This window comes from Aedes albopictus, chromosome 3 (assembly GCF_035046485.1).
Source record: "Aedes albopictus strain Foshan chromosome 3, AalbF5, whole genome shotgun sequence".
NCBI classification, from domain to species: Eukaryota; Metazoa; Arthropoda; class Insecta; order Diptera; family Culicidae; genus Aedes; species Aedes albopictus.
In genome coordinates, this window is record NC_085138.1 from 421,344,045 (window position 1) to 421,632,402 (window position 288,358).

Sequence of the window (288,358 nt, forward strand, 5' to 3'; positions counted from 1 at the left end):
TTTCGTCAGTTGCTCTTCCCCCCGAGAGCAGCTGGCACCTGACCCTCTTCGGAGCATACAGCTCTAACGGACCCGGAATTTGGATATCGGCGAACGCAACTCATAATGGACCCCCATTTGGACTGGAAAAGGAACAGCAGCCGCACATCAGCATCATCGTGCTCATCATTCTACCATAGACAGGGTAGAAGAGTGAAAGAAGCACAAAGGCTACCAGTTCAACAAGTAGAATACATTTAGGCGCTGTACAAAGTGGAAGTGCAGCGTCCAATTGGAATCGCTCACGTAGTACCCTAGTGGACAATAGAGCTGTAAATTAGGTTAAGTGATGAGAATAAAAAAAAATGTAACATCACGGCAATTTACGACACAGCGCGTTGTGTTGAGCGCCGGGTGCTCAATAACTTCGACTGGAGTGCCGTCGGATAGTTGGGTCATCTTCAACAACGTATCGAAATGACGAATATTCCTCACCTTAAGCGCGTAGCTGCTTCTGTTTGACTCGGGGTAGGCACCTTCGATTTTGGCGCCAAGGAATGCTTGAATCGATTTGCGTATCATGAATGGCGCTGTGTGTTACTTTCCTAAAAAATACTATTCACAAACCGTAGACCTGCTACAGTAACCCCTGTGATAGCACAAACGGATGATAACACACACTAAAAGGTACTATGGGGACGATAGACGGTTAAAATTTATCGCACGACAATAAAAACACGTACAATCGCTGCAAGTGTTCAACACACTCGTTGTATTCGCGGCATTTCTGCAACACCTGCCGGATGGCGAACATTTGGTCCGTTGTAGCGCGTTCACCCATAAATCCAGCCTGATATTGCCCCACGAACTCTCTTGCAATCAGTGATAGTCGGCGGCATAAAATTTGAGAGAGTATCTTGTAGGCAGCGCTCAGTAGTGTGATCGCGCGGTAGTTCTCGCAATCCAACTTGTCGCCCTTTTTGTAGATGAGACATACGATACCTTCCATCCATTCCTCCGGAGGTCAGGGGCCGGAAGTCTTTCGTCCTGTGCACATACTCCAAGATCTGTTACCACGCCACCTTCGGTACTTGCAACGTCGCCATTGAGGTGCTCATCGTAATGCTTCCGCCACCTCTCGACCATCTCACGCTCGCTCGTGAGAATATTCCCGTGGTTATCTCGGCACATGTCGGCTTGTGGCACAAAGCCTCTGCGCGAGCGGTTCAGCTTCTCGTAGAACTTTCGTGTGTCCTTAGCGCGGTACAGCTCTTCCATCGCTTCGCGATCTCGTTCTTCCTGCTGGCGCTTCTTCATCCGGAAGCCTGAGTTCTGCCTGTTCCGCGCCTGTTTGTAACGTGCCTCCTTCGCTCTCGTACGATGTTGCAGCATTCTCGCCCATGCTGCATTCTTCTCGTTTTTCAACTGTTCACATTCGCCGTCGTACCAGTCGTTTCTGTGATTCGGAGTCGCGAAACCTAGTGCTGTAGCCGAGGTACTACCTATGGCGGATCGGATGTCCCTCCAGCCATCTTCAAGTGTAGCTGCGCCAAGCTGCTCTTCCGTTGGTAGGGCCACTGCTAACTGCTGCGCGTAGTCTCGAGCCACTTCTGCGTTACGAAGTTGCTCGATGTTGAGCCGCGGGGTTCGACTTCGACGCGTGGTGATAACTGTCGAAAGTTTTGAGCGCATGCATACAGCGACTAAGTAGTGATCCGAATCTATATTCGCACTGCGGTATGTGCGGACGTTGGTTATATCCGAGAAGAATTTACCGTCGATTAGAACGTGGTCGATTTGGTTTTCTGTTTGGTGGTCGGGTGATCTCCAGGTGGCTTTGTGGATATCTTTGCGGGGGAAGAAGGTGCTTCGGACTACCATACCACGGGAGGCTGCAAAGTTTACGCATCGCTGGCCGTTATCATTCGATACGGAGTGCAGGCTGTTTAGCCCGATTACCGGTCTGTACACTTCCTCCCTTCCTACCTGCGCGTTCATGTCGCCGACAACGATTTTCACGTCACGCGGCGAGCAACCATCGTATGTTTGCTCTAACTGCGCGTAGAACGCTTCTTTCTCGTCATCGGGTCTCCCTTCGTGTGGGCAGTGGACGTTGATGATGCTGTAGTTGAAGAAACGGCCCTTAACTCTCAACATGCACATCCTTGCGTTGATCGGCTGCCACCAGATCACACGTTGTCGCATCTTGCCCAACACTATAAATCCTGTTCCCAGTTCATTGGTGGTGCCACAGCTTTGGTAGAAGGTAGCCGCTAGATGCCCGCTTTTCCACACTTTCTGTCCAGTCCAACAAAGTTCCTGCAACGCCACGATGTCGAAGTTGCGGGGATGTAGTTCGTCGTAGATTATCCTGTCACATCCTGCGAAACCTAGTGACTTGCAATTCCATGTTCCAAGTTTCCAATCGTAGTCCTTATTTCGTCGCGTGGGTCTTTGCCGATTGTATCGAGTCGTATTTTCTCCTATGTTATTCGCAATGGGGATTTTTACGGGTGGCTTATTGGGCCTACGCCAACACTCCTGTCTCGCCGGAGGGCCATCGTGCCAGTTCTGTTTAACGTCCCAACCAACACTGGGACGACCACGCTGATGGGGCTACCACCTTGGATCTAGCTGGGCGTGGTGCAGCGTTTCTTACTCAGCCGCTGGATGCCAGAACAGACGCTGTTTGAGCCGCACCTCCTTGGTGAACAGACACTCGGATCGTACCTCCTCAATCTAGCTGAAATCAGAAGGACAACAGTGCCCAGGCTGCACTACCAGCTAAGCACACAAACTCTTAGCTGGCGGTCTTTGTCATCACTTGACCCGTGGAAGCATGAGGGAGGAACTTGTGAGGACCAGAGCTATATTGGACGCTCTCCTTATCGACTCACCGTATTGCAGCCCACTTCCATCTGGCATTGCCAGATCGCTGGCGCCGAAGCGACGCCGTACATCAGTCAATTTGGACGATACAGGTCACAGTGAGTACTCAGAGTGAGTATCTCTCTATCCTCCGGGGCGACTTCTAGTTGCAAATAGGCCTGAACGAGGTCGATTTGGAGAACTTCTTCCCTCCAGCCAACGACTCGAAAAGTTCATCAACGGTTGGAAACGGATGTCTGTCCACGACCAGGTTTGGATTGACCGTTTGTTTATAGTCCCCGCAAATCCACACACGGCCTTGGGGGTGATATGTACACAAATTCACAGCGTAACAAAAAATAACTTTCGGTCTGTCTCAAGAGCAAACTTATGTGTCTCTGACAGATTTTGGGCCGCTGAATCCGAATCCGGGCAAAATATGCGATTTTGGGCTTTTTTGACTGCAAGCCATTAAGCATGGAAATATTTTTTTTAGCAATCAAAAGGTTAATTGGCCAATTAACATCTAAATTAAGTCCCGAGATGAACTAGCCTAGGGCTATAAATCTCGTTAATACAGATACATAATTATTATTATTATCTCATACAAAATATTTCGTTTTACCTAATCAAATTTGATAGATTTAAGCATTATGTTAGTATGAAAACTTGCATGCAACTTTTGAAGGGTGACTTGTATGGGAAATATCGTACCAAACATAAATCGCTCAAAACTATCAAATTCGATTTGGTAAAACCACCAGGGTGCGAGGCCGCCATGTTTAAGAATCCAGCATCTTGTATGTAAGCGTTTGTGTATCCACAAAGGATTCCATTGTGGATACACGATAGATGTTGCCTCCTGTCAGATGCATTAGGTGGATTAGGGTAAAACGAAATATTTTGCATGAGTCGTTAATTTAGATGTTAATTGACCAATTAACCTTTTGATTGCTTAAGAAAAATATTTCCATGCTTAATGGCTTACAGTTAAAAAAGCCTAAAATCGCATATTTTGCCCTATAAATTGAGGTATAGCTCAAAATTGTGACGTGTTGGAGCAAATCTGAGCCCGGATTCGGATTCAGCGGCCCAAAATCCTTCGGAGACACATAAGTTTGGTCTTGAGACAAAAAAATGTTGCGCTATGTTATGTCACGCAGAAATCGACCATTTTCAACCCCCCTCCCCCCTATGTCACACTTTTTGTATGAGACCTAAAACATTTTTGTATGGGTCGTCACTAGAGTGGGTCAACGTTGTATGGAGAAACTTTAAATTTGATCGTATCAACCCGGAACAAAGCTTTTTCAATCTATATTAGCGTTCAAAACAACTGTGCAAAATTTGGGAGCGATTGGTTGCGTCCCCGTATTCCGCATTGCGATTGAAATTTGTATGGAAGTTAGTATGGGAAAATGTACTTTTTTGCATTTTACTCATAAGTTGAATTATTTTGTCCACTACCATGTAACTAATGACGTTAAAGTATAGCCTAGGATATGCCGAAAAACTTTGCCGAAGACCGCAAAGTGATCCGACGCTTGTGAAAAAAGTTATTCGCCTGGTAAGTTAGGCCAAAATTTGAGATTTTATTATTGATGTTATTCCTTTACATGTTAAATGTTAAGCACCGCCGGGCAATCTGTACGTTATAACTTTTTTCACAAGTGTCGGATCACTTTGCGGTCTTCGGCAAAGTTTTTCGGCATATCCTAGGCTATACTTTACCGTCATTGGTTGGATTGCTTTAGACGAAAAATTTCAATTTATAAGAAAAATTCAAAAAAGCACGTTTTCCCATACTAAATTCCATACAAATTTCAATCGCAATGCGGAATACGGGGAAGCAACCAATCACTCCCAAATTTTGCACAGTTACTTTGGACGCTAAAATGAATCGAAAAAGCTTTGTTCCGAAAAATCGACTTTGTTGACCCAGTTGTCGTCACGTTACGCAAAACCCCCCTCCCCCCTAAAAGCGTGACGTAATTTGTGCATGACTCCTTGGGACTTTTTCATCGGGACGATTGGAGATTGGAGTGGCCCAGTTGCTTTGGTTCACCTTCGTAAGCACCCCTTCCACTTCGAGCTTGTCCAATTCGTCCTCCACCGTCTTCTGCAAGTTGAAGGGAGTCTTCCTCGCCTTCAGGAACACCGACCTGGCATTGTTCTTCAACGGTAGGCTGGCCTGGACACTGCAAATTTTCCCGATGGAGTCGTCGAACACTTTCGGGAATCTTCCCAAAACCTCCTTCAGCGCAGCAACACGAGTTGGAGTAGCGTTTGTAATCTCGTTAACCGCATCCGGATTCTGAAGTACATTGTTCCAATCGACCGGAATCGCATTTAGCCACTCGCGCCCGAGAAGTGGATGTTTGTCGGAGTCCACGACCACGACGTATTAGCGGTAACGTAACTTTTCCATCGATTATTCCCAGTACAGTAGACGTTCGATAAGTGCAACATGTTTACGTTTCAGTTATCGAATAAAATTCGCTAACTGCAACGACTGACAGCCGTCAAACAGTTGTCAATTGCTGTTGGACGCAGCCATAATGCACTCGAAAACATCGCAATGCAGCTATAGTGCATCTGAAAAACATCGCAACTCTGTTGACGTTTCGTTTTTGACAGATAGCGGTGCGATAACTGCAAAATTGTTGCACTTAGCGGACTTGCAGTTAAAAAGCATTGCAGTTAAACCGTTTGCACCGAGCGAACGTCTACTGTACGTCGATACTGGTACCGCAATAGCTCACAAGGTTTGTGGTGCAAATCACGCATCCGCGATTGAGAAAAGTATCTGTCCCGGCACTTCGCACTCACGATACTAACCGGCGATCCAGTGTCCACTTTTCGAACCGTCATTTTAGTTAAACAACTCAAGTTGCAGTAACGCTTTCAACAACCAACCATGCGTCCGCTTTCATCCACCACTCCGAAAACATCGCATATGCGAAGCATTAATTCACCACCCCCTTTCGCCAGCTACTTGGGTTTTGTTGTTGTTTTCGTTCCCGCACACATCGTCTTCGGCACGGCACGGCGCGGCCCGAACGTCCCACGGATCGTTTGCGAAACCGCACACATGCATGCGCAACCGCGCAATGGTCCACTGCACGAATTTCTGCTGGCCTGCTTACTCTCACAGAAAATTTGACGTTTGAGAGGTGTCGGCACCGCTCAAACGTCAAATTTCGTGTGGGAGTAAGCAGGCCAGAATAAATTCGTGCAGTGGACCATAGAGGCTTGCATCAAAAACATAACCTCATCGAATTCTCATACGATTTGTAAACATTGCCCTCAATTTTTTTTTGAGGGCAAGGACGGCTTTATGGACCGACGCCGAAGGAAAGAAAGGGGAGGAGACAATGATGACGTCAGCGTGCAAGCGCTCATGATTGTTGCGTTACTACACCTCTTGCCGCCGCCGCTCCGCATCGTGCCACCGTGCCACCCACCGTGTATCTTGGTGGTGGTTTCATGCTGGAGGGGTTATGTTTTATGTTGCTTGCGGTGGCCGGGATGGTCGTCATCATCGCTTCGGCTCGGCTAGATGTAAACAAAGAAACATTATGCTTCGCGTCTGTGCATTCGATGATTGTTCGGGTGTGTGTGAGTGTGGTTCTTGCTAAGGGGAGAAAGCGGGCTAAAACGCTACATCTATGGAACAATATTCACCAGCTCGTTGGTGGTATTGTTCTATCTAGGTACAGTAGACGTTCGATAAGTGCAACATGTTTACGTTTCAGTTACCGAATGTAATTCGCTAACTGCAACGACTGACAGCCGTCAAACAGTTGTCAAATGCTGTTGGACGCAGCCAGAATGCACTCAAAAACATCGCAATGCAGCTGTAGTGCATCCGAAAAACATCGCAACCGTGTTGACGTTTTGTTTTTGACAGATAGCGGTGCGATAACTGCAAAATTGTTGCACTTAGCGGACTTGCAGTTAAAAAGCATTGCAGTTAAACCGTTTGCACCGAGCGAACGTCTACTGTAACCATAAATACATACGAGTTCGTTTTTAATCAATTGGGTTCTTTAGGGGTATCCAGATTATTTCAGAATCAGATTCTCCGCCCAAAAGTTAGTCGAAATCCAAAATTTCATAATTTTTGGAGTCCGGGAACTATTTTTAAAATGCATTTAAAGTTTGTATGGGGAAATTTTTTTGTTCGGGTCGAACTGTCATTTTAACGATTGAACTGTCATTCTATCCACGAAAATTAAAACTGTTTTGTTAATTTAACCATCAAAACAAATGTATTGAAATCCAATAAAATCACGTTATACTCAGAAAAAAGAGCTCTTTCGATTAGGCTATAGAAAATAGCAATATTTTATTCACTAAACAACCCAATTCTCCGGGGTCGAATGGTTAATGGCATCGGCCACGTCCTTTCGGCAAAGAGGAATATTAGAGGTAAAGACTTCGGCATATGTATCTTTATAACTGTAGTAGTTTGGAATTAGTTTCCTTTATTAGGCTCAATCGTGTATTGCGCTTTACGGAACCGAATTTTGAACAAAGGCACAAAACCATTGTACATATCGTTTGTTTATATCAAAATGAAGAAAATCGGAGATAAGTGTACGGTTTACAGATACAGGGGAATTTCAATAATTTCCATTGAAGCTTACGCATTCTACTCTACTCCCCTGAAATAAAGCCGGCCAATAAAGGGGAATGGCACTGCTGTGAGCAGTGATGTTAGTACGGAGATGCAACCGTCTGGAATAATGTTACTGTTCGTCGCTCCGACGCTCTATGGAATGGTAACCTTCCAAAAACCAACGCCAAATGGTTTCCATCGCTGATTCTTTTAGATGGATGATTCATTCTGCGTGGAGTCGTGGTGGCAAAGGCCAAGAAGCTTGCCGGAAGGTGTGTTCGACGGACGGGACTGTGCTCGCGCTGCCGGTCGAATCGGGTCCAAGTCAGAAACCAGTTTCTGTTTGCCGGTCGTGGCGTTCGGTCGTGTTTGGTCTGGAGCTCGCGAGACCGTAGTGGTGGTAGTGGGCTGCTCTAGCGATAAGCGCAGTGTGTCGGTGTCCCGTTGAGGGGTTTCAATTTTATTGGGTTGGGATAGATTATTGTAATCTTTTTCACTGGGTTTGTGTCTCCTCCCTAAGCAACCGGGAGAGAAAGAATCGCAAACCGCACACTAGAACAGAAGAAGGGAGAGTCGGTTGCGGAAGGACTGCTACGCGTGGACTCGACGAGAGGTGTCGTCGGTGTCTAGGCCTTCTAGGATCAATCGCCTAGCGCCGGAGGAGTTGTGAAAGCGGAGGAGGGTTGCTTTGATGCAATTTCACGTCGGGTGCCGAACAAGGAAGCGCCAGACTCCCTGCGCCTAGGGACGGGTAGGGTGATAAAATCGAAATTGGGTGCAATCTTTTGCTTTTTTATAAATTTGCAGACTGCTGCATGTCGAATTCGGCGAGGCGTTTTGTGTCAGTTTTAATTAAAATTTTTATGTACCTCCGAAAACGGTGTTAATAATAATAAAAAAGTGATATGAGAAGATGCGTTGCTGAGAGTATAACAACAATATTTCAGTAATTGAAGAGTATATGTAGACTGGGTCATTGAAGAATCGCACAAGAATGCTCCTGGAAACCTAAAAAAAGTAAGAAACAACTAGAGAGCGAAGTCGGGTGTGCAGAAGAAACAGCAGAAGTAAGTGGGAGATAAAATCGAAATCGAAAAAGAGTGTTCGCTCTCGCTGACTGTTTCGCACGGCCGCGGCGGTCTTTCAAGAAAAGGGCAAATCAGCAATAATAACAACAACAACAGCAAACCACAAGAAACCGGCGAAGAAGAAAAAGCATCAAAATAACAAAACCGAGTGCTGAGGAGCCGCGTGAATATATACAACAAAAAAAATTGAGTGATAAAAGGTGAAGTGCGAGCGCGGAAGATAAAGAAAGCGCGGAGAAGGAAGGCGGTAGAAGGCGCGATTGCAAGATATTTTTATTGAAGAAGTGTGCAGTTCGGAGACGGGTTGTGCGTGTTTCCTCCGCGTTCGTTTGTGCGTGTGTGTTGAAAATGTGTAATAAAAGTTCACTTAGTGCGATCGTGGTCGTTGCACTGTCGGCATTCTTTGGTAAGTAATGATATTCATTCTTTGCTTGATAACCGGCGCGGCTGCCTTGCCGCGCCTCGGGCTGTTTGGCGGGGTTCTTTCCCTATCTATCAAAGCAGAAGCTTATCTGTATGACTGTGGGATCCAGGGTTTTAAAACATATCATTTCATTGAGTCTTTCTATAGGTTTCTCACTCTGGGAAAGGGAGAGATTAGCATTGTTTTGAGCTGGCTTAATTTAAGGAATAATAATTAAGTCGTGTTGGATTTCAAATTCAAATTTCAGCGGCAGTTTCAATCCGTAGATAAGTAAAGATGACCGGATAGTTTGTAAGTAGATACTTCGTGATTGGCAAAAAAAACGGAACTTGGAACTAGCTCACCATTCTTAATGTGTACCATGTTAGCAATGTTAGTTCGACAACAGTTATTACTGAAGATCGACAACACCGCTGCATTTCCATAGTTGTCTAGGAATGACGTTTTTGTTTTTGGCCATGGGCCTAGTCAGAGAGTGAGAGAGGAAGGGAGGGGGGGGGGGCGTTGCTAGGTTTCGATAGTGATTGTTTCGGGGTTTGTTCCAATAAATGCTTCAAGAAATCCTCACACTACCTTAGGAGAGATACTTCTGCAAGGATGCATCGATGAAGTCCTCCAGGAATTTTACCATAGCTTCCTTCAAAGATTCCATCATGGATTACTCCCGAGAATTTTGCTTTATCAGAAATTCCTCCAGGATCCAGGACAGTGAAGAGAATTGTCAGACAAAAGAGGCACAAAACAAGCAACAAAGAAGGTGCGACGATTACTCTTTATCCCTACTGGTAGGGAAGTGGAACCATCTCGGCAGGGGTCCTATTTTGGGCACTTTTCTGCTATAATTCAGCCAATTCTGAACCAATTGACAAAATTTTTGGAACGCGATGAGATACGTATAGTATTGGGCCGTGTGCAAAATTTCAAGTCAATTGGTTTAAAATTGAATGAGTTATAGCGAAGAGTGCCCAAAATACCGGCCGCTGCCCAAGTGGTTCGCTACCCTAACAGATAATGACATGATCTCGAAAATTTTTGTTGCAGACAAAACGGAAGCTGAATTTGTTGCGTACTTTTCAGCTCGTGAATTATCAATCATTACTAACCCATAGTCGCAACTATTTGATGATAGATCTTGTGGTCTTGTGGTACCTTGTGGTATGCACATTGTAAATTATTGTATTACTCTATTACGTTTAGCGTGTATGTTTACATTGAGTATCTGTCATATGTGGAGATGTTGTTATTGTTGTCTGGTGTGTGAATCATTGTATGTAATATTGAAGTATCGGTAATAAAGTGTATACAAATAATAAATACAGTTGTTGAATAATCATTACAGAGAAAGATTCTCACATTGGCGACGAGAACGGTGAACAGTGCATGTGAAATTAGTTTAATTTCGGCTCTTGAAGTGTTGTCTTTGGAAAAAGAAAGAGATGAGTGGTGTTTGTGGTGCATGCAGAGTGGTGATGGCCTCCAGGTGATGACTTGTGATTGAATTTCAACATTGGAATCAAAAAGGTAAATATTGTGTACTAACTGTTCAATATGAATCAAACAATCTATTTGTACCTTCGACTAATGACAATGATCAACTTGTGAGAGATTTTGATGGTGATCGGTATTGTTTAGTTCAAATCGATGACAATCACTATTGTCAGATAAAGAAATAAAGAACTGTGAAGAAAATCTAAGTTTTGTTGATTGTGATATTGATACTCGTTGAATGGGGTTGTTGTCCTAAATCTAGGCTTTAATGCTGAATGATGAATGAAGTATTGATTTGTTAACCGGATGGCCGAGGAAGGCGTAGAGGTGAAACAATATTTTGAAATCAAATTTTGCCCTTGCTGTTAAAAGCCAGTGAAGGCGATGAAAGCCAATGAAGGCGATAAAAGCTAATGAAGGCGACATTCTTGAAATAGCCGTAAAAGGCGGAAAGGATTACAGATAGAAAAGCCGTTGAAGGCGGAAAGACTTTTCGAAAGCAGGAAAAATGTTATAGGCAGAAGAGCCGACTAAGGCGAAAAACTGTTGATGGCGGAAAGATCCGTCGGAGAGTGAAAAGCTGTTGAAGGCGAAAAAAGCCGTTGAAGGTGGAAATGCCGTTGAAAGCGGTAAGACTTGCAAGGCAGATATAGTCGATTCTTTGTAGAGCCGTATAAGGCGAATTGTGTTATTAAAAAATGAAGTACTAAAAACGCAACAGTGTCGTAAATTTCGTAAGAAACAGATTACCAGCCAACGCAGATTTAAGGGCTGTTTGCAGATCAGAAGGAATTTCTCGGCTTATCTTGATGCATGGGAAATTCCTTGGCTGAATCGCTCAAGAAACCGTTTTTCTTCGATCGCAGTACGCAGTTGCGAAGAAATGACAGTTCAAATGGCAGTCACCGTAGAAAGTTTCTGCCAGGAATCGTTCTAGAAGTTTCTTGAGCGATTTCTCTTGAACTCCAATCTGAGCTTTATAGTTAAAATGAACCATTAAACATGAAATTTCACACCAATTAAGTGGCAGCTGAGAAGGCGAAAGACAAAACTAAACTTTAGGCTGAGCGTGACTAGAAAAACAGGAACGAATAGTATTTGAATATGTTCCAAATGCGAATATAACTGAGCAGATACTGAGATTGTTGTGGACGCACCTCAGGTGATATATATTGAAGTTATCATTGCTCAATAAAGTATAATAAGTCTACGAGACATAAAAAGGGTTGGCTCTTGAAACCAAATTAACATGAAGACATGATTTAACTAATGCTTTGTCCTCTCTTACAAGACTAAAAATGTAACTTCAAGAAAATTAACATCATATTAAACTGTCTTGGTAGTTTGCAAGATAGGAGTCAAAATGACAGTTAAAGCATTCGTTGAAGCTAGACGACATATTCAGAGCAGTTGCTAACCACTAACCTGTTAAGTATCATGCTAGTCAAATGGCTAGTTGAATTGGATATTTAAAAAAAATCGAACAATAAAAAAAATAAACTTTTCTCAGGAATTCGAGAAAAAAGCGCTTTATAATCTATTGAATGCCACTAAATGTTTATGTGTTTCAAGTACAGTGAGTTCTTGAGTAATCACTTCTGAAGTCTTTGAATATAATATATATCGGGTGTGGTCAGGAGGGGCATTTTGACTTATGATTGCCTAACACTGGATATAGTGCCATTAATGAATGGGCCATCTTGCCAAGAACTGTGGAACTCCTAGCTCTGGGATATCTTTAGAGGCTCCTTCAGTGACTGTTCCAGTGCTTTTCATGAGGATTCCTCCAGAAATTTATCCAGGGATTCCCGAAGGAGTGTCAACAGAAATTCTTTTAGGTATTTCTGCAAGTGTGCCTTCAAAGATTTCTCCATATATTCCTTCAAGATTACCACTACAAATTGCTCCAATAATTCAATCTGGAATGATTCGAAGTGTTTCAGCAGAAATATCATCCAGAAACCATTACAAAAAAATTTAGACTGAAATTAATATAGGAATTCTTTAAAATATTGTACAAAACACTCTTTTGGGAGTCCATCAAAAGATTCCAACAAAAACTCGCCCTAAAATTATTGTAGACATGAATTCCTTTATATTTTTTTCCTACAGAAATCCCTCGAGAAATTCTTCCAGGAATTTGTTAAGTTTTCCTGGGATTTCTTAAGGAATTCCTCATGGGATTGTTTCCGGGATTCTCATGGGATTTCTCCAGATTTTCCTTCAAGAATTCCTCCAGAGATTCCCGGATTCTTCTGTGTTTCTTTCAGGAACAACTTCAGGGATTATTTTAACAAATCCTCCAGGAATTGCCTCAGGAATACTTTTCAGAATTTCTTCAGGAGTTCCTCTTGGAATTCTTTCAGGAACTCCTGCAGGAATGAATCCAGTGCTTCTTCTAGGGACTGTTCAGTACTTCCCTTAGGAATGCCTCTAGGAATTGCTTCCGGGATTCCTGCTGGGGTTTCTTCAGGAATTCTTGCAGGGATTCCTTCAAGAACTGCTTCAAGGATTCCTCAAGAAGTTCTTTCACGAACTCTTCTTAGAATTCCTTCAGGATTTCTCCAAGGATTCCATCTGCAATTTTCTCAGGAATTTTTCCTGGGTTACTCCAGGAATTTCTCAAGGGATTCCTCCACGAATTTCTTCTCCAGGAATTATTCCTGGGATTCCTCTGGGAATTGTTGCAGGGATTTGGAACAACTTTATCCAGAAATTTACCCGGAAATTCTTGAAAGGAATCTTCCAATTTTTTTTTCCAGAGACTCCTACAGGAATTCCTCTAAAGAATTACTTCAGGGAATCCTCCAAGAATTCCACCAGGAATTCGCCCAGGCATTCTTCCAGGAAATTTTCCAGGCACTCTTCCAAGGATTCCTCCTTGGATTCTTGCAGAGATTTCTCCAAGAATTTTTCAGCCGTTCCGCAAGAAGTTCCACCTGATATTCCTCCAGGAATTGCTTCAGGGACTCCTCCAAAAATTCCTTCAGGAATTCCCCAGGCGTTCTTCCAGGGGTTTCCTCCAAGATTTCATCCAGAAATTTTAATCAATGAATTCCATCATAAATTATGTCAGAAATTTATCCAGGAATTTTTCCAGAAAATCCTTCAGGGATTACTTCAGAAATTCTTTAGGATTTTCTCTGGGAATACCTTCTGGATTCCAGGAATTCCTCCAAGAATTCTTCCAAATTTTTCTCCAGGAATTGCTGCAGGGATTCCTCCAGGAATTCCGCAAAAAAAACCCTCCAGGAACTTTTTCGGGGATTTTTCCAGAGATTTCTCTACGAATGTCTCCAGGGATTCCTTCAGAAAATCCTTCGTGGATTTCTCCAGGAATAATTCAAATATTTCTCTAGAAATTCCTCCAGGAATTTCTCAGGGGATTCAGAAAGTTCTCTCAAAGTTCCTGTAGAGATTCCTCCAGAAATTCATCCAGTAATTGTTGCAAGAATTCTTCCATAGATTCCTCCAGGAATTCCTTCAAGGATTCCCCCAGCAATTCGCGAAGGAAAACCTCCTTTCTCTTTTCTCCAGCAATTTCCCTAGAGATTCCTCCAGGAAATCCTTCGAAGATACCTTCAGGATGTCGTTCGAAGATACCTCCAGGAAATCCTCCAGAAGTTCCTCTAAGGAGTCTTCCAGCAAATCCTTCAGAGATTTCATCCAAAATTCTTCCAGGAATTCTCCAGGAATTTTTCAGCGATTCCACCAGGAATTCTTTTAGAGATTCCTCCACGGGTTTCTTCAAGGATTTCCCCAGGGACACCTTCAAGAATTTCTTCGAGGATTTCTCCAGGAATTCCTCCTGAAATTCCACTAGAAATTCCTCCAGGATTATCTACATTGCATTTTTCAGAAATAGAAAAATAATAGAAATAGAAATCTTCCAGAATTCTTCTGCAGATTCCTCTAAAAATTTATCCAGTAATAATTTCTAGAATTCCTCTTGAGATTCCTCCAGTAATTCCCACACAAAAATCTCTAGGAATTCCTCCAGGAATTCCTCCAGAATTTTATCCATGAATTTATCCAGGAACTTCTCCAGGAGCTCCTCGAGGAATTACCCATGTTTTTTTTTTTCCAGGAATTCTTCCAGGTATTTCTCCAGGAATTGCTCCTGGACATCCTTCAGAAACGATGTCAGCAATTCTTCTAGGGATTCCTCAAGGTATTTCTCCAGGGATTTCCTCATGAAATCCTCCAGGTAATCCTTTGAAGATTGCTCTAGGAAATCCTCTAGGAATTTCTCCAGGAATTCCTTCAGGAATATTTCAGAAATTCCTCCAGGTATTCCTCCTGGAATTTCTCAAGGGATTTTTTCAGAAATAGATAACGGAAATAGAAATAGAAATCTCTCTGAATTCCTCTTGAGTTTTCTCTTGAAATTCATCGAGTAATGCTTTCAAGAATTCATCTAGAGATTCCTCCGGCAACTCCCACAGCAATACCTCTAGGAATTCTTCCAGGCATTTCTCCAGGATTTTTTACAGGAATTGCTCCCGGGCAACCTTTAGATGCAATGTCAGCAATTCCTCCAGAAATTTCTCCAGGAAATCCTATACGGATATCTTCATAGATACTTCCAGGAAATTCTCCAGGAATACTTTCAGGAATTTTTTAGGGACTGGGACACTACGAGAGCGATCACAACTGACAACTGCACTTACAGTTTGTACAGCGCCTAAATTTCTGGGATTTCTCCAAGAATTCCTCCAAGGATTCCTTCAGAAATTTCTCTAAGATTTCGTGCAGAAATTCCTCAAGAGATTTCTTCTGAAATTTTTTAGGGATTCCTCTGAGAATTCCTCCAGGAACTTCTCCAGAAATGCCCCCAAGGAATCCTCCAGAAACTTATCTAGGCTTTGATTCTAGGATTTCCTCATGAGATCTCTTCAGAAATTTCTCTAGCTATTCCTCCCATAATTTATACAGGAATTCCTTCAATTTTACTTCCAGAAATTTTTCCAGGGATTCCTCCGGAAATTCCTCCAGGGATTCTACAGAGTTTCTTCCAGAGATTCTTGCAGGAATTGCTCCAGGGATTGGTGTTTCTTCAGAGATTTACCCAGGAAATCTTTTAGGGATCGCTACAGGATTTCCTCAAGTGATTTTTTTTTCAGAAATTCCTCTCAGGTTCTCTTCAAAACTTCATTCAGCAATTTCTTCGGAAATTTCAGAAATCCTTCAATCATCTATTTAGAGATGTTTCCAAGACCTTCTCCAGGATTACCTGACGCATACGGGAACCAGTAAATAATTTGATTTGGATTGTGAAGAATTTTACCAACTTTTCGAATAAACGCCCACCATAATTGTTGACTATTCTATGTACCATAGTGTCATGTGAAAGTTGTGCCGGGAACTGACCTCTGGTTGTGCCCAAAATCGACGCTGCCTAGACGGAAACAGAATTCGAGGGGCAATTATTCAATCATATTATTGAAAATTATAGTTCCTTTAAAATAGTCTTACATGATAATTGCAATTGCTAACGAGGTGCAAGAATGAATGCGATCGTTATTGGTCGATGCTTAGATGGACGGGAAATAGATGAAAACTCTACTTTTCTCGCCATACAAGATTCAATCAAACTTTTTTACACTTAGACGCAAGATTGCATCACAACCTAGAGATTTATGACCAAAAAGTGCAACCATACTTGCATCTAAAACCATACTTAAATCACCTGTGATCGTGTAAATTGGTCCAATTGGACGAAACGGTGTGTCGCGTTGACAAAATTGAAAATGAGAAAAAAGTTTAATAAGGACATTCACGTGGCAACTGGAGTTGGATTCGACATCTGGTGCAGATTTATCGGAGAATCAATTTGAGCCGACGTTCGCTAGAATCACAGTACAAAAATCAATCAACAAAACTTTTGACACAGTTGGCGTTTTTTTATTCTCATATTCTTCGGAAATGTAAATAAATAAACTCTCTGACGGTGCTGACAGCACCACGGATGGGTCACAGGCGGCAAAGAAGTTAATATTGCGTGCTTCGGAGTCTTTTTCGCGACTAGCATATTTTATGCTAATCATATGCTGTGCGCGGTTGACACAGAAAAGCTGTGGTTTTTGGTCTATCATACAGTATTCTATTGGCACAGACAAACAGATGTACCACCGCGCAATGCTGATCACGCTGCAAATCACCTGCTAGGTGGCGGTAGAGACCGAACGTCAAGCAACAGGAAAAACGGTACCAGCGTCTTGAGCTGCCACAGCATCAACGATAGGAAGTGAGTAGGTGGGAAGTAATTAGCCTGTGCAGCCTTTGATGCTGTCTTGCTCTTTCCTATAGGAAATTTGACGTATACTGAGGTCCCCGTTTTCAAAATTTCCAAAAGAGGGAGAAAGATAGCATAAACTGGTGCACAGACTAATACGTATGTTTGTCTATGCCATTGGGTTATCGGTGCAGTCTACAGAACGTTCGATAAAAGCGAAGACCACATTATCAAGAAGACTTGCAGCACTGCTGAAAATCGGGAGTCAATGCTAGCAGCGCCACCCCGGATGAAGGTGGCACTATTCATGATAGTGTGTGTAAATTATCATACTTGTACCAATACACCCTTACGCTTTTACACAAAGATACCACCTTAGCTCACCAGGCGGCGGTGCCGTCAGTGACGCTTGCCGTTAGTTTGGGAAAATAACAGAGTTGCATGTCTTCTTGATAAAGTAGTCTTCGATAAAAGCTACATGTTATCATTTCCCTCTAGGACTAGAATGACAACCTAACAGAAACGTGACAACGCCTGCTGCTATTCACAATTTTCGCAACGTCAAAAAGCACTCAAAACTAACTTAAACATTCAATAAAAAGTTATGTCACCGAAAACGTGCTTATCGGAATTCATCTCACAAAATCAGCTATTCAAACCTCAACTCTTTCTCAAATCGAAAATGTACTCCCAGATTGGACGAAAATTGATTCCTTCATTCCCCCCCCCCCCCCCCCCGCTGCTTGTTGACGAAAGAGTTAAATTCTTTCTTATCACATCTCGACCGAATAAAGTAGGCTGTGACACAAACTGAACTCTCCGAGGCGCGCTTTTAACAGCTCCGCTTCCGCACTGTGCTGCTGCAGTAGGTATACCGATTTTTCCCATCGGAAAAGGAAGTTTTCCGGCAATTCAAAAATTTTGACTCACCGTTTCCTCCGCTGCCGCGTTAGGAAGAGGAAGTTGATAAGGCAGAACGCCGGAATACGGTGGCGAAAATTCTCACCACGCTTGCTTCGATTCCAACGTCGGAGAGTACACAGAGTGACGATTCAACGGAATGTCATCACGGGTGGCTGGGTGATTTGCCTCGTGAAGTGGAGGGTGGTGGGAGGGAGGAGATCGGCGAGGGGAAGGACAACCCTAGAATTTTCCCGTGCGCCAGAACTGCGATCCTTCGTTCGAGACGGAGACTAATTTGAATTTTCTGTTTTTCTTTCCTCCTAACAGCGTTCGTCGCCGTGGTCGTTCGGGCCGAGTTCCAATTTACGGTTTTGCCCAAGTACACCCAGGTGTACGAGGGCGAGTCGGTCGTGTTCCAGTGTCGAGCTTTCTTCGACGATGAGATCGACTTTTCCTGGACGTTGAACGGTAAGTTTTGCGAAGACAAGAAAAAAGGTTTTGATAGCAGGCGGAGACGGCGGTGTGGGGGTGGCGCGTAAAAATTGTATGGATATATTCTACTGGGAAGGCGAAGGAATCTGCATTGGAACTTTTACGATGTTCTGGGTTGAGTGGCAAAACGTCGAAAGACAAAGGTCGAAACACGAAACGTTAAATGTCGAGTTATAAACGGTCAATTAGGTAAATGTTAAAATCTCCTAAAATATCATATCAGTTCTATTCTTCAACTAGACCTTTTTTAGTGATATCCATGGTAGAATTTGTGCGGGATTCATTGCACAAATATTTAAAACAGTTCTGAAGAAATTTATGATCCCTGGTAGAATAACAGAGTTAGTAAACTATAGAGGACGATTAATTATCTCTATTGGTAGAAGTAGTCATGAATAACATAGTTATTCTATGCATTTTTTTGACGTTCCTAAAAAGTCTTGTTAGGTCTGAAAATTTATTTATAAAATCTCTTTATGGAATGTAATAAAACGTGTGCAAGAAACCTATCAGAAATGGTTTAAGGGGTTACATACTTTGAGAGTAATAAAACAGCGGGTTTCTGGGACGTTACAGGGGGTGGTTTGAAGGAGTTTCCAAGGGATTTTCAGAGAAGCTTCAAAAGGTTCTAGAGGCTTCTAGGGGACACTTTAGTTGATAAGAGGAGGTCAAAAGGTTTATTGAAAGTTACTGGAGGTTTCTCGGGGGTTTCGGGGGCGTTTTAGAAAGGTCAGGAGTGATACAGGAGGTTTGCGGGGATTTCAGGTGATTTTCGGAGGCCAGGAATGAAACTCCATTTAACTTCTTGTAGCCATAATATTCTTCAAAACTACCCAAAACACCCCTGAAGCTCTTACTAACAGCCATGAAACCTTCTGAAACACACTAAACACGTCTGAAACCGATTGAAACTAGCTGAAACCTCCTGAAACTACCTGTAACGCCTTTAAAACTTGTCGAAAATCCTTTGAAACTCATTAAAATGACGCCGAAAACCTCATGACACCTTCTGGGTCTCCCTATTATACCGTGGGGCCTCGAAACCCCCAGAATTGTCCGCAAAACTCTCTGTGAATCCTCTTAAATCTCCTGAAGTACCTCATGTATTGCGTGTTTAACCTTACAAACCCCCCCCCCTCCAAATGGCCCTGAAACTCCCTGCAATGCTTCTGAAACCCGCTGATAATCCTCTGGAATGCCCTGGAACGTCCCAGGAAATCGCTTGACACCTCTTCAAAATGCCTGTAACGCACCTGAAAATCCTCTGAAACTTATTGAAATGACACTGAAAGCCCCCTGAAACTCCCTGACCCCCCGTTACACATCTGTAACCCTCCTAAAACCCCAAGAATTCCTCTAACACCAAATGTGACGTCCCATAAAACTGTAGAAAATTCTCCGAAACCTCCAGAAACATCACCGAGTTCCCCACTGTAATGCACCTGCAATTCTCTGTAACCTCCCAAAAAATCACCTAAAGCTCTCTGTCACTTCTCCGAGACCCGATGATAATCTTCTGAAACTACTATAGCCATAAAATCCTTGACAACTGCCCGAATAGAAACTGAAACCCTTTGTAATACCTCTGAAACCTCCTGAAGCACACCAAAACACGCCTGAAACCCCTTGAAACTACCTGTAACGCCTCTAAAACCCGCTGAAAATCCTTGATACTCATTAAAATTACCCCGGGGCATTAAAATTACGAACGGGGCAACAACAACATTGTCAGGAGACTGTACGCGCTACAGCTGATAGATGCCCGAACGAAACACAGACTCACAAGCTACAACGCTGTGTGTCCTCGTATATACGGACAGCCGAAGGCACACAAGCCGAGCTTACCGCTCAGGCCAGTGGTTCCCAACACAACATCTCCTACGTACCATTTGAGTAAGTTCATAGCTGATATACTCCAAAATTCGTTCAAGAGTCAGTATAATGCTGTTGACTCGAAAACGTTCTGCGCATACGTCAATCAATTGACAATACCGACAGACCACGTACTGGTGTCTTTTGATGCAGTATCGTTGTTCACCAACGTTACTAAAGACGTCGTCATCCACGACATCATTATGATGTGGAACGAGATACAGGTTAATACGAACATAAACCTGGATCTTTTCCTGGAAATCGTGGACTTCTGCATAAGTGGCAGTTTCTTTTGTTTCCGCCAAAAATTCTACCACCAAATATCAGGCACGGCAATGGGAAGTCCTCTTTCTCCAATATTGGCTGACATCGTTATGGAGAACCTTTTGACGAGAGCATTACGAACTGCTAACATTCTTCCGCAGTTTATACGAAAATATGTGGACGATTTGTTCCTTGTGCTTCATAAAGACCAAGTGAACGCAGTGTTAGATGTTTTCAACACAATGAACCCAAGGATTGTGTTTACATCCGAGGTGGAGGTTAACTGTCAACTACCATTCCTGGATTTGTTGTTAATTAGGCTACCAGATGGCACCATCAAAACGGACTGGTATACCAAGCCTATCGCATCCGGTAGAATGCTTAACTTTTTCTCGTTCCACTCCATGGATCAAAAACTTTCGGTGGCCAGGAATTTTATCGACCGAGTCCGTAGCTTGAGCACCACTCGCAGTTCGGAACAACAAGAACAGCTGATTCATACACACCTCAGAAAGAATGATTATCCTTCAGCTCTCATCAATCGTCTATTGCGTCAGACACAGCGTATAGACACACCGGAGAAACCAACCATCTATCGATCGATCCCATACATCCAAGGCCTGACACCATCCCTAAAACGGATAATACACAGCAGTGGACTCGCTGTTGGGATTTCACACAGCAACAACAACACAGTGGGGAAGCTGTATCGTAATGCTAAAGATCCGGTACCGGACATGAGCAAAAGCAACGTAATATACAGGATCGACTGTCAAAACTGCCCCGGCAAATACATTGGCATGACGGCGAATAAACTCCGCAATCGCATGTATGGACACCAAACCCATGTCAACACACTGGAACAGCATCTAGCGCAAGGGCAGCAAAATACCGATCTTCCAGTACAACAACTACGGGAAAAATCAGCATTGATCAACCATTGCATCACCCACCAACACCGGTTCAACATTAGCAATCCCACTATCGTCGATATAACGTACAAGAAGCAAGCTCTGCAAGTGTTGGAAATGTGCCAGATCGCGACTACATCCAACACGGTCAACCATCGGACAGACACCGATAATCTCAGCTGTGCGTACGCACATTTATGCCGTTTTTCTTTATTATCCAGTTCCAACCTGGGTTGGAACTGGATCAGATCACAGTTTCAACCCCAACCCGACTTCGGTTTCGCTTGTACTAAACTTTGTTTGACGTTGTTTGTTTACACATTTTCCGCCAATCCAGTTCCAACCCAGGTTCAAAAAGAAAAACGGCATTACTCTCCTCTATCAAAACCCGAAGAGAGGAGAGTCGTGCGTCGTCTACAAATAGTTATAATCGACCCGAATCCAACGACTACCCATCCCAACTAACACAGACAGACACAACCACCCAAACACCACACAATATACAAATCCCTCAGTAATGTTCGATCAGCTGTTAGCTCTGGCAGTGTTGGCAAGTGTCGTGGATCCTCCTGGTGTAGACCTCCCATTTTGTACCACCCACCCACTACCTTCGGGGGTGCTGGCAGTAAAGTATGTACCCTTATATTCCGTGTTCCCAAAACTACTTCTCTGACGACTTTAAATCCACAGTGAGACTTGTGCAGTGCAAATTCAAAACGAGACAATCAACCGTGAGATGTACACGGGATTGGACAAAATTGATTAATTTCGAGTAAGTGTAGTCTTTATGTAGTCTGTTAACCATCCTAATTAAACGAATAAACCGCAGGCCCTGAAGAAGATCCCAACATCTGGATCGAAACGTTGGCGATGAGATAAGAAAATCAACGCTTTTCTTTGACTGAAAGCCGAAATCCCCGAGAATTAAATATCCAGAAACATCTCTGAACTCCTTCTGTAACACCCCTATGTCCCTCGAAACCCTCAAAACCGCTTGTAACCCTGGGGTTTTCAGGGATGTTTTAAGAGGGAAGTTTCAGAAACTTTTCAAAGGACTGCAGCGGTTCCAGAGCACCCTGAAACTCGTTGAAACATCTCTGAAGCCCCGTCACTCTCTACCACCTCTCTATTCCTGAAACACCCCTAAAGCCCTCCTGTAACCACCTAAAAATCTTCTCAATCCCTCTGGGTAGGCAGCCTCTTTCAAAAATACTCCTCAGGAAGGTCCAGTGTACAGTAGACGTTCGCTCGGTGCAAACACTTTAACTGCAATGCTTTTAATTTTGCAATTTTCGCACCGCTATCTGTCAAAAATAAAACGTCAACAGAGTTGTAATGTTTTTCGGATGCACTGTAGCTGCATTGCGATGTGTTAGAGTGCATTCTGGCTGCGCCCAACAGCAATTGACAACTGTTTGACGTCTGTCAGTCGTTGCAGTTAGCGAGTTACATTCGGTAACTGAAACGTAAACATGCTGCACTTATCAAACGTCTACTGTACTAGAAAATTTTCAGGAATGTTGTCAAAGTTCCGAATTTACCATTTTTTTAGAATATAGCAGATGTTCACTCAGTGCAAACGCTTTAACTGCAATACTTTTCAATTGTAAGTTCACTAATTGCAACAACTTTGCAGTTATCGCACCGCTGTCTGTCAAAATCAAAACGTCAACTGACCTGCGATGTTTTTCGGATTCACTGCAGCCACCGATGAACCGACATGACAGTTAGAACAAACAAATTTAAATTTGTTGTCCGCGACGCCATGAGAAAAATAGCCGAACACTACCGCCACCTCTATAACGGTTCGCGTTGGTTTGCTTGCTTGATCCCAAACCCCCGTGTGTTCATATAGGAAGAGGTTCGCGTCTGCGCTGACTTGACAGAAGGATTCGCACGCTTTGCTGGTCGACCGTTAAATTGAGGGGGACAGTTTTAAATCACCACTGTCACGTTGGTTCGTCGGTGCTACAGCTGCATTGCGATGTGTTTTAGTGCATTTTGGCTGCGTCCGACATCGATTGACAGCCGTTTGACATCTGCCAGTTGTTGCAGTTAACGAATTACATTCGGTAACTGAAAAGTAAACATGTTGCACTTATCGAACGTCTACTGTAATATCCACAAGAAACGAGAATTGGCTTCTTTGGCGGTGCTGAGATAATTCCTTATTCTTAATCTGCGTGCCAAACTGGTCCGATATCCAAATTTTTCATGAATTTTTGTGCCCTGAAAACTACAGTAGACGTTCGCTCGGTTCAAACGGTTTAACTGCAATGATTTTTAACTGCAAGTCCGCTAAGTGCAACAATTTTGCAGTTATCGCACCGCTATCTGTCAAAAACAAGACGTCATTGCGATGTTTTTAAGTGCATTCTGGCTGCGTCCAACAGCAACTGACAACTGTTTGGCGGCTGTCAGTCGTTGCAGTTAGCGAATTTCATTCAGTAACTGAAACGTAAACATGTTGCACTTATCGAACGTCTACTGTACACTCTTCGACGAAGGATTTTAAAAATTGAAATTATATAATATCATATAACTTAGATTCACGATAAATATTTATTTCAGTGTATTTTTTTCTAATATTCCTTCAAATATCCTCAAATATCTTCGAGATATCATTTCAATCCAGCAAACCGTTTTCGAGTTATATTTTTTTTGCAGAAGAAAATTAGGTTTTTTTTTTCAGACGTCCTTTTTAAAAGTTTGGTGGGGATAAATCAGCCTTCTATCAATCGACCTTTTGTCACAGACCGTCTGCACTCTGAAAAAGCCCTAGAAGCGAATCACTATCCAAGAACAACCGACGGGCATCCAATGCACGGTTCCTCCACCGCACCGCCGAGAAGCACCTTAGAATTTGCATTAATTTCTCTGTTCTGAAATTTCTTGATTTGGAATTCAATTTCTGCTCCGGTTCCGGATGCTCTGTTTGCTTTTAGCCGAAATATACAAAAATGCTACTACCGATACCGCTCTGCTGTTGCTGCTACTGCTAGAGCCGGTGTGGTGACATCCGCGCTTCGTCTCCCACTCGTCCGTCGTCGGAACATTAATTTTTATTATATGACCATCTGCTAACCCCTGGTTTTTCTTTCTTTCCATGTTCTCCGTGCTTTGTGCCGTTCGTTCCATCCGCGCCCCCCATACAGGCAATCCCATCCGACTGGACCGGCGTGTGTATTTGAATGGGACCAATCTGCATATAAACGGCGTCTCGCAGTGGTCCGACAGTGGAGATTACGTGTGCCTGGCGACGGCTCGTTCCTCCGGGGCCCGGGTCGCCACCCCGCCGGCCAAGCTGGACATCATCCGTAAGTCTACATTTTATTGTGATTGACTTTTTTCACGCTTGCGTTGACATAGATACTTTGAAAGCAGGGGCGCGGGAGGTTATCCTAGCTAATCGTCCACTGAACTTAGTTTGAGTGGAACTTGGGTTTTGTTTCAGAAAGGATTATACATATTTAAACTCTTTTCTAATGGAAATGGGTTTATTCTACACTCCCATATCAAAAATAGAAAGTAGAGGAGATAACTCACATTCCTTTTCTGTACTCCAATTCTCAATTTTTAAAACAATTGGGAGCACTTTGGCTCTCGAAACAAGCATAAATCTGACCGTTGGGAGCAGTTTTTGAGACCTTTTTTTCTAAATAAAATATGCTAGGAAACTTCTTGTGGGCTTCTTCTTCAATTTGCGATAATAATTTAAATACAAATTCAAATAAATTTTAATGTTTTATTTATTTGGAATTTTTAGCGCAAAAGTCCGCCAATACAGTAAATATATAAATTTTGTCATTAATGGCGCTGAAGATTTTATGGAATAATATTTAGCAGCACTAAAGAAGTGCAATTAAGTCGCTCTTCAATATAGTTCTTTAGTGCCCTTTATACAGTTACTTTCTGGTTTTTTTTTCAATGACTTATTTTGCTATTTAATAAATCTTCTTGAAAAAATGATTATGTTTCGCAATACTTGCGTCCGATTCAGTCGTTTCTATAATCGAGGACTCAAGGATTCCTGAGTTTTTTCATGGATGCCTTAATTTAAAATGCAATATAATTGAGAACTCCTATAGAGCAGAAAGAAACTTCGGAGGAGTTCGTAGTGACAATGAATTTATTGCCCTTTTTCGGTTGTACCAGTCGGCCAGTATGTCTGAAATAGACGTAAAATTTGAAGTATTTTTAGGCAGAGTACGTTTGATTGACAAATTGCGAGATATGTGAAAAAATACCACGTGATTTAGTGGGATTCGAACTCACGACTCCGTATCGCTAGTTCGGCACTACACTACCCTGAAAGTAATATTTATCGTCAATTTTTGGAACATGTCATATAATTTAATTTTCTAAAAATCTTATCCTTAGATTTCTTTTCTGTACAAAGCTGATTTCTAGCCTTAAAATGTGCCTAGTAGCTCAAGATGATCAGATCAAATGCTCCTAACTTTTTTTTTCGAATTTTCATTTCTCATCGATTTTTAAAACAATCAAAAGGAAACAATTTTTGAGATGTTTTTTTATAAAAAATAGATTCTACCTGCAAGCTCCAATGAAAAAAAAAACTAGCTATAATGTTTTTCCTACATCCAACCATGCTTGAGTTACAGCGAATTCAAAAATAAAAAAATCTACGTATCTGAGAAATAATTAATCCTAAAATCTGATAACAGTTTAGTCAAAAAAAAAAAATCGAATAGCATTTCACAAGGTCTTTTACATTTTTTAGAATTTTTTTAAATTTGCTGTAACTTTCAAAGCAACAGAACTATCTGAATAACAGTTTCTAACAGCTAAAGTTTGCTTAAGAGTGGTACGTTCCACTCTTTTTTTTTCTACATATCTCCTTCCTTACACTATAAGCTCTATTCACCAACTTGGGCATCACGAAAGCGACATCAATTACCAATTGCCCATTTGAACAGTGGCTGTGTATCTACTTTATCTACTTAATTCTATTTTTGGATCTGCTGCGACGTTGCCTCTTTTGCACTCTTTCTTCAGTCCGCATTCCAGACGGCCATAGTGTTGGACGGATGGGCTCATGTGTCTCTTCAAGCGGGTAACTAGTTTTTTGTTGAGGGGAATCTAACCCATGACCATCCACTTATCAAGCGAACGTGTAGCCAACAACGCCACGGACCCACTCTGAGCCGTATAAATTTAGTTATAAAAAATCGAGAATAAATTAGTTAGAAGCATTTGGTGTTGACCATTTTGGTTAACTTGGGAAATTTTGAGGCTAAAAGTCGACTTTCTCCAAAAATATAATTAAAAAAAAATCGAAAGTTAAGGTTTTTGGAAAAATGAAAATAATATGACATCTAAAATAGATCTGCGATGAATATTACTCTCAATGTATTTTTTTTTCTATAAATCCTTTAAATATCGTCAAACATCTTCGAAGACATCATTTCAAAGGTTAAAACTTTTTACAGAAAAAAAATGTTTTTCCATGGTTTTTTCATACGCTTTTTAATAAGTTAGGTGTGGAAAAATGGTTATATGTTGATGCTAAAGCAAAAGATTCATGAAATACAGGGGATAGACAAAATGATCGGGACAGGTAAAATTTTCACTTTTCAAAAAATGTTACACTAGATGTAACATTTCGAAAAAAGCATCAAATATTCGCAAATTTTTACTGTAAGTTAACCATCTAGTTGTGTATTAGTGGTTTAAATTTGGAAAAGATCGAGCCATTCTCCACGAAGTTATAAAAACTCTTGAAAAAGGCATAATTATTCGATAGCCAACTTTGAGCTGTTATATCTCCGGATTCAATGAACCGATTGCAATGAAATTTTGACCATTTATGAATCTTTAATGACCTTTGACTTAACTTAAAATTCTTACCACGGCAGAAAATTATAAAGATTAGATTATTTTTCTAATAAAACACCAAATTATCCAAAACTTTCTAATAAAACACCAAATAATCCAAAAATCGTGAAATAAATAAAATCGCTATAACTTTTTTTCTTGTTGTTTCAAGTTAAGTCAAATGTTTTTCAGAGTTCATTATATAAGTCGTGAATCGTCAAAATTTCATTGCAATCGGTTCATTGAATCTGGAGACATAACAGCTCAAAGTTGGCTATCGTATAATTATGCCTTTTCCAAGAATCTTTATAACTTCGTGCAGAATAGCCCGATCTTTTCCAAGTTTGGACCACTGATACACAACTAGTTGGTCAACTTACAGTGTAAATTTGAAAATATTTGATGCGTTTTTAGAATAGTTACAGCCAGTTGAACATTTTTTGAAAAGTGAAAATTTTGCCTGTCCCGATCATTTTGTCTATCCCCTGTACATCACATGAACAAAATCTCTTTCAAAATAAAAAACATCGAGTCAAAAATGGCAAAGCTTTTTGTGATTTGGACTGGAAAAGCTCATCTTTGGAAGTATTCTTGCAGAAAACCTCAGAGAACTTGTTGAAGGATTCTCTAGAGTAATTTACGGAGACATTTCTGGTAGAATCCTCGGAATTATTTGTCGATGTTTTCTCAAAGGAATTTCCAGAACAAATATTGGAGGAATTTCTGAATTTTCTGAAAGAATCCTCTGCAGAATTCTCAAAAAAATCCCGCAACGGCTTCGTGCCGTGAGCCGAAATATGCAGGGATAAAGGTGGAGGCCTCTTGACGGACGGACGTGAAGTGATCGAATGGTAGAAGCAGCACTTCGACGAGCACCTGAATGGCGTGGATGACGTAGACACGGGAAACCACGAAAACTGAGGGAACGACTACGCCAATGCAGTAGAGGACGAAAATGAGCCATCAAGTCAAGAGGGAAGTTCAGGATGCCATCCGCCAGCTCAAATCCAACAAAGCAGCTGGAAAAGATGATATCGCAGCTGAACTCATCAAGATGGGCCCAGAAAAGTTGGCCACCTGTCTGCACCGGTTGATAGTCAGGATCTGGAGAACCGAACAGCTAACGGAGAAGTGGGAGGAAGGGGTAATCTGCCCCATTCACAACAATGGCGACCATTTGGAATGTGAGAACTTCAGGGCGATCACTATTTTGAATGCTTCCTACAAAGTGCTATCCCAGATCATCTTCCGTCGTCTGTCACCTAAAACAAATGAGTTCGTGGGAAGTTATCAAGCTGGCTTCATCGACGGCCGGTCGACAACGGACCAGATCTTTACCATACGGCAAATCCTCCAGAAATGCCGTGAATACCAGGTCCCAACGCATCACCTGTTCATGGACTTCAAAGCGGCATACAAAAGTAGCGACCGCGCAGAGCTATGGAAAATCATGGACGAAAACGGCTTTCCTGAGAAGCTGACTAGACTGATTAAAGCAAAGATGGACGGTGTGCGTAAGGGTTGCGGGTGAACTATCCAGTTAATTCGATTATCGGCGGGGACTGCGATGAAGTGACGGACTCTCTTGCCTACTCTTCAACATCGCTCTGGAAGGTGTAATGCGACGAGCCGGGCTCAACAGCCGGACTACGATTTTCACAAAATCCGGTCAATTCAGTAATAAATTTTGAAAACGACGTATAATCAATGCTACACGTCGTTTTCAAAAATTGTTAGGGAATTGGTGTGCTTTGCGGACGACATGGACATTATCGCCAGAACATTTGGAACGGCGACAGAACTGTACACCCGCCAGAAACGCGAAGCGGCAATCAATGGTCGGACTGTTGGTGAATGCGTCCAAAACAAAGTACATACATGCTCGCAGTCGGAACCGAACAATACCGGGTCTGTCTAGGTAGTAATGTGACGATAGACGGAGATACCATCGAGGTGGTGGAGGAATTCGTCTATCTGGGATCCTTACTGACGGCTGACAACAATGCTACCCGTGAAATACGAAGGCACATCATCAGTGGAAGTCGTGCCTTCTACGGGCTTCAGAAAAAAGCTGTGGTCTAAAAAAAATCACAAGACGCTAATAAAACCAGTGGTCCTCTATGAACACAAGACATGGACCATAATCGAGGAAGACCTGCAAGCACTCGGAGTTCTTCGGCGGTGTGCAGGAGAATAGTGTGCGGCGGAGTAGGATGAACCACGAGCTCGCTACACTATACGGCGAACCCAGCATCCAGATGGTGGCCATGTAAGGACATGGTTGAGTCGTTGTTAACATTTTAAATGTTTTATCCTCGTACTGCTCACAATAAGAATGTTTCCCGTTTATTAATTTTAAGCACAATTACGATTGTTCTGGTCAATCATAGTCTGTGTACGGTCATCAATACCTATGTCTATGCTTGGAAACAATGTTTGCGTCTTGTTTACTTGTCCATTTTTTCCTTGAAACAGTCTTCACGTGTTGAATTCGAAACTGGAAACAGCGATAGAAAGGTCTAAGATTTATTTGTTTTACACCGAATCGAGAAAGTGCGATGCGAGATGCAGAGTTTCACTACCGCAGTGGCAGCACATGGCATCAAGTTCAAAGAGTGCATCCAAAAGCCAGTGTGCCGTAGTTCATAAAAACATAATCATTTATGATTTATTCCTTCGGAACTGGTTGCACCGTCGCACTGTTCTCCGCTCCAGTTTCTCCTGTGCATGCGGCATAAATAGGAAACTTTACCCGTTCGGGAAAAAAAGTATAATAAACAACCAAACTGCTCCGCATGCCGTCTTCTGGCCTCAGTCCATATTCATAACTTCATCTTCCGCGCCCTGCGTCATCGTCCCTACAACACTCCCGCCTCGTCGTCACGTCAGTTGCCATATCGTTCAATTAACTCCGAGCAACCGCCCTTCTCAAGTCCCATCAGAACCGTTTATATCACAACGAATGGGTTCATTTTCAGGTTTGTACAATGTACATCCACCCCCGGCTCTGATACTCACAGCTCGGAGCCGGCAAGGAGACCTGATCCGCACGTTTTCTCTGTTTATCTTGGACCGATGAACGGACGACCAGGTCTTGTGGCATTATTAACCAACCACACGAGGACGTGAAAAAAATCCAGTCTGAACACAGGAAAAAAATCATGCTAGAGCCCTGCTAATAACTGTCAGAACGCATTTATGTCATTTTCGTCTCCTGCCCTACGTGCTGCGGCTCTCTGTTCCATCAGTCGTTGTTGTTGGGAGCATATCATCTTTCATCATCATCATCGTATCGTCTTCATCAGCTTGGGCTGCATTGTTCATCGGGTATGGTTCCTCTCGGCTACGGTTGAACTTCATACACATCAAAGAAACTATTCAATGCTCAACTCTGAGCAAGCACCAAATTCTGGGTTTCTTATGATTGCAGTAGCAAGATGTCTGCATCACATTGGATATATTGGTTGAGAGAATAGTGTTTTTACGTGTTCTGTTTGGATTGGAAGAGAACTCCACGGTTCTAGAGGTTACGGCTACGATTTACGTTCCGATTCATCTGCAGGGTACGGTGATCAGCAACTTTTTATGGCAATCCCAATACTTATTCTTTAGAACAGATTATGATCTTCCAGGGTTTTATAAATTTCGCAGAAGACTTCAAAATCTTTTCCAAGAAGGTTTGCATTTATCCATATTACGGCTATCTGTTGCAATTGTAAGAAATAAGTGCAATATAATTCCAATAAGGATCTAAACTTCCATCTTCCGTGCAATAACCACCAAACAAATAGTTGGAAACTCTTCGTATGCCCAAAGGCGTATCCCAACAGCATTCCGAACATAACTTTCGAAGATTTTAGTGCCGACTACAATGTATGTTGCGGCACCAGTTCTTGTCGGTAAGATGAAACTCAACTAGAATCTCCGACTTTCGGCACGGAAAATTTGAAAGAAGCGATGGTGGTGCGTGTTCTACACGTTCCACCCAACCTAGCACGCTAAGCCAGTTTTAGCCAGTGCAGCAGTGTGGTGTGAATAAAATACGGTTTGTGTGAGCACGCCGCAGTCGTCCTCGCCAGTCGCCAGTCAGTGCTCTGCTGCAGATGCAACACCACCTCCAACGAGGTCTTTTTTCGGAGGAAAATTATTACCAGTCAGTACCACCAAGTCTGGAAACCGGCACGACGGCATACAAAGTTTCCCCGCGCAGTACAGTACAGAGAAACACAGACGTTCGCTTGTTGTTTGTTCTCCGTGAATATTTTCCAGGAGCAAAGGGTAATAAAATTAAGTTTAATTTTTCCACGCGGTAGCATATTCCGCTCGCTCAACATAAAAGGGGGGCCTGGTTTATGTCCGCCTTTGGTAGGTGTGTTTAAAACAGCAGCAGCAGTAACAACTAACTCGGATGAGGTAGCGCTTGTGTGAGCATAATAACGTTTTAGTGCTTGCTACTTGTTTTAATTGTATAAATTCGTGTTTGTGTTTTGATCTCAGCGGTGCGAATAAATTTATGTTATAGTCGAAAAACTTGGATATATGACATGGAAGAGCGGTAATCCGATAGTTTTAACGGAAGAAAACTAATCAGTTTTTGGTTTTTATGTTTAACAGTTATGTGTCCGACAATGTTTTGCTTTTTTATACACCGTGCTTTTCAAATGGGCGCTGGGTACCTCGGTACCCTGTCAGCCACATAAGGGTTAACCAATCAGCTGCCCTTCTTTAGTTTAGGCGATTGTCACAGTGTAGGGGTATTAGGGGCACCCTAAGTAAATGAGTATATTAGGCCTGTATAACAGACAAAAACTTAACATATTATCAGTTGGCTCACAACTTTAACTTGTTTCCTACGTATTTCAATCATTTACAGCTGATAGAATGTCATTATTGTGAAGAAATAATGAATTGTAAATCGTGTGTTTTTTGGGGCTGGCAGGAAAGGTAAGGGGCGAAATGGACACCCATCGGGGCATAATGGACACCCCTGCATATTTTATGCTGTATTTTAGAGAATATCGACCAGTTAAGTAATTTGATAACGGAGATCAATACCACAGATATAATACTCCATTTTAGACGAGTTTACATAACTTCAAAGTTAATTAAATAAATTTTAGGCTAAAATGATCGGATTACATTTTTTCAAACTCTCTAAAACGCCTAACAGTATGCAACGTGCGTACATCCATTCATAATTGCCAGTGTTCATTTCGCCCCGAATTGACTACAACATTGAAATTGCTATTTTCAGTGTGTTCTGATCAAAAAATAATACTTCATCCATTGCTAAATCTACGTATACATGTAGATAAGCTAACAATTCACTTGTTTGTATGGTGGACACACTCAATTGCTCGTAATACCTTATTTGCTGCTGCTTCGAAATTATAAGAAATCCACCATATGAAAAACATACTTCAATTTCAATGATATTTTGGTTATTTTGAAGGAATATAAATGGTACTTTTGAAAAGTAGAGCAATGACTTGTTCCTTTACACTTATGCATTGAAAGTTTTACATAAAAGTCTACGGTTTCAGCAAAAACAGGGGTGTCCATTTCGCCCCGGGTGTCCATTATGCCCCTAATCCCCCTATTATGTGTAGCCTCGCTGCTGTTGCTGTTTTTTTGGCAAAATGCTTTTGCTGCTATAATAATAATACAAGAAGGCCCCTTAGAAAATAAAAAAGTGCTTCATAGAAAAAGGATCCATTTACCAAAAAAAATAAATCAAATTCCTAGTTGAACAGAAATGTACAACAGCTCAATTAAACAGCTCAAATTGTACCGGTAAACCAACATTTTTTTTGACTGAAGTTGACAGACTGTACCAATACATTTTGACATGGTGCTCCATAAACTCATAAGAATGTTCCATAAACAACCACGAATGTACCCATAGTTTATGCATAGATGCTCCATAGATACAGGGGATAGACAAAATGATCGGGACAGGCAAAATTTTCACTTTACAAAAATGTTCAACTAGCTGCAACTTTTCAAAAAGTACATCAAATATTCTCAAATTTTCACTGTAAGTTCATCAACTAGTTGAGTATTAGTGGTCTGGAAACGATCGGGCTATTCTGCACGAAGTTATAAAGATTTTTTAAAAAGGTATAATTATTCGATAGCCATTTTTAAGCTGTTATATCTCCGGATTAAAATGAATCGAATACAATGAAATTTTGACCATTTATGACTTATATAATGAGCTATGAAAAACCTTGTCAGTCGTTGCAGTTAACGAATTACATTCGGTAACTGAAACGTAAACATGTTGCACTTATCAAACGACTACTGTACATACTTCAGACTGAAAAACCTACATTAACACAGCCAACATAAATCCAACTGAATCAACAGATATCATTATTCATGCCGCAAACATGACAATTAATACACTTGCCTAATGATGCCAGCCAGAGCCCATCCAAGGAAAACTTGTCCTGTAGGTACGTCTCATCATCGCTGTCACCGGCGGTGTGCAGTCCTGGGCTGATGGTTCCTCTGGGAAAACACATTTATTCAGAGCACATCCTTCTTCCTTGTGAGCGATCGGTATGTGCACACGCACAGGTTGTCGTCGCAAGAAGTAACATAATGCTAGTAGAGACGTTGAGCTTCGTCGTCTGTCGCCGGAGGAAAAGTTGCTCCAAGATGGAGAAAAGCTTCGTTTCCACGTCAGGTAGGTATGAATGGCATGAAAATATCTGTCTGTTCAACTTTGCCACCGTCATCGCCGCGTTTTGTCTTCATTTGTCGCATAATCTTATTCTGCTTCTTTTTCTTGGCGTATCGTCCCCATTGGGAAAAAGTCTGCTTCTAAGCTTATTGTTGTCTGCTTCCATGATAGTGTTCTAAGAGCACGTTCACAGTTATCTACTGAGACCTTCCTCTGCCAATGACCAGTTTTTATGTGTAACTACATAGTGTGACAGGCACGAAGTAACTACAGTAGACGTTCGCTCGGTGCAAACGGTTTAACTGCAATGCTTTTTAACTGCAAGTCCTCTAAGTACAACAATTTTGCAGTTATCGCACCGCTATCTGTCAAAAACAAAACGTCAACAGAGTTGCGATGTTTTTCAGATGCACTACAGCTGCATTGCGATGTTTTTGAGTGCATTCTGGCTGCGTCCAACAGCAATTGACAACTGTTTGACGGCTGTCAGTCGTTGCAGTTAGCGAATTTCATCCGGTAACTGAAACGTAAACATGTTGCACTTATCGAACGTCTACTGTATATGTTTAAAGGAAGTCAGGGAAATTTTCTTTACGAAAAGTTACTGGACCGATCGGAAATTGAACCTGGCAACCTCATCATGATCATGCTGAATTACCACGCCTTTACAGCTGTGGCTATGGGGGCCCCTTAATCATTGTCCCGAGTTCCATAGTAGTGTGGTCAATTATTTTTTGATTCTCGAATTAAACCAGCCTGATGATAAAAATAAATACTAATATTGCTGATTTTTTTTGATGATAGGGTATCGGGATGCTTCGTTGGCATAGTCCCCTCGTTCGGCCTATCTCAATGTAAACCAAAAACTCAAACAAACACGCATAACTGGATATCGGAAAAGCTATGCGCCAAACAGCTCTAACATTTCGTTTCAGTTTTAGCACTTTGGAACATTAAAATTGAATGAAAATGTCACTTTGTTTAGCTTTTGTAGACGCCATGATTCTTCGGCTTAGTGGGTAGTCTATACACATGATCATAAATGGCATGATTCTGAAACATTTCGAATTGACTTTTCAATAACTGAACATTTGATGCGACGGTCAAAGACGCTATTTTAAACTTGTGTATTTGTTTTCAACGAATAATAACTATTTTACTAATTGAATGTGGGCCGAATATTGAGTACATTTTTTTTCACTATGTACCCAAATCTTGGCCCATCAGTAAAGCGACGTCAAAAACAGCGATAAAAAGACGTCAACAGCATTTCTTGCGTAAAAAAACAGAAAGAACGAACAGAAAGAAAGATTTTGTGTGCGGTGACTGTAAAAGTATAACATAATAATAGGGTTGCTTTGTTTTCGTTACTAAATTAAGAAAGAACTTTAGTTAAAGTGATTTATTTATAGTTTTTTGAAAATTTGGCTCCGAAAATATAATTTAAAAGTAAGATTGGTGAACAAACAGAGATAATACTTCGACAGAAATATTGAAAAAATAGATAATTAGTGGTTCTAGTGCATGAATAGCAATAGGCCAACGTTGTATCCACTAATAGGCCAATTTTTGTACCATAGACCAACGTTGCATACCATCGCATCGAATCTTTTCAACTGAATTAAGTAAAATCTTGAATATTTACGTAAGTTTACTTCCAATTGGTGAAACATGCATTGCCTAGGGTGTGTAATAGGGTCGACATATTATTTCTAGTGCTATTAATTCATAAGTTATGGTCAAAATTGTCAAGGCGGCTTGCAAATTAGGCCAAGGAAAGGTACATATACCCTACATAGAGTAAATTCTACAATTAATTCAATATCTGGTTTGACAATCAATTTTATTACATTGCACTAAATATCATATTGTTCAATTAAATTACCATTTGATTTGACTATTATTGTGAATCTCCACTGTATTCAAGTGAATTTAAACTGTATGTGCATTATACTCTTTTTCACGATCACTGCATGTCTAGTGAATCCACTGTTTCTGCTGCGACGATATAGTCAATCATCAAGTTAATCGTATTTCATCGCAAGACGGACGGAACGTTTCGCGCATAAATAAGTGACCGGTGTCTGTTTGGATTCCATCGGGCTACCCATCGTCGGCACTTGAAAGAAGCTTCAGTGTTTTTTTTCTCTCTCCCAAGTTCTGCTAAGCGCCGAACAAAAATGTTCACGTTCACGTCCATAGACGGACGTGAAACCGTGTAAACACGTTCTTCGGTGGCACACATGATTGCCATACAAACGCGAGCGCGGTGCATATTGGGAGAAACCCTGTTCGTATGCTGGAGAATCCGCTATCGACGCGCAACAACACAGTCTGCCCTCCAGCAGCGAATGAGCTGCATGCATTACTTTAGGCTGCTTGCAAGCATTCATTGCACCCTCTTTATTGATAGATATGATGTGAGTGAAAGTACAGTATATGGAATTATGCAAACATGACCAATCCGTCCCCTTTCTTGTTACCAGGTTAGGTCATTCCATGCCAAATGGAGCCAATTGGAATGAAAATAGTAGCTTTATTAGACATTACTATAGGAACAACAGTTGATGTTTTTGATGATATTGAACTTTTTTTTTTGCGTCTAAAAGCTTCAGAAAGTTTTACAGAATCTTAAACCTCTAGTGGATCGTACGGCATTTCCCCGAAAACCAATTCCCCGAATGAAGTGTGAAGTGTGAAGTTATTAGATGATCAATCTAATACACGACTTTTGAAATATGCCCATTTTTTAGTATTTGGTTCCTAAGCATCTGATATTGTTTTCAAACAGTTTTCTAAACATGGGCATTTTCAAGAGTACCTATTTCTGCGTGATTCCTATGCATTGAAAAGCTTCCATCCAAATTCGTTAAGCTCAAATAATTCGAGAAAAAATTGATTTTTTTTAGAAATTGTGGGCAACTATGAGGCATCGCATGTACGTAACCAATCAATATTTTGAAACAAATTTGAGATATCCTGTATGATAACCACCTCCTTATTGTAGCCTTATCTTAAAAGGACGGATTCATTATCAATATTGCACAAAAATTATTAGAAAACGAAAAAAATAAAATTTCGCGATTTTTTATGGGACATACTGTAGCAGCAGTCAAACTACTGATGATTAATTGAACAGTTATCTTGAAAGAACAATCTATGTTTGAAAGAAGGGAAATTTTATTATAAGAAGGTTATCAATCAGGCTGAAAAGATGGTCGAAAGTGTCGTTAGGCCGGATGGGTCATCTGTCCGATTGAGTTTAAAGCCATGAACGGGCAATCTAGTAAAATGATTTGAATGTATTATATGCATAAACGTCATAAGGACTACTTAATTTTAAAACAAAGGCAACAACCCTGATGAAATAGCTGTTAAAAAAAGACAATTCACACCGTCTTCAGCCAGAGGCTGCGAAGACTGAAAACATTACTTACACTAGACAACGGACTACACACAGAACACCCAATGACCCAGTGATGAATTTTTCATTTGACGAAGTTTTCACCGACTGGAGCGGGATACGAACCCACACTTCGAGGCTTACGATACGCCTAGACGACTGCCTCCGCTAATCGCACGGCCCACAAATCTTCTATGTGAGAAAAGGGAAAAGGGAAAAGGGGGCCCATATAGCCGAGGCGGTAAACGCACGGGTATTCAGCATGACCATGCTGAGGGTGACGGGTTCGATTCCCGGTCGGTCCAGGATCTTTTCGTAAAGGAAATTTACTTGACTTCCTTGGGCATAGAGTATATTCGTGCCAGCCACACTACATACACATGCAAAATGGTCATTGGCAGAGGAAGCTCTCAGTTAATAACTGTGGAAGTGCTCATAGAACACTAAGCTGAGAAGCAGGCTTTGTCCCAGTGAGGACGTGACGCCAAGAAGAAGAAGAAGAATTTAAAAAAATACGTAAAATCATGGAAGTTATCCCAGTAGTGGTGTCCGGCCATTTGACCGAATGCTGTTTGGTCGAATGGATCATTTGGTCGAATGCCGTTTGCCGAATTAAAATCAAAGGAATTTGGAAGAATTTGGCTATCAATATGATCAACAGACATAGTTCCTTCTTTTATTCGTGGACTTACCTCAATTCAAAGTTTAGTTGATGCTGAAACTGCTATTATTTTATCAGAGATTTATCTTTCTTTGAAACATAGGCGGTTTTTTGAGTTGAGTTATAGTGATGTGGGAAACGGTGCACTGCAATGGCATTATCACTTGAGCTCATAATTTATTTTCGGCCAAATGGTATTCGACCAAACGGCGTCCGGCAAATGACATTCGGCCAAATGATCCTTAACCCCAGTATTCATTGAACGCACTAGACTCGAGAAATGCTAAAAAACCCAAGGGACTTAAAACATCTTCTAAGACTTCGAAAACAAATTTGAACATATTTAATAAAGAAAATTTAGAAGACAGCTAACAACCCATTCGGCTTAAGGCGAAACTGGAAGCATTTTCTCACTTTTTCGGTTTTTGATTTTTTATTAAATAACGAAGCAATATTTTCAAAATCGGTTTTCGTACACATGTAAAGTATGGATCTTCTGAATTTTTTTGAGGTGGAAAATGTTTTCCATTTTTGCAGAAACAATTTTTTTGTGAAATTTTGTTCAAAAATGGTTTCTGCAAAAACGAAAAACATTTTCCACTACAAAAAAAAAATCAGAAGATACCTTGATCCATACTCTACATGTGCACGAAAACCGATTTTGAAAATATTGTTTCGTTAATTAATAAAAAATCAAAAACCAAAAAGTGAGGAAATGCTTCCAGTTTTGCCTTAACGTACTTCGGCCTGACGTACTTTGGTGATGTGTGCTTCGGCGTAATGATCGGGTCCCCCTAGTTGAGTATTGGAGTCATCACGGCCCACGTGAACTACGTGGTGAGCGTCAGTTGAGGCACGAAGAATGTTGAATGGGAGATGCAATACTCTTTTCGGGGAAACGGTACATTCGGGGAAATAACTTTCGAGAAAACTCCATTCGGGGAAATGTCGTACAATCCTCTTGTGATTACGCTATTGTATTTCGTACGACAATTCTGGCGTTCGAATTGAATAGGTCCTAAATTCGCTGTGATTCCTATGTAGATTCGACCTTTTCAAATCGGACGTCACAGCTGTATCAAAATTGATATTATCACGATACTAACAATCCCAAGCAACACACATGTTATATAAGAGTTACGACAGCGCAAGTTTTGGTTGTATAGAAGTAAATTTTACGTAATGTCAACATTTTGTTGAAATAACGTCAAATACACTTCTATACAACCAAAACTTGCGCTGTCGTAACTAATATATAACATGTGTGTTGCTTGGGATGAGTGAAAAATCATTTTTTCCATGATTATGTTATATTTTTGTAAAGATCTTCTAATCGGGTCTAAAAGGGGTTCAATCTGGGGTTCATCCAGGAACTTCTCACGGGATTCCTTCAGAGATTTCTCCAGAGATTTCTTCAAGGGTTCCGGGATGCTTCCAGTAATCTTTTCCGAGATTTCTCCAGTTCCTTTCGGAATGTCTTTACAAGTTTTTTTTCTAGGATTTATAGAGTAGAACAATTTTTACGACTATTAGAGGAAGCCAGAAGGACTCCTGTAGAATTTCATTAAACAGTTTTGGAGGCATTCTTCAAGGATTTACTGTAAAAGTTTCAAGTAAAATTCGAAAATGAATCCCATACGGAACGCTTGGACTCTAAAGTAATTCCATATAGAATTCGATGAAGAACTGGAGAAATTTCGTAATTAACATTTCGAGGATTTCCTGGCATTCCCATTAGAAACATCTGACAATATTCCAAAAAGAACTTCCAAAGGAGTACCAGAAGAATCTTTAGAAATCACCGAAGGAGTTCTTTGAGAAATCTTGGGAAGGATTTTTCATAGAAAATCAATCACGGGGAGAGATGTAGGAGAAATCCCAGAAACAGTTCCTGCGGAAATCCCAGAAGAAACTACTGAAGATGTTTTGAATGAAAGTCCAGGAAGTATCCTGGAAGGACCTGGAGGAATCTAGGAAGGAATCTCAGAAGGAAATCCTCGAGGAGACCCCAGAGAAGTTCATGGAAAAATGCCAGGAGGTACTCTTGGAGTCATCCCCGAATGAATACTTGATTAATTTTGGATGATAATTCTACAGGAGTCCCAGACGAAACTGCTGAAGGAACCCTAGAAGGAACTTCGGGGTTTTCATCAGGAAATCTTTCCCGGATGCCTTGTGAAACTTCTTTCGGGATTCCTCCATTTACTTCTTCTAAAATTCTTCCGGGAGTATCTTCAAGGGTTCTTCTCATAGTTACTTTTGCGATTTCTCCAAGACTTTCTTCTGCGAATACACCAGGAGTTGTTTCTGGTATTCGTTCAGGAAATTTACTGTAAATTTCCATTGTCATTCCCAGTCCCGGATTAAGGATTGTGGGGCCCAGGGCCCGGGTGGATGTGGAGGCCTCACGGAGAGATGACCAAAAATGTTTTTTTTTCCTTATTTTCGAACAGTACTTGAGCAATATATAAAAAATAAAGTTTAGGTTAGCACCCAAAAAAGGCCCCCCTCCAGCCCCCTCCCTTAGATCCGGCCCTAGTGATTCCTTTAGTAAAGGTTCTTTCCAAGATTACTGGAGGATTCTTAGTGGAATTCAAAGGAACAGTACTTAACGCGATTTTCTTTTTACTTGGAGGAACCTATTCCACGGTACATACAGGAATTTCTTCTGGGATTCCTTCATGGTTTTTCACTTAACTTCGTCAGCAACTTAGGAGTTTATTACGGAATTCCTTCAGGATATTTTTATTGATGGGCTTGGTGGTCTAGTGGCTACCGCTTCTGATTCGTATGCAGAAAGTCGTGGGATCAATCCCTGGCCTGTCCCCTTCCTCCTACATTGTATCTTTCTATCTACTTTCTCTTTATCTTCTTTACATATACAACTCATGTATGTTATGTTGGTTCGACTGTGATAGGAGATCAGAGATAGTTTCGGCTTTGCAGTCTTGTTTTAGTGGAACAAACTATTTAATTTTGTCCGACGTTTCGACACCGGGTTCGGCGTCTTCTTCATGGAAAAAAATGATGTTGTTCTTTGTCTTAGGGCATGGTTGTTCTGGACAACGCCGTTGTCCATGACAAGTGCCCGAAAACAGAGTGAGCAAAACTAAAAGTGACTAAACTATAAAATTAAATTTTTAAAATATTGTCCAGTTGACCAACCATATGACATGTACCGACCAAAACCTTATACTGACCGTAACAGAACAACCATACCCTAAGACAAAGAACAACATCAATTTTTATCCTGAAGAAGACGCCGAACCCGGTGTCGAAACGTCGGACAAAATTAAATAGTTTGTTCCACTAAAACAAGACTGCAAAGCCGAAACTATCTCTCAACTCATGTTTATTCATATGTTCTTAGCCATCACTAGAACTAGAAACGAATTGAAAAAGTCGTTTCCCTTCTTTCCAACTTCCACAGCACAGTGTATATAACGCCTACAAGTTATGCAACCAAAGCGAACTGTGCCGCTTGACCTTCATTAGTATTCACCACACAATCTATCAGCTTACGAACACTATAAATATCCACTATCCATGGATCGCATCATCGACCAAACGGTGACTCCCAGATCTTTCATCCTTTCAGACTAACAAATATCCCAGTCCGAGCGGGTTGTGGGGGAGCAGAGTGCTCTCGGTTTCTAGTAGCAACAACCAGTACATTCTAACATTCCTTTCCCTTCCCAGCTGACTATAAGGACTTGGCCGGTGCCGTTATTGATCAAAAATGTATGAGCTACTTAAATTGCATTTTGAGAATAAGTGGAGTGGCTCAGCCCCTTGTTCAGTTGGATCTCAGCGCAATGGTTCAGGTTCAGTTCAGGTCAATCTCGGAGGAGCAACCATTGGCCTGTATAGTTAGAATTGTTCGATTTTTTCCTTCACGATATTTTTATTGAACTCTGGAGGAATTCCAGTTAGAACTTCTTTAGGAATATCAGAAGAAACCAAGAGAGTGCTTCTGAATGAATCCTGAATTAACCACTGGGAAAATCTTGAATTATTCTGGGATCACAAACTAAATGCCTGAGTGGATTTTACAGATTCACCAGAACGATTTCAATGGGGTTTGGTAGAAAAAAACCTTTCAAGATTATTCCGAGAACCTCACAAGAATATCTCAAAACTGCTATTTTAATTCCACCAGTATATCTTTTAATTTCGCAGAAATAACTCAAATCACAATTACAATCGCACTGTCAATGCAATTTCTCTCCAATTAATCTCCAAAATTAATTCTAACTTCACTCGATCCATACGTCATATGCGCTAATTCTCGTCTAGTCAGAATGGAAATAGTCAATCATTACAAATACTCTGATTTACCTTTGCCTATGCCTCATTAGATGGAAGCAAAAAGATGTAGACTATCGATAACCAGCCTCTCTAGCACTGGAAATCGAATAATTACACTACATTTCATGTTTCAGTTTTACTCCACTTGCGAACTGACATTTTTTCTCGTTTTGCATACTACGAAGGCAACCGCACCAAAGCAGCAGCTTGAGGAATTGTTCTTCATCACCGTTCAATTTTCACTTCGCAAGATTTACTTGTTGGACCAATCTTCAATTGACACCCCACAAAAGCTCTAAGTTTTTTCAAAGTTGGATTTCACTGCAGAAAAAGCTGTTAGGCAAATCAATCGGGTTTTCTCGTAGGTTATAGTTATTTATGTAACAAGTAACAAAAACTTGATTTTTTCAGCACGAGTCGTACATTTATCCAACGGTTCTTGCCGAGTTGGATAAATACGAATAGTGCTGAAAAAATCAAGTTTTGCAACGAGTCCCATAAAAAATTTTATGCAATGATTTTTCATTATACAACTTATTTGTGTTGCTATGTACAGCAGCTACTATGTGCAGCAGAGGGCACCCCGGCCTTAGCCTGATCGGTAAGGTAAGGTAAATTGAGTTGCATAATGTTTATAATGCAAGCCAAATGAGTGAGTTGCATTATGAACATTATGCAACTATTTTTCATTATGCAACTAATTTCAGTTGCATAATGGAAAAATTGGCTATTATGATACTGAAATTAGTTATACAAAATATAAATTATGATACTGAATTGCATAAAATGTTTGTTTACAGCTGTGTTTGCCTAGGAAAGTTGCAAGTATGTGTGCGTGGATTTTCTGCATACGAAACATCGTATTTCACAACGACAGGGAAATATTTCTTCGTTGCACTATGATGGCGTGTCATGATCTGGTAGGCAAAAATACTATTTGAAATATTTTTGTCATTATTCTAAAGCTACATCCATTGTTGTGACCCCACGGTGTCACTCTCTCTCTTTTTGGCGTAACGTCCTCATTGGGACAAAGCCTGCTTCTCAGCTTAGTGTTCTATGAGCACTTCCACAGTTATTAACTGAGAGCTTCCTCTGCCAATGACCATTTTGCATGCGTATATCGTGTGGCAGGCACGAAGATACTCTATGCCCAAGGAAGTCAAGGAAATTTCCTTTACGAAAAGATCCTGGACCGACCGGGAATCGAACCCGTCACCCTCAGCATGGCCATGCTGAATACCCGTGCGTTTACCGCCTCGGCTATATGGGCCCACGGTGTCACATCGCTCTTCAATACCTGCTACTGTGCCCCTTGCGAGAAAACAACAGGCGCCTATGTAGAGCAGATATGCGAGATATGACAATGAGATGATAGATAGGATAGAAGATCAACAATGTCAAAGATAGAGACTGAAATTGAAAGGCATTGTTTTTCCTACTGAATTGTGCTCATGCAGTTAAAATTTATTAGTTAATTAGTAACTTTTCTATGCTAAAATAACGTGCAAAATTATACTAGTAATTGAAATTATCACAGTATGTATGAAATGATCATTCCTAAGTTGAAATTGATTCCTAAATAGTATGTTTTTCCCTATAGAAGTCATGCAGTAAACTGCGTCAGTACTTAACCATAATTTGTGTGACCATCATTACAAACTATAGGTAAAACCAATTTGCTATGATTTATTGTGCTCAAGGCACTTATGAATGATTTAATTAGACCTCACAGCATTGGCAGAGACCGAGGAAACCAGATTTTAGAAACAGTGTATGCTAAGTGGGAGAAAGTGACTAAACGTAAGTCGGTAAAAATAGATTAAGCTTAATTGAGTCTATTTCAGGATATTAAAATACCACCAAAATAAAGGTTGTTTGAAATCTCGGAATTACTACTTTCTCTCCTCTGGCGGAACGCCACATCCATCTCAAAAACTTTCTACCCAATTGTACTTTGAATAAATTGTCTGATTTGGATTGCGACAAATTTGGCAGATTTTTTTGCATACACAACTACGATCAAATCATAACTCTTGACCATCCTATGTACCGAGTGTCACGTAGAAGCAGAAGGTGTGACGAGAATTAAATTCATGTTTTGCCCGAAATTAACGTGGACCAAATCCTCGACCAAATCTTAAAGAATTCGATGAACAATTATTGAATCTCATTATTTTAAGGAATGGCAGTGGTTTGACAATATATTTTTACATGATATGAAAGCTTATTTATGAATTAGTTAATGAAACCAAGCTTATGAGGCATTGAACGATGTGCAGATATAAACTCAATCAATATTTTCGCTTCTTCATACTCGGTAAGTAGGCCTTGACTAGGTTAAACGGTTTTTTCTTCTCGTGTCATTTTTTTTTCTTATTTTCAGATCCGAATAATTTCCGAGATACAAATATTTCCTGAGGCGTTTGCGATATTGTGGATTCGATAGGAGGATATTTTTCCATTGCTGGATTTGTTCAAGTGTTGCGGTTCAAGGTTTTGTTGCGTGTTCGAAGTTTAATCAAGTTTTCATTCCTGGATCGTCATCGTTTTGGAAATCATTCAAGGATTTGCTGGGATTACATCTCCGTTGTTGTGCGTTTGCGTACGGTGGAGTGTTCCTGTTTTTGAAATTCAAGTGTTGCGGTTGAAGATACAAGTTTGTAGTTCCTGTTTCAAGTTTTCCGTTTTGGTTCGACGTTGGATTGGTTGAAGTTTGTTCGTTTGTATAGAAGAGCCGCAAGTATAAGTTATTTATTATCCTTTACTTTATAGTATCCTGATTTTACAATTGGCAAAAAAGATCTTCATTTTTGAGTTTCCAACATGGAGACTGATGAGGGGGAGGGGGGGTCTAAAGATAATGCTCATTTGATTGAAACCTCTTCATTGGTTAAACCTTTTCGTGTTAAGGTTTATCCACCCAGTTTTCCTTGGCCATTTGCTGTCTTTTTTCGAAAGAAAGAGAAACCAATTAATGTTTTATTGATTTCCTTCGAGATTTACAAAAAATACAAATCTGTGAAGGAAATTAAAAAAATTTCACTAGACAAATTGCGTGTCATTTTTGGATCTCGAGATGAAGCCAATGGTCTACTGGAATCCAAATTATTTGCTAATTCCTATCGTGTGTATGCTCCTAGTGATTCATGCGAAATAAATGGAATAATTTATGATGAATTTTTGGATTGCGAAGATGTTGTTAATCATGGTTCAGGTTTTTTCAAGAACAAATCCATTACACCTGTTACGGTTTTGGATTGTGTTCGTTTATCGAAATTATCTTTTACTGGGAATGATTCAAAATATGAACATTCTGATTGCATTAAAATTACATTTTCTGGATCCGTTCTACCGGACTATGTAAAAGTTGGACAGGTCATTTTCAGTGTGAGACTTTACTATCCAAAGCTCATGCATTGTGATCGATGTCTTCTTTTTGGCCACACTTCGAGTTTTTGTTCGAATAAACAAAAATGCTCAAAATGTGGGGAGCAACATTTGTCATCCAATTGTGTTGAAAAATCTGATGCATGTATTTATTGCAAACAAAAGCACAGTTCTTTAAAAGAATGTGCTGTTTATATTGAAAATCAAAAGAAATTCAATTCAATCAAAAAATCAGACATAAAAATAATATTTCATATGCTGAAATAATGAAAACTTTTGATGATATTTCTACTCCCAATACATTTGAAATTTTACCAGATGATGAAGGTGGTGAATCATCAAATGGCGTGAATGATTTTGTTTACAAACCTCCAAGTAAACGAAAAAGATCGAACATCAATTCTTCGACCAATAAAGATAATATTGAGCCCCAAACATCTACCTCTTTTGATAAAAACTTTCCACCTCTTCGTACTTCTTCAAAGAATATTCCTGGGTTTCAAAAAATTGATTCTGATAATGTGCATAACACAAATGATAAAAATTCAAATGATGTTTCTGATGAAAATCCTAAGAGTTCAATTCTGGGAATTTTGGAAGAGCTTGTTAATTTTTTGGGATTAAGTGATTTTTGGAAAAATATCATTAAATTAGTTTTACCATTTTTGGCTTCCCTTTTGGATAAATTGAACACATTTGGACCCCTCATTTCTTCATTATTTTCATCATAATGGCGTCCAATAATATTAGTGATGAGCTTCACATTTTACAATGGAATTGTCGAAGTGTCATCCCAAAAATAGATAGATTAAAAGCATTATTAACTAATTATAATATTGACATATTTTGTTTAAATGAAACATGGTTAGTATCTGCTAAATATTTTCGTATTCTTAATTTTAATATATTGCGTAAAGACAGAGATTTATCATTTGGTGGGGTTTTGATTGGAATTCGTAACAATATTGAATTTAAATATTTAGATTTACCATTACAAGCTCAATCACAGATAGAATTTATTGCTGTTTCTATCGAAAAGGAAAAACATAGTTTTTCTATTGTTTGTTTTTATATTCCTCCAAATACTAGCTTTTGTGTGGCGCAAATTAAATGTATATTGCAGCAGGTTCCTACTCCATTTTATATATTAGTTGACTTCAATGCCCATAACTTTGCTTGGGGAAGTGACAAAATTGATGGTAGGGGCTTCTTAATTATGGATTTGATTGATGAATTAAATTTGAATATTCTCAATGATGGTTCATTTACTAGGGTTGCTGTGCCTCCTAGTAATCATTCGTGTATTGATTTATCACTTTGCTCAAATAATTTGGCTTTGCAATCTTCTTGGTCTACTGTCAATGATCCGAATGGTAGTGATCATTTACCAATTTTGATTCGAATGCACATCCCTGTTCGAAATAATTCATGAACCATGTATTTATGATTTGTGTAAAAATGTAAACTGGACACAGTTTTCTGATTTAATTTCCATATCTTTAATAAATAGAGTTGATTCGGATTCACCACTTGATAATTATAAAAGGTTTTCAAAATTAATTATTGATAGTTTACATAAATCTCAAACTAAAAAAAATGTTCTGGGTACTGTCAAAAGAACACTTCCTTCTTTTTGGTGGGATAGTGAGTGTTCCAATGCATTGAAAAATAAATCCGATGCTTTTAAAAATTTTCGCAGATCAGGTTCCAGAGATAACTACTTGTTGTATTGTAAAGCTGAAGCCCAGTTTACCAGACTCACTAAATTTAAAAAGAGAAATTATTGGAAAAATTTTGTCGCAAATCTGGACAGTGAAACTTCATTGTCTACTTTGTGGTCAGTAGCACGAAATTTAAGAAATTATAATTCTAATGTTCCTACTGTTTTGGAATATTCAGAAGAATGGATTGAAAAGTTCGCTTCAAAAATATGTCCCGACTTTGTTGCTCCATTAGTAAATTATAAATCAAAATCTTTAAATTATTTTCCTGAGCTTTGTGATCCATTCTCCTTGGCTGAGTTCAATTTGGCTTTATCTATTACCAAAAATACAGCTCCAGGTATTGATAACATGAAATTTATTGCTTTGAAAATGTTGCCTGATGAAGGTAAACTTCATTTACTTTCGATATACAACAGCTTTTTGTTCCAAAATATCATTCCTGTTGAATGGCGCTCAATCAAAGTAATAAGTATTCTTAAACCTGGTAGAGATCCTTCATTAGCTGATAGCAGAAGACCTATCAGTTTGTTATCTTGTTTACGCAAACTTATGGAGCGAATGATTTTAAATCGTCTTGAATTTTGGGCTGAAGAAAATAATATTTTTTCTCCGTCTCAGTTTGGATTTAGAAGGGGTCGTGGTACGCGTGACTGTGTTTCACTTTTAGCAACGCAAGTTCAACTTGCATTTAATCAAAAACAAGATGTAGTGTCTACTTTTCTAGATGTCTCTGGAGCCTATGATTCTGTCCTGATTGATTTGTTGTTCAATAAAATGAACAATTTGAAAATTCCAAATATGATTTCAAATTTTATATATAATTTATTCTCATTTAAAATTATGCATTTTTTTCATAATAATTCTTCCAAAATAATACGATATAGTTACTTTGGCCTTCCACAGGGATCATGCTTGAGTCCGTTTTTATATAATTTATTCACTAGTGATATGGTATCCATTATTCCTAATGGTTGCTTTTTGCTTCAATTCGCTGATGATAATGTTCTTTCCATACGTGGAAAAAATAGAGATGTTATTGAACATTTTATGCAATGTGCTTTGGATAATTTGGATATGTGGGCTCATGACAATGGATTCTCATTTTCAGTTCAAAAAACCAAATTTATTGTGTTTTCCAGAAAACATTCTACCATAAATATTAATTTATTTCTGAATGGACTTCAAATAGATCAAATTGATGAATATAAATATCTTGGAATTTGGTTTGACTCTAAATTGAATTGGAACACTCATATTATATAAATTCAAAAAGTTTGTTCAAGAAGAATTAATTTTCTTCGTACAATTACAGGCACTTGGTGGGGTGCAAATCCTTCTGATTTAATAACGTTGTATAAAACCACTATTCGTTCAGTAATGGAATACGGTTGTTTTACTTTTGGTAGTGCTGTGAAAACTCATTTTTCCAAACTTGAAAAAATACAATACCGTTGTTTGAGAATTTGTTTAAAGTTAATGAATTCCACCCATACTCAATCTATAGAAGTTCTTGCCGGTATTGTTCCACTAAAAATTCGTTTTCAGGAGATGAACTGTAAATTTTTGATAAATTGTTTTGCAAATAATCATCAAATCATAAGTACTTTGGAGTCGTTATACCAAATTAATCCCACAAATAGAATGTTGGATTCTTTTACTCACTGTTTAAATCAAAATCTTTTACATGTGCATTCGAATGATTTTTATGATTTTAAATTAAACATTCATACTTATGAACCATTAATTGACTTGTCCCTATTCTATGAATTGCGGCAAATACCAAAATTTTTACATTCGCATTTTGCAAATTTACTGTTTGAACGTAAATTTGATGGAATCAGCCCTTCACAAATGTATTTCACAGATGGTTCTTTGATTAATGACATCGCAGGTTTTGGAGTATATAATTTATTTTTAGCTCATTTTTATAAATTACAATCTCCGTGTTCTATTTTTGTAGCAGAACTCATTGCCTTGTATTTTGCATGTAGCATGATCAAGGATTGCCCGCCAAATTTTTATATTATTTGCTCTGATAGTTTCAGTTGTCTGAGTGCTTTGAATACTATCAAGTTCAATTCAAATCACATCACATCATGTTGATGTTGAAAAAAATATTATTTGATTTGTATTCTGGAGGATATGTTATTAAGTTTGTTTGGATTCCTGCACATTGTAATATTTATGGCAATGAACAGGCGGATTTATTGGCAAAATTTGGGGTTACTTGTGGTACACTTTATAATCGTGATATTTCTGCTTCTGAATATTTTCCAAATGTTAGAAATTATTCTTTAAATACCTGGCAAATCAATTGGGATTCTAGTGATAAAGGGCGGTGGTGTCATTCAATATGTCCCAAAGTGAATAATTTTCCTTGGTTCAAAAATGTATCTGGGAGTAGAAATTTCATTTGCACATTTTCAAGATTGATTTCCAATCACTATATTTGTAATAGTCATTTGTATCGTATCAATTTAAATGATACAAATTTATGTGAATGTGGCATATCCTATGAAGACATTGATCATATTATAATTAATTGTTCTCGGTTTATTGTACCGAGGAAAATATTGTTTGAGAGCATTATTACAGCAGGTTTTCCGATTCCTGTATCTATACGGGATATTTTGGGCACAAAAAATGAAACCATATTAAAACTTTTATTCAAATTTTTAAATGATATTGCATATTTCGTTTGATACTGTTTCCCTTTTTTTGGTATACTTTATTTTCAGCCTTGAAGATTCGTTTTTGGTGAATCCCTGACCCCTACCCTCTCCCCCACAAGGATTTCTGGATTTCTGAAGATTCATTTCACGATGTGGCATGCTGTCCTCCTTCAAGATTGCGGCTCTGCTATGGCAACTGCCGTGTGAGCCTTTAATTTTAAGTTATTATTGTAATGTTATTTGAAAAGATAAAAGAGGTTTTGTGCCTCTTTGAGAAAGATTTCGTTTTTGTAATGTTGAAATCACTCAAAAGGGTTTTTCCCTCTTTCAAAATTTGAAGTTAAAATAAACAATAACAATAATAATAATAATAACAATTTTCGCTTCTTAGAGTGATGGGAAGTTGATAAAAACTTGACTAAAATACATATTGCCAAAACACCACATCAAATCACCACTACAAACGATTGAAACTTTTTCAATATTTTAATTGATTTTTCACTTCGGCACTTCTCAAAAGTAAGTCTAGAGTCAAAATTGTGAACTGATGATGCAAATTGTTCTCTTTTATCATAAACAGATAATGCTAAAAACTCACAGGATCTTGTTATACCATCAACGCATGGAACAACCCCTCTAGACTTTAATTCCGTCAAACCAGGAGATACATTACACGCATTTACATATCCTGCTAAACGCATACATATGTTTGAATTACGGCCTAGAGGGGGAAAACGGCAAGACTTACTACCGCACCAACTCATAATGAGAATTCCTTGCCGACGACACAAAGCCAACATTAACCCTCTTTACCCCATTGACCGCCGCCGAGCAAACACTTGAAATCCAATAGCAAAGGAGAAACCTGACGCTGCGTTCGTCCGTCCGTCTGTCCGTTCGTCCACATGTATACGTCTATACGTCTGCTTGCACAAGGAACAGGGTTAATCAAATCAACAACCCCCGAAAACAGTTTGTAATCCTTATATTGTCGATGCCCTCGTCTCGCCTTCCCCTCATCTGACCATCGACTTTCCTCTGGTTTTGCATATCCCCCACTCATTCAGCGTCGTTCGTCGCTCGCTCGCTCGCAAGCTCTTCTCATCGGTATCAAATTTCGTTAGCCTTCCAATCTGATGACGAGTGGCCCACTGTTCCCTGAAATGCAAGCAAAAAGTTGACGGCAACCCCCGCTTGGTTGTTGAGCTTAGTCGCCGAGCAAGATGCATTCAAATAGGTGAATAGCGCAGCAGTCAACAGAACGTTTCGAACGAACTCGTTGACGGGTGGAATACAACATCAGGCACTGAGAACGCTGAGAAGCATGCGTCTTTTCAATGTTCTGGAAAGTGCATAATCGATGACCGGAGGAGATGCCATATCGAGTCTGATGATGGAGGGATCAGGCTGGTCGTCGGTGGATTTTGTGTAATGTTTGAACAAGAGGAATGGACGCGACGAAGGAAGGGTCCGGGCAATGCTTTTGGCTTATTATGTCAGAAAGAGAATTTGAGGGTTTTTTGCATGCACATGTGCTTTTTTACATCCTAGGGATCGGAGAGTAATCATTATTAAAGAAAATCGCTTTGTTGGCATTTATATGTGTCATGTTGACTTTGCTTATCATAATTTTAGAAATAAAAGACGTTAAAAGATTTATGGAGAAGAAATTGATATGCAACAAACCTCGGTGACCTCCAAAAAGATCAATTTTCTCCTCGAAGAAGACAATATTTCTTCTGTGCAAACACGTAGAACCATGTACCCGCGAAAGATCATTTTAGAATTCTTGCCGCTATATATTCATGTTAATACACGTACCAAATGTATCAGATGTGTAGATCGTAACGGAAGCCACCATTTCTTCATCCTGTCAGGAAAGATCATGTGTAATTTGGTAGGCAATGCTGCACAAACAGTCAGTTTTGTTTTGGACTCCATCTTGGATACCACTTACTTAACCTGGTAATTTAGCTACTCAAATTCCTTCGATCCTGAACCAGCACTTGTGTAGCTTAAATTACATATTCTGATTGGATAATTTAAGACTTCAAAAGAGCGGATACTTAGAATCGTGAAAATCAAAATCATTGGATCGATCAAACTTTTTCTCACTCTGGTAAGCTAAGGTTCCGAATCCGAGAACGTTGGCATGAGTCTAGAAAGGCTTGATTGTTATCACACACGATTTGGACATTATCGATTTTAACTATTCTCCCTCTAGAACTTCCTACCCTGAGTGAGTAGTATCGGTGATCAAAAGTAACAGGTTCCGTCTAGTCGGTTGATTGGCATACACGGAATGTAATTCGTCATCCTGATCATCGTCGATTCGGTAAGTATTTGATCTAGTCCCACCGCAACAGGAGCACCACACCAATCATATTGTCAATTGGAAGATTGTGGTGACACCAACATATGGTGGCTCCAGGGAGGAGCTACTGCCACCAACAATACATGTACAATTTTTTATTTTCAACTATGAAAGTTTTATATGATAGTACTAGGGTATGTGTTCCATCATTAATCTCACGCTGCCATATTCATCCTATTCGAAAACAAGCGATTACGGCACCGATTGATTCCGTTCTTTTTGTTTTCATGGGTGCTCACTTCTAACAAAAAATAAAAAAATAAGAAACAAAACAAACAGCTCTTCAATCCTTTGTTTTTCGTAGGCTGAAAATGGGAGCCACATGCTTAAAAAGGGAACCAATTCCCTATTTATATGCGTCATTTCTCTAAACGAAGATTTAAAATATCTTGTCTAGAAGCTAATATTCGCTTTTAGTGAATAGACAACATATCTAATATTTGCAAAACTTTGTACATAGATCTTTGTGGCACTCTAATGTACGTATATTAAAAAGGGTTAGGCTTAAAATTAAAGCTTTATTAACTTGTTAGATAGTCAAACTAATTCAAACATGGATTGTTTGTTTTTATTCTGGGGTGATTGTCAGCAGATTCAACTCTCCCAAGTATGTATAAAGAAATCGCCTATATTATTTTTATATAGTTTAAACCTCCACGAATTCTTCCAGGGACGTTTGAGATATTTTTTCTGGAGATTCCTTCAGGAATTCCTTGTGAGATTCCTCCATAAATTTGTCCAAGGATGCCTTTAAAGAATCTTCTATGGATTACTTCCAAAATTGCATCATGTATGTCTTCAAAGATTCCTCCAGGAATTAAGTCTAAAAATCTATGAAGGTTTCTTTAAAAACTCCCCTAGTGGTTACTCAGAAATTGCCAACCAAGAACTTCTACAGAAATTTCTGCAAGCTCCTCCAAACTCCATCAGGTATCATTTTCGGAATTCGTTTCGCAAATCTTTCGGAAATTTCTCCAGGGATTCCGTTAGAACTTTCTACAGAGATTGCTTCACAAATTATTTCAAGGATTCTATCATAAATGTTCAGGTAATATTCGAGATATTCCTTGAGAAATACGTAAACATATTTGTTTAAGAAGTTCATTAGAGATGAGTCAGCAATTGATGAAAAAAATCCATTGAAAATTTTCACAGTTTCGAAGGAATTTCTGAAGGAATCCCTGGTGAAGGATTTTTTAGATGAATTGCGGTGAAATTTCAGGAAGTACTACTTCATGACTCTCTAGAGGAAGATCTGAAGAAATGCCAAGGTGACTCTTGAAGGAATCCAACCAGAAACTTTTTGGATAAATAAATATGCCGAATTACATAGAGCAATTAATTGAAGAAAATCCTGAAAGAAACATTGCTTGAAATCCTGTAGATATCTCTACAAGAATCTTGGGGTTTTTGAAGGATTTTGTGGATGAACTCCTGTATAACCGTACTACGCCATGTGTTAAGGGTTTGATTCCCGCTTTGAGTAATGCAACTGTATGCACGAAATGTTTCTTCCTCGTATCCACTGGGGCTCGTAATGTGTGTTGTGTTCGTTGTCTAGTGTTAAGTTTAATTCAGCCTGTACAACCTCTGGCTAAAAACGGTGTCCAGGTTTTTTTTTTCAAACTATCTCCAGAGACTTCTTTAGAATTTTAGAGAATCCTTCGAGAATTTCAGCAAGGGATTTTTTCAAAGGTTTTTTTTATTGAGTTTTTTCAGAAATTCCACTAAAAATTTGCTTCAAGCTTCGTTACGTCGTTCCTACGGATGTTCTTCCAAAAACATCTCAAAGAGATCCTTGTTTTTCATATTGAGATTCCTGCACAAATTCTCACAAAGCTTTTTTTTTTTGGAATTGCTTATGTGGCTCCGTCAGGAATGTATCGTGGGAATCCTTTACAGATTTCCTCTGGAATAGTTTCGGGTATTTCTCGAGGAGTTTTTTTTTACAGAAATTATTCCAGAAATTGTATAAGAATTCCCGAAATAATCTTTGAAGTAATTTCTTCAGAATTCCCAGGAGGAATGTCTGAAGGAATCTGCTGAAAACCTTCTGATGATACATTTGGAGATTCACCGAAGATTTTTTTTTACTATTCAGGAACCGACAATTCTCCAGAAGTAATTTCAGTAGTTATCTCTGGATGACTTTTTGAATGAATGCTAGGGAGAATACATGAAAAAAAAAACTCCATGAGATACCTCCTTAATTTCTACAAAAAAGTGGTTCTGATAAAATGTCTGCAGAAATTGCAGACAAAGGTACTGATGAAGGCATTCTTGAAAGAACTCCCTGAGATATCTGTGGAGGAATTCATAGAATAATCTGCTATACAATTTATAATTAGTATCTAGAGCTTCTGAAGGAAATCCTGCAGAAACAAAAAAAAAATTGCAGAGCTTTTTTAGAGAACCACCAGAAATTATTTTTTTTTGATGCCAGCTTTGTAAGAATGCGTGAAAGAACTGGGAAACCCCTAGGCAGGTATTCAAAGACCAATTTCTTGAAAAATGATAAGTAATACAGTAACTTTTGTAGGCATTACTGAGAATTTTTTTAGAGAAGTTCCTGAAGCATTACCGGAAAAAAAAAATCTAAAAGAAACCCTGGAGAATGTTCCAGAGTGCCTCCTAAGAACTTTCTAAAGGCATTTTTAAATAAATGCCAGAGAGAATTCCTGGTTAAATGTAATAATAATACCCGTAGAAACCTCTGGAGAAATTCCAACAGTTTCTCAAAGAGCTAATGTAAAAATGTCTGACTTTCTAGAGAAAACCTTAGAAGAATTTCTGAAAGAATCTACTGAAGAATTTTTTGGGAAACTTTCGGAAGAATTTCTGGAGAAATTCCAATGAAAAATTCTTGGAGCAATTCTTCAAAAACATTTGAAGAAATACATGAACAAACATCGTCAAGGATGGCTTTTTAATTTTTAAAGAATACCGGAAGAAATCCCAGGACGAACTTCTTAAGAAACGTTTCGAGGAAATTTTAAATATTATTCTTCTGAGAAACATCTTGGAAAAGAAACCTTAACCCTCGAGCAGTCGCGTCTTTGACTACCTGCAGCGACGCCACGCTCACGCTGTGTGCCACAAGCGTGCATTTTTCATGGTGCGTGTACTCAGTACACGACGCGACCGCTCCCGGGCAGGCTTGACAGAAACTCCCTCGCGAGAAAATGAGGAAGCGATTTCGGCGATTTTCTGAGGAGTGAAAATAAAACTCAGAAATCACAACGCAAATCCTCAACAGCAGCGAGCGCGAGCTTGCCGCGCAGCGAGGAGTTCGTCCAACACTCATAATTGCTTGTTGTGTGTCTCACGTCCACTCACACTCAAAAAGCTCTCGCGAGTTCTACTCCCATACAAAGAAAGACTCTCGAGGCGAAAATCGCACTCAAAAAACCCGAAATAATCATCGGCTCTTTTTTCGTTCCCCTCTTCCTCGCTCAGTTTTTATTGCCTCTCTGTTTGGGTTTCGTTCGCTCCCTCGCGACGAGGCAAAAGCAAAACCAGGCTTGACAGAAACTCCCTCGCGAGAAAATGAGGAAGCGATTTTGGCGATTTTCTGAGGAGTGAAAATAAAACTCAGACATCACAACGCAAATCCTCAACAGCACCGAGCGTGAGCTTGCCGCGCAGCGAGGAGTTCGTCCAACACTCATAATTGCTTGTTGTGTTTCTCACGTCCACTCACACTCAAAAAGCTCTCGCGAGTTCCCCCCACCGCTCTAGAGCATGTTGCAAAACTCTTTTGATTTCGATGAGGATTATCAAGCCTGCTCCCGGGTTAAGAAGGCCTAAGATAAATTCTTGGAGAAATTCGTGCAAGAATCTTTGGAAAAATTTCCAACAAATACACTGACAGGATAAAGGTATACTTGGAGAAATTTTTGGAAGAAACTTGATGAACTCATAAGGACAGACTTGTTAGAATCCCAAAATTGCCGCCACAATGGCCGACTTTGGCACCTACTCACGATTTCGAGCGCACAAATCTCTTTGTAAACAAAACCAGTGCACCTGATCTTCTTATTTTAAGCTTACTACAAGTGAACAAGAACAGAATAATAAAATGCTATGTTGTTTGAAGCTTGCTTCTTGAGATTTGTGCGTCTGAAGTTCTGATGCACTGTTGAAGTGGGATTACAAGACGTTTGTCCATAAAGACAACTTTCACACCAACTCGTCTTCGGGGTTGGCAGCACCCTATCAGAATCTAATGAAACTTTGTAAGTATGAACATTTTGTATTTTGAAGCAATTTTTTTTTACTTCTTTGCATACTTTTTTTTCAAAACTTATCAAAACTAACATTGGATAATGGCCAATTTTGTTTGACCATTTTTTTTAAATCAGAGTACATTGGAAGCTCTTTTGTTGCGCATGGTTGCGGGTGCATAAATCCAAAATGTGCATAAATTAAATAAGGCATAAAAAGAGGGAAATTTGTGCATAAATTAAATTAGGCCTTTAATGAGGAAATTTAATTCGCGAAAACAGATCTTGCTCATGGGCATTTGAGGATGGGCTAAGGAGGTTTCTAGATAGTTATTAGAGAGCTCAATAAAAGGGGTCCCAAGGTCAGAGGCGTTTCAGGGGGTGTTTCAGGAATTGCAGAAGCCTTTTAAGGGCGTTCTATCAGGTTTTGTTGGCGTTTCAATGTGATTACGAGGAATTCAGGGGCATTTTAAAAGTATTAAGGTGGTTTCAGGAACGTTTCATGGGCAATTCAGGGGGTCTCAGGAATCTTTAAAGGGCAATACAAAAGGTTTGAGGGGCTTTTCCAGGTATTTCAAAATCATTTCAGAAAGTTTCAGGGGGTTGCAGGAACAGGGTGTTTCTAGAGGTTTAAGGGGCGTTTGATAGCATTTCAGTGGCGTTTTCATGTGCGTTTCAGGGGATTTCTGGAGCCTATTAAAGGCATCCAAAGGGGCTTCAGAAGCATTTTCAAAATGGATAATATTGATTTCAAAGGCTTTTCAGTTTTCATAGGAGGTTTCAGGGGTCGTTTCGAGGGTCTTATAAAGGGGATTCAAGAACGCCCTTAAATCAAACTACATTTCAGGGGAATTTCAAATGATATTGTGATGAGGTAAATCCTTTGAAACCTCCTGCAATGTCTCCGAAATTCTTCCAAAACCCACATGAACCCCGTGTAACGCACCTGAGACATCGTAGCGCCTTTGAATCGTGTCAAAAATGCTCTGAAACTCACTGAAATGCCTCAAAAATCCACCTGAAACCCCCTCGAACCCCATGTGACGCCCTTGAGAATGTCTGAAAACCCAGAAAATGCCTGCGTAACGCCCCTAAATCCCGTTGAAAAAACTCTGAAACTTCCTGCAATGCTTCAAGGATCCCACAAAATTAGGACCCCATGTAACGCACCTGAGACGCTCATAAATCACCGAAAACTCCTCTGTAACGCTTCCGTAACGCATCTGAATCCCGCTGAAAATGTTGTGAAACTTATGCCTCCAAAATCCCCCTAAATCCCCCTCAGACCTCATGTAACGCACCTAAGACCGATACCTCCAAAAACGCCTCCGTAACGCCTTCGAATCTGAACAAAAATGTTCTGAAACTTCCTAAAATGCCTCTAAAACTCATCTGAGACTCTCCGAAACTGCTGAAAACGCCTGCGTAACGCCTTTGAACCCCACCTGAAATGCTTCCAAAATCCTACTTAAACGCCCTCGGATCGTATGTAACGCACCTGATACCTTTCGAAGCCCCCGAAAACGACTCCGTTACGCCTTTGAATCTCGACAAAAATGCTCTGAAACTTTCTGAAATGCCTCCAAAATCCATCTAAAAACCCCTTGGACCCCATGTAACGTATTTGAGACTCCGAAATCCCTGAAAACGCCTGCGTAACGCCTCTAAATTCCACTTGTAATGCCTCCAAAATCCCTTTAAAACGCCCTCGGACCTCATGTAACGCTCCTGAGACCTTTCGAAATCCCCGAAAATAGTTACCGTCATTATTAAATTTTCTTATGCACAATATTTGTTCTGAATAGTGAAAAATTTGTTCTGGCGTGAAATTCCGCTTATATGTTTAAGTTTTTTTTTACATATTTAGGGGGAAATGGCCAAAATGAGAGACTTGCCGATGTTTTTTCAGGAGTGGCACCATTCAATTCTTCGCCGTTTTTTTTTCATCTGGAACTTGGCTTGGCTCTCTTCAAGTGTTCTTTGAGCGCTTCCACAGTTATTATTTGAAGGGCTTTCTTTGCCTACCATATTCGTGTACAGTAGACGTTCGCTCGATGCAAAAGGTTTAACTGCAATGCTTTTTAACTACAAGTCCGCTAAGTGCAACAATTTTGCAGTTATCGCACCGCTATCTGTCAAAAACAAAACGTCAACAAAGTTGCGATGTTTTTCGGATGCACTACAGCTGCATTGAGATGTTTTTAAGTGCATTCTGGCTTCGTCCAACAGCAATTGACAGCTGTTTGACGGCTGTCAGTCGTTGCAGTTAGCGAATTACATTCGGTAATTGAAACGTAAACATGTTGCACTTTTTATTCTTAATCACTTAACCTAATTTACAGCTCTATTGTCCACTGGGGCACTACGTGAGCAATTTCAATTGACAGCTGCACTTACATTTTGTACAGCGCCTAGATTCTATTCTACTTTATCGAACTGGTTGCCTTTCTGCTGCTTTCACTTTTTTCTACTTTATACCTAGTAGAATGATGAGCACAAGGATGGTGATGGATGGCCGTTGTTCCTTTCCAGTCCGATTGGGGTCCATTATGAGTAGCAGTTCGCCGATATCCAGGTATCCGGGTCCGTTTGAGCCATGGGGCTCAGAAAAGGGGCAGTGTCAGTTGCTCTCGGGGGAAAAGCAACTGACGAAAAATTGCAAGTGCCGGGGCTGGGAATCAAACCCATGACCATCCGCATATGAAGCGAACGTGTGACCAACTACGCCACGGGCCCCGACTACATGTTGCACTTATCGAACGTCTACTGTATTGTGAGGCAAGTACAATGAAATACTATGCCCAGGAAGTTGAGAAAATTTCCCCGACCGGGACGGGAATCGAACCCGCCGTCTCCGTATTGGCGTTCCAAAGCCTTATCAATAGGTTAACCCCGGTTTCTGTAGCTGTATGTTAAGCTTTTATATCCTTTTTGGTTTGAGATTTTGATTATTGCTATCACCAGCACTGTGCTTGTGCACGATCGTTAGTGACTGAATGCCATTCCCACGCGAATTTCGTGCCCATCCTAGACGCATTTTCATGAAATTTAATTCAAAATTCCATCGCATTGTGTGTACAACTCCAATTGCAAAACTGTGCAAACCCGCAGATAGTTGCCTGCCTGCCTGCCTGCCTACACATCAACCAATTATGGGCGGCTTCTGTTGCTAACAGGAACCAATTATGGAAAGAACTCGGCCAAACAAAACACACCGCGTTGTTACCGCTCGCGCAGCGCTGGCTGGTTTGCTGGTCCGTGCAAATTCAAGCCCTCTGGGAGAGTAAGGACGCTACTGCAACTGCGGGTCCAACCTACTACTGCACTAGTGATGGAATGCTCTTTTATTCCGCTGTGCACAAATGGGTAATGGTTGCGCTGCAACAGAACGTAGTGGCAGCGATGCCCGGGGAGCACTAACTAAAAAGCATCCATCCGGCGTCAGTATAGTCAGCGAGAGAATAGGCGATGGCATCTATCCGCGAGGTCTTCCAGTGTACCGCGGCACAGTGGTACATCAGATGGTCAAAATCGTAATCATAATTCTACTTCATTTCTAGATTTCGAATATTCTAGCCGGCATCGGAAGTCAAAAAGATATAGGGTACGAGTGCCATCAGTAATCTCACGCTCCCATATTCATCCTATTCGAGAACAAGCGATTACGGCACCGATTGATTTCGTTCTTTTTGGTTTCATGCGTGCTCACTTCTAACAAAAAATACGTTACGTTAACCTTTATGCAGTTTCGTATGAGATTGATAAAACATAGTGTTACAGTAAATGTTCGATAAGTGCAACAAATTTACGTTTCCGTTACCGAATGTAATTCGCTAGCTGCAACGACTGACAGCCACCAAACAGTTGTCAATTGCTGTTGGAGGCAGCCAGAATGCACTCAAAAACATCGCAATGCAGCTGTAGTGCATCCGAAAAACATCGCAACTCTGTTGACGGTTTGTTTTTCACAGATAGCTGTGCGATAACTGCAAAAGTGTTGCACTTATAGCGGACTCGCAGTTAAAAAGTATTGCAGTTAAACCGTTTGCACCGAGCGAACGTCTACTGCACTGGCAAGCTTGTGGTACATTTTTTTTATTTTCTATTTTCGTAAAATCTATGTGTTTTGCGACTTAGTACATGATTCTATACAAAAAAAAATATCATTGGATCATAGAGTTAACAAATGCTGTAAACTAGTTTTATAAAGAGAACTGATAAGTATATGGCGACCGTAAGACAATAATCTTCAACACATAAATTTTACAGTATGAATTGTCGTGATGACTACAGTACACCAACTTGTTACCTACCGTCGCGCAGGGCTACTTTTGAAATGCGGGGCTACTTTGGACACTTTTGAATATGGATTTTTTGAATTCAAAATATGGTTCAAATCTGTTTGATGTCTTAGGAACTATTATAAAGCAATAGTTTTCCCTTCATTTGGTTGAAATTATTTTTCAAACAGACCGTTTATTGCTTGTCAGGACGCGAAAAAACATCGAATAAACCAATATAATATACATAACGTATCAGAACATTTGGTCTGTAGGCATTGTTTCTACAGTTTATAAATTTCAAAGGGTTGATCAATTCATTCAAAATGTATCAACGTAGCATTTACAATCGAATATTTGTATTGTTATATGTTATAAATGATCGTTTCGCCCAAATAAAGGATTGATGGTCCCTTTTTTCAGGCTATCTATATAGCAATATCACGCTGCTCATAATACCAAAGGTAGCACAGAACCATCTTAAAACGCATATTTTTATTGAAATTATGTATGATACATTATACTACAGTATTGGTACAATGTAGTTTTCCAAATAACCCTGGAATTTGAAATGCAGTTTTGTTATAGATAAAATGTCCAAAGTAGCCCCCATCCGGTTCTATATGAGATGTGTCCGATTGGTGTATGAACAACTTTTTTGTTTATTGATGGATTTATCTCAAATTTTGCATACATCCTAGACTCAATAATTTACTATTTTTTATCTCGTGTGCTAAAGCATAACATTGAAATAAATACATCATTTTGTCCATCCAGTTGTGTGCATCCAGTCGACCACATTGTGCAAACCAAGCTACCACCACGTTAGAGAACCATGGCAAACCATTTTCGCGCGACTATGTTGTATACAAATTACATAATAACCCTTTTCAGAAGCTTAAAACCCATTCTGTTGCCGGGAAAATCCTCGTCCGTCCGCGCCCCGGATGGATATGACGTTTGCGTTTGTCTATCGAACCGAAAGTGAAGCGAGGCTTCCCCGTAGGTACGGGACGTAGAATGGATGGCGTTGTAACTCCCTCCCTACCTACCTACAGGATGCGGGCTTTTGTCGTGGAAGCTTTTGGTTGGAGTGGATTTTATGATAGCGGACGGACGGACGAACGGACGAACGACACTGTCAACCATTAAAACGCGGGTTTTTAAATTATTTTGCCTTCTATTCACGCATTTTGCCTGTCATCACCGGCCGGATGAAAGTTACCTACTGTGCAGAGCCAGTTGATGGAAATATTTAATGATAAATTGTGGGTTTTAGGGTATTATGGGAGATGGATTGTACCATGGAATTATTGTTTGGGCAAAGAAGTGAAATGCTGTATGTTTTCGTAAGGTTAATAATTCGACACTGATTTTTCATTTGGGTCTAACTGATATTTTCGAGTTCTCTTTATCGATCCTCTCTTTTTGTTATCACAGAATCAGAATGTGTATTGAGTTTTCCAATGATTTTTTTGTTGAAATGCAAAGAAGACGACTACATGTTGCTATAGAAACATAAAGAATAATCATTTTGTTTGTTTTGATCAAGTTATTAACGAAAAAGAGAGTGGACGAAGAGAAATCGGTCAAGTCAGTTAGGCCTTATGAAAAAATCATTGTCAAATTAATGCGGCCTGAACGATTGTAAGGAAAAAGGGTATGTAGGGTATCAGTAATCTCATGCTCCTATATTCATCCTATTCGAAAACAAGCGATTACGGCACTGATTGATTCCGTTCTTTTTGTTTTCATGCGTGCTCACTTCTAACAAAAAATAGAAAAATATGAAACAAAACAAAGTTTCAATCCTTTGTTTTTCGTAGGATGAAAATAGCAGTCACATGCATTACCTATAAGGGTACCAATACCCTATCTCTTTTGTGTGAGTTTTGTGAATTTTTCTTGCTTTTAAATGCTTATTTTGCCCCATATGCCCCAACAACTGTCGAATACTCACAATTTTTCCTAATTATGAATGGGGTTTTAATGTTACTGACTTGAAGTTGATTTGTTTGGCATAAATAAAAAGCGCTTGATCTTTTATCACTATAATCATCTTCAGAAGTTGTCCAATTTGCCCCATTTTGCCCTATTGTCATGAAAAAATGAGATTTAAAATGTATTTATGATAAACATATACTGCTATGGAACGTTGAAATTAGTTTTAGGTGCAATTGGATGGTAACAGTTATGATGCGCATAAATGAAATATATTTTCCTTATTTTACCCTACATGCCCCTAAAACTACTGGATAATACCATATTTTGTATGGTTTTGTAATGTCGCTGGATGCAAAACATTAAGCCCTGGATCATTTTTGTTATATACAAATGCGGTTTATCGATTAATACTAGAATCATTCTTGTAATGGTATAAATAGCTGTCCATTCCACCCCAATTTGCTTTGATTTTTGTCATGTAATGAATAAATTAATTTCCCTTATAAGCATTGGTACTGAAACCAATGTTATCAAAAAGACATATACAGGTATATTCCGTTTTTGGCACTATCCGTTTTTATCACTATCCATTATTCCGTTTTTGTCAACACTCAAAGTTTTGTCAAAATGTTTTCCTCGAATATTAGTTATTTATAGTTTTTAACATTAATGTTTGCGCAGTCGCAGTATATCCATTATTAAATAAAAAGTAATCACCCTTGATGTACGTACTGCCTGTGGACGCATAATTGTCTTATTTGCAAAAACAGATAGTAGAAAAAATCACATCCAAATTGAAAAAAAAAGTGATTTTGCAATGTTACACTATGCTCAGGAAGTCGAGAAAATGTAGCCGACCGGATCAGGAATCACAAGGAGGGAAGCATATCCTGCCTTGTTATTAAAATCAGGTTGTATTGTAAGATGGTATATTCTAGGAAATGTGTTAAATATTTTTTAAAGCGTCGATCCGGGTACTGTAACTATAGAATGCGGCATTCCACAAAAAAGTTTCCTAATCCCCCCAAAATTTGATAATAAATGTGGAGTCAAAAAAATGTGATGAAAACCTGTTGAAGGCTTGAATTAAAGAACTGTTATGCGATGCGAACTGTGAAGATGAGCTAAAAAACGTCAAAGACCAATAAAATATTTTAGTAGACTACATAGTTTTACATTAGGAATGTGTTTTATATTATAAATTATAGTTCATATTGAAATGCTGAAAAAATATTTGACAAAGAAAATTATTCCGTTTTTGTCACTATTCCGTTTTCATCAACTGAAAATCGTGGACCGTGTTGACAAAAACGAAACATATCTGTATATGATTTTTTCTATGATTTCAGCTTTTGATGGGGAATTAAGGGCATAATAAATAATAGAAAAAATTTTATCATCCAGCAGTTTTAGGGGAATGTAGGGCAAAATAGGGAAAATATCTTTCATTTATGCGCATGATAGCTGTTAGCTTCGAATTGCACCTAAAACTAATTTCAACGTTTTTTTACAGTATCTGTTTCTTATAAATACATTTTAAATCTCATTTTTCTATGATGATTGGGCAAAATGAGGCAAATTGGACAACTACTGAAGATGATTCTGGTGATAACAGATCTAGCGATTTTTGTTTATGCAAAAAAAAAAGAAATTCAAACCAGTAACATTAAAAATCCATTCATAATCATGTGAAATTCACAATTTCCAGCAGTAGTTGGGGCATATGGGGCAATATAAGCATTTAAAAGGATCTTTCATATATGTTCATAATTTCTATTGACCTTTAAATACACATGCAGCTATTTTCAATGATCTACAGACGTGTTAGTTGTTTGAAAGTACATTCTGATTCTCTTTTTGTATGAAAAAAGAGCAAAATGGGGCAAAATGGACCACTTCCCGTGCCGTGCGGTGAATGAATTTAGCACCAATCGATTTATCGTACTTTTTTACGTCAAAAATGGTCAACTTCACGTGCCGAAACAAGCGGTGTTAAAAGATCCGTTTTTTGGGTCGATTTTTCCCACTGTGCAGCGTAAGCGTGGTGTCGCTGAGGGTGTTCGAACACGTGACTGCTCGAGGGTTTTGAGGCCAAAGTATGCCTACGAGCAACCTAAGCTTGGAAATTGGCATTTAGTCACAGAAAAACGTAAAATACTTAAGATCATTGCCGTCTCGATCCTATGAATAAGATTTCCATCAGAGTTCGATGTAAATCTTTTGTTTAAATACTAATGGTCAAATAACCGTTTGAATTCGCATGATTGAAAGTCCGGAATCTCTGAATATCAGTGATGTGACAGCTTTCGGACTTAGAACAATTTTACCAGACTCGCGGAGGCGATGACATCTGTAGCCAAACGAACTGTCAGTTCGTGTAGCCAAACGAGCATGACGTCATGATTTCAATAGTGCCGACTGTTTTGACATCGCGCGAACGTTATCAATCCTCGCAATATTTTTGATTTTCTGATCTTTCATGATAACTAGTAACGCTTGCAAACATCTGTAGTTGAGAGCAGCAGTATTTTGAAATTTATGTTTTTGCTGTATAGTATGACAAATTATAATGTTGTTTATATCTGTGAAAAATATCAGACCGTATTTAGTTTGCAAATCTGATTTCATTGATCATAATTAATAATTATCTTAAAGATATATCGTCTAGCTCAAACCTTTGTAGGGGTATGTGGCGGGACCATCATCATCATCATCAATAATGGACTGCGTGACGTCATATTCGCTCGGTACACTCTAAATTCACGGCAAAACACACTAAAGTCGTATTGCTCAACCATGTCTCCGCGAGAATATTGAATCTATAGTGTCTAGACTTTTCATAGGTGGTGTGGTTTGATATGGTTCAAAACGTGGGGTGAGCGTGCGTAGAAAGTGTGCTGATTTATGTTATGATGACGGCACGGTGGCACACCTCCAGAAGGTTCTTCTGTGATTCCACAAGACTGCCATCCGCGATTTCTCCAAGAAATCCCTTGCGGTTTCTCCACAAATTTGTTCCAGGAGTTTTATATGGGATTCCTAGGGAGCTCTTTATGATTCTCTGGGGTTCTTCCAGAAGTTTCTTCTGAGATTCCTAAAGAGAAGCCGTCTTTTATTCCTTCAAGAGCTCTTGCCAGGACTCTTCCAGAAGGTACTTCCGAGATTCTTCTAGAGATTTTTTTCCGAGATTTCTCCGGATTTCTCCTCAAGGAATTTCATCCTAAATTCTCCTCATAGTTTTTGCTTGGAATGTATTCAGAAGCGTCTTTTTTACTTCCAGAAGGTATTCTTGAGATTTCCAGCAATTTTATCAGGGATTTGTTTTTTTTTGGGATTCCTCCAGAAATCTTTCAGGAACTACTTTTGGGATTGCTTCAAAAATTCATTCCGGGATTTCTACGGTAATTTCACCGGGAACTTCTTCCAGCATTCTTTCGGGAGCTCCATCAGGGGTTCATTCAGGATTTTTTTTTCTGGTCTTCTGCCAGGAATTGCTTCTGGAATTTCTTCAGGCACACCTTCGTGGATTTGTTCGGGAGCTTCTTCCGGGATTACTTTTGGAACTCTTTCTGGGATTCCTCTTGGAACTCATTCCGGGAAATTCTTCTGGAATTCATTCAGAAACTGCATCCAGGTTTTCTTCAGGAACTCTTTCCAGGATGGATTCCTTCAAGAGCTTCGCTTCGAATTCCTACAGATCCTTCTGGAATTCCTCTGGTAGTTCATACTGTAATTCTTTCAGTTGTTTTTAATGGAAATCCTTCAGAAGTTTATGAAAGAGTATTTTGAAAAATTCCTCCTACAGTTTTCCCGAGCAGAAGGGAATAGCAACAGCATAATATAATGTGTTATTTTGGAAAAATAACTGAGTAACGGAAAGAGTTATTTTCATGTTATTTACATAACATATCCTGTTCCAAACTTGTCTGTCATAAGCGGCAAAATAACAAAAATTTTAACAAAAAAATGTTCCTGAAAGACTTGTTTAATAACATGTTTTGTTAGTTTCAATAACAACATAATAACAGCGATTTTTTAAAATATTTCAATAACAAATTTTGATATGAATAAGTTATTGATAACAATCTGAAAACAAAATTTGCTTTTTTTTCTGTTGCGGATAAGAACTCCTCCAAAGTTCCATATGCACTCAATGGGATACGCAACAATAGCATCTATTGTTAAATGTTTCATTCATAATTGGGACGCTATTGTTGTCGCAAGCGATTTATTATCGAAAACGGAGAGAAACAATAGTTTTCGTTTATTTTCCAAACAACTTAAGATGAAAAACTACCGACGTTTAGAAGCCCTTTATTAGGTGGTTCATTGTTTATAAGATTAATTTACATTATTACCTCATTGAATGACACATTTATCCAAGTGAATCTAAGTAGGATCGATGCAGTGAAATCAATAAAAATAAAATGTCTAAAAATAATAATCAATAGAGTTCTTCTTCTTGATGACTTATTTTTTTACATTTTTGTCGAAAAAGTGTTGTTCGTCCTTGAATTCCACCAGTTGATCCAAAATATTCCATAAAATGGCTAACACTCTATTACACTCTCTATCATCATATTCATACTTAACTGAAATTGGGACAAAAAAACAGGCTCTGTCACAGTTAAAACGTAATGTCAGAAAGAAGAGGAACTGATGACAAAATAATATTTTCTCTTACAGTTCCTCACGGAATGATGTGATCAACGAAAATCTCGAATGGTGTAGTTTTGATTGCAAAGCTAGTTATGTTGTAATATTAATGATCAAATGTTTGTACAGTCTCAATGACACAATAATAACTGAACTTGTGCTACAACAAAATATGTTATTGAAAAGTAATTTAAAGAAAATATACCAAGAGCACGATCATAACAAAATAAGATTGCCCAACAGAACATGTTATGGAACGGTGATGACTTAATAAGTTAATAATAACAAACCGAGATATAAAAACAGGTTTTGTGATTCCTCTCTCTCTCTCTCTTGTTGGCGTAACGTCCTCAATGGGACAAAGCCTGCTTCTCAGCTTAGTGTTCAATGACCACTTCCACAGTTTTTAACTGAGAGCTTCCTCTGCCAATGACCATTTTGCATGCGTATATCGTGTGGCAGGCACGAAGATACTCTATGCCCAAGGAAGTCAAGGAAATTTCCTTTACGAAAAGATCCTGGACCGACCGGGAATCGAACCCGTCACCCTCAGCATGGTCATGCTGAATACCCGTGCGTTCACCGCCTCGGCTATATGGGCCCATATGTGATTCCGTTGTTATTATTTTGATATTTTCCTCTGCTCGGGTTTGTTTTTGGATTTCCTAATGAAGTTCCTATAGGATTTCTCCAGAAATACTCTAGTAAGTTCCCTCTAGTTTTCTTCAGAGGCTATTAGGAGAATCTCGGATGGAATACATGGAGGACTTCCGGAACACCATGACAAATCCCTTGAAGTCCCAGAAGCAATTCCCGAGATGGAACCTGTTAGGAATCTCAGAAGAAACTCTTGGAAGGACCCCAGAGGTAACTTCAGAAGGAACCCCAGAAGGAATCTCAGATATTGCTCCATGTGGAATCACGAATCGGAATCGTAGAGGTATCCTGGGATATTTAAAAAAATCCAGAAACTCATGAAAACATTTCGCCAGCACCTCCCACAACCGCAATAATCTCAGAAAGTATTCCTCAAGCAAACCAGGAAAGAATTTCTGGAAGAATCCCGAGAGTACTTCCTGGAGTAATCCTGGCAAGAGTTCTTTAGGAAATCCCAGGAGGAGCCTCTTTAGGAATCTCAGAGGAAATTTCTGACTTCTGATGGAATCCGCAATAAACCCCCGGATGAATCTGATCAAGAATTCGCAGGAATCCTACAAGAAACTCTTGGAGGAGTCCTGGAACAAATTTGTGAAGAAATCGCGAAAGGTTACTGGGATTCCTGAGGAATCCCAAAAGCAACTCATTGAGGGGTGCCACCGTGCCATCATCAACTCATAAATCAGCATTTTTTCCCACGCACGCGCACTCCATATTTTAAATTAAACCAAACCACCCATGAAAAGCTGGCGAAATTCTTCTAAACCGTTTGTCTTCATTTTGTTGAACCTTTTGCATATGATTGCATAGATTTCAAAATTTTCAAATTCAAGCGTTAGCGTTAGCGTAGTTACGGTATACTTTGTAGATTGGATACTAAGGCTGTGAACCGTTTCGCTGGTACGTTTAAGTTTTAGTTAAAATTTGACACTTCGATAGTTTTTTTACGCCCGGTTGAAAATAACCCTACACTGAACCAACACCTCCTCCTGTAAACGACTGTATACTGATATGCTTGCGCCCTTTAACGAAAAACAGTCGAAGATCGGATGATGATCATACGCTCCGATTCAGCACCGGATGACGAACAAGCGTATGCCTGTCATCCGGCTCAGGTAAAACTTTCGTATTGGAATTCAGCTGCAAATCCTATATAACTCGAATTCAATTTGTTCGTAAATTGAAGGTATGGATGATGGATAGCGACTGTTATTTATATTTTATTTTGAGCTGAAAAAAAATGGAATGTGACCAGGTGGAAATGTAGTAAAAAACTAACTTGTTGTTCATAAAATACATAGAATTTTTATTTTCTGGCATAATTGGCTTCTTTAGCGGTGTTGAGATAATTCCATATTCAAAATCTGCATGCAAAACTGAGCCGAAATCCAAATTTTCATGAATTTTGGTGCCCGGGAACCTATTTAAAAATCAGTTTGAAGTTTGTATGGGAGCGATTTGTCGAATCACCCCTCGTCGCATTTTGTACTGGGCGGAGCTGTCAAGCAGTTGACCAGCTGTCAAAAGGTGATTTCGAAAAATCTTTTCGAAATCGATTTAAGGTACCAAAATGAAGTTCTAAAAATCTGAAAAAAATCATGGTGGTTCAGAAAAAGGTGCTCTTTCGTATAAAATCAAAAAATCAATACATTTTTCTTAATTTAAAAACCCAATTAATATAAACACTTCTGCTGGATAAAATAAAAACACATAAATTCACGCTTATATACACTTTTTAACTTTGTTACGTCGCTACTGGTCGGATGATGCGAGCAACACTGCCATCTTGTCCGGTGCTGTAAGTTGTCCCAGATTCAAATGGTCCCTGAAATGTGTACAAATTGGTATGAAAATGAGCAAAGCTATATTGTACTTATAATTTCATTTCTTACCATTGCCGCACAGCGATTATTCCACGTAAATAGTTGACTTTTCGAGTAGAAATTTTATAAATCAAACTACCGAAACTCAATACACCAACAATGGCCGCCGAGCAAAACGAAAATGTTCATCACGGACCAGCAAGTTCTTGTAAGCGGGACATTTCATGCATCAGATCTTCTCCAGTGGGAAGCGCACCCGACAACTGGATGATATGCGTTGTGGGGCACGCGCGAAACAAACATCATCCAGTGTGTGGATGATCCTGTTTCAATTTCATCTCACCCAAATTCCGAATGACGGTGCATGTTGTAAGCGTATTGTTTGCAACACCTCAACAAACTGGCTATCATTCGAAAAAGCTGCGCTGCATCAGTCGGTTGCCACAGTCAGTCGGAAAAGGGTGTATCCTATATCGCTTCATTGGGAATGATGTTTCATTCGTTCTAAGGAGGATATTTTCGCTCAGTGTACTCACGACCAGGGTTAGTTTTGACAGGTCGATAGTTATTTTTCGTTCGCAATGTTTTGGCTGCGTGTTTTATTTTGTTTCAAATAACTACACGTCTGTCAAATTTAAAATGGGCCGCCGTCGTAATTATTTTTTTAGCATTTCGATGGCAAATAACTATCGAAGTGTCAAATTATAACTAAAATTTTAACGAGGAGTTGAGTTAGGAGTCAGAACTCCTAACATTATGCCACCTACTTTAACTTTTAAGCTATTGTTCAACCAACTCTGCCAAATTTCGAATTATGACTTGCAACGACAATGCAATAAAAAAGAAAAAGATTTGATGAAATACATCTGAGATATTGTAGTGGATCTAATCAACGGTGCCATCATGTTAAGAGTTCCCTCATCTCGACAATTGATATAAATGCATTCCCTGAACGTACCACAGAAACTGCATAATGCATTTTTTTTTACATTTTTTGCAATTTCAATTTGAAATAAAATAGAAGGCGTTGCGTCGCGCCACGTTGTTCAGTTTTCCTTTCCGACCATGCTCATCACGGCAAGCCACGACTTCAGTATAAAAGTGTGCTCAGCTACAAATTGCAGCAGGAAGGCATAGGCAACAGAGCCAATTCACTTCGGTTAAACAAAAGCGACCTAAATGGCATCTTTCATTCTGCTAATAAATAATAAGTTGGATTTTTTCCTACTTCCCTGCACGTTGAAAACGTGAATGCTCTCTCCGGCCGTGGCGGTGCATTCTGTGATTTATTTCGACGCGTTATGTGGAAATTCGCATTTGCCACAGCTACGACTCGGTGACGGTGGTCCGGTTGTGAGAACTTCTTGAAAAATCTAGCCTTCGCAGTCGTCTTTGAATTGGAACTTTTTCATAGGATTCCTCCCGACAGCTACAACGAGCATATTATAATCGCTCTACATACGAAACATAGTAGGAACTGTACAGTGTACAGTATCAACCGCAATCCCATACCAAGAAAAGCCTTCTTTTGTCAGCCGCGTAAACGTCGCCGCAGCAATAGAGGATTATGAAATTTCCTGTACCATCCGAACAGAATGGAAAAGCGTAGAAATTGAAGGCAAAAAAAAAATATAACTAAACTCCACGCTCTATGCATCTCGAGTGCATTCCAGGCTACCGTAATTTCGGGTAAAATTGACTACGAAGTTTTGGATGAATTCTGTTTCTGACGAACTTGCCACCATGGAGACAAAGGAATGGTGCACTCCATTCTATTCAGAGGTTGTTTCACGTTTTCAGCAACGGCTCGAGAAGATCCAATATCGCTTACAGGCATGGGCAAAAACGTCAAAAAGTTAAACAAACATATAAAAAAGATTTCAAAATAATAGAGTCACAAAAAAAGGATAAAATTTACGAAATGTACAGGGGATACTCAAAATAACTGGGACAGGTAAAATTTTCACTTTTCAAAAATTGTTCAACTCGCTGTAACTTTTCGAAAAGTGCATCAAATATTCTCAAATTTTTACTGTAAGTTCATCAACTAGTTGTGTATTAGTGGTTCAAATTTGGAAAAGATCGGGCCATTCTACACGAAGTTATAAAGATTCTAGAACAAGGTATAATTATCCGATAGCCAACTTTGAGCGGTTATATCTCCGGATTCAATGAACCGAATGCCATGAAATTTTGTTCATTTATGACTAATACAATGAACTTTGAAAAACAGTTGACTTAATTTGAAATTATTAATAAGAAAAAAAGTTATAGCGATTTCATTTATTCTATGTTTCTTTAGTAAATTTATCTATTCTTCATATGCATCCCATTACTTTTTCAATTTAATGTCGGCTATTTGGTTGCTTTCCTTTGAAACATAAATATACTCAAGTCAATTAGAGAGAATTTAAATGACCTATAATTACTATCTCGAATTTTGAAACGATGACGAAGTTTTGGATAAATTGGTCTTATATTAGAAAAATTATCTATTCGTTATAATTTTCTTTCGTGTAAAGAATTTTAAGTTTAGTCAAATGTTTTTAATAGCTCATTACATAAGTCATAAATGATCAAAATTTCATTGCATTCGGTTCATTGAATCCGGAGATATAACAGCTCAAAGTTTGCTATCGAATAATTATACCTTTTTCTAGAACCTTTATAACTTCGTGTAGAATAGCCCGATCTTTTCCAAATTTGGGCTCTACCCCATTTGGCATAATGCCTTTTGGCATAACGCCGTTTGGCATATTGCCATTTGGCATAAAAGCCATTTGGCATAATGGCCTTTTGGCATAATGACCATTTGGCATAACAAATATTATGTACATTCTTTCCAAGAAGGCTGTTCTTTGTGTTATGCCAAACGGCATTATGCCAAAAAGCTATTATGCCAAATGACCATTATGCCAAATGGCATTATGTCAAACGGCGTAATGCCAAATGGCATTATGCCAAATGGGGTAGAGCCCCAAATTTGAACCACTGATACACAACTAGTTGATGAACTTACAGTATGAATTTGAGAATATTTGATGCCCTTTTCGAAAAGTTACAGTGAGTTGAACATTTTTTGAAAAGTGAAAATTTTACCTGTCCCAGTTATTTTGAGCATCCCCTGTATGCCCCTTTCGTAACGGCGCACTAAAAAGTGAAATCGCCACATAAATTGCTAAACTGCAGAACGCTTCGACTTTTTATTAGATTTTGTTCATGCGCTGGATTTCGTGAATCATTTACTTTTGCATCAACATAATATATTTTTTTCTCACCTAACCTTTGAAAAGGGCCTATGAAAAATACCTACTTTTCTTCCGCAAAAAATGTAATTCAAAAACGGTTTGAAATGATGTCTTCGAGGACGTGATTTTTTGAAAATTATTTTTCTGAAGAAAGTTGGCATCTAGCCTTGAAGTTTGCCAAGTAGTCCCGGAATGGTAAAATTATTCTAAGTATTTTTTCTCGAATTTTTATTTTTCATCGATTTTTTAAAACAAGCAAATACAAACAATTCTTGGATTTTTTTAGCATTAGCATTAGCATTAGCATTAAGCGAGTCGCACAAATTCGTAGGTTGTACAGTCATAGACCGCTGTTATGAGGGTTGCCTCTTTCCCGTCTGAACCAAAGCACAAAGATTTGGGACTCATCTCTGACTCTTAGACAAGACTGACGCAATCCTCCAATGGTCGAGCACTGTCCTGGCCACGTCCTTGCGACTGCTGAGGAATGGGGAAGGATAGTTAGTTTTGGACACCTATGAAAAATGTAGACAACTCTACGATCTCTCAGGCCTAGGTGTCACGGGAATTTGGGTGTTGTTAGTGGAAGGGTAAACTCCAAAGGATACGCTTGGTTAACGTTCAGGCACACCATTGTTAGACTGCTTCGAATCAGTTGTCTGCCCAATTCATCCTGGTTTCCTGGTTGAATTACTAGATTCTTCGGTTGATAATCTAAAATATAAAATAATATTAACATCGTACGTCAAATAAGCTACATATTAGTGATACGCTCGCCACAGTTACATATTTTTAAAATATTATTTATATCGTACGATACATTTACCTGAATCCTCCTGCTTTTTATACAAAAAAAAAAATACTTCGCCCAGATTCCAATAAAAAAAATATTTTTTGGTGTATTTTCTCACATGACACTATACTTAAGATATGGGTAATTCTCGCTGAGACCGGCCCACTATTTACACCTTGTCTTCAAAAATGTTTAAGGTGCCGATTTTCTGAAAGCCCTTGCCGAAAAAGTAAGAAAAACACATTTGGTTATTCAAATTGATGGACCCCCCGTTAGTTTGAGCCACAACAATTTTTGCAGACCTCTCGATTTTGGTCAAATGGTGGCTCATTTAAACCGTTATAACTCGAAAGTTTCTCCAAAAACCACCTCAAAACGAAATGTTGTTGAAAAGAGGAAAGATAGAGCTACTATTTACAATAATAAAAAGCTGGGTCGGCCATATTGATTTTGGCCGTCATCTTGGATTTTTATACCAAAAAATTTTTTTCACCATGAGGGCAACCACCGATTTTCAAAATTTTGGAATCAATTGAAAGCTGAGGCATTTATACATAACATATAAAAAAATTAGAGATGGATTAGATCAAAAAGCCATATTTGGAGTATATGATCCATATCTTCGGTGACTATGCATTGGTTAAGCTGAACTTATGACACGGAACTAAGAATTACTTGTAATTTTTATTCCTATTTAGTTCGATCCATTTCAGTGGAAAAAATATAAAATTTCTGTTGGTTCTATTTTGGAAATAAAAAAGTGAACAATCATGATCCACCATAACTCATAGACAAAATTATTTTGAAATTATCTCAAGCTCGTTTGGGCCAGGAAGACTGGAAGCGTGCCATTCTCTTTGAATGACTGGCTTATAAGTTATAGTGGATTATGGCCTTAGTCATGGCTGTTTATTACTTTTTATTTTCAAAATGGATCCAACAGAAATTCATTTTGTTTTTTCTGAAGTGGTTCGAACTTAGGGGTTACACCTACCTTGCGATGATAAACAAAACTTTGTTATGATTCTGATAGTATTACTCATTTTGAATCCACATTGTTATCAATAACATTTTTATTTCAAAATTTGTTATTGAAACATTGTATAAATTCATTGTTATTAAGTTGTTATGAAACTAACAAAACCTGTTATTTAACTGGTCTTCCAGGAACATTCTTTTGTTATGATTTTTGTGTGGGAATATTGCAAAGAAGTTACGGGGATTTCAAGAGCGTTTCAATAGTATTCAATAGTACTATAACTCCCTAGGATCCACTGGAATGCGCCTGATACCCCCAGATATGCCCCTTGGAATCCCTGACACTCCTGGAAACCCTCTGAAACGCCCCTGCGACAATCTGGATCGTCGCAAGACTCCCAGCGCCACTTAGACCCCATGGAACCCTTTGGAGCTTCTTTAATACCTTAGAAACCCTCGTCAAAGTACCTGAAATGCCCCTGAGATCCCGTGAATGCCACTTAGGCCTCCCGGTACTCTCTAAAATCCCTTTAAACGCCCCTGAGACCTCCTACACGCCTCTCACACCCTATGAAGCGTCCCTGAGACCACCGAGAACCTCCCTGAAACTCCTTGAGACCTACTGAAGTATCCCCAAGACTTTCTAGATCGCCACTGAGATCCTCTAGCCTTGGAAGGCTTGTGGAATCTTCCTTAGACCCGAAATGCCCGTAGGACCCGCTGAAACCCTTTGGAACTCCCTGAGACCCCTTTAAATATCTCTGTGACCTCTGAGGTACTCTCAGAAACGTCCTTGGGACACCTTGAAACGCCGCTGAGACCCTCTGGAACTTCTCTGGAACCCCGCCCTGTGATTCCTTTGAAGCGTCCCTGAGGCTTTATGAAACCCCTGTGAGACACTCCCTAGACCTCTTGGAGCGCCCCGGAGATCCCTGGAAGCCCCTCAATTCCCTGGCGACCCTTAGGCCTCGTGGTACCTTTTGGAGCCCTGTTTTTTCAACAATGTTTCGTTATTTGTGGATGGCATGGAATGAAATTTTATAGTCGCAATATAAGTAGCCGTCATTTCAATGCACAACATAAATAGTATATACAGGGGATGGCCAAAATGTTTGGCCACCCAAATGTTTTTTACCCGAACGATTCTAACTTTGCGAAATATTAATCAATCGAGCTCAAATTTGTACCAATGATGCACACATAATAGGTTGGCAAACAGTCAAAATTTGAGATTTTTTGATGCGCTCTATGAAAAGTTATAGCTTGTTGAATATTTTTGTGAGAGAAAAAAACGTTGCCTATCCCAAACATTTTGGCCATCCCCTGTAGCTTCGAAAATTGTACGGTTCAAGTTCCCCAAAGGGTAACAAATTGACCCATAATTGTTACATGGCAAATTTTGACCCATTTTTGTGGTTTTGATTACATTCCAACATTTTAATAATTTTCACCGTCACAAGCGATTTATGTGTAAAACAATAAAAAGGGGTTTGATAATGATTAAAATGTTAAGGTGAAACGGTGTTATTTTTCATATTTTGCCTCTCTTTCTAACAATTTGCTTCGCGATTTTGAAGATGGTAATCTCGAGTTCTATCGCACTGAAGATGCTGAAAACCAATCAGCATATGCACTGCAAGTGAGCATACACAGCATGAACTCATCCTAATATTGTATGTTCTAGAAATTTCAGATGATATTTCTAGAGGGATTGGTTGTGCACATTTTTGATAATGGTTTCAAAGTTAAAGTTTTGATTTTAGATTTCTGACAAAAAACCGCCATGATTATTTTCCAGAAATTCCAACAACAATATTTCCAAATTACAGTCGGGCTCCTTCGGGTATGCTATTAGAAAGTCACCTAAGAATTCCGTTCACAATTTTGCAAGAAATTCATACATGAATTCGATCATAATCTATACTAAGATTTGCTAAACATTTGTTGCCAGATTTTTCTCCAAGAATGTATGCCAACACATTAAATTTTATAATAATTAAAAAAAACTGAAAAAATCAAAGAGTTTTCGTAACTGAACAGATCACAGACTGCGAACAGATAGCTAGTTAATTTTCAATTCATAAAGAACATGAATCTCTGCGGGGAATTAAACACAGACACCTGCATTGTGATCTCGTTTTTTAAATAATATAAAAAATGAATCTTCCAGTTAAATAATTAATTTTCCTCCAGAGCACGGTACTGCATTCCTATAAAAATCAGGAAAGAGTCCCATGCAGACTGCATTTACCCAGTTTGTTGTATGATTAAATGTGCAGTGCAAAAATTTATATGAAAACCTCTCTTCACGCGGAGTATGAGGCGAAAAGGACAAGTCATTGAATAGCTTTCTGTGGAACTGGAATCCTCTTTTCAGAAAACTGCTCACCAACCATCATTCAGATTCAGCGAGATTGGCGCTGTCTATATCTGCTGACGGACGAGTTTCATTCTTCTGCGCTGCGATGGTGGATGCAATGCAACCTTACCTTGCCATCTTATGGGGTCGTCCATGAACCGCGTAGATCAAATATTGAACTTCGTCCCTTCTAGATTTTGAAACTTGTGGAAGGGTTCACGAAAAAGTCTACGCGGTCCATGGACGCACCCTTAGTCACTAGTGGTTATAGCTCTCATCATATGAGATTGTATTTTAGAGCGCTGCAGTATATTTGCACAACGCTTACCGAGGAAAACAATTGCAGGAACTCTGATTCGCATTAAGAGAATGAAACAATGGGAAAAGTGCATACGTGGCACTAGTGTTTCGGCATTCATTCGCAAAGGGGGTCGTTTTATTGTTGGTTGGCATATCTGGGTTTAAAAATTCATCCAATTTCACTGATAGAGTTCCCTGTTAGGATTTTTTTCTAGCGTTAACGTACTGAGTTGCCTACTTACTCCAAACCATTATTATTATCTTGTGTCGACTTCTTCGAACCCTCTACTAAGCAGCATACCCTCTTCAAATGAGTGTAATCAGTGTTGTACCTGTAATTCCGACAGATTTTGACAGATATGTGTATTTCGACTTCTACCATTATTATTATTAACCAACTACTGATTTTTATGAAATAACCGATTTTGGAGTTTTTTTTATGGTTTCTTTGATTTGTTAACGCTCAATTGAGGATTGCAAATTTTCTAAAATTGATAAAGCAATTTTCTCCACAATGATTACCAAAACGAAGAAAACTAGAACGTCCGATTGTCATAATTGTCAAAACGAACAATCAACCATTTTTATTTTCTTTGATAAGTTGATTGTTATGAGCAAAAAGTGCGTTTTTAATTTTGGAAATTTTTTAATTGAGCCTTAAAGTAGGCAATGTTTCAATAAAAATTAGAGTCTTGGCTTGCAAGAAACTGATATTTGCATAAAGCTTATGATTTGTTGATTTTAACAGTATTTTTTTCAATTATTTATAACATTCGTCTTGATTTACTTGTAAAATGTTGCATCTTGGAAAAGTTTGTATCTTCCTCATTGAAAGAGCACCTTACCACGTTTCGTAGCACAAACAGTATTTATACTCCCTCGCCAATTCTCCCTCGATGAAAGACTCCTCAGCTTCAAAGGTTTTATTTAGTTTCCGGCCGGTCGTATCGTAAATTTCACTATTATTATCGCTTTAATTCGGCATTAACGCGCCGTGAAAGTCCCCACATCAGTTGTTGGTAGCCCTTCGCCGTTCAGCATTCGTCCTAGTAGGCATCGCTGCTGTCCATAACTAGGATTTTGATCGCCGGCCGGCTAGACGGCCTACTAGATGTTGATGCCGCACAGTAGGGGAGTTTTCCCTACGTCGTCGTCGACGACGTCATCGTCAGAGGGAAAACCCGAAAAACTTCCGAGGAAACCCTCCGTTCCATTACGTTTGGTGCACTGTACACCTACATAGGTATGTAGTGACGGTGCGGCGGGGATCCTAAAGTGGTCGTAAATTTCCTTTTTTATGACTCGGCGTCGTGGTCGTCGTCGTCGTTCTCGGTATGGTGACTGCGCTTCCATTCTTTGCAGATGGGGCGCTAAATCCCGCTGCAATGAGAATCGGTATATAGGGACGAAAGTTTTCTGTGCGGAAAAATTGACGAACTGGAGATTTGATGAAGAGAGCGAGGGAAAGCGGATTTTCATTACGTTGATCGATTTGTGCAGAGTACCTACTGTAAATTAAGTTTGTTTTCTTATTCGATTCGTTGATTTTATAAATTTTCCTCACTTTCGGAAATAATCAATTTGTATTATCTGTATGAGCATGAGCATAGATTCGTAGTTGCTACTCCGTAGGTGAAACTCCGCTGTCAACACTCAAGTGTTGTTGTTGTTAGCATCTGATGAGCCATTGGCAAAGGTATGTTGGAATATCTATAGTGACTGGCTATTTTCCGTCTGATATGACGGGAATTAGCGCATATGACGAAGTAGATTTCTAACCTTGTTCCTTGACGTCTGTTAGTTGTTGTAGTCTAGGATAGGATGCGTCACGTAGTCAGCCGATTTGAGACCATTTTGATGTCAAACGGAGACCAGTCGCTGATTGGTCGAAACTGATATCCGTTTGATGCGATCAGATCGCTTTGTTATTGGTTTGCCCGTGTTGCTAGTTTGTAGGTGAGGCATATGATATCAATATTCATAATTATTGTATTTTTCTATTAAAGTTTTATTGACTTAAAATTGTCTGCATTCAAATGTAAATCAACCTAAAGTGGCTCCTATATCTGAATATTGGTAAATACCATTGATTTGATTCAAAATCAATTGATTTTTTGGTATATTTCACTAAAATGAAAGAACTTTTCGTTTGAAGTCAATTTTACTTGCAAGTTAAGCTATTCCAAGAGCTATTCCAATTGCAATTAATGATTTGCAATGCAAAATATGCATCCAAATTGCAATCGTTAAATTTAAATCATTTGAATGATTTGGAATAAAGAAAAGTAACAGCACTGGATTTCCGTCGTAGACGAAATCGAACGAAAAAACAACAAGGCAGGCGAATTTCTGTTGTCACTTCCTATCCTATAGGTTGTAATTATCTAATTTCATTAGATAAGTGAAGCGTGGACATGTTGCAGTTATTGAACGTCTACTGTAATAGGTTAATCATACACGTTTTGTCAAAATGTAGTAAAATGATGTTAAGATTGAAAATGAAAATTTGAATTTGAGAATTACCTCGTGCGATCAGTGGTGATCTTCAATCGATTATATGCGATGGACGTCTTCAAAAGCCATCTTCAAACAGCAGAAATGTGTTTAAATACAAGGAAACTAAATAGTGAAGTCGGAAGGTGCCACCAGTCAGTAAACCCCTTCCAACCTACAACGAACAGTCGAGACTGGTGAGTGGAATCAACATCAAAGTTCAAAGCGTTACTAATGTAGTGTAAATAATGTTTTCGGATGCATCTTCCTCGAAACGGATGACGGCACAAGTAGTTAACGTTCCGCTGCTCATACCAAAGTCGGAAAAGAAGGAAAAATAACTCGATTTGGTTTACAGTAGGAAGGTACGAAAAATACGATTCCAAATGCGTTCGCCCGGCGCGGCACGGTGGCTCGGCCGGCCGATCTGTTTGGTTTAGCTGAGTTGAAGGAAGAGGCGAGAAAAAAGGTGCCGGTTTGTTTATCGGGTTTTAGAGTAAATAAATTAGAATGCGTCGATGGTTGTTATACGGCGACGGTGGTAAATTTGCCGACGCACATCTGGGTGCAAGAAAAAGGGAGTCTATCGCGTGAAGAGATTGACGGGAATCCTAGTGCCGTTGACTCTCCGAGATGCAATTCTTTACAAATTTATGTCTAACTATGGTAATTCAATCGTGAATCAGAAACATTCATCATGTTTTGTCAAAGTTAAATAGTCGCTGATCTAGTAATTCAAATTTGTAATACTTTTTTCTTTCTTTTTCGTTTCAGGTATGTTAACTTTTGTGATTCTTATTAATAATAGTGCAGTTAAGTATGCGATGTGTATGTCAAGTCTCTTCAGACATTTATTAATTCACGTGATTTGAGAAAATCTCTGTAAGTTATTTTAAGAACTATCTCTTGAAATATTTTGGCAATCTGATAATAATTTCCGACAATTTCGTTTATCATATTGACATTAAAACCAAAAGCAATTAATTCAATTCAGTGGTAATGACCGGATTGGAAAATTATCCCGAACCATCAACTGCAGCCGCAAATATGGTACGAAAAGCCTATTGGACATAAAATTGCGAAATAATGTTCGGGATTATCGCATCGAGAATGTGTGCACCACTCTAAACCAGTTTCTTGTTTCCTGATTCGCACGCGATTCTGGTTCGGACTTTGTCATACATGTTTGGTCCAAATGCAAAAAAAAAAAAGAAAAACGAAACGGTGAACCAACGTTCCACAGCCAACAACGTCGATGATAATTTGAAGACATTAGTTTTCTTTCAGCGCCTACATTAAAAGACATTTTGTGGATGCTCATCAAGCAAACAGCTCCGTGACGCCGAGTAAATGGACCCCCGATAAGATATCGAACCTGATCGGGGACGTTTTACGTGGTTTGTGTCCAAGTCGGGCCTTAAGGTGAAACGACGTGAAATTCAGTTTCAAACCCGAGCTCGAATTTGCAATTAGCAATAAACAGGTTTTTTGTAAATAAATTCCAAGTTCTCGACAGATTTCTGAAAAATGCTTTGAGAATGTCTGCAGAAATACACCTGATATTCTTCCATAGGACTTTAACAAGGATTCTTTCAGAAGCTTTTTTTGAAATGCTTACAGGGATATCTCAATTCCTGTAGAGATGTTTTCAAATTTATCTCTCTTTGATTGGTTGTTTAGTCAGAACAAACGAGAAGCGATGCGATACAACTTTATCAGAAATTTTAACCCTTGGTTTGAGCCTTCGTCAGGGAGGTTATAGAAATACCGCTAAAAACAAAATATTCTAATCAACGCCAAGTAACTGATGACACAGTGACGTAGTGGTTAAAAGGCTCTACAGATGAGGGATGAAAAAAAAACTGATGACAAATTCGGAGTGGCATCCCTTTAACCTCTCTGTGAACAAACCCAAACCCAAACCAAGGGTCGGAACGTCGGATTAAACAGTAGTACCCCGCTTTTAATTTATCTAAAACTAAAAATCAATCGTAGAGGGGTAATTTTACCAATTCGTTGGTTGTTTCCACAATTACCTATGTTTGGAAAAATTTCAACATGTATCTTTTTAGGAGCCCCTACAAGATTGCCGACAGTCATTCCTTCATGGATTATCCAAGTATACTTGTATGAAATCCTCCAGGAATTCATCAAGGGATTTTTCTGGTACATCTCCAGTAATTTATCTCTTAATTGCTCCAGAAATCCTCCCTGGGATTTCGCTAGGTGGTCCTTTATGGTGTTTTCAATGACTTACCCATGATTTCCTTCACTTTTTCTTCCTCTTCTTGGCATCCCAAGTAACACACTTGTCACAGAAAAATCACGGCGGTGCAGGTTTTTGTTGTGCAGAAGTCACCGTGACTTACATCTAGCAAGTAAGTATTCATTTGTTAGAAGTAAGTCACAGTGACTTCTGCGCAACAAAAACCTGCACCACAAGTGACAAGTGTGTTACTCGGGATGACGTTCTCACTGGGACAAAGCCTGCTTCTCAGATTAGCGTTCTGTGAGGGCTTCCACAGTTATTAACTGAGAACTTCCGCTGCCAATGACCATTTGGCATGTATATATCGCGTGGCAGGCACGAATATACTCTTTAAGTGAGGCCATTACAAATATTAATTTCATTATTTGTTCCACCACTCTGAGACTGGTCGAGGGGGGGTTAGAAATAATAAAACATTTATTCTGAAAAACATAAAAAACTCGTCGGATTTGTTAAAGCATTTTTAGGAAGAACCGAAAATTTGGTAAATATTTTTTGCCTGCCCTGCAAAATCCAGCAACAAATTTTTAAAGGGGATGGGGGGACAAAAAGTCAAAATGAAATTTGTATCAGCCTAACAATAATGACTGAATAACAGCTTGTTCAGCCATTTTTTTTTTAAATCAAGCTTAAGAGCGGTTTATTCAGCCGTTGTTCAGCAATAATGTTTGTTGGGATGTTCAATGAAGTCAAAGAAAATTTAATTTACGAAAAGGTCCTGGACCGACCGGGAACCGAACCCACTCTTAGCATGTATTTCTTCACTATTACTTTCATGAACTGAACCCCTGGTTTATAAAAAAGATAACTGAAAATTGCCTGGAAATGTCGTTTACGGATTTTCCCAGAAATGTCTTAAAGCTTCTCCTAATATTTCTTCAGGCATTTATCTGGAATGTTCTGCTCCAAAAATTCCAGTAGGGATTGCTGCCCCACTAAATTTGTTCAAGCGTTCCTTAAAAAAATGTTAAGGAGTTCTTCTACGCGCATTTCTCCACGATTTGTAACTGGATTTCTTCAAAGCTTTCCTCAAACACTTCTCTAACAAATCATTCAAGAATTCCTTCAATAAATACTAAACCAATTTACCTACAACATCTTTAGGAAATCCTTTATTATTTTTTTCAGATATTTTCTAGGGATTTCTTCAGGCGATCGTTTGTTGATTTTTTCAAAAATTCCTCCCGTTATATTCCAGATTCTTTGAAGATTATCTTCAGAAATTCGTGTATAGTTGATGGGAATTCCCCAACTTTTTTAAGAGTTTTATTTTAAGTACTTTTCTGGAATTCTACTAGTATTTCTCCTTAGGTTATTCATCTAGGAATTCCTTCAAAAACTGCTACAATAAATACTTACTAACTTTCAGTCCTGGGCACCTATGGTGGTGCTAAGTGCCCCCAAGTGTAGAATTAGCTATAAGTTAAAATACACATAAATATAAACAAAAAAAAATATGGTGGTGCAGAGGGCCGAATTGAAAGATCTCCTTCCTGGGTGATTGCCAGTCATCGCCTTGACTTGTGGTCAGGTCAAATTTCTTCGACTTGCTTGATTTCGTTTTTGAGGCTGCGCCGACATGAGCCTCTGGGTCTGCCTCTGCTGCGGTGTCTGTCCTGCTGGGTTCCAATCTAACGCTTGCTTGCAGATTTCGTTTCCGTCCCTGCGTAGAGTGTGGCCAACCCACCTTCACTTTCGCTCCCGAATTTCTGTCACTATCGGCTTTTGATGACATCGACGTCCACGTTGGAGATCCAATTGTGAGGCCACCATGCATAAATTTTATAATTCAGGCATCTATTAATGAAGACTTGCAGCTGTTGAGTGTTCTCCGCTGATACACGCCAAATTCCACTGGCGTATAGCAGCATAGATTTCACGTTCGAGTTGAAAATTCGGAGTTTGGTGCGTCGACTAATCTGAATGTTTTTCCATACATTTCTTAGACTCGCAAAAGCAGCCCCCGCCTTCTTGATCCGTGCACCTATGTCGGTGCCACCATTTGACTGGAAGCTTTCAACATTCTCCACTGATTACCCAGCTATCGTAAAGCTGGAAGGGTTGACCGTGCTTATATCTAACGATTTGGTCTTGTTGACGTTGATGGTAAGACCATCGAGCTTGCTCTGCATATCAGAGCGCCGTTGAGCTAGCTGTGCAACGTCATCAGCCAGTTCGAAGTCATTTAGGTGGTCCATGGTAATGGGCTGCCCCAGCAATCCACGATTTGGTTCACGTTGAATCACACCTACCAGGATCTCGTCGATTACGCTGAGGAACAGTAGCGGTGATAGTATACACCCTTGCCTCACTCCAACAACGACCCGGATGGGATCGGACAAAACACCGTTGTGGTCAAAGAGGCCGATGATTTTCTCAGGGAGACCTTTGCGCCTGAGGGCTTCCCACATGTTTCCGTGATTGAGACGGTCGAAAGCTTTTTCGTAATCAATGAACACCAGATAGAGAGACACTTGGAATTCATTGAGTTGCTCCAGGATGATACGGAGCGTGACAAGAATTCCTCTACGATGTTTTCCGAGAAATATTCGAAGGACCTCCAGGAAGATTGTGTTTGTGAAGTCAGCTCTCTTCACAATTTTGGTAAAATACAAAAGATTTTTCCCTTAACAAGCCAGGAAAACGTTTTCAAAATCTACGAAACAATAAGGAAGTTTTTTTTTTTTTATTCTTAATCACTTAACCTAAATTACAGCTCTATTGTCCACTGGGGCACTACGTGAGCAATTTCAATAGACAGCTGCACTTACATTTTTGTACAGCGCCTAGATTCTATTCTACTTTATCGAACTGGTTGCCTTTCTGCTGCTTTCACTTTTCTACTTTATACCTGGTAGAATGATGAGCACAAGGATGATGATAGATAGCCGTTGGTTCCTTTCCAGTCCGATTGGGGGTCCATTATGAGTAGCAGTTCGCCGATGTCCAGGTATCCGGGTCCGTTTGAGCCATGGGGCTCAGAAGAGGGTCAGTGCCAGTTGCTCTCGGTGGAAAAGCAACTGACGAAAAATTGGAAGTGCCGGGGCTGGGAATCAAACCCATGACCATCCGCATATGAAGCGAACGTGTGACCAACTACGCCACGGGCCCCGGCAATAAGGAAGTTATAAAAAGAAGAAAAAAACACGAACACCTTCTTTAGCCAGAGGCTGTACAGACTGAACGAAACTTAACACTAGACAAGGGACACACGGAGCATGCACCAGTAGATATGGAGAAAAAACTATCCTCACGAAAAGTTCCATCGCCCGGACCGGGAATCGAACCCTCACCCCACAGTATGATGCCATTTGAAGCAAGTTAGGGAAAGTATAATGTATTTTACACTAAAACAAAAACTTAGATTTTTTCCGAACGTTTTAAAATGTTCCCAGATCTTTTTATAATAAATTCTTTTATAGTTTTCCCAAATCAAATTTATTCGAATATATAAAGCATATGAATTGCAATGATTAATTTATTTCTGAATGTATCCGAATAAATTGATCTTGTATTAATTTCTCTTCTTAGACCTAATTTTCTATTTTTTTAAAGAATGTTTCTATGGGATTCCTTTATGTATTTCTTTCAAAATTAATCGAATTGAGAAATGGAATCGAATATGATATGCCCGTGATATTTTTGCTGGAAGGGATTTTTTCAGGAATTCCTCTATAAAATTAAAAAAAGACAACCACTTTAAGGATCTCCTCAAGGAATTTCTTCAATAAACAAATGATTCAGCGATTTTCAAAGAAACAACTTCAAGGATTTCTTTGGGAATTATTACAAGAGTCTTTTCAGAAATTTTTTTCAGTGACTTCTGCAAAATTTCACCCAAAACTTATCCAGAAGTTCCTCTAGTAAGAATTGTCGTAAAATAAAATCACGAAGTTCTCCTATGTCTTGAAGAAAAATCGTTCTTTTAGTGATTCCTTATCCTTTATGAATTCCTCAAATGATTCATCTATACATTCCATCATTTCCAGAAATTTAGTGTGTTTTCAAGTAACAAGGAAAGCTGAAGAACAGCTTATTCAGCCAAAATTTTTAAAATCAAGCTTAATAGCGGATTTTTCAGTCGTTGTACAGCATTAATGTTTGTTGGGTTGCTTTTGAATTTTTGTTATGGGGTATCTTTAGGAGTTTTTTACTCCATGAATTCTTTTATACATCTTCACAGGAATCGGTCGAGAAATTTTTCCAAAGATTTCTACAAGAATTCTTCAAGAAATTTGTTATACATTTCCTTGGAGGATTTATCATCATATCTATTTACTAGTATATCCACTGATTTTCTCTGGGGATATTTCTTCAGGGTTGTCTTGACGTATGACATATTTCAACAGCAATTTCTTCAGATATTTCTACAGAAATGCCTCCTGGAATATCTCTAAGAGAGATTTTTGCTGGAATTCCCTCCTCTAGTCTCTGTAATGTATCAAGAAATGTCCCTCGGAATGCTTCTAGGAAATCTACACAGATGCCTTCAGTTATTACTAAAAAAAATCCAAGGATACCTTATGGAATTCCTGTATTCATTTTTTTAGGTGTGGAGCGAACCTGGTGTGATGGTTAAAACACTTGACTATCACGCTGAGGACCTGGGATCGAACCCCACTCCCGACAAACGCACAAAATGTGAGTTCTTCCTTCGGAAGGGAAGTAAAGCGTGGGTCCCGAGATGAACTAGCCTAGGGTTAAAAATCTCGGTAATACAGATAAAAAAAAATCTTTAGGAATCCTCGATTGATTTCCAGTTATTCATCCGCTATTTCCAAAGGTTCACTGAGGTATTCCTTTGGAAATCAATTTCATGATTTCTCTAGGAATACACGGCGTGTGTATGGGAAAAGTTTATAACAAAAAAAAATAGGCATCCCTCAAAAAAATCCACCGAGGGATCCCGAACAACTTTTTCAGAATACTGTTTTTCCCCATACAAAATGCACGGTTCCAAATTAATCCCTATTTCTACTTAACAAACATACCCAATTTTTGTATGAAAAAGTTCCCCCGATGGAATATTTCGATGTTGGGCTTGAATGAAAGCTGGTAGCGTCAACTTTCACGTAGCGTAAAAATTAGCGATGCCCATTTTTTTGTAATAAATTTGTTCTACCAGACACACCGTGAATATATTCAGATATTCTTCCACATATGCCAGGAGTTTCTCCAGTTTTTTTTCCAGACATTTGCCTAGGAATTGATCTAAACGCTGCACAGTAGGCCTGGCCGCTTTACTGCTTGTGATGCATCTTCGATATACTACAATCATTTATAATGACAAGAAAAATGATGGAAGTAGTCGATTCTATCATTTTCCAGAATTCTTTCAATGAATGGCTGTGTATGTGTAGACTAGACTAGACTAGACATTTGTCTAGGAATTGCTCTAAAAGCATAGATCACAACTTGAAGAACTTGAGGAGCTTGAGTGGACATTTCTGGAGGTCCAAAACTGTAGAGGATTACCTAGAGGTATTCCTGAATGGACTCTTGAAGATATCCCGCGAAGAACTCTTGGAGGAATCCATAGAAGAAATCTTTGGAAAAATCATCATGGAATCCATTGGCGGAGGTAGCTTTTTTTCCACTCACTCTCCTAAATGAACACGAGATAGGGGAAAAAAGCTAGCTACGCCAAATTTGGAATTGCTCCACAAATACCTGTTAGGAAATTCTTGCTGAGATAGCTCCAGAGATGGATGTATTCTAAGAGGAGTTCCTTAATCATAGGTTCCCAAACTTCCAGGTCACGCGACCCCCTTTTGCCAGCAGACGTAGTTTTCGCGATCCCCCATAGAAATTCCCTCATTTGTTGTCTGTTACAGTAACATATTTTACTGTCCTTTGCGACCCCCTGGACGAAGGTCGGCGACCCCCCTGGGGGGTCGCGACCCACAGTTTGGGAAACCATGTCCTAGAGCATTCCTCGTTCAAATCCCTTATCTTCTTCTTCTTCTTTATGGCTCTTCGTCCCCACTGGGACGTGGCCTGCCTCGCTTTTACTTGGTGTTCTTTGAGCACTTCCACAGTTATTAATTAAGGGCTTTCTTTGCCTGCCATTGCATGAATTTGTATATTGTGAGGCAAGCACAATGATACACTAGGGAGTAGAGAATATTTTCCCAACCGGATTGGTGATCCACTAGGCTAACTGGAGACCCCTTATAAACGAATCCCAAGAGGAATTCATGAATTAAATCCTTGAAAAAATTCAATCCTTGAAAAAAATCTAAAGTGTTCTTAGAAAAATAACTGCGGGAACTCTTATAAAAATCCTTGAGAAAACTCATGAAGGAATTCTTGGAGAAATGCTCATATCAGGGCAGGAACTTCAAGTGGTCTCCCTTGAGGATCCCAGGAGGAATTCTCTCCTATAGAAATTTCTCTGATGATTCCTCAAGAGTTTTCGTCAAGGATTCCTTATGGAATTTCTTTTATAGTATCAGCAGATATATCTTCTAGGATTTCTTTAGGAATTCTTTCAGGTTTTTTTAGCATTTCCAGCTGAGATGACACTTCTCCGGCGGTATTTTAGAAATAATAGCAGTGTAGCTATAACAGTTTTTCAACAAAGCTTCATACCTAACCCAGTTACAATCCAGCAGACACCCTGGCAGCTGCCAAAGCACATAGGTGTACATGTGTATAGGTACATCAGACTGGTAGAAACACGTCTCAGCATATGTAGGTATAAAGCCCTAACGTCGTTGGAAGCTGGGCTTTCTCTGGAACGGAAGCTAAAATCGAAGACTACTTTATCAAGAAGACATGCAACTCTGTTATTTTCCCATACTAACGGCAAGCGTCACCGACGGCACCACCGCCTGGTGAGCTAAGGTGGTACATTTGTGTAAAAGTGTAAGAGTGTATTGGTGCGAGTATGAAAATTTACACCCACTATCATGAATAATGCCACCTTCATCCGGGGTGGCGCTGCTAGCAGTAACTCCCGATTTTCAGCAGTGTTGTAAGTCTTGTTGATAATGTGGTCTTCGCTAAAATCCTGCTCCGGATTACCGGGCAGGGACTTGATGGGCAAAATTGTCGCATCATGTGGGGATTTAGCTTTCCACAGCAGCGGCATGTGGAACATAAAACGGATAGGAAAAAGGACGTTGTTGTAATGCGCTACATTATTGCTCATAAATAGAGGTGACTTTGTGTTCCACTCAGGGCTGTCCCTTACTCGAGAGGAAGTTATTATGATGCTTGATTTAAGGCTGCTATAAAGGACGAGATATGTGTTTGGTTGAGCTGTGGGGAAACTATTCCAGAGAGTTAAGATGACATTATCCAGAAGTATTGATGAAATTGTAATTCGACTTTTCAGCTTATGAAATTGATTCAGCTCATTCAAAAAGGATTTTTCGCAAGGCTATCAAATCCTGGGTCGAATTTTATTCCTGTTTCGAAATTGAAACCCAAAATTTCAATAACAGCACTTCAGGAGGACCATTCAGCTTTCAGAAGCATCGTAAACAGTTTCGGATTGTGTCCCATCATGATCCCACCCTTGTCCTGCGTAGCCGAAATCAGTAGGCCTTTTTTTTCTGCACAAACCGTTCATAAGTTTTGCAGCGCCCTCTGCTAGTGGAACGTGACATCGTCACTGCTACTGCTACCTACTAGCCTGGTACACGGTTTATATGGAAAAATATAAAAAATGGAAAAACTCCAACTCCTGTATACTTTTTGAGTTCCATTTTGGTCCCATATCCACTGTGCAAATTTTCAGATCGATCAAAGAAACTATATTTTAGCGCCCGCCATTCTTAGTTTTTCATACGATTTACTATGGGGAGAATTTACTTCTTCAAAGAAAAATCGCTTGAGGTCACCCATTGATCTCTAAAAATAAGTCGTTGAATGATTTCTGTAGAAAACTTTACGAGGAATCAGACCTCCGAAGACCGCAAAGCGATGCGACATTCGTGGAAAAAGTTATTAAGCCTTTCCCGATCGATAAAATGACGAGATTTTATTATTTATTGTTATTCCTTACATGTTAAACAGCGTCGGCACGCCATTCGGTTTTCAGTCAATAACTTTTTCCACATGCCTTAGATCGCTTTGCGGTCTTCAGAGGGTTTGTTTCTCGTAAAATTTCCAACAGAAATCATTCATCGATATATTTTTAGGGGTTAAGGGGCAACCTGTGGCGATTTTTCTTTGAAAGAGTGATTTTCCCCATAGTAAATCGTATGAAAACTTAAAACGGCTGGCGCTAAAATATAATTTCTCCGATCGAGCTGAAATTTTGCATAGTTGATATGGGGCGAAAATGGAACTCAAAAAGTGTACAGGAGTAAAATGTCTTTTTGTGTCCCACGCTACTACCTACCCGTAGTATTATAGCAACAACCAGTGCTGGCAGTGAAGGGCCCTTCAAATTTATGGCCCTCTTCAAACCCAACAAACAACGCTACGCTACGCTCCAGCAGTGCAGACTGGGCTGGGCTGGGCTGGGAAGTGCCATTGCTCCCGAATGCACATTTGTGTGAGGGAAGGTGCAGACACTTGTACAACAACCCTACACCGAGCGAATTCCGAGTCAGTTTCAAGTGGAAAACAAGGTAGATTTCTGTCACTTACGGTAGTTGGAAAGGGAGTTTTTTGGCAGTGCGGAATGACATTGGGTAGGTTTCAACAACTAAAAAAGATATAATAATGCATTGTACTATCATGACTCTTCTTGACATTTTTGTAGTGTCATAAAAGGTCAATATAGAAGCATTATAAAATAAACTGGCAGACGTTCCAGGTCTAGTTGGTTGTATGTTGTATTTTATTCATCATGATAATTGTAAGCATTTTTATCAGGATGAATAGGTACCATCTCACCATACAGACTTGTGATTTCCAAAATCAGGCAATCTGTTACGTCAGTACGGTTGAGCATATCCAAAAGATTTATTTATTTCACAAACCCCGTGAACAAATCCTAATGAAATAAGGGAAATTCAGACAGTGAACATTAGAAAACGCGACGGACAATTAAAAACGCAGATACGGGCCACCAACGTAGGCGGTGCATGCCGGCGTCTGCACACCGCGGTTACCATGGTTACTGTCATTGACACTATGCGTGTGTCGGTCATAGTAGCGCTGCGCTCTCTAGAAGAAGTGCCAGAAGTCATAAAATTTTATGGTTATTTTACTTGAAAATGAAATTGTTTGCCGCCCGTCTGTGGCTCACTGCTGTGGAGGGGAAGAGTAGAATAACGCAACGTAGCATGGAACTTGGTAGAGAGATTTTGATTAGGTATCTATCGTCAGAAGCTCTGTGTATTTGATTGAGTGAACGGGGGCGAAAGAATTTTACGATGTAATGTAGCATAATGATGGAACTGAAGCAAAAACCGTTAACATTGGGGCGGTGCTGAACTCGTCCGAAGTTTGTATGAGAGGTAATTTGCGAAAAATTCGTTTTTTTTTTAATTTTTTGTGGTGCTGGGCTCTATACTTTCTTGAAACAGATAACTGATTTAGAAATATAGGGCGCTGCATAAAATTCTCTCTTTCTCTTTCACTCCTACAGAAATTTTGTAAACAATAAGGCCAAGAAACGTCAAAATCCCATACAAAATCAAAACAATGCAGTGCCCTCTAGGCTATTCTTCATTACATCAACAAAGCTAGACATGAAAATGTTTGACAATTTTCAGGTCATTTTGACAGACCACACACAGGCATGAAAAAGACGGATCATATATTTTACTTTATCGATCTTGTTGCCGTCCTTTTCATGCCCATGTTACATCTGTCAAAATGACCTGAAAATTGTCAGTAATTTTGAGGTTAGGTACGTTGATATAATAAAGAATTGCCTCAGATGTGCCGAAACACTTTGTTGGAGATCACAAAATGATCAGACATTGATGAAAAATGGGTTTAGGGACAAAATGTTGAAATACAAAACGTCGAATGACAAAAAGTTAAAATGCGATTTCTTCATACATTTGACCACGTTTCCCCATTTAAACTTCAAGTTTGTCGAGTGCCCCCTTAGCTTAATCTGTTTCTCTTATAATTCGACCGCAGTTTCTAGGAGTCCAAAACAACTGATACAGAGGGTAAGACCACGTAAGACTTTACATTTGTCGAGTTTTATATTCACCCTAGACTCGAGCCTGTGGATATTGCGCAACTACAGTAGACGTTCGATAAGTGCAACATGTTTACGTTTCAGTTACCGAATGAAATTCGCTAACTGCAACGACTGACAGCCGTCAAACAATTGTCAATTGCTGTTGGACGCAGCCAGAATGCACTCAAAAACATCGCAATGCAGCTGTAGTGCATCCGAAAAACATCGCAACTCTGTTGACGTTTTGTTTTTGACAGATAGCGGTGCGATAACTGCAAAATTGTTGCACTTAGCGGACTTGCAGTTAAAAAGCTTTGCAGTTGAATCGTTTGCACCGAGCGAACGTCTACTGTATCCGGAACAATCCGTTCCCATCCATCTTAGCAAACTACAGTAGAATCACTTGGCATGATACGGAAGTTCGCAATGCAAGAGACTTGCTCCGCCAAAGCTCCACTCCTCAATGAGGTGCTTCACACTGCCCACCTCATCATGATGCTTGCTGTCATCGACGCTTGCTAGGGGCAGGACACTCAAGGGGAATGTCACTGATATTTGTTCACACCCCATAGAGCCTTTCTACCAGTCTGCTTTAGATACCATCCATGCAGGGATGCCAAATGCCTTCAATATCACTTTCGGGACGGAGCGCAAAAAGTGAAATTTCCATAGAGGTGGCTCAACTTTAGCTCTCTAGAACTTTGAAGTTTCCCGAAAAACAACAACTCTTGTTTCACATTTGGAAAAACTATTCTTTAACTTTCGATTTCTTGCTTTGACTACCTAGATAAATCAGAAATGGAAAGTATGCGACAGATAAAACTTCTTCATGTTTTACGGTTTTTGTCCACATACAAGTAGAAGCAATGGCTAAAATTTTATTTTTAAAACAGTTTACATCACACAAAACAATGACTAAACAAATGAAAAAATATGCAAACCTGTTATTGCTCAACAGCACACTTGTACTGGTTCGCCACGAAAGGGATATGAAGATGTTTGAACTTCTGTGAAGTCATTTATTTTCGGGAAGACATGACAAATTATGTAAAGACTTTTGAAGACATTTGAAAAAAAAAAACAAAATACTTATGTTATTTATAAAAATTTAAATATAACTGAAATCTTGGAACTATTTCAGACAGAGGTTCTTTCTGAAAGTTTTAATAACATTTTTTTCTAGGATTCCCACCACAACTTCGTTTGAATTTCAGACAGGAGCTTCATCCAGAATTTCCCGCAGATTTGTCCGAAGATTTGTCCAAGTATGCCTGTTAAGATTTCCCCCGGTGTTTCTTGGCAATTCCTCCAGGAGTTGTTCGGCAATCGATCTAGAAGTTTATCGGAAAATACTCCAGGAACTCCTTGAAGAGATTCTCGGCTACACTTTCAGATGTTCCTTGGAAATTCTTCCAGGAGTGTGTCGGGAATTCCTCCAGGAGTGCTTCGAGCATTTCTCCAGGAATCCCTCGAGAATTCCTGTTGGAGTTTATTCGTAATTCCTCCAGGAGTTCTTTGGGAACTCATCCGATAATTCGTTCAATAGTTTCTCGGATAATCCTTCAGGTGTTCGGAAATTTCACCAGGAAATTCCCGGGACGTTTTCCAGAAGTCCTGGGGGTTCCTCCAGGAGCTCCTCGGGAATTCCTCTAGGAATTTCTCGTGAATTTCCCCAGAAGCTCTTCGGAAATTCCTCCAGGAGCTCCTCACAAATTCCTCAGAGTTCTTTGGGATTTCCTCCAGGAGTTCCTCGAGAATTCTGCCAAGAGTTTCTTAGGAATATTCCTGGTAGTTCCTCGATGTGAACCTGCCTTAGTTACTAGGTATTGTTATTTTTCCAAACACTTTACTTTGCAATAAACCTCAGTTGAAGACAAACGCGTTTCAAACTGTTTCCCTTAATTCTCATCCCAACGGTATCCCATTCTAAGACTCGAGAATTTTTCTAGGCAGTTCCTTTAAGAGTTCCTCAGCAATTCCTCCAGGAGTTCCCCGGCAACTCGTTCAGGAGTTTCTCTAGAATTCTTCCAGGGATTTCTCGGGATTTACACAAGGAGTTCCTCGAGAATTCCTCTGGGACATTCTCGGGTATTCCTCCAGAAGTTCTTCATTAATTCCTTCAAGAGTTCCTTCGAAATTTCTCTTGCAGTTCCAAGGGAATTTCTACTTGGATTCCACTAGAATTTCTCCAGATACTTTTCGAGCATTCTTCCAGGAGTTTCCCGGGAAATCCTCCAGGAGTAGCTTTGGAATTCCTCCAAGGATTCCAAGGAAATGGAGCAAGAGCCACACAGCAGCATCGTGCGCTTCATTCTACCATGGACAGGGTAGAAAAGTGGCAGCAGCGCAAAGCCTACCAATTCGAATTAGAATTAAATAGAATACATTTAGGCGCTGTACAAAGTGTAAGTGCAGCCGCCAATTGGAATCACTCACGCAGTGCCCTAGTGGACAAAAGAGCTGTAAATTATGTTAAGTGGTTAAAGAATAATAATAACTCGTTCAGGAGTTCCTCTGGAATTCCTCCAGGGGTTTCTTGGGATTTCTTCAATGAGTTGCTCCGGAATCTCCAGGAGATTCTTGGGTATATCTCCAGTAGTTCTTTAGGAATTCCTCCAAGAGTACCTTCGGAATTTCTCTGGCAGTTCCTTGGGAGTTCCTGCATGGATTTCACTAGAATTTCTTGAGGAACTTCTCGAGTATTCCTCCAGAAATTTCTCTGGAATTCCTCCAGGCGTTCCTCAGAGGACGAGCTTTTTGGTCTAGTGGCTACCGCTTCTAATTCATATGCAGAAGGTCCTGGGTTCAATCCCTGGCTCGTCCCTTTCCTCCTACTTTGTATCTTTCTATTTACTTTCTCTCTCACTCTCTCTCTCCTACATATACATCTCATGTATATTCTTATGTTCGTAGCGATCGCTAGAACCAGAAACGGACTGAAAAAAGCCGTTTCCCTTCCTCCCAACTTTCATCACAGCACAGTATCAATCTATCATATAACGCCTACAAGTTATGCAACCAAGCGGACTGTGTCGCTTCACAGTAATCTTCACACAATCTATCGCATTACGCCTGGCATCCTTGCACCAATGCATGATCTGTTCGCGCACAACGCGAACGGTGTGCAGCGTTTCAACCCTGGTCTGTACGGTTGCCTTTTTAACTCTGCTGTTAGCCCTGTTTCCATAGTTCCATTCCCGCTTTTCCCATTCATGTACCACAAACACAAAACTAACCTCGAGTCGCCGCGAGTATTTCGGCCACCAACACTAACAACACCCATATCCAATCCAACCTCCAAATCTCCACACACGCACTACTACCAACAAATCCGACATGAGCTCTCCACCGACATGCCAGCCGACCGACGCGCCAAGTGTCATACGCTGATTGGTTGGCGCCCTTTTCATGCTTCTGCCAATAGCTAACGAATAGCGAAAACCAAGAACAAGAATAAGATTATTTCCATTATAAATACGAGACCCATTGATTGATTCCGTCATTCAGTATCTGGCCGTTGTATGGCACACGCGAATAAATCGTTCAATAGCAGAAAGCAGTTTTCTTTCTAGAAGCCAGCCGAACCACCAATCCACTAGTCCTTCTTAGGACAGAGTTATTCACTTCCACAGTCTGAGCATCGACATCTCTGGCATTCCGAAGAGGAACTGGCCGCTCCAGCAGGGATCCTCCAACCGAGAGGATTGCCCTCATCATCGACTGTCCGTGATCGGACATTTTGGTCCCATCGAACCGGATCCGAAGCGATCCGCTCCCAGCGCGTTGCAACCGCAACAGAGGATTGGCAATCAACCGAATTGCCACCGTTCCCGTCCGTCGATGCTCAGCAGAGTTGTTCAGAGTAATTTTCCTGGCTGCTTTGAGGAGGAAAATTGCTTTTGTTGAGTGCGAAAGTAAGTCGCGAGTGCAAACCGTCCGAAAGTGCGAACCGCGAGAAACGCACAGCAAGTCGCGAGTGGAAATCCATCCGGGAGTGCCCCAGTGCAAAAAACATTCCGTGTGTGTGTGAAACCCCGTCGTCGCGGGACCGAGCCGCATGCGAGGACATTTCAAGTGAAAAGGTGAATTGCGAAAAACTTTCCGTAAGTGCCGGTTGCCGGCGTCGTCGCGAAAAAGTGAAAACCGTTAGCCGCCGCCGCGGCAGAGTCGTGAGTGCGAAGAAGAAGATTGTTGAACGTGTCCGAACACGTTCGATCCTGTTGCTGTTGTGCAGTGTCAAGCACCGTCGTCGTGTTCGATGCCGATCGAGCACACACCAACGAAGACCGACCAGAAGGAGAGGATGGCGGAGCTCAAATCGCTTGTTCACCTACGCGGACAGGTGAAGGCGAAAGTGACGCGCATCCGCAAAGTCGTCGAAGAAGCATACGGAGCTGGAGCAGTGCAGTTGGATCCGGTCCAGTTGAAACTGTACCAGCGGAATTTGGAAACCCACTACAAGGAGTATTGCGATTTGCACCGACAAATTGTGACTCTGACGCCCACCGAGAAGCTGGCCGAGCAGGATGAAACCTACATCTTTTTCGAAGCCCAGCACAACGAAACCTGTTTGTTGGTCGAAACGCTGATCCAGTCCATGACCGACACCCCCGATATGAGACTGGCACGGCGAAACCAACAAGAAGAAGCACCCCGCATTATCGTCCAGCAGCAACCGCTGAAGGCACCCATCCCCACCTTCGATGGGAAACCAGAGAACTGGCCGCGTTTCAAGGCCATGTTTCTCGACGTGATGAAAACCTCCACGGATTCCGACGCCATCAAGCTCTACCACCTGGATCGAGCCTTGATCGGCGGTGCAGCGGGAATCATCGATGACTGTACCATGCAGTCCAACAACTACGCCCACGCATGGAAGCTGCTCGAGGAGCGGTTCGAAGACAAGCGCCTAATCGTGGATACCCACATCATGGGTATGCTGCAGCTGAAGAAGATGACCCGACCCAGTGCGAAGGAGCTCCGTGAGCTGATCGACGATGTAACCAGGCACATCGACGGTCTAACCCTGATGAAGGAGCAGATGCTCGGAATGTCTGAGCGCTTCGTCGTGAACCTGGTTGCGACAGCGTTGGACAGCCGAACCCGAATGGAGTGGGAAGCTACCGTGCCCCACAAACAACTACCAGCCTACAAAGACACGATGGACTTCCTGAAGAAGCGCTGCTCTATCCTCGAGCGGTGTGAAGAAGCGACTACGAAGCCTACCCCGAAGCCGTATCCAGCGAAGAGTTCCAGCCAACTGAAGACGTATGCTGTCACCGAGAAAGCAGAACCGACCTGCCGAGTGTGTGGCAACGGAAGCCACCCAATCTACAAGTGCGATGCCCTACGCCAGATGTCTGTTCCAGAACGAGAAGCCAAGGTAAGAGAGCTCAAGTCTTGTTTTAATTGTTTGCGAACGGGTCATAGGAGTAGTGCGTGTAAATCCTCATTCAACTGTTGGAAATGTGAAGGTCGTCACCATACCCTTCTCTACCCTGAGTCTGATGTGTCCCCACCCAAATCCAGATCCGATGAATCGGATTCCGAAACCGAACCCCAACAACTACAGTCCACTTCTGCCGTCTATTCCGCCAAGAAAGTCTATCCCATGTGCAACAGCCTCTTGATGACAGCGATGGTCCAAGTGTTTGATGCTGATGGGAAGCTGCAGCCTTGTCGAGTATTCCTTGACAGTGGTTCTCAAGCACACATTGTGTCACGCCAACTTGTTCAATCTCTGAAACTTCCCCGGCTCGCAACGAAGATCGATATCGTTGGAGCAAACAATCAAAAGTCGTCCTTGTCTGAAGTGGTGAAGCTTCAGATCAAATCACGTTATTCAAATTACACTGAGCAGTTAGAGTGTCTTGTCGCCAATCAAGTCACTGGACAAATTCCGTCAGTTCCTATCGACATCAAGACTTGGAACATCCCGCCAGGATTTACCCTTGCCGATCCCAACTTCCATATTCCCGGTGAAATCGATCTCCTCATTGGCATTCAGCATTTCTTCAAGCTGATGATGCCAGGTCAAGTGAAACTATCCGACGATTTACCTATCCTCCAGGAAACCCGCCTTGGTTGGGTAGTCGCTGGAGCAGTTAACCCAGCTCACTCGAAGCAGAACCGTTACACAGTTGGTGTACAGTCACTGACCAGTACAGATACAGTCCACTCTACGAATGTCTACTCGTTCCCTCGTTCAGAGCGTAAGTCAACAGTCGTTCAAACCCCTGATTCGTCCGAAATACCATTTGTCCCAACCAAATCACAATCTCGCAAAAGTTATCCTGCATATCCGTTAATTTCCCAAAACTTGGAAGATACCCAATACATGAGACAGATCCGACAATCAGCAAATCCAGTCCAATTGAATGATCCACCTGCACAGTCTAACCATTGTTTTTGCAGTCCACAAATCCGAACTCAAAAAGCTGAAAATCCGCTACACGATCTTTTGATAGAACCCCGTCAGTCTCTGTTGAATCCTCGATTGACGTCTGCTAGTCAAATCTGTAAAGCTATGCCTTCTACGTTCTCCGTAAACCCAAATCAAGTCAGCTCGAACAAGCCCACTCCAGCGGATCAAATTGCCTCTAACTTTGTTTCCGTCAACTCCGCCATGCTGTCTAACCCGCCGGAGCCACCTTCTTCGCTGGCGGGAGAATGTTCGCGCACAACGCGAACGGTGTGCAGCGTTTCAACCCTGGTCTGTACGGTTGCCTTTTTAACTCTGCTGTTAGCCCTGTTTCCATAGTTCCATTCCCGCTTTTCCCATTCATGTACCACAAACACAAAACTAACCTCGAGTCGCCGCGAGTATTTCGGCCACCAACACTAACAACACCCATATCCAATCCAACCTCCAAATCTCCACACACGCACTACTACCAACAAATCCGACATGAGCTCTCCACCGACATGCCAGCCGACCGACGCGCCAAGTGTCATACGCTGATTGGTTGGCGCCCTTTTCATGCTTCTGCCAATAGCTAACGAATAGCGAAAACCAAGAACAAGAATAAGATTATTTCCTTTATAAATACGAGACCCATTGATTGATTCCGTCATTCAGTATCTGGCCGTTGTATGGCACACGCGAATAAATCGTTCAATAGCAGAAAGCAGTTTTCTTTCTAGAAGCCAGCCGAACCACCAATCCACTAGTCCTTCTTAGGACAGAGTTATTCACTTCCACAGTCTGAGCATCGACATCTCTGGCATTCCGAAGAGGAACTGGCCGCTCCAGCAGGGATCCTCCAACCGAGAGGATTGCCCTCATCATCGACTGTCCGTGATCGGACATGATCCATGTGCCAAAAATAAACATTTCCCACCAACACACCAACATCCGCATGACCTTGTGCAGGCTCAGAGGATTCAACGGCCTGATGTGGGCAAGCGATTGCAATCATCACTTCCCTCCCCTTCCTCATTGACCTGAAACCTGACGCAACAGGCGCCATTGTCGCCCAAAAATACAAGACCACCAACGCTCACACACTGAAGATGCCTGTTAGTCTCATTGGTTCCTTGTGTGAGCGTAGCTGATCTGGCGATACTGGAGTAGCAACTGCGGGCGGTCAATCAAGCTCAAGCTCAAGCTTATTTTCTTTAGGAGTTTCTCGGGGATTCCTCCAAGAGTTCCTCGAGAATTTCTTCAGGAATTCCTTGGAAGTTTCTACAGAAGTTCTTCGGGAATTCCTCCAAGAGTTACTTTGGAATTGGAACTTCCTTGGGAATTTCTCCATGATTTTTTTCCAGGAATTCCTCCAGGAGTTCTCCGACAATTTCTACAGGAATACCTCGTCATTTTTTCCATAATTTCCTCGGCAGTTCTTTCAGGAGCTCCTCGGGTATAACACAAGGAGTTCCTCGCCAATTTCTCCAGTAGTTTCTCGGAAATCCCTCCTGGAGTTTTTCAGGAATTCCTCTAGGACTCCCTATGGGATTTCGCCAGGAGTTCCTTGGAAATTTCTTCAGGAGTTCATCAGGAATTCTTTCAAGAGTTTCTCAGAAATTTCCCTGGCAGTTCCTTGTTTTCCTCGGCTATTCTTCTAGGAGCTCCACTGGAATTCTTCCAGGGGTTCCTGGGGATTTCATCAAGGAGCGCTTCTGGAATTTCTCCAGGAGTTCCTCGGGAATTCCTCCGAAAATTCCTTCAAGAGTTTCTTGGAAACTCTTCAAAGTGTTAGGAAATTTCCACTTCAGACATTTATGAAAAATGGGCTTAGGGATAAAAAGTCGAAAGACAAAGCGTCGGATGCCAGAACGTCGAATTGAACAAAATGGTGACATGTTCTATGAGCTTTACTTATTATTTTAGAATTTTCATCTTTGTGATTGATCCACCTGAAAGTGCGTTAGAAATTTGCTTTTGTCATGAACGAAGATGGACTTTTAGTGCCTTCTGCGAAGTTACAAAAAAAATGTATTGTTGGAAAGTGTACCGGAGAAATTATTACCTTATTTGATCATTTTTTTAAGTTATGTGTCATTTTTAGTGGATGACCCCTTAGAATAGGTTTTTTTTGTTATATTTTATTCTAGGGACTTTTTTTCAGAATTTTCCTGTGTTTTACAAAGTTGTTCTTTGGGATGAAATACACCTTCTTCTGCTCGTTTACGTCGCATTGGAATAAGGCTTCAAGTGAAATTGAGCCTGCATCTAAACGGAGAATTCCCAAAAGATTTTCTGATGAAGCCTTTGGAGACATCCCTGGAGGAATCACAGGAATCCAAGAATTACAAAGAAATTCTTGGATGGGACCTAGGATTCCTACAGATGTTATACCATATGCTTTTACACTAGCATTGGTAGTTTTATGTTTTTTCTCCGTCATTCTCATTGCTAAACAAGAGTATGAGCGATTCTGCTGTTGTCCTGAATTTATTCCTGCGGGAAATCTCAGATATCCTAGCTGAAAAGAACCCTTGGAGAAATATCTGGAGGAGTCATTGGAAGAATCACAGCAACGATATGTATAGGAATCCTGGAAGAAATCTCTGAAGCAATCCCAACAAGATTTTTTAGAAGAATCCCATCAGGAATTTGTGGAGGAATTCTAAGAGGGTTTCTCCAAAGATTTCTCTTAGAGCGCCTTCTGGAATTCCAGATGAGATTTCCTAGAAAATCCTGCATGGATTGCAAAAGAAATACCTTTAAGATTTCCTCCAGTAAATTTTCCTGGGAAACCACCAGGGAATCTACTTGAAGTCCCTCTATAAATTTCTCCAGTGATTCGTTCAGTGATTTTTCCAAGGTTTTCTGCATCAATTCCTGCAGGGATTTTTTTCCGAAAATTTCCGTAATAATTCCTCTAAAGATTTCTCCAAAGATATGTTCAGATCCAAGGATACTTTAAGAATTCTTCTAGGAATGCCTACTGGGATTCCTTAAGGAATTCTTCTTGAGACACTTTAAACGATTTCTCCATGTTTTTCTTCAGACATTTCTCCTGTGGTTGCTTCAGAGATTTTTTGCTAAGGATTCCTTCAGGAATTCCTCTGTGAAGACTTTGATTTCTGCAAGGATTGTTGTCACCGAGATATTAGTAAAGTTTTATCGACCTCTCAGTTATCCGTTTACTGAGGCTGATCATTTCAGATAGGAATTTTTCATAATTTTTATGTTTCCCATGCAAGGAGTCCTCCAGGAATTCTTGACGGGTTTTGAAAAGCTATAATTTGGGATTTATCTACTGAAAATGCTTGAGAATTCCTAAAGAAATCTTTGAAGAACTCTCTGATGGAATCATAGCAGGAATTTTTGGAAGAACTTCCACAAGACTCCCTTGAGAAATCTGGAGGAATCCAAGGATGAATTTTCGGAGCAACCCCAGTAAGCATCCCTAGAGGAATTCCATGAGCAATTGCTGGAGATTTTTTTTTAAGAAATCCTCTTGGAGTGCCTGATGGGCTCCTGCAAGAAATTTATGCCAGAAATCCTCCATGGATTTCTCCAAGGATTCCTCAGAAATTGGTTCGATAATTTCTTTAAGGATTTTGGTAAGGATTCCTTTAGGAATTCTTCTCGGTATACTTACAGAAGTTCTTGCTGGCATATTTCAATCATTCCCAGATGTTATTTCTGCAGTCATTGCTCTTGGGAGTCTACCAGCAATCACTGGAATATATTCAGCAGGAATGGTTTTGTGAAACAGCAAGACTTTTTGGGGGATTTCTATTACGAAATTCTGAAGAAATCTTAGTAGCATTCAAAGAGAAATTTCAACAGGAATTCTCAAAGGATTTTGAAGAGGTTTTCCAGTAAGCACGTAAAAAGGATTTCCTGAAAGAATCCCTAGAAGAATTCTGAAAGTATCCTTGAACAAAAATCTCTGGATAAATTTATGTAGAAATCCATACAGAAGTAGGGATTTCTGGATGAATGCCATCAAGAATAATTGGAGGAGCCCCAGCAAAGATTTGTGTAGGTAAATCTAGAGATATTCTTGCATAAATTTCAAGAGGATTTCCTGGAGAAATCATTGGGAAAATCTATGGGGACACAACATAAGAAATTCTTGGTAGAAACTCAGCAAGCAGACAGGGAATTCCAAAAGAATTTTGTGGAGTCATATTTTTAAAAACTCCCAAATAAAAATCACAGAAATAACCTCTGCAGAATTTCCAGTGGGCATTCCTAAAGGTTTTCAAGAGAAACCTTTAGGAATGCCCAGAGGATCCCCTAAAAAAACATCGATAAACCTTTGGAGAAATTCTTTTGGAATTCCACCACAAATGCCTGGTGGGGTTTCTCTAGAAATTCTTGCTGAGATTGTTTCAGAGGTTTCTCCATGGATTCCAATACAAATTCTTCCTGCAATTCATGGAAGGTTTCCTATAGAAACTCCGCATGCGATTTCTCCAAGTATTTCCTTAGAAATTTTTTTTGGAATACCAACAGAAATTCCTGCTAGGACTATTTCAGATATTCCTACTAAAGTTTCTTCAGGAATTCTTGCTAGGCCTTCTCAATCAATTTTAGCTTGGATTTGTTCAGAAATTGCTCTTAAAAGTTCTCCAAGTATTTTTAGAGGATTCCCAGCAGATGGTGGATTGGCAATGCAAAGCCTTTACAGTGACGATTATGTAATCTGAAATCTGTCAGCTCAACGATTTTTTTTTATTTTTTAAATAAACTTAGGGGTCATCCATTGAGTATGTTACACTAAAAATGGGAATTTTCAACTCCCCCTCCTCCTTTCGTACGATTTTTTTTCAATACTTAACACATTGCTTGTCACACTTTTCAGAACTCCCCCCCCCCCTCTAAGCCCCCTTACTTGCATTTATTTATTGTATTTAGTTCAACATTTTTACAAAGATTGAACTGAGTCAACTAAACTTTACATGCCCTGTACACTGTCAAAATATTCCCACTTTTTGTTACTAGCATACAAATTCTGCCCGCATGCAGCCACAGTTCACAGCAAACCATGCCAACCTCCCATCAAATTAAGTCGAGATCCACTCGTTCTAATTTGAATACAATCCACCTGGAAAATGAGCTCTGCGCGAAATCCCGCCCGTCTACAGGAAAAGCTCGATAAATTGTGCGGGGAGTTCCTATTACCCACAGACACGAAAGCGTCGTAACTTGTTATAATAACTGCACCTACTCTGAAGAGAACCACTAGGCCACCAGTAACATACCATCCGGTGTGTGGCGGTGTGTCATTCTTTTCCATAGAGCCAGGCACGTACGTAGAATGTAGATACATACACGTCACAACGTGCGGCCTACGAGGATCAAAGGCAGTAAAACCCTAGCAACAAACAAACCGACGAACCATGGCGGAAAGAGCAAAGCTCCGGCGCTCTGGGTGGCTTCCGTGCGGTGGTTTGGTTGGTAACCTAATGATGACGAAATGCTCTGTCATTAAGCAGCAGCAGGGAGCTTAGGGATCCCGGGGGAGTAGTCGAACAAGGGCACTGAAAAAGTTATTATCATATTCAGATTAGATAGCACACATTCAGAATCCGTCGAACCCGCACACAAAGGCACAAAGTCAATAATATGCGTGCGTATCGAATGTGTGAATCAACGAGGGGTAGGACAGTACGCCGCTGTAAAAATAAAGGATTTAATTAATCCTTTTCGGTATAATGAACTCGGTGGGGAGTTGGGGGAAAACAACCGACAGATTGGATTAAAGGGAGACCAACCGAGAGTCGAGTACCGACCGAAATGTGGCTTCATGGGAACGCTATCAGTCAGTCAGTGAAAGAAAAACTCCATCAGTAGGTAGTAGCCTGGTACACGGTTTATATGGGAAAATATAAAAAATGTTAAAACTCCAACTCCTGTATACTTTTTGAGTTCTATTTTGCTCCCATATCAACTGTGCAAAATTTCAGATCGATCGATGAAACTATATTTTAGCGCCCGCCATTCTTAGTTCTCCATACGATTTACTATGGGGAAAATTTACTTCTTCAAATAAAAATCGCTTGAGGTCACCCATTGATCCCTAAAAATAAGTCGTTGAATGATTTCTGTAGATAACTTCACGGGGAATGAGACCTCCGAAGACCGCAAAGCGATGCGACATTCGTGGAAAAAGTTATTAAGCTCTACCCGATCGATAAAATGACGTGATTTTATTATTTATTGTTATTCCTTACATGTTAAACAGCTTTGGCATGTCATTCGGTTTTCAGTCAATAACTTCTTCCACATGCCTTAGATCGCTTTGTGGTCTTCAGAGGGTTTGCTCCTCGTAAAATTTCCAACAGAAATCATTCAACGATATATTTTTAGGGGTTAAGGGGCAACCAGTGGCGATTTTTCTTTGAAAAAACGATTTTCTCCATAGTAAATCGTATGAAAACTTAAAACAGCTGGCGCTAAAATATAGTTTCTTCGATCGAGCTGAAATTTTGCACAGTTGATATGGGGCCAAAATGGAACTCAAAAAGTGTACAGGAGTAAAATGTCTTTGGGTGTCCCACGCTAGTAGGTAGGTGCAGACCTACATATGGGAGATGTCCTTCCTTTCATGACGGGCGTTGCCTGGGAATTTTTACGGTTTCTATGGGATGGGATTTAAAACTTTGGGTTATGCTGCTTCCGAGGATTTACACCTACCGATGTGTGTATGATGTATTAGTTTGGGATGGAGACCCGTTATTTCTAAATGAGACATTTTTCTGTATGACATTGCTTTAAAAAGGATTTAAAGTTACCATTCATTATTTTAGGTTCTGTTAGACAAATTTTACCTTGTGGTGTTTTCCCATAATGAGATGCTATTTATTGAAACATATGTTTTTTTTTCAATATGGCGGCATTTTCTATCTATATAAAAATCTAAGCCGAATGAGAGATAAAGTTGTGAAAGACGGACCCGGTTGTTCTTTAGTTGGTTGAAGCGCCGTGGCTAGCGATACGGAGTCGTGGGTTCGAATCCCACCAAAATAAGTGGTAATTTTTTCACAAATTTATCTCTCAATTTGTCAATTAAACACACACTGTGCCTTCGAAAAAGTTTGAGTTTTTTTTGTCTAAGATTAGTCGCCAGTTAGCCTTTTCTCGACTACCCTGGGCATAGTGTACTTGCCTCACTCTATCCACATTCATGAAATGACAGGCAAAGAATTCAATTAATAATTGTGTAAATGCTCAGCAAACACTAAGTTGCAGAGAGGCAGGTCAAGTTTCAGTGAATACGTTGAGCTATAAAAAAGACGAAGAAAATCTTGAGAATAAAGAATTCCGAAGGGAATTCTACAAGAATTCCGAAGGGAATTCTACAAGTATTCCGAAGGGAATTCTACAAGAATTCCGAAGGGAATTCTACAAGAATTCCGAAAGGAATTCTACAAGAATTCCGAAGGCCATTCTACAAGAATTCCGAAGGGAATTCTACAAGAATTCCAAAGGGAATTCTACAAGAATTCCGAAGGGAATTCTACAAGAATTCCGAAGGGAATTCTACAAGAATTCCGAAGGGAATTCTACAAGAATTCCGAAGGGAATTCTACAAGAATTCCGAAGGGAATTCTACAAGAATTCCGAAGGGAATTCTACAAGAATTCCGAAGGGAATTCTACAAGAATTCCGAAGGGAATTGTACAAGAATTCCGAAGGGAATTGTACAAGAATTCCGAAGGGAATTGTACAAGAATTCCGAAGGGAACTCTACAAGAATTCCGAAGGGAATTCTACAAGAATTCCGAAGGGAATTCTACAAGAATTCCGAAGGGAATTCTACAAGAATTCCGAAGGGAATTCTACAAGAATTCCGAAGGGAATTCTACAAGAATTCCGAAGGGAATTCTACAAGAATTCCGAAGGGAATTCTACAAGAATTCCGAAGGGAATTCTACAAGAATTCCGAAGGGAATTCTACAAGAATTCCGAAGGGAATTCTACAAGAATTCCGAAGGGAATTGTACAAGAATTCCGAAGGGAATTGTACAAGAATTCCGAAGGGAATTGTACAAGAATTCCGAAGGGAATTGTACAAGAATTCCGAAGGGAATTGTACAAGAATTCCGAAGGGAATTGTACAAGAATTCCGAAGGAAATTGTACAAGAATTCCGAAGGGAATTGTACAAGAATTCCGAAGGGAATTGTACAAGAATTCCGAAGGGAATTGTACAAGAATTCCGAAGGGAATTGTACAAGAATTCCGAAGGGAATTGTACAAGAATTCCGAAGGGAACTCTACAAGAATTCCGAAGGGAATTCTACAAGAATTCCGCAGGGAATTCTACAAGAAATCCGAAGGGAATTCTACAAGAATTCCAAAGGGAATTCTACAAGAATTCCAAAGGGAATTCTACAAGATTTCCGAAGGGAATTCTACAAGAATTCCGAAGGGAATTCTGCAAGAATTCCGCAGGCAATTCTACAAGAATTCCGAAGGGAATTCTATTAGAATTCCAAAGTAAATTCTACTAGAATTCCGAAGGGAATTCTACTAGAATTCCGAAAGGAATTCTACTAGAATTCCGAAGGGAATTCTACTAGAATTCCGAAGGGAATTCTACTAGAATTCCGAAGGGAATTCTACTAGAATTCCGAAGGGAATTCTAATAGAATTCCGAAGGGAATTCTAATAGAATTCCGAAGGGAATTCTACTAGAATTCCGAAGGGAATTCTACTAGAATTCCGAAGGGAATTCTACTAGAATTCCGCAGGCAATTCTACAAGAATTCCGAAGGGAATTCTATTAGAATTCCGAAGGGAATTCTATTAGAATTCCGAAGGGAACTCTACTAGAATTCCGAAGGGAATTGTACAAGAATTCCGCAGGGAATTGTACAAGAATTCCGCGGGGAATTCTACAAGACTTCCGCGGGGAATTCTACAAGAATTCCGCGGGGAATTCTACAAGAATTCCGCGGGGAATTCTACAAGAATTCCGCGGGGAATTCTACAAGAATTCCGCGGGGAATTCTACAAGAATTCCGCGGGGAATTCTACAAGAATTCCGCGGGGAATTCTATTAGAATTCCGAAGGGAACTCTACTAGAATTCCGAAGGGAATTGTACAAGAATTCCGCAGGGAATTCTACAAGAATTCCGCAGGGAATTCTACAAGAATTCCGCGGGGAATTCTACAAGAATTCCGCGGGGAATTCTACAAGAATTCCGCGGGGAATTCTACAAGAATTCCGCGGGGAATTCTACAAGAATTCCGCGGGGAATTCTACAAGAATTCCGCGGGGAATTCTACAAGAATTCCGCGGGGAATTCTACAAGAATTCCGCGGGGAATTCTACAAGAATTCCGCGGGGAATTCTACAAGAATTCCGCGGGGAATTCTACAAGAATTCCGCAGGGAATTCTACAAGAATTCCGCAGGGAATTCTACAAGAATTCCGCAGGGAATTCTACAAGAATTCCGCAGGGAATTCTACAAGAATTCCGCAGGGAATTCTACAAGAATTCCGCAGGGAATTCTACAAGAATTCCGCAGGGAATTCTACAAGAATTCCGCAGGGAATTCTACAAGAATTCCGCAGGGAATTCTACAAGAATTCCGCAGGGAATTCTACAAGAATTCCGCAGGGAATTCTACAAGAATTCCGCAGGGAATTCTACAAGAATTCCGCAGGGAATTCTACAAGAATTCCGCAGGGCATTCTACAAGAATTCCGCAGGGAATTCTACAAGAATTCTGCAGGGAATTCTACAAGAATTCCGCAGGGAATTCTACAAGAATTCCGCAGGGAATTCTACAAGAATTCCGCAGGGAATTCTACAAGAATTCCGCAGGGAATTCTACAAGAATTCCGCAGGGAATTCTACAAGAATTCCGCAGGGAATTCTACAAGAATTCCGCAAGGAATTCTAAAAGAATTCCGCAGGGAATTCTAAAAGAATTCCGCAGGGAATTCTAAAAGAATTCCGCAGGGAATTCTACAAGAATTCCGCAGGGAATTCTACATGAATTCCGCAGGGAATTCTACATGAATTCCGCAGGGAATTCTACAAGAATTCCGCAGGGAATTCTACAAGAATTCCGCAGGGAATTCTACAAGAATTCCGCAGGGAATTCTACAAGAATTCCGTAGGGAATTCTACAAGAATTCCGCAGGGAATTCTACAAGAATTCCGCAGGGAATTCTACAAGAATTCCGCAGGGAATTCTACAAGAATTCCGCAGGGAATTCTACAAGAATTCCGCAGGGAATTCTACAAGAATTCCGCAGGGAATTCTACAAGAATTCCGCAGGGAATTCTACAAGAATTCCGCAGGGAATTCTACAAGAATTCCGCAGGGAATTCTACAAGAATTCCGCAGGGAATTCTACAAGAATTCCGCAGGGAATTCTACAAGAATTCCGCAGGGAATTCTACAAGAATTCCGCAGGGAATTCTACAAGAATTCCGCAGGGAATTCTACAAGAATTCCGCAGGGAATTATACAAGAATTCCGCAGGGAATTCTACAAGAATTCCGAAAGGAATTCTACAAGAATTCCACAGGGAATTCTACAAGAATTCCGCAGGGAATTCTACAAGAATTCCGCAGGGAATTCTACAAGAATTCCGCAGGGAATTCTACAAGAATTCCGCAGGGAATTCTACAAGAATTCCGCAGGGAATTCTACAAGAATTCCGCAGGGAATTCTACAAGAATTCCGCAGGGAATTCTACAAGAATTCCGCAGGGAATTCTACAAGAATTCCGCAGGGAATTCTACAAGAATTCCGCAGGGAATTCTACAAGAATTCCGCAGGGAATTCTACAAGAATTCCGCAGGGAATTCTACAAGAATTCCGCAGGGAATTCTACAAGAATTCCGCAGGGAATTCTACAAGAATTCCGCAGGGAATTCTACAAGAATTCCGCAGGGAATTCTACAAGAATTCCGCAGGGAATTCTACAAGAATTCCGCAGGGAATTCTACAAGAATTCCGCAGGGAATTCTACAAGAATTCCGCAGGGAATTCTACAAGAATTCCGCAGGGAATTCTACAAGAATTCCGCAGGGAATTCTACAAGAATTCCGTAGGGAATTCTACAAGAATTCCGCAGGGAATTCTACAAGAATTCCGCAGGGAATTCTACAAGAATTCCGCAGGGAATTCTACAAGAATTCCGCAGGGAATTCTACAAGAATTCCGCAGGGAATTCTACAAGAATTCCGCAGGGAATTCTACAAGAATTCCGCAGGGAATTCTACAAGAATTCCGCAGGGAATTCTACAAGAATTCCGCAGGGAATTCTACAAGAATTCCGCAGGGAATTCTACAAGAATTCCACAGGGAATTCTACAAGAATTCCGCAGGGAATTCTACAAGAATTCCGCAGGGAATTCTACAAGAATTCCGCAGGGAATTCTACAAGAATTCCGCAGGGAATTCTACAAGAATTCCGCAGGGAATTCTACAAGAATTCCGCAGGGAATTCTACAAGAATTCCGCAGGGAATTCTACAAGAATTCCGCAGGGAATTCTACAAGAATTCCGCAGGGAATTCTACAAGAATTCCGCAGGGAATTCTACAAGAATTCCGCAGGGAATTCTACAAGAATTCCGCAGGGAATTCTACAAGAATTCCGCAGGGAATTCTACAAGAATTCCGCAGGGAATTCTACAAGAATTCCGCAGGGAATTCTACAAGAATTCCGCAGGGAATTCTACAAGAATTCCGCAGGGAATTCTACAAGAATTCTGCAGGGAATTCTACAAGAATTCCGCAGGGAATTCTACAAGAATTGCGCAGGGAATTCTACAAGAATTCCGCATTCTACATCAATTGCGCATTCTACATCAATTCCTCAGAAAATGCTACAAGAATCGCACAAGGAATTCCGCAGGGAATTGTACAAGAATTCCGCAGGGAATTCTACAAGAATTTAGCAGGGAATTCTGCAAGAATACTATCGTAAACCGGGGTCAAATTGATCTTCGGGTCAAAATTGATCACACGTTTTTCGGTTAGGTTTAGTATATGTTAAGTAATTTCCTTTCGAATATCGTGCAGTTAGGAACCGATACTAAACGATATTTGCTTGGAAACTATTTGAAGTATGTTTTATCTAACGGAAAATCGTCTGATCAATTTCGACCCGGAGATCAATTTGACCCCGGTTTACGGTACTAAAATGCAGCAGTGCCCGGTATTTTGGGCACTTTTCGCTATAACTCAGGCAATTCTAAACCAATTGATTTGAAATTTTATTAACGGCTAAATATTATGCGCTTTCCAAAAATCAAGTCAATTGAGTTTGAAATTGGCTGTGTTATAGCAGAAAAGTGCCCAAAACAGGAGCCCTGCCTAGATGGTTGCACTTCCTTAACCATTTCGAGCCGGATTGTTTTACAAAACCGACTGTGGTGCTTGGTTTCATCAAAGTCCTTTTATTTCATCTCCTAAATATATTTTCCAAACTTTTGTCGTTTGGAAGATTTATAACATGTATAAAAACTGTGTGGTATTCCTTTGTCGCCATTTTCAATTGCCCACCCGTTGCGTTTTCCATCGAATCCTGAAATGTTTTTCAAATGCACACTCCGTTCGAACCGGGCGGGGAGGATCATGCAGAGACCCCATAACTTGTCAATAAAATGGCAACATGCAACTGACGTTGACTTCGCTATTACCAGCACCCATCGAAGCCGTGTCATTCGCACTCAAATGCAACGTAACGTTAGTCAGCAGCACAGCGACGACGATAATGCCGCTTTCCAAATGGGTAACTGCAATGATGCACTAACGTACATATTCCTGCTGGAGAAGTGCACACAAATGGTTTGACATATTTAGAGGTCGGTGCGGCGCGGCGTGTTGAGTGCACATGCCGACCAGGAACACTGGCGGTGGCCTAACGTCTCAATCTAAATAGCATGTTCACCTACCTAGTCATTCATGCAAATGTGACCACGTCGCCTCCATAGGACGGCTGCTGTCGATACACGGCCAAGGCGAAGATGCCTCTCCAGGTCATTTACGATGCTTTATGGTCGTCTTCTGTTCTAAATGCCATTGTACGGAAGCAAGAGAGGCAGGGCGAGGTATTCTTTTCAAGAGAAGGCTTTAGAATTGCATTCGCTAATGTCAATGGTGGCGACGATGACGCGACGGTGTCCGCCATCATAAACGCCATTGAGCATCATCGTCGCAAGGCCTGCGAAACATATAAGACCCAAGACAAGAACAATACCATATACATTCTTGCTACCTACCATGAGAATCCTATTTATTCGAGCTCAATTGAGTGTGGCCTATCTTGCTCAGGATGGGTAACAACCATGGCGTATAGGTCTTATTTGCAATCTCAGAAGCACCAGTTTATTAGAAAACGAATTTTGTGTTACCATATTGATTTTTCAATGAACAGCGAGCAACACCGATGAAAACTCTGTATCACGGCCGTGATTTAATCACAATCATGGTATAATGGTATCATGGTATGATATTTCCCAGCTCTGAACTGAGGACCAAGTGGAATGAATGGACACTATAAGTAGTGTGGCATAGAAGTAGACGCGACTAAGCAGCGCTCTTAATTGCTATTGCGGAGATCTTCTGGTTGAGGAGACGAAAGTAGCAGTTTACTACACAACCGCAAACAACGGGACATCCATTCATCAGAATAAATGGCTGTATGCATGCATGTGATATAATCCGACCGGTATGGCTGCGTGCGTATCTATATTTTACACTATACATTACGGTTGGGTGCACTCGGCGCTATGTTGTCATCACATTCAGCGCGTTGGGGTAGGTTATTGATTTGAATTTAATTAATGGTGAGTTTGAGCTGCCGCCAGCTTGCGGTTCGACCGGAAACAATTCGGTGGATGAGTGGAACCCAGATGGTCAAATAGGAAAATTGTCACAATTAATTGTTCAAAATTTATTAGGAGTAACGAGTTGTGCTCGTGTTGGCTTTAATTAGGACATTGATTGAATTTAGCGTTCGTTGGTGATTTGCAGCTATTTCTTAGAAGTAATGTTCAAAGCGCCAATACATAATGTACACGAAAACCTCTTGTTATGCCCTTGGCGTTTAAACCTTTGAAGCCGGAATATTTCCAAGCGTTATTATAGAGTTTTTCTACATATTTCTGCAGTTTTGGTGCTCAACAGCATGAAAAAGGTAGAATATGATGCAGAATATTTTTTTCTGGATATCCTAGGTCATCCAAACTATTCTTTAGTTTAGATCTTATAGTCTACGGGTGTAACGGTAACTTTTTTCATTATACAAAGCTACGATTTATAATCTATCGTGTCCAGTAAGTCCTCTGAAAGTTGACAGTATCAGATTTGTTGGGATGTCCTAGGACATTCAAACAGTTCTTTAGATTAAATACATGCTAAAGTCTACGGGGGTGTAACGGTAACTTTCTCCCTTATACAAAGCTACGCCATGTGATTCATCATGTTCAGTAAGTCTTCTGAAAGCGCAATAGACAGTATCAGATCAGTCGGGATTTCCTAGGTCATCCAAACTGTTCTGGAGTTTAGATCCTAAAGTCTACGGCTAAAATGATAACTTCTTTCATTATACAAAGCCACGATTTGTAATCTTTCATGTCCAGTAAGTCTTTTTCAATTTCAATAGACAATATCAAATCTGTTGGGATGTCCTAGGACAGCCAAACCGTTCTTGAGATTGCATCTTAAAGTCTACGGGTGTAGCGGTAACTTACGATATATCGTAACATATATGTTATCATGTCCAGTGAATCTTCTAAATGTTCAATTGGCTTATGTGAAATATTTCAAAATTATCCTGGAATGATTATTGAGTTGAATCCTGTCTAGTTATGTGTTGTTTCTTTTTTTTTTAGCTTGAGAAATTACTATCATAGCCATAGGTTTTTAGGAGTCCAGTTCCAGAACACTTATGATAACCCAGAATACCCCAAAAATTTCTAAGACTGCCTTGTTTCCGGATCTGGGTGGGTTAGACTCGATAATATAACTTTTTATAGCACAAATAATGACTAAAACTATCTTAAAGTGACCCTTGAGAGTTAAGAGGCTGTGTAACCAATGTGGATTGATTAATCTGGAATATCTTTGAACTATCTTGGAATGACTCATGAAATGCCAGGAGGATTACAGATAACAGTTGGATGTGTAATGTTACAGTTCATTGTGAAAATAACTTCTGTTACTTTCAAGAGTTAAACTTCAGGATAGTTTGGACGACTCTTAATGTCCCAAAGGTTGATAATAATAAATAGTAGACTTTAGGTTGGTCCAGTAACTGCGATTGACAGGGCCCGATCTAAGGGGGGGGGGGTCGTTGGGTGCCAGGTCCCCGGGCCCCCACATTTTATCCCCCCCCCCCACAAAAACCATTTATGTTTGCTAAACATTAACTTAATTTTTCATGTTACTCAAGTACTCCTAAAAATCAAAAAAAAACTGTTTTGCTTATCGCATTCGCACCTCCGAGGGGCCTCCACATTTGCTCCGGCCCCGGGCCCCCACAATCCTTAATCCGGGCCTGGCGATTGGTTATGCAACGTTACTCAGTTATCCAGATATAGCTGCTGTTACGAGTGTAGACCTGAAGTTCTAAACTCCAAGATAGTTTGGCTGACCTGCAATATCCTTACAGTGTCTTTAAATGACATTTGAGACTTCAAGAGCTTCATGGATCCCAGTAGATTATGCAATGATATTATTTATGGCGAAAGCAAATAAAGTTAAATATTCTTGTAGATTGAAGGACTTCATTATAAAACAGTTTGGACGACCCTGAATGTCCCGAAGGTTTGCCATAATATAATAGACTTCAGATTGGTCCAGTAACCGCGGTTGATTACGCGACGTTACTCAGTATAACAGATATGGCTACGGTTACAAGTATAGGCTTGAAGTTCTGAACTCCAAGGTAGTTTGGCTGACGTGGAATATCCCTATCGTGTCTATAAATGACAATGTAGATTTCAAGAGTTTCACTGATACTAGTAGATTATGCAGTGTTATAATTTATGGCGAAAACACATAAAATTATTCTTGTAGATTTAAAAGACTTTACCATAGGACAGTTTGTGCGAAGACCACATTATCAAGAAGACTTGCAACACTGTTGAAAATCGGGAGTCACTGCTAGCAGCACCACCCCGGGTGAAAGTAACACTATTCATGATAGTATGTGTAAATTTTCATACTCGCACCAATACACTCTTACACTTTTACACAAAGATACCACCTTAGCTCACCAGGTGGCGGTGCCGTTGGTGACGCTTGCTGTTAGTATGGGAATACAACAGAGTTCCATGTCTTCTTGATAAAGTAGTCTTTGGTTTGTGGCACCTAGAACATCCCAGAATATAAAACATCTTTTGATGAAGGTTAAATGAATACATATGAATGTAGCCCATATCCAAATTCAATTGCTACAACAACTGATATGTCATTTATTTCGTTTCTTAAAACTTCATGGTGTTCAGGATGCTCTAGGTTGTCAATGAAGTCTGAAATGCAAATATTCCCATTTTTCCTCTTTAGAGAACTCAATTTGCAACAACTTTGCCGAAAACAATATTCTGTTGTATTGAATGTGTGAATTTATACAGCCGTTTCTTTGTTTTTCAGGGGATTTTAGGAAGCTTTTAAGGGCGTTCGATCAAGTTTCGTAGTCGTTTCAATGGGCTTTAAGGGCGATTCAGGGGGTCTCAGGACCCTTTAAAAAGCGTTACAATGGGTTCATGGTCATTTCAAAGGTATTTCAGAGAGTTTTAGGGATTTTTAGGAACGCATTAAAGGCTGTCTATTTTAAGAGCGTTTGATAGCGTTTCAGGGAAGTTTCAAGGGGATTTCAGGTGCGTATCTGGGGGTTTATCAAGCCTTTCAAAGGCGATCCCCCGAGACTGTCTAAAATCCCTAAAAACGCCTTTATTACGCCTTTGAAATCCGAAATTTCCTGAAATGTTCCTGAAATCCTTCTAAAGCCCCCATCAGACCCCATGTAACGCATATGTGACCCTCCAAAATCCCCAGAAATGCCTCCTTAACGCCTTTGAAACCCGCCTGAAATGCTCTGAAACTTTTTGAAGTGCTTCCGAAACCCCCCAAAACTCATGTAACGCTGTAACCATCCTGAACCACCAAAAACGCACCTGTAACGCCTCCAAACCCGTCTGAATCCTCTAAAACTCTCTGCGATGTTTTCGAAAGTCTTTTCAGACCTCCGAAAATACCACTAAAAAACACGCTCCGAAAATTTGATGTTCTCACATCCTAACACTTTCGGTTCACGAGCTACTCGCATGACTCTTTCGCAGTTTTCGAAACCTCTGGAACTCCAGGTCTGCATTGTGAAACTGTCAGACCAGCTGGAACTTCCCTAGAACCCTTCTGAGACCCTCTGAAACGCCACCCTGTGGTTTTGAACCCCGGTTTCCGGAAGCCCCCTGATAGGGCCCTGAAACTCCCTTAACCTTTCAGGGCGCGCGCATTCAAACAACCGAAACTGCACCGCGCTCGCGCTGTATACGATGAGCGAGGTTTTTTGGTGGTGTTGTACTTTTTACAACAGCGCGCGTCCTGAAGGGTAACAGATCCTGAGACCTTCTGGTACCCAGCTGAAACCCCGTGGGACCCCCTTTGTTGCTAATCTCTGGCACTTCAACGAGATTGACGCAATCTTCCAATGGTCGAGAACTGCCCTGGCTACGTCCTTACGACTGCTGAGGGATGGGAAAGGAAAAGGATGGTTAGTTGGACACCTAAGACAGATGTAGACAGCTCTACGATCTCTCAGGCCTAGGTATCAAGGGAATGTAGATGTTGCTAGTAAGGTCGCAAGGATACATTTGGTGGACGTTCAGGCGCCATTCAACTGGTTCGAATCATATGTCCGCAGAATTCATCCGAGTCGCTCCATCGTCTTGCTCATATCTGCATAGTTTGGATTGGAAATCTGCATTCAACTGAAATTAAAAATTATTTAATAGAGGGTGTTGAGATGGTTCAACCATAAGCGAGACACTGTGTTTCATAGCAGACCGAAAGTCGTTTATTTTGGTTGATCTGCTTGAACTATAAATTCTTTATTAATAATTGCATCTAATATAAATAATTCATTATTCTACTCACAATAATCAGTGCCGTTATTCACTTTGAATTTGGTTTCAAACCGATACTATTTAATTCGTTATCAAACTAATTGAACTACCTTTACTGCCGTGCGCTCTTTTTACTTTTGTTCTTTCGCCCTATCAACACAATCAGCAATTGCATGTTTCTAGGGTAACCAGTATTCACTGGCGCGTCAACAGAGGGTAACTTCTATCTGACGTAGTTTCTCCCCGGCCACGGTTGGTGGTACCTGTACCGGTTTGGCCACGCTCCCTCGCCTTTCTGCCCGTTCTTTATGAACTTGGAGGAGTCACTGGAACATGACGTCTTCAAATGCCCTAGGTATTAAAAAGTGTGCATTTCTAACGAGAGAGAATTTCTGAATTGTAGAAGAAATGGTGAGAATACCAGAGGGTGTGGACACGGATGGGATTCTCAATGTAGCAGTTAGAACGTTGGCGCAACAAAAATGCCTGGTCTAGTCTAGTCTAGTCTAGTCTAGTCTAGTCTAGTCTAGTCTAGTCTAGTCTAGTCTAGTCTAGTCTAGTCTAGTCTAGTCTAGTCTAGTCTAGTCTAGTCTAGTCTAGTCTAGTCTAGTCTAGTCTAGTCTAGTCTAGTCTAGTCTAGTCTAGTCTAGTCTAGTCTAGTCTAGTCTAGTCTAGTCTAGTCTAGTCTAGTCTAGTCTAGTCTAGTCTAGTCTAGTCTAGTCTAGTCTAGTCTAGTCTAGTCTAGTCTAGTCTAGTCTAGTCTAGTCTAGTCTAGTCTAGTCTAGTCTAGTCTAGTCTAGTCTAGTCTAGTCTAGTCTAGTCTAGTCTAGTCTAGTCTAGTCTAGTCTAGTCTAGTCTAGTCTAGTCTAGTCTAGTCTAGTCTAGTCTAGTCTAGTCTAGTCTAGTCTAGTCTAGTCTAGTCTAGTCTAGTCTAGTCTAGTCTAGTCTAGTCTAGTCTAGTCTAGTCTAGTCTAGTCTAGTCTAGTCTAGTCTAGTCTAGTCTAGTCTAGTCTAGTCTAGTCTAGTCTAGTCTAGTCTAGTCTAGTCTAGTCTAGTCTAGTCTAGTCTAGTCTAGTCTAGTCTAGTCTAGTCTAGTCTAGTCTAGTCTAGTCTAGTCTAGTCTAGTCTAGTCTAGTCTAGTCTAGTCTAGTCTAGTCTAGTCTAGTCTAGTCTAGTCTAGTCTAGTCTAGTCTAGTCTAGTCTAGTCTAGTCTAGTCTAGTCTAGTCTAGTCTAGTCTAGTCTAGTCTAGTCTAGTCTAGTCTAGTCTAGTCTAGTCTAGTCTAGTCTAGTCTAGTCTAGTCTAGTCTAGTCTAGTCTAGTCTAGTCTAGTCTAGTCTAGTCTAGTCTAGTCTAGTCTAGTCTAGTCTAGTCTAGTCTAGTCTAGTCTAGTCTAGTCTAGTCTAGTCTAGTCTAGTCTAGTCTAGTCTAGTCTAGTCTAGTCTAGTCTAGTCTAGTCTAGTCTAGTCTAGTCTAGTCTAGTCTAGTCTAGTCTAGTCTAGTCTAGTCTAGTCTAGTCTAGTCTAGTCTAGTCTAGTCTAGTCTAGTCTAGTCTAGTCTAGTCTAGTCTAGTCTAGTCTAGTCTAGTCTAGTCTAGTCTAGTCTAGTCTAGTCTAGTCTAGTCTAGTCTAGTCTAGTCTAGTCTAGTCTAGTCTAGTCTAGTCTAGTCTAGTCTAGTCTAGTCTAGTCTAGTCTAGTCTAGTCTAGTCTAGTCTAGTCTAGTCTAGTCTAGTCTAGTCTAGTCTAGTCTAGTCTAGTCTAGTCTAGTCTAGTCTAGTCTAGTCTAGTCTAGTCTAGTCTAGTCTAGTCTAGTCTAGTCTAGTCTAGTCTAGTCTAGTCTAGTCTAGTCTAGTCTAGTCTAGTCTAGTCTAGTCTAGTCTAGTCTAGTCTAGTCTAGTCTAGTCTAGTCTAGTCTAGTCTAGTCTAGTCTAGTCTAGTCTAGTCTAGTCTAGTCTAGTCTAGTCTAGTCTAGTCTAGTCTAGTCTAGTCTAGTCTAGTCTAGTCTAGTCTAGTCTAGTCTAGTCTAGTCTAGTCTAGTCTAGTCTAGTCTAGTCTAGTCTAGTCTAGTCTAGTCTAGTCTAGTCTAGTCTAGTCTAGTCTAGTCTAGTCTAGTCTAGTCTAGTCTAGTCTAGTCTAGTCTAGTCTAGTCTAGTCTAGTCTAGTCTAGTCTAGTCTAGTGTCAGGTACTTTGTCTTCGATCCATGCGTAGATTTTCCGCCATCTTGCTTCACATGTTTCAGCACTGATTTTACGAGATGAATGAGCAGATTTCAGAGCATGGTGATTATTTGGTGTCCCCCACCATGAAAATACATTTCATAATTGAATTGCTCGCCAAATTTGTAATGTTTTTGTAAAATGGAGACAACACAGTTTTGGAAAAGAAAACAACGGAACGAACTTGTGGAATATGTTGTTGGCAAACTCCTTGCCATTAGGTAGGTGGTACCGAAGAAAACTTCTGTGTCGGCCTCGACGACGACGACGACGGCTGCTCTAAGCAAGGGAATTGAACAGGAAAAATCTCAGTGCCAGATCATGTTCCTGTGTTGTGTTCCGGCTGACAATAATAGCTTTCGTCGGGTTGTGTTCCTCCGCGTCGTGTGTGTGTTTGTCTTTTGGTACTACCTACTTTTCCCGGCAAGGATCTTCATCTACGTTCGTTTGCTTCCTCCCAACTTCCAAATGTCACATGGTGGTACTCAGTTCCAGTATTCGTTGTTTGGAAACTCCCTATGGGGAATTTTTGCCTGTAGGGGAGAGTAGAGAGATACGACTTTTTAAAATTTATCACAACTTCGATTTTACTTGACATAAGGACAAAACGTCGAATGGAAATGGAAAGGAAAGGCAAAGCAGCCCTACCCGCCTAGAAAATTGTATCAAGTTTGTAACATATTGTGATATTGTGTTATTATATTATAACAATTTTCCATTACTTATTATGTTATAAACTAGATGCAGCATGAGGTTACTAAAATAACTAAAATTTTTACAAAAAGTACCCAGTCAACCAATCATCGTATAAGACGTTGCATAAGATGTTAAAGTGGAGGCGATATGCGTACATTTTGCATGCGCCTAAATGGAGACATGCACGTATGAGGCCTCCACTTTATCATCTTATGCATCATCTTATACGATGACTGGTTGTGTGGGTACTCTGGTGTAATCAAGAAAATAACTTTGTGTTATGAACAGATCAAAATCATAACAAAACGTGATATAAATCATAGCTTCAAAATAACTAGTTTCTATCATAATTTGATATAACTTTGTAACAATTCTATCTCAATGCCAAAGAATCGAAACTAAGTATATTACAATGAGTTTTAATCAGATTTTATAACATAATGTGATATAATATTTTTGTACACCAAATGTTTCTAACAGAAGTATAACACAATAAGTTATAAATATCAGGATTAGTTAGAAATATGTTACATTTTTGCTAGAAACTTCTAGTCGGGTATGTTGGAACAATGCAATTTCATTTTTTTCAATTTTTGTGTGAATATATGACCCATTGCATACCGATCTCCCCTAAACTCGCGACAGGACAAGAAGCAAATCCATTCCCGTTGTGCAGCCAAGTGGTATTCCCTCCAGGAACACAGGAAAGGGTTCGAGCTATGGCTATAAATGGAACGGCTGTGCAGTGTCTGAGTATGTGCACTCCTCTGTGCTCGCGCGCTCTCTGTGCTTCTCCATTAGCAGTAAATTAAGACAACTTGGAGCATGCCACTTTCAAAACAAGAACCTGGACCACCACTGCAGCACTGTACTGCTGGCTGGGATGGTGATGATGATGGGGTTGGGTGGACGTTGACGTCGGTCGCAAGTGACTAGGCTGAGCTGCTGCATTCCAGCCAGGGTTTGGCACGGTCCTTGGGCGAAAATGTGTCAATTGCAAGATGAGACTCTTTAATGGACTCCTTGAAATTTGAATGAGTCCATTTGGAACAGGGTTATTGTGAGAAAGACGAGAATTTGGAATGTGTGATGGAAGATGACAAACATATCGTTGAAATGTCGAAAGGACGAGCAATAAGGTCGAAAGGTCGAATGGTTGAAATGTCGAAAGGATAAACCTAGGCAGGGAGAATTATTTTTGACATTTTTTTCGAATTTTGTACAATTTTCATTTTTTTAAATAACAAAGAAGTTCTTTAACCGTCATAATAAAAGTATAAAAGTTTAATAATGGATCTCAATACCTCTACAAGACTAATTGGTCATCAAAATGTTACTTGGGATATATGTTCCAGTTGGGACATTACCACAAGTAAGAGAAGAAGAGTATTTATATTGCTGACTTTAAATGCTCAAATTCACTATTTCCCCCGTCCGATCGGGTCTGTGACCACTAAAGGCACACTCCCATTTCCCAATGCTTTCCACCTTTTCCTTCGAATGAGGTACATACCACCTCTCGAAAAGCTCATAAAAGTTCTAAAGAGTCTGGACTGACTAAAGAGGAGGGGTGGTACCCAGAGTAGCAACCATCACCACCACCACCGGAGAGGAAGTTTTAATATTTATGCAGTAAATAGTGGTTACAAATTATTGCTCTCTGGTGCAATATGAGACCGGGTGTGTCTCTGGCTGCTATGCACAAACGATGATGCTGCCAGAGAAGCTGTATGTGCTCGATGTGGGGTATCTTTGTCTTTGCGAAAAACCGGTTCCATATTCTGGTTTATTAGAGCATTGCTCCAATACAGAAAGAGGGAAGTATAAAGGACATTAGTTAGCTTTTCGGGTGGTAATTTTCACTTCCGGCGTGAAATGGAAAAAGGCGGTTGGGGTCATGTGCCAGACTGGGAAAACTTCATCTGCATCTTTAAAAGATGTATGGAAATTGTACTCGGAAGTGATTCTGCTCACATACCCGCTTAGGTTGCACTTTGACATTGCTTTATTGTTGTGGAAAAGTTTGTGACATGCTGGAAAATTGAAGTGATTCAATTATACGTTTTTATTACTTCCACAAAGCTTGAAAATTCCTTTTTTGAGAGGAATATTTTTTGGATGATTGACATTCATTATTACGGTAATTTCTGCAAAGTTGGAAACGGATAGGGTCTGGAACCATTTGAGCAGGGGGACCTTATGGGTGTTTCCTGGAAGGGATCCTTGAAGCAATCCGTGATGGTGTCACAGAAGGAATTCCTGGAGGTAACCTAGGGCTCATACAAAAAAATATGTAAATTAAACAATTGTATTAACCCTCTAATACCCAAATTTTTGATTTTGATCAAAATATCATTTTTCGTCATCTAAAATCGATTTAAACATGTTTTGGAAGATGATTCTTTTTTATTCTCGATTTCGTGAATTTCAGTTTTTGATTTTTTTAATTTTGATTTTTGAACATCCCCACAGTTCTATATTTTTCCTGGAAGCCTATTTGGGGAACAGATTTTTTGAGATGAAAACATTTTGAGATTTTTTGATTATTGATGAAATATTTTTATTTTAAACTTTTTTCATAGAAAATTTTATTTTCCGTGTAATTTTAAGGAAAATAATTTTAGAGTGTATTCGATTCCCTTAAACTATAAAACTAGGCTGGAATGATTCGGGAAAAATTTAAAATATGTTAATTGTAGCGATGCAATACAAAATAAACAATGACTTCTAGAAGGTGACTAAAACATCAATTTTTCAATGATTTTTAAAAAATGTAAATACGCTTTAAAATACACCAGAAAACATTTTGAGATATACAAAACAGTCCTAAATATCGGCCAAAAATTTTGATTTTCCACGAAACAAAAATTATAAAAATGCTCAAACTATACCCCGCCTAAAGGCGGGGTTGGGTATTAGAGGGTTAAATGTTATTCCTCATAATATTGCAGCTCAGATTCTCTCAAAATCTCCTGCTGTGATTCCTCTTGAGTATTTTTAAAACTTGTTGCTGCGTTTTCTTCAGGGATTTAATTTAGAAATTTCCTAGTATTAGAAATCTACTTGCGATTCATTGAGGAATTATTGCTGGGATTTTTTGAGAAATTTTTGGTGGAATCTAGAACTTATACAGGAATCCCAGCGGGAGTTCCTAGGAGATTTCGTATATGAATTCCTGAAGGAATTGGGTGATAAATCCTTGGAGAAATCCATGGAGAAATATTTAAAAAAGAATTTCTGGAGAAATTCTAGCAGGCATTCTTTAAGAAATTTAAAGAACAATTTCTGGAGGAATCCTTCCAAAAAATCCTGGACAAATCAAAGAAGGAAAACTACAATTCAATCTTTCAAACCATTACAAAAATAAACAAGTTATTTAAAATCGGTTGGTATCAGGAGCCTTCAAAGGGCATTATAATGGGTTTCCAGGGGCGTTTCAAGGCATTTCAAAAGCATTTAAGAGAGTTTAGTTTCAAGAACGTCTTAAGAGCAGGGCTGGTGGCGAAAATTTGATGATTGAAATAGTTATTTCAGTGAACGAGTTCTTAAAAATAGTGACCAAATAGTGGCTTACAAATTGCGAAAAAGTGACTAATTCGTGACTTTTGGCACACAAAAAATATGGCCAGCGGCAACAAATTGTGAGTTGAACTTGATTCAGAAAACCTTGGAATACCGCATAATAAACATTCTCAGCAAAAACTTTTTCACGTCAAAAATTATATTCTTAAACAAATATGAAAAATGCATGTGTCGACAACTTTTAATAGATATTGTATAGAATTGGATTGATGTGTGTACCAGCAATGTACTCTAATGGCGCTGTAGTCACTTTTCCTATTCAATTTTATAAAAAAAACTTTAATTATAATAAGTGGTTGTTTCTATGTGCCCATCTTGTAGAGGGTCTTTTGTTTTGGTAAACAAAATTCATTTGACACTTCTAAGACCGCTACTGACGCTGTAAGGACGTGGCAAACTAGATGTTAGTCACACGAACAGTCGCGATAGTGGACTTCTATGGCTAGTTATTCTAATGTACCAGCAGCTACTCTTCAGTGGGCTCCAGTAGAACCTCAATGGGGAAGCAGTGATAGAAGTTTTTGACAAATTCATGATGAAGTTTGTAGAATAAGTTTAATCGGATGTTTTTTTGACAAAGAATAATTTGAGAAGAAACGCTCAGAGGTTTATTAAACGAATATCTGAACAAAAACTGTCATGTATAATACTGCCGTTATACACATAATTGTCCCATGTTATATGGGATTGTCATATAACATGGGATAATCGGGCGTAGAACGGCAGAATAGACATGTTCACATTTTAGAAAATGTCTTGAATCCCACCGGTCAAGTAAGTATCATAATTCTCATGCCAAAATGAACTTCTGGTCAAATTTTCAGCCTGATTGATAAAGATTTCGATGTGCTTCAAGTCGATTTGGTAATTTCGGGCTTTTCCACACTTTGAAAAATCATAACTACTGAACGGAAAGACATACAACTATGATTATAACTCGAAATCAAAGCTTATCATATTCCACAAAAGTCGTCTATACATACTTGTACAATTCTTGCAAGTTTTATCAGTAATAAATTGAGATTTGTTTTACGTGGTACCGAAAATTCTGTTATCTTGGAGTCAAAATGGCCTGGGAAGCATGGATAATTAAAATTCTCTGAGATGAATTATGCTGGAAATAATCATTTAATGTATCCCACGACGATCCCCGTTCGAGGTTACCCGGAAGCATTTCGGAGTAAATTATTAAAAATGCTGGAACCCATGCCACACGCCATCACCCACCGAGGAGAGCAAAAAAGCACCACAAAGCGCCTATCGAATGGAAAAAAATGAGCACGTTAGCATTGGTTTTTGATTGCTGATGATGATGACTGTTTTCAAATCGTTCTGATTTATCAATGAAATGTGACCAAAACAATCATCGTTTGGCAAGAAAAATCAAGGCTAATGTGCTCATTTTTTTTGGTAATTATGATGCCACTTGAAGCTTTTTTGTCCCCCACGACGGATGCTGGCATCCAGCATTTTTGATAATTCATTCCAAACAGCTGCTGAATTATCTCGAACGGGGTTCGTCCTCAGAGATATGGCGAGACTATCTCCTAGGTATTTCAACTCCTAAAATTTCATCAATTCATTTTAATTCCAAAATACGGATTTTTTAGTATCAATTTTAACGAAACTCAATTTATTACGACTTTTGTGGAATATGATAAGCTTTGATTTCGAGCTACAGTTGACTCTCTACACCTCGATATTGAAGGGACCATCGAGATAAAGAGAGATCGAACTCAAGAACAAATTTGTAATGCACACTAGATTGAAAAATCGTCCGTAACTAGGAAAAACCGTCAACAAACAGATGTCACTTCACCTTCACAGAATGTTTTGCATCTAAGAAACGAGATCTAGCAAGCTGTAAAAACGGGCATATCGACATATGGAGAGAAAATCTCGAACAAAAACGAACGAGATCGCATCGAGATAGAGAGATATCGAGATAAGGAGATATCGACATGTAGAAAGGTAAAATGTATGCATATTGAAGGAGCCGATCGAGATAGGGAGAGATATCGAGATGTAGAACATCGACATGTAGAGAGTCGACTGCATAATCAATGTTTTATGTCTTTCCGTTCAGTAGTTATGATTTTTTAAAGTGTAGAAAAGCCCGAAATTACCAAATCGACTTGAAGCACAAGTTTTTCTTCCAAGACTGAAAGCCATAACCTCTAAACATAAGATCAACAGTCGATTCCTCGAGAAAGGTATTCACGAAATTTTTAGCCCTAGCCTAGTTCATCACGGGACCCACGCTTTACTTCCCTTCCGAAGGAAGAACTCACATTTTGCGAGTTTGTCGGGAGTGGGATTCGATCCCAGGTCCTCGGCGTGATAGTCAAGTGTTTTAACCATCACACCAGGTCCGCACCGGATTATGAAGGTTTCAGAGGCGTTTCAAAGCATTTCCAGGAGCGTTTCAAGAGGTTTCAAGGTTGTTTTTTTTTTTCTAAAAAGGTCTCAGAAGTTTAAGGGCGTTCATGGGTATTTCAAAGGGATTCCAGAGATTTCAAGAGCGTTTCAATTTCCTGAAACTCTCTGAGACCCTCTGAATCGCCCTGGAGACCTCAAGGTGCCCCATTAGACTCCCTGAAACGTTCATGGGACCCAGGGTACTCCCCTGGGTCTCCCTGAAATGAACTTGAGACCCCCTAAAACGCCCCTGAGGCCTCCATATCCTTCTTCCTCTTAATGGCTTTATGTTCCCACTACTGGAACTTTGCCTGCCTCTCTTCAACATAGTGTTCTCTGAGCATATCCACAACCACAGTTATTAATTGAAGCGATTTCTTTGCCTGCCATTGCATGAATTTGTATATTGTGAGGCAAAGACAATGACCCAGACAACCAGTAATCGTATGAGATGTTGCTTAAGATGATAAAGTGGAGGCCATATGCGTACATGCCTCCATTTAGGCGCATGTAAAATGTACGCATATCGCCTCCACTTAACCACGTATGCAACATCTTATACGATCACTGGTTGACTGGGGATACACTTTGCCCAGGGAGTTGAGAAAATTTTACCGACTGGAACAGGTATCGAAAACTGTGTCTCCGGATTAGCGATCCATAGCCTTAACCACTAGGCTAACTGGAGACCCCTGAGCCCTTCTTGTACACCCTGAAACCCCTTGAAACCCCCTGAAACTCCCCTTCAAACACATTGTTGATTTTAAATACACGCGAAAAAACCCGTTCTGATAAACGTGAACAAACAAACGCAAATATGAGAACAAGCAAATATAAACCGTGAACTGGAACTAGTTCCAGCTGTCAATATGGGCGTTCTAGAAACCGTGACATCTAGTTCATGGTGTACATTTCTTATCGTTGTTATCGTTGCTATGCATAGTTCCCGTTTGTTCCCGTTGCCGTGACTGAGAGTGCACGTATATAGGAACGGATTTTTTTGCGTGCAGCTACTACTTTTATTTTGCAGGACATACATGAGTTGAATAGTGGATAAAACAATTTGTACAAGAACAGGTTTTAGTGTAGTTGTAAAGTACAAAATGGAGCATTATTGTAATCTGAACAGCTTTAACCAGTGCTATAAAGGAAGTAGAAATTCGTGATTGTTTTTTGATATATTTTGCAGTTAAAGTTACGCTGAGTCTGCCTCCTCAGGTGTTCCGCTGGACTTCATTAGTCTGACTCCTTTCATAGTTACTCCTGTTATGGTTATCGCTGGCGCAAAAAAAGTTAAAGAGCTCGCTGTCTGCAGGCCCCGATGGCATTCCATCAGTATTGCTGTGTCGTTGTGTAGCCGTTCTGACCGAGCCGCTTTCCGTCATTTTCACCAGGTCCCTCAATTACGGCGTGTTTCCAGAGATCTGGATGCAGTCCTTTATGTTCCCCGTTTTCAAGAAAGGCGATAGAAGAAATGTGAGGAATTACCGGGGAATAACCAGCTTGTCAGCCGTATCGAAGCTCTTCGAAATCATCGTCAGTGAAGTTTTCCTTAGTAAGTCAAAATACTACATTTCAACTGATCAGCATGGATTTATGCCTGGAAGATCTGTTGCTACGAATTTGCTCATCTTTAACAACACTTGCTTAACTGCTATGAAGGACCACGCTCAGGTTGATGTTATATACACTGATCTGAAGGCGGCCTTTGACAGAATTGATCACAACATTCTACTGGCCAAGCTCACTCGTTTGGGAGCATCCAACAAGCTTGTATCGTGGCTCGCCTCTTATCTGACCGGGAGACGACTTCGTGTTAAAATTGATTCCTGCGTGTCGTCGACATTCTGCAACGCTTCGGGTGTTCCTCAAGGAAGTAATTTGGGCCCTTTGCTGTTTGTTTTGTTCTTCAACGATGTTGCTTCGAAATTAGGCGTAAACTGCAGGCTCATCTATGCTGATGATCTGAAAATTTATTTGGTAATCCGATCGTTAGAAGACTGTCATCGTTTGCAAAATTTTCTCGATCAGTTCGTTGAGTGGTGCCACCTGAATAAATTATCTGTTAGCATTCCGAAGTGCTCCGTTATGTCATTCCATCGTTTGAAACATCTGTTTCGGTTTGATTACCATATCAATGGAACCACTCTTCAACGGGTGGAAGAAGTGACGGATTTAGGAGTGACCCTGGATCCCAAATTGACGTTCAACAAGCACTATTCATCGATAATAGCTAAGGCTAATCGTCAGTTGGGCTTCATTGCTAAAATCGCCAAGGACTTCACTGATCCTCACTGCTTGAAGTCATTGTACTGTGCGCAGGTACGACCGATTCTCGAAACCGCATCTGTTGTTTGGACGCCAAATGATGTTACTTGGACTTTGAGGATTGAACGAGTTCAGCGAAGATTCATCCGATTGGTTCTACGACATTTACCTTGGCGTGATCCACTTAACCTTCCAGCATATCCAGCTAGATGCAGACTGCTTAGCATGGACACCCTTGCGAAAAGGCGGAAAATACAACAAGCGATGTTTGTAGCTAAACTGCTGATGAATGACATTGATTCACCTCGTTTGCTGTCAATGCTGAACATTCGTGCTCCACAACGATCTCTACGGAATTGGTCATTACTACAGTGCAGGTTTCACCAAACTACGTACGGTTATAATGAACCGATGACATCAATGGTTCGAACATTTACGTTGGTAGAGAGCTTTTTTGACTTTGGAGAGACATTAGGGCGTTTCAAAAATAAGATAAGTCGATCGTCTGTTTTTTAATTTGTTCTTGTGTTAATGTTAGGATTTTTATTCATTAAGACCTTGTAGTCAGATGGATTATAACAAATAAATAAATAAATAAATAAATTAACAAGTATCAAGGGTTTGTTCGTTTTTTTTTGACACTTAACACAAGGGTACAATCGTGTCGCAAGCTGGTGGAACCTCGTAGCCATGCGGTTAGGGTCACCAAGCTTATAATCGCACCATGCTATAGGGTGAGTGTTCGATTCCCGCTTCGGGCGTTGAAACTTTTCGTGAGAATAGTTTCTTCCCCGTTTCCACCGGTGCATGCTCCGTTGTCCGTTGTCTAATATTAAGTTTAAAACAGTCTGTACAGCCGAAAGCTGAAGACGTTGTCCATGTCTTTTTTTTAAAGATGTCGCAAGTATAAGGAGGAATTGGGGCTAAATGCGGTGCTTCTCGTAGTCTGATCAATCGAAGACGAGACCACCATTTTTGCGTTTTATGGTTCATTTTCAAAACTGAGTATTCTGAACGTTTGCTTTTACCTGCTTCACATTGATTGTTTGATTAAATTTATTATGTTGCCATTTCAATTTCTTCAAATAATAAATAATATTTTTTATTTTTTTTTTCAGGTACGTATTCTTTGTTGATTTTGCATATTCAAAAACACATACTGCGGTAAGCAACCCTACTAGGTCCTTTGCTGTATATTATACTAAAACTTATAAAAATGCAATTGGAAATAACATAAAATAACAAGTCGAACAGGTTGCCATAATATTGTTTACAGTATTTTTAGATATTTGAGAGGTTTTTCAAGGAAACTTTTGATTTGCAAAAGTTCCCGCGGAACTCTTTTAGAGTATTTTTTTTCTATGATTTGTATACAGACGTAGCAACAATTCCATTTCTAAAGATTCTTCTAGATAAGTAATTGCGACATATATGTTGATGGTTCGACATTGAGTATCAACGACAAATATGAAAGAATCCTCAAATGAATTGCAGGAGGAATCTCCTAAGGCATTCTAGCAGAAATTCCAGGAGGAATCCCCGAAGGAATTCCAAGAATTATCTCCGAAGGAATTCCAAGAGAAATCTCTGAAGGAATTCCAAGAGGAAAAAAAGTCCAGGAGGAATCCTTGAAGGAATTTGGGGTGGAATCCCCGAAGAAATTTCACGAGGAATCCCCAAGGAAATCCAGGAGGAATCTCCGATGGATTTCGAAGTGGAATCTCCGAAGGATTTTCAGGCAAAATTCTCAAATGATGTTCAAGAGGAAACCCTGACGGAATTCTAGAAGGAATCGCTGACGAAATCCCATGAGGAATCTCTGAAGGAATTCCAGGAGGATTCCACGAAGAAACTCTAGGAGAAATCCCCGAAAGAGTTCCAGGAGGAATCCTCGAAGAAAGTCCAGGAGAAATCCCCGAAGCATTTTAAGGTGAAAGACCGAAGGATTTCCGGGCGGAATCCCCAGAGTATTTTCAAGAGGAATCCCCGAAGGAATTCCAAGAAGAATCTATGAATGATTTCTAGAGAAAACCCTGTAGGATTTACAGGAGGAATTCCCGTAAGAATTCAGGAGAATTCCTTTAAACAAATTCTGGAGAAACACCATGCGAGATTCTTTAAGGAAAGCTTGGAGATATATCTGATTATAATTCTAAAGAAATTCTTGGAGGAACTCCTAGAAAAATACCTGGACAAATCTCTGCACCCTCCTGAAAAAATCTCCAAAAGAACTACAGGAGAGATCCGTATGAAAAACTCCTTGAAGAATCCCTAATGGAAATCCTGGACGAATCTTAGTAGCAGCTCTTGGACTAATCCCTGAAGAAATATCCGTAGGAATCTTTGAAAGAACTTCAGGGGAATCCCTGAGTTCTCCTGGATGTATCCTTGGATCTTTCTAAGAGAATTTCTGAAGGAAATCCTGGAGCGATCTCTGCAGGAACTTCTAGAAGAATCCCTGAAGAAATTTGAGGAGGAATCTCTGAAGAAACATCTGCACACAGCCCTGAAACTATTGAAGAAACTCCTAGACTAATCTCTAATGGACATCCATAACTAAATCCTTCTAGACGAATCTTTGAAGAAACGTCTGGAGAGATGTTAATGATGAATAAAATCTAATGAAAAAAAAAAACATTATTCCAAGAGTTTATTTTTTTGAATAAGCGCCCTGGAATTTCATTTGTATTTCTTCGGAAGTTCTTGATAAGAGTCTTTTGCATAGTTTTCCCAAAACAAAAAAAAAATAGACAGACCACAGTTTTGGTGATCAAATTGTAAGAACGTACTGGAATCTTATATAACATGGGACAATCGGGCGTAGAGCGGCAGTATGGTCATAGTAGAATAAAGTTACAGTATGCCAAAGATGACTGGCGAAGAGAAGAAGGAAAACAATAAAAATAGAAGTAATGGATTTAATTGATATCAAAGATACAGCTTTTCCGGGGCTTTTTTTTCACTTTTTAGTTTTTAAGCAATGATTGTTTTCCACTATGTAACTGAATATGTCATAACATTCCTCCAGCTTAAAGTAAAGAACTATTTTCTCCCGTTAGGCGGCTGCATTTCCATATGTAAATATAGTCCACACCACAACAACAACAAAAGTGACACCCCTTTAGAATACGACGGCACTTTCTAACGAAAAAGCCCGTTGATGGACCATGGTGTATTTAAATACTCTGTGTGTGCCGTCGCACCATACAGCAGAGTGCGGATGCAGAATGAATTCAACGTTCGGTTTTAACGCACTGCCGAATGATGGAGTAAGAGGAGATGCAATTTATGTCGCACCTAAGCAATCCTTGCCTATACAGTCAGGTCTCCTAAAGGCAGGAGATAAGTTTCAAAGAGTCACTGTCCTCCGCCGTTATTTTCGTTGAAGTTTTGATGAATTGAGCTTGTTTTCAAAAGGTGTTAATCGTTTACAGTAGACGTTCGATTAGGGGTACGTATCAGCTACTAAACTATCAAGTGTTAGCGTTAGCGTAGTTACAGGAAACTCCGTAGATTGGATACTAAGGTGCCGGCCAGAGTGGACGCGTCACGCGGTGCGACGCGGAAATCTGCACGCAAAGGAATAACAATCAATAGCACTGCATGAAATTCTCTCCTTATCTTTCACTCTTACAGAAATTTTGTAAACAATAAAGCCAAGAAACGTCAAAATCCCATACAAGATCAAAACAGTGCAGTGCCCTATAATAAGGAGCTGTCAATTCGTATGAGAAATCCGCGTCGCGTGACGCGTCCACTCTGGCCGTACCTTAACAGCCTGCTTTTCGGAACAAGGCAGAGGAGTGAACCTTAAACTTCAATACTAAATGCATGAATGTCGCTATTCCCGGCCACGCCCATCTTTACCGTAACTTGGGATATGGGGTGGAAATTTTGATGTAGGACTTACTTAACAAGAGGCCTTTGACTCAGCGACATCTTAATAAACACATAAATAAATGGGATGAGAGGTTGGGAGAAGTATTATAGGTTGAGGATTCGTTTGAAAAACAGGCAATGGACCCATTGCAACTGTTGTATACCTAATTGGTTGAACTTTAATACTCTGGATCTTTATGAGTATCATGGGAAAAAGATACGAAATTCACATTTCAGCACATTGAATGTAGACAAACGAAATCATCTGATACGACTCCCAACTGTAAATTCATCCCGCGCCGCCAATAGCTTTTCCCGATGCGGGCTCGGCATACACTTATTTGCGTGTGAGATTTATGCACCGTGCAATATGCAATCATTTGGCGGCCGAGCGAGATGCGGTTCCGCCGGTGCACCAAGCGAAAGCAAATACCCAGTAGGTGCAGTGCAGTGCACGACAGAACATATGCCCTGCCCGCTTTCATGTGGTCTATATGACGACGACGATGACGATGACGATTCCATCACGGTGCGATAGGTTTGTTCTATTGAAGTTGGGTGTGCAAACGCGAGAACGAAGTGCACCTCAAAGAAAACTCAAACACAAAAGACAAATTCCGACACCCTCTCGCGTTTGGTTGGTTGGAGGAATCGCATCTCGTCGTCGTCGTCGTCGTCATAAATGCTCTCCAGCATTGCATTGGGAAGTCTGGTGACGATAACGACAAGTGCGGGCCGGAATCAACACACAAATTGAGGCGCGGCGGCTGAAGGCTTCCCCATTCCATATGTGGTGCTCAGTGAAGGAGTTAACCGGTAAAGTCTATTGCGCCCGCGGAAGTATAGGTGTTGCTAGACGATGGTGTTAGGTGGTGTGCCAAAAATCATGTCGTTTTACGAACAGAAAAAGATACTCTACATAGTAAATATCGACATTTCTGAAAAAAAAAACTCTTGGACGCTTTTTTGAGTAAATCTTTGCTGAAATTATGGAGTCTCTGGAGATATTTAAGAAAAAAACCCCTGGAGGAATAAAGGATGTCTGAGGGAATTTCTAAATGTACTTCTGAAAGAATTTCCAACAAACCCCTTGGTGTAATTCCTGAAGAAATTTCCGGAGGAATTCTTGAAAATATCCGTGGAGAAATACCTGAAGAAATGGCGAAATTTCTGAAGGAATCTCTAGAATTTCTGAAGTAATGCTTGCGGGAAGTTCTAAGGAAATTCATAGAATAATTTATAAAGGATTTTTTTGGAGGAATTCCTCGATGAAGTACATTAGTAACCCGGTTTTTTCGGCTTCTTCGGAACAAAGTTTATGTTCTCCTGAAAATCGTAACAGTTTTTCAAACTTTTTATCAATCATGTGCTACCTGTCAGAAGTAGTTTCAAAATGAACATGAATAAATTGATCATATTTTGGCCGTTAGATCATGAGAGTAGAAAGATTGTCGAAAAAGGGGGAGACAAAATCGGATTCATGCTGTATTTCTGAAGGAAGTTTTGTAGAAATTTTGAATTTTGAAGGATTTTCAGATGAGTTTTTCTGGAGGAAAAAAACAATTAGTCTTGGAATTACAAAACCGATATATGAATGCGCTCGGCAAAGAACTGTCGGAAAATCGTGTGTAGAAATCTGTGGAACATTTTTAGACGGAAATGACTGGAAGGCTTTTCCCAAGGAATCCATGTATCAATTTCGGAAGCAACCTCAAGGAAAATTTTGTAAATGAAGTTTTGGAGAAATTTCTGGAAAAATCTACAGAGGAAGTTTCGTTCGGTTCTGTAGCTCTGAGGGGCCCCCACATTTACTTCGGCCCCAAGCACCCACCATCCCTAAACTGGGCCAGGGAGTCCTCAAAGAAATTTCCGAATAAAGTTTTGATAGATCCTCTGAAAATAACGTAAGAATTTTTGGTATATTCTCTGAAGTATGTAAGTAAAGGTGTTTGTGTTATACTTTCTGAATAACAATCTATAGACATTTCTAAACGAGTTCCTGAGGAAGTTCATGGAGGAATTTCTTAAGCAATCCATGCAAGATTCCTAATAATTTTACTTGGTTTTTCGTACATGGATAGTACTGGTGGTGACTCCCTGTATACAAATTTTCATGCGAATCGCTTAAAAAGTGACGGAGTCATGGCAAAAAATCGACCCGTGCAAAAAAATATCGGGTGTATTCTAAAAATATATTTTTGAATAGTGTTGCTGAATTTCAGAATTTCACAGAATTTCTGAAGAAATCCCTGACAAAAAATACCGAAAAAATCCTTGAATATTTTTTTAATGAATCTTTGAAGTACCTTCTGAATTCTGGAGGAATTCTTGGAGAAATTTCTGATGGTGTTTCTGTAGGTATTTCTGATTTATTTATTTTCTAACCACCCTCTCCCCCAGAAAAAAATAAGATGGGATCGAAAAATGTCTGAAAACATTCCTTTTAAGGACAAGGTATTTGGAGCATATAGCTCAAAATTTCTAAAGCACCGTTTTTTAGAACCGTTGAACGGATTTGGATGCATTTTAATCCAAAACCGTTCAACGATTCTAAAAAACGGTGCTCTACAAATTTTGAGCAATGTACTCCAAATACCTTGTCCTTAATGTTTCTGAAAAAAAACTGAAGAACTTCTGAACAACCCTGAAATTTCTGGAAAAATCTCTTTGAAAGATTTCATAAGCATACCCTCAAGAACAATTCCGTATGAATCTTGGAAATCATTTTGAAAAAAAAATCGTGAGAAATTTCCAAATAAAAAGTGCAAAAATGAATCAAAATTTCTCATAAATTATTGATTTTCAAGCAATATAAAATATCAGAGTTTCCGCAAAAAAAATCAACAACTGCAAAACAACTATATTATTCCCACCAAACAAGTTTGAATTTTTCATAAATAAATTTGATAACATACCTACGTGAAAAAGTTAAAAAAAATGAAAAATGAAAAATAGTAATTATTGAATTACTAAATTATTCACTAAGAGTAAATAATAGAAAATAATAGGCAACCAATTACCGAACCACAGAACTACATAGATATGATAGATAGACTGAATAGACAGCAAAAAACGACTTTAAAACATAGGTACTTTCCAAACGTTGAAAAAAGTTATGATGGATTGCCACTGGATCTTTCTCGAAAAAATATATTTTTTTTTCACATCTATGTCATTAAATTTTATTTTTGATATCCAAAGATTTTCTACTTCTGTTCTCAAGATATCTATGATAAGATATATTAGAGCCCATTTAGATTAATGGAAGAACACATTTAGTATTTTTTGTGCGGTATTGCAAATTTGACTCATTTTCCTCTATATGGGTGAAAATGTCAAATCATCATAACTTTTTTCAACGTTTAAAAAGTACCCATGTTTAGAGTAATTTTTAAGCAGTACATTGTTTATATTGTTTATAATCGCTCAAAATTTCATTCAATTGCGTTCACTGGTCTCCGAGATATAGCAGCTTAAAAATTAGTTGTCTAAAAAATAGTGTTTTACGAGAACGGTTCGAGGTTCGCGAAAGATTAACCAATCGAGCTCAAATTTGTATAAATGATGCAAGTATAATAGGTTGACAAACAGTCACAATTTGAGAATTTTTGATGCATTCTATGAAAAGTTACAGCATTTTGAACCTTTTGTGAGAGACAAAAAATTGCCTATCCCAAACATTTTGGCCACCCCCTGTATCTCTCGAAGAGTACTTATGAGTCATACAACTATACTTTTTAAGATTTTTGACCAAGTGTATTACAATAAATATCTCAGCCGTTTGTCAACCGATTTGGGATATCTTGGCGCTAATTGAAAGCTACAACATCCTAGTAGAATCCTATAAAATTCGATTAAGATTGGACATTTGTTTACTGATATATCTTTCGAAGAGTACTTAGGAGTTATATAGCTAAACTTTTTGAGATTTTTGACAAAGTGTGTCATATTAAATATCTTTGCCATCTGTCAATCGATTCTGGTTCTCTTAGCACCAAATAAAAGCCACAATACTACTTCGTAGCTATTTTAATCGACTGATTAAGTGATATTAGACGAAGTGTTGTTCGATGCTTATCCACTTGTTAATCGATTCAAGATCTTATGGCAGTTAACGAAATATACAATACTTCAGAATATGTAAACTATTTTTTAAGAATTCCATACAAGATTCTAGGAGATGCCTGGCATTTTTGGCAGTTTAGTCCATGATCCATGATGCTATTTTGGAAATCAATCCACTAGATGCCAAATCCACAATATTTTCTAGAATGACCAAAAGGCGCAATCACACAAAATAAATAAGTTAAATACGAATAATACAACAATAATTTTAATAAGTGTAAGAAGGGTTCTGTTCGCCATAGGTGGATTAAATCGGAGTTTTCAATTCAATTGGGCGTTTCTCCAGGTTTTAATGTTTTTTTCAGAGATTCGTCCACATATTTCTCTAAGAAGGATATTCTGAAGGATAATAACTCAATAACTTAACGAAGATTTTCTCCAAAAAAATTACTGTAAATTCCTTATTTTTTTTCTACGAATTCCACCAAAAATTAACCGAGAAAATTCTCGAGAAAGTTCTTAAGACATTTCTTCTACGATTCATTCAAAAATTTCCCGAGGAATTTCTTCGGATGTTACTCCAAAGATTCATTCAAAAATACTTCCTTAGATTTCTGCAAGGATTTAACAGAAAATTTCTACACAACCAAAAATCCTTACACCCAAATGTAGGTTTTCACTGAAGTGTACTCACACGTTCATGGAATGACAGGTTCAACCTGACACTTAAGGGGAGAGTCCACCTTCCTGATCACGGAACATCTCAGGGTTTGTTTCAGAAATTTCTGCTGGGATTGCTTCAAGGAGAAATTTTAACCAGGGATTTCTTCTGAAGTTCTTCTAAGGAGTTTTTAGGAAATTCTTCCAAAAATTTCTTTGCGAATCCTTCAGAGATTGCTTCGGAAATTCTTCTCAAAGTTTCTCCAAGAATTCTTTGGGAAACTTGTTCAGTGTTGTGTGTAGAAATGCCTACAATGATTTTTTAGCAATAGAAATATCTCCTGAGAAGTCTGTAGAGATCCTTGAATTCGTTCACATATTATCCGGGAATTTTGAGAAGTTGTTCCAGAAATTCTACAACATTACTAAAGATTTTTTTTAAGAAATCCTAGAAGTAATTTCAAGGAAATCCCAGGTTGGCTTTGTCAAGAAATCCATTGAAAAACTCTTGGAGTTACCTTTTGAAACTCCTAGAAGAAATTTCTTGAAATCAGCTTTTTTTGTGATTGTCTATCTCAGTCATTAGGTCAAGATAAGTATTTAATACTATTCCGACGTTTCTGGCCTTCTTCAGGGATTGTATTGTCTACCGTCTACCGTCATGAATATTTTTTTTTTCTGGTTTGACCATGAGAGGAGAGAGGGGTCTCCAGTTAGCCTAGTAGTTAAGGCTATGGGGCAATGACAGGCAAAGAAAGCCCTTCAATTAATAACTTTGGAATAGAGTCTGTCTAGTTAGAGTCTGGCGGACTGTCACTTTCGACCGTAGTAAATCGAGCATGACATCATAGTGTCCTCACCGATAAATGCTACACCGTGACGTCATGCTTGATTGGCTCCGGTGGAAAGTGGCAGTCCGCCAGACTCTAACTAGACAGACTCTACTGTGGAAGTGCTCAAAGAACACAAAGCGAACAGAAGCGAGGCAGGCCAAGTCCTAGTGCGGACGTAGAGCCATAAAGAAGAAGAAGAAGAAGAAGAAGAGATGGAGTTTTCATGCCTGCTGTTTGCTAGATTAACAATTTCGGGGAATCTTCTTTCTTTTTCCGATTGTGTACACTCAGCACTGCAGAGACTGTTTCAGAATGGATGTATCATCATCAAAAATAGTGGCCATCATCGAACAGCAGGCATGAAAACTCCATCTCTCCTCTCATGGTCATATCAGGAGAAATTATTCTTGACAATATACAATACAGTTCCTGAAGAAGGCCACAACAAAAGGCCAAAACGTTGGAACAGTATACAATGCTTAATAACTGAGAAATCAATCCCAAAATAGTTGATCAGTATCCAGTCGAATTCGCAATTGCAAATTCTTGAAATGTTTTTGCAGATATTCGTGTGAAAAAAATTCCTGAAACAAATATTTAAAGAGCATTTCTCCTAGAAATGCTTCTTTTGAAGAAACCCCTAAAGAAATTCTTAGATGAATTTCTTGAGAATTTTTGGAGAAATTGTAATGAAAAAATCCTGGAAAAATCCTGACAATAATTTTGGAGGAATTCCTTCAGAAATGTTTGAAGAGATACTTACATGAAACAAACGAATCCCAGGAGCAATTTCTGAAGAAATTTCTAAGGAGACCCGTGGGCCAGTTTCGTGATCAATCTTTTGAGAAATTTCTTGTAAAACTAATGAAGAAGGGTCAAGGCAAACTCCTGTGGGAATCCCTGAAAGAATATCTTAAGAAATTTTCGAAGAAATCCATGGACAGGGATGCATTTTGAAGGTAATCTTAAGAAATCCTGCGAGAGTTTTTTTTTCTATAAGCTTTCCAGATTATTTATGATAAATCCTCAAGGGATTCCCAATGAAGTTTTTTCGGTGAAATCCTCGAGATTTTTTTAATATGATATTCTCAAATGGAACTCCAGCAAGAATGTCCATTTCGCGATAATCACAGACAAATTTGGTGAAATAATAATGTATGTAAGAGTTTTCCCAGAATAATTCTAAATTAGGCGCAATAATGCAGATTTTTCTTTGATGGCGTAGCAGTAAAGGAGCGCTAAAATTTGAGTGATTTTCTCTGATTTTACCATGACAGCACTGGATTCACTGGTCTCTCGTTTAGCAGATGTCCTACCATGAATATTTTTCTCTTCTTTCGTATCGGTGAAGATGCGCGTGGCCGTCAATGGAGGTCTTCATGTCTTTTCTTCTCTGACCTCCGATTGGATGGAGAGAGTAGTTTATTGGAAGTATTAAACTTATCCGTGTTAAGAGAATATCCTACATATATATGCTACACATCAGGGTTCTGATGTTACATTTTTCCTTGTATAACTTTTAGCTACGCCCCCTAGTTCCACCACTGCACCCGCGAAGGAAGGGTGACATCGATTCGTGGTACTGCGAAAGAGCTCATAAATTTTTCCGCATATTGGCGGAACAGCAAAAGCGGAATAGAACAAAGAAACCATATACTTACACTCTCTGCTCTGTGTGCGGAGGTGTGAAGTACTTGCATAGGTACGTGTCGGATGGTATAATCAAAAAGGGAGAAGAGTGTCATTAAAAAGTGACTCCGTTAGGATAGGGAAAGAAGGAAGAGATCGTTCATCGGCGTTGGCGTCATCATCTCGAGTTGTCAGCAGGCTCCTGAAGATCTTAACTGGTGTTTCGCGTAAGGGTGTGTACTTATCACGTTGTAGATTTTAATTAGACGGTGTTAGATCAGTTACGGCATAAAAATGCTGTCATTATAAAACAGGGAAGATGGTAAGCGTTGATAAGATTACTAATTGAATCTTGAAATTTTACATTTGGGGGATTCTGGTAATCAACGTATTTGAGGAAATTCTACACTCCGAATTTTAGTAGCTGAATGGGATTTCAGTTCGAATAAGAGTAACGAAGCATTTTTCTTGACGAAATCCTTAATTTCTCTCACAAAGTTTTCATCTTAAAGTATCGTCATTTATCACTCGCCATGTGCTAAGACAAAACTTACGTTTTGTCTGCACGTTCCAAGTTTGCATCTTGCATCACAACCCTTTTTTGGCATGCAGAAATTCCGACGAGATTTACTTGGAGTAAGAAATCTGCTTCAGACCACGTCGAAGATCGTGCCACAGCACCAAGCAGCAGCCCGAAAGTTGCTCACGCTCGCTCGACTAAGCAGTAGCTTTCGAGCCTGTCGATGTCGACGACGACGACGACGAGGTGGATGTGAAACTTAAGGACTCGACTCGCATATTTCACTTTCGTAAACAATGTTGCACTAATTAATGCCCTCCAGGCAATTCGTCTTGCAGACACTACTGACTGGTAAGGTATCTACTGAAATTCAACCGGAAGAAGCAGTTCCCATAGTTTGACGATGTGTCGGTTCCTGTTTGCTGCAACTCTACTGAGAAAGCGCTTCCGCCTCACCCATGGGCCATGGAGTAACTTTATCTTGCTACTTTCTGCGAATGCGGAGTCGATGCTCGCTCTGCTGCAGCAGGTTTTAAACGAGTGAAAACTGACACGTGTAATGAATGGGGCAAAGTTTAACCATTCCGGGATTTTCATACCTGCTCGGTTTCCGGACGGATTTATCTTATCTGACTAATCAGTTTTATGGAGTTGGTTCTGTCGAAGGATGGGCTGCGGGAACGCACTGCTTGAGAAAAAAACTGCAGTAATGCATCAAGCCAGTGCTTCTCAAACTGAGCTTTCTCGGCACTGCTGTAAGCCCTCTTTTTCTACTTGTTAAAACGAGCCTGAAAAAGACAAGTGCACCGTAAAAACAAAGTTTGGGAAGTGCGCCCTAGACCAACACTTTATACGCGGTTATTTGGAAGCATGTACGTACGCATATGGACTCCACTTTAGCATCCTATTCTACATCATATACGACTTCGTATTGGTTGGGAAGTCCTCGTGAAATTTTCAGTGAAACTGTTAAATAAATTCCCAGTGGAACTTCTTGTGGAATTCTTCAGCAGAAATCCCAAATTTTACAGTAGAACCCCTGGAAAAACTTCCGGAATTTCAAGAGAAACTTCTAGAGGAATCCCCGATGGAGCTGTTAAAAAATCCTCTAAAAATCTGCCGAAGAACTTTGCTCTCTTCTGGAGATTTTTCTAACATTTGTGTAATTTGTAAAATTTCTTTGGTGAAATCATCCAGGAATCATGCAGGAGTTCAGCAGGGTATTCTTTTTGATGTTCCAATTTCAGGGGTTCAGAATCTACGTCGAAAATTCCATTGGGAGTTTCACCAAGAAATTCACTAGGAATTCCAATGTGAATTTTCTAGGTTTCCGCCCGGAGTTAATTTTGGACATATTAAAAATTCCTCCAGAAGTTCTACGGATTAATAGTTATTCTATGAGTTCCTCTGTGAATTGTTGTACTCTCGGGAGTTCCACTAGGAATTCTTCTACGGGTACCACTCGAATTTCTATCCGAGTTCTACCGACGGTTCCTCTAGATCCACCAGGAGTTTCTCTAAGAGTTTCACTGGAAATTCTTTTAGGAGTTTCACTCAGAACTCTTAGGAGTTCCACCAGGAATCCCTCTAAAAAGTTCACCGAAAATTACTCTTAGAGTTCTACTACGAGTTCAAATTCTTTAAGGAATTCCACTGGTAATTCATCTCGGAGATTACTCTGGAAATCCCTCTTGGAATTGCACTGAGATGTCCTCCAGGATTTTCATATAATTCCTTTAGCAGTTCCACTGAGAATTCTTTTAAGGATTCTTCCGAAAATACTTCTAAGAGTTCGTCCAGAAATACCTGTGAGAATTCCACTGGAAATTCGTCAAGAAATTCCAGCACGAATTCATCCAGGATACTTCTACACGTTCCTATGGGAACTTTTGTAGAAATTCCTTTATGATCTCTGTCAGAAGCTTTTTCGAAAATTCTTCCTGAAGTTCTGTCGGAATTTTCATGGAGAATTTTTCCGGAAATTTGTCTAGGAAAATTTCGGGAACTTGTTTAAAAGTTGTTCGATAAATTCTTCCGTAGAACTTCCATAAAATTTCAAGAGTTGCTCAAGAAATTTCCAGAATTTGAAATTCTTCCGAATACTTATAGAGTATAATATTAGCTTAAAGTAAGAAAAAAAAGAAACCCGGATACTCTTCTGAAAGTTCTGGGAAATTTTCTCTAGAAATTGTCATGGAAGATTCTCCAAGAATTGTTTTCATATTGCTGCGCCCTCTCTACAGGGCATTTTTTTTATTACCGTACGGGATATGGCCGAAGGTTCTCAGATTTTCATGAAACTATTTCCACAGGCAGGGCTCATGGACATATGAACAAAAAAAAATTGAGAAAAAATCAGGTTCGCCTATTTTCCCGGAAAACTCAGGTGGAAATTCTTTGATTTCCTCTGGCACCACTTACTTTGAAAAATCATAACTCAAGAACGAAGCGTCATGGTAACAATGTTTTTTCAGGAAATGAAAGTAAATTTTTTCAGAAATCAAAAAAAAAATATGAACTGGAAAAACTTTTCCACAAAATTTTCCACAGTTGAGAAAATTCGCAAAGAAAAGCCGAAAAAACAATACCCGAAATCGTAAAAATATATTAAAAAATAATTTTGAGAAGGTTATTCCATAAGCTTGAATCGCTGAAATTTTTGGAATGCACTTTTTTTCGTTTTTGAGTTATGGCCAATTTTGTTGAAAAATGTCCAAATGTTTCTTATAAGCCTTTTCTTTGAAAAATCATAACTCAAGAAAGAAGCATCGTAGAAACAAAGTTTTTTTTAGAATATGAATTTCTCAGGAATAAAAAAATATAAAAAAGAAAAAAGTTTGCCACAATTTTTTCCACCGTTGATGAAATTCCTCCATGAAATATTTTTCACGAACTTTGTCTGTATTTATTGCAGAAATTGTAGTAGAATCCTTTAATAGATCCTTCCCATTTACGCTTTTAGATTTTTCTCCATGAAAACCTCCAGGAACATCGCCAGAAATTACAATGGGATTCTTTTAAGATTTACAAAGTTTTAAGATTTCCGGTAATCCCTCCATAAAGTTTTTAAGAGTTTCTGCTAGAAATTTCCGATAGTTAAACCTGATTTTTTTTTAAATATTTCTACAGATAATCTGCCAGACATTTTCTCAGACATCCCTATGGAATTCTTCAAAGAACTCTTCCAGTATTTTTGTCCAATGCCTGGGAAATCTTCCAAAATAATTCCTGTAGTAATCTCTAAAGGTATACCAGTAGAAATTTTGAACGGAATCGCAGGAGCGATTTTAAAACTAATTATTGTAGGAATTTCTGCAGGAATTCTCAATGGAAGTTCTCAAGAAATGCCTAAAAAAAAGCCTTGGAAGCATTTCCGATAGATTTTCTGTGGGATTGTTTACAGAAATTTTTAGAGGAATTTCTGGAAAATTCCTTGGAAGAACTTTTGAAAAATTCCTTGCTGAAATGCCACACTGGTGGCAAGTGTACCGATTTATACAAATCTGATGATGGCTAGAAACGATTAAGCCGAAACGTTGTAAATCCAGGCTTCAGTGTGTACCAATCACCGAAAGTATCAACAATCAATAAATATACCATTGGACGGTGACTGAAACCCTTCAGAATTCTAGAAGAATTTCTGAAAAAATCCCTGGCGGAGTTTCAATAGGTACCCATGAAAATTCTTGGGGATTTTATTGTGGAAATATTTGAAGGTGGCCCTGGACCAATTTTCTTAAGAATTGAAGAATTTCAGAAGAAACCAATGAAGGAGCTTCATTGGTAAATTAAAATTCTAAATTTCAAGAGTTATTTCTAAAAGAATTCATGAATCAATTTTGGAAGGAATCTATTAGAAGATTAAAAAAAATCCTTAACCAATTCATGAAGCAATCGCATGAGGAGTTTCTGAAGGAATCTCTAGCGACATTTCGAAAAGAATCTCTGGAAACTTTGGAAGAATTGTGGAATAGTTTCCAAAAAAATGCTTTGGGGAATTTCTGGAGGTATTCTGAACTTTAGGTTCTGATGACAGAAAACATTTCTGAATCCATACATGATTTCCTGAAAGACTTTTTGTACGGATTTGTGAAAGAATCTATGGAGGATTTTCTGAGTTAATCCACGGAAATTTTTCTAGAGGAAATATTTAATAAATTTCTGTAGGATCCTCCGACGGAAAATCTAGAGGAAATTTTGAAGTATGGAAGATGTTCTTAAACCTACTTCACAAGGGAACCGTAAAAGCCGTCTGGATAGAATTTCAAAAAGATTTTCCCAAGAAATGCATGAAGCAATTTTTTATCTGAGGAAGGTTTTATAAAGGAGTTCTTGAATAAACTTCTGGGATAATCTCTAAACATATTTTGAGAAATTCTAAAGGGAAAAATGATTTTCTAAGGGAATCTCTTTTGGAATTATCAAAGAAATCTATCCGAAGAAATTTTTGGCTGAATTTCTTATAAAATCCGTGGAAGACTTTCTGAAGGAAATGCTGGGAAAGATCCTGAAGATATACCTGGAGATGTTTTACAAGAATACTTACTTACTTTCAGTCAGTTTTGCCGCCCCGAAAGGGTCGTTAGGCCAAATTACCTTTCTTCTACCGTTGTTGTTACTGCCAAAATGCATGGTATGCCTGCCCGTATTTTTCATAAGGGTCACGTTGATTGAACGGATTCTATCTTTCTGTAAACAACAACAAAATCAAAATGAAGCGATACGGGAGTTTTTCAGCTGAAAATCTACCACCTATAAGCGAAAAAGTCGAAGTCGGTACTGCGCTAATGAACAACGCGTGGTGTCTCAGTCCCCTACTCAGTTCTCTCTTTTTCACCGTGCCGTTTCGCGTATGTAATTAACCCATTTCCGAGCAATCACGAAACAAACAAGTTTCGTCGTTTGCTTAGTTTGGTTCGCTTCCTTCCTGATACCGAACTGATGATGAGGAGCTCGTCGACCTACCTACCAAATGGAGTTTCTTTCCACCCTGAAAGAAACGCACTCGAAATGTGAAGGATCTAGTTAGCTGGCTTTTCTACTCCTGGACTGGTTCCAGTGAAAATCGTCGCCCATCGCCGTCTGTGGTTTTCGGTGTTTGGCGTTTGGAAATCATAGCACGAACCGGAGCTGCTAAGTGAAATCGGAAATGGATTCCCTAACGAACTCTTTAACTTTGCGTGTGAAAAGGGTGTATTTTTGTTATTATTGGTGGATGTGAATAGAGTTTCGCTTCCATATTTTTTTTTATTTTCTTGGTTATATTATACTCCTGCATTTTTGAGGATGTTGGAGTATTATAGGATTGATATTCTACCACTTCACTCAAACTTTCAGCATCACATGTGGAGGGAATTTATAAATGTTCAACTTAATAAATCTGGCGTTCGATTTGATTAGGTCGAATCTGCATAGGAACCACAGCAAACATACGACCTATTCAAATCGAACGCCAGAAATATTTTTATTTCAGATGTTCAGCAAAGTTTTTGTATTCATTAAGCTCACGAGATTTCAGCCATTATTTGGGATTCTGCCTTCAGATGACAATACTGTGCGATTTACATAAGTTAAGTTGTGCTACTTTTCAATATAAAAATGTATGTAGATTCGTTGCAGATACAAACTTTCTTGGTGGTCTGAATCATGAGATAAAAACGCAAAATAAAAACAAATTGTAAACACATTTAAGATGAAAATATGACGAAGCCACACTCCGAATTTTCAAGAGCACAACCAAATAACGGTTTGCATTGAAAAGTTGATCGATTGGTCATCACCAGCGGGTAACCAATCGATCAACTTCACCTTTTTAATTAAAATCAACAGATTTTTCAGTTCGCTATAGCAGCAAACTGATTTCCATTGTTTTATAGTATAAATATTTTAATTTATCCAAATTTTTGGCAGTTTATAGAACAAACATAGATTTGATAGTTTCAACATTCAATAATGAATTGCTCGGAAATCTGTTTTGGGGGGATGGGGACATGGACAGGTACAGAAATAGGAAAATACCCTGGAAGAGGGTACTAACGCACAAGCGTACCACAATGGGTTCAAACAGTGCCCTGAAAAGGGCACTATAATAACGCATAAAGCGAAAGAGAGCCTATAGCTCTTTACCACAGTGGGTTAAGAACAACAGAATATCCTGAAGATTCAGGTTTCTGAAGTCAGTTTCACATAATAAGTGTTAACCGAATACTCTGAAACGTAGTTGCGCAAAAACTGGACAGTTACATATCAAATGATACGAAGTTCCATAATCGGATTTACAACTATCGGATACAAATGAATCAGCTTGCTGAATACACTAGTTTACAGCATTTTTGAACTCGGTAAGCTGATGATCGTTTTTGGTGTAGAATCATGCCCTGAGATCGAAACCGCGTAGGAAAAAATTACAGTAGAGCGGATTTTTTTTCGACTTTCCATACAAGGCTGATGATTTGAAATCGATTTTTGTTCTATTTTTAAGCAAAGTCGCTCACTTCACACATCTCATTTTTTTTCTAAATTATTTATTTAAGGCTCATATGTTTAACAAAAAACTTTACGGAGCCGATATTCTTGTAAATTAATTTCTTATTCTAAAATCAATTTAAAAATCAATAAAGAGCTCTGCGCGCGCATTTCTTCTTCACGCGAGGGCCGGAACTTGAGCTGGAACCGGATGCTGCAAATTGCGCCCTGCGTTGATCGGCTGTCGGGTTTCCCATCACTCCTTTTATCGCTTTCGCCACTTCTTCAAGTTTTTCCATCTGGGTCATCGGACGCCATTCGTCTTCAGAACCAGCTGCAGATTCACAAACGACAGATTCTTCCTCAACTACCTCTTCGAACGGCTGGTCCGTGTCTTCCAGTACTTCGATTATTTGAAGCTCCGATGATTTACGATTCGGTGAAATCGCACCTTCATCTGAAACAACAGCTGCATACGAATGGGGTTCCTGGCCCTTCTGCTGTTGTTTCCCCGGCTGCTTGCGTTGAGGGCAGGAATCCTTGCGGTGACCTACCGCTCGACACAGAAAGCAGACATCCTTTAGTCCGTCGTAAAATACTCGCCCTTTCCAGTTTCCGACATCTATCGCTGGTGGTATATCGCTCTCCACATCAATGTACACGCCACGCACGCCATTGAAAATATGTCCAAGTCCGGAGTCCGCGGGGAATTTTTCGTGGACTATTTGTTCAATTTTTCCGTACTTCCCGAGTTCCGACGACGAACAGTCATCGCTCAGCTCCGGAGGTAAGTCGAAAATTCGTACATACTGTATATTGCTTCCAGCGATACACATACGCACTTCCACCGTCAAACCGTGAGTATATACGAACTTCCTTGGGGCCGCGTTAGTGTTCAAACATTCCTTCATCGCTTCCATAGATGCGAACTTTATAAACAGCGATCGGTCCTTGGCTGTTTTATAAACTGATTCAATCAGTAATAAGTCCGCATTCAACGATTTTATGAAAATCGCTATCTCCGCCCATGACGGTCGAGGGCTACCCGGAGGGAAACGAAACTGTGCGGTATTAATTATCTCGCACATTTCGATTGCACCGAAGAGGAGCTGACGGACGACGCAACGGTGAACGACCGGGAGACAAAGCACGATACCGTTTGCACAATCGAATGGCAAACATAAAGCAAACTACAAAGCGCACATTTGCTGGCGACCGTATCCGACGGCAGCTGCGATACAACTGACACACATCTCATTCTCCGTAATCAATGCTCCGATTGAGCTGATTTTTTTACTGCAACTCACCCACATATGATATGATAAATAAACGTTGACAAAGAATTTTTAAATTTTTTTTCTTATTGAAAAAAATACATTTCTTCATAATTTTTTGGAAATTTTGCTGAACTTTAAGGAGATTGTCCCCAAAACTCGCCAATATCTTGATTTTCATCAATCTGACGCAAAACCTGCATTTAGATGATCGAATGGTATTATATTCAGCATTGAATTTATGAAAAAAGATTTAAAATTGGTTGAACAAAACGCAAGATATTTGAATTTTATTAAATTCCATATTTTAAAAAGTTGTAAAACTCGATACCGTCGTGCGGGGTTACTTTTGAAATGTGGGGCTACTTTGGACACTTGTGAATATGGATTTTTTGAATTCAAAATATTGTTCAAATCTGTTTGATGTCTTTGGGACTATTATGAAGCAATATTTTCCCCTTCATTTGGTTGAAATTGTTTTTAAAACAGACTCTTTGTGGCTTATCAGGACGCGAAAAAACATCGAATAAACAAATAAAATATATATCAGAACATTTGCTCTGTATGCGTTGTTTCTACAGTCCATAAATTCCAAAGGGTTGATCAATTGATTCAAAATGTATCAATGTAGCATATACAATCGAATATTTGTATCGTTATACATTATAAATGACCGTTTCACCTAAATAAAGGATTGATGGTCCCTTTTATCAGGCTATCTATATAGCAACATCACGCTGCTCATAATACCAGAGATAGCACAGAACTATCTAAAAACGCATATATTTATTGAAATCATGTACGATATAGTATGCAACAGTATTGGTACAATGTAGTCTTCTAAATAACCCTGGAATTTTAAATGCAGTTTTGTTATAGTTAAGAATGTCCAAAGTAGCCCCCATCCAGTTCTATATGAGATGTGTCCGATTGGTGTATGAACAACTTTTTTGATTATGGATGGATTAAGCTCAAATTTTGCATACATGCTACATACATACTCACAATTATTGTTTGTAAAAATTGTGGATATTTATTCACTACTCTGGGAGTTATAATGTCATAAAGTTGAAACACCATGAAAAAGTGTAAAAAGAAGCCCCGCACGACGGTAAAACTCAAAAACTGTTCTACTTTAAATTTTTTGAAGCACGGTTTCGAAAACAGCGCTAAATTATGCTTCAAAAATTTTGGTCGTTGACAGAAGTTCACGACTTTCGTTTTATTTTGTAAACTAGTTATATTCGCCATGTGATAGCTGAGTCGGCAGTGGCCAGCTGCTGCAATTCTGCTTAGACAGATTAGTTAGATACTTCGCCACCCGTAGAGATGGCTCTGCACAATACAATTTGGTTTGACGACATGACTCCAAACTATTCCAGTATTGTCTGTGTTGAGTGACAGCCCAGGTGTGAATCTGAAGCTTAACCCAACACTTCGATATCAGAAAAGCTGGCTCAGGGCCAATGAAGTCATGTGATGCTCCAGTGCGAGCTAATTCATCAACCAATTCATTTCCAGCGATGGAAGAATGGCCAGGTACCCATGCAAGGTGAACAACGTTTGCTGAATTCAGCTCCTCGATTTGAGTTCGACAAGCGATAACTATCTTCGACCTGGAGTTGGCCGAAGCAAGTGCTTTAATAGCAGCCTGGATATCTGAACAGAAGTATATCACTGTGCCCATTACGTGCTGCTGAAGTGCTGATTGCACTCCGCATAAGAGCAAGTGTCTACCAAGTGAGTAAGACTGATACAGTCTTTGCTCACGAGAATAAACACCAGCACCCGCTCGACCTTCTAGAAGGGAGCCATCAGTGTAACACGGTGCCGTCTGAAATACTTCTTTTCAGATAACCAGATGTCCACTCTTTCCGGAAAGGGAATTTAGTGGAAAATGTCCTATATAGAAAATTTCAAGCAATTGTAAGCTCACTTGGAGCAAGGACAATTTTGTCCCAATTTACCAAAAGTGGAACAACGAGGTGTGTGTTGGTGTGCGGTTCACAGGAGTCTCCTCTAGTAGGCCGAGTACCCGTAACCGGTAAATGCAAGAAAGTGCATCTTGTTTGAGATGAATGTGTAATGGGGCATCGTCAAAGAGAACTTCGAGCGCTGCCGTGGGAGTTGAAGAGAACGCTCCAGACATCGCCATTAAGCACATCCTTTGCAGATGGCCTAACTTTGATTGAATCGTTCTCATTTCGCCCTTTTGCCACCACACAAGACATCCATAGGCCAATATTGGCCGAACAACAGTTATGTAGATCCATTTGATATACTTGGGTTCTAGACCCCAAGTTGTACCAAAGGTTCGCCGGCATTGCCCGAAGGCCATACAAGCTTTCTTGATTTTGAACTCAATGTGAGGTGTCCAGCAAAGCTTGGAATCAAGAATGACTCCAACGTACTTCACCTGTTCAGTCACATCGATTTCAGAATCAAAGAGACGCAAAGGTCGAACGCCATTACGGTTTCGCTTTTCCGTAAAAAGAACAATAGATGTTTTACTCGGATTAACCGAAAGGCCATATTAGCGACACCAACCCTCAACTACCTGAAGGGCGCTTTGCATCAGGTCAAAAAGGGTGGTGATACACATACCAACTAACAATGCTAGGTAGTCGTCGGCAAAACCATAAGTAGGAAAACTGCTATTATTGAGTTGCCTCAATAGCGTATCTGCTACGAGATTCCATAAAAGCGGTGACAAGACTCCCCCCCTTGGGGGCATCCACAAACACTCAATTTCCTAATCCCTGCTAGACGCAATGTCGAAAAGAGGTATCGGTTTTTGAGCATTTGGTGAATCCAATTGGAAATCACTGGAGATATGCCATGACTCCGTGCGGCTTCCAATATGGCATCGAAAGGCTCATTGTCAAAACCCTCGATATCTAAGAAAACACCCAAACAAGATTGCTTTTGATCGAATGCTTTCTCGATATCGTAAACAACCTTGTGTAAAAGAGTCACAGTTGACTTACCAGATTGGTAGGCATGTTGGTTCACATGAAGAGGCACGTTGGCCAGATGAACATCACGGATGTGATGATCCACAATGCGTTCTACGCATTTTAGAAGAAAAGAGGTCAAACATATAGGTCTGAAACTCTTCGCTTCTTCATACGACGCACGACCCACTTTCGGAATTAACTTCACAGTAATATCCCGCCAGGATTTGGGAATATACCCTGTAGCAAAACTGCAAACAAGTATTTTTTTTTTCAAAACTTGTTTGAAATAATCAAATCCCTTCTGAAGCAAAATGGGATAAATCCTATCTGCCCCAAGGGATTTGAAAGGAGCAAAACTATTAAGTGCCCACTCAATCGATTCTATAGTTACAATACTCCGAGCCGAGGTCAGGGAATCATAACTACAAGAAAAGACATCAGGTTCATCCGAATATGTAATATCCACACATCCAAGGAAGTGTGTGCTGAATAAGCATTCCATAACTTCCTCATCAGAGGAAGTCAGATCGCCATTTGGCAAACGAAGTTCGTTCACTCGGAAATCCTTAGATTTCGCAAGGATTTTGTTTAACCGACTGACTTCACTCAAACTGGAAACATTTGTACAAAGGTTTTTCCAGCCGGATCGTTCAGCAGACCGGAGAGCTTTCTTGTAGGCCTTGCGAGCCGACCTGTAAGCCTCCGATCCAGCCGAACGTCGTCTGTTCCAACTCTTTCTACATTGTTTCCTGAGATTCGACAGATCAGAGTTCCACCAAGGGGTTCCTCTTGTGGTCTTCACAGATCGTAGAGGGCATGCTGCTTCAAAACCTTCCATGATGAAGGTCATTGTAGTATCAACGGCATCATCTAAATCACTTGGATTGTCAATAGATGGTGAGTATCCATGAAATTTTGCCACGACCCAATCAGTGAAAATGTCCCAGATTGCTGACCGAGCATTCCCGAGCAGAAGGGCATACCTTACAAATACCATGCGAAGAGCAACATGTGCTCTAATACCTAAAATTGTTATTGCGTCGTTATTGTACGAAATGTTATGAGAACATCACAATAACAGTTGGAGGTATTTGAGCAGAGTTTGGTATTGATGTAGTGTTTGCTACTTTAGCAGTGAAAACAACCGAAGAACAAGATTTGCTATTACATCATGAAGTCATCGAACATATGAAACATTTAATAACAAGAAATGTTATGAGTTTGTTATTCAATAACTTTGGAATAATAAATACAGTAATTGAAATTTAAGGTATGTATTTATTATTGAAATAACAAGACTTGTTATTTTCTAGGTGTTATTTATACAAAATTTTGGTATTCGTTTTTGTTATTTTGCCTCTTATTACCACCTAATGAAGGGCATATCAAGGTATGGTAGTATTTAAGATAAATACCTTGATATGTTAATCACTTGTTATTTTCTTCTCCTCGGAATTCCTGAAACGCAATGTTTGCGAAGTAACATTTAAATGTTCAAAAAAGATGTAGCGATGGTCAGATAAAGATTCTTCATCTGACACATGCCAATTGGTCAGTTCGTGACTAATTCTACTAGAGCAAAGCGTTATGTCTAACACTTCCTCTCTAGCAAATACCATGAAGGTTGGGCGGTTGCCTATGTTAAGTAATGCAAAATCTGTACTACTTAAGTACTCCATCAAACTGGAGCCTCTCAAGTTAATGTTGGAGCTACCCCAGATGATATGGTGAGAATTAGCATCACTGCCAACAATTGGCGGAAGGTCTTTTGAAGTGCAGTATGCGATGACTTGCTTGAATGCATCCGTAGAGGATGGTTCATCATGCGGTAAATAAACCGAACAATAGACGTATTTCCTGTTCAAGTTTCCAACGGATACATTAATTGTGATAGCACATACATCTCTGGTGGTTAGTTCAGAGATGAGTGTAGCAACGATTGTGTTGTTTGACAAGCACACATGCTCGAGGCATGACACGCGAGTTTGCCATTTTATGTTTACTGAAAGTAGCAAACACCGGGTTCACAAGGTTTCCTAGATAGAAATTTCCCTTACGAAAGTAAGGTTCTTGTACCAAGGCCACTTGGGCTGTACCATTTTGCTGCAAAGATTGATCGTTGCTGTTCTTTTATGCTGAAGATTGATCTGAGCTATCCTAACCGTAGCCACTTCCCAAACTAGGTAAGATTAAACTCTTTGCAACAACAGCACAACAAAGAACAGCAGCAATAAAACCAAATCGGTATCGATTGGAAAACGCCAAAGGCGAGGATGTACAGAATACATTGTGTAAATCGCATAAACCATATAGGTGAAAATTTAAACTAATTAACAACATCTTCATAATCCTGCCCTTATTTAGCCTCAAGTGGGACTAAAGAAGGGCAGCCGATTGTCTCGGAGAAACACAAGGCCCACTGCACCATTGCTCCGGTTAGCGCAGTAAGGGTAACATACTGTGGAGGGCACCCTGGTACTCTAAAGGCTCTGTTTGCGGTTAGGTTTTTATTAAACCCCCCTACTGCCGTGTGCAGCATAGTTGTCCCATGTTCTATGGGAATCCCTATTAACATGGGACAACTATGCTGCACACGGCAGCCTAGCCATTCATTCCTAGGCACGGTAAGCATGAAGCCGCATCACATCATGAATTAGGGGTCACCTGTTGGTGAACTCTTACCACCGGAATTCTTAGTTATTCTTAGCCAATTGAGACAATCGCTACCGACACTACACAGCTGTCTAGGCTGATCGAGAAAAGAAGTTAATAATGATCGTCAACCCTATTTCTCAGCATAGTGTGCACTATGGACACTTTCACAGTTCATAGCTAAGAGGTTCCTCCTGCCAATGACAATTTCTCAATAGTATGTCATGTGACAGACACACAAAAATAAACCTGTCACCCTTTTAATGGTCTTGCTGAATACCCCCACGCGTTTACCACTGCAGCTGAGCCAGTCTTGTAAATACTAAAAAAATGCAACCTTCCATCCAAACAGGGAGAAAAAAAGAAACAAAAATTTAAAAGCTAGCTGAAAACCAACTTTTGTTCAACACGAAGTGCTGTTAAACATAACCCAACATCTAACCTGGGACGGAAAGATGATAAAGTATCAATAGAGCGGGCAGACATTGGTCATTACTGCGGTAGCAGTACCACCTACTTACCATTGCCACGAATCCAAAAGGATAGGATTGTGCAACTTCCGGAAAACTTTTTCCTAGCATCCCTCTTGCATTCGGGCGTACTGGAAAGTTTTTCATTCCGAGGGTAAATGACCAATTAATGTTTTTGTTGGTGGGAAAAAAAAACTTTCTTGTGATTTATCTTCCCCGGAAAGTGCAAAGGATTCCATCCCGCCCATCTCGCCCGACGGACGATGTTAATTAGGGATAATGATTTCCCTGGTCGTCGTGATTTTTACAGTGGAATCTTTTGCAAGGCAGTGTTCGCCGTCTTTGCGCAATTTAATTATTTAAGCTCTAATCGATTCGATATCAACGTTTTCCCTGTGGTCAATTATTCTGACGGCTGAGAAATAAATGAATAATTGAAAGCAACTAACAGGAAGCGGTAAAAACCAATAAAGCTTCTGATCGAAGCAGCCCACGCCTCAGAGGCGAACAAAAGCAACGAAACGCACTCACAGCCTGCTGCCTGTTTCCGTTGCGAATTCCCTTGACTTCAAAATAGAGCAGAGCGAGTCATAGATAGCCTTGCCACAGCTGGCATAAGCTTTAGGGTGGGTCATTGCGATCATTTTCTCAGAACAAGGTCTTTTTGGTTTCATTTCGTCTCGTGAACAACTGTGTATGATGTGAGTGCGACCGGTTATTTTTACGCGTAGTCAAAGATCGAAAATTAATCCGACATTTGTAAAAAATCCTATATTCCACTACCCTTTTGAATGTATTTAAAAGATTTAGCATATATTCACTAATAATAACGCTGATGCAAGAAGCTTTGCATACGGGATAGATTTTTTCACAAGCGTGTAATATTTGACAATGTTTTTCGACACACCTTTTCAGAATCGCATAGTTGACGTAACCACCATTGGCAATGTCAGCCCTCACAAGCTAATATCTATCAAATGTGCATAATTGTGACCAGTTTTATTCAATAGAGCACAAGATATAATCACTAGCTAGATATCAAAATGAAAAAAATCAAACTTTTCATTAATCATTATTAAAATTTCAAAAGTGTGTTGAAAACTACAGTGGCGCTTACGTCAACTATGCGATTATGGGCAGCTTAGGCTATATTTTTGCATCATTGGTTACATGACTCATGAAACATTTGAGTCTCTCACAAAAGATCAGCAAAAAAAAGTTCGAATTTAGATGTGCAAAACGGAGGTATAACCGATCCCGCATAAAGTTTGTATAGTCATTCGAGTTTTTAAGTAGAACCTGTGGAGCGGACCTGGTGCGATGGTTAGAACACTTGACTACAACGCCGAGGACCTGGGATCGAATCCCACTCCCGACAAACTCGCAAAATGTGAGTTCTTCCTTCGGAAGGGAAGTAAAGCGTGGTCCCGAGATGAACTAGCCCAGTGCTAAAAATCTCGTTAATACAGATAAAAAAAAGTAGAACCTAACATACCTTGATCTGATCGAATTCGATTGAATATGTATGTCTCTTTTTTCCATGTAACGGATGACTCAGTCTAATAAACATATCTAAACATATAGATCTGGTATGTTCTATCCTGACAGCAGCGGCAGCAGTAGATTCATATACGTATGACCTCAAAGCTCAAGTAGATTGGTTATTGCAGTTGTTCACAGTTTGAGAGCAAGAAAAAAAGCGGCCATCACACTGTCAGGACTACTGCACCAGCAATGAATCGAGAACCAGTCACCATTCGCCGTTCGCCATAGGGGAAATAACGTGGAAAAACTTTGACTTGACTCTTGGCTCCACACGAGACAAGTACTTTCTTATTTTTCTTGTCCGATTATTTCCCATCGAAATATCCTCTTCATGGATCGCTGCCGGAGTGACTTCCTGCCAGCTTTCTGCCATAATTGGATATCGGACAGAGAGTTTTGTCGAACACGGACTAGCTAAAAGGAAATCTCCAACTGGCTGACTGGAAGTGGTAGGAAGTAGGGGATTTTGGGGTAATATACAGGGGATGGCCAAAATGTTTGGGATAGGCAACTTTTTTTCTCTCGCAAAAAAGTTCAACATGCTTTAACTTTTTATAGAACGCATCAAAAAATCTCAAATTTTGACTGTTTTCCAACCTATTATATGTGCATCTTTGGTACAAATTTGGGCTCGATTGATAAATCTTTCGCAAAGTTAGAACCGTTCGGGTAAAACACTATTTTTCAGACAACTCATTTTTGAGCTGCCATATCTCGGAAACCAGAGAACCGAATTGAATGAAATTTTGAACGTACACTAACAATATGTAAATGCTTCACAAACTATTAAAACATAGGTACTTTTTAAACATTGAAAAAAGTTATCATGGATTGACACTTTTTGGATTTTTCTCGAAAAAATGTAATTTTTTCACATCAATGTCAATAAATTTTAGTGTTGATATCCAAAGATTTTCCACTTTTGTTCTCAAATTATCTCTAATTAGATATATTAGAGCCTATTTAGATTGAAGGAAGAACACATTTAATAATTTTTGTGTGGTATTGTAAATTTTACTTATTTTTCTCTATATGGGTAAAAAATTCAACCCGGTATAACTTAATTCGCCGTGAGAAAATATTACATTTTATAACGTCGTATTAAGTATCAATATATTGTTGATAAACGTTAAAAAATTCATTCAATTCAGCTCACTGGTTTCCGAGATCTGACAGTTCAAAAATGAGTTGTCTAAAAAATAGTGTTTTACCCGAACGGTTCTAACTTCGCGAAATATTAATCATTCGAGCCCAAATTTGTACCAATGATGCACATATAATAGGTTGACAAACAGTCACAATTTGAGATTTTTTGATGCACTCTATGAAAAGTTACTGCATGTTGATTTTTTTTTGTGGGAGAAAAAAAGTTGCATATCCCAAACATTTTGGCCATCCCCTGTAGATACATCTCCGGAGTAAAACGTGACAAGCAGCTAGCTGTAATCCTCAACTGTCGATTTAGGCAGACCAATTATTTTCTTTCACACAGCAATAACAACAGTCAATTCTACCTTGGGGGTGCATGACGCTCCAGATTACCCTACACTTCCTTCAGTCCACAATGGAGCGGGATAACAAACGGATTTGTGCTGAACGTAAAAGACTGTGAAAAGGTACAAACTTTACAATAATCGAGACGGGATTCGTTTTCCCGATGCCGGTATGAACATAGTCTGACCGTCAAATGACGAAACACTCAAACCTACTTTTTACCAACGAAACTCAGGTTCAGAAATATTGTAAAAAATATTGCAAAATGAGTGTGTAATGGTGTTCAATGTTACACTGGAATCTGTTTGTATGCCATTGGCTGGGAATGCATGAATGACAGACATTCCAATACAAGAGAAACTTATTAAAACAGATGATTGCAATAAACACTTTTCATCTAGTGTACGAAAAAAACATTAGAAACATGCTCAATAGACTGGGTCAAAAAAGTCGATTTTTTGGAACAAAGCTTTTTCGATTCCTTTTAGCGTCCAAATCAACTGTGCAAAATTGTGGAGCGATTGGTTGCTTCCCCGTATTCCGCATTACGATTGAAATTTGTATGAAATTTAGTATGAGAAAACGTGCTTTTTTGCATTTTTTCTCATAAATTGAAATTTTTCGCCTAAAACAATCTAACTAATGACGTTTAAGTATAGCCTAGGATATGCCGAAAAACTTTGTCGAAAACCGCAAAGTGATGCGACCCTCGTGAAAAAAGTTATAACGTACAGATTGCCCGAAGATGCTTAACATTTAACATGTGAAGGAATAACATCAATAACAAAACCTCAAATTTCGACCTAAGTTACCAGGCACAAGCGTCGGCATATCTTAGGCTATACTTTACCGTCATTAGTTACATGGTGTTAGACAAAATAATTCAACTTATGGGTGAAATGCAAAAAAGTACATTTCCCATACTAACTTCCATACAAATTTCAATCGCAATGCGAAATACGGGGACGTTACCAATCGCTCCCAAATTTTGCACAGTTGTTTTGGACGCTAATACAGATTGATAAACCTTTGTTCCGGGTTGATACGATCAAATTTAAAGTTTCACCATACAACGTTGACCCACTCTACTGAAGAAGTTTCTGGCGGAATCTCCAGCAGGAACTTCTGAAGAAATTTCTGAAAAAAAATTCAGAAGAAACTCTTGGAATTTCTAAAAGAATCCCTAAATTGAATTTCGGAACAAATCTCCAGAAGTACTTTTTAGAAGAATGCACAGATGGACTTTCTGCCGAAATCCTCTTAAGAAATTCCTGGAGGAATTGTCAGATGCAATCTCGAGATTAATCCTTAGGAGCTTCTGGAGCAGAGTATATGTACGCACAAATCTCAATATGAGATTGAGAAAAGTTGGCTGTGAGCACATGAAAATTCCTTGAGCTTGAGACTCGCGATGTTGGTGCACATCACATTAGCATTGCGAGTCTCAATGAGACGTCTCAATGAGACAAGCTCCAGGTACACCCGCTTGATACACTCTCGAATCCTTCGCTAGGATTACATTAATAGATAATGTTCAGTTGGGACTGGCATGACGTTTTCCGGGAGCGGAGGGAGTTTAGGTCATAAGTATGCTGCGGCAGATGGAATGCAGCCGAAGGTTGTTTTACGACGGGAAAGTTTTAATGCTCTTGGTACTCGTCCATTTATTACGTAAGGCAATTTTCTCGATTTTTCGACAACCTCCCCCCCCCCTCTCAATCTCCCCCCCCAGAGTTTTTGTATGAGAACACAAATATTTTTGTGTGTCGCGTAAGATTTCTCATACCCCCTCCTCCTTCCCATAAATCCTTACATAATTGATGGACAGCCCCTCAGTTCGTATGCTTCCGATTGGTGATTTTTGGGCATGTTTTGTATGACCAACGGAGAGGGATGAAGGATAATTTGAGTTGAAGGGATATGGCCCTAACCACTAGCGTGCGCAGGGTTCTTGCTTAGGGGGGGGGGGCACTATAATAATGGTGCAATATATGTATGATCATGGTGCAAAATGAATGATGGTGTTACACGCAATATGAATTCCCAAGTAGGGGTTTCAACATGTTGTGGTGCTGACATCGCCAAGTACTTCATATTGGGATTCTGGAGGAGGCTTCGGATGGTTATGATTTCAAGGCAATACGAAACTTTAATATGAAGTCATTATCTCGACTCTTATAAAATTTCATAAACGTATCAAATACAATGGAGAATATCTAGAAAATTATCAATTATAGAAAAAAAATATTGTCGTTGTGAAAGAATTTTGATCCTAGACAATTAGTGATGCTAGAATTGGAGAATGACAGAACTCCTAGATAGAACATTTTGATCGGAACCCTTGTTGCAATCTCCAGGATTTCTCCAAAGATTCGTGCATGAGTTGCTCCAGGAATTCCCCCAAAAAATCTTCCAATAATTCCTTCAGAAATTCCTCCAGGAAGTCTCATATATTTCTCCAGAAATTCCTCAAATAATTCCTCCAGGAATTCCTCCAGTAAATACTCCAGGAATTCTTCCAAAATTACCTCCAGGAATTCTTCCTAAAATATCTCCTAGAAAAAATCCTCTAGAAATGTATGCCAGAATTCCCCAAATATTTCCTCCAGGGATTCCTCTAGGAGTTGCTCCATGGAATCCCCCAGAAAATCCTCAAGGAATTTCTGAAGAATATCTTCCTGGAATTCCTCGAGAAATTCCTCCAGGGGTTCCTTCAGAAAATTATCCAGAAAATTCTCAACGAATTTCTTCAGGAATTCCTTCAGGGATTCATCCATGGATTATTTCAAAAAAATCTTAAATTCCTCAACAAATTTCTCCAGAAATTCCTTCAGAAATTTCTCGAAAAATAACGCCAGAAATTCCTACAGAAATTCCTCAAAAAAAAAAAAATCATCCAAGAATTCCTCATGAAATTCCTCCAGGTATTTCTCCAGAAAATCCTCTAGAAATTTCTGCCAGAATTTCTCCAGAGAATCCTAAAAGAATGTCTTGCGGAACTCTTCCAAAAAATTTCGCCAGGAATCTCTACAGGAAATCCTCCACAGATTCATCCAGTAATTTCTCCAGGGTTTTTTTCCAGATTTTTTTTAAGGAATTCATTCAGGGATTCAATAATGAATTTCTTCATAAATTCCTCCAGATATTTATTTAGGAATTCCTCGAGGGGTTCCTTCAGACATTTCTTTAGAAATTCCTCCAATATGCAACCAGGGATTTCTTTCAGAAATCCCTCCGCGGATTCCTGCAGAATATCCTAAAGGAATTTCTTCCAAAACTCGTCCAGGCAGTCCTCCAGTAATTTCTTTAGGATTTTTTCCAGAAATTTCTTAAGGAATTTCTCCAGGGATTCATTACTGAATTTCTTCAGAAATTCCTCAGAAACTTCTTCCAGAAATTACTCCAGGAATTCCTTCAGAAATTCCACGAGGAGTTCTTTCAGACATTTCTCCAGGAAGCCTCATATATATCTCCAGAAATTCCTCAAATAAATCCTCCAGGAATTTCTCCAGTAAATACTCCTAGAACTCCTCCAGAGATCCCTCCTGACATTTTTCTAGGAAAAATCCTTAATGTCTGTCTGTCAGAATTCCCCCAATATTTCCTCCACCGATGCTAAAGGAATTTCTCACGGAATTCTTCCAGGTTCCAGGTCATCAAGAAATTGCTCCAAGGATTTTTCCATGGAATCCTCCAGAAAATTCTCAAACAATTTCATCAGAAATTCCTCCATGGATTTCTTTAGAAATTCCACAAAAAATCCTCCAGAAATTTCACCAGGAATTCTTTCAGAAATTTGTCGAGGAAGAACTCCAGAAATTCCTCCAGCAATTCCTCCAGAAAATCCTCTAGGAATTTCTGCCTGAGTTCCCCAAGAATGTCTTCCCATCAAGAATTCTTCGAGGAATTCCGCAAGGAATTTGTCCAGGAAATCCTCCATATTTTTTCAGAAATTTATCCAAGAATTTCTGTAGGAATTCATTCATAAATTTCTTCAGAAATTCCTCAAAAAATTCCTCCAGGTATTCGTTCAGAATTTCCTCGAGTAGTTCCTTCAGACATCCCTCCAGAAATTCCTCCGAGATGCCTTCAGGGATTTCTCCCCGGAATTCATCCATGGACTCCACCAGAAAATCCTAAAGTTATTTCACCCGAAACTCTTCCAGGAATTCCTCCAGGAGTTCCTCGAATGATTTCGCGAGAAATTCCACCAGGGAATCCTCCACGGAATCCCCTAGGAATTTCTCCAAGATTTTTTTCCTGAAATTTCTTCAGGAGTTCCTCCAGGGATGCAATAATTAATGTCTTCAGAAATTCCTCCAGATATTCCTACAGAAATTCCTCGAGAAGTTCCTTCAGGCATTCCTCCATTAATTTTCGAAAAAGCCTCATATATTTCACCAGAAATACCTCAAATAATTCCTCTGGTAAATACTCCAATAATTCCTCCAGAGATTCCTCCTGAAATTTTCTTTTAGGAATGACTATCAGAATTCCTACAATATTTCTTCTAGGGATTCCTCCAAGAATTTATCCTCGCATTCCTCCAGATAATCCTAAATGAATTTTTAACGGAACTCTTCCAGGAATTCCTCCTAGAATTCCTCGAAAAATTCCACCATGGATTCCTCCAGGAAATTCTCAAAGCATTTCTTAAGGAATTCCTCCGAGGAGTCATCCATGAATTTCTTCAGAAATTCCGCAAAAATTCCTCCGGGAATTCTTTCAGAAATTTCTAAAAGAAGAGCGCCAGAAATTCTACAAGGAACTCCTCTGGGAATTTTCACCAGAACTACAGGGATTTCTCCTTGCATTCCTCAAAGAATTCCTCAAGAACTTTTTCTATGAGTTTCTCAAGGAGTTCCTGCAGGGATTCGTTAAAAAAATCCCGCAGAAATTCCTCCACAAATTCCTTCAGAAATTCCTCGAGGAGTTCCTTCAGAAATTTCTCCATGAAGCCTCATATATTTCTCCAGAATTTTCCCAAATAATTCCTCCAGTAAATACTCCAGAAATTTCTTCAGAATTACCTTCAGGGATTCCTCCAGAATTACCCCAAGGAATTCCTCCAGAGATTCCTCATGAAATTTCTTCTAGAAAAAATCCTCTAGGAATGTCTGCCAGAATTTCTTCAATATTTCCTCCAGGGTTTCTTCAAGGAATTGCTCTACAAATTCCTCCAGAAAATCCTAAAGGAATTTCTCACGGAACTCTTCCGGGAATTCCTCCTGGAATTTCTCGAGCAATTCTTCCATCGATTCCTCCAGGAAATTCTACAGGAAATTCTCAAGGACTTCTTCAGGGATTCATTCCTTCAACGATTTATTCATGCATTTCTTCAAAAATTCATCCAGAATTACCTCCAGGAATTACTCCAGAAAATCCTCTAGGAATTTCTGTCAAAATTCCTCCAGAGAATCTTAAAGGAATGTTCCCCGGAACCCTTCCAAGAATTCCTTCAGGGATTCCTCCATGGATTCCTCCAGGAATTTCTCCAGGTTTTTCTTCAGGAATTCCTTCAGAAATTCCTCCCTCCATGGATTCCACCAGAAATTTCTCAAGGCATTCATCCAGGGATTTTTCCAGGAAATCCTTCACGGAATCCTCCACATAATCCTAAATCAATTTCTCCTAGAACTCTTTTAGGAATTCCTCCAGGGATACTTCCATGGAATCCTCATGAAATGCCTCCAGGGATTGCTGCCGGAATTCCTACAGAAAATTCTCTAAGAATTTCTGCCAGAATTATTCTTCCAGAGATTCCTCGACTAATTCCTCCAGAAATTCTTAAAAGATTTTTTTCCGGATCTTTTCCGGGAATTTCTCTAGGAATTCCTCCAGCGATTTCTTCATGGATTCCTCCGACTTTTTTTCGGGAATTCATCCATGAGTTTCTTCAGAATTTGCTCAAAAAAATCCTACATTAATTCCGCGAGGACATTCCTCCAGGAAGCTTTAAAGATTTGTCCAGAAATTCCTTAAACAATTCATCCAGGAATTTCTGTAGTTTTTCCTCTAAAAATTCATAACTGAATTCCTCCAAAAAATTCTGGAGAAATTTATTCAGAAATACCTCCCGGAATGCAAACATGGATTCTCCCAGAAATTTCTCCAGAGATTCCTGAAGAAAATCATCCAGGAATTTCTCCAGGATTTTTTTTTTCTGTATTAACGAGATTTTTAGCCCTAGGCTAGTTCCTCTCGGAACCCACGCTTTACTTCCCTTCCGAAGGAAGAAAGCACATTTTGCGAGTTTGTCGGGAGTGGGATTCGATCCCAGGTCCTCGGCGTGATAGTCAAGTGTGCTAACCATCGTCCAGGTATTCCTCCAGTAATGTTTCGCAAAAAAATACCTCAAAGAATTCTTTCGGGAATTCCTTCAGGAATTCCTCCATTCATTCCTTCAAAAATTTCTTCAGTAATTCCATCTTGAATTTCTACAGGGATTCCTCCAGGAATTTCTGCAAGGATACCTTAAGGAATTCCTGCTCGGATTTCTCCAGAAAATCCTGGAGAAATTTCTCCCGGAACTCTTCCTGGAATTCCTCGAGAAATTTCTCCAGGGATTTCTACAGAATTTTTTTAAGGATTTTTTTTCCTGGATTTTTTCCAGGAATCTCTCCAGAAATTTCTCCTGGGACAACTATAAAAATTTCTCTAGTTTTCGCTCCAGAAAATCCTCTAAAAAAATCTTCATGGATACCCCCAAGAATTCCTCTAGGTATTCCCCCAAGAGTTCATCCACGCATTTCTCCAGAAAAAAAAACTTCTCCCGGAACTGCTCCAGGAATTCCTCTAGGAATTCCTCGAAAAATTTCTACAGGGATTTCTCCACGGATTTCGCCTGTAATTCCATCAATGAATTTCTTCAGATATTCCTCAAACATCCTTCTAGGAAATCTTTCAGAAATTGCTCGAGGAGTTCCTTAAATCATTCCTCCAGGAAGCCGCAAATATTTTTCCAGAAATTTTTCAAAGAATTCCTTCAGGAAATCCTCCAGAAATTTTTCCAGGAATAACTTCATTTTTTCAGGAATTTCTCCAGAAAAACCTTTAAGGATTCTTCTAGAAATTTTTCTAGGAATTCTCCAGGGTTTCATCCTTGAATTCCTTCACAGATTCCTTCAGGAATCCCTCCTAGGATTACAGCAGGCATTTTTCGCGGATCTTTTCTGGGAATTTCTCTAGGAATTCCTTTAGGGATTTCTCCATGGATTCCTCCAGGAATTTTTTAGGGAATTCATCCAGGAGTCCATCCATGAGTTTCTTCAGAAATTACTCAAAAAAAATCCTTCACAAATTCCTTGAGGAGTTCCTCTAGACATTCCTCCGGGAAGCCTTAAATATTTCTCCAGAAATTCCTTAAAGAATTCATCCAGGAATTTCTCTAGTTATTGCACCAAAAAAATCTTCAGGAATTTATCCAGAAATACCTCCCGGAATTCAAACATGGATTCCTCCAGGAATTTCTCCAGAGATTCCTCAAGAAAATTATCCAGGAATTTCTCCAGGAATGTTTCGCAAAAAATACCTCAAAGAATTCTTTCGGAAATTCCTCCAGGAATTCCTCCATTATTCCTTCAAAAATTCCTTCGTTAATTCCATCTTGAATACCTTCGGGAATTGCTACAGAGAATCCTCCAGGAATTTCTGCAAGGACTCCTAAAGGAATTGCTGCTCAGATTTCTCCAGAAAATCCTGAAGAAATTTCTCCCGGAACTCTTCCTGGAATTCCTCGAGAAATTTCTCCAGGGATTTCTACAGACATTTTTTCTGAATTTTTTTATGGAATTTTTCAACGAATCTGTCCAGAATTTTCTCCTGGGACAACTATAAAAATTTCTCTATGAATTGCTCCGGAAAATTTTCTAAAAAAAATCTTCATGGATTCCTCCAAGAATTCCTCAAGGTATTCCTACAAAAATTTATCCACAGATTTCTCCAGAAAAAAACTTCTCCTGGAACTGTTCCAGGAATTCCTCGAAAAATTTCTTCAATAATTCCTCCATAGATTTCGCCAGGAATTTGTGCAGGAATTCCTCCAGGAATTCATCAATGAATTTTCTTCAGATATTCCTCAAAAATCCCTCTAGAAATTCTTTTGCTCGAGAAGTTCCTTTAATCATTCCTCCAGGAAGCCGCAAATATTTTTCCAGATTTTTTTCAAAGAATTCCTTCAGGAAATCCTCCAGAAATTCTTCCAGGAATTCCTACATTTTTTTAGGAATTTCTCCAGAAAAACCTCTAGGGATTCTTCCAGAAGTTTCTCTAATAATTCCCCAGGGATTCATCCTTGAATTGATTTACGGATTCCTTCAGGAATTCCTTCTAGGATTACAGCAGTGATTTCTCCAGGAATTTTCCAAAGCTTTCTCTAGGATTTCCTCTATGAATGTATCCAGGGATTCCTCCAAGTATTCCTCCTGAAAATCTTCCATAAATTCTTCCAATGAAAGAATGCCTCCAGAAATTCCTCTAAGAATTTTTTCGCGGATTCTTCCAAAAATTCCTTCAGGAGTGACTCCACTGATTCCTCCAGAAATTGCTCCACAAATTCCTCCAGAGATTTCTCCAGTATTTCAAAAAATCCTTCAGGAATTCCTCCAGCAATTCATCCTGGAATTCCTCCATGAATTCCTTCATGGATTCCTTCATAGATTCCTTCTGTTACCTCTCCAGTGTTTCATCCTATAATGCACGGATTCCTTCAGGAATTCCTCCAAGGATTACACCAGGGATTTCTCCAGGAATTTCTCATAGCTTCCTCCAGGAACTCTTCTAGAAACTCCTCCTCCAGAAACTTCCTCAGGGATTCCTGCAGAAATTCCTCCGGACATTCTTCCAGAAGTTCCTCCAGGAATTCTTACAAGGAAACCTCCAGGCATTCTCCCAGGGTTTCTTCCAGGAATGCCTCCAGAGTTTACTCCAGGGGTTCGTTAATGAGCCCCTGCTGGAACTTTTGCATAAATTTGTCCAGGAATTTTTCGAAATATTTCTCCACAAATTCCTCCATTAATTCTTTCACGAATTCCTCTACAGATTCCCCCAGGAAATTCTTCAAGGATTCCTTTAGAAATGCCTCCAGGGAATTCCTTCGATAATTTTACCAGCAATTCCTTTAGTAGTTCCTCCTGCAAATTCTACAGGAATTTCTCTAGACTTCTCTTCCAGTTTTTGAGCACTTCTTTAGTATTGCCTTCAGGGATTCCTCCAGAAAGTCCTTCAAGGATTTCTTCTGAAATTTCTCCAGAGATTTCTACTGGAATGCCTTCACGGATTACTCCAGATTGATTGATTGATTTGTCTTTATTAAAGAGACTTTCAGCCCTCTGCTGGTTCTTCTCTCCGATTACTCCAGATATTTCTCGAGCTGCTAAAGCGATTCTCAAAATGATCCACGGAATACAATGCTGTTTTGATGCGCGAATCACAAAATGGTATATAAAATGCAATGTTACAATGAACACCAAGAAGGTGCATAGAATTTTAAAAAGCTGTGTGATGTGAGTATGGTATATTATATCAATATATGATCAAGGGAACGTCGAGATAGTGCATGCGTGGCAAGTAATTGCAATTTGATTTATAGAATATAGAAGAAAATAAAACATGAGATTTGGAGATGGTGTAAACATAAAAAAATGTTGGTGCTGCGTAAAAATCAAATTGCGTGCGACAATAAAGGTGCATAGTGTCACCGTGGTGTATAGGATCTTCTGATAACACTGAGTTCATTGGTATGGTGCATTGAATGCTGATATGGAGCATGTCATTCAAAGATGGTGTTTGATGTCAGTATGATGCATTAGAGTTGACATCGTACAAGAAATGCAATTTCGATGTACGAAACTTCATACAATATTAATGGTGCAATAGATGCCTAGATGATATAGTGAACGCCACGATTACGCATTAAAAGCTTTAGTAATGCTTGAAATTTAACGATGGTGCATTATTTCGCAATTAGACACATATTTGATTCAAAGATGGTACGTGAGATGATGCCTAGATGATTCTGTGAACATCATGGTGGTGCGTGGAATGAATAATGTATGTATGGTGCATTAGCTTCCCCATGATTCTGTTATACTCGTTATGTTTCATATTAAGGTGCACATGCAATTCGTGCAAAGGTGCAGGAAACTCCAATGTGGCACAGAAATCAACATGTTCCAGGTACGTGGAATACTATTTTGTATGCGAAATGCCAAAATGGTGCATCAAATTCAAATGAAAACCACATCATAATGGTGCATAAGGTACCTAGATGGTATAATGAATGCCAAAATGGTGCATGGAAAATTTTGAAGAAGGCGTATGATGGTAGTGTGCTGCATTGGTTGTCGCCGTTATTCAAAGATTATCAACATGTTGCATGGTTAGGTGCACGAATTGCAAAAATGGTGCATAGAATACAAAATAAAAGTATTTTATGTGATGCTCACAACATAGTGGTGCATCAGATGCCTAGATAATAAAATAAACGCTGAAATGGTGCTTGGAAAGCTTTGATGATGCATGAAATTTAATGATGGTGCATATCAGTATGATGTACTAGATTTCCAGTTGATTAAAAGATACTGCATGAGATCAGCATAATGCGTGGATACCTAAATCATTCTGTGGACGCTTTGAAGAAGGTACATGATGTTAGTGTGCTGTATTAGTTGTTACCGTTATTCAGCGACACTCGCCATTGTGTATGGCTAGGTGTACGAATTGCAAAACAATGGTGCTTGGAATTCAATGTGGTGCCGAAGCCACCATGGTTCACGTACATGGATTACAGTTTTGGAATACGAAATGTCAAAATGGTGCATGTTATTCAAATATGGTGCTGACATCACTGATTAGTTAAAAGATGGTGCGTGAGATTAGCCAAAAAATGATTCTGAGAACATCATGTATCAGGGGTGCATTTGTTGCTACCATGATTCAGTGATTCTCAACATTGGGTGGTCAGATCCAAAATGCAAGAATTGCAAAAATGATGCATAGAATTTAATGTGGTGCGGAAGTCAACATGAATCAGGTAAATGGAATACAATTGGGTGTACGATATGGCAAAATGGAGCTTATGAAATTCAGATGTGAATTAAATACTTAGATGACGCGTGAGATGGTGCTTAGATATTTATGTGATCATCGTGGTGGTGCATGGAATGCAAAGGAGCTACATGATGTCTCTATGGTGCATTAGTTTTACCATGATTCAGTTATACTCAACAAATTCCATATGTAGGTGCACGAATTGCAAAAATGGTGCAGGAAACTCAATACGGCACAGAAATTAACATAGTCCAGATACAAGGAATGCTATTTTGTATGCGAAATGCCAAAATGGTGCATCAAATTCACTTGTGAACCACATCATAATGGTGCATAAGATGCCTAGATGATATAGTGAATGCCAAAATGGTGGTTGGAAAGCTTTGAAGAAGGTGCATGATACTGGATGATGCATTAGTTGTCACCGTTTTTCAAAACTTATCAATATGGTTAGGTGCACGAATTGCAAAAATGGTGCATAGCATACAAAAAAAATGAATTTATGTGATGCTCAGGCAGTACGGTGCTTTAGATGCCTAGATGATATGATAAACGCTGAAATGGTGCTTGAAGAGCTGTGATGGTGCATGAAGTTTCATGATGGTGCGTATCAGTATGAGGTATTAGATAATTAATTGATAATAAGACATTTCATGCGATCGTCATAATACGTGCGTACCTAGATCATTCTGTGGACATCATGATGGTGCATTGAAAGCTTTGAAGAAGGTGCATGATGTTAGTGTGCGTATTAGTCGTCACTGTTATTCAGTGATACTCGTTATTTTGTATGGCTAGGTGCACGAATTGCAAAAATGGTGCTTAGAATTCAATGTGGTGCCGAAGTCACCATGGTTCACGTACATGGAATACAGTTTTGGAATACGAAATGCCAAAATGGTGCATGTTTTTCAAATGTGGTTCTGACATCACTGATTAGTTAGAAGATGGTGCGTGAGCGTAGCCTAGATGATTCTGAGAACATCATGGTTGTGCTTGAGATACTATGAAATTGTATGTGTCAATGGTGCACCATAGCTCAGTGATTCTCAACATTGCGTGGTAAGATCCAAGGTGCAAGAATTGCAAAAATGGTGCATAGAATTTTTTTATAGAAGGGGGGGCAAGTGCCCCCCCTTGCCCCCCCCTGTGCACGCTAGTGGCCCTAACGTTATTCGGCGGAAACGGAAGTTTCTACTAAGGTTCTTTTTTTCTCCCTAAAATACCATTATCAGTTGCGATTTGACGTTTCGCGAGGGTAGAAACTGGTTGGCGCCACCGAATGGTCTGCAAAAAAGTGAGGATGGGGTACCGAACCGACTCAGTTTCCCCCCAAGTATAGTCAAAATTCCAACTGCTCGCTTATTGTACATACTGCATCTATTACCGTTCGCGGTCAAGTGAATCAAATCCCCTGATAATTATCCATCTTGCGGTTTCTGCCATAATGATTCTGGGGTGGGATCAGGTTCACAGGATCTAATCTGGGCCTCTAATATAATTCCGTTGCAATTAGTTTTGACAGGTTTCAACTGACGAACATCTCAATGAGACGAGTCTCACGCGACGTCTCTTTGAGGCACATACACAAGATTTTTTATGAGCATGCTATGATTTCAAATCTCACAAATTTTCTTGAGACGCATTTTAAACCAGCGCATGGCACATTGTCTCATTCATGTATACATGAGCTTTCAGACACTCTGTTCTGGAGGAAATCGCAGAAAGAATACCCAGATGACATTTCTGGAGTACCTCACAGATGCAGTTGCTAGAGAAACTCCAAGAATAAAATCTTGAAGTAATCCACTGTTGGAATTGTGATGAATTGGGATGAATCCTCAGAAGTTACATCAGTGAAGTTACCCTAATACATAAAATCTAAAAGGATAAAAAGACACGAAAAAAAAACAAATGGCTCGATTATCCGGGATGATTTTTGTTTTTAAGTGCCAGGATAATCGAGTCCGACTTGTTAAACTTCTCTTCAATCGTCACAACAAATCGGCAATCCATGATCGAAGTGAACCAGTGGTAAATATGACCTGCTGTGGGCGAGCGATTGCATCATCCATACCCCATAAGCACTAGCCCCTCTCTGAAGCAATACCTTCTTGGTGGTTCCGGAGAGACGTAGGGTTTGGCGACCATAGGAATGGTTTAGTGGGTACGAGGAGAGAGTAGTCCCGGCTTCTACTTTTGTTGTAGAAGACGGCCTCAGACCTACACTACCCTAACCTTCTGTTAGGGTGTCTGTTGGGCAGATTATCCCCCTATGGTTTAGAAGGAAAAAAAATACCCCATATTAAACCACGTGGCTGACGAAATACTCATCTGGAGATTAAAGCTCATTAATGGAGAGGAAGCCTCATTAATGGTGATCCCAAATAGGTTTACTGTGTCGGGGTCTTCAAGGCGCTGAAAGGACGCTAATCTTTCTTTGAACAACGTGAAAAGATTTCATGACACTTTTTTCCGTGGAAATGTTAAGACGTTTCTGCATATGTACTTTCTGTTACGCACTCCGCAACAGTCAGTTACGAAGTTCTAAGTAGCTATCCAGCTGCGAAGACGAATGCTCTTCTACCTCGACTTTCCCCCCATTCGCGCCGCAAATAATTCCAATTCCGCGAAGTCATAAAAAGTTACGACTCCACGAGGGACGGGCTGTTGCGGTATTGGGACAGACAGCAGATTTGAGTGCCTAGGATCTCCTGCCATTGTAACTCCAGCTCTTTCCTACGTTAGGTAAACTCACTCAGAAGTTCATTGATGATGGTCGCCGTCACTCGCCTGGGTCCTGGAAATGCGAGGAAGGAAAATATTGGATGAACGTGTAATGAGATAAAATGAAACTCGATTCAATTGATGGTCAATACGTTTTTATTGGTTTAGAAGTTTAGCTTTTCTTCTTTTATCGGGGCGTAGAGATATGAATCCAACTTCTCGGAAGAAATGGACAAGTATCGAACTGAAACCGTTGATTGCGATAATAAAATGCGACGAAGACGGTCGGTCCGTTTCCACGAAAGAGAGTGATAAGTGTGCCAATTGGCTATTGAGAGAACTTTCCTCGGTTGGTGCCGGGGGATTAAATTTCGTTATCGCTCTTCGCAAGTTTATCGAGTTGAAATATAATCGGATAATATGGAAGTTAAATGTTTCCCATCGCAATCCAGTGCAAGTAAAAAGTGATTCAGTCTTTTTTTTATTTCAAAAGCTTTTAATCTTTTTCAATCGATGATCCGTTGGCCGTGCTGGAACTCGTGTAGTAATATCATTTCCTGTTCTTTTTTTCCCCGTTCATAATTTTGCAGGAACTTCCGCTCCGGTGGTGCAACTGGTGAAGCACGAATCGGAAAAGAGCAACGGTGCCATCGTGCTCAAGTGTCACACGGGAAGCTGGTCGTCCAATCATGGCAACGGAAATGGCAGCAGCGGCAGCATCATCAGCTCCGGAAGAGACGACGATGGAGTTCATATCGAGTGGTTCAGGTAGGTAATGCGGGCATTAGTGCACTATAATGTGAGGTATGATGGTAGGGTGGCGCATGATTTTGAGGCTTAATTCATTTATTCAGAATTGTTAAGATATTATGATGCAAATATAAAGTTTGTATAAGAAAATCGGATTAATTACTGTTCCTTTTAATTCCAACTAGGGTGCCTGTGCCAATTATGACACTACTTAAGGAAAACTATATATACAAAAATAACGCGAAGACCAACGAATGTCATCAATATGTTAAAAAATAGCTTAGTTTCCATACTTTACAGGAAAAATATAGAAACGGAGCCAACACTACTTTAATTATTTAGTACCAATGATAGGAACCCTGTACCAGTTATGGTTACATTTTTTAACTACGGTTCCTTTTCGCACTATTTGCATGCATTCCTTGTGGGATTAGCCATGACTGGTACATTATGGCGAAAAAAGGCGCAAGGAAGCCGAAATTTTAAGGAAAATGATTTATTTCTACCATAATTTGAGCAAAATGTGGAATTTAAATGAGTGTAACCATCTTTTGTGAACTTGGCCTGTTGTTTTCAAAAATTTTCTTGTTGATTTTCATCGTTAAGGGGTGAAAATCAACTATGGCGAATAATTGGTACCATAGCCATAATTGGTACACTTACCCTAAGTATGTATTTGCATCCTATGACATATAAGTATAATTTAGAAAAAATATTGATTTTTAAATGTTACACGAAAGAGCCCCCTTTTCTGAGCCACTATGATTTTTTTTCAGATTTTTAGAACTTTATTTTGATGCCTAAAATCAATTTCAAAGAGATTTTTTAATCACCTTTTAACAGCTGGTCAACTACTTGACAGCTCCGCTTAGTGCAAAATCCGACGAGGGGTGATTCATCAAATCGCTCCCTTACAAACTTTAAATTGATTTTTAAATAAATTATTAAATCATGAAATTGTGGATTTCGGCTCAATTTGGCTTGCAGATTCAGAATATGGAATTATCTCAACACCGCTAAAGAAGCCAATTGTAAGGTCGACTTCAGGGTCTCAAATTTGTCTCAAGTCGAGTCTAGTACGAGACACTGAAGACGACCTTACAGTTTAGTTCGAAATACATGCGTATCTTTCATTGGATGCAAATTTTAGTTGGAATTAAAAAGAACAGTACCATAATTTTTAATTTTTGTCTTTTCCAATCAAATTTAAAATTATTATTCCTATAGCGTATCTATTGAACTGAGAATCACCCTAATATTTCCTTTGTCCAACAAATTATGAAAACGGGACGCTAGCAATGAAATGTGCAGAGGTGGATTGTTTCACATGAAGGTCCAGGAAACCACCAACAAAATGAGCGTGCAAAAATGACGCGACTAGGAATCCGAAATGCAATCAATTTGATTTTTCGTTGCTCCGAAATATGCTGTTAACTGATGAGTGCGCTGCTAGACTGAATGGCGTAGCTTTCATATGCTTGTTCAAAGAATTCCGTTGACCAGAAGCTGCGAAAAGATTTACAAAACATTTTTATGACATGACTTGGTTGTAGTGTGAAGATGTGTGTTTTATCATTCATATCAGCACCCCAATAATGATAACATCATTCCTTACTTTTGCTGAAACCATCAGCAAAGAATACCATGAAAGTCAACTACCCGACTGAACTTACACTTACCCTCTTCAGTTTCCTTTCAACAGCGTCATTCCCGACCTAACGTTCCGCGACAATAAGGACGACACGAACCGTTCCATTTTCTCACCAACAAGGCTCATCATTGTCTCTTCACACTTTCCACGAGTTCTTTTTTTTCGGTTCCTTTTTTCTCGTGCCACAATTTCCCCAGTCGACTTGGTGTTATATTTTTATTGTTTGAAAAATTTTCGCCTTCCGTTTGTTTCCTCCGGGCATCCCGTTCATTCTGATGCGATTTACTACATAAAGTGGGTTAGGGTTACCACGGGTTAAGTACCCTATGTGCATGATTCTACGCTTTTTGGGCATCTCTCAGTAAATACCAAAGAATGGTCACAAATTCACTTAAAATCAGATTTTGCATTGGAATCACCGAGAAAGTAGCATCACGAAAAAATTGAATACAGTACGGACCCGATTTTGTCAGTCCCAGTATGCGACAAACTTTTTGCTCACATTATCTAACGGTCAAATTGTGACCAATTCTACTAAAATCATCATCAGTAGTGTAGTAGTAGTGGTTGCCAATTTCTGGAAATTTGAGAATTAAGAATTAAGAATTAGTGGTTGCCAATTTCTGGAAATTTAAGATATAAGATATTAGAATTAAGCATTAAGCATTAAGAATTAAGAATTAAGAATTAAGAATTAAGAATTAAGAATTAAGAATTAAGAATTAAGAATTAAGAATTAAGAATTAAGAATTAAGAATTAAGAATTAAGAATTAAGAATTAAGAATTAAGAATTAAGAATTAAGAATTAAGAATTAAGAATTAAGAATTAAGAATTAAGAATTAAGAATTAAGAATTAAGAATTAAGAATTAAGAATTAAGAATTAAGAATTAAGAATTAAGAATTAAGAATTAAGAATTAAGAATTAAGAATTAAGAATTAAGAATTAAGAATTAAGAATTAAGAATTAAGAATTAAGAATTAAGAATTAAGAATTAAGAATTAAGAATTAAGAATTAAGAATTAAGAATTAAGAATTAAGAATTAAGAATTAAGAATTAAGAATTAAGAATTAAGAATTAAGAATTAAGAATTAAGAATTAAGAATTAAGAATTAAGAATTAAGAATTAAGAATTAAGAATTAAGAATTAAGAATTAAGAATTAAGAATTAAGAATTAAGAATTAAGAATTAAGAATTAAGAATTAAGAATTAAGAATTAAGAATTAAGAATTAAGAATTAAGAATTAAGAATTAAGAATTAAGAATTAAGAATTAAGAATTAAGAATTAAGAATTAAGAATTAAGAATTAAGAATTAAGAATTAAGAATTAAGAATTAAGAATTAAGAATTAAGAATTAAGAATTAAGAATTAAGAATTAAGAATTAAGAATTAAGAATTAAGAATTAAGAATTAAGAATTAAGAATTAAGAATTAAGAATTAAGAATTAAGAATTAAGAATTAAGAATTAAGAATTAAGAATTAAGAATTAAGAATTAAGAATTAAGAATTAAGAATTAAGAATTAAGAATTAAGAATTAAGAATTAAGAATTAAGAATTAAGAATTAAGAATTAAGAATTAAGAATTAAGAATTAAGAATTAAGAATTAAGAATTAAGAATTAAGAATTAAGAATTAAGAATTAAGAATTAAGAATTAAGAATTAAGAATTAAGAATTAAGAATTAAGAATTAAGAATTAAGAATTAAGAATTAAGAATTAAGAATTAAGAATTAAGAATTAAGAATTAAGAATTAAGAATTAAGAATTAAGAATTAAGAATTAAGAATTAAGAATTAAGAATTAAGAATTAAGAATTAAGAATTAAGAATTAAGAATTAAGAATTAAGAATTAAGAATTAAGAATTAAGAATTAAGAATTAAGAATTAAGAATTAAGAATTAAGAATTAAGAATTAAGAATTAAGAATTAAGAATTAAGAATTAAGAATTAAGAATTAAGAATTAAGAATTAAGAATTAAGAATTAAGAATTAAGAATTAAGAATTAAGAATTAAGAATTAAGAATTAAGAATTAAGAATTAAGAATTAAGAATTAAGAATTAAGAATTAAGAATTAAGAATTAAGAATTAAGAATTAAGAATTAAGAATTAAGAATTAAGAATTAAGAATTAAGAATTAAGAATTAAGAATTAAGAATTAAGAATTAAGAATTAAGAATTAAGAATTAAGAATTAAGAATTAAGAATTAAGAATTAAGAATTAAGAATTAAGAATTAAGAATTAAGAATTAAGAATTAAGAATTAAGAATTAAGAATTAAGAATTAAGAATTAAGAATTAAGAATTAAGAATTAAGAATTAGGAATTAGGAATTAGGAATTAAGAAATCATAGCTGAACCTCATCCGGTTCGTCTATGCTTATTAGCAATCCTGGAGCTGTATTCCTCTAAGAATAAACCATCAGTGGTACTGTTCCGAGTACATCTTTGACGGGATCTACCGCTGAGAATAATCCCTTAGAAATTTTTAATTTGTGTATTCTCGGAAGGATCTTGAAAGTTATCTCATAAAGAGAAAAGAATCCCTAGAGAAATTCATGAAGAATTTCATGGCAGTATTTCCGTAGAACTGCCAAATAAGGGAATCCTTGGAAAACTATTGCACTCACCTGAAGGAATTCCTGGATGAATCGCTGGAATAAAAAAAAGAAGAAAGAAATGTCCAGAGGAATTTAAGAATTACTAGAGGACTTCTTGGGGAGGAATCTCTGGGAGAATTCCGAAAGAGTCTACCCTGGGTTAACTCCTGCAGAATCACCTGGTTAAATATCTGAAAAATCTCTGAATCTAGTGAGAATTTCTTATGGAATCCCTGAATAAACTTCAAAAGAAACTTCGAAAGAAATGCCATGAGGAATTCCTGGAGGAATCTCCAAATCCTAAGAGGAATATCTGGAGGAATTCCTGCAGGAATTTTTGGAATATTTTTCGAAGAAATTGCCGGAATAAGTACTGAAGGAACCATAGAAGGAATTCTTTGGAATTTCTGGAGAAATTCTTGGAGAAATGCCTGGTGGAATTCCTGGAGGAATGCTTTGAGGAATTCTTGGAGGAACTCTTGAAGGAATTCCTGGAAAAATGTCTAGGGGAATTCTTTGAGGAATCCCTGGAGGAATTCTTGGAGGAATTCCCGAAGGAATTCTCGGAGAAATTCCTGGAGGATTTCTTGGAGAAATCCCTGGAGGATTTCTTTGGGGAATTCCTGAAGGAATTCTTGGAGGAATTCCTGGAGGAATTCTTGGAGGAATTCCTGGAGGAATTTCTGGAGGAATTCCTGGAGGAATTCTTGGAGGAATGCCTGGAGGAATTCTTGGAGGGGTTCCTGGAGGAATTCTTGTAGGAACTCTTGAAGGAATTCTAGAATAAATTCCTGAAAGAATTCTTGGATGAGTGCCTGGAGGAATTTTGGAGGAATTCCTGAAGGAATTCTTGGAGGAATTCTTTTAGGAATTCTAAGATGAATTACTGGAGGAATTGTTGGAAGAATTCCTGGAGGAATTGTTGGAGGAATTCTTGTAGGGATTCCTAGAGGATTTCTTGCAGAATCTCTTGGGGGAATTCTTGGAGGAATTCTTGGAGGAACTCTTCGAGGAATTCTTGGAGGTACTATTGGAGGAGCTCCTGGAATTTCTGTAGGATTTTTTGTAGGGATTCCTGAAGGAATTCTTGGAGGAATTTCTCTAGGAATTACTGGAGGAATTCTTGGAGGAATTTCTCAAGGAATTTTTGGTGGAATTTCTCTACGAGTACTGGCCGGGATTTATCACCGTAGAATTTTACTAATTTCTGTGGATTGGCTCTTTTCGGTGATTTTTGGAGCAATTCCTTGAGTTATTTTTGGAGGAATTCCTGGAAGAATTCTTGGAGGAATTCCTGGAGGAATTCTTGGAGAAATTCCTCGATGAATTCTTGGAGGAAATCCGAGAGGAATTTCTAAGAGTTTTTTGGATAAATTTCTGGAGGAATTTTTGGAGGAATTCCTGGAGGAGTTCTTGGAGGAAATCTTGGAGGAACTCTTGGAAAAATACTTGGACAAGTTCCTGGATTAATTCTTGGAGGAATTCCTGGAGGATTTTTTGGAGGAATTCCTGGAGGAATTCATGGGAATTCTTGGAGGAATTCTTGGAGGAATTATTTGAGGAATTCCTAAAGAAATTATTTGAGGAATTCCTAAAGGAATTATTGGAGTAATTTTTGGAGGAATTCCTGGAGGAATCCTTTCTAGGAATTCCTGGAGAAGTTCTTGGAGAAATTCCTGGTGATATTCTTGGAGGAATTCCTGAAGGAATTTTTGAAGGAATTCTTGGAGGTATTCTTTTAGGAATTCTAAGATGAAGTACTTGAGAAATTCTTGGAGGAATTCCTAGAGGAGTTGTTGGAGGAATTCCTGTAGGGATTCCTGGAGGATTTCTTGGAGAATCTCTTGGGGGAATTCCTGGAGGAATTCTTGGAGAAACTTTTGAAGGAATTCTTGGAGCTACTCTTGGAGGAATTCTTTCAGGAACTCTTGGAGGAGTTCCTGGAGGGATTCTTGAGGAAATTCTTGGAGGATTTTTTGGAATAATATCTGTAGGAATTATCGGAGGAATTCCTGGAGCAATTCTTGTAGGAACTCCTGGAGGAACTCTTGGAAAAACTCTTGGAGAAATTCCTGGATGATTTCTTGGAGGAATTCTTGGACGAATTCCTGGAGGAATTCTTGGAGGAAAAAGACGTAGCTATACTGTACGCCCTGCGGAAAAAAACATTACAGAAATCAAATACATGCGGAGATTTTTAATTTGTAAGTAATGTAACATCACAGCTGAAAGGAGGATCAATCCCATATTTTTTACATATTTCCTCAAAATTCCGATGCACTTCTTTCGATTGCGCTCTCGAATCCTCCACTCGAACAACCAACTTGGGAGCACTCTTCCGGGTCCACTGAATGCAGAGTACATCTTTATCGCTCTTGTCATCAGTATGCCAGACGCTTCCATTCGGCAATGGCACCCAAACAAGTAGACGAGAAAAAAGCTCTGCCTCCAACACCGTTCAGTTTCTACCTACCAGCACAGACCAAAAGCATCTTCTTTATTTCCTCGGATATCTGCTGTGATGTTGGCCACCGTAAACCACCTGCTCTGCCGTTCGTTACTTTATTCCTGCAGCACTGTTGAAAGGGTGTGTGGGTGGTGCTGGTGCATACCAGGGCAAAACCACCCTTTTAACCGACCGAAAGCAAACTCAGCTGTGTGCACTTTCCGTACTTCTACACTCTCGATCAAAACTTTTGAAACTACTATTTATGAATAACTTCGTTACTCCAAACTTTTGCCCGACAGTGTCCCCCCACACACATTCAAGAACGATTCTTTCCCAGCGTTTTTCACCATTCTTTACCCTCCGTCCGATTCTTTCTTTCTTTCTCTCGCAGAAACAACGAGCGACTCACCAAATCGGCGCATATCGATTTTCAGCGTCGGAAGCTGCACATAAAAAATGCAACAGCCAAGGATAATGGCGTGTACGGGTGCCGGGTGGTGATGCATCGGGTGGACACCGCCAGTAGTGGAGGAGGGCCATCGCCCGCGGCCACGATGACGACGACGATCGCAAGCGTCAAAAACTACCGGCTCAAGTTGAAGGGCACCACGACGACCGGTAGTTCCGGTAACGGCGTTTCTGGAGTGCAGACTGCTAATGGTAAGTGCGCATAGTTCCTTGGGGTCTGAGGAAGGGGGGCAATGCGAAAGCGGGTTCTTGAGGTTATGAATATTTTATGCACGATGGAGATGTTTATTCGTACAAAGCGATGGTGAGAAATTGTAGATGTGATGATATTAACTATGATTATTCGCTGTGATAAAACATCGGGGGTTCGTGCTGAGATGGTTGATGTCGTGGAATAAAAAAAATACCATGCGTCTCCTTCGAAGCATATGGTGGGTGAATTACACTGGGAAAAAAATCTTCATTCCTTCTATGTGTCCGGGACATGGATTTTTGCAATGGGGGTAAACAAATGTTTTCCATTAGTGCGACTCATACTTTTGATGAGGCACCATACAGTAGCGACTCATACAATTTAGAGCACATACTATTCATGTGCTAATTTGCCTGCTTAATCGGGTATTGGTTGCATATACTTTGGATGTGGTTTGGCACATGGATATTTGCCATTAAGTATGAGGCAATTTTCCTGAGTGTATCTATGGAATGGGGTTGCATGGTTGATCGAGGTTTCTATTTCCGGTTCGAATCCAAAAAAAGCGATTGTTTAAAAATCTGTATAAATTTTATTTTGTACTTGCCGTTTCAGTATGGTTGGGACGGGACGATCAGGCTAAGGCCGGGGTGGCCTCTGCTGTACATAGTAGCCGTCTCCATTCCACTCTGTCCATGGCTGTTTGTCTCCAGTTCCGCACTCTGCGTAGGGTCCGCAGATCGTCCTCCACTTGGTCGATCCCCCTAGCTCACTGCGCTCCACGTCTTCTTGTACCAGTCACATGACTATCGAGAACCATTTTGGTCGGGTTGCTATCCGACATCCTGATGACGTGACCCGCCCACCGTAGCCTCCCGATTTTCGCGATATGGACAATGGTTGGTTCTCTCAGCAGCTGATGCAGCTCGTAATAGGACAGATCGGTGAAGTACTAGATTTGTAGTAATGAGCTGAATTTTAGTATGGTGAGAAGGTCAATTCTCCGTTTCTGCAATAAAATGGTCCGAAAAGCGCGGGTATTATGATTCCTTGCCTAATTTAATGCTGTATGAGCAAAACTTTGGGCAACAGTGTTGTTGTTTTCTCCATTTCTTGCAACATAAACAACATAGTTATCCAAAGTTTTGCTCAAACAGCATCAAATTAGGCAAGGAATCATAATACCCACGCTTTTTGGGACATTTCATTGCAGAAACGGAGAATTGACCTTCTCACCATACTAAAATTCAGCTCATTACTACAAATCTAGTACTACACCGAACGTGCCCCATTCATTCGCCTTCTCCAAGTCCCGTCTTCCATCTGCACTCCGCCGTAGATGGTACGCAACACCTTCCGTTCGAAAACTCCAAAGGCGCGTTGGTCCTCTGCACGTAGGGTCCATGTTTCGTGCCCATAGAGGAGGACCGGTCTAATCAGCGTTTTGTAGATTGTTAACTTCGTGTTACGGTGAACGTAGAGTTCTGTGGAGTCCTAAGTAAGTACGATTTCCTGCCACAATGCGCCTCTGAATTTCTCTACTGGTGTGGTTGTCGGCGGTCACCAGTGAGCCCAAGTACATGAATTCTTCAACCGCCGATATAAATTCGGGGTGGCTGGCGTGGTGATTCCACCCTGGAGCCCTTTGCCATCATGTACTTTGTCTTCGACACATTAATGACTAATCGGATTCGCCTGGCTTCACTCTTTAGTCGTATGTACGTTTCCGCCATCGTCTCAAATTTACGAGCAATAATATCAATATCATCGGCGAAACCAAGCAGCTGAACGGACTTCGTGAAAATCGTCCCACTCATGTTTATCCCCGCTCTTCTTATCACACCCTCTAAAGCAATGTTGAACAGCAAGCACGAAAGACCATCACCTTGCCGTAACCCTCTGCGAGATTCGAAGGGACTCGAGAGTGTCCTTGATACTCGAACTACGCACATCACTCGATCCATCGTCAGTATCAGTTTATCCGGGAATCCGTATTCGTGCATTATCTGCCATAGCTGTTCTCGATCGATTGTATCATACGCCGATTTGAAATTGCTGAACATGTGATGTGTGGGCACGTTGTATTCGCGGCATTTCTGCAACACCTGGCGGATGACGAACATCTGGTCCGTTGTAGCTCGTTCACCCATGAATACAGCCTGATATTGCCCCACGAACTCCCTTGCAATCGGTGATAGACGGCGGCATAAAATTTGAGAGAGTACCTTGTAGGCAGCGCTCAGTAGTGTGATCGCGCGTTCAACTCCCGCAATCCAACTTGTCGCCCTTTTTGTAGATGGGACACACGATACCTTCCATCCATTCCTCCGGTAATACTTCCTCCTCCCAAATCTTGGTAATGAGCCAGCGTAGTGCTCTCACCAGTGCTTCTCCACCGTATTTTAGAAGCTCGCTCGGTAGTTGATCTGCTCCAGCGGCTTTGTTGTTTTCAACCGGCCAACCTCCTCCTCAATCTTTTGGAGGTCAAGGGCCGGAAGTCTTTCGTCCTGTGCACATACTCCTAGATCTGTTACCACACCACCTTCGGTACTTGCAACGTCGCCATTGAGGTGCTCATCGTAATGCTGCCGCCACCTTTCGACCACCTCAAGCTCGCTCGTGAGAATATTCCCGTGATTATCTCGGCACATGTCGGCTTGTGGCACAAATCCTCTGCGCGAGCGGTTTAGCTTCTCGTAGAATTTTCGTGTGTCCTTAGCGCGGTACAGCTCTTCCATCGCTTCGCGGTTACAATGGTCTTCACTAATTCAATAAAATGTGTTATGGTTCATTATGAAGCTTATTTTGGTTGCATTATGAATCATAATGCAATTGTTTGATCAACTTCCTGTGTTTCCATGGTAAGTGCTTGGAAACACGGCTTGCTTAATTTATTCTGTGGAAAACTCGGGCAGTCCTTTAATGGTAAAATCCGAGCTGGTTTCTCAAGGATTCTAAATTTCAGCACCCCTTAGACTAGTACTGCGGCCGATCACTCGTTGCAACGCTTTTTAGTGCTTTTTATGCTCTTACACGCTTAAACCACTCAGCACCTAGAATGTGTAAACCCTACTCATAAGGGCATAATTTCCAGACCACATAAAAATGTGTAACGGTTACACATTCACAAAAAACAGTTCGTACACTCGTCTTGGTGCAAAATGTTGATTTTTTTTTGTTTTTCAAGGTCACTAGTAGACCTAGCTAGATTGCCGTACAAAAACTTTTGCGAATTTTACGATTTTGCGGACACAGGAGCTGGTTTTGTAAATGTGCAAGTGTTACACATTTTTTGGTGTAGTCTGGAAATTATGCACTTTAGTGTTGAGCGGCGTTAGCGTGTAGTCATGCTGTGAGTGCATTTCGATGCACTTTAGTGTCAAAGTGACGTTGCATTAGCGAATGGCATTCGCTAATTGCAATTTTAACATGTTGCAACGAGCGAAAGATCGCTGTACTGTTGCACGGAAATGATTTCAATACTGCACCTTATGCAAATTATTTGGATGAATTTCCGTAATTTTCATGATAGCCCTTAGATAAAAAAAAAATAAAATAAAAAAAAACCGCTCAAAGAAAAGCACCAAAAATTACATCAGGGGTTCTTTTAGCAATAATAAATAAATAATTACTAAAATAATACCTGATAATATAGAAAAATACTGTCTTTGGTAAATTTATTCAGTAGGCTAAGAACTCTCTAAGCTAAAGGCGACATCGGTTCGGGATTCGTTCGCTAGGCGTCAAAAGTATACAAACCCCTATATCTCAGAATCCTGATGAGATAGAATCATGTAGTCTTCTGAAAAGTTGTTCAGCAAGCTAAAATCTGTCTGAGAATTGAGTATTTGCCGAAAAAAGTATACCTCGAAACTCTAATGAACTAGAAATATGCCGTTTTCTGCAAAGTTTTTCACTTACTTGCTTTCAGTCCTGAGCACCCACTGTGTGGTGCAGAGGGCCGAGTTGAAAGGTCTCCATCGCCATGCATCGCTTTAACCTGTGGCCAGGTCAAATTTATGTCGTCTTCCTTTATTTCGATGTCGAGTCTGCGCTGCCATGAGCCTCTGGGTCTGCCTCTGCTGCGATGTCCTGCTGAGTTCCAATCTAATGCTTGCATGTGTTTCGGTCCCTACGTAGAGTGTGGCCGACCCACCTACACATTCACTCCCGAATTTCTGTCACAATCGGCTTTATCGACGATGTAGCTCCACATTGGTGATCCAATTGTCAGGCCAGCATGCACGAATTTTATACCACAGACATCTATTGATGAAGACCTGCAGCCGTTGTATGTTCTCCACTGATACACACCAAGTTTCATTGGCGTACAGCAGCACAAATTTCACGTTCGAGTTGAAAATTCTGATTTTTGTGCGTAGACTAATCTGGTTGTTTTTCCATACATTTCTTGAACTTGAACCAGCCCTCGCCTTTTTTATCCGTGTATCTTTGTCGATCTTGGTGCCACCATCGGCTGCCATTTGGCTACCAAGATATTGGAAGTTTTCAACATTCTCCACTGCTTGTTCAGCTACCGCAAAGCTGAAAGGGTTGGCCGTGTTTACATCCAACGATTTGTTCTTGTTGACGTTAATGGTTGGACCTGCCGCTGAGGAGCTATTATCAAGATCATCGAGCTTGCTCTGCATATCAGAGCGCCGTTGAGCTAGGAGAGCAACGTCATCGGACAGGTGCTCCATGGTAATGGGCTGCCACAGCAACCCACGATGTGGTTCACGGTCAATCGCTCCCAACAGGATCTCGTCGATTACGATGAGGTACAGTAGCGGTAATAGTATACATCCTTGCCTCACTCCAGCAACGACCCGGGTGTGATCGGGCAAGACACCGTTGTGGAATACTCTGCACGAAAATGCCCTGTACTGTGCTTCAATGAGGCCGATGTTTTTCTCAGGGACACCTTGCACTCAAAGATGTTCAGTAAGCTTAGAACTATCTGGTAATGAAGTCCTTGTTTCGAAAGTAAAGAATCAAGAAGAAAAATGTATCTCGTAACCGTAATGGCGAGAAAGAAGCTTTCGTTTCCAGCAAAGTTTTGCAGCAGGTTAGGAACTATTTGCAATGAAAATTTTGGGTCCAGATTTCTCCACTAGGTGGCACCAGTGTCAAAATCGTTTTAATCCTTGTTCTTATCCTTATACCTTTGAATACGAAAGCTAGAACTATGCAATTTTTTTAGCATAGTTGTTCAACAAGCTTAAAACTATTTGGTAATAAAGGTAGCGTTTCGGAATTCATTCGCTAGATTGGCACAAAAATTCAGTTTCACTGAACATAAAGTGCTTAGTAATTAGTGACATCCCTTTTTTTATTATACTTTCCAGGAAAACATCCGTTATGAAACCGGAAAGTGATAAAGTGCCTATTACCCATATCTTTACCCAGATTCAATAAATCTGGGTTTATGGATACCCCGATTTTGACAGCTTTGAACAAGATACAAATCTGGGTACGATCGGCCCAATGGCTAAGTCATTTCAGGTTATCGTGTACAATCAAGAAAAATGCAATGATTCCCTTATTCAGTATCTGAAATTTCCACATATCCAGATAAGCAAAGAAGATTCTTACGATCTGCGTAACTTAACAAACGAAAATAAACCAACATCAGAATGAAAGTATATCGACTCGAACTGGCTTCGTTTCTGCTTCCTTTACACTCTTTACATTTTACTTATCAAAGTTCTGCGTGTCTATGTCGCACACATGATACTGGGAGCGGCGACGCCAGTAACAGAAACATAAACACGGGAATCCTTGGGGGGTTTTGTAATCACTGCAGAAAAGTAGCTTGGAAAAATCCCCGGAGGAATTTTCGGTGAAATACATAGAGGAATCCAAGGAGAATGTTCATAGGAACTCCTAGAGGAATTCATAGGAAAATTCTCGGCGTAGTCTCTGGAGAAATTTCCGGAGAATTTGTTGCACTGATCCCTTGAGAAATTTCTGGAGGAATTTCTGAAGAAATTACTGGACGAATCCCTGAAGGAACTTCTGCTGCATCCCTAGTTAAATTTCGGTAGGAATCGCTGACGAAACTTTCCTCTTTAAGGAATTTTTTGGAGAAATTCCTAGGACATTCTCGAGTGAAGTTACTGATAGAACCCCTAGATAAATCCAAAAAGAAATCTCTAGAGAAGCTTCTTGCAGGAATCTGTGGAGCAATTTTTTGATGAATCTTATCTTCAGAAAAAAAGAGGACCAATAAAGGTCTTCCGACTGCAAAAGCCGAAAACCATACCATATAAGTTTTTACCGTCGATAACACCCAAATTTCCTTGAGAAGTTCAAGCACAAGTACATGGAGTAATCCTTATAGGAATTCTTGTATAATTATCAAGTGGAATACCTAGATAAATCCCTTGTGAGTTTTATCTAGAAATACCTGGGCAAGTCCCTAAGGAGATAACCTTACAGACATTCCTGGGTATACCCCTGGTGGTATTTCTGGTGGAATTTTTGGTGAAATTCTTGGAAAATCCCTGCAAGAACACCTAGAGTAATGCCAACAGGAATTCCTGGATAAATCTCCAGTGGTGTGGCATTCGTGGAGAAATTCCTGGCTCAGGCTCTAGCGAAAACCCTTAAAAAAAATTAATGGAAAGTTTTTGGATCGATCTTTCGTAAAATTCTTGGATATATTCTTGAACTGATTCAAAAAATGGAACCATTCAAACAGTGCCGGATTTAGGCTTCGGGGGGCCCGGGGCAAACTTTTTAGAGTAGGCCCCCAAAAGCAAGATTTTAAAGATATAAACCTTATATTAATTTTTGTCAATGTTGTGTAAGTCGTATTTCTTAAATTTACTGTTTTTTTTGCGATTGCAATATTTTATGAGTACTTCAAGACTTAGACTGAAAAAAGTTAGGTCTTCAAAGGGCAACTGTAGCAATAAATTTAAGAAAACGTCGGTGAAACCATAAATATAGATATGTAAAACCGCTGCTCCGAGATGTTTTAGGAAGCTAGTATTCCAAAATTGATCCGAATTTCCTAAACATCTCCTGGAATAATTATCATATCTTTCCCATAAAAACATCTGTCCTAAACGAACTGAGGCACATGGGTATTGAGAATGTGTTTCCAGAATATAATCGTATTATCAACAGAAGCATGCACAATCATTGTCAAATAAGCGATTGAATTGTTAAACTATCAATGAAATTACATTTCTATTGATACACAAACATCGTTTAATTTACTATGAAAGAAATAATCTTTAGTTTTGTTAAGAAACGTTTTTGTTTTTTTCTACAGAACTCAATAAAAACTTTCAAGAGGTTTCAGAGAAACTCGTGTACACCAAAATAAATAAGAAACTTCTTTTTTTTTTCAATTGATGAATATTACCTCTCTGGAGAAACAATTGAATCGTTTAGTCGTTTTTTTAAATTTCAATTGTTTTGCATTTATCAATTAATTGACAAAACAGTTTTATGGTTTTAGAATGGCTGCTCATATAGAGGAAGCATCCCACAAAAACTGTAAATCCATTCTAAAAATAGTGCCACTGCACCAAAAATCATGAAGTTTAGGATTTCGATTTATTCTCAAATCAAATTTCGGATTATGAAATAATCTCGGTACTTTTGGTAACCCAGTTACAGCTACTCTAGGACAACTGTGTTTTTAAATAAGTTCGTTGAACAAAATATATATAGTGCTTCGGGATTCTTGGGGGGCCCTTCAATCGGGGGGCCCGGGGCACTTGCCCCCATTGCCCCTCCTTAAATCCGGGCCTGCATTCAAAGAATGGAAAGGTAGCAAAGAAGAAAAATGTTGTCCAGATTCTCATGACCCTGGAATCATAAGCTAGAGAAGTTTTTCGGGAAATTGTGAAAATTTCATCAAAAGCCTTAAAAAAACCTAAAAAGTTATAACCATGTGCTTGCCGGCTGTTCGGGTCCGTATGAAGTTGATCATCAATATTAACTTCTTTTCCCGATCAGCCTAGATAGCTGTGTAGTGTCGGTAGCGGTTGTCCCAATTGGCTAAGAATAACACTACGGATCACCTGTTCCGGGGGTAAAAGTCCACTAAACAGGGAACCCCAATCCAAGGTGTCAGGCGACCCGTGCTGATGGATGAATGATTGAGGGGGTTTAAAATATGCTCGATCTTTAAAGGAGCCCGTAACGTAGGTAGATCGCCTTTATGTGTTGCGTTACGGTTCAAGATCTACCAAACCGAACCCTAGTGACATCCGGTTTGTGAAGTTGGGGTAATGTGTTTTGGTAATAAGGATTCGTGGTACAAAGTCCTTGTTACTGGTGACAGTTTCTAAAATTGCATTTATTCTGCCTTGCTGATAGTTAAAGAATCGGACTTTGCCCACCCGAGACTACACTTGATGTTAGGAAAACAAACATGCTTTACGTATCTAATTGCGTACTAACCTATCAAGGACTGTTAAGTTCTGGTAATTCAAGGACTCACGTGCATTCTTATTGCAGAACACATTCTCTAATTTGACAGAATTTTGCAACTAGCCTAAAGTCCCGGGTTTTTCTTTGTTGTCCTGGGACTAAACTAGAAGCAAGACATGGATGGGGCTAGAGTTCCGATGCATGGATAAATATCAGTACCACCGTTTTGTTTTTCTCAGAATTCAAATAGATTGGGTTTGATTAGGGGCGCTCTTTCACTGGGATTTAAATCTCTATGATAACGGTACCTTTTCGTCGCAATCGATTTCTTGCACCTCTGGGATAACAAAACAGGAACTGTACAGAAATCGATGCTTCATTGCCTCTCAATGACAATGGAGTAGTACGACATGCACTAAATACTAAGGATACGGGTAATGCTACAAAAGATCTAAATACTGGTCGCAGTGGCTCACCCGAACAGAAAAAAAACCATGTGCTTTTCCGGAGACGAAAAATGTATGTTGATAAGGAGATGGTTAATGTAGAATGTAGGTTTTTAAATCAACAAACAAACTCAACAAACCTACTCCTCACATATATTGTGGTATCGATTTTTTTTTATTCAACCAAAAACCATAAATTACCAAGCTTGCACTACGTGCTGCAATATTCCACACATCGCACCATCTCCGCATAGCAAGTCGCAGCTACACACACCTCCGGTGTTACTCGTCGCTGCAGTGCATATCATAGCAATTTCATCAGCAGACGAAACACAACTTCACCGTGGTACCCGACCCAGCCAGCAACCCTCCGAACGAACCCAAAATCCAAACCATATGCGCTTGTTCATTGCATTTCCTTTTATTTTCTCTCCCCGTGTCCCACCAACAGACAACAGCGCCAAAATCGACTGCACCAAAAGCCGAAACTCGCTGCTCTGCCGTGGAAAGCGTGGCGATAAGCTTGTGGTGGCTGCCGCCCTAACCGCCGGATCCCCTTCGTCTGCGATGCTGCCCACCGGAGGCCCATTGCTGGCCCCGGTGATGTCGTCCTCCGATGTCCCGGTGCAAATCGTTGACCATCCGGTCAACGTGGTTGTTAATGAAAGTGCCGCGGCTATTTTTAATTGCGGCTTCCAGTCACTCGTTGCCGGTGAGTCCGGTCCGTTGGTGCTGAAGTGGCGCAAGGACGGTAAGGTGATCCGGAAGTGGGATAGCGGTGTTGCTGCTGCTGCTGGTAGTGCTGCTGCGGAACTGGATGGAGAGACGACCGAGAGTTCCATGTATCGAGATGATGGTGAGTTTGTGGTTGTTGAATTTGGGGGGTATCGCACAATATTTTCATGTTTTTGTTATTTTTTTCGTGGCAGGTCGAATCCACGTGGACAAGAACAACGGTTCGTTGATGTTCAATTCAGTCATTGCCAGCGATGAAGGCAGCTACGATTGTCAGGTTACTAATAATGGGAGCGAGTTTTTGGTGACATCCAATGCTGCCGAACTTCAAATCATCTGTAAGTAACTCTGCTCGACAAATAAAAAAAAAAATCCACCTATCCCCTAACCCAATGCAAATTCCAATTCGGTCCTCAATCTGTTATATACCGATCTTGGCCAGGGAGAAAGCAAGGGCTTCTTTTTTATTGTTGTCATATGTTATGCTCTGTCTTAATTGTTTGAAAGCTGGTTACAGAATGATCTCAAAAACTAGACTTGCCATGCTGTCAGCATGGCTAAGTTATAGTTTGTTCTGCTACAATATTTCTATTAGATGCTTAACAAATATCAATGCATTAACTGGACATTTCCCCTCTCTTTCAAACTGTTTAGCAAACCTTCGATTCACTCCGAAGCCGCCATCAACCAAGAATCTAGAGCTGGGATCCGTCGCCAAAATACACTGCAAAGCTCAAGGAACGCCTGCTCCGTTGGTCCACTGGAGAATCGAAGGAACCAAATCGGACCTCCCGGAATCGGTCGAGGACGTGAACGGGACGCTCACGTTCCGCACCGTTTCCACAGATCATCGCGGAAGTTACACGTGTGTGGCTTCCAACAGCCAAGGAGAGATCACTGCGTCCGTTCAGGTTCACGTGGTTGTCGCGCCAAAGTTTGAAATCGCCCCGGAAGGATCGATCCAGGTGGCCGAGATGGGAACGGTGTTCATCCATTGCGTTGCGACGGGCGACCCAAAGCCTACCGTTCAGTGGGATAAGGATCTGCAATATCTGCACAGTTCCAACCAGACCGAAGAGGAGCGGTACAGGATACTGGACAATGGGACGCTGGTGCTGACCGAGGTGCACCTGGATGATGACGGGAACTATGGTTGTACAATCGGGAACAGTGCAGGGCTGAAGCGTGAAGAGGTTCATCTGATTGTTAAACGTAAGTAAAACTTAAATACGATACATTCTATGGTAGCTGATACACTCTAGGGTGCATCAATGCCCAAGCAACACACTTGGACATTAATAAGTCCCTGTAATTTGTATGCAACTATATTGAAAGTTATGCCATTTGAACCAATTGTCTTATTAACGACTAAATTGCAACCAAAAAAGCGCAAGAGGTGGAGCCAATATAAAACATCTATTCGTGATATAAACGCTTTTAATACGCAATCGAATTATAACCAAGATACAACTTATAGTCGACTTAAAAAATGGTGACCGATTCGACAACTAGTCAGCTAGTCACCACATTCGTCACTGCCAGTTATTATGCATCAACAGTTTCGTTCATGTGAATAATAAATTGTGTGCATAAATATACCGCAAATAAGACTGACCGAGAACGTCAATTTGTGTGCCGTTCCAGATTTATCGGTAAGTTACGCATTTTAGCTCCGTATTCTCAACGCGCCTCAGCCTACCTATCATTTTGCGAGTGAAAATTTAAGCATTTGTGGTAAAAATTAACTCGCCATATTGCTTTGGCGGAGTGCATTTCAGCAGCTTATTTAATGCACCCATAAAATGCTGCAAATTAATTTTAGAATTTTGAAAGATACTATTTGCTGAATCATGTCTATGGGAATCCGTATTTACAAAGTACAACAATGCTGCACGTGGTACACGAAACCGCCAAACTACCAAAAATTGGATTCTTTTGACGCAATCCTATACCTAGTTCGGCCCGATAAGTCAACATATGAGTGAATCGATTAAACTCACGCATGGTAAATTGCCTTTACCTCCACCTAAAAATATACTCAAGAGTAGGAAAATTCAACCCAAGACCCGCTTCATTCAACCCAAATTTGGGTAAATCTACATTTACCCAAAATTGGCTTATTGGCCTCAAGGACCCTCATTGAATAGACGCATCTCTGTTTGTTTACGACAACATCTGTGGGGGAGAGAGGAAAAACAACCTAATTTTGGGTAACTAATCAATTTGATATACTCATTTTAGGGTAAAATCGACCCAAAGTAAGGTAGTTTGAATTTTCCGTCCTACACGGAATAAATAACCAAAAAAGCAGACACTTGGACGTGTACTTCCCATTTATGTCGACAAGAGGCTGTCCATTTATTGCGTACCGAATATTTCACGTTTTTTGTAAAAAATGTAAACCTATTGTAAAATTTTTCGTGGGAAACTCCTAATATTTTTGTACGTTACGTTAGATTTCTCGAAACCCCTATTCAAATCTTCCCAGTGGTAGGTACCAGTCGTTCAGTACTGCGAAAATGAGGCAGAATTTTTTTTATTGGGTCAATATTATACTTCCAATCAGATTGTTTTTTCTCTTTTACCACTTTAATTTTATAAAATTTGGAATAAAAGATTAATTTATGAAGAAAAGATTACATTTTATTTGTACATGCTTTCGTTATTTTTGGAACATTTTGGTTTTTAATAGTGCATTTTATATTTTTCGTGATCACAAAAACATTTTGCCGCACATTTTGGAACTTCTATCTCTCCTGTCAAAATTGTTCGTTATGTTCTAAATAAGTTCCAGGTGCAACATGTTTATAACAATCAGAATCAATGTTTTGGTTGATTTGGTTTGTAAACGGTTGTAACTAAGATTCGTTGAAACATTCAGATTATTCTTCAGTTACAAATCGGTTTTGCAAGTTTCGACTAATGATGACGTTTGTTTTCATTTTGCTAGTTGTTATAAAACTGTTACACCTCAGTTTGGCATTAACAACAGGATTTTAATAGGTTTTAATTTTGTTTGCTTCATGAAAACTCAGTTGCAACATGTTTGCAACGATGATCATTTCCATTTTAGTTGCAGGTGCTACTTGGGTGGTTCTCACTGAACATCCTATGGTTTTCCATAGGCTATCCATAGGTAATCCATTACTGATTACTGGCCATAAGCTCCTACCAACTTGATTAGCGTAATTTGTGGTGGAGGTGGACTCTCTATGTCGTTTCTGTGGCACGATAAACACACTTCTCCAGCAGTACTGTTTTCATGATGTAAAGTCCTTATTGGCCTGAGTCTCAGCTTATTATTCTATGAGTACTTCTACAGCTATCAACCGAAAGCTTCATTTGCCAATGATTATTTTGCTTGTGCATTTCATGAGGCAGGCACGAAAATTTTCTATGCCAAAGCTTTTTTTTCCGAAAATTTTCTGGATCGATTGGGAAAAAACCATGACTTCCGCGTGGTATTGCTGAATATCCATGCGTTTACTACTTCGGCATATGAGCGTGAAGTTCCACCCGATCCTTTCAGAAGTATCACCTGAGATTCCTCTAAGCGTTCCACTGGAATTACTCTTGGAGTTCCACTTATGATTTCTTTAGGAATTACATATGAGATTTCTATAGTTTTACACTTGGGATTCCACCAGGGATTTTTTCAAGTTTTTCATCTGTCACTTCTCCAGCAGCTTCACCTGGAATCCATTCAGGGTTCCACCTGCGCAACCCAGACAACGTATAATGAAGTTTATGTTCATGTTATACGTACTTTTATGCGTTAAAGTTACATCGCATAAGATGCAGCAAAAGTGCCTTATGCGTACAAAAGTGGAGGCGCTATACGTGCATTGACGGAACAATAATAACGCTATATGACTTGAAGCGATATCTTATGCGACGCATCGCGTGCACTATTGCGACGCAATTTAGCATCTTATGCGATTTGATAATATTAAAAAAAAAAAAGCAATTCTGTCAGCTCGATATCGAACTAATGACCTCTGGATTGTCGTGCCACACTTCACACACACAACAGCAAACGCTACTTATGAAACAAGCTGATTAATTATCATGATATTCTAACTCACCTCAGTGTTTGCTGGAATGCACTTGGTTCACTTGCGCTGTGCATGTTTGGCAGGCTTAAATCGATTTCTCGTACAGTTTTCACTGCCCCTCTCTGGCTAGCACATCTCATTGTTGATTATCAAGCCAACAAAACAAATAATGATGACTTTGCAACCATAATTATGGCTGTTCACTTTCTTGTAGCTTTTTGGCACTACATCCACAGTGTAACAGAAACTCTTTAATTGTTATCACATATCAGATCGCGTAATGCCAACATAAACGCTTCTAGCTTATGCGAGTTTGTATGCACACTTCAACGAGTTTATTTGTAATTCTATGCGATTTCATCCATACATACATAGTGACTTAAAATAGTACTTTATACGATGTACAACGTGGTTTCTCATGCGACTCCTGGATGTCTGGGAAGTAATACACTTGTCACACAAAAAAAAAACAAGAAGCAATTATTCAATTCCTGTAGGCGAAGGATTTCTCAAAGGAACTACGAGAAACTACCTCAGGAATTCTCGGAAAATTTTTACAAGTTTTCGAAGAACTCCTTAATAAATTTCCACAGGTACTCCTGAAAAAGATACCAGGTAAACTGCTGGAAAAAATATAGGAGGAACCCTTATAGAATTTCCTAGAGAAATTCCTGAAAGAAATCAGAAGAAGCTCTTGAAAAATTCCATAAGAATTCTTGAAGGAATTCACAGAGGTACTCTTGGAGGAAATACTGAAGGAATTCCTGCATGAACATCGGAATAAAAAAAAATAAAAAATCGGAATTTTCTAAAAACAAACTCAAAGGTAATCCTGGGAAACTGCCGTAGAAATTTCCGAAGGAACTCCTCATAGAGTTCCAGGAGGTACTTCTGAAGAGTTCTTGGACGAACTCCTAAAGAATTGCCGGAGGAACTTTTTCAGAAGAACCTGGAGAAATTTCAGAATACTCGGTGGAAGTACCGGTTGACTTCCCAGAAGAACTTCTTAAAGATTTCTCAGCAGAAATCCCAAAGAGATTCCCAGCGGAAGCATTGAAGGAATTAAAAAAAAAGATCTGTTGAAGTTAGAACTTCTTAAAATCCCAAAGGAACTCCAGAAGAAATTCTCAAAGGAACTACTAAATGAATTCCCGTAAGTACTTCAAAGAAAATTCACAAAAGAGCTTTTGTAGAAAATCATGTAGAATATCATGAAGGCATGATGAACAAATCCCGAAAAAGTTCTCGAGGGAACAGAAGTATTAGTTGGAGTAGCTCTTGGAGGAATTTCCGGAGGAACTTCTGAAATGATTCCTCAAATAATTCCTAGAGGTACTCTGTAAAAGTTCTTGAAGGAACTGGGGATGTTTTTTTTTATTATCGTACAAATTGGGCCGAAGGGTCTCAAATTTTCATGAAATTTTTTCCACAGGCAGGGCTCATGGATATATGAACAAAAAAAAAAAATTGGGAAAATTCAGGGTCGCCTAATTTTCCGAAAAACTCAGATGGAAATTTTTGTTTCCCCATTACACTACTTACTTTGAAAAATCATAACTCAAGAACGAAGCAACATAGAAACAAAGTTTTTTTTTAGAAAATGAAGGCAAATTTTCTCAGAAATCCTAAAAAAATATAAACTCGAAAAAGTTTTCCAAAAAATTTTCCACAGTTGAGTAAATTCGTAAAGAACTGCCGGAAAAACCAATGCCCGAACTCGAAAAAAAATCAAAAAATATTTTTGAGAAGGTTATGCTATAAGCTTTAATCGCTGAAATTTTTGGAATGCACTTCTTTTTCGTTTTTGAGTTATGGCCAATTTTGTTGAAAAATGTCCAAATGTCATATAAGCCTTTTCTTTGAAAAATCATAACTCAAGAACGAAGCATCGTAGAAGAAACAAAGTTTGTTTAGAAAATGAAAGCGAATTTTCTCAGGAATAAAAAAAAATGTGAAAAGGGAAAAGTTTTCCACAAGATTTTCCACCGTTGAGGAAATTGATAATAAAAAGCCGGAAAAAACTATTCCCGACCTCGAAATTTTCAAACAAATATTTTTGACAAAGTAGTTTCATAAATCAAAGCTTATAAAAGCCGGAAAAACTATTCCCCTTTTCGCGGAAAATTTTCAAAAAAATATTTTTGTGAAGGTAGTTTGATAAGTTTTGATCGCTGAAATTTTTGGAATGGACTTTTTATTTCTTTCTTGAGTTATGGTCAATTTTGTGAAAAATAACCATGTACGCATAATTATATGGCCATTTTCACATAATTGGTCATAACTCAAGAACGAAAAACAAGTGCATTCCAAAAATTTCAGCGATTGAAGCTTATGGCATAACCTTCTCAAAAATATTTTTTCATTTTTTTTTTCGAGTTCGGGCATTGGTTTTTCCGGCATTTCTTTACGAATTCTCTCAACTGTGGAAAACATTTTTCCAGTAGGGTAATTTGCCAACTGTTGCACGGCTAAAAATTCGCCAAATATTGCACACCCCATAAGAAAAGCATGGAATGTGCAACAATAGGCGAGTTTTTATCCGTGCAACAATTGGCAAATTACCCTACTTTTTTTTTTGATTTCTGAGAAAATTTGCTTTCATTTCATAAAAAAAACTTTCTTTCTATGATGCTTCGTTCTTGAGTTATGATGTTTCTAAGTAAGTAGTGTCAGAGGAAAACAAGAATTTCCACCAGAGTTTTCCGGGAAAATAGGCGACCCTGATTTTTTCTCAATTTTTTTGTTCATATATTCATGAGCTCTGCCTGTGAGAAAAATCATAAAAAACCCTTTGGTTGAATTTGTACGATAATAAAAAAAAATGCTTGTTTCTGAGAGGAACACCCGAATATTTTCCCAGAGGAAGTATCGAAGCAATTCCTAAAGGAATACCTGAAGTTGAAGTTGAAGTTCTTTACGAACTCTTCTGAAGGCATTTTTTTGATTTTTTTTCTACGAACTTGATGTAAATTCTACAATCTTTCAAGGACTTTCTAGTAGGAATTTCTAAAAGATCCCGGAGAATCTCTTTAAGAAATTCCTGGAGGTCCATCTGAAGGAGTCCTAAGAAGAACTTAAGAATGAATTCTTATCGGGGCTCATGGAGAAACTCTTGTAAATGGTTATAAAGGCCTTCTTGAAGATATTTTTTAAGTAATTCCCGAAAAAAAAAGTCTTATGGAGTACTACTTAGAGAAAATTCCGGAGGAGCTTCTGAAGTTATTCTCGGAAGAACTTCTTAGACAATGAACTTTCAAAAGCATTACTGGACTACTGGGGATCTCTTGAAGAAATTTCCGGAGTAATTTATCGAAGAATTCCTGGAGGTTTCCATGAAAAAGTTCTTGGAGGAACTCCTTAATCGACCGGAAATTGAAACCATCACATCCGCATGGTTTTGCTGAATACCCGTGCACTTACCTCATCAGCCTCCCCCAATTTCTTGAGAAATTCTCTTAGGGATTCCAGAAATTTAGAACTATGATTTTTTAGGAAATTATTCCCGTAGTTTCGTCAGACATATCTCCATGGATATTGAGAGATCCACGTAGAAATTATTTTAGATATTTCCTCCAGTCATTTTTTCGTAAGTTCTGCTTAAGAAATTTGTCAAAAAATCACTGGAAAAATTATTTGAAGAATCTCTGAAGGAATTTCCCAGGATGATTGTCTGAAGGAATACCTTAAAAATCTTGGTGATACCTTTGGAGATTCCTAGAAGAAATTTTTTAAAATTTTCAGGCAGGATTCCTGTACAACAAAACCCTGAAGCAATTTCTGAAGCTATCACTAAAGGAGTTACTGGATGAATGCCTAGAAGAGTACTTAAAAAAAGTAATTCTGCGGAAAAATTGCTTGAAAATTTTGTAAGGGGCTCCTGGAGGAAACTGTAGAGGAATTTATGCAGGAATCTCCTACAAATGTCTGCAAAATGTGCAAATAAATGTACTGGTGGAAATCTTAAAGAAATTCCATGATGAATTTCTAAGGAATTCGCTGAGAATTTTCTGAAGGAAAACTCTTGGAGTTACCTTTGGAGAAATACCTAAAATAACTTATTAAACAATTCTTAAAGGAATTATTACGGGGAATTTCTTCAAGAACTCTACCAGTCCATTTATTTGGAAATTTTGCAGACATTTGTAGGAGATTTCTACATAAATTCCTCTACAGTTTCCTCTAGAAACCCCTTTCAAAATTTTCAAGCAATTTTTTCTCGGATTTACTCAGATAGCTTCAGAAATTGCTTCAGGGTTTTGTTGTAGAGGAATCCCGCCTGAAAATTTTAAAGAACTTTTTCTAGGAGTCTCCAAAGGTATCACCAGGATTTTTAAGGTATTCTTTCAGACAATCATCCTGGGATCTGTTTAGAAATTCCTTCAGAGATTCTGCAAATACTGCAGCATAAAAAAAATCTTGAACGAATTCTTAAAATAACGAATTCTTGGAATAACTGATAATCCATCTCAGGTAAAAATACAAGAGACATTCTGGAGCAACTTCTGCAGGATTTTCTGAGAGAATCTTTGGAAAAATTCATAAATTCTCACCGAACAAATTTCCGAAAAAAAAATCTGAAGATTCCTGCAAGGGATCTTTGGTTTGAATAAATCCCAAGCAATCCTTTTGGGATCTTCTAAACATACCTCTGGAGAAATCTTTGGACATTTTTTCATCTAAATTTTTATTTTCTGAAGAAAAAATACTGGAATAATTTCTGAAACAATCATTGAAAGGATCTCTGAATCTCTGTAAGAAAAGTTTCCCCTAAGATTGCAAAAGTTGAACAAATTTTTTGAGAAATTTCTGAAAAGGGAACCTTAGAGAAATTCTTTCTTGAAAATATTCCAGGAGAAATACCAAAGAAAAACTCCTGGAGTGAATTCTTATAATACTTTTGGAAGTGTGCCTTCAGAAAGAATTGCCTGCAAAAACTTCTATAGTATTTTTTTGAAGGGTGAACCACAAAGAATTCCTGAAGGAACCTTAGAAGGAATTTCCGAAGAAACCCGTAGACTAGTTTCACGATACATTTTTGAACAATTTCTTTAAAAACTTCTGAAGAAATTTCTTTTGGCGATACCTTAGAAAATGGAAGAAATTGTAACAAAAAAATGCTTAGGAAATTTCTGGAAACGTGTCTGGCGGAAACTAAAGAGGGATGTCTGAAGGAATCTCTTACAAATGTCTGCAGAAATTCCAAACAAGTGGACAGGTGAAATTCTTGAAAAAATCCCTAAATGAATTTCTCAGGGACCCTCGAAAAGATCCAGGAGATACCTTTGGACGAATATTAAGAACAATTGCTTTAACATTTCTAAAGGAATGTTAATCCTCAAGTTTCCTGGAGAAAATTGTGAAGGAAATCAAGCCGAATAAAAAAAATTCTGGAGGAAGTATTAAAATATCAATTGAAGAAATTTCCCAAAAATGTATTTCTTAAGAAATATGAAAATACTGGAGAATCCTTTATTGTAAAAATGCAACGGAAAAGATCATGGAATAATTTCTACATGAATTACTGAGATAATCTTATTAATAACTTGAAACATCACCGAACAAATTTTTGAAGAGGTTGCAGTAGATTCTTTAAAAGAGATCCCAGATCTGAATAGATCCCAAGCAATCCTAGGAGAAATTTTCGAACGAACCTCTAAAGAAATTGTTGGAGAAATCTCTTGAGATTTTTCAAGAGGAACTTCTAAATTGTTGCCTGATAGAATCCCTTAAGAAATGAAGGAACACTCAAAGGAATTTCTGGAAAAAATCCAACAACGGAAAGAGTTTCTAAAAAACTAATTTCTAAAGGATTTTGCGAAAGAAAATCACCTGAAATTGCAAATTTTTGAAAAAAAAAAACATGGAGAAACCCCTAGAAAAATTTCTTGAAAAAATCCAAGAGAAATCTCAAACTCCTAGAGGAGATTCTGGTAATATGCTTGGAAGAGTTTATTCAGAAATATTTAAGAAATACATAAAGGAATACCTAAAGTAATCTCAAGAGGAATTTCCGAAGCAATCCGTAGACTAGTTTCAAGATGAATATTTTAACTTTTGAAGTATGTATTCCCGACAGAAACTCTAGAGGAATTCTTGGAGAAATTTTCGCAAAAATACATGATAGGAATGCATTCTAAAGGGATACCTGGAGTAATCTTTAAAGGAATTTGGGACAGAATATTTCTAGGAAATTTATTTTCATGAAAATGCCGGAAAAATATCCTTTCTCCGGAAATTTGAGAAAAAGTTCCAAGTATGAAAAAGAATTTCTTCAATCTTGAGGCAATCCCAAACAAAAGAAATTCTTGTGGTAATCCTAAAAGATTTTCAAATGAATCCCTGAAAAAAAAACTAGGAATTGGATCATTGCAAACGTTTTTTTTTTGCTTTTAGAGGAATTGTAGCTTATCTTGCAATGAAATCTGTACATGTCATTTTGCGAAAAAAATAAACTATTCCTGAAACAGTTTTGTTATTATTGAAGTAACGACTTTCCCAAGAATTATGATCAAATCTTCAGATGAATGCCTGAAAACATCCTCGAGGGCTCCTTTTGAACAATAAATTCAGGAGCTCTGAATTAAACTCAGATTTTTTTTTTTACAAATTCGATAATAATTGATACGGTTCTCACATCTGAAGACTTGATGCAGATTGCAGAATTTCGTGGAAGAAGGCAGGGATACGATCTAGACAATTTTCACAAAGAAGCTAATAAGCAATTTTTGGGGGTACTTCGAAGAAATTCTGTGTAGAACTTCTGAAGGTTCCCAAAACGAAAATTCCAGATGAGATTCTTTGAGAAATCATCCAAAAAAATTACCGAAAAAAATCCTAACAAGTTCTCGGAGAAACTACTTGATAAATGTCAGCAAACACTCCTTAAAAATCTAGGAGGAACTTTCAAAGGATTTTTCGAAGGAATTCTGGAAAAAAAAATCAGAAGAAACTCCTTAAAGAGTATGAAGGAATTCTTAAGGAAATTCGCCGAAGAATTCATGCAAGAAGTTTTGGAGGTTCAAGGGACAGAATCGAGAAGTTTCTGACAAAAGCTAAAAAAGCTTTATAACGGCATTTCAGAGAAACTCATGCATAATTACCGGAAGAACTCCTCGTAGAGTTCCCGAAAGAACACCTGCAGTAAATTTCGGTAGAAACTTAGGCGTAGAAATTTCTGAAAAAGCTCCTAGGAAAGCTTCAACAAAAATTTAAGAGGAGCTCCTGAATGACTTCCCACAGGAATTTCTCAAGGTTTTCTTAGGAGAACTCCAAAAGAAATTTCATGACGAAGTCATGAATCCATTCAAAAATTAATCACTGGAGGAATTCATAGAGAATCTCCTAAATGAATTCTTGAAGGAATTTTATTTAGGCTGATTTTGAAAAAAAAAACAAAGATATTCACAGAGGAATTCCGAAAAAAAAAACCTTGGGGGAAAAACTCAAGAAGCTCCTGTGTGAACTTTTGATTATTTTTTTTCAGGAATTCTTGAAGGAATAAAATAAAATCTCTAGAAATTCATGGAGGAATCCCTTATGTGTTTCTTGGAGAAATAAGAAAAATACTCCTAAAGACATCCCTGGAGAAACTCCTGAAAAGTTCTTGAAGCAACTCCTATTGAAAGGCCCGAAGGGACCCCCGAAGATTGCAATAAGTTTTGGTAGAATTACTGGAGATGCTTTCAAAGGAATTCGTGGAGAAGTTTTAGAAGAAACTTCGCAATTGATTCCTGAATGACTTACCAGGGCAGATCATTGAGCAATTAGTAGAAGTCCATCTGAAAGAATCTACAGAGAAACTATAAAATGTATTCCTGTAGGAACTCCTTCAGAAATTCAGGAAAGAAGTAATAAAGGTATTCTCTGATAAATTTTGAAAGAAAATCGTGAAAAAGCTTTCAAAATAAATGTCGCAGTTCTTGCAGAAATTTCTGGAGGAAGTTCTGGGCTGATTCGCTGACTTTCATTAATATAAACTTTTAGAAGCATTCCTGGAGGTGCTCCTGTAAGAGTTCTTGGAGGAATTCTCGAACGAATGTCCAGAAAAAAAAACCCAAAGTAAGTTTTGCTATAATTTCCTGAGGATCTTTTGAAGAAGTTTCTGCAAAAGCTCCAGAAAGAATTCCTGGAGGATTTACGGAATGACTTCCCAGAGTAGTTATCAAGAATTTCTTAAAGGTACTCCCAAAGAAAAAAATTCGGAGGAAAATTTTAAATGAATTTAAATAAGAACTCCCCCAAGTAATTTTAGGAAATCCATAAAAATTCCAGTAGAACTCCAGAAGGAAGTTTTAACCTTCCGTAACTCGCGCGGTTGACTACCTGCGTTAGCATTACGCTAATGCTGACAAGGGAAGGTTACGATGGTGTCCCCCGGGGATTTCAACCGGACTATTTTTGTTGCATTCTACATGTGGAAATATGAATAAATCCAAAGCCTTTCGGGTGATGGGCCAGTGGTGTAGTCAGGAGGGGCTCTCAAAGGGGCAAATTAGGCAAAATATAACATAATTGAAAATGCTCAAACGTCATAAAAATGCATATTTCACAATGTATTGCTGTAGAAAAAAGGCAGAATATGCATGAATACATGATTTCGTATCAAATTTATTTTACCATAGGCGTTTCCAGGGTAAGAACCAGTTGAAGTTATTTTCATAAAAATGTATCTTGTTTATCACCCATCTCACCCTGGCAACGCCTATGGTAATTTTTTTTTACGAAATCGTGTATTCATGCATATTCTGCCTGTTTCTACTGCAATACATTGTGAAATTTGCATTTTTATGACGCTGGAGCATTTTCAATAACATTATATTTTGCCTAATTTGCCCCTTTGAGAGCCCCTCCTGACTACATCACTGGCCCATCACCCGAAAGGCTTTGGATTTATTCATATTTCCACATGTAGAATGCAACAAAAATAGTCCGGTTGAAATCCCCGGGGGACACCATCGTAACCTTCCCTTGTGAGTAGAAAGAGCGAGATTTTTTCATCGTGTTGTACAAAATGCAACAGCGCGATCGCTCGAAGGTTAAAATAGCTTCTAATGGAGTTCTAAAGAAGAATACATTATGGAATTCCCAGAGGAGCTGCTGAAGAAAATTTTGTGGGAATTCATGAACGCATTCCAATAGAAATTTTTCAATATATTTCTGACAAAAAAACAATTTTCTTCGAGGAACTGAAGTAGTAGTGAACTGCAGTAGTTTTTGGGGGAATCTACAGGGAAACATCTCATGTAATTTTTGGCAAAATGTCGTTTGAAAACTTTTCAAGCTATTCCTGGAGATCTCCTAAACAAATTTCCGGAGGAATTTCTTGAAGATTTTCATCAAACTATGAAGCTTCTAAGAATCCCGGAGAAACTTCAGAAGGAGTTCCTAAAGGACCTACTAAAGAATCGTCAAGAAAGCTACTTTATGACTTTTAGTGAGAACTTCGGAAGGAATTCCCAGAGAAGTTTCTGAAGATAAAGGCATCACACGAGAATTTTCTCAAAAAATATATGAGAAAAAATCCAGAAGAAACTTTTGTAGGTTTTTAAGTAGTGGTTGTTGTTTTCCGGAAGAATTTATGCAATAATTATCGGAGACATTTTTATTAAACAACGGGATTTCTGGACAACTTTTGAAAAAGTTCATCGAAAAAATCCTCAAGGAATTCTTGCTAAATTTCTTGAAGGAACTCCCAAAGGAGAATTTTAAAAGAAACAACCCTAAGGAAAGTTTTGGGAAATTGAAGAAATTCCTGGAGAATTATTAGTTGAATTTTTTTCGTAGAAACTCCTCAAGTATCTCGGAAAAACTCCTTAAGCAACTCCTAGATGCTCATTTAGAACCTACGGAAGGAATTTCCTTAGGAACTGTTCATGTGAACATTCCCGGAGAAAATCATGAGGAATTTTGGAAAAAGAACCGAGAGCAGCTCTCAGAGAAACTCATGTAGTAGTTTATGGAACTTATGATGGCACTATCGAAAAAAAACTTTTGCATACATTCCTGAGAAGCTTCTGACGGTATTCCCACAGTTGAATTTTAGGAGGAACTCCTAAAAAAATCCTGAAGGAATTCTCTGAGGAACTCCTTAAGGATTTCACGGCGAAATTGGCGAAGAAATTCCCGGAGAAAATATTTGAAGAAATTCAAAAGGGAACTGCTGCAGAAATACTTAGAGAACCTTCCAAAGCAATTCCCGTAGAACTTCCAAAACTCCTGGAGGAACTCCTGACAAAATTCTTAGAAGTCCATCTGAACGATTCTTTATAGGAACTTTCAAATGAATTCCTGTAGAAACTACAGAAGAAACTACAGGTTGGAATAGATTATCTGGAGTCGGGCTCTAGTGCTTACCAAAACAATATCTCGTGAATGGAATGATGTAAGAAGCTGAAATTTTGACTAATCACTAATCAACACTGGCTAGACAAAATGTCAAAATTTCAGCTTCATAGAATATTCCGTCCTCAAATGTTTGAGAAGCATCAGCAGCTGACTTCGGATAATCTGTATCTTAATTCGAATTTCTAAATAAATTTCCGAAAAAAAAACAAAAAACAAGGGCAAGCTTTTGGAGGAACTCCTTAAGTACTTCTTCGAGGAATTTTTGAAACTTCCTTAGTCACTGTTGGAGGAATTTCTAAAAACTTCTTCACTGGGAAACGGAGGTGCGAACGGTTCCTCATTGAAATGTTTAAATAAATTTCGCAGAAGCTCCTAAAGGAATTCCCATTTTTCAATTTCTAAAAGGATTTGCAAAAAAATCATGAACAGGGAAGCACCTAAAGTATTTCTTCGGGGAATATTCAGAATTCTCGAATTTACTGTTGAAGGAATTCAAAAAAAAAAAACTTCTAAAGGCATTCCAGAAAACCTATGTAAAAATTCCCGAAAAACTCTTCGATGAGTTCCAGGACCTGAAAGAGATTTTAAGGAGACTCCTGAAGGAATTTCTAGAGGAGCTCTTCAATGACTTCACAGGGAAACTCCCGTGGAGATTCCCGTATGAAGTATTCCAAAGAAATTCCAGAAGAAATTCCTGAGTAAAATCTTAGAAAGCTTCAAATTCTCCTAGGAACACCAAAACCATCTTGGAGGAACTCCTGAAGAAATTCTTAGAGGTCCATCTGAAGGATTCCTCAGAGGAATTATCAAGTTAACTTCTTTAGGAGCTCCGGAAGGGATTCCCATAGCAAATCCAAGAAAAATTCCAAGAATTTCCAAAAAGAGATTTCAGATGAACTCCTTTGCGAAGGAATTCCAAGAAAACTCTTTAACAACTTCCCGAAGAGCTTCATAAAAGAATTTCTGGAATTATTCTCAAAGGAATAATCGGCGAATACTCTTTAAGTCTTCCGGAGTAACTTCACAAGAGATTTCCCGAACAGACTAACGTTTGGAGTTCGGATGATAGCATAACATGTCACGTTCTCTGTTTCAACTTCAGTACTCGACTGCCCGTGTATTTCGCTTACCATATATCTTAAAGGCTACTTGCTCATGCTTGCCCAAACTCAAGCCACAAGCGATGTTTCCAAAAACAATTTAATTACAACCATATGGCCCTGCAGCGTAAGCATAGCTGCGCCCATGTGGAAGGCTAAAAACAGTTGTGCTTATTCAACAGGCAAAAGTGTGTAAACAAAAGAAAGGTTCGAGACGACCTTGTAATGGAATTTTATGACCTACTGAGAACGGAATGTAAACTATGAATTTAAGGCTTCGTTCTCTAGGATTGAATTTCAAGATGTTAATGTGAAACAGATTTGAATAAGGCGAAAGATGTAAGGGATGCTACAACAGTTTATCATAGTATATCAGAGGAACTCCACTTACCTTCTGGAACCGGATCTATTCACAACCTCGCTGTTCTCAAACACGTTCGTCATGCTCAGTTTCATTTACGGGTACCTCCTCGGCTCCAAAGGGTCAACCCTCAAATTCATATATAAGTGAGGAAATAATAACTTCGACTTTATTAAGACTGAAAAATGTATGATATTATTTATTTCCCAAGTAACATTTTTTAGTCACAAAGACGTTTTTGGAACCATAATAAAACCAAAATAAAAGAATTTATCCCTCTACAATTAACTATTCGGTCCCCTATTACCTCCCTGAAGAAGGTCCAAACCAAGGGCCGAAACGTCGGATGTAATAGAATCACCCCGCTCATAATTTTCCGGACCGAAAAGCCAGTTGTGGAGGGATAAATTCTGCCTATCAGTCGACCGTTTCCACAATTACCAAAGAACAGACATCCAGGCTAGAATAGAAAATCATTCAGAATGTTGTGTAAGGATTTGAATCTTCACTTGAGTAAGGTTGCAAACCTTGTTGCAAACCAATACACGATGAAAACCCTAACACCACCAAACACCATATTGCCACAGTCAGTGGTGAATTGAAACATTTTAAGTGGTGAATTAAATTAGTATGGGAAATTAATCGATTGCAGCGCCAGGATGTTGCCACTTGTGTTGCCGATTTCAAATGGCCGTTAAATTTCTCACACAGTTTTGGAACTGGACTTGGATGTCTGTTCTCTGTGTATAAGGTTTTAGCCGGTTCTCAGAAGACTTTTTGGTCATCAAAATGTTACTTGGGTTAGAACGAAACTATGAAAATAAATCCATGCATTTATTTGTTGTTAACTGCTGCGCATTACCCCAAAATTCCCTAATGTTTTATTTTCCTTCTCTCCAGCTGCCGACAGCATGCCTCAACCGGAGGAATCATCCGAAGACGGTTTCTTGATCACGCGAGCGGTCCTCATCACCATGTCCGTGGCCTTTGCCTACATCATCCTAGTGGTGGGCCTAATGCTGTGGTGCCGCCATCGTCGGGCGGCCCGTAAGGCCCGCCTTAACATGAGCTCCAAGGAGAACGGAGACGTAGACCTGAAAAACTGTGAAATCGAACCGTGCCTACCGGAAAAGTCCTCGCAGGATGGGTCGAAATCGAAGGCGAAGTCTGGAAAGTCGGGTCATCAGAAAACCGGTTCGAATGTGGAAGGAGGACAGGAGAAGAGCGATGACACGGTCAACTCGAACAAATCGAAGAAATCGAACAGCTCCAGTTCGATTCTGGATCAACTGGCGGTTCCGCGATCCAGTGTGATCGATATGCTCCAGATAGGTAAGTGTGACTTTGGCGACGTGTTCATCGGGAAAATCAAGGAGAACGATTGCAAAACGGCGAAGGCGGAACCCGTGAAGGAACCTGCCGCGGGGGATGAAGTGACCCATGCTTCCAACACCGAAGTAACGACAGAGGACGAGAAGATCACCAAGAAGCCTTCGAACGAGGAACTGAACGAGATCAAACCGGAGAACGACTACAAACCGGTGATGGTGAAAGCGTTGACCAAGGTGAAGGACGAACATTGCTGTTCGGAATTCCGGCGGCAGCTGGACCTGTTCCGGACCGTTTCGCACAAAAATGTGGTGAAGTTGTTCGGGCTGTGCCGCGATAAGGATCCACACTACATGCTGCTGGAATACACCGATTGGGTGAGTGATTGTTCATTGACCACTCTCTCTCTCTCTGAAACCGAAGCATCTTAATTCATTTACAATATTTTTAGGGAGATCTAAAGCAATTTTTGTTGGCGACGTCGCCAAGCATTCCGCAAAATGGTAGCGTCGAAGCGAAGAACGCCAGCAAGCCTCCACCGCTGAACATACCGCAGATACTTGCACTAGCTCACCAAATTGGACGAGGAATGGATGCCATCTACAAGGCCCGGATTATTCACAAGTAAGCTGTTCTAGGGGGCTTGGAATACAATGTAAATACTCTGCGGTTTTGTAACTAGTATTTAGATAGGATATCACATGCATCATTGCATGGAGGAGTGCGGGTTCAGTTCTCACTGCACCTGTAGGAAAAAGTTTTCGACTGTACCACTGGGCGTTGCATGCTAGTTCAATGTATAATGTCGTGCTTCCTTCAAAGAACGAAAAGCTCACTGGAATCACTAAACGAGTCCGTATCTCAAAAAAGAAAAACATTGTTAAAAATATAAGTTTTACCCAAGCAACACACATGTTATATATAAGTTACGACAGCGCAAGTTTTGGTTGTATAGAAGTTTATTTAACGTCATTTCAACACAATGTTAGAATAACGTAAAATAAACTTCTATACAACCAAAACTTGCGCTGTCGTAACTCTATTATAACATGTGTGTTGCTTGGGTAAGGAGGTTCAGAGAGCCATTTAAATAGTAGAACTTTAATTTTATAATTCTAAGCACTTCATCGTTATGGAAATTTCCAGCACTTCATCGTTATGGAAATTTCCAGGTCTGACTTCCCCGCCGTCTGGTTTTATGTTGAACGTTGTTTTTGCTCTTCTTTTTTCCGACCAGACTGGATTCGTATGGTACATACCTACATCACCGAGATTTAGAGCTTTCGGGTTCGTCGCTTAACGAGCTTAGGGTCTCCACGTACATTAATACAAGAGGATGGAGACGCATGGTGCTGGATGTGCCTAGAAAAGCGGATTTTTATGCGAAATAAACGTGCAAAAGTTTGGATGCGAAAGTTACGTATTTAGCGCAGTAGGGTATTGTACCATTTGGGCAGGTGTGCCTATTCTGGGCACTTGCCGCTATAACTAAGTCAGTTTCAAAACGATTGATTTGAGTTTTTGTACAGAGTTAGATACTGTGCGTGCCTAACTCTATACAAAATTTCAAATCAATCGGTTTGAAATTGACTTAGTTATAGCGGCAAGTGCCCAAAATAGGTACAACTGCCCAAATGGTACAAGACTCTATCTATTTTCCAGAGAATACTGAACTACTTACGAAAGGTTGGCTGGACCAATTTTCTGAAATACATTGAAAATAAATTCGTTATATCCACGAGTGTGTATATGTAATTTGTTTGGATTATGGACGGGATTTCATTAGTACTTTTTCTAACAATTATCACACTCAATATGTATATCCTAATTGAGCCCGCAAGATGTCTATAAGCTCATTTTACCAGATATGAGAACCAGCTTCATATATATATTCCCCCTTCTCACTCAGTAAAATAACCGAGAGAAAAAGAGTATACTGCCGTGAATCGCATATCAGTTCAATGCTTGCTGGATCTCCTATGCACGTGGGACAGATTTGTGATTCACGGCAGTATTTGCCTCTCAAACGAGCGTACGGATCTATGAAAATATTTTACTTTCAATAAACTCATTATCTTGACTGTGTCTACCAGCAAGCATTGAATGTGGCCCAACTATGAAGAAAGGTGTATTTTGTTGTTCATCCGGCCCCTTATCGCCAGCCTCTGGGATAATCATCTAAAAACATACTTTTGGGGTAGTGGCCCAATTATTCGGGGTAATGGGGTAGAGTCCCTCCTGTCACTTGAGAGGAACGGAATCAGGACATACTTATTTTATGTGAACTAAAGAATCCACCGAGGAGATTTCTTGATCCTCGTTAACCGACGACACGTTACGAATACTTCTACCAACAGTCCAAGGAGTTCTCATGGAAGTCTCACGCGACCTTGACCATGAAGTTATTGAACCTGCGTTCAAGCACACCGGCCACAGTTTTCGTCCAAACCGCGTTTCCAAAACCGCTTAAACACCATGTGAATCGCTATGCGAGGAGCTTTCTACGTACCGATTGTTTATTACAATGCATGTACATATGCAGTGTGATGAACCTGTCGTTTCGGCGATTCGTTTACTGCCGTGAATCGCATATTTGTCCCATTTGTATAGGAAATCCAGCAAAGATGGGACTGATATGCGATTCACGGCAGTTTACATCTGAGAGTTTACATTTTTCCCTGAGTTTACTCGTCGCAGGCCTGGTAGCGAGTCAGTATTTAGTGACTTGGTCACTATTTTCGTGTAAGTCACTATAAAGTCACTATTTTCAAGACTTTTCAACTAAAGTCACTTTTTCTGTGACTTACGGGATGAATGACCCATAAAAGGTTAAAATCCCTGGTATTTGTTTATTACCAGGGATTTTAACCTTTTATGGGTCATGGGTCTGTGAAAAAGTCACTATTTTCATCTATTTTCAAACTCCTGAAATCTAGTACGCGAGTAAAAAACGAGTTGATATTTAAAAAGTGAAATTCAAGCTTTGTGTTACTGGAGACAATAAAGTCACAGACAGACGTTCAAGTTTGACCACGGTCGTCTTCCAGCCGGATGGCGGGAAAAGATCGCACGTGTTGCACGCTAATAATGTTGCCACATAATTTGTGCAGAGTAAATTACTTTTATTTATTGTCTAAAATCTTTTGCACAAATTAGCGCAGGACTCTTGTAAACTATTTTACACATTATAACTTTTATATTACATAGATTTGCTTGAATAGAACTGCATTTGGATGAACTTCACTCGCATTGGAAAATCTTTGCGAATGTGACGCATGCGCCAAATTTTCCTTCAGTCATCCAGCAATCCAAATTGTTGAAAGCATTTCAGCAAAACAAGTTTTTGCTGATATGCAGCAACCCTTCATTACTTTACTGGTTTTCAGTTTTGCATAATACTGTATAACAGCAAGCACTTTGTTATTTGCTGCTAATCAGTACTCCAAATGTCAAAATATTTTAAACCAGCAATCGATTTATGAATTCACTGTAAATCAGCAAACATTTTTGCTGAACGTATATCGGCAATAGCATTTTTGCTGACAATCAGCAATTTGGTCGAACTGTCAACAAAGAACTTAAAACAAATTTATTGTTTCAGTTTCCCGTTATTATAAAGTGCTCTTTATTAATTTTAGTAATGTTTGATCCTCAAACTACAATTAGAATCATGAAAACCATACGAGGATATCTTACGAAAGAGCTGTTCAGTAAGTAGATATAAAAATTGTTAAATCAAAATGTGATTTTTTTGTCATTTTTCACCTTGTTTTTCACTTTTAGCACTGGTGTCGGATGTTTCGGAAGCAGAAAATTTGTATTCGAGCTGGATGTGCCTTGGAAGTAAATTAAGATGATTGAAAATTAAATATGAAAATAGTAATGAAATGTTATTGACTACAATATTTCAAATAAAACAATCTCATTCTTCTTAATTGTGTTTTGATTGAGATTGAATCTAAAAATCATTGCAAAACCAAAGAAAAAGTGACTCGACCATCGATTGCTGGTTAACCAGCAAAATCAAAATTAATAGTGCTGATCGTTCAGCAAACGAGCTGTCACTTTTCTGGATTTTGGCATTGCTGATTGATCAGCAAGTTTTACTTTGCTGGAAGAGTTGCTGGACTTACAGCACAAAAAAAAATCAGCAAAAATTTGCTGATTTCCAGCAATAAAAATTTGGTGTGCAGATGTAGGAATGATTTTGAGTGTTTGTTTTGATTTTATTTCTCGGTGGGTGGTGAATTGGGTGGTAAGTAAGCGGCTGGAAGCACGTGGTTTATGAAACTGTCAACTGCACTGTGGCAATTGGTTGCCTAGGTGTCGCTAGTGGAAATTTATATAGAAAATTTGAATAAATTTGTTCGAGCTAGAACGTCTGTCTACGATAAAGTTCAATTTTTTGCATATGATTGCATTAACATACTGAATGGCATGTGTACCTGTAATATATCTATCTATATATATATAAAATGCAGTGGCATACGTGGGACCGCGCATAACTTGCAAACGGATGGTCCGATTTGAGTCGTCTGAGTTTTGTTCTGTTAGTTTTTACCCAAGGAAGGTTTATGAGGCAAAAAAACGTGGAAAAATTGAGAGTTTTTGAAAATCTATTTTCCATACATTTTGACCGGGGACTTGGTCTTGGCTAGAAACATGAAACGTCAAAAAACGCAGTAGGCAAGACAAAGTTTGCCGGGGGCAGCTAGTATGTAATAATTTCTGTATCAATTTCATGCAAGATCTTCCGTATGATATTCTGGTGTACTTCCTTGAAGAAATTCTGACAAAAATTTTGAGGGCCCGATAAAATTCTTTAAGGAATGTCTAACAAATGCAATCCTAAATGGGTCTTCAAATAACCTAGTGGTTGAGGCTATGCATCGCCAATCCGGAGACGGCGGGTTCGATTCCCGTTCCGGTCTTATAATATACAAATTCTTGCCTTATAATATCCAGCTTTTTACGCTGGCTATAAAATGACTAGGGGTGATTCGATTCTGACATTTCTTGCCAACAAATTTTATGGGTTAATCTAAGTAGGCAATAATTTTCGTTTGTTGATTGAGCTGTCAAGAATTTTCACTGTTTTTATTTAGATTCCACGGTATCTTCTACTTTTTATTTCTAACTACATGTATATACTTTTAGGTACCAGATGATCAAGAAACTAGTCGATTCTTATGGAAATTGGCCTTGTATTCTGCTAAACAATACATAACAAGCGACGAAAAACGACTATATTACTGTCCGTCCAGATCTCCCTCGAATGTCGTATTTAAAAGGACTTTCTATGAGCACGTATTTACGACATTTTTACCGGAAACACGCTAGAAAACCTTAGCAACATCTACCAGTGTATCGCTCGAAATCCACACTGAAATTCACAGAAATCATCCGAAACTCCGCCCAGTATTTTTTAAAAATAAATAACCGCAATTTCACCACAAAACCTCATAAAAAACCACCCAAATTTTGATCAGATCCCAATCGAAATTGTTTCGGAGTTTCATCATATAGCTTATGCCAGACAATTCCATGCATATAGACATATTTTACAGAGGGAGAAGCGTAGAAGTTACTAAACACATTGGCAAGAATTGTTTTTCTATGCCACAAACCAGCCCATGAAGATCGGAAGAACAACCATTCTTGAAACAGTAAAACTCGTAATCTATGCACCGTGTTTTGTGGTAAGAAAATCTCAAAACATTTATTTCTCCAATTTTTTTCTGAAATTTATTTGTGAATTTTAGTGATTCTTTTGGTTAATTTTGTTTTGGCAATTTCATCAATGATTTCCTTCCTCCAGGCAGGAGTTTTCTGGGGAATCCTCCCCAAAGTTTCCTAACAATCAATCCAGGAGCTCCTCGGGAATTTCTCCCGAAGTTCTCCTGATACCCTTGCAGAGGGTTGCCTAGGAATACCTCTAGGAATTCTCCGGGAATAGCCCCAGGAATTTATCCAGAGAATCCTTCAGCAGTTCTTTAAGAACTCCTGCAGCACTTCCACGAGAATTTCTCCAGGATTTCTTTACAGATTTTCTCCAGGAAGTTCTCGGTAATCCTTCCATGAATTCCCCAGGAAGAGCTATTGAAATTAAACGGGAATTGATTGAGCGGTTCACCAAGTATCACCTAAGTATTTATGAGCGACTCTCTCCAGGGGTTTCCTGGGAATTTCTCTGAATTCCTTGAGAATTCCTCCAACAATATTTCCACTTCAGGAGATCCTCAGAATTTCCGCCACGAGTTCCACAGAAATTTCTGCAAAAATTTCCCGGGATTTTTTCCAAGATACCACCGAGAATATCCTCCAGTTATCCCGAAAATTCCAGAACAATCTACACAGTAACTCATCCAGCATGGTAATTTCTCCACGAGCTATCCGAGATTTCCTGGGCTTTCTCCATACGCAGTCAATCCACCTACAATATAATAAATATTAGAAGTTAGAATAGGAAATCAATCTAAAATTTGCTTTGAAGATGGGTGAAAATGTATGACGTTCCATTGTCAACAAGCAACATTTTCACCTTCGCCAAGCATACTTTGACCCAACCATAATATTTATTATAGTGTCGGCAATATACGTCAGAAGGGGGTGATTCAAAATTTATGGCAGGTTAGCGTAAAAAGCTGGATACAAATTCTTGCAATAGCAGGCAAAGAAAGCTATTCAGTTAATAACTGTGGAAGTGCTCAAAGAACATTAAGTTGAAGAGAGGTAGGCCAACTTCCAGTAGGAACATAGAGCCTTCAGAAAAAGAAGAATCCTGAAAAAAAAATTGGTTCGATCCTTTTATCCTGGAATATTTTTTAAAAATATTTCTCAAATATTTTCTGAAAAAAAAAATACTTGAAAGAATAACTCTGCATTCGGAAAATATGTGTTGATGAATATCTTTCAGTATGCTTTTGTTGAAATCCTGAATGATTTATAACAAAACTCTTTTGTGAAGTGTCAAAGATAAAATCTCTCCAAAATCATTGTGATTTCGCAATCTAACCAATATAATTTCAATGAACGGATAAGATCTGAGGAAAGTAAAGAGTTAACGTTTTGGATCAGAAATTGTTTCTAATGTTTACATTTCACGCTGACAGAGTATGCGTTTATGAAGCTTATTGAAAACGAAAGCGTCATGGCACTTGTTCCCTGAAGAAGAAGCTAAATACATCGAAATGCCTGATGAAGGAGAAAATACAACCATTCGATTGAATCTGAGACTGCCCAAGTTAAAATGCTAGAAAACGAAAAACCCGGAAAACCGCAACATCTTTGCAGTCTTTTCAGTAGCATGCCGACTTTTTGTGAAATATTACGACTTTTTTGGATTGTGAAAACTTCAATCTAATCAACAAACCATCGACCAATTTTCCCCGTAATACCACGAAGAATCCGCCAGAAAATAAATGAAAAATCACGCCTGGTAATATTTTAGGAATTCCACCTAGAGTAAGTATATGGACTCTTTAAATATTTTAAAGAAATTTGGAATTCTTTTACATGTTTGTCAAACATTGCATTGAATATTCGGAATGATCGTTATTCAGAAACTTTCGAAGGAGGTACGCCACCATGAATTATAAAGTTGCAATATTTTTATTTTTCTTGACAGAATTTTCTCCAGGGTTTTTATAATCAAATTTGTCCAACAAATTTTTAGTCACTAATCAAATTTTGAGTGCCAAAAGCCACTATTTAGTCACTTTTTTGCTATCTGTAAGTCACTATTTGGTCATTATTTTCGAAAAATTGGTCACTAAATTAACTATTTTGACCATCAGTTTTTGCTACCAGCTCTGACTCGTTGGCATCTCAAAGACATGGACATCACAGAGTTTCGAAGCTTTCGGGTTCGTCGTCTAATGGACTGAGGGTCTCCACGTATGATGTTTATGAAGACTTACACTATTCTGGGTGTGCCTGAAAAGGCTAGGTTTCAAAATTTGCACCAATAAATAGGGGGAGGTTCTTAAACCACGTAGGAATACATCCTCCACGAGCATAGTCGTCATAGGAGTATGTCAACATTTGTTGCGTTCTTCTTGATATCGTAACATGTAACCATTTGATCCCTTCCGAAGATCGTCTAATCGGGTTTTCATTTCTCGATCAAACATTAACTTGACAGGAGTCTCATTTTTGGGGGTGAAGCTCAGGTGAAATATTATCTCTTGGGCGCTCATTAAAAATACCACCCCGGCGAAGACTGACGTTTTAGCCTAACTATTTAGCACTGTAGTTGGAGGAAATGCCAAAGCAGAACCCGTAGCTTCCGGGAAGGTAAGCCCAGTTCCCTGGGTTAGTGGGCTGGTGCCAGGCCCTGCGAGCCAGCCGTAAAAAAGACTAGGATCGAAAAATCAACAAGAGAAGAATGCGAACCAATGGCAACGACCACATCGACGAAAAGGGGCTTGCGATTGGAAGCTTGGTACGTGGAACTGCAGACCTCTCAACTTCAAATTCGATGTACTGAAGGACTGCGAGTTTGGAATCGTAGCGCTGCTGGAGGTGTGTTGGACAAGATCGATGGTGCGAACGTTTAGAGGTAATCATACCATCTACCAGAGTTGCGGCAACACACATGAGCTGGGAACAGCTTTCATAGCGATGGGCGACATGCAGAGGCGCGTGATCGGTTGGTGGCCGATCGACGAAAGAATGTGCAGGTTGAGGATCAAGGGCCAATTCTTCAACATCAGCATAATAAACGTGCACTGCACAGCCCTCACTCCGGAATCACTGATGATGACAAAGACGCATGTTACGCGCAGTTCGAACGCGAGTTCAACCGCTGCCCAAACCACGACGTCAAGATCATCATAGGAGACCTAAACGCTCAGGTAGGCCAGGAGGAGCAATTCAGACCGACGATTGGTAAGTTCAGCGCCCACCAGCAGACGAACGAAAACGGCCTACGACTCATTGATTTCGCCGCCTCCAAGAACATGGCCACTCGTAGTAGCTTCTTTAGCGCAGCCTCCCGTATCGTTACGCCTGGAGATCACCACAACAAACGGAATCGCAAATCGACCATGTTCTGATTGATGGATGGCACTTCTCCGACATTATCGACGTCACGACCTATCGTGGCGCTAATATCGACTCTGATCACTACCTGGTGATGGTTAAACTGCGCCCAAAACTCTCCGTTATTAACAACGTACATTACCGGCGGCCGCCCCGGTACGATCTAGTGCGACTGAAGCAACCGAATGCCGCCACCGCATACACGCAGAATCTCGAGGCAGCGTTGCCGGACGAAGGTGTGCTCGATGTGGCCCCTCTAGAGGACTGCTGTAGTACAGTCAAAGCAGCCATCAACAACGTAGCCGAGAGCACTATCGGGTACGTAGAACGGAGTCGACGAAACCATTAGTTCGACGAGGAGTGCAGAACGGTTCTGGAGAAGGACGCAGCGCGGGCGGTAATGCTGTAGCATAGAACCCGACAGAATGTGGAGCGATACAGACAGAAGCGGAAGCAGCAGACCCGTCTCTTCCGGGAGAAAAAGCTCCGCCTGGAAGAAGCTGAGTGCGAGAAAATGGAACTGCTGTGTCGTTCTCAAGAATCACGTAAGTTCTACCAGAAGCTCAACGCATCCTACAAAGGCTACGTGCCGAAATCTGCAGGGATAAGGACGGGAGCCTCCTGACGGAAAAATGTGAGGTGATCGAAAGGTGGAAGCAGCACTTCGACTAGCACCTGAATAGGCACGGGAGATCAAGGCAGCAAAGGAAATGGCTATGTTGGTGCAGCCGAGGACAGGAACGAACACGCTGAGGGAAGTTAAGAATGCCATCCACCAGCTCAAAAACAACAAAGCGGCTGGTTAGGACGGTATCGCAGCAGAATACATCTAGATAGGCCCAGAAAAGTTGGCCACCTGTCTGCACCAGTTAGTAGTCAAGATATGGGAAACCGAACAGCTATCGGAGGAGTGGAAGGAAGGGATAATTTGTCCCATCTACAAGAAAGGCGACAAATTAATGTGTGAGAACTTTCGAGCGATCATCATTTTGAGTGCCGCCTACAAAGTGCTATTCCAGATCATCTTCCGTCATCTTTTACCTAACATATACTGATTTATCGACCGTATTCTATTAATAACTTGATGATTTTGTGGCTATATCGGTCTCTTTCTACTCATAGTATAAGGGAGTGGAGATCAAAGTGGATAATGAAATGATAGATATGATAGAATTCGCAAGGTAACGGACAAGTGTGAAAATTTTATATTTAGAAGGTGAAATTAGGCAAATAGGCCATGTATTGAACGAATACATCGAATGCGTGAAACTTCTGCCGTGCGACCTGTGCTTTTAAACAGATCGGCTTGGTTGGTAGAACAGAACAATACATAGGCAGTCGGGTGCCTAAAACTTTTGCCAGTCTTGGTAAGGTGGTATGAACTACCAGGTCCTAACGCATCACCTGTTCATCGACTTCAAAGCGGCATACGACAGTATGGACCGCGCAGAGCTATGGAGAATCATGGACGAAAACGGCTTTCCTGGGAAGCTGACTAGACTGATTAAAGCAACGATGGACGGTGTGCAAAACTGCGTAAGGGTTTCGGATGAACTATCCAGTTCATTCCAATCTCGCCGGGGACTGCGACAAGGTGACGGACTCTCATACCTACTCTTCAACATCGCTCTGGAAGGTGTAATGCGACGAGCCCGGCGCAACAGCCGGGGAACGATTTTCACAAAATCCGGTCAATTTGTGTGCTTTGCGGACGACATAGACATTATCGCCAGAGCATTTGAAACGGTGGCAGAGCTGTACACCCGCCTGAAACGTGAAGCAGCAAAGGTCGGACTGGTGGTGAATGCCTCAAAAACAAAGTACATGCTGGCAGGTGGAACCGAACACGACCGGATCTGTCTGGGTAGTAATGTTACGATAGACGGGGATGCGGAGACAGCGGAAATCGTGCCTACTACGGGCTCCAGAAGAAGCTGCGGTCTAAAAAGATTCACCCACGCACCAAATACACCATGTACAAAACGTCAATATGACCGGTGGTCCTCTTTTTTTTTTTTTTTTTTTTTTCCTTCTAAACCATAGGGGGATAAATCTGCTCATCAGACACCCTAACAGGAAGGTTAGGGTAGTGTGGGGATGAGGCCGTCTTCTACAATGCCGGTAGAAGCCAGGACTACTCTCTCCTCGACCCACTAAAACACATTCCTATGGTCGCCAAACCCTACGTCTCTCCGGAACCACCAAGAAGGTATTGCTTCAGAGAGGGGCTAGTGCATATCGCACCCTCAAGGTTAGCTGCCGTAGCCTAGCAGCAACGAACATCGATGACTCGCTCTGGAGAGTCCATCACGATAGCATGCTGGCGCTTAGCCAGTTTCCCGAGTGGTCCTCGCCACTCCCTTTGTCCTCGGAAGGCGGGCAGGGTCAACCCCGCCCGCGCCCTACTGCTGAGCGGACATCAAGAACTGATGCCCACGTGCAACCCGATCTGACCTGCCCGCAAAGGAAGGGTATCACTACCCTTCAGGCCCTATCAGATGCATCCGTAGGTTGCAGACAGCAGGGTCTCACCTACCCCGACCCTTGCCGGGGACCCCTTTCCAACCGCGGGCTCAGATCCAACCCAGTAGACCGACGCCACGACAGCACCGCTACCGAGACTTCCTCTCCGCGGCCACTTAATCGCTGTAAGGGTCGATCTCGACCGCAGGGCACCGGTATGACCTACGAAGCCGACTTCGAACCCCTGGACCACCTCTTGTACTGCATCTGGACTAGCCATTCTCCGAGTCCACGCGCCACCTCCTCTGTAGCTCCCAGACGATATGGGTGATAGCCGTTGAAACGGCATTCCAGCTAATCTCATCCCCACACATTCTCTGGACCAAGTTGTCCGGAGTTGTGTCCTCCCCGCATGTGGCAAGCATGCGGTCACGCATTGTGCGAAAACGCGGGCACACGAACAACACGTGTTCCGCCGTTTCCTCTAAACCATTGCACACTGGGCATTCGGGAGAATCCGCATGCCCGAAACGGTGTAGATACTGTCGGAAGCAACCATGACCTGTAAGGACCTGTGTCAGGTGGAATGAAACTTCCCCATGGCGCCTATTAATCCAACTATCTACCCTCGGTATCAACCTATGGGTCCACCTTCCTTTGGTGGAACTGTCCCACGCGCGCTGCCATTTGACCATAGAGGCCATCCTGACAGTCTTGCGTATGCCTCTTGTGCCGCGCATTTCGAAGCACTCCATGTCCTCACTGATAAGAATGCTGATAGGCACCATACCAGTAATGACACAGAGAGCGTCGTGTGACACGGTACGGTACGCGCTTGCAACCCTCAGACACATAAGCCTGTAAGTACTTTCCAGCTTCCGTCGGTAGCATTCAGTACTTAGCGCGGTACCCCACGCCGGGCCGCCATACCTAAGTATGGACGTAGCAACACTAGCCAGAAGCTTGCGCTTACTGGCGTACACCGCTGAGCTATTGGACATCATCCGGGACAGTGCCGCAATAGCTGTGGAGGCTCTTTTACAGGCATAATCGACGTGGCTACCGAAGGTAAGCTTATCGTCGATCATCACGCCCAAGTGCTTGACAGAGCGCTTCGACAGGATAGTGCACTCTCCTACACTGATCTCCGTCTGCTGCGCCGACTGCATGTTGTTCACAACCGTCACCTCTGTCTTGTGGTGAGCCAGCTCCAGTTTTCTGGACCGCATCCACGCCTCCACAACCTTGATCGAGTGGTCGGTAGTCAACTTCACCTCCTCGATCGTTTCACCGTAGACTTCGAGCGTAATATCGTCGGCAAATCCGACAATCACCACTCCCACTGGGTACTCTAACCTCAACACCTCGTCGTACATGACATTCCATAACACCGGACCCAGGATGGAACCTTGCGGGACTCCTGAGGTTATGTGAAAGCACTTCCGACCCACCTCCGTGTCGTATACTAGTACGCGATTCTGGAAGTAGCTTCCGAGAATCTTGTACAAGTACTCCGGTATCCCCAGACGCAAGAGCGCATCAGCAATAGCAGCCCAACTGGCGCGATTAAATGCATTCCTTACATCCAGAGTCACTACCCCGCAAAAGCGAATTCCCCTCCTCTTAGGCTCGAGTGCTTTCTCGGCGGTTTTTGTAACCGACAAGATAGCGTCTACGGTGGACCTCCCCTTCCGGAAGCCATACTGGTTGCTCGAGAGACCATTTACGCCCTCAGTGAACTTCAACATTCTATTGAGGATGATCTTTTCGAGCACCTTCCCCGCCGTGTCAATCAAGCATATTGGTCTATATGCCGACGGGTCTCCGGGTGGTTTCCCCGCCTTTGGCAATAGTACCAGGCTCTGCCTCTTCCAAGCTTCTGGGAAAACTCCCTCGTCCAGGCATTTCTGCATAGCAGACCTGAACATCTCGGGAGCTTCTGCAATAGCTACTTTTAAGGCCAGGTTCGGAACTCCGTCCGGACCTGGGGCCTTACCTACGCTAAGGGACTTAGCTATCCCCGCAAGTTCCACATCGGTGACCCTTTCCTCATCGCCAGCCCCAGTCCCCGGCTGTCCTACGAAAGGAGGCCAAGGACTAGGATCATGACGCGGAAAAAGTCCTCCAATGATCCCCTCCAACATCTCTGGAGATTGCTCTGTAGGAGCCATCACACCTCTCGTCTTGGCCATAACGATCCTGTAGGCATCACCCCACGGGGTCGTATTGGCACTCTGACAGAGACCCTCAAAGCAGGCCTTCTTGCTTGCTCTTATCTCGGTCTTGAGCGCGGCTTTTGCAGCGGCGAACACCACCCGCCGTTCGTTTCGCTCCTCCTCTGATCGTGCTCGCTGCATCCGCCGCCTAGCCCGTAGGCAGGCGCGGCGCAGGTCCGCAATCGCGTCGGTCCACCAGTAAGCCGGTGGCCTCCCATTTCTGGGGTGGACTCTCCTAGGCATGGTCGCATCACACGCACGTGAGAGCACCGCTACCAGCTCGTCGCCGTCTAAACCGAGTAAGTTTCGCTCACGGCGGAGCGCTTCCCTAAATACCTCTTCGTCGAAGTATGATGTCTTCCACCTACGAGGGCTTGGCCTTGGCCTAGCCGCCTCTTCTTCTATCCGCTGTCTGCTGTTGTTGTAGTCGATACTGTAGCGAACCGCCAGGTGGTCGCTGTGAGTGTAGCCATCATCTACTCTCCAGTTCGAACTACTTGTTAGGCCAGGACTACAAAAGGTCACGTCAATAATTGACTCCGCTCCGTTTCGACTATAGGTACTCTTGGTACCGACGTTAGCCAAGTCGACATCTAAGATGGCCAGTGTTTCTAGCAGGATCTGACCCCGCTGGTTCGTGAAACGGCTTCCCCATTCCACAGCCCAGGCATTAAAGTCACCCGCTATTACCACCGGCCTTCGCCCTGTTAGCACGGTCGTTAAGCGGTCCAGCATTTGCGTGAACCGCTCGATCGGCCACCGCGGAGGCGCATAACAGCTACAGAAGAAGACCCCGTTTACTTTGGCGACCACGAAGCCCTCATAGGTAGTAGACACCAACTCCTGCACGGGGTATTTACCCGTCGTCCATATCGCCGCCATTTTCCTGGTCCCATCCGAGGCCCAGTTGCCGTTGCCGGCGGGTACTCGGTATGGGTCCGAAATGATGGCGATATCCGTCTCCCACTCAGAAACCGCCTGACAAAGCAGTTGCTGAGCCGCATCACAGTGGTTCAGGTTCAGCTGCGTTACCTGCACTGTGATTTGTTGCTCACTGCGGCTTTCTTAAAGGCCGGGCACCCTGGACCACCCATCGCATGTCTGTTTTTCGAGGTTTTCCCGGTACAGATCATGCATATGGGCGGACTCGTGCAGCTTTGGGCCTTATGACCTTCAGCGCCGCATCGCCTACACAGTTTGCGCCTGTCGGGGCCTTTGCAGTCCCACGACTTGTGTCCTGGTTCCAGACACCTGAAGCAAACCTCAGGTGGCTCGTGGAATGTCAGGTGACATACACACCAGCCCACCTTAATACTCCCTACTTTAACGGACTTTTTAACATCCGCCACAGGTAGCTGAACCAAAGCTATCTGTGTCCCTGCTGGCCCTCTCCGTAGCTTAACGGCTGCGGCGGCCACCTGCACATCGCACTGTTGCCGCAGTGCCGTGACGAGCTCTTCCACTTCGGTGATCTCGTCAATGTCTTTGACCTTCAGAGTCGCCTCATGTGTCAGAGCCCTCACCTGCACACCTTCGCCAAGGACCTCTTCTGCCAGCCTTTTGTAGGCGGCGCCCTTGTGCTCCTTCTGGCGCTTCAGCTCCAGGATCATCTCGCCCGTACGAGTACGTCTAATACTGCGTACGTCGGCTCCAAGACCCTCAAGCTTGGCGTCGCTTCGCATCGTCTTCAAGACGTCCGAGTACTTGGACTGTTCCGTCTTGATGACGATAGCGTCGCCTTTCTCACGCCTGGCACCTGCCTTCCTACGCCTTGGTTTGGCGTCCTGTACTTCTACCTGCGGATTCACCTTCTTCTTCTTCTTCCGCTCTACCTTTGTCCAATGAGGGTCTTCTCCTTGGACCGCCCTGCTCTGTGGCTGCTGAGGGCCCACCATTGGTCGCAACCCCTTATTCCCATCGTTCCGGGACGGGCCAGCCTTTTCAGGCCCACCCTTCCCAGCTTTCCGGGAACCCTGGCTGGGGTCCGACTTTCCAGCGTTACCACCGGCTTTCGGGGTTATTATACGCCTGGCCTTGCGGGCGCCGCCAGACAGCTCCTCACCTGACGGCTGCCTCGCCCGCTTCTGCGAATGCTTGCCACGTTTGTCACGAGCATTCGCTTCCACACTCCTCGGACTACCTGCGAAGGAGAAGGCCTCTGTTTGTGTAAACTTCGACACATTCTCCTTTGCTGGTTCCGCAGCTGTAGCAGCCAGCAACGCCACCGCGTGCTCCTGCTTGGCCTCATCGACAGACACTCTAAGTCTAAGCAAGGCCGTTTTCAGGTCCTTGCTTATATTCGACTTAGTTGTCGCAAAGTCGATGATTTTGCCAAGCTGGTGCTCAGCAACCTCTAATGCGGGCCGTCCTTTACCAACTTCTTGGCTGATGGCCCTCAGCAGCCACGCTCCGTCCATGACCTCCACCGGCTGGCTTGCCGTGGAGTGGACAGGAGCTCCCACGCTTGAGCTACGTAAGCTACCAGCACCTGACTCCTCGCTTCTCCTTGTCGGAGACCTCATCAACCCACTTCTTGCGAAGGGGTTGATCGCACCACTACTTCCACCTAAGTTAATTGATTTTTGATTTTTGCTCATACTTGTTCCCACGAGTTGCACGAGAAATAATGTCCACCACGCCAGAGCTCTGCATTAACGCGGTAAGGGACAGCATACTGTGGGGGGTGCCCAGGTACCCCACAGGCTCCGTTAAAGATCGAGCATCTTTTTCACCCCCTCGATCACTCATTCCTCGGCACGGGTCGCTTGACACCTTGAATTGGGGTTAGTAGTCCTATTCTTAGCCGGCAACTACGCGGCTGACTCGCAAGCGGGGGGGTGCGTCAGGCCCCAGGACATCCGTCCCTGCTGCCCCGGTGGTCCTCTACGGACTCGAGACATGGACCATGCTCGAGGAGGGCCTGCAAGCGCTCGGAGTTTTCGAGCATGTTAAGGACGATCTTCGGCGGTATGCAGGAGAACGGTAAGTAACGGAGAAGGATGAACCACGAGCTCGCTGCACTTTACGGCGAATCCAGCATCCAGCAGGTGGCTAAAGCCGGAAGGATACGGTCGGTAGGGCATGTTGTAAGAATGTCGGACAACAACCCTGCAAATCTGATGTTTGCTACTGATCCGGTTGGCAGAAGAAGGTGTGGAGCGCAGAGAGCACGATGAGCGAACCAGGAAGAGCGTGACCTGGCGAGTATTGGGCATGACCGAGGATGGAGAGCGGCAGCTACAAACCGAGTATTGTAGCGTACTATTGATGATTATGTCTTGTCTTAAATGTGATGTTGAACAAATAAATGTATGTAAGTAGAGTTCAAGCGATTGCGCGCTCATTATATGGAATCAACTCATTATTAGAGTGGGTCAACGTTGTATGGAGAAACTTTAAATATGATCGTATCAACCCGGAACAAAGCTTTTTCAATCTATATTAGCGTCCAAAACAACTGTGCAAAATTTGGGAGCGATTGGTTGCTTCCTCGTATTCCGCATTGCGTTTGAAATTTGTATGGAAGTTAGCATGGGAAAACGTACTTTTTTGCATTTTACTCATAAGTTGAATTCTTTTGTCTAATACCATGTAACTAATGACGTTAAAGTAAAGCCTAGTATATGCCGAAAAACTTTGCCGAAGATCGCAAAGTGATCCGACGCTTGTAAAGAAAGTTATTCGCCTGGTAACTTAGGCCAAAAATTGAGATTTCATTATTGATGTTATTCCTTTACATGTTAAATGTTAAGCACTATCGGACAATCTGTACGTTATAACTTTTTTCACAAGTGTCGAATCACTTTGCGGTCTTCGGCAAAGTTTTTCGGCATATCCTAGGCTATATTTTAACGTCATTAGTTAGAAAAAAAAGAAAAAAAAGAAAATTTCAATTTATGAGAAAAATGCAAAAAAACACGTTTTCCCATACTAAATTCCATACAAATTTCAATCACAATGAGGAATACGAAGAAGCAACCAATCGCTCCCAAATTTTGCACAGTTGTTTTGGACGCTAAAAGGAATCGAAAAAGCTTGGTTCCGAAAAATTGACTTTGTTGACCCAGTCTACTCATTATTTACTGATCGTCTCCTACATTATCTATTGCTGCTGTAAATAGCTAGATCAGTGATCCTCAGCCTAACTTTCTTCGCGGGCCAAAATTGAATTCAAGAAACAGACTGCGGACCACTAGTCATTGAAGAATTTCTTATTGAAAATTTACAGAATTGAGCAACCACTGAAAATTTTCGGAAAATTTCAATTTAGGTTTTGTTCATACACTTATGAACCCTACCTATGGAAAAATGTCATCAAATTCTGAGAACCTTCGTACCAATTTGTACGATAGTAAAAAAAAAATCCCCTATTCTGCCGTAATTCTGCAAAGTGACGTAAGCGCCATTCAAAATGTCGATATTTTTTGGTATATTATACATGATACACTCAAACCTCCATTTAGGTAGGATCCATTTAGGTAAAATCTATTTAGGTCCCTCCATTTAGGTAACGTTACCTAAATAGAATTTGGTTGTGTTCAGAACAAATGGAGTACTTATGATTGATGACGTCATACCCGACATTAACCTATCATTCACCTGTTTTTATTTTGGCCTCCAAACCCAACATAGACCCAACAGTTGTTCGACGTTGGTCCAACAGTGGCCCAACATACGTTAAAAATTTACCCGACATTGACCCGACATTCAACAATTTTTCAGTCTGGCGGAATTTTTCAGGGTTTTTTGTGTTCCGCGCCCAGCTAGTCATTTGCATGACAATTCTCACCTGAGACCTTTCAAAACCCCCGAAAACGCCCCTGAAGCCCCTCCCCTACAGAAACTCCCTTGAAAGTTCTCTGAAACTCCGCATGACCATCTTTAAATCTCCCATTCGAATTACTCTCCCTAGTTAAACTTCTTTGCAACCTTGTACTCCATTTAGGTAATGAACTGAATCCATTTAGGTAATGAATCCATTTAGGTAAAAATTCTATTTAGGCAGTCCCGACCCATTACCTAAATGGAGGTTTTGGTGTATCTGGTGTAAAAATAACTTTGTGGTATGCCTGCTGTATTAGAATGCAAGATCTAGTCGTAATCTATCATCTATGGAAAGAAACTTAGAGGATGAGTAAGAGTTTTATGCATAATAATCAAAAAATGGGCCAAAACCATCAATGTCGCTTACGTCACTTTGCAGAATTACGGCAGTATTGCAAACGTTGATAAACGTCAGGCTGTCCCCTGTCAGGGTGTGGAAGATATGTGTGTGCATATTGGGAAAAACATTTTTTTTTTTCTTCTAATCAGAACTGGTGCTATGCACGCTAAGGCCACTCAGCACCTAGAATGTGTAAAGCCTGTATCCGCAATAATCGGGACACAAAAATATAACTGTAACTCTGCAATAGATACATTAAAATTGCTCAAATTCTCAGTGTTCATTCCACCTGCAAAATTTCATGTGAATTGGTGAAGTACCTTTTGTTGTAGCAATGAAACAGTATAACGTGAGCAATTGAATTTTGTACAGTCCCTGGCTTAAATTGTCAGCGCTATAACTTTTGAATTTGATAAAGGAAATGGCTGGTATTTTGAACACAAACCTCTCAATCTACTTTACTTGCATAGGCAAAATTTCAAAAAAAATCGATGCACTATCAACAATTTTATAGTAGAAACATATATTGGAGCTCACCGTGATTTTAGCCCTTCAGACAACAATTAGTGAGCACCCCTTATTGTTTCGCTTGTATTGTTGAAGGTACTACACCAATAATCATCAAATTTTGCAGACATAATATACACATAATCAACTACCTTCTGTGAAAATTTCATGAAAATTGGCAGAGAAATTCAAAAGTTATGAATAGGCAAACATCGCACATAAAAACATGAAACATTTTCACTAACAATATCCCCTATCAACACCAGTAACTTTCAATACAATTGATAAAAGTTGATGAAATATTGCAAGAAAGTGTCTCTATAAGTATCATAACTGCTCACAAAGTTTCATAATTATCCTCACAGAACTTTGAATTGTAGCGGAAAAGAACCAACTAGTATGCGAATGAAAATTGGTGATAATTGTACAAAATCTTAAAAATCACGTATGTTTGTTTCTCATCCACAGTTAAAAGTAATGCATCGATTTTTATGAAATTTTGCATAAATAATAAACATACATCAAAGAGTTCTCAGTTAACTTTTGGCCAATTTTTATTGATTCAGTACAGCGTTACTGCCGTACTTCTGTGTCCCGATTATTGCGGATACAGGTTTTAAGACCTACTCATAAGTGCATAATTTCCAGACTACACCAAAAATGTGTAACAGCAACACATTTACAAAAACAGCTCGTACACTCTTCTGGATGCGAAATGTCGATATTTTTTGTTTACCAAGGTCACTAGTAAACCTAGCTAGATTGCCGTACAATTTTTTTTTTTGCGAATTTGACGATTTTGTGGACGCAGGAGCTGATTTTGTGAAAGTGCAAGGGTTACACATTTTTGGTGTAGTCTGGAAATTATGCACTTTAGTGCTGATCGGTTTTAGAGTGTATGCATTATGGTGTTGATTGCTACAGACAGCAGGACGGTGGACATTGGACATGGAAGTTGTCATGCGCTAAGAGATGTGTAACAATTCACCTGTCGAAGTAATAAGCCTTTAATCATAGTAGGATGTTGGTATCAATGTGGCCCCCAGACAGGCACGCTAAACGTTCACTTCGCCATCGTGGTGAACTTGAAGATTTCAACAACAGCAGTTTAACACAAGGTAGCCACTCCTAAGCTCTATAGGAAACCTGATATATACAGGGTGCGGCAGGAAAAACTGCGAAATTTCAAAGAGCTGTCGTGTCTGGGAGTGTACCTGGTGTGATGGCATATAGGGTATCGGCTCCCTTATTAAACATGTGGCTCCCATTTTCATCCCACGGAAAAATGGGTTTGTTTTGTTTCTTATATTTGTATTTTTTGTTAGAAGTGAGCACGCATTAAAACAAAAAGAACGGAATCGATCGGTGCCGTGATCGCTTGTTTTCGAATATGTTGAATTTGGGAGACTGAGATTACTTATGTCACGCGTACCCTACATTTGATGATATTTTAGATAAAATTAAATTATTTATTTTATCAGATGTGAAAATTAGCGAGCCGTTTACTTTTCTGAGGTTTGATAATGCTTCAGGCACTGTCTGAAAGAACGTTAACACATAGATTCGTTGTTAAATAGACGAAAATGTGATTTGAGTTGAAAAATACTCGCATTTTTTTTTCCTGTCCCATACTGTATTCAAATGCAACACCCACGTGTTCAATACGTCTTTGATGCATCCGATACGATATTTATTGAATGCGCTAAAGGGATTTCGGAGTATGTTGGGTATACGTTTGCATTGGCGTTCTATACTGGCAACGGTAGCGTATTTGTAATCATGGCAACATGAATCCTTTTCTTCGAGAAGCCAAGATATTGGAAGAGTTCTTTTTTCTGTTTTATAGTCAAACTAGCCATGGAAGTCTTTCATAGAGAGATGTGGTTGGACAGGTTGGTAGCGCATGATATTAAATTGCTGTGTCTATATTCTCTTCTTGGACCTTGAAAATCGAAGACTGGGGCACGCAAACTCTCAACAGCTTATACCGAATCCGAAGCGGGTCTCCAAGGTTTAGAGTCTCTAATCGATAGATTAGTGTAGATAAGGGAAGTCGGCAAATTAGATTCGTAACTTCGGATATGAGGATTGGCTCTGGAGATTGGGATGACTCGAGCCGTTTCGTATGGTGTTTGCGCACCGCTGGCGGTTACATATAAAGCGAAGGTGTGACGTGCGTCACGGGTCCCGGCATTTTCCACTTTTTATCTGAACATGAATCAAGCGAATTTTATTTATTCATCTCTGAATTTTGAAGCTTTCGGGTTCGTCGCTTAACGTGGTGAGGGTCTCTACGCGCATATCATTGTAGTCAATGGAGACGCACGATGCTAGGTGTGCCTCTGAAGGCATTTGCTGGTGGTATCAATTGCACTGATGAATCTGAAAGTATGAACCTGAAAAAGAATAGGAGTAAATGGTCCAAAATGCACTGGTGGGATAAAATGGCCCAACGCATAAAGTCAAAATATCGAGTATCCTTCTAGAGGCCTGGCAGAACGAAAACCTTTATTCTGGATCTGAATTCAATGCTTAGTTTCCGGACAAAGAAAATTGTTCGTCTTAGTTCGCTATTCGGGTCGTCCTACAAGATCGCTTGTAAGCAGTTCAACTCTAAGATCAAACTTTAAAATAATTGTAGGATCTTATAACAATTATACCTACTACAAATAAAGCCAGTACTTACCCTATGAAATACTAATCTGCCTTCTTTTCTCCTCCTCCTCAGGGACCTCGCCACGCGCAACTGCATCATTAGCAGCGACTTCTCGGCCAAGATCTCCCTCGCCGGGCTGAGCCGGGACAAGTACAACAAGGAGTACTTCAAGTACAAGAACCAACTGATGCCGGTCCGGTGGATGGCCCCCGAGTGTCTCCAGGACGATGATTTCTCCATCAAGAGCGACATCTTCTCGTTTGCGGTGCTGGTGTGGGAGCTGTTTACCACGGCCACGGAACTCCCGTTCAAGGAGTTTACCGACGAGGAGTACGTCACACAGGCGCAAGCCGGAAAGCTGGAGTGGAAGCTGGCGGACAAGACGCCGGAGAATCTGCACAAAATACTGGTGAGTTTGGGGGTGCAACGTTAGATTTATGTGATTTACATCATTCTCAATTTCCTCTTATTTTCAGACTTCCTGTTGGTCGGTGAATCCGAAGGAGCGACCCTCCTTCAGTCAGCTTGTGGTGGCCATTGGAAACTGCTTGCAAAGCGAATACCCAAAGGAACCGCCGGCGGCTGAAGTGGCACCGGCAGCAGCAGCGCCACCTCCAGCAGCGGCAGATTAAATAGGATAAGGAGGCCATTTTTTCTCAAATCGTGATCAAACGACGGAACTTTACACAACGACCAGCTTTTCGTTCAAAAACGCGCGAAGCGGAAAGGACTTTTGATTGGAATTCTGCTCTTAATTAGTAAGCTGTAATATATTAGTATTTATTGTCAAACAATTTAGTATTTAGAAGTCCTGAACACTGAGGCAAATTCACATCGTGAAGTGATGTGGACAAACGTTTGATTTTATTGATGATTGAAGTTAAGTTGAATGAAGAAGTTTGAAAAAGTTTGAATTTGCAAGATGAGTTTACATCGAAGACTTACACATAGGAAATCGACTGCCGTACACATATGATGATGGATCACACGTGTGATCTGACTGCATTTAACGAAGAAATGAAGACTTGATAATCTTATTACCTTTTCTAGTTCGTAAGATGATGAAAGCTATCGCAAACGTACTGTATTATTATTATTAACCAGTAGTATTATACACTTGTAATTAGTATGCAGCAAAATTAAAGCCGTAAGAATTTTATACATCTCTTATTGAGATGATGAAATACAGATTGTAGAACTGAAGAATCATACAACAAGAAACGGCATCGCAATGGAAGTATGTCTACCTGGATGTCAGAGGGTACGTGCAATTCTGATGTTTGTCGATACGCTGCCTCCGCCTTTCAACTGGTTTATGTGCCGTTGCTAAAATGATGAGGTTTTTATCATGTGTTTTATCATATGGTTCGTGTAACTTATCCTTCGCGGGATGCGTGAAACGTTTGCCGTGTAGTTTCCGCCTTGGAAAACTAACTGCTTCTGTTTAGTGGAACAGCATACCGTCTGTCCCCATTGGTTTGACCGCGTCTAATTTGAACACTTTTTAATTTGACCCCCGCTGATCTGTACATCGTTCAAACTAAAAACGGTTCAAATGTCATTCTGCTTATGGAACGGGGTGAAACGGAACGCAGAATCAAAACAAAACAGTAAATAAGGTTACCAGAAGTGTGTTTTTCGGTGCCGACAGGGTAACTAGAAGTTCAAATTAAAAATGAACCCCGTTGGTTTACATGAGGTATCGTTCAAACCAACGGGGGTAGACGGTATTTAAGTTTTTACACAGGACACGGGATATACCACAATAAATCAAATATTGGTCGCAATGGTTTTGTCCCTTTTTATAAAATCAGAAATTTTTAAAGTAATTACAGTTGTTATGTAATAAAATAGCCAGAGAAAGCTGGCTATCATCATATCCCAACTTACGCAAGTGTTGTGGAATACCTTGTATTCCGGATTTATTGACCCATGGCTCGTTAATGACGGCCACGGTAAAATTCTCTTTGGAGAATCCCCAACGGAGCACTCCCATGGCGCTCTGAGCATGGTGGAGGTTCACTTGCAGAACTTTAATAGCCATTTTCGGGGTTTCCGCCTCTTTTTTTCCGGACGACTGTCCCACTTCTCTTCCCTGTAGCGACCTGGCTCGCCAGTTTTGCCTCTGTGGTTAAGCTGTCGGTTTTTACATCCCCTTTGCCCTGTTTAGATTTGATTTTGTACCACTAGCAGGGGGTTGCATGCAAGCTTCGAGTTTTTTCCTTTAAAGGTAGACAGGCTAGCCTTTATGGTGCTTTTGGGGCGAGATTTACTGACCTCTCCCGAACCGAAGGATTCCTCCTAATGTTCTTGGGTCGGCCTTCCAGTCGGCTTGGTGGTATCGGCACTCGGTTGATCTGTAGTCTTCCTTAGTTAGATTTCACTAAATCGGTAGTTGAGGGTGTATTTGAACTTCTGCCACTTTTCTATCGACACACTCTCTACTGTGAAGATCCATTCCACATGAATTTATTTCAGAATGGATCGTTTCACAATACGCCAATTAGTCGTTATAATGTAATTTTAGCTTTCTATAAGAGTCTTAATGCGGTCGTCGTCTTAACTGGAGCTTAATGGGAAGAATGCTCGAATCATCACTGGACGCGGTATCGCCACTTTATCCATTGACATAAGCTCTGCACCTTCCCAGGGTTTCATGGATGGGGATTTTCTCTTTAACCACACTGAGGCAAAAATACTTAGGAAGAACATTAGAACCCCTTATGATTTGGCGACACTACGATTATTGTTGAAAGACATACATTTTGCTTATGATTTGAAAGGGGAAGATCAATATCAAGCCGCTTAACGATATCTTAAGTTTCTCTTATGAATATCGTTGGATCAAAATTATAACTATCGTACGTTTGCTCTTATTGGATTCAACTTCGAAAACTTACGGAAATCAATAATAACAATTATGAATATCATGCCGCATGTGGAATAATATTCGTATTTCTATTTTATGGATTTTTGGTGAATTAATTTTGTTCAATCATGCCATGTCATGTTTCTTGAATTACCGCGTAAGTAAAACGATCGATTTCTCCTCATGAATCACTTAAAATAAAAGCGAGTGCACATTCATTCATGGATGCAAGTTTGCATGCCCAGAAATTTGTGGCGAAAAAAAATGCACTTTCTTCTTTTCGCTTTAAACTCAACAAATAAACCTGCATTTCACTTTTATTAAAACGTGGAAATCGATTAAGAGGCCGATCGTGTTACTTACGTATTTCAAGATTTGTCGTTGATTTTCGAAGAGAGTTTATCGACACTTGGGAAATTCAAATAATTTGATTTCATGTCCGATAATTCCGAAAACAGCTCTGTGAGTAATGGTTGTTCGTCTAAAACGCAGCTTATTGGAAATCATACCATCACTGTTACAATTTTCATAGATTTTAATTATGATTTTTTCACAACCATGCCGCTTATATCAATCATAAATGTAGCTATGGAACGCGTGTTCAACAACTATAAAGTCAATAAGCGAGTGTTGAAATAGAAAAACCGCCCGTTCATAAGTTGCGAGTTATGAAATTCCTAAGTATTTTTGCCTCAGTGCACGCAGCAGTCTTTTGAACCTTACACGGTAAAAAAACTACACGCTCGATGTAAGGGAAAAATCACTTAACTATTCAATGTCCTAATCAACATGATCAGAAATGCTTTCTCTTTGAGATCGCAATGCTGTCAGTGTTGATTTGAGGACCAAAACAAACCCAACGGAGAAATCAACTGAAAATCCCTTCGATTTGCACTACTGTAAAAAGCAATACGATCCAAAGTGAAAAGTTGTTGATTTGGTAATGACTGTCTTGGGCATAAAAGTAAATATAGATGACAGGTGGTAGAAAGTCCTTCGCTTCGATTCACACCTCTCCAACAGACGTGAAGTAGTGTAGTGGTTAAACAGTTGATCGGGACTCTGAAGGTCCTGGTATCGAATCTGGCTGCGGCTGAACATATTTTTTTTAAATTCTAGTTTTGAAATCAAAACATTGTCAACAACGAATTGATGTGATGTTCCATTAAAATTGAAGAGGCATTGGATGTTCTTTGTCAAATGATATGTAATTGATAACAAACTGATTGAACAGTAGTGCGAATTCAAGTGCCAATCAGTTCATATCACAGTGCAGATTTTTTACCGTGTACAGATTAGAACCATCTACAGTAGACGTTCGATAAGTGCAACATGTTCACGTTTCAGCTACCGAATGTAATTCACTAACTGCAACGACTGACAGCCGTCAGACAGTTGTCTATTGCTGTTGGACGCAGCCAGATTGCACTCAAAAACATCGTAAAACAGCTGTAGTGCATACGTAAAATATCGCAAACTAGATGTTAGTCACACGCAACGTATCTAAATAACAAGGTAAGATACTGCAACTATTATTCTTGTATTAGTGAGAAAAGGAAAAAAGCAAAAAATAGTTATAAAATTAGTGCAGATTAGTATGGGCGCATGACTATTTTGCAAACTTTTTTTGAGAAATTAGGCTCTCACATCAAAGAGGCAATTATTCAAAGGCATCTCACTAGATAAAAATTGACTTCCATGCAATAAATCAGAAAATATCGCCATTTGAAAATCAATAACATTTTTTAATTGATTCTAAACAAATTGATTGATTGATTGATTGATTTATCTTTATTTGAGAGACTTTCAGCCCTTGGCTGGTTCGTCTCTTTCTAAACAAAGTTTTACAGCATTTAGAAACGTTCAAACTAATAAAACTTTACAAATTTGGTAGAAACAATGACATTCTAGAGTAAAATCACAAACTTTTCATAACAAACGCAGATGTGTTATTGGGTCTCGTTATTGACATTTGCGGGAATATCTTACCTTGGTATTTAGATACGTTGAGTCACACGAACAGTCGCAACATTGGACTTCTGTACAGTAGACGTTCGCTCGGTGCAAACGGTTTAACTGCAACGCTTTTTAACTGCAAGTCCGCTAAGTGCAACAATTTTGCAGTTATCGCACCGCTATCTGCCAAAAACAAAACGTCAACAGAGTTGCGATGTTTTTGGATGCACTACAGATGCATTGCGATGTTTTTCAGTGCATTCTGGCTGCGTCCAACAGCAACTGACAACTGTTTGGCGGCTGTCAGTCGTTGCAGTTAGCGAATTTCATTCGGTAACTGAAACGTAAACATGTTGCACTTATCGAACGTCTACTGTAACTAGTTATTCTAATGAGTCGGTCGATAAGGGGTGTCGTACATCTGGACTAGTAGATCTATCGAAACATGTGCTGCTCCGGGAGGTAGATTTTGAGGGGCAGAATATTTCCATCTTCTCCTGCGAACTACTGAGTAGCTGATCTTCGGTAAGGGCAAGTATTCTCCATTTCGCTCTCGCATGACTGAGAGAGGCAGTCGTCACCTTGAAGGTTGATTGTAGAATTTTTACTCATTTTTAGTCCCACGAGTAGCTAGGGAAATAAATGTCCGCTGCACCGCCGTAGTGCAGTAAGGACTGCTTACTGGGGTGTTGCACCCCAGGCTGCATTCGCGGTTACGCATGTTTAGAACCCCCTCAACCATTCGGCACGGGTCGCTTGACACCTTGGCATTGGGGCTTATCCATTTTTGCTTTACATGATGGCCATGACTAACAGCCATCGCAACCTTCCTCTTTTACCAGGGCTTAGCACCTGTCTGTACCTCAAGTTCTCAATAGTATCATGATCTCTCGGATATGCAACTATGGAGGACCATCATTGCTAGTGGAGTAGCTCCCATGGTTTTTTGTTTTACAACTCCACCAGAAATTTCTTTCAAAGTTTTGCAGGAGATACTAGAATACCTTCTGTAAATATTCAGAAATCTTCTTCTTCTTAGCGTCACATCACAACTGGAACAAAGCATATAGCTTGAACCCTACAAATGTTCAGTTCAGTTTCCATATCGGACCCCACGTTTGAGCACTCAGATACGGAAATAAAATAAAACATTACAAGTGCCCATTCACAATCGTAACACACTTCATGCAATAATCGAAGAATTTTCCATGAATTGGAGAAAGCAATTCATGGAAAATTCATCAAACTACTTTACAGACGTAACTATTCTCTATGACCAAGGAAGTCATGAAAATTTCCTTTACGAAAAGTTTCTGCACCGACCGGGTATCGATCCCATCACCCTCAGCATGGTCTTTCTTAATACCCATATGTTTTTCAGAGATACTTCCTAGCATTTTTCAAGAGTTCTTTATGTCATATATCTTGAGTGTTCTTTGATGATTCCTTTCAGGGTTTTCCTCAGAGTTTTTTCCAGTTTTTTTTGGTTTTCTCTCGGATTTTCATTCCAGTTTTTCTCAGTGTTTCTTTGCGATATTTTTTTTCGATATTTATTTCACCTGCTTCCTCCTGTGAGTGGAATTCCGAATCTCAGAAGAATTTTTAAAGTTTTTTTTTTTGAGAATACAGCTAATTTTTTTATAAAAAAAGAGGACCACACATATTTGGAAAATATCGGGAGATCTCTAAAGTACCGAAATTTACAAATATTCCAGGATAAACTGAGGAAGCAATTTCCTGAGAAATCTCAAATGAAAAAATAAGAAAAAATCTTGTAAATTTGTATGAAACTAAAACGGAACTTCGAATGGGAGATTCATTGGGAAAGACTCCTTCGTCTGGAGATCGTTCCGAATTTTCTCCCACTGCTCCTGATGTAAGCTTTCCTGGAAATGCTTTCAGGATTCAAATAGTTCTGGATGAATTGCCCAGAGTAATTACAGGGGAAATCCTGAGAAAAAATCCTAGACAGATCGAGTAAGGGTGCATCTCTGGAAAAATCGTGAGGAAAACTCCATTAGAAATTGCAGGAATTTCTTTTGGTATTCATCCTGAAGTTCTCTAGGATTTTCTTCTTTATTTCTACCGGAGTTCCTCGATTTCCCCTGGAATTTTTTAATGATATCTTTTGCAGTTTGTCGTAGGCAATCGTCTTCTTTTTCTTATTGGCGTAATGCCCGACTCCAGAGGCAGGCTATCCTTCATTTGGGAAATTTGTGCCATGGGTTTTCATCTTGGTGATCTATGAGCACTTCCACAGCTCGTAACTGAGAGCTTTCTCTTCCAATGACTATTTTGCTTTTGCATTTGTATGTATATCATGTGGCACGTACAAATAGGAAGTCAAGGAAATTTCCATTCTTCGACCGACCGGGAATCGAACCCGTTGCCCTTAACATGTGGTCATGCTGAATACCCACGCATTTACAGCTGTAACTATACATATTGGTCCTTCTATTGTAGAATATCTGGCTTTGAAAAAGATAGCTTATTCTAAACGTTTGTACCCCACTAATTTGGGTAAATTCGGGCTTGCTAGCGTAACATTTTCACACAACGGACCGTTTGTGTATCTGAATGCAAGCTTTGTGTGTCTTTAAACGTTCGTTGCGAGACTAAGCAAACCAAGGATATATTTTGGCACAGTTTGATAATCTTGAAGGTATGGATCCTGGCTGTAAAATTTCATGTGACACTTCTCAGGTTGGTATCAGCGATATCAACTATGTCATCACCAAGTGTCACTTTTAGAATCTAGAATACCTTTTATTTATGCTTATATCGTGGTATTGAATATAGTTATTTATTTTATTGTTATACTTTATTAACGACACTTTACCACATGCTGTTGTCATTCGTGCTCAGCATCGAATAGTGGTTATAGATATACATGTAATAGGATCAAAGCGCGTTGTTGATCAAATATCTGAATCAACTACCCCTGACATCAAATCCAATCTCTAAAGAGCGCCAAGTAAAAGAAAAGCATCGTTATCGCACAGACTTGAAAACACATCAAATCACACAACTATGATCGACTGCCAAGTAAAGACAGATATATGCTACATTATTCAATAGCGTAGATATGATCAAACAAAATGTATAGAATATTGCAATTTATTCAGAGGCAAATATCAATCAACTATCAAGTAACACTTTCAAAGTATAATACCACTCAATGTCTGAAGTAGAGGACCAGCTTTTCGGCATATCTAATAGCTACCAGAAGCAACCCATTGTTGAAGCATATTATTGTTTCCCATTCTTGCCTTACGCTTCCTGTTGCATTGCATAGAACATTTTAAACTCGTACGCAATTTCTTCTAATCGATCTCGTCTCTTGTAGCTATCCCAAATCTATCATCTGGAAAGTCATTTTCATTACCTATGAATTATTATTCAGAATCACCTACATAATACACTTTTAAGAAAAGTTAGCCCGTAATCATTATGATAATCAAACGCGCAGCAGAAAATGAGGAAGCTTCCAAACATAACATAATCCAACTGGTGCATTATAAGTCTTCATTATACCATAGAAAACCGAAAACATTAAAGCTCATTAATTCGTGTATAGTAACAAACCTAAACTCAGAACCAGAAACGATGCATTTGTCTTTACAAAGTCGGAACCGCATTTTGGCTTCGGCCAAATCCGCGGCAAAACCCGATTCATTTCTACACATAAAACACTTATTACAAATAGGATGTAAGCAAACATTTCCAGAATACTCAAACGACAACCGCGCAGGTGTTGAAATGTTCGGATAAAGAGTACCCTCGAGGGATCGGAAAATCAATAAAGTGATAAACATCGATCGATGAAAGCTGCTTCCAAGGCAAACCGTGCAGTGTAGCGACGTAAGATTCTGTTTTTGTGTAAATAGTAACATATCAGTTTTCGTATAAGTTAGGAGGGCGTGGTCGCCCGTTTTGAGTTTCAGTGATTGGATAAGCGGTTTCTTGTCTCGAACGAGTCATAATCTTGCAGTGCTCTATAGAATTCTTTGTATTTAAGATGATAAGTTTTTCCTTTGGCCCAGAAAGAACAGCAACAAAATATGGTCTAGTCATTTGAAAGGCGAAGAAAATTCGGTCAATTTTAGAAGGAAGAAAAGGTTTTTTTTTACGAAACACACTTTTTCTTGAAAATTTGGTGAATTCTATCGTAATGTTTGAAGATTTTTTTTTTGGTATTTCTTTCAGAACGATGTTCAGAATTTTGTATTGTTGACAAAAAGTATATAGTTAAGAATCAATTTGCTGCTAGGAACGGCTAAAAGGCGAATAAATGGAAAATGAATGCTTAAGTGATCTATGTACGTGCAAAGGTGTTTGATCCGAACCGCATCCCTCTATTTCATGTGTTACTTATTTTATGCTGCAGCTCAAAGAAATGATTTCGTTTGCATCCACAGCACAGTTGGACGGTGTAGCCACGATCAGGATTTTCCGAAAAAAATATGGTTAAATGGAAGGTTGAAATACAGGTAATTTTCAGGAGTTCTTGGAAAAAACTGTATTCTAGGAAATTCCTCCAAGAATGTCTTCTAACATTCTTGCCGTATTTATTTGGGCACCCTCAAGCTGTTTTTTTACAGATCGCTCCAAGAGCTTGTTCAAAAGTTCCTTTCTGGAATTCCTCCAGGCAATTCTTCGTGTATATCTCAGTTGAGATCCCACAAGGAGTTGCTGCTCTTGAAATCGTTCAGTGCAGATCTTTCGAAAACTTTGAAAGAAGTGTTCGTTAATCTTTCCAAGAGTTCCTTGGGGCAAACGTACAGAAGCTATACACTCAAACCTCCATTTAGGTCGAATCTATTTAGGTAAAATCTATTTAGGTCCTTCGATTTAGGTAACGTTACCTAAATGGAATCTGATTGTGCTCAAAGCAGTTAGAGTGTTTTAAATTAGAGGTTGGTTCAAGGGAATCAGGGAATGGTAAGTTCAATGTTTGTTTAAGAATCTCTAAGAGCTCCCTTAAGTGTAGGTCATTGGATCTACAATTGTAAACAGTCTGGAACGTCTTAAATCTCTTCTGAAACCCCCTGAAACGTTTAAGAAACACTTAAAAGCGCCGCTGAAATCTACCTGAAGCTTGTAAAATGTATTTTCAGAAACAGTAGCCCCCCTTAACTCCCTCAAGATCCACTGTAACATACCTGAGACCCTCCGAAACCTCCGAAAACGCCTGCGAAACGCCTATGAAACCCGTAAAAATGCTTCAACGTCCTCGAAATCCCCCTAAAACCCCTTCGGACCTCATGTAACTACCTGAGACTCTCAGAAACCCCCGAAAACGCCTACGTAACGCCTGAGTAACGCCTCTGAAACTCGCCAAAAATCACCTGAAGCTATCTGAACTGCCTTCGAAATCCCCCTAAAGCCCCCTCGGACCCCATGTAATGTACCTGAGATCCTCAGAACCCTCCAAAACGTATGCGTAACGCCTGAGTAACGCCTCTGAAGCTCGCCAAAAATCACCTGAAGCTGTCTGAAATGCCTCCGAAATACTCCTAAAAACCCCCTCGAACCCCATGTAACGCACCTGAGACCCTCAGAAACCCCCAAAAACGCCTACGTAACGTCTGAGTAACGAAATTACCCGCAATTACCCCTGCATTTTGCCCAAAGCCGCCCAAGCATTCCTGTAGGCGTTTCTCCAGGAGTCCCTCAGAAATTCATCGTGATGTTCTCCGAGAACATCTACGAGTTTCTAGGGAATGCCTCAGGACTTCCCGTGAAATTCTTCAGGAGTTTCCCGAAAATTTATTCAGGAGCTATGCTGGAATTCTTTCAGGAGTTCCTCGGGAATTACTTCAAGAACTTTTCGAAAAATCCTGCAGGAGTTCCTCGGAAATTCCTCCAGAAATTCCCCTAGGATTCCACGAGAGTCCTCCAAAGATTTCTCCAGGAATTCCCTTAAAACTCATCAAGGAAATTTTCTCAAGAATTCCTCCAGAAATTTCTCCTGGGATTCCTCCAAGAAGTTTTCCAGGGATTCCTCCAGCCATTTCTCTAGACATTCTTCCAGGGATTCCTTAAGGGATTTCTTCATGGATTCCTTAGGGGTTTCTTCATGGATTCCTTCTGGAGTACCCCCAGGGATTCCTTCGCGAATTCCTCCATGGGCTCATCAAGGAATTCAGTCAGGTATTCCTCCAGAGCTCCTTCAGGAATTCATCCAATGATTCCTCCAACAATTAATCCAGGAATTTCTTCAGGATTCAAGGGATTCTTCCAGAAATTCTTCCAGGGATTCCTCCAGGAATTCTTCCAGGGAATACTCCAGAAATTTCTCTAGAGAATTTATCCGGGTAATCTTCCCGGGTAATTTCTCCAGAAATTCCTCCAGGAATACCTCCAGGAATTTCTTCATGAATAACTGCTAATTTATGTATGAATTCATCAAGGCATTCCTTCAGAAATTACTCCACGCTGTCCTCCAGAAATTCTTCCAGGAGTTCCTCCAGGAATACTTCCAGGAATTCCTCCGCATAATTATCCCAGTATACCTCCAGCAATTCTAACAGGGGTTCTTCCCGGAATTCCTCACAGGGATTCCTCCTTAAATTATTTCAGGAATTCCATCAGTCATTCCTCCAGGTATTGCTCCAGGAATTCTTCCTGGATACACTCCAGGATATATTCCAGAATTTTTTCCAGCAAATACTCCAGGAGTTCTTTCAGGAATTACTCCAGAAATTTCTTCAGAAATAACTCTACGAATTCCTTCTGGGATTACTACAGGGAATCGTCTAGGAATTGTTCCGGGAAACACCCCAGGAATTCCTACAAGAAATGTTCTAGGAATTTCAACAGGAATTGCAGTAGGAATTACCACAGGAATTTCTCCAGAAATTCCTTCAATTCCAGTTCTTGCGGGAAATACCTCACGTGAATTCGGAATTACTCGCATGAATTACTCCATGAACTCTCACAGGAAATAATTCATGAAATCCTCCAGGAATTCCTCCAAAAAATAAAAATTAAAAAAAAAAATTCTAAATTTCCTCGCAGTTTAAGGAAATCCTTTAGGAATTCCTCTAAGAATTTCCCTGGGAAATTCTTTAAAAATTCCTTCTCAAATTACTACATGAATTCTTGCAGAAAGTACTCCAGGAACTCCTCCAGGGTATTCTCCAGAAATTTCTTCAAGAAATTCTTGAGGAAATTCTTGGAATTATTCTTGTAGGAGCTCTTGGAGGAATGCCTGCGAAAAATCTTCAAGGCATTCCTGGAGGAATTCTTGGAGGATTTCCTGAAGGAATTCTTGGTGGAATTCCCGGGGTTATTCCAGTAGGCTTTTCTAGAGGAATTTCTGAAGGTATTTATTGAAAAACCCTGGAGGTTTTTCTTGAGAAATTTATAAAGGAATCCCAAATCCCCAGGCCAAATTCCAGGACGGATTCTTGGAGGAATTTTGACATCAATATTAGATCAGGTCTTGGAGAAATTCTTTTTAGAGTACATGTTGGACTTCTTGAAAGAATTTCTGAAAAAAAAATCAATGAAGGAATTCTCGGTGGAATCCCTGGAGTTGTCCCGGGAGTATTTTCTCGAGGAATTTCTGGCGGTTTCCTGAAGAATCTAGGAGGTTTTCATAAAGAAATTTCTGGAGGATTTTTTAAATGAATTTTTGAAGGAATTTCTTGAAAAATTCCTGGAGCAATTTCTGGCGAAATTCCTGTAGGAATTATTGGCAGATATCTAAGAGGGCTCTCTGGTAAAATTCTTGGGGAAGATGAAGGTACAGTAGGAGTTTTTGGAATTCCTGGAGGTATTCTTGGAAGAATTCTAGACAGATGTCTTGGAGGAATTTCTGGATGAAATCTTGGAGAAATTCCTTCTGAAGGAATTTCCGGAGAAATTTCTGGAGGAAATGCTGGAGGAACCCCAGGAGAAATTTCTAGAAGAATTCCTTGAATCGTGAAGAAATCTCTGGGTTAGTTGCAGGAGGAAATCTTTGAAGAACTTCTGAGGGAGCTCTGGAGGAATTCCTGGATTTTTTTTATCTGTATTAACGAACGGGAGTGGGATTCGATCCCAGGTCCTCGGAGTGATAGTCAAATGTTCTAACCATCACACCAGGTCCGCTCCACGGAATTCCTGGATGAATCCATGGAGGAATCCATGCAGGAATCCCTGGGGATATTCCTGAAGGAATCCCTTGAAGAATTTCTAGAGAAACCGCTGGAGAAATCTCTGGAGAAATTCTTAGGAAAGTTCTTGGAGTAATCCTTGGAGAAATTTCTGGAGGTACTCTTGAGAAAACTTCCTTGGTGAGTTTTTAGGGAATGCATGAAGAAATCCTTGGGGGACTCCCGTTGAATCCTCGGGGAATTTCTGGAGGAATTTCCGAGGAACTCCTGCAGGATTTTTCGAAAAGTTTTTGAAGTAATTCCTGAGGAACTGCTGAAGGAATTCCAGTATAGCTCCTGAATAAATTTTCGAGAAACTGCTGGGAAACTCCTGAAGAATTTCACGGGAAGTCCTGAGGCATTCCCTAGGAACTCGTAGAGGTATTCTCGGAGAACATCACGATGAATTTCTGAGGGACTCCTGAAGGAATTTCCGAGGAACGCCCAGAGGAATTCTTGGGTAATTTCCGACACTTCCAAATACCATAAAAAACATTTTTATGTCAGTGGATGCACAAGTAACAAAAATACTCAACAAATTGTGAGAAACAAAAGAGGTAATCGTGGAAGAAGTACATCGATAAAATAAAGATATACAAGAGTAGAGCTTGTAGAGCTTGAAGGTCTTAATTCCAGAATAGTTTGGATGGCCTAGATCACCATGTGAATGTTGCTAAGTTATCAAAATTGCACTCTGAGGTTCTAAGAGTAGCGTAGATTATATTCCGCAAGCATTCGCTACAATAGAAATAAATAAATGGAGTGTAGAATTAGCATTTAAGTTTAAATACACGTTAATAAAAACTAAAAAAAAAAAAATACAATAGAAATATCCCAAGATTTACAGATATTGCGACCCATAATACATTGGGTCTATTTGTATGCCAGTGGACACCAAAATGGCAACAAATACAGATACTCGTAATATAATAACGTGCAACAGATACAATCGTGTAAGAATTATGCCGTTAGAGTCAAGGAAACAAGAGTAGAGCATGTAGACCTTGAAGTTCCTAACTCCAGAATAGTTTGGAAAGCCTGGAATATCCCATGAATGTACCAAAAGCATTATAGATGTGCACTGAGGTTACATCAGCATTTTTCACAACTAAAGCATGAAACATTATGTAGATATCGAAGCCAAACTTCAAAGTGTATTGGAGGCCATTTGTATTTCACGGAATGTCCAACTACCGCAATATCAAGTTGCTCATAGCATTGTGAGGTGTAACGGATATCAACGTGACTAAATTTTTTGAACATCTACGTGTTCCTAGGGAATGCATCAGGACTTACCGTGAAATTCTTCAGGAGTTTCCCAGCAGTTTCTCGAAAATATATTCAGGAGCTATGCTGGAATTCTTTCAGGAGCTCCTCAGGAATTACTTCAAGAACTTTTCGAAAAATCCTGCAGGAGTTCCTCGGAAATTCCTCCAGAAATTCCCCGAGGATTCCACGGGAGTCCTCCAAAGATTTCTCCAGGCATTCCCTTAAAACTCATCAAGGAAATTTTCTCAAGAATTCCTCCAGAAATTTCTCCTGGGATTCCTCCAAGAAGTTCCAGTGTTTCCTCCAGGAATTTTCTTAGGAATTTCTCCATGGATTCCTTCAGCGATTTCTCTAGACATTCTTCCAGGTATTCCTTCATGGATTCCTTCAGGAGTACCCCCAGGGATTCCTTCGCGAATTCCTCGATGGACTCATCAAGGAATTCAGTCAGGTATTCCTCCAGGAATTCCTCCAGTGCTCCTTCAGGAATTCATCCAAGATTTCTTCCAACAATTAGTCCAAGAATTTCTTCAGGATTCAAGGGAGTCTTCCAGAAATTCTTTCAGGATTTCTCCAGAGTTTCCTCCAGGAATTCTTCCAGGGAATACTCCAGAAATTCCTCCAGAGAATTTCTCCGGGTAATCTTCCTGGGTAATTTCTCCAGAAATTCCTCCAGGAATACCTCCAGGAATTTCTTCATGAATAACATTGAATCATGGTGTGAGGTGTAATGGACATCAACGTGACTAAATTTTTTGAACGGAGTGCACATAAACGATGATAGATGTTTTAGATCTTAAGACAATGAATTCCAGAGTAGTTTGGATGACCTAGATCACCCAATTCATGTACCATGAATTTTCTAGGGGTGCTTTGAGGCTTTTTGAGTACCGTAAACAATGTTCTGTAATCATTCATCGTGTATTAAACTTGGTTGAGAATGATAGATTTGTGTCTCAAACTTCGGAGTACTTTGGAGGCCTTAGAATAGCTCTGGGATCAAAACTTCAACAGACTATGATGGGTAGTAATACATTGCATGTCTAGGATCAGTGAAAACTATTGATGATTAGCAAAACGATGAAATTTGAGCAAAACATGTAGAATTTATAAAAAAAATACAAAAAAGCCACGTATTTTCGCTTCCCCGCAAAAGGGGTGAGGGTGCAAAGTGGGGAGGTACCATGCACTTCTTATCACATAAATTCCCCATGACTATAAAAAAAAATCCGGGGTAAAGTGTTTTAAAACAAAGAACATATTGCATTTCTACCAAAAGTAGATCGTCCCGGGTGTTTACGGGTTAACTAATGATTACATATAAAAAAGCGAATGGATTGAAGTTGATCCTAACGACTTGATGGCTAGATTTAGAATGAAGATTATGGTTGATCTCTAATAATTTCATAACGAAGCATCTGTGAAATTCTGTTACTCCACGCGCCAATTATACTGCCTCACGTTTAGTATCACCCTATCTATCTCACGCATCACACTGTCTGAAAACGAATCTATGACAAAAGGTCGAAAGACATAAGTACAAAGGTCGAATGGACAAAAGGACGAATGGACAAAAGGGCGAAGGGACAAAAGGTCGAAGGGACAAACGTTCGAATGGACGAAGGTCGAATGGGACAGAAGGTCGAATGGACAAAAGGTCGAATGGACAAAAGGTCGAATGGACAAAAGGTCGAATGGACAAAAGGTCGAATGGATAAAAGGTCGAATAGAACAAAAGGTATAATTGACAGTAGACAATTTGGAAGACATGATAAAGTGGTCAGTATTTTACAGAAAAACTGTCAAAAACTGTAGTTTGCATGATAATCGTCGGTGTATGGTCTTGACTATCATGCAACAAAAACATTCGCGTATGAGCAGATGAAATATTCATGGGTGCCTGTGACATTTTTTTAATCACGGCAAAAAATGTAGAGGATTGGCAAATTGAGTGAACTAATGAAATCCCAGTGGTTCCGAAAACTGCGAACGGGACATGCGTATAACTTAGAAACCGGAAGTGTGAAGAAGCGGAGACAAAGATTTTCGGATTTTGCGTTCCGAGGGTCATATCCACCAATGGAGCAGGGGAACAAAAGTTAGTGGCTCCCAACTGAATAGTTACGACCCACGTCTAACAAATCAAAAAGTCTCATGCCATACGGATATTTTCGAACCTGGCTAATTGAGTTTATGTTGAAACCCGAATCCTAGGCCATTTTGGAAATAAATAGGGTTTCCGCCATCCTCAAAACGCCTCTGTAACGACTTTGAATTCAAATCCGCTGGAAATGCTATGAAGTTTCTTGGAATGCCTCCGAAATCTACCTTAAACCCCCTGAAGCCCCATGTAACGAACCTTAGATCCTCCAAAACCCCCGAAAACGCCATGTAACGCCTCCGTAACGTTTCTGAAATCATCCGAAAATGATCTGAAGCCTTTTGGAATGCCTCCAAAATCCCCCTTAAACCCCCGGAAACCCCATGTAACGCACCTCAGACCCTCCGAAACCGCAGAAAACGGCATGTAACGCCTCCGTAACGTTTCTGAAATCCGCCGAAAATGCTCTGAAGCTCTTTGGAATGCCTCCAAAATCCCCCTGAAACCCCCGGAAACCCCATGTAACGCACCTCAGACCCTCCGAAACCCCCAAAAACGCCATATAACGCCGCCGTAACGTTTGTGAAATCCGCCGAGAATGCTCTGAAGCTCTTTGGAATGCCTCCTAAATCCCCCTAAAACCCCCAGAAACCCCATGTAACGCACCTCAGACCCTCCGAAACCGCAGAAAACGGCATGTAACGCCTTCGTAACGTTTCTGAAATTCGCCGTAAATGCTCTGAAGCTCTTTGGAATGCCTCCAAAATCCCCCTCAAACCCCCAGAAACCCCATGTAACGCACCTCAGACCTTCCGAAACCCCCGAAAACGCTATGTAACGCCTCCGTAACGATTATGAAATCTGCTGAAAATGCTCTGAAGCTTCTTGGAATGCCTCTGAAATCCCCCTTAATTGATTTGTGTTACAATCATGGTGCCAAATGTTACATTCATGGTAGACGACATTCATGCATCGACGGCAGTATGAATGTAGTGTGTGACGTAGTATGCAACATTAGTCATGACGGTAAAGGCGTTGCGACGATAATGAAAAAAATGTACTATACGATTCACGGGTTGGGAGATATGGCTTTCAATCTTCGGAGGAATAACTTATGAAAGCTTAAGAATCCGTTTTTGAGTTATTCTTGCAAAGACTGAACGCCATACCTCCCAACATAATCATCAACAGTCGGAATTCGAAGAAATTATTTATACTTATACAGTGTAATTCGTCAGAACTACCTATAAATCCAAGAGGGGATGATCACTAATCACAAGTAGTAATTGTTTCTGCAGTATAGATAGGAAGAACAGCTATTGAATTAAAGAAGACAAAATTTCTGATTGAATTATAAGTACCTAAATAGTCGATAATTAATTCAGTAACAAAACTTAAAAGAACAGCCTATAAATTTAAGAAGGAAATATTACTGAACATACCATTGTAGTAGGCTTTGCTGTTATGTAAATACATTATGTCACAATAAAGAACTTCTTGCACCGAGTTGGACGTGTTTCCTTCAATTCAGAAGTGGGATAAGACCTACATTCTGCCATATGGATTCAAAATTTCAAGTTATTCATCATCAAGAAGATATTTTGACGTGTGTCGCGAAACGGAATTGGTGTTCCAAAGGAATAGTTGGAAGCAAAATGAAGACATTACATAACTCTCGAGGTGGTGGTGTAACTTACGTGGTCGAGAGGAGTGCCGGGATCCGTAGAAACAGAAGTTTATGGCTGCAAGCGCCAAGAAAACGGGATTAAACAGCAGGAAAAACTGCATTACAACATCGAAGACTGGGTCATCGAGTTGGAGCTAAGGAAAACGTCGTTGGGCCTGGTGGAGTCAATAAAGTGGTTGTTCACATCGAGGACGATGTGTGTTGTCAAGATGGCCGAACTGTAGTAGGCTCTGCTGTTATGTAAATACATTATGTCACAATAAAGAACTTCTTGCACCGAGTTGGACGTGTTTCCTTCACCATCAAACTAAATTGCCATTAAATACTACATCAATACAATTTGAAAGAATAGCCTATAAACAAAAGAAGGAAAAATTTCCTATAGAAATGTCAGTGGCTGAAATACATATGATTACTATAACAGCACCATAATGTTTCTCTCAATGAGCAACAACATGAACTATTAATTCTTATAAGTGACACAGCAGCTGGTAACTTGGTCTAGTAATATTTTTGTTCATTCGACCTTTTGTCCCATTCGACCTTTTGCCCTTCGACCTTCTGTCCTGAAGCCCTGAAAACAGCTTGGTAGCCATGATATCGTGGACTGTTATATTATTAGCTGTACGACTACGAATGTTTAGCTAAAGCAAGATCGCACAGAAAATAAACACAAACAGTATCGCTTTAAGTCATATGGCGTTACTATTGTCACGCCAATGCACGTTCATCAGCTCCACTTTAGTAACGCGTAAGGCAATTTTGCTTATGCGATGAAACTTTACCGCATGAAAATACGTAGGGTATTGATTCCCTTATTAAGCATGTGGCTCCCATTTTCATCCCACGAAAAACAAAGGATTGAAGCGCTGTTTGTTTTGTTTCTTATTTTTGTATTTTTTGTTAGAAGGGAGCACCCATGAAAACAAAAAGAACGGAGTCAATCGGAGCCGTAATCGCTTGTTTTCGAATAGGATGAAAATGGGAGCATGAGATTACTGATGGCACACATACCCTATATGTAACATGGCTATAAACTTCCGTGTACGTGCTAATTAGTAGTTGTCTGAGCTGTTTCCGTTCCTTCCCGTCCAACGATCAATCATCGATCTCATGTCGTAGATAAAGTCAACTGATCTGCCTGGTCGCTGATCCCATCCATCTGGCCGTCATCTGCCGGAGATCAAGCCCTCTCCTGAACAAACTTTGCTGCTCCATCCGGCCTCCGATCCTGTCAATTCGGCGGTCACCTTGTTGGAGTCATCAACAACGCAGAGTGCCATGAGTGGATAATCCAATCATAGTATGCAGCGACCTATGGATGACAGGTATAAAAGTGGTAGCTCCCCGACGGTGAGCTCATTCCTTATCAAGCTCTCTTAGAAGCAACAACTAATAAAGAAAACTAAGTTTGTTAAATTGTTTAATCAATCTTTCCTTTCTGGAGAACACAATCCTGCTGGTCAAGTTCCAATACACCTGTCCGGTGAGTCCGCCGACTATCTACCCTTCTGGTTATGGAGCGTCACCACAATAGAGAGAGATATCGAGATATACACTCAGCGAAGTAAACTACCGAAATTCATCAAAATACCTTATGAAATTTAGCCATAACTGTATGGAGGAGTCATAACTGTATGGAGGAGTATGGATGCCATAAGAATACCTTACGAAAATTAAACATGCTTATTATAACCTAATTACATAAGATAAACTTATGAAAAGTGCAGAAAAATCGTAAAATGATGCAGACTGGAATCGATCCATGAACGTCGAGATCACTGAGCTCGTGCCCAACCCACGCGGCTATCGATGCTTGAGAATATCGTGGTGCTAAATGTGTATAAAAGCCAAACTGTGAGTCGATTCTGCGTCATAAACCGACCTTATGAAATTCAATCTAGCCGTTATGAATTGTTTGAAGACCATTTCATAACTTAGACATTATGATAAGGTTTATTTGCCTGAGTGTAGAACATCGAGACATGGTGAGTCGACTGTAACACCAAACCCCTGTTGCGCTCACTCTCTTCAATTTCTCTCTCCCGCTCGATCAGCCCAGTGTGCAAAAGTTCATTTGCTGGGGAGGGTTTCATTCAAGCGAAGTTTATTTTTATTTACCTACCTACACAAAGCATGTGTGGCACTTGTGTGTAGAAATTCTATCGCCGCGCTGCTAGGAAACGATAACCGGCGCCAGAGTGTCTACCACGTCGGGGCTGCTAGTCATGAACTCAAAAAAACGTGTTCCCTAGCGTGTTTTTTTTCTTCTTTCGATGGTGTAGGTTTAAGAGTGTATAAAGCGTAGCAGTCGGTTCGTAGAGGTGGAACGCCCACTCGATTGTTGACTTTGTGATTTGCTGAAATGCTGAGCGATTGTGACTGACCGATGCGCTCGAGAATGCTTCATATTGGCAAAACAATTGTATTCTTTTTGTCACTTTTTTAAACACTTACCTCAAATTTTGACACACTAATGTTGATTTTCGGACACCGATTGAAAACTCGCCTTTTTCCTTACAAACACAGAAAACATATATAAACGAAAACCAAACACATAATTGTTATTACCGCGAACACTAAACAACACGCATGGACGACGTATGCTTCGCGACCGTCAGTTCACTTCTGCCGTTTGTTTTGAAAATTATACTGCGTGGACCTGGACAGCGGACGGCCGGCTGAGTAGAGCAGCTATGTGAAGTATAAATAGGAGGAGAGAAATAACCGAGGAGGTGTCGCCGACGTCTGACGATTTGACCCGTTTGACCAGATAAACAAGTAGGCAGAAATGAGAGAGCGGCAGCTGTGAGTGAATCATAATCTAGTCATATGAAACTTGCACACAGCTGGCTTGCTTATCGGTCTGGCGGTGATTGGTGTGGTAAAGCGATGTAGAGCAAGATCCGAGCGTTGAACGACAACGACACACCACGACGGCTAGTTAATCTACCTTCAGTAGGGAAGGCGTTAAGGAACAAGTGGATCTTCAAAATCAAGACGAAGGCATGGGCACAAATGAGTTAGAAATAAGGGATTTTATCACGCATCAAATTTTACCTTCACTCGCGCGAGTAACGATTTATCACACAGCGATATTATCCGGATAAAGTAGCCTGTGACATTTTCCTTGCATCCACAGACGATTGAAATGGCTCTCACTCCGGTTCCTTTGCGTGATAAAAGTATTGCTTATCCAGAGAAATCTTTCAACCTGGCGGAGTGAAGAAGACAAAGAAGACCTGTTCCGCAAACGTCAAACTGCTGCACACTTCAAAAAGTATGCACACAACCTTGAAACAAAAATAAATAGTTGAGAATCTAAATTATGTTTAATGGCGTACAGCTGCATACTAAAGTACTAAAACTACACCAAATATAGTTTAGAAATAAGTTAGATGTTGTGGCAGCAATTGCGATTACATAAACCATAAATGAAACAATTTTCATTATTTTTGAATTTTATGGCAACCAAGTGAGTGAGAGCTTTTTAGCGTGAACCGAGCACTTTTGACGTTTGCTGAACGACTGCGGCGGTCGAAACCACCGCAACCCCGTTGGATTTTTTCTATTTTACCGCAGTAACGCCGCCGATGCGCGGTGCAAGAAAATAAAGGTTTGCACTCACGAACCTAACACCCTGTATTAGAGACTATCGAGAGTTTTCCGGAACCGGTTTCGGGTGTCCCGACGGAAGTGGCTAAATCTGAAAGTGAACCAAACCCGTGCATGCGACACCACAAATCAAGGCTTTTAGGCTACATGATGAACAGTCGACAAGACAAAAGTCTCAGACCAATCAGTGCACTACGGAATCGATTCCGTCTGTCTCGCCGGAAATATAAAATGTAAAACGGAATCAGTATTGCGACATTTGCACCCATTTAGACTCGGCCGAAATTCATTATCATCACAGTCGAATTTCGCACACGACTTCGCAGCGGCTGGCATACACAAGTTAGGTTGAGTTCGTGACAGGGGCGTCGGGTGCACAACAGGTAAACAAAATAAGTTTGATTAGTGTGAAATGCGGCTGGAAAATGATGATTCAGTGGATTCTCTAATTATCACAGTAGTCTAAACATTGGCGAGAAACCCAATAGGGCAGTGCATACTGCGGTTGCTACGGAAAATTTTGCTAAGTCTTTGACGTTTCGTGGCCTTGTTGTTTACGATTCGGACTTAGATAAGTTTTAGCAACTTTGGTTGGTTTCTGAGGACGGCATGATCGTAAACTTGGGAGTGAAAATGGACATTAAGGAACATATAAGGAAAAAGGATGATTTTATGCATTGATACGCTAGGGAAACACGATTCAATCAGGTAAGAGTGATTCATGTAAATTGATTTTCAACTCCAACATGCCAAACATCCACAAAATCCTCGTTTCAGGAATCAAACCAAGTTCAAAAAGAGCTGATGACCTTGGCCATAAGGAAAGGGTTTGCAAAACCCGCATTGAGCAAATTTAATTCGGCAACAAGGCGCCTACAATGGGTCGTTTGGAAAAGTTCTACGCTACTTTTGGATTACCCGCAGACCGTCGGATTACAAGAGTTGAACTACTGAGCATGTACTGATTGCTCTACAATGACTTTCAATCACTGCGGTGCCGATATTAGAAAAGACAAGGACCCTGGCTGTATCTTTCCCGCAAGGCCAATTTGAACCTTCCAGTAATGCCATCTCTGAGCCATTATGTTTGCAGATAAATAAGCACATCGTCATGCTGAAATCTAAATAAAAGAGAGAGAAAAAACTCCATGATTTGTTTTCTAAGGTTAACCAGGAGTTCCTGTTGAGACCGCTTCAGGTGCTCCCTCATGGATTCCTCTGAAATTACATCAAAAGTTCCTTCTAATTCCTTCCAGGAAATTCAACCGGATCTTCTAACGGGATTCCTCCAGAAGTGTCTTACAGGATTCCGCCAATTCTTCCAGGAGTTCCATCCAAAACTTCTCCCAGAGCTCTTTCTGGAATTTCTTCTGGTATTCATTCTAAGAATTGCCCAGCAGTTCCTCCAGATTCCTTCAGGAGTTCTTTTGAGGATACGTCCAGGAATTTCTGGGATTCATCCAAGAATTCTTTCTGAGATACATCCAGAAAATATTTATGGGGATTCCTCCAGGAACTCATTCCAGTATTTCTCCAGGAGTTCCTCCACGGGCTCCTCCCATAGTTGCTTCAAGGATTCCTCCAGGATTTTTTTTTTGAGATTATATCAGAAGTTTCTTTTAGAATTGCTCTAGGAATTCCATCCGGGATTTTTCCCGTGATTCCTCCAGAAGTTCCTTCCGGAATTCCTTCAGAAAAGTCCTTTCCGAGATTTCCCCAGAAGTTCCTTCCGAAATTCCTCCAGAGAGTTCTTTCTGGGATTTCTTAAGGAATTCCTCCCAGGCTTCCACCAGGAACTCCGTCCAAGATTCTTCCGGGAACTCCTAGGATTCCTACAAGAACTTCTTTCGGCACTACTTTCGAGATTCCTCTGGGAATTCCTGCCGGGATTTCTTCCGGAGGACTCCTAGCAGACTTCTAGAATAATTTTTTTGAGAAACCCAGGAAGAATTGCTGGAGGAATCTCCGAAGAAATTCCTGGAAGATTCTCAGAATGAATTCCTGAAGAAATCCCGGAACTGCTAGAGGAATCCCAGAAGGAATTTCTGAATGTATTTCAGCAGGAACTTATGTATTATTCTTAGAATGAATACCAGAAGAATCTCCAGAAAGAACTCCTGAAGAAGTTTTGGATGGAATTCCTGGAAGAATTTCGGTATGAAGTCCTGCAAGAATTCCGGTATGAATTCCTGAACGAATCTAGAAATGAATCCCGGAAGGAACCCTTTCGGAAGAACTTTTGGAGGAATCCTGTAAGGAACTTCTAGAAAAATTCCGTTAGAAAATCCGGTTGAATTTCCTGGAAGGAATAAGAAGGAACTTCTGGTGTAAATTCAGAAGAAACCCTTGGAGGAAACGCTGAAGGAAATCCTTGAGGAATCCATGAAAGAACCCCTGCAGGAATTCAAGAAGGAGCACCTGAAGCGGTCCCAACAGGAACTCCTGGTAAACCTTAGAAAATAAATCATGGAGTTTTTTTTCTCTTTTATTTAGATTTCGGCATGACGATGCTTGTGTTTGTTAATCAGCAAACAATGGTTCAGAGTTGGCATTACTGGAAGGTTCAAATTGGCCTTGCGGGAAAGATACAGCCAGCGTCCTTGTCTTTTCTAATATCGGCACCGCAGTGATTGAAAGTCATTGTAGAGCAATCAGTACATGCTCAGTAGTTCAACTCTTGTAATCCGACGGTCTGCGGGTAATCCAAAAGTAGCGTAGAACTTTCCCAAACGACCCATTGTAGGCGCCTTGTTGCCGAATTAAATTTGCTCAATGCGGGTTTTGCAAACCCTTTCCTTATGGCCAAGGTCATCAGCTCTTTTTGAACTTGGTTTGATTCCTGAAACGAGGATTTTGTGGATGTTTGGCATGTTGTAGTTGAAAATCAATTTACATGAACCACTCTTACCTGATTGAATCGTGTTTTCCTAGCGTATCAATGCATAAAATCATCCTTTTTCCTTATATGTTCCTTAATGTCCATTTTCACTCCCAAGTTCACGATCATGCCGTCCTCAGAAACCAACCAAAGTTGATAAAACTTTTCTAAGTCCGAATCGTAAACAACAAGGCCACGAAACGTCAAAGACTTAGAAAAATTTTCCGTAGCAACCGCAGTATGCACTGCCCTATACATGTGACATGTCAAATGATTTATTCGGTAACCTGATGAACGGTTAGCAACAAAAAAGTCTCAGATCATATTTGGGACAACAGGTCCTGTCCGGGAACCGATTTTGGGTGTCTTGTCATAAGTGGTAAAATATAAAAGTGACCCGAAACTGTGCATGCGACACACCAAATCACGGCTTTTTCAATAACCTAATTAACTGTTTGTCAGCAAAAAGTCTCAGACGCACATTTGGGAGAACCGGTAGTGTTGAAGAACAGCTAACGAGTGCCCCGCCAGAAGTGGTAAAATATACAGTGATAGACATTCGTTCAGCCGAGAACAAAAAAGTGTCAGGAAACTCATACCAAAGATTTAATGATAAAACTTTTTCATCGTAGTAATAGTATATCTAGTACAGTTTAATAATAATGTGATACATTAAACTTACATATACACTGAAACAAAACCCTTCAAATTTTATTTTTTGCCTGAACATTCGTTTAGCCGAGGTAAATGAAAAATTGGTTTTCAATAGATTTTTTGCAATTTCGTGAGTATATTTCGAGAATATACTCCAAGGCATTTAGTTTATGACGTGTTAGCAAGATATTTGACCTTAAAAGTTTATTTATTTGTGAAATTCAGAGAAATATAAAAAAATGTCCCGATAAGGAGAAGCGACGATAAACAAATTTATTTAAGAAAACTGATTTCTGTAAACACTCAAGCAGTTTTGAAAATATTGCACAGAATTATTGTCAGAAATGTTCAAATTATTGCATAAAATATCATGACAAAAATAAGTATATTGGTTTTTGGTTGGTTAAACTTTAAAATGGGATTGATAAAAACTAAAATAAATAGTTCTGCATTGAAATAAATACGTGCCCTAATGCCGGTGGAGTATACCTGTTTGATACTACCATTGCTAAATGAGATAGAATACTGCAAAGTGAAAGAACTGCAAGAAGTGTCAGATTTTGTGTACCCTGTTTATTCAAAAGCAGATGCTCGTACAAAAATGCAAGATTTGGTTAAATAATTGGCTTATTTCATTCAATCTGAAGAAATATATTATAAATGAGTCTTAGTTGTGAACCACATTCATTTTTAACATGATTTATTTGAAAAGAATGTCTAAATTATGAAACAAGTAGTTCATGCTAGAAATTTGAATACTTTCGGTGCCATTTCTCGAAATATGAACCGTCCAATGTACAGTCATACCTCGATATAACGTAACTGCAATTTTATTTTCGTTACGTTATATCGAAGTTACGTTATATCGAAGCAAAAATTTTTTTTAACGAATTTCGTTTTAAATACATATTTTGAAAAAAAAAATTACAAAAAAGATTATGTTAATCACCCAACAGTGATTTCCAGCTTTTCTTATATATATATTTTTATCATTGAATTTTATAAATTTTTAAAAGTTTGTAAGATCATACATAAGTCGAATACTTAGCATGTCTCTTTATATTTAACTATTTAAGCCAATGTCACATAAATCAAGATTCTTCTCCTTTTTTCATCTAGAACTGGTCAAACGTCAAGCGTTATCTATTGGTGTGATTATAAGTAAGAAATCTATGTGACGCCGGCAAAATTATAATCCGATGATGCCTCCAGGAAATCCTCTCGGGATTCCTCTAGAAATAATTCGGGAATTCACCCAACCCAGGAGTTCCTGGTTGAGTGCCTCGTGGTCGTGAAATTCCTCATGTGATTCATCCTGAAGTTCTCCAAGGATATTTATCCAAGGATCCTTCAATCTTCTATGATTCCTCCATAAATTCTTACTGAGTTTGATATTTACTATGATATCTTTAGAAACGCCTGCCTTAATTGCTCCAGATGTTCTTGATATAATTCCTCCAAGAATTTTCCCTGTGGTTTCTCAAGGGATTTCTGTAGGATTCCCCAAAGACATTTGCTTTTCAAGATTTATTCTGTCCAAGATTTTTCCAAGGATTAATTCTGTCGTTCCTCTTAAAATTTCCACTAGGATTTTTCCAGTCACTCCTGCAAGGATTCTCCAAAAAGTTCCAATATTTCAACTATTCCTGTTCGAAGAGTCCCAAGTAACACATTTGTAGCAGAGACTCACGGCGGTGCAGGGTTTGTTGCGCAGGAGCCACTGTGACTTACTTCTAACAAATGAATTCTTACTTGCTTACTTACAAAATATTTCATCTTCAGATTCCGCTAGAAAAACTTCGGTGATTTCTCCAGAAGTTTCTCCAGAGATTCGTTGGAAATTTCCTTCTGAGATACAGAAGTAGTTCTTTAAAAAAAAAATTGTAAGGATTTCTCCAAGAATAACAGATAGAATTCTACTAGAAATTTCTTCAAAGATTGCTCCAGATATTCCTTATTTGATTTTTCCAGGAATTCTTCTTGGAATGCATCCAGGATTTTTTTAAATTACTTCAGGAATTCAACCTGAGTTTTTTTTTCATGGATTCTCACTGTGACCCTTCTTGAAAATCCAACTAGGATTCCACCAGCGCACGAATTTCTCCAGAAGTTCCTGCTGAGATTTTTTCCAGGCATTCCTCCAGGAGTTCCACCATTTATTCAGGAATGTCTTTAGGAATTCCTTCAAGAGTTCTTCTGAGGATTTCCTCGCGAATTTCTCCAGTAATTTCTCAAGAAGTTCCTCCATGGATTTATCAAAGAACTTCTTTAGTGATTTTCCGCAAAATTTACTCTAAGACAAAACAGACGGTTACTGGCGATCGTACACCCAGTATCACACGAAATCGAGTTCACTTCTAATGCTGTCTACTGTCATCTCGTTTGGAGTTTGAAAGCTATGTTCCAGTAGGGATGTAATGTCAATAATGAGTAGAAGATGTAATGTTTGTTCTGTGAAGAGCTATATAACATTTCTCATCGACAGTGACACCGAAAACTCTTATAAAACTTTGAATTTGGTCGTATAACTCATAACTGGATAGCAAGCTTGGTTCCAGGAGGGGTTTAATATCATATAGTAAATTTTGTAAATCACTCTAATTATTTAAATAGTGAAAAGTTGGAGCCACAAAAAAAGTTACGTTATATCGAGGTAAAAGTTACGTTATATCGAGTTACGTTATATCGAGGTATGACTGTATATTATTTCAGCCAGAATACAGTCTAGAAGATATTGGGAGCTATTAGAAGACGTAATAGTAGTAAACGCTGTGATTTATGCAAGTGAAACCATCATATTTCATTAAAACAATTCTCAAAAACGTGATTTTTTGATGGTTTATGTGGTGACGAGTGCCTCACTCATTCATGTGCTTATGCTGAAATAACATTCTTCACTGCACTCGTATCCATGCGCACCTGAGTAGTGGTACGATCGCGCACATGCACTCTGCAACGTGGCAGTATAGCGCTTAGTCTTTGACGCACGCTCAAGCTTATCACACGCGATTACCACAAATGGCGACGAGGATAAAAAAAAATGACGCGGAAAATGTGAATGATAATTAATTTATGGAATGTTCTTAAATAAATTGTTCTGGGGAAACAAAATGAGTGCACAGTGAAGGTAATAATAATAAATTAGTGATTGCAATTGCATTTGGAAGAAAGTGGAAAAAATGTGATGGCCAACGCTGCTCTTGTCGCGACATGTTTGCGCGTCTGTGCAGAGAGAAAAGAAAATAAAAGTGAAAGAAAAGCAGTAATGATTACGTTGTGTGAAGAAGCGAAGAATTAAATGAAAAAGTGCAGTTGTTGAATTTGATGTGGTTTGCGTCCGTTTGGACATTTCGCTCTCATGCGGTTACCGATGGTGACCTTGAAAAGGCGGGCGGGTGGAAATCGTTTATGTGAAAAGGCATATTCGCTGCAGCGCTTCAAAGATCGGTGGTGGCGAAGCACTATACATGTAAACAATTCTGCTTTTCAAAGGTAGAGTAATGCGGGGCAAAAGTTCGCACCTAACAGACTTCACAAAATAACTATTGAACGAAAAGAAAACAATATAGTTTTTCTTCGTTAAACGGGTCCCTATCATGTTGCTTTCAAAACGTAGTACTAGATTTTTTCGCATTCCTTTTGTAGTTTTAGTAATACAATTTTTAAAACAAGTACTCCAATGCGAACTTTTGACCCATAGTGGGGGCAAAAGTTCGCATTATGCGGGGCAAAAGTTCGCACCTTGTACAGGGTAGTTTATTGGTGTGATGTTCATTTATTTTATGTTAATTCATGTTCATCTTTTCACTCTAGCAATGAAATCTGTTTCTTTCTGTTCTTAGCATTACGGCCCAACTGGAATACGACCTGGTGTTCAGCTTTTGTATAGAGTGTCTTTTATGAAGATTTACACAACTATTAACTAAGAGCTGTCCTTTACAGCGTTACTGAAGTTGTCAAAACACATTGTGGGGTAATCATAGATATACGTGTTGCACAAAATACATGGAAAAAAATCAAATATGCAGCAAAACTGCTGAACGGGACCGTTATCGAATCTTATCCCCGTCAGTATGGTGATGAATTATAACTGGGAATTTACAAACTAAGCTATGAAAGACCCCGGTAAAGTAGATGAACATAAGACCTTCAGAAACATACGAAAAGACACTACGAGGATGACGAAGAAAATGTTTTAGAATGTTTTTTAGCCATTTTCCATTTATTGATTTAAATGCGTGAACATAATGTTTGAGTTACAATCAATCTTCTTACAAAACTAAGTTCAGACCCTCTGCCGCAACGATTTCAGGGTGCATCAAGGGGTGCATACTACTCATATTATGCATATATAGTAGTTTCTATACGAAATTATCATTGCTTCAAAGATTCTGTAATTATATTGATGTACTACATTCAGAAATCTAGTGCGAACTTTTGCCCCACAGCTACTGCGAACTTTTGCCCCACTGTCGAGGTTTTAACAATGTCCCTTTCTGCAAGAAGCACTAGTAGTTTATTGTTTATTCGAATGCACCTTGCGAACTACTATGGAATAACGATTCTCCGACATAAAGAGGTTATGAGATTCTTCTTCTTCCTGTTACTACAAATTCTTATTCCAAAAGGTCCAAAAATTCTATCAAAACCCCTTGAAACACATTTTTTCGCATAACTCTGCCAAACCATAACGAAATCGTTCCAAATTTTATTGACGAGTAGCTGACCTGATTATGTGTCGAACCCATTCAGATTTGTTTGGGTTCTTAACTTGTGCTCAGAAAAAGACCCACTGCGAACTTTTGCCCCGTGCGAACTTTTGCCCCGCATTACTCTATGTACGTTGCTAGTATGTTAAACTGTGGTATGGTGACAACAACGCTTATATCAATGATGCTGCTCCTCTGTTCTGTTAGAATGGTTTGGTACGATTTGAGATATGATCAGATCAAATAATAGTTGATCAATTAAATGTTTGATGATTCAGCTTTAATTGACGATTCGCATCGTCATTGTGGCTTAGGATGTTTTATTATAAATTTGTCAAAATTCTGCTTGTTGTAGATTGTGTATATGGATTAATAATAAAGTTAAAATTCGTTTGTGAGACGACATGATTAATTCGTGGAAGATGGTGAGATCAATATGATACAAGCAGACATGCTGAACAGAACTATGTTGTCAGCCTAATTATTTCGGCGTTGTGCGCCTGACGTGTCATCTCTCAAAAATATTCATCGTGATCGATATTGTCGTGATATTTTGAACAATATTGAGTCTTAAAAAAAAACTTCATGTCAGAGAAAGCAGCTAAAACGTTGATGGAAAGAAATTAGAAGATGAGAAATCAATTGATGTGTGCAAGCTGTGATTAAATTCACTTTGTGGAAAGTGATTTGAGAGTTTTCGTGAAAGAAAAACAATCACAATTGATTTGCAAATAGGGTAAACGGGAGTCTTGTGACGGAGTCAGCTCAGAGATATCACTGCTATAATTCGTTACGGAGCTAAAGTTTTCTTCAATTTCTTCTTCATATTTTGTTTGAATCTCAAAGCATCATTTTTGCAAGGCTTACCCATCTGTACAAAGCAAATATCCAGCCTTCTCCAAAAATGCCCTGCCCACCATAGGCTGTTAATTTGCCCCACTCGCAGGCTGTTTGACAGTGACACGTATTGGAATTGAGCGAGCACGTGTATTCAGTTACCTCTTTCTTGCGTACCACCAAGGTAGAATTGAGGCATGCGGTGTTTGTCTACATCCTCCTCGAACATGGTTTATGTCTTTTGTCACTTAAAAAAAAATACTCATCGCAAGGGTTGTATATATTCGAAATTATTTCATGTTGTGTTCAGTTCTTCCAAACCTCTATTTCTCCGGTTCACATTACCCAGATTGGCAAGGTCCAACAATTAGGCTGATCAGTATTAGATCTATGAGAGCATGATAATTCGTCATCGTGGAAAAACCCTCGACAACATTTGAAATGACTTCATTTCTTGCTCGAAATCTTCAATTAGTTGGGTATCGTTAGTTTGATCATTCTTGTGGATTATACTCTTTGGTTATCGTAAATAAATGTCGTCAATACCTTTATATGGTAGTTAATTGCATTCACTATGTTGAAATCAATAAACAAGTGGTTTGATAAAAAAAACTGACATTCGCGGCTTTCATAAAAGATTGTGTACAGAGGAACGGTAAAAGTATGATCGACTGTCATTGGTTGTCTTGAGAGTAATGGAGGCTTGACAAGAAAACTTATAGTGAGTTAATTTGTGGAGTTGTGATTATATAACTGAGAATACAAAAAGTATTGTGATTGAATTTACTTGGAGAGCACTCAGAACGCTGTGATTAAATTCACTCATAGTAATATCACCCAGAGATGATTTACTGCACTGAAAGTGGATAGCACTGATACCATAGACTAATTTCTAGACCTCGATGTACCAAAGAAAACTATTTAATTTTGTGTGTCCAGTCCGGTACCCAATAATATGACCGTGTATTTTTCCATGTAAACTGCATTTTGTGTAAATTATATTTAGCGTGTTACACCGATCCAACAGTAAAGGACTAAACATAAATTACGTAATTGGGTACCGATGATTGTTCACAGTCTGCGAACTTGACTGCGGAAAAAAAAAAATCGTGACCATGACGCTGCTGCTGATACTGAGGAGATTGTGATTGAATTCACTGCTTGCGAAGTTATAATGCTGGAAGAGCCGTGATTAAATTCACTGACGTAAAAACGATGCTGATCGAATTGTGATTAAATTCACTGAGAATGTCGGAGTACAGTTTCTAAGAGAATGTGTAGACGGTTCTTGATTGGATTTAATTGAAAACACGACGACAATTGTGATTAAATTCACTGAAAATAGATGGAACTGATACTGAGGAAATTGTGATTAAATTCACTGAGTGCAGAGCAAAGACATGCCAAAAGAACTGTGATTAGATTCACTGAGTACACAAAAAGATGATACTGAGAGGATAATGATTAAATTCATTGAAAAAGGCGAAAAATGTTTTTGAGAGTGTGTGAAAGGTTCATGATTAGGTTCAGTTGGAAACACGAAGGCAAATGTGATTAAATTCACTGATATTATAGCGTCAAGGAGATGATTCTGGTCTTTAAGATTTCACTGTTATTACATACGGAAACTTACGATTCAATTCACTGATTCTTTCATCCATTTTATTGCATGGAATAACTTTTAATTGAATTGATCAAAACAAACCCTGTTATTGAAATTATTTCATTGCGTGAATTAAACTAAGCACACATTTGGAAGTTCCTTAGATAGAGCTGAAGATATTATTGGTTTGAAGAAAAAAGTAGCTTCGGTGTTGTAGGATGGTGGTATCTACTTGCAGTCGGTCTAGGGTAAATACGCCGGAATTTCTGAAACAAACATCTTTGACGCCATTGTAGGATTCCTAGAAAAAAATCGTTTGCCCTGGCTCATGTAAGGTAATTTCAATGGCTTCTTGTCAAAGTTGTTATGGGATAAACAAAATCGGTGCAAGTGTATCTGTATAAGAGCCCATATGGCCGTGCTGGTGAATGCGCGGTTATTCAGCAGGACGTTTTAAATTCAGCAATGACGGTTCGGTTCATGGTTGGTAACTTATTGCAAGAACGATTTTTTGGACATAGAGTGCCTGGCGCATGGCACAACATAAATACATATACAAATGCATAATGGTCATTTTCAAAACGGCATCACAGTTGATAGCAGCGGGAGTGTGCTCATGTAGCACTAGGCTAGGAAACAAGCTTTATCTTGGTAGAGACGTGGCCTCGAGAAGAAAAGGAAAGAGTATCAGTGAATCATTTTAAATGGAGGATTTTCAGTCACCACCACCGAAGGGAAATAATATGGAAGACATCATCAAAGGGAAGAATAAAAAAAAAATGAAACTCTGTTGTTATAAAGTATGACAACATCAAGCACGCTTATCTTCATTATTATTTTGTATCAATGAAATTACCATTTTACCAATTTGCTACTTGAACCTGAGAAATACAACTATATAACTATTACTATTCCAATAGCTTCATCATCAAACTGTGGTGAAAAATACACCTGAGTGATATTTCCGCCTTGTAAAAAAATGCATGTTTCCTAAACTTCATGTATTATCATTATCGTTACGCTAACCATTACAACATAGTTATGGTGGTTTTCCCACTGGTGGATTATTGAGAATCAGCTCAGGTTTCCAAATTCTGTAATGGATCTTGTAAGTGGAATCGTTTGATTGAGTATCTTCTAAATAGCGTTTTTTGAGCTGTGATTCAATTCACTGAGATCGTAAGGAAGGAACCGCAATTGAATTTGCTGAAAAAGTTATCAAAATACTGTTCATGTTTACGTAAACACCCAAGACAGATTACCGGTACATCAGCACTTCTTTCAAAGTTTTGTTGAAATCCACATAGCCGAGCAATCAGCAAACAACCATTTTGTCACGATCTCAGCAAATTCGGCAGTTCTTGGCTGACATTCGGAAGTCGTTCTGCTATACTTTTTGCTGAGATACCACTTAGAGATTTATCTGAGCATACGGCTGTGCACGATATTGCCGAATCCGCAAACTTGTTTCAAAAGTGCAGGATGTGAGTGAGGAAACATTTCATTTTGATCCTGGCAAATTGTTGACGAATTGTTTGTAAATAGGTATGTAAAGAGAGTAATCAAGCACGACACTAGATAACATACTGTTATGTAACGGCGACTGGCACACACTATGTACATCCCGTTATGTATGACATTTATGAATATGTTTTTATAATGCCTTTGAGTTATCGACGGAAAAGCGTCAAAGAAAATAAAGTTGAATTGGTTGTAGAAAGTATGACTTTGACAAATTATGAAGAATTATTGCTACACATCTGAATAGTGGTGTTTTTCCCTTTGACTGTTGAAGCGAGGTAGCTGAGGTGATTGAACAATTAGTTAAAGCTTTGAGACGCGAAATATGCACAATTGATTTGTCTTTTGTTTCACAATGAAGTAGTAGGAAGAAATGGCGTTAATATAGAGATTCTGATGCTCGATATCTGAATTCATAAAAGTGTAAGAACTGTTGAGTGTTTTGCTTGTTCGAGTTTGCTAGAGATGATATTCAATTATTGGATTAAACTGCTGAATAGTGACGGTTGAATATTGATTTATATAGAAATGAGTTCACAGAGCTTAGGATTAGGCGATGGAAGTATTTCAGGTAAATATCAAACAACTATATGCATAAGCGAATGTAGATTAAAGAAAAGGGGATGTGGTGACGAGTGCCTCACTCATTCATGTGCTTATGCTGAAATAACATTCTTCACTGCACTCGTATCCATGCGCACCTGAGTAGTGGTACGATCGCGCACATGCACTCTGCAACGTGGCAGTATAGCGCTTAGTCTTTGACGCACGCTCAAGCTTATCACACGCGATTACCACAGTTTACATTATTTTTTTCTGTTAAAAACGTTGTTTTTCGCAAAATTTAAACCTACTTTGGTCATGAAACTTTCATTAGATTCTTCTGAAACACCGATAAAAATAACTCCATCAAATCTTAATTGAGAAACATTTAAAATATTATGACATATTTATATGAAATGCATGCAAAATTAATAAGGCAATACTTCCTGAAACGATCTAATTCATGATTCACAAGTCGATCCATAATGCAGATCACCATACAAAATGACTTTGTTGAATATTTTTCGAAATTTGATAGTTTTTATTATGGAATTCTAAAAATTGTACAATTCGGCTAAACGAATGTCTAGGCAAATGGATGCTCGCGGCTTTTAAGCCAGCCTGACCAGTTGACAACAAAATAACCACAGACAATATCTGGGACACCCAGTAGTGTCATGGAATCGGTTCCAGGTATCCGCCGGAAATGATCAAACGTGGAATTGAACCAATCCCCTGCATGTGGTACATCAAATAGTGGAATTATGGAAGTGAACAAAACTAATGTTAGCGATAAATCTAATCTTGACTTTTTTAAAAGCCTGGTAAACGGTGGGAAAGATTAAAGGTGAAGAAATGGTCAAAGTTTTCATATATGCAAGAGAATAAAATTGTGACCAAAGCAATCTCATCCAATCACACCATTTCAAATTCCTGTGGTGTTAATATAAAGTAGGATGGATCAACGTGTTATGGGAAAATTATAATTTGATCGCCTCAACACTGAATAAAGTTTTTCCAATCTTTTTTTGCGTCTAAAATTACTGTGCACAATTTGGTCCATAAGGAGGTCAAATTTTACATGAATCGTATTAAGCGTATAAGTGTTCTCAGGATCGGCTAATGTCGACGTAAAGATCATGAGTACATATCCGACGAGAAAGGCACTATCACCACTAGATGGATTAATCCGGGTTTTTCGACATTGAGGGAGCATTCGACAATGCACCTACAGTTCCATGTGTTCAGTGATGGAAGCAAGGGGCTTGGATAAATGAATTATTGAATGGATAATATTCAAGCATAAACAAATCTAACACAACTGCTAGAGTCGTTTCTGGCCTCATAAACGTCCACGAATTCATGCGACTTGTTAAATGATTATGAGCACACATTTTTGTTGGAGACGACAATCACGTTTCTGTAGAATATTTGTAGTTATGGCCTTTTTTATGAAATATCAATATTTCATTCTAATAAAAAGGTTACGGTATTTACTTTGATTTTAGGGTGTAAGAGTTAGTTTTTTTATCTCCATATAACGGTATATATGTACTTGCACATGTACTCTATAGACATGTACCATTGGGGACTACGAAGGTGATGATTTTGTTTGCGGTTTTCTGTGAGAAAGTGAAGGAGGGAAGATTTTTTGCTTTTTTTTCACTCATACTCCCATAAGAAACCCCGTAGGAAGAAAGAGTGTTTCCCGGCTCATCAACCTTCGTAGTCGCGAATTCGACCAATAGTGTTTGTGAGTCATTGCGGTGGCAACACTGCTGTTAGAGAAGGGTCAAACGTAGGTATACACATCGCACATTGGTGGGCTGCCCAACATGCGTGACGGTAGAGATGGAATTTGTTAGCGCCGCTTCTGCAGTCAGAAAAGAACGGCGGCGCAATAGGTGGAGCTTCGTTTCGTTCGAACCAAACGTGTTATGCGACGTTGAGAGACAGAGTGAGAGAGTACGCAATAAAAGGAAGGAAAAGTAGTTGAAGGAATGAACATTTTGAACGGTGGTACCGAAACCGAAATGGAGGGAATAATGATAGGCACATAGGGGTTGTGTGCTAGTAGTGGACCGTGCGCATATAGTGGACCCCCTACAGGAAAACCCAAATATAGATGCCCAAATCAACTGATTCCAGGCAATTTCCACCGGGGGAACATCAATTACATTGCTCCAGAGCAGTTCCTGGCAAACAAATTTCCCAGTGGCCACAAAAATCATTTATTTAAACTATTTAATGAATGTTAACACTCAAAAGGCCTTTCTTTAGGCACATTCAGAAGGGTCCACTATAGGCTCCGTCGGCAGCTTGACAGATAATATGGAAATCAAATGGGGGGGTCCACTATAGGCACCAAGATTTTTGTAAATAAATCCTATAGTGGACCCCAGTGGAGTCCATTATAGGCAACATCGATGCATATTTTCAAATGCGTATTTAACTCAAATAATTTATTAATGTTGTATGTTTGACGGCCCTAACATAAAGAGGAGACATGAAACTTGTTATAATATTCCACTTTGGAATAATCTACTGACGAAGCATATAGCTGGGTTGCAAAACGGTGAGTCGATAAGGAAAGCGTCAAACATAGCTCTGGTCCTCACAAGTTCCTACCTCATGCTTCCACGGGTTAAGCGATGACAAAGACCGCCAGCTAAGAGTTGTGTGCTTAGCTGGTAGTGCAGCCTGGGCACTGTTGTCCTTCTGACTTCAGCTAGATTGAGGAGGTACGATCCGAGTGTCTGTTCACCAAGGAGGTGCGGCTCAAACAGCGTCTGTTCTGGCATCCAGCGGCTGAGTAAGAAACGCTGCACCACGTCCTGCTAGATCCAAGGTGGTAGCCCCATCAGCGTAGTCGTCCTAGTGTTGGTTGGCACGTTAAACAGAACTGGCACGATGGCCCTCCGGCGAGACAGGAGTGTTGGCGTAGGCCCAATAAGCCACCGTAAAAATCCCCATTGCGAATAACATAGGAGAAAATACGACTCGATACAATCGGCAAAGACCCACGCGACGAAATAAGGACTACGATTGGAAACTTGGAACATGGAATTGCAAGTCACTAGGTTTCGCAGGATGTGACAGGATAATCTACGACGAACTACATCCCCGCAACTTCGACATCGTGGCGTTGCAGGAACTTTGTTGGACTGGACAGAAAGTGTGGAAAAGCGGGCATCGAGCGGCTACCTTCTACCAAAGCTGTGACACCACCAATGAACTGGGAACAGGATTTAAAGTGTTGGGCAAGATGCGACAACGTGTGATCGGGTGGCAGCCGATCAACGCAAGGATGTGCATGTTAAGAGTTAAGGGCCGTTTCTTAAACTACAGCATCATCAACGTCCACTGTTCACACGAAGGGAGACCTGATGACGAGAAAAAAGCGTTCTACGCGCAGTTAGAGCAAACATACTAATCGACGGTAAATTCTTCTCGGATATAACCAATACCGCAGTGCGAATATAGATTCGGATCACTACTTAGTCGCATGCGCTCGAAACTTTCGACAGTTATCACCACGCGTTGAAGTCGACCGCCGCGGCTCAACATCGAGCAACTGCGTAACGTAGAAGTGGCGCAAGACTACGCGCAGCAGTTAGCAGTGGCCCTACCAACGGAAGAGCAGCTTGGTGCAGCTACACTTGAAGATGGCTGGAGGGACATCCGATCCTCCATAGGTAGTACCTCGGCTACAGCACTAGACTTCGCGACTCCGAATCGCGGAAACGACTGATACGACAGCGAATGTGAACAGTTGAAAAACGAGATGAATGCAGCATGGGCGAGAATACTGCAACACCGTACGAGAGCGAAAGAGGCACGTTACAGACAGGCGCACGGCGTGTGTATGGGAAAAGTTTATAACAAAAAAATAGGCATCGTCAAATTTTTCGCTATTCAAAAATAGAGGCTTTCAGCTTTCTTTTGCAGGGTCCCTCAAAAAAATCCACCGAGGGATCCCGAACAACTTTTTCAGAATACTGTTTTTCCCCATACAAAATGCGCGGTTTCAAATTAATCCCTATTTCTACTTAACAAACATACCCGATTTTTGTATGAAAAAGTTCCCCCGATGGAATATTTCGATGTTGGGCTTGAATGAAAGCTGATAGCGTCAACTTTCACGTAGCGTAAAAATTAGCGATGCCCATTTTTTTGTAATAAATTTGTTCTACCAGACACACCGTGAGGCGCGGAACAGGCAGAACTCAGTCTTCCGGATGAAGAAGCGCCAGCAGGAAGAACGAGATCGCGAAGCGATGGAAGAGCTGTACCGCGCTAAGGACACACGAAAGTTCTACGAGAAGCTGAACCGCTCGTGCAGAGGCTTTGTGCCACAAGCCAACATGTACCGAGATAATCACGGGAATATTCTCACGAGCGAGCGTGAGGTGGTCGACAGGTGGCGGCAGCATTACGATGAGCACCCCAATGGCGACGTTGCAAGTACCGAAGGTGGCGTGGTAACAGATTTAGGAGGACGAAAGGCTTCCGGCCCCTGACCTCCAAGAGATTGAGGAGGAGGTTGGCCGATTGAAATACAACAAAGCCGCTGGAGCAGATCAACTACCAAGCGAGCTTCAAAAAAACGGTGGAGAAGCACTGGTAAAAGCACTACTTTGGGTCATTACCAAGATATGGGAGGAGGAAGTATTACCGAAGGAATGGATGGAAGGTATCGTGTGTCCATCTACAAAAAGGGCGACAAGTTGGATTGCGGGAACTACCGCGCGATCACACTACTGAGCGCTGCCTACAAGATACTCTCTCAAATTTTATGCCGCCGTCTATCACCGATTGCAAGAGAGTTCGTGGGGCAATATCAGGCTGGATTTATGGGTGAACGCGCTACAACGGACCAGATGTTCGCCATCCGCCAGGTGTTGCAGAAATGCCGCGAATACAACGTGCCCACACATCACTTGTTCATCGATTTCAAATCGGCGTATGATACAATCGATCGAGAAGAGCTATGGCAGATTATGCACGAATACGGATTCCCGGATAAACTGATACGGTTGATCAAGACGACGATGGATCGAGTGATGTGCGTAGTTTGAGTATCAGCGACACTCTCGAGTCCCTTCGAATCTCGCAGAGGGTTACGGCAAGGCGATGGTCTTTCGTGTTTGCTGTTCAACATTGCTTTGGGGGGTGTAATAAGAAGAGCGGGGATAAACACGAGTGGGACGATTTTCACGAAGTCCGTTCAGCTGCTTGGTTTCGCCGATGATATTGATATTATTGCTCGTAAATTTGAGACGATGGCGGAAACGTACATCCGACTAAAGAGTGAAGCCAGACGAATCGGATTAGTCATTAATGTGTCGAATACAAAGTACATTATGGCAAAGGGCTCCAGGTAGGAATCACCGCGCCCGCCACCCCGAATTCATCATTCATTTATTTAGTATTACATCAAATTCAAGATAAAACTGAATCAACAATATTTCTCCATAATACACGGTTCGTGGCTGCCGCTCTCCATCCTCGGTCGCGCCCGATGCTCGCCAAATCACGCTCCACCTGGTCCGCCCATCGTGCTCTCTGCGCTCCACGCCTTCTTGTGCCAACCGGATCTGTTGCAAACACCAGCTTTGCAGGGTTGTTGTCCGGCATTCTTGCAACATGCCCTGCCCACCGTATCCTTCCGGCTTTGGCCACTTTCTGGATGCTGGGTTCGCCGTAAAGTGCAGCGAGCTCGTGGTTCATCCTTCTCCGCCACACACCGTTCTCCTGCACGCCGCCGAAGATCGTCCTTAGCACCCGTCGCTCGAAAACTCCGAGAGCTTGCAGGTCCTCCTCGAGCATCGTCCATGTCTCGTGTCCGTAGAGAACCACCGGTCTTATTAACGTCTTGTACATGGTGCATTTGGTGCGTGGGTGAATCTTTTTCGACCGCAGTTTCTTCTGGAGCCCATAGTAGGCCCGACTTCCGCTGATGATGCGCCTCCGAATTTCACGGCTCACGTTGTTGTCAGCCGTCAGTAAGGATCCGAGGTAGACGAATTCTTCTACCACCTCGAAAGTATCCCCGTCTATCGTAACATTACTACCCAGACGGATCCGGTCGTTTTCGGTTCCGCCTACCAGCATGTACTTTGTTTTTGAGGCATTCACCACCAGTCCGACCTTTGCTGCTTCGCGTTTCAGGCGGGTGTACAGCTCTGCCACCGTTCCAAATGTTCTGGCAATAATGTCCATGTCGTCCGCAAAGCACACAAATTGACCGGATTTTGTGAAAATCGTTCCCCGGCTGTTGAGCCCGGCTCGTCGCATCACACCTTCCAGAGCGATGTTGAAGAGTAGGCATGAGAGTCCATCACCTTGTCGCAGTCCCCGGCGAGATTCGAATGAACTAGATAGTTCACCCGAAACCCTTACGCAGTTTTGCACACCGTCCATCGTTGCTTTAATCAGTCTAGTCAGCTTCCCAGGAAAGCCGTTTTCGTCCATGATTCTCCATAGCTCTGCGCGGTCGATACTGTCGTATGCCGCTTTGAAGTCGATGAACAGGTGATGCGTTGGGACCTGGTACTCACGGCATTTCTGGAGGATTTGCCGTACGGTAAAGATCTGGTGCGTTGTCGACCGGCCGTCGATGAAGCCGGCTTGGTAACTTCCCACGAACTCATTTGTTTTTGGTGACAGACGACGGAAGATGATCTGGGATAGCACTTTGTAGGCAGCATTCAAAATAGTGATCGCCCTGAAGTTCTCACATTCCAAATGGTCGCCTTTCTTGTGAATGGGGCAGATTACCCCTTCCTTCCACTCCTCCGGTAGCTGTTCGGTTTCCCAGATCCTGACTATCAGCCGATGCAGACAGGTGGCCAACTTTTCTGGGCCCATCTTGATGAGTTCAGCTGCGATACCATCCTTACCAGCTGCTTTGTTGGTTTTGAGCTGGTGAATGGCATCCTTAACTTCCCTCAGCGTGGGAGTTGGTTCATTTCCGTCCTCCGCTGCACTGGCGTCGTCGTTTCCTCCGTTGCCGTGGACTCCCGTGCCTACGTTCTCCACGCCGTTCAGGTGCTGATCGAAGTGCTGCTTCCACCTTTCGATCACCTCACGTCCGTCCGTCAAGAGGCCTCCGTCTTTATCCCTGCATATTTCGGCTCGCGGCACGAAGCCGTTGCGGGATGCGTTGAGCTTCTGATAGAACTTCCGTGTTTCTTGGGAACGGCACAGCAGTTCCATTTCTTCACACTCCGCTTCTTACAGGCGGCGCTTTTTCTCCCGAAAGAGGCGGGTCTGCTGTTTCCGCTTCTGTTTATAACGTTCCACGTTCTGTCGAGTCCCTTGCTGCAGCATTACCGCCCTCGCTGCATTCTTCTCCTCCAAAACCGTTCTGCACTCTTCGTCGAACCATTCGTTCCGTCGATTCCGTTCCACGTACCCGATGGTGCTCTCGGCTGCGTCGTTGATGGCTGCTTTTACTGTACTCCAGCAGTCCTCTAGAGGGGCCTCTTCGAGCTCACCCTCGTCTGGCAACGCGGCCTCGAGATTCTGCGCGTATGCTGAGGCGACATCCGTTTGCTTCAATCGCTCTAGGTTGTACCGTGGCGGTCGCCGGTACCGTACATTGTTGATGACGGAGAGTTTTGGGCGCAGTTTGACCATCACCAGATAGTGGTCGGAGTCGATGTTGGCGCCACGATAGGTCCTGACGTCGATAATGTCGGAGAAGTGCCGTCCGTCAATCAGAACGTGGTCGATTTGAGATTCCGTCTGCTGTGGTGATCTCCAGGTGTAACGATAAGGGAGGCTGTGTTGGAAAAAGGTGCTACGTATGGCCATATTTTTGGAGGCGGCGAAATTAATGAGTCGTAGGCCGTTTTCGTTGGTCTGCTGGTGGGCGCTGAACTTACCAATCGTCGGTCTGAATTCCTCCTCCTGGCCTACCTGAGCGTTCAAATCACCTATGATGATCTTGACGTCGTGGCTTGGGCAGCGATCGTACTCGCGTTCGAGCTGCGCGTAAAATGCGTCCTTGTCATCATCAGTACTTCCGGAGTGTGGGCTGTGCACGTTTATTATGCTGAAGTTGAAGAATCGGCCTTTGATCCTCAACCTGCACATTCTTTCGTCGATCGGCCACCAACCGATCACGCGCCTCTGCATATCACCCATCACGATGAAAGCTGTTCCCAGCTCGCGTGTGTTGCCGCAACTCTGGTAGATGGTATGATTACCTCTAAACGTTTGCACCATGGATCCTGTCCAACACACCTCCTGCAGCGCTACGATGCCGAACCCGCGGTCCTTCAGTAGATCGGCGAGTATGCGGGTGCTCCCAATGAAGTTGAGAGATCGGCAGTTCCACGTACCGAGTTTCCAATCGCAAGTCCTTTTTGTTCGCTGGGGTCGTTGCCGTTGGTCTCGGTTCGTATTATTCTGTTGCTGATTTTCCGTTACAATGGTTTTTTACGGCTGGCTCGTAGGGCCTGACACCAACCCCGAATTCATATCGACGGTGATGAAATCGAGGCGGTTGAAGAATTCGTGTACTTGGGCTCTCTCATTGGCGTAGCTAGGGGGGGTTCCAGGGGTGCCTGGCACCCCCTAGAATAAATTTGGCACTCCCTAGAATTTTTCCTTGACAGTCACCTAAAATTTAAAACTTCACACAATAATTCCAATATTTATTAATTGCACATTTGAACGAAACTTAAGCTACACACGGAATCACTTATACCTATACTACCCCCACTCGCATAACAGTCCCATTTTTGCTGGGTTGCCTATTTAAATAGGACTGTTATGTGAGTGGGGGCAGTATACCTGTTGTACATTTTGGCGTTTTTTAAATTGGAACAAATAACAGACTTCTCCATGGATTCCTCCAGAAATACCTCTATCTACGCATGCAGTAATTTCTATGGGCTTTCCTTTATGGATTCCCGATGTTTCTTCAATAAACTTCTCCAGGTAATCCTGATAAGGTTATACATACTAGAAATTTCCGCAGAGATTCATGCAGCATCTTCTCCTAGGATTTTTTTTTAGAAATTCTTACTATGAAACTTCTCGTAATTATTCTAGGGATTCCTCTAAAAAAATCTATTGGGATTCCTTCATGAATTCCTAGTGGGATTATTTAAGACAATCTTCCTGGGATCCTTGCAGAAGTTCCTCCGATGATTCTTCCAGGAATTCATTCAGAGATTTTATCCAGAGATTCTTCCAGAAATTTCTAATGGGATTTCTCCAGGAGCTCCTATTGGTCTTCCTCCGAGAATCCTGACTAGGATTCCTCAAGCAGCTCCTGCTGCGATCCATCCAGAAATTTCTCCTAGGAGTCTAATCTAATCTAATCTAGTGCTTGCACAGCCAGTATTGAAAAGCATCCTGGAAATATCAAAATTTCTTCTTGTCAGCATTAATATTTGCAGCATATCAGAAATGATGTGACACAAATATTAAAATGGCCAGGCCCACTGTGCAGACTAATGGGTTGAAAGATAATTCAAAAACTTAAGGCAATCAGGTTATCCACTTATGAATAACATGATTGACAAACCTTTTTGAATTGAATGAAGGAAGAAACGGGGACAACCGTACCAACCGTTTCGTTTCAGGGGAATGGTGTTTGGACATAAAATCGTTGGGAGTGGTGCTGCTAAGAAGGTTAATGCACACTCCGTTATAGTTGACGTCTCTTCTTCTGGGATGGGACACAGGCATTTCTCCATGTGCCCTGGCTTCAAAGCCTAGGCTTAAGCGCCATTACTCGCTCTCTGAAACGAGAAAAAATAATAATGATCCCTTCCCCGATTGGAATGTACAGAATAATAAGCCTATATAAAAAGCAAAACAAGAATAGAAAATTGCTACAATATATCAAAGAAATTTTAAATGATAATTTCAAAAAGCCATATCATGATTTACAAATATGTATATTTTTTCCTGAACCTAGGTTGGATCTGACGATTACCACAACGAACACAATTGCAAGATGAACCCTATTTTGGTTCGCTTGTATTTTTTCTAGCTATATTTTAGGTCGACACTCTGGGTGGCAAACTGTACAAATTTGATGGAAGAATATTTAGAGGGTAGAGAGTGTGTTGTGCAAATATTGCACGTTGACGGTATTGTATCAAATACTACATATCCTAGCAGGCCGATATTTATCTGGTTTTGTGTTGTGTTGTCTAAACCATAATTTCCCTCCAAACCCAATGTAAGGTGCACAAAAATTGGCCATATGACTTGTCAAATTCAAAGAATCCCCAACGTATGCCAAATATATAATTATATATAATGGTTTGATCTCACCAAGTCAATGCTTTCTCCCAGAATCCATAGTTTGATTCATCTTGATCCTCTGCCTTATTTACGCCCAATTGACGGAATCTTGGACGTAATCCATAGCACTTATAATCATTATTCACATCTAATTTTTCCGCAGACCACGGCGGGAAAATTGATCTGTATGATTGTATGTGAATTCACTTGCCCGTAGTTGCCATCTACCGACATGCCCAGTTTTGAATCGTCCATTTTTTTTTTCAAACTCCCCTCTATTTGCTATATTTTTTGTTCACTTCGATTTCATGACTTTTTCAATAACTTAATTGTTTTAGCCATTACAGATAGGTCTTCATTAAAACTCGCGTTGTTTAGCACTAATACGGCACGGGAACACTCCACCGGCAGAATCCTCAGCAGAATTTTCATTTTTTCAGCCGAAGTGTCATGCGTGAGGAAAATGCTACCGCACAGCACCACTGCTTACTCTCCTCACTTTTCTCGTTCTGATTTTGCATAAACTAATTCACACTTTTTCTTCCAATTTGCTGAACTGATAATTATATGCAACTGACAACGTGTTTGTGATGATGAATATGATCGGGACTCACTCGCGAAATCACATTTTTCGAGGCGTAGCTCCAGCTATACCACCAGCGGAAGAGCGAAAATTCGCGGAAGGAAAAGTCCCAGAAATTTCTCCTAGGAGTCATCCAAAAATTTCCACTGTGGTACCTTCATTAATTTTACTAGGGATTCCACTAGATTTATTCAAGCATTTTTTCTGAAATTCTCTCTCACCTCTCACCTCTCTGGGAATTTTCTAAAACTTTCTTCGGTGATTCTTCCAGGGATTTCTTCAATGAGTTATCCAGGTCTTCCTCCAGAGGTTTTTTCATAAATTCCACATGGGATTTCTCTAAGAACTTCTATTGACCTTCCTCCATGAATTCCAGCTAGAATTCTTCAAGCAATTCCCATTGGGATTCCTTCAGAAACACTAATAGGAATTTCTCCTGGCATAACTACATGCTCCAATACTTTCGGGAAATTCTTCCTGAGATTCCTCCAGAAATTCCATGACCTGCGATTTCATCAGGGATTCCTCCAGTATAATACTAACGATTCTATCAAGGAGATCTGTAGGTATTCCTCCAGGTGTTTATTTGAGAAACTTACTCTTAGGATTCCTGATTCTAGGATTTCTCTAGAAATGACTTTTCCAGAAATTGCTTCATAAATTCTAGATGTTAACGTCTTTAAGAATTCTTACTGTGAAACCTGTAGGAATCCCTCTATGGATTTCTCCTTGCATTCTTGCTGGGATTCTTCCAGGCAGTTTTCCTAGGATGCTTACTCCTGAGTTTTTATTCATGGATTACTCTAGAAATTACTCATGGAATTCCTCTTGGAACTCCTCTTGGCCTTTTCATGGAACTTCAGCTGAAGGAAGCCCAATAGAAATCTCTAGAGGAATCTCTAAACGAATTTTGGGAGTAGTTGGAATTTCTAGAGAAATCCTAGGATGTATTACTAGAGAAATCTCTAGTGAAGTCCTATAGGAATACATTGAAAATACTTGTAATCCATTGGCTTCCTTAGCGATGTTGAGATAACTCCATATTCTGAATCTGCACGCCAAACCGAGCCAAAAATCAAATGTTCATGAATTTTGGTGCCCGGGAACCTACTTAAAAATCAATTTGAAGTTTGTATGGGAGCGATTTGTCGAACCCCTTGTCACATTTTGTACTGGGCGGAGCAACTGTCAATCAGTTGCATGTCAAAAGGTGATTTCAAAAAATCTTTTTGAAACTGATTTTAGGTACTCTGAAGTTTTAAAAATCTGAAAAAACATAGTGGCTCAGAAAAAGGTTCTCTTTTGTAAAAAATAAAAAAAATCAATACATTTTCCACAATTAAAAAACCCAATTGGAAGGCACAGAATGTTGATAATTGCAAATTGAGAGAAGAATTTGTGGAAAAAAAACGCGTTCTGCATAGAAAGAAGTTCTGAAACTACACTCGACGTAAATATTATAACGTTGAAATTTCCATTTCATTTCATTCGATTTTACATAAAAGAATTTCTTGCGCGCAAAATTGTAAGCAAGCTCCATACTGCAGACAACCTGTAATTTTACAATCCGATGGAGAAATGTGTTGAAAGCGATGGAGGTCATTTTGTTACAGCGAACTCGATGTAACAATTTTGAACTGTGTGGTGAGATTCGAACCCACGACTCCATATTTGCTAGATCGCAGTATGGCCATTTCTTTGAGGGTTCCTTCGGCATTTTTATTTTTTTGTTTTTTGAAAATGTCTGCGGTAGTTTCATTGGAGTTCAATCAGCAAATTCCCTGGTATTGTTCTATAATTCCAACGGTTATTCTTTCAGCAATTTCTTTTGCAAATTTCTCCGGCAGTTTTATCGTGGTTTCTTTTGTAATTTTTTATGATCTATTTGTATTTATGTTTATTGCTTCCGAAAATTGCTAAATTGGAGATTAAAAAATTCTCAACTGGGCTTGCTCAAAGAAAATCCTATGAAATTCACGAAAAACTTCCTGATAAATTTCAAAAGAAATTATCGGATAATATTCCATCACAATTACCTTAGAACTTTCAAATTAGTTTGAAAAAAAATCATATAAGAATTACTAGAGGAATGCCTGAAGAAATTATTAAGGCTTTTCTAAGAAATTGGCCAAATCCAATACAAAAATAAATTGTTGAAATATATCCCATAACCATTTTCACAAACATTCACAAAAAAAATCAAAGTAGTTCTCAAAGAGTTATCCGAAATCATTGAAGGAATTTCTGAAGAATATTTAGAAAGAATTCCAAAAGAAATTGCCATAGAATCACCGCGACAGAACTTTTATAGAACCGCCAAAGTTTTTTTTTTTCAAATAAATTTCCAAAGGAAATCTCTAAGAAATTTGCCGAATCATTTTCCAAAGGAATTACCGAAAAAGTTCCCACAGTAATAAACAAAGTTTCCAAAATTTCCAAAGGAATTGCCGATGAAATTCCCAAAGAAATTTTAGATGAACGTTACATCGAAATTTCCGAAGGAATCACCGAAAGAGTAATTTTAAAAAGCAAATATCGATAGGATTACTGACGTTACAAAATAATGCTAAAAAAATGACGAAGGAATCCGAGAAAAAAAATCAAAGTATTTGCTAATGAAATAGAAAAAAAATAAACTACCAATGAATTTGACAAAGAAGTTTCCAAAGCAATCGCCGATGAAATTTTTAAAAGATGCACGAAAAGTGTATTGTATCAAATTTCAAACATGTTAGCGAACAAATTCTTAACGAAATTGCCGAAGGGAATCCAGAGATATTGCTTGCTTGCTTGATTGACCGCCCGTGGATGCTACTCCAGTATCGCCAGACCAGCTACACTCACACAAGGACCAATGAGATAACTGTCGGGGACTAGCAGGGCATCTTCAGTGTGTGAGCGTTGGTGATCTTCTATTTTTAGGCGACAATGGTGCCTGCCACGTCAGGTTGCAGGTCAATGTGGGGAAGGGGTAAGGAAGTGATGATTGCAATCGTTTGTATCCACATCTGGCCGAATATACCTCTGCGCCAGCACAAATTCATGCGGATGTTGGAGTGTTGGTGGGAATTGGTTGGCAGAAGGTTCACACATTGGTATGTGGATACCAGAGGAAGGTAGAATAGATAGAATTGTGTGTTTTTATTATTTTGAAGATTGCAGCACAGTTCGCTTGATTGCATAACTTGTAGGCGTTTTTCTAATAGGATTGTGACACTGTACTGTGAAAGTTTGGAAGGAAGGGAAACGGCTTTTTCAACCCGTTTCTGTTCTAGCGACGGCTATGAACATGTTTATATACATGAGTTGTATTGTAGAGAGCAGAGAGAAAGTGTATAGAAAGATACAAATTAGGAGGAAAGGGACGGGCCAGGGATTGAACCCAGGACCTTCTGCATATAAATCAGAAGCGGTAGCCACTAGACCACCAAGCCCGTCATGCCGAAGGGAATCCAGAGATATAACCGAAAAAATTGCCAAATCCAAAAGCATTACTGAGAGATTTTCCAAAGAAGTCATTGTTCAAATAAACTGCAAAACAATTTTCAAATAAATTGCCGGGAATATTCCCTGAAGGGTCTCCAGTTACCCTAGTGGTTAAGGTTATGGATCACCAATCCGGAGACAGCGGGTTCGATTCCCGTTCCGGTCGGGAAGATTTTCTCGACTCCATGGGCATAGTGTATCATTGCCTCACAATATACAAATTCATGCAATGGCAGGCAAAGAAAGCCCTTCAATTAATAACTGTGGAAGTGCTCAAAGAACACTAAAATGAAGCGAGGATGGCCAAGTCACAGTGGGGACATAGAGCCACAAAGAAGAAGAAGAAGATTCTATGAGGAATTTCCGAAAGAAAGTTTTACGGTAATCAGAAAATTCTTGTTTTATAAGTACGAACTGAACACGATTATCCAGAATGTACGAAGCTGAAATTTTGACTGATTACTAGCCAATGTTGGTTTTACGTTAGTCAAAATTTCAGCTTAATACAGCTTTCCGTTCACCAGATATATTATCAATCCAGTCGATACCTGGAATTTGGCGCGAGCAAAGTTGTATTTTTCTCCAAATCCATACGTCGAACTTAACTTCGGAAGTGATGCGCTGTGTAGATCTTCAGGTCCGCTAAACAGCGCGCTAATTACGAAATTAAGTCTGACACATGGATTTTGAAAAAATCGAAGTTCGCTCGCAGCAAATTCTGGGTTTCGACTGGAAATGTTCGCAAAGCTTCAGAACGGAACTCAGGATAATCGAGTGCAATTACCTTGTACAAAAAAGGAAAACCACCTGGAAGCCACTCAAACTGGCACCCGCTAGGCACCCCCTAGGAAAAAATCCTAGATACGCCAATGGGCTCTCTGATGACCGACGACAACGACACCAGCAGAGAAATTCAGAGGCGCATTGTGGCAGGAAATCGTGCCTACTTTGGACTCCGCAGAACTCTACGATCGAATAAAGTTCGCCGTAACACGAAGTTAACCATCTACAAAACGCTGATTAGACCGGTAGTCCTCTATGGGCACGAAACATGGACCTTACGTGCAGAGAACCTTGGAGTTTTCGAACGGAAGGTGTTGCGTACCATCTACGGCGGAGTGCGACGGAACTTGGAGAAGGCGAATGAACCACGAGCTGCATCAGTTGCTGAGAGAATCAATCATCGTTCATACCGCGAAAATCGGGAGGCTACGGTGGGCGGGTCACGTCATCAGGATGTCTGATAGCAACCCGACTAAAATGGTTCTCGAGAGTCATCCGACCGGTACAAGAAGACGTGGAGGTGGGCGAGCTAGGTGGGTCGACCGAGTGGAGGACGATCTGCGGACCCTACGCAGAGTGCGGAACTGGAGACAAACAGCCATGGACCAAGTGGAATGGAGGCGGCTACTATGTACAGCAGAGGCAACCCCGGCCTTAGCCTGATCGGTAAGATAAGGTAAGCTAGCTATAAAGTCGCAAATGTATATTTCGATGGCTTAGGGGGTCCACTACTAGCACCCAAACCCTACTCAGTAGGGTAGAGTAGTACTCACACACCCTGCTATTTTTTGTTTCTCCCGATTGCATTGATTCTGTATCACTAACGTTGCTCGCGATGAAAGGTTGCTGAGTTGTGTCGAGTCCCCAAGAAGAGTTTTCAAACATAGCCATGCATGCAAAATAAAAATCTATGACGTACTGCGCATGGGTAACGTCAGCCCACAACGAAAGCTCGCGCCCGATCGAGGGTGACGTCAGGCAACTCGGCTCAACGATGCGCCATCGCAACGCGCGCCGTTGTCGGTGGATGCAGACTAGCGATATATGTACATACCTACAGCTAGCAGTCAAGAGCAACAAAAGGTGGCGATGGATATCAACCAACCATCAACGCGTTGGTGGTTGGTTGATATTCATCGCCGCCGTTGCAACGGTCAACAGGGGCAAACCGCCCGCCGCTTGACACCAGGACTGTGACGATCCGGCTGGCGAACTTGTCGCCTGAGCCTAGGACCTTCGTTTGAAGGAATGTTTCGTCAAATGATTTAGATCACTTCTGAGCACATCCTGCAAGTCTATGATTTAACAACAGTTAGCATTCATGAGTGCAAACGACGGGTAACCTTGTGCTTCCTGCGCTGACACAGACTCGATGAGATCGACTGCGCGGGGAGGAAACGAATATTTAATGACCACACGATGACGGTGGTGGCAGGTATGCGACGGTTCAACGCGCTCTCTGCTCTTCTCCGCTGCTGTGCAAAGAATCCGCAAACTACAACACGTGCGGCAGGTTGCACTGGTGCGCCCGATATTCGGTCGCAGAGACGTGATATGAACCATTGAGCTTGATTTGAACTGTTTGCGACGAAAACTGTGGCCGCACGCGTCTCACTGAGGACAAATACTGCACTTGGAAGCACTTTGATAATAATGTTAAACTCGGTAAGCTGATGATCATTGTTAGTGTAGAATCATGCCCTGAGTTCGAACACGTGAAGGAAAAAAATTACAGTGGGACGGATTTTTTTTCGACTTTCCATTCAAGGCTGTCGATTTGAAATCGATTTTTGTTCTATTTTTAACCCTTCAGCACGCGCAGTGTTGTAAAAAAACCAACACTACCAAAAAACCTCGCTTGTCGTATACAGCGCGAGCGCGGTGCAGTTTTGGTTGCTTGATGACGCGCGTTAAGCAAAGTTGCTCCCTCCATACATCTTTATTTCTGTTACCAATGCTCCGATTGAGCTTTTTACTGTAACTGGCTAACATCCAATGTTTCAAATGATCGTTAAGAAAGATTGAATTGATTTTTCTCACTGAAAATATACAAATCTTTATTATTTTTTGGACATTTTGCTCAAATTTAAGGAGATAAGGTTAACTCAAAAGAAGCTGGAAAAACTTCGAAGGATAGCTCCTTCTTTTTCGATGTCGAAGAACAACTCAATTCAACGGACTTCAAGACACATCTTTCGATTCCTCAAATATCCACACATTTACACATTCAAATGCGATGGCCTTCAAGACGCGTCTTTATGCTCCGCAAATTACATACATTGCAATACGATGGTCTTCGAGGCATGTCCCTCATTTCCATTCTTGACGGCCTTCAAGGTACGCCCCTCTTTTCGGTTTACCGACGGCCTTCGAGGCGCATCCTTTTTTCCCATTCTCGACGAATTGGCGTAGCTAGGGGGGGTTCCAGGGGTGCCTGGCACCCCCTAGAACACATTTGGCACCCCCTAGAATTTTTCCTTGACAATCACCTAAAATTTAAAAATACACACAATAATTCCAATATATATTATTTGCACATTTGAACAAAACTTAAGCACACCCGGAATCACTGTTGTACATTTTGGCGTTTTGGATATTGGTAAGAACAATCAACAGACTTCTCCATGGATTCCTTCTCTATACCTCTATTTATTCATACGGTGATTTCTCTTATGGATTCATCCCGATATTTCTTCAATAAACTTCCCTTAGGACTCTCCAGGCAGTTTTGACGGGGTTATACATTCAAGAAATTTACGCAGAGATTGATCCAGCAATATATCTTAGGATACTCTCTTGGAATTCTTCTAGAGATTCCTCCAAAAATTTCTTATGGGATTCTTTCAGGAATTCCTGGAGAGGTTATTCAAGACAATCTTCCTGGAATTTCTTCGGGAGATTTTTCCAGAAATGTCTCATGGAATTCCTCCAGAATCTTATATTGGCCTTCCTACGGGAATTATGGCTAGGATTCCTCAAGCAACTCCTGCTGCGATTCTTCCAGCAATTTCTCTTAAAACTCCTCTAAAAATTCTTACTGTGATACCTACAGGAATTCTTCTAAGGAAGTTCTTCCGAATTTTTTTCCGGAAAATCTCCCTGGGATTTTTCTAAAAATCTCTCGGCGATTCTTCCAGAGATTTCTTCAAGGATTTATCCAGGACTTCCTCCAGAGGTTCTTCCAGAAATTCCATAGGAGATTTCTCCAAGAACTTCTAGTGACGCTGTTCCATGATTTCTAGCTGGAATTCTGCAAGCAATTCCCATTAGGACTCCTTTTGAAATACTTCTAGAGATTTCTCCTGGCATACTTACTTGCTGCAATACTTTCGGGAACTCTTCCTGAGATTCCTCCAGGAACTCCACTTGCGATTCCATCTGAGATTCATCCAGTATACTTTTACCGATTTTTTTTAAAGAGAACTGTTGGTATTCCTCCAGGCAGTTGTTAGAGGAACTTCTCTTAGAGCTCCTGGCATTCCTGATTCTAGGATTTCCATAGAAATTACTTCTATGATACCTCCCGAAATTGTATGAATTTCTCCAGATATTCCAGCTGGGATTCCTCAAACAATTCTTGCGGTTCTTCCTCCAGAAATTCTAACTGTGGTACTTCAGGAATTATGCTACGGACTCTTCTAGAGCTTTCCCCTGGCTTTTTTGCTGGGATCTTTCCAGGCGATCTTCCTGGAATTCTTGCATAAATTGCTTTGGTTGTTCTACCAGCGATTTCTCCAAGGATTAATCCAGGAACTCATCCAGATATTTTGTCCGAATATTCCTCCTTTTTAACCTTCCTCCAAGAATACCTCAAACAACTCCTCCTATGGGTTTTCCAGCAATTCCTCAAGAAATTATTACTATAATACGTCCAGAAATTCTTCTAGTGATTCCAATACGAATTTAACCGAGCATTATGGCTGGGATTTTTCCGGGAAATCCTCCTGAGATTGCTTCAGAAATACCTCCTGCGATTTCTTCTGGACGTTCTCTCTAGATTCTTCCAGAATACCTCTACCAGTTGTAGCAGGGACCTCTCTGGGTATTCCAAGGATTTTTTCTTTGGATTCTCTCAGTTATTCCTGATGGGGTTTCTCTAGAAATCCCTGTATAGTTTCCTCCAGCAATTCCTCCTAGGATTTCTGCTGAGATTTCTACAATAATAATAATACATCCCAGAATCCTTCTATGAGAACCTTCTGAAATTTTTAAGTGATTTTTTCAGAAGCTCTCCGGTGATTCCTCCCGAAATTTTTACCCAAGATATTTTATCCGAGGATTCAGGCACAAATTTCTCATGGGATTTCTCCAGGAATTCCTCTTGGCCTTCTTCCAGGAATTTCAGCTGGAATTCTCAAGCTATTCCTGCTGTGTTCCTACCAGCAATTCCTCCTAGGACTCCTCCAGAAATTCTTACTGTTATACCTCTCGGAATACTTCTAGGGATTCTTCCACGAATTTCTCCAGGGATTCCATCAAAAACTTGCAGGGATTATTCAGAGCAATCTTCCTAGGAGCCTTGCAGAAGTACCTTCGGTGTTTCCTCCTGGAAATCCTTAGAATTTTTTTCCTGGGATTTCTCCAAATATTTCTTATTAGATTCCTCCAGGAACTCCTCTTATTTTTCATCCAGCAACTCCTCCTGGAATTCCATAAGCAATTCCTGCTGCTTCTAATGTTTCAGGAACGGTTCCTAGGTCTTCTCCAGAAATTCTTACTGTGATACCTGCAGGAATCCCTCTAGGGGTTTCTCCTGGCATTCTTGCTGGGATTCATCTAGGCAATTTTCCTAGAATACTTCCAGAAATGCCTTTTTTTCCAGGGATTTTCCTTAATACTCATCCAGGAATTCCTCTTAAGTTTTTATTCATAGATAACTCTAGAAATTGATCATGGTTTACTCCTGGAACTCCTCTTGACCTTCTTCAAGCAATTCGAGCTGAAGGAATCCCAATAGAAACGAATTTCGGGGATAGTTGGAATTTCCTGAGAAATCCTAGGAGGTAATGCTAGAGAAATCTTCAGTGAAATCCTATAACAATGTAACTTGTAATTTATTAAAAGGCACAGAATGTTACCAATTGACAAATTGAGAGATGAATTTGTAAAAAAAAAACACGTTTTGGTAGGTTTCGAACCCACTACTCCGTATTCGGTAGACAGCAATTTAGCCATTTCTTTGAGGGCTCCTTCGGCATGGTTGTTTTTTTTTTTTGAAAATTTCTTTGGATTTTTGTCCTATAATTTCAATGGCTATTCCTCTGAAATTATTCCAGCGATTTCTTTTTCAGTTATTCTGCAAATTTCTCAGGCAGTTTTATCGTGATAACTTTTGTAATTTCCGACATCATCAAAGGAATTTCTGAAGAAAATTTAGATAGAATTCCAAAACTAATAGCCGTTGAAGGAAATCTCGAGTGTCGAATGAATTACCAAATACTTATCTAAAAGAATTCCCAAATGAATTGCCTGAAGAGTAATTGGAAAATTTTGAAAAGCAAGTATCTATAAAATTGCTGACATTAATAAAACAATGCAAAATTGGCGAAAAACTTTCCAATGAAATAAAACCCAAATAAACTGCTAATAAAATTGTCGAAGAAATTTTCAAAGGATGCGTGAAAGATGTTCCGTGAAATTCCAAACATTTTCACAAAATTATTGTCAAATAAATTGTTAAAACATTTTCATTAAATTATTATCAAATAAATTCTTAAAGAAATTACCAAAGGGGATACAAAGATATTACAGAAGAAATTTGCCAAATTCAAAGGAATTACTGAGTGATTTACACACACAGTGGTACAATTTCCGAGATTCACACTTCTTATTAATTCTCTGAAAATTTATTCGTGAGGACCTGATTGTTTTCAATCCACAAAACAAAGAGGTTGTCGCGATGATTGTTAAGTTCAAACTGAAAATACAAATTCCATGTATGATACGCAATTAAGTTATCAAGTTTTCAAACCGGGGCGGGGAAAGTGTTAAATCAGTACAACGGTTCGGATTAAAAAAAAAAGTTCTTTAAAATATAGCACGTTTAAATTTGCGAGCTAATTTTTCCCGCGTTACAGTATATCATACACTAAGAAATTGATGGTGGATCGGGATTTCCTTTTTCAAAAAAAAAAAAAAAAAGGAAAACAACCTGGAAGCCACTGAAACTGGCACCCCAGGCACCCCCTAGGAAAAAATCCTAGATACGCCAATGCTTCGAGGCGCGTCCCTCTTTTCGATTTCTGATGTTATTATTGTTTTTAATCGCCGCGATTTGATGTGCTGGTAGTTCATCGATTCGTTTTCGGCGAGAAATAATTAAAAACTTATTTGTCAGACTGTCCGGACGTTTCGGTCGATTTCACTGGCCTTCGACCATCTTCTGCGGACTCTAAAACATATTAAACATTTAAAAAACATACAAAACCAACTAATTAAATTTCTTACAATCTTCCAGCCGTCTCTTCACTATCAGAAGGCCATAACTTTACAAACATTGAAATACATACAAATTACATACATCCTATCATTACATACATATCAAGTGTCATTGGTAGTCGTTTTTAATTTCGTTATAATAGAGTCATACGCTGTCTTAAAGTTTGCAGAGTCTATCTGTTTGTTTACAACATTTTCGTTACCTCTTATCTTAATGTAAAAAGTTTATGTTATTAGTCTTGTGAAGCTGTTTGTAACTTTGTCAAGTATTTTTGTCTTGTCAAAGTCGAAAACGTGTCCCTTTTCTATGGCGTATTGTGACAAACCAGTACAAGATATGTTTCTTGTTTTAACGTTATACTTGTTAAGACGTTTGCACAGAAATTGACTTGTTTCACCAATGTACGACTTTTCACATGCACTACACGGAGTTTCATATACTACATTTATGTTTTTGTCCTTTGCTTTGTCTTTGGTTTTTGTAAATAGAACATCTTTAGTTTTGTCAATTGATTTGTAAGCTACTTTAAAGTCATGTTGTCTCAAATAGCTAGATATTTTTTTCTCCTAGTCCTCTAATGTATGGTATAGTTATAAATTTGTTCGAAGCTGTTTCATTGTCTTGCTGTAGTGTGTTGTACATTTTGTGTAGTCTTGCTCTAATCACCTTTTCTATCAGGAAACACGGATAATTGTTGTGTTTGAGAATTTGTTTTACAGTTTTTAGTGTGTTTTCTCGGTATTTAGCGTGTGTTAATTTCAAAGCTCTATCCACTTAAGCAATTATTGTGTTGTTTTTTTTTTGTGAATGAATGGACTGATAGAGTCAAATTCTAAATATCTACCGTTCACGTCTTTAGGGAACCACTCCGTTGTGATTGCGTTATTCTCACGTCGTAGGATCATACCCAGAAATTTGAGTTTTCCTTCAACTTCCATTTCGACCGTAAACTGCAACCGTTGGTGGAAACCATTGAAAACGTTCAAGATCGCTGCTACGTCCTGCTCTCTCGCACACAACAGGCAATCATCCACATACAGGTACTCTTCGATATAACGTACAAAAAAGTTTTCTCTTTGTACGTTATATCCAAGTGTACGTTATATCGAAGCAGAGAAAAAAATAATATTTTTTATGCTAATATTGATGATTTCGACGTGAAATTAATTCCAAATAATGATTTCGGTGAAATTCACAAAAGCAATAATGAAAAACATGAGTTTTCACGAAAAAGTTATTTCGTTTTTTGTGCTTCGATATAACGTACATTTTGCTTCGATATAACGTACACTAATTTTTTCCCGAAATTGCGCTAATTATAGGTAACAAGGTTAATACTGCAAGAAAACATTGGTTTGAGTGGTTTCGTTGCTTATCTGAGGGTTATTCCTGGGAAAAATTAAAATTTTCAATGTTGTACGTTATATCGAAGCAAAATGTACGTTATATCGAATTCGCTATATCGAGGGTACGCTATATCGAGGGTACGTTATATCGAAGAATACCTGTATCACCTGAAGAAACGGGGCACAATACCCCGAGCACGTAGTTCCTCCAGCGCAGCCGTTTCTCTCCAAAACGATGTTTGCTACCACCAGTGATATTGGTGTGCCCATTGGAAAGCCAAATTTCTGCTTGTAAAATTTCCCCTGATGCTGGAAGAACGTGGAGTTCAGTACAATCTCCACCATTCCGGTGAAATTTTCTTCATCCAGCGTGGTGTGATCTTTTATTTCATCCCACCTCAGGCGTATCGATTCCAATGCGAAATCGACCGGTACGTTGGTGAAGAGTGAAACCACATCCAGTGAGAACAACACATTATCCTCACTTATTTGCTGCTCACGCATCTCCTCTGCAAACTGGAAACTGTTTGCGATGTGGTGTTCCGTCCTACCCGTCACGTGGTGGAGTATTTTTGACAAATACTTTGCCATTTTATAGGTTGCTGTCCCAATTGCGGAGTTTATAATCCTCAATGGCCTACCGTCCTTGTGTGTCTTCGGCAGACCATACACACGGGGTGGATTACAGTTAAACACCTTCAGTTTCATTCGGTCCGAGCTTCAGATGAAACCTTTCTCATGCCAAATATCAATTAAAAGACACTACACCGTCTTCAACCAGAGGCTGCACAGACTGAACGAATACTAACATGAGACAACGGACAACACACGAAACACCCAGTGGTCCAGTGGAGAATTTTCCGTTTGACGAAAAGTTTTCCCCGACTAGAGCGGGAATCGAACCCACACTCCGAGGCTTACGACACGGCTAGACGACTGGCGCCTCTATCCGCACGGCCACGAAGACCAATTAGAGTATTGATTTTTCTCAATGTCTTCTTGGTAGGATCGCTTGCGATCGGCTCATACGTGTCGCTGTCGTTGACCAACGTTTGCATTTTTTTTCATCATACTCGTCCCTCTTCATCACAACGATCGTTTTCCCCTTGTCGGGGTCATCTCAGGGAAAAAGATGACCTAGTCGTCACCAAAGCCGATTGACGATCTATAGTCTTAACCACTAGGCTATCTGGAGACATTCATACCGTCAAACGGGGTTACTTGCAACAGCGGTGTAACTTGCAACACGATGACATACACTAAATGTGAAGCATTTTCTAATAATAATGAAAACTAGTATGCTCTACTATTTCGGTCATAGAGATTATGTGTATCAAAGATCGATTTAGTATAAATATTAGCTTTATTTCTTTGGTTATGGTTTAGCTACTCTGTTAAAATGGATTGCCCATTTTAAGTTTGATAAACTTATCGACTAAGTAATGCAAAAAATCATTATTATATTCGACAACCACTATGGGGTAACTTGCAACAGTTGAATTTGACGAAACCTTATATTTGACAGAAATAACCGAAATGGATCATTTGTTGATTACGTAACGCGTTCATTTTCAAATGACAATTTTTTTTTTACATGTGTTTTGCACGTTTGAAGGTCATTGTTGGGAAATACCACATTTTGAAGTTTTATTCATGTTTCATCATGTTAAAAGCTCAATTTTTGTTTATGAACGCTGTAAAGCAATCACCAACACATAGGCGAAACTACCGGGGGTGCCGGGGTTGCCAGGCACCCCCTAGATTTTGAATGCATTGCTGTGAGATATGGGGCGATGAATGATGAATGGATGAACTCATGAATATTTGTTTGTAGTGCATCCCCTGGCAAAAGATCGTAGTTTCGCCCATGCACCAACATCAATTCTGAACCTAGATGGAGTAAATTATGTCAGTTTAATACCCAAATTAGCGAGTTTGACATTTACAAAGTAGAATAGGTGTATTTCAATCATGTTAATTTAGCTGAAATTGCCAAACACCACTTCAAACTGAAAACTGCTTGAAGATGACTCACTCTACCTTTTCAAGAAATGACAATAATCATTGTTGACATTTTGTAATGAATGCTAAGTCACGAGAATCATATATATTTTGTGTTTGAGGGACGTGAGACCTGTTGCTAAACGATATACTCTCGCTTGCAATAACTATCAATCCTTTCATGAAAAATTATATGTCAATTGGTTAGTGTACATCTTTTCATGGTATGTTACATGCATAACATCAAAAATTTACAATACGACTAAATACAAGAATGATAGTGCTGTTCAATGATAGCTAACTTATGTCGAATTCGTTTATTTGCACCGCCTGCACCGCTTTGCCACCGGTTGTCAGGGAGGTATATTAAGGGTGAGCAAATGCGTGGTCCGACGCGCTGCCGACGCTCGGTGAATTTTCCCGTTGCTCGGTGAACTTTTGAAATTTCTTATGGAAAACTGTTCATTACTGTTCATGATTGAAATTTTTTATGGAAACTTTTTGCACCATAAAACACAAAATTCCTCCAAAAGTGAAAATAAAGCAGGAAATCATGAGGCAATGACTAACAGGCATCCACCTGATGCGATCTAGTAGCAAGTATCAACGGCATTTGCTACTTTTCTGTGATGTTTCAAGATTTGAAAAAATACCAAGAACAGCTGATTGGATTTGCCATAAGAAATTTCGGTTCAGCTTCGGGTCTTTTCGGGTGAAGCTAACGAAAAATAACTCACACATACCTGACCAGACACGTCTGTCTTGGTACCCTTAATATACTACTCTGACCGGGTGTAGCAAACTTGCACCGAAACCGTTCGTTTATTCGCAGGTACTGTTCTGTTTTGACACCCGATTGGCACCGGTGCAAGAAAATGCTACACCCAGTTTGAACGCGGTGTAGCAGGTACAAAGCTAGTTTTACCAATACATGCATATCGCTGAACTTGTATCGTGGTTTTGTTTTGGTAGGAATGATGATTTTCTCTTCGGCATTAGGTAAACAGTTTTCTTGGATATTCATTTAACAGCAAAGCTGTGCGTTTAAAAATTATTTAAACCTGATCGATATTATCACGTCTTTCAATCAACTTCTGAGGAATCTTCAAAATTTATCGGTAACATGAAATTACAAAGATTTGATTCAACGTATATTTTTCCCATTACTATTTTTTTTTGATTATCGCAAATATGTGGATTACTTTAAATGATTTTAATCATTAGAATTTTCTGTCGCATGGTGATCTATTAATTATAAAAAAAAAATTGACGTAATAAAATTTTGATAGGTCCAGAATAGAATAAAAATCTATTCATTCAAATTGGACTGAAATATTACTGAAGTAACATTTTGTAGGTACAAACAGTTTCAAAAACCGTAAATTCTATTTTCTTACAACAAATATTGAATTTTTGGATTACATTGAAAGTCAAACAAATGTCACTAAAAGATGATTAAAACGTTTTTAATATGAGTTGCGTTTCAATAACGTTATGTTCTAAAAAGCATTTATTTATTTTTTTTAAACGTTGTAGCTAAACGTTTTCTGTTAAACCTCCTTTAACATTTTTTGTGTTAAATTTGTGCATGTAGATCGTTTACAATTGTATGTTAGAATCCTTTTTTATTAGGCAACGAAAATTGTTAAATTCTAAAAAGTTGCTTTTAATTGAAAAATTATGATATAAAGAAAATTTGAAGAAGATAAATAATGTAGGAGTGTTAAAACATTGGATAACAATTTTCAAGTAACATTTATTATTACAAATTTATCATGTACAAGTGGATTACTGAAAACTTTTAAAATTGTTAAGTTGGATATAGAAAGTAAAAAATAAAAATAATTTTGTGCATCACGGAAATCATGAAAGCATTGATTATGTTTACTTTTGATATCCTTTATTGTTTTCATTGACGCTCTC

The 288,358-nt window shown here is 40.0% G+C and overlaps 1 protein-coding gene across 1 annotated transcript; it reads left to right on the forward strand.

Annotated features, from left to right (window-relative positions):
• Nucleotides 1-7,535: 7,535 nt before the first annotated feature.
• LOC109433505 (tyrosine-protein kinase-like otk) lies at nt 7,536-236,372 on the forward strand. The gene is made up of 13 exons (XM_062856369.1): nt 7,536-7,900; nt 8,276-8,962; nt 17,934-18,074; nt 24,301-24,462; nt 170,810-170,987; nt 178,067-178,335; nt 187,625-188,029; nt 188,103-188,246; nt 188,563-189,120; nt 204,669-205,474; nt 205,549-205,721; nt 227,218-227,554; nt 227,622-236,372. The coding sequence occupies exons 2-13, from the start codon at nt 8,905-8,907 to the stop codon at nt 227,775-227,777; spliced, it is 3,387 nt and encodes a 1,128-aa protein (XP_062712353.1). The 5' UTR covers nt 7,536-7,900; nt 8,276-8,904; the 3' UTR covers nt 227,778-236,372.
• Nucleotides 236,373-288,358: the final 51,986 nt, after the last annotated feature.

What these genes read in the sequence shown, in the direction of transcription:
- LOC109433505 (XM_062856369.1), top strand. Translation starts at nt 8,905, where the DNA reads ATGTGTAATAAAAGTTCACTTAGTGCGATCGTGGTCGTTGCACTGTCG. An exon ending in GGCCAAGCTGGACATCATCC is followed by an intron (nt 24,463 to 170,809) that starts GTAAGTCTACAT and finishes ATAATTTTGCAG; the next exon opens with GAACTTCCGCTCCGGTGGTG. An exon ending in TGGAGTGCAGACTGCTAATG is followed by an intron (nt 178,336 to 187,624) that starts GTAAGTGCGCAT and finishes TCCCACCAACAG; the next exon opens with ACAACAGCGCCAAAATCGAC.